The sequence below is a fragment of the Rousettus aegyptiacus genome, unplaced genomic scaffold (genome assembly GCF_014176215.1).
Source record: "Rousettus aegyptiacus isolate mRouAeg1 unplaced genomic scaffold, mRouAeg1.p scaffold_m13_p_9, whole genome shotgun sequence".
NCBI classification, from domain to species: Eukaryota; Metazoa; Chordata; class Mammalia; order Chiroptera; family Pteropodidae; genus Rousettus; species Rousettus aegyptiacus.
Window position 1 is genome coordinate 31,808,724 of NW_023416312.1, and position 277,896 is coordinate 32,086,619.

Consider the following 277,896-nt stretch of genomic DNA (forward strand, 5'->3'; position numbering starts at 1 on the left):
GAACTCAAATCATAGATATAATATTATCTCATTCAATGTGAGTGTGCATCTCTACCAGAAAAATAATTTTTTTACATAACCACAATGCCATTATCACAATTTGCTAATTAACAATAATCACTTAAAGTAATTGAATAATAATTCATATTCAAATTTCTCTAATTGTTTCAAAAAGTGTTTTTAAAATAGATTTTTTTTCAAAACATAAACCAAACCAAATGTAACATTGCATTTGGTTGTTATCTCTCTTAAGTCTCTTTTAGAAATCTATGTGTATATCAAAAGATCATAATGTACACCTTAAATATATACAATTTTTATTGGTGAGTTATACTTGAGTAAGGCTAGAAAAAAATCTGTCAGTTTCCCATCTTTTTTCCTCATCTTCTTTTATTTTGTTTATTATGTTATTTTTCCCCCTTTTCTTGATACTTTATTTTCTACCAAGATATTTTTCTAGTACACTTTGAGATCAAATGCAGTGGAGCTCTTTGTCCTCTATTGAATGTCATTTATCATCGAAGAAAACAGATTATTTTTTTCTAAAATATTCCACATTCTGGATTTGGCTGATTGCTTCTTAGTGGTGACATTGGACTTGTTCTTCTATCTCCTATATTCACCATAAACTGGGAGTTAGAGCTATAGCTTGATTAGATTTAGGTTCAATTTTTATTTTTGACATCAACATATTTTTGTTGGTGCTGTATGCTTCCTATTGCATCACATCAGGAGGCACATATGTAGCTAGCTGTCTCATGCTTAGTGATGCTAAAATTGATCAGTGGGTTTAGGTGGTGTCTTCCTGATCACTCTGTTTGTTGTATAGTTCCCCATCATCATTTTGCCTAATCTTTTTTTATAGGTTCATGATCATTGCCCTAGATTAGTGGCTTTTGACTAGAGATGACTTTGTGCCCTAGGGCACATATGACAATGTCTGAAAATCTTTTTCATTGTCTTGACTTGGAAAGGGGTGTGCTAATGGCCTTTAGTGAGTAGGGACCAGAGATGCTGCTAAAAATCTTACATGCATAACACAGCCCCCAAATAAAGAATGACCTGGCCTCAAATGTGCTGGAGTTGAGAAAACATGATCTAGATTTATTATTTTATTAGGATTTGTTAAGCGGTGATATACTAATTCTACCATTCCTTCTGCATTTGCTTTCTGGAATTGTTGCATAAAGAAGACTATCATTAACTATTTGGTTACCTTGAAATATAGTTCATACAGGAAAGGTGGGATAAATTCTCAATTTTTCCTTTTATTAATTTTTGGAATAATAGTTTGGTGTCCTAGCATCACCCAGGGGTGATCGATTTTTTTTTTAGTGTCATTAGGAACACTAAATATATAATTGCAGATTTTTTTGGTGCTCTAATTGTCCCGAAATAGGCAAGCAGGAAATCCCCTTCATCTTGGAACCTGTGTTCTTTTGACATGACTACATTAGTCTTTGATATCTTCCTTGCTTTTTGGCAAAACAAGATGTCCCAGGCTCATTTTGTACATTTCCTGTTCCAGACCTGTAAACAATTATTTCTTCAAGGAGGATAGACCTTTTGTTTGGTAGGAAATTATTTTAGAGGCTACAATATGGGCATTAGATACACTCATTGCTACTAGGTTACTATTGCTGCTATGTCTTTTCAATGGACAAAGCTAGGAAATATTTATTTTTTTAGAAAGAGAAAAATAAATAAATCATAAGTTTATTATGTTTCTGTAAATACTGTATTTCCCCAACTTTCTTACACAAAGGCTAGCACACTATATACCATGTTTTATACTTTGCTTTTTCCACTTAACATTATATCCCAAATATTACTCTAAATCTTTATATAGAAATCTATCTCATACCACAGTATTCCATTTTAATAAAAAAATATTTTTCCAACTTTCCATTTTATGGCTCCACTATCATTTATCCAACTGGTTTCTTAGTGGTGGACATTTGTTTTTTTCCCCCAGTCTTTTGTTATTATACATAATGTTGGAGAGAATGACCTTGTGCATATATCATTTTGTACTTTGCTGGCGTATCTTTGAGTTGGATTCCTATAAGTGAGATTACTGAGTGAGATTACTGAGTCAAATAGTGAATATACATGCAATTTTGCTAGATATTGATAAGTCTCTCTGTTGAGATTGTATAATTTTATCTGTGTGCTTTTTGTGGTTTTAAAAGGAATAAGATTTACTGCAACTAGTAGTAAATAAACCCTAGGGATCTAATGCGCAGTATAGTGAATATAGACAAAAATATGTGTTATAATCATCAAACTTACTAAGAGGCTAGATTTTAATTATTTCAACCACAAAAAAAGATGTGGTAATTATGTGATGTGATGGAGATGATAATTACCACTACAATGGCAATCATATTGCAATATATGTGTATCAAATCAACATGTTGTACACCTTAAACTTATACAGTGTTATATGTCAAATATATAGCAATAAAAATAGATAAGTAAAATATTTTTAAAAATAAAAAAGGAATAAAATTTTGAAAAAGAATAAAAAATATAATTAGAAATTCTAACTCCCAGTTTTGGTGCAATATAACAAGATCTACCCTTCCTACCTTTCAAAATTGAAAAAGACACTTAAAGCAAATACGAGAAGTCAAATTCCACATTTTGATGAGTAAAACTATAGAATATGTTCTTCATCGTGCATCTAAGCTCAGTCTTGGGGCTATGCTATATTCCATAATGCCAGCCTCCAGCACTGGACACAGATTTAGGGTCTCCAGGGTTTTCCTAAAAGTCTAGGGTAAGAAAGGTGGCTGGCCAGATGCTATGCCAACATGCAGGAAGCTGATCAGAACTCACATTACAAATCAGATAGATAAGGAATCAAAAGTGTAAGTCAATTGGGGCAGCCATCTGAAGGGGTAGAGTCAGAGTTGCTAAAAACTGAGGGAAGCTAAGAAACAGACTACTGGAGGCAATTTTTGATTAAAACTGGAGAAATGGTTGGTTAGGATATGATGCGGCATAACCTACATCTTTGCTGTCATAACTCAAGCATAACTTTGCTCTCTCTGTGAGCCTTTCCTTTCTTTCAGCCATAGAAAGGCCCAGGCCATTGGAATCACATGCGTGTCTTGAGATCTTCCATTTTCTGCTCCTTCAACACCACTATACCTGCTGCTTCCCTCTGCAGGGCTGGTTTCTCCTGGAAGCCTGTTATGGATCCCGATGAGACCATTCTTCAGTTCCCTAGTTGCTAGTATGGCTATGGGAGTGCAGGGTGCAAGGCCTTGTCATGCTGCAGTGGTAAGCAGGGGATGCTAAGCTGGCTACTTTGGTCATTGTGAACAAACAAGCATGCTGGCTATTCCCAAGTTTAGGGCAGTTTGGTATGGTTCAAATGGAGTGAGAAGAGCCAACCTGACCAGCTCCCAGACCTAAGCATCCTGGTGCTGAATGGAGTTGCCATTTTCCCTTTCTTTAGCTCAGTGAAGACTCTCAGACCACTCATAAGACATCAGGGCCCTGGAGAAAGTAGATGTCAGCCACCTCATTGTTGATAGTAGGTGTATTCTGAATGGGGACTGGTATAGAAACAGAGAGTAAGCATAAGCAAATTCAAAGTATTTAATAGTTTTGTGGCTCAGCTTCCTTATTTGTATTGGGAGAATAGTATTAGTACTTACCTCATCAGGGCGTTATGAAGTTTAAATAACTTAGTAAAGTACTTGTAAAATAGTGCATGGCATATAAAAAGCAATCAATAAATGTTAGTTGCTATTATTGTTATTAGATTATAATTATTGTAGGTAAATCACATCATGTCATTCCTTTGCTAACTCCCTTAAATGATCTCCATCACAATTGGGATAATATTCAAATCCTATATAGTAGTCCCTGCTGGCATATCTATCCTCATTCTCATCTTGTATCAGTCTCCTTCTTCTTGGTAACCAAATTCAAGCCCTTTTGGCCTTATTTTAATTTCTTAAAATTATCAAGCTCTTTTTTTTGTCTCAGGACCTTTGCACCTATTCTACATTTTTATATTCAGAAGCAAACAAACAAATAAACAAACAAAGCCCAACATTAATATCCAGAACCCACAAAGAAAAGTTTGGAAATCTTGATTACATAATAATCTCAATCACCATAAGGTTAAAAATGAAATAAAATACAATAGTCAAAATGATAAATGGCAGTATATATACTAGAATATGTCTGACAAAGGGCTAATAGCTTAGTAGTTAAAAGTCCAAACTGTAGATTCTGACTGCTGGGTTTGAATCTCAGGTCCATCATTTACTAGCTGTGTGGCCTTGGGTGTCACTAAATTTCTCTGTTCCTCAGTTTCCTCACCTGTAAAATGGGAATAACAGCATCTACTTCTAAAAATTGTAGTGAGGGTTAAACTTATTTAATAAGACCACTCTTGGCATACTTCAAGTGTCATATAAGTATTACTTATTATTGTTAATAAGAAGTCAAAAGAAAAATAGGGAAAGAATGTGATAAGGCAGTTCGCAAAAAGGAATAATACAAAATGGCCTATAAACATGTAAAAAATGGTCGACTTCCCTCATAATGAAGAGCATGCATTTGTTTATTTTGCAAATATTGAAATATATGTTAAGTGTAACTAAAGGCATGAGGAATAGAATAGCAAACATCTTAACTCTCATGGAATTTACATATAGTAATTTGTGTGTGTGTGTGTAACTTTTAATATACCATGTGGTGATGGTGTTTGGAAGAAAAATAAAGCAGGGAAAGAATGTTATTTTATATAGAGGTCAAGGAAGGACTCTGAGATAAGGTGACATTTAAGCAGCAATCTGAAGAAGTGAGGGAGAAAGCCATGAGGATTTCTATGGAAAGAGCTTTCCAAGCAGAGGAAACAATAAGGGCATAGGCTTGGAAGCAGGAAGTCAGTTTAGCTTATTCAAGGAACAGCAGTAAACCTATTTTGTTTGAGAAAAGGCTGAGTTAATAAGAAGTGAGGTCGAAGAGACCAAGGCCAGATTCTGTAGGGCTTTAAAGGCCAGGATAAGGACTTTAGACTTCATTAGGAGTGAAATAGAAAGGTTGCAGTCACTTAGCAATTGTATTCAGCTACATACAACCGGGATCCAAATAACAAAGGCTCAAATTGGATGATGTTTCACGTGTCATATAGATTCTAATACACTATCAACTGTAAGATACACCATTATTTTATGTACCACCTAGAAAGAAAAAAATGCTGCCAATATAATCATTAATCTCTTATTCAAATATTTCAGAGATGTTGAAACATAACAAGACATCCCTTTTAGAATTGGCAAAATATGGTATTTTTTTCTCATGTAAGAATAGGTCCAGAGGTAATCAGTTTTTTGGTTGCAAGATGGCTATTCAGCTATAGCCATTAAATTCTTGTTTCTGAGAGGAATGAAGAGAAGTAAAAATGCTTTTTATTTTTCTATATTAACTTGTAAAAGTCTTCCCAAAAAATTCATTGGAATTTTTAATGGCATTGCACTGGATGTGTAGGTCAACTTGGAGAGAACTGCCTCATGTCCAATATGTAAGTGCTAAGTTGTAGATCAATGTATTACAGTCTTGTTTCTATTTCATAAAAAAAATGTAAAAAACATGTTTGTATTTGCATAGAAAATTTCTCAAAGGATATATGAGAAACTGTTAACAAGTGGTTATTTCGGGGAAATAGAACTGGGTGTGATTGGCAGGGCAGAGAGGGGCTTTAACTTTTCATATTTTGCCCTCTTCTATATCTTTTTTAAAACCACAAATATTGTATATATTACTTTTATCATGATAAATATAAACTAGCAACTTTAAAAGTGGAGTGTGCATTACCCCGGGTTACAGGAAGACTTTCCATAGGGTAAATAAACTACTTAGAGTTTTAAGGGGATCAATTTCTACATCCTAATATTTCGTATTTCCTAAAATTGATCTTCCAGAGAACACACTTGCAGTGGAGAAATCAAGTTGGTTTTCTCTTTTTCATTTCCCTTTTTCACAACGGTCCTTTTTGCACTTTACAATAGAAAAACATCTTTTTACCATTCTTGAATCTTACCAGTTGCACTGCCCTGCGATGTAAAATCCTTAGGGCACCAGATAGACAGTTCCCAAACATTGCTGTTAATGATATAAAAACAAATTACTCTAACAAATGAATGGGGATCGAATCATTTTGCAACTTAGATGGTTTCCAATGAAATTGAAGGAGAACACAATGGAGCTGTCAGCTGATAAATTATGAAAAATAATTTTGAAGATAAATCATTGTGTAATCCCCCCCCCCATATATCCAAAGGAATTCAAAGACTTGAGTGACGTTTCTAAAACAAAATGTCCATTCCAATTGACTTATTTATATAAACGAGGTTTCTGTGTGCTGGTGTTTAACAAAGCAAAAAAATTAGAAGAGAATTAGTGTTGAACCCTGTCTAATTCTAGCAATAGGCAATATTTATCCACGGATACACCCACTAAATTAAAAAAAAAAGACATCTACTGCCAATAAATTTTTGTCTTTATGTTTAATAATTATCCTTCAAAATCTGTAATATATTTACAATGCTTTGACCTACTATATTCTAATACTAATTGTCATGATAACACAAGCAATAGTAAAATTTTAAACAGTACTTAGAGCTTTAGGATCACGGGAACATTTAAAAAGCACTTGAATAGCAAAAAAATACATATTTTTGCTGCACAGAAATTGGATAACCAATAAAATCATTTCAAGCGCAAAAATACATATTGTTATGATAAAATTCTGTTAGAAAAATAGGATAGAGTTAAGAACTCAGGGAGAAAAGTGTAAATGTATGATTTCCAGCTATCAAAGAGCTTGGTTATGAATTTCCAAAACAGAAATCACTAGGGTATTTAGGTTTCACTGGTTTCATGTAAAATTGTGATGCAACAATTTTATTTGGGAATGTTAATATTTGTCAGAAATCACATTATTTCCAGCTGACTTTTTGATGCAAAATTTTAGATGTCACAATGTGTAGAGCACAGCATGAAAAATATTTTTAGAGAGTATTTTGATATAAATCAACAGTTTTATATAAACATACAAAATTAATATTCAAAGGAGTGTCATATAGTTTTTTGCCACCTTGTGGTCAAAGTTATATTCAATCACAGGAGCTGTGACTTCAATGAGGATGGGGTCTCTTCTTAGGTTAGGTCCTTCTGCTAACCTTCAGTCAAATCTTTGTGAAATGGTGACATTTGCCCAGGACTAAATCCAGACCCATACAAGCACCCCCTGCACATGATTCAGAGCAAAGACAACATGCAATCAGGAAAAGAATGTAAGGAAGCACAACAAAATTCTGACTTTTGCCATGAGGACTACTTTTAAAAATGTTAAATTGTTTCTGATATTTTTTTCTCAATTCTTTTGTTTTTAGTGCTTCTCTGGTAATGACCTAGACACTTCCTTAGGCTGTCTTTTGGGGAACCCAGCCCTGATTCTGGCCCTGGGCAAGTTTGTTTTAGTGCTGTGTGTCCACAGCTCCCAGTACAACACCTGGCTCTGGGGTTGGAGCTGACATTTGCTGAGCGAATGATGACAGAGACCCCAATTTCTAGAACATGCTGAACCTGTGGGCTTCTGCTGGAAGATGATTGGTAAGGCTGTCAGGTTGCCATAGTGTCTTTAGTGGTAGACAGTCCAAAGTACACAGAGATCTAGGTCTCTTCGATGTTTGTTACTCTGCGGAGGTGGGATGAGAGTACCTCCTGTCCCTCTACACCCCACTCTATGACTTCTGTTATTTTTAGCAGCAGGAGCAGGAGTAGGATTCCTTCAGTGGGTGAGCTACTTTGCAGTTCCTCTTGATGCAGGCCATAAAGGGCAGGATTTATTGGAAGGCTGCTGGGATGCTTCAAGGAATTCAATCAAGAGTTGGCTTAGGTAGAGCAGCTCTGGGGGACCTCAGGTTTATGGGAACCAGGCATCCTATCTTCTTTAAGGGCTCCTGACTCCTGACAACCAATTCCTGCTGCTAAACCCAGGAGCCGTAGGAACTGCTCCCTAGAAGAAGGGGCCAGGAGGGGAGATGTCCCATGCTAATTAAGGAGAACTCTGCTAAGGTATTAGGCAGCACAGTTCCACCAGCCTGGCAGTGTGTACTGGGCCAAGATCAGCCACCACCAGGACTCAGGGACTGACTCTTCTAGAACACATCCTCTCTGATCCTCAAGCACTGGCTATCGATTTCTCCTCTGAGCCCCATCCCAATGTCTGCCCTGGGCTGCCCTCCCTGGGACCAGCACCTGTGCCTGCTCCCTGACATCCCCCAGCGTGCCCAGAGCCAAGCCGCTTACTCTGGGCTCTGTCCTCGTGGACCCTGTCCTGCTGCTGCCCACTTTCAGCAGCTTCAGTGCAGGAGCACCTTGAGACCCTTCTGACCCAGGTACGCCCCCTCCCACCTGCTAGGGCTTAAGGGTCTTGGGATGCAGTTCAGGCCCCTCTATCAGCCACAGGGGAGGTGCAGGCTGTAAGCATGGCCTCGTTGCGCCTGGTTCCTCCCACTGACCCCGGGCTGCTCAGCATCTGCTGGGCTAGAAGGCTGGCTGCCAAAACCTCAACCCACTCGCGGCCTTGGGAGCCCAAGGAGGAGGCGTGGAGCAGGCACAGCCTTTGCAGAGTGCCGATAAGATGGGCAAAAGGACATGCTTCTTTAGGGTCAGGGGCCTCAGGAACTCTGATCCTGGGAATCCGGGTTTCAGGCCTGCCCCAGAATGGAGTCGGGGCTTCATCCATATTGGGCAGGGGTGCAGAAGCTGGGGTGGGAGGGGAGCCTGGGACAGGGCTGGGGCCAAGCTCAGCTGCAGAGATGATGGCCTATCACACCTTCTGACTGCACTCCTGAGAACCCAGCCTCTGAGGGGACATTTCACAGCCCCAGAGGCGTTTGTGGACTTGGCTACCCGGTCCCGTACTGCTGGGGGAAGCTGTCTGGATGGAGGGACGGACGAGGAGGGGGAGGAGACGACGAAAGGGGTTAGAACAGCGATTGGAGACGAGAACTGGAAGCGCCTTAAAGAGACTGCGCGGTCACCGCCCCCCTTCCCGCCAGCCTCAATGAATTAGCGCTGTGTTTCCCAAACTTGCCTGATCATAAGAATCCTCTCCGGTCCTAGTTACAGATGCAGGTCCCGGAGCACCTCCCTTTGAGATTCTGATTCAGTGGATCTGCGGGTGGAGCCGAGGAATCTGTAATTTTAACACGCTCCCCACGTGATTCTCGGGAACAAGCAAGTTTGGGAAATATTGAATTAAAGGAAACGAGCCTGGCTGCAGAAACGGCCTCCGCTAGGGGGCTACAGCGGGAGGATTCCCGGGGGCGTCGCCTGCTTCCGCCACCGCCTCCAGTGAAAGTCCCTTTTGGGTCCAGCTGCCACAGCAACTGAGCTCTCTCAGGCTGGGCGGGGGACACCCCAGGTCTGCGTGGCCCCCGTGCCGCCACGCCCAGTGGCCGCTCGAGCCCAGCGAGCAGGGGGAGGAGCTGCCGCCAGTGGAGGCGGAGGAGGTAGAGGAGGCGGAGACGGAGGAGACCGCGGCGGAGAAGGCGGAGAGGAAGGTGGAGGCGGAGGCGGAGGCGAAGGCGAAGGCGAAGGTGGAAGGGAAGGTGGAGGCAGCGGGGAAGGTGGACGCCACCGGGAAGGTGGAGGCGGTGGGGAAGGTGGACGCCTCCGGGAAGGTGGAGCCGGCAGAGGGACCGGGCCGCCGGGTTGAGCTCAAGCTGGAGCCCGAACCCGAGTCGGTACGGGAGGCGGAGCAGGAGCCGAAGGGGGAGTCCAAACAGGAGCTGGAGGATGAGAACCCAGCGCGGAGCGGCGGTGGCGGCGGCAGCAGCGACGAGGTTCCTCCCCCAACCCTTCCCTCCGACCCTCCGCGGCCCCCCGATCCCTCTCCGCGGCGCAGTCGTGCCCCCCGCCGGCGACCCCGGCCGCGGCCACAGACCCGGTTCCGTACCCCGCCGCAGCCTAGGCCACGGCCCCCGCCCCGGCCCCGGCCCCGGCGCGGCCCCGGGAGTGGATGCCTGGATGTGGATTTCGCTGTGGGTCCACCAGGCTGTTCCCACGTGAACAGCTTTAAGGTGGGAGAGAACTGGAGGAAGGAACTGCGGGTGATCTACCAGTGCTTCGTGTGGTGTGGAACCCCAGAGACCAGGAAAAGCAAGGCAAAGTCGTGCATCTGCCATGTGTGCAGCACCCATCTGAACAGACTCCACTCTTGCCTTTCCTGTGTCTTCTTTGGCTGCTTCACGGAGAAACACATTCATGAGCACGCTGAGACAAAACAACACAACTTAGCTGTAGACCTTTACTATGGAGGTATATACTGTTTTATGTGTAAGGACTATGTATATGACAAAGACATTGAGCAAATTGCCAAAGAAGAGCAAGGAGAAGCTTTGAAATTACAAGCTTCCACCTCAACCGAGGTTTCTCACCAGCAGTGTTCAGTGTCCCGCCTGGGTGAGAAATACCCAACCTGGGAGACAACCAAACCGGAGTTAGAACTGCTGGGACACAACCCAAGGAGAAGAAGAATCACCTCTAGCTTTACCATCGGTTTAAGAGGACTGATCAATCTTGGCAACACGTGCTTTATGAACTGCATTGTCCAGGCCCTTACGCACACTCCGATCCTGAGAGATTTCTTCCTCTCTGACAGGCACAGATGTGAAATGCCAAGTCCCGAGTTGTGTCTGGTCTGTGAGATGTCTTCGCTTTTTCGGGAGTTGTATTCTGGAAACCCATCTCCTCATGTTCCCTATAAATTACTGCACCTGGTATGGATACATGCACGCCATTTAGCAGGGTACAGGCAACAGGATGCCCATGAATTCCTCATTGCAGCATTAGATGTCCTGCACCGGCACTGCAAAGGTGATGATGCTGGGAAGGCAGCCAACAATCCCAACCACTGTAACTGCATCATAGACCAAATCTTTACAGGTGGCCTGCAGTCCGATGTCACCTGCCAAGCCTGCCATGGTGTCTCCACCACAATAGACCCATGCTGGGACATCAGTTTGGACTTGCCTGGCTCTTGCACCTCTTTCTGGCCCATGAGCCCAGGGAGGGAGAGCAGTGTGAATGGGGAAAGCCACATACCAGGAACCACCACTCTCACAGACTGCTTGCGAAGGTTTACAAGGCCAGAGCACCTAGGGAGCAGTGCCAAAATCAAATGTGGTAGTTGCCAAAGCTACCAGGAATCTACCAAACAGCTCACAATGAATAAATTACCCGTTGTTGCCTGTTTTCATTTCAAACGTTTTGAACACTCCGCCAAACAGAGGCGCAAGATCACTACATACATATCCTTTCCTCTGGAGCTGGATATGACACCATTTATGGCCTCAAGTAAAGAGAGCAGGATGAATGGACAGTTGCAGCTGCCAACCAGTAGTGGAAACGAAGAGAATAAATATTCCCTGTTTGCTGTGGTTAATCACCAAGGAACCTTGGAGAGTGGCCACTACACCAGCTTCATCCGGCATCACAAGGACCAGTGGTTCAAGTGTGATGATGCTGTTATCACCAAGGCCAGTATTAAGGATGTTCTGGACAGTGAAGGGTATTTACTGTTTTATCACAAACAGGTCCTGGAACATGAGTCAGAAAAAGTGAAAGAAATGAATACAGAAGCCTACTGAATTGACACACAGACCTACCTGTAATGGAAAATGACGACGCCTATACTACAACTGGCATCGAGATTTAAAGGACCTACGTGCATGGCCTATGGGCCTGACAGAGTAAGAATTGAACAGTACCCAGTGTCTAAAAGGTCCTAACTGGAAGAAAAATAGAAAGAATGGGAGAAGAGGCTCTAGTCTAAGCAGTCACTTAAAGGAAAATTAAATGGCAGGAATGTTCTGGGTGAGAAAGGCAGAAAAAGGGAGATCCTGACACTGGTACATATCCTATATATTCCTCCAAAAGATTGTGTTGGGGAAGTGTGGGGGTGGGTGGGGGGTGTGGGGGGTGTGCCCTTGTAACCGTAAAACATCTTTCTCCATGAGTGTTTCAGCTTCAACTGACCAATCACATAACAGTTATATGTTTGGGGCGGGGCGGGGGGTGTGGGGGAGAAAAGTTTATATAAATGTAGCCCATTACATATATGGGCATGAAAGCGGAAAAGTGGAGGAGGCAGGGATATCTCATTGACAAACACCTTTGCCAGTTTCTTTGTATTCGTGTTTTTTTGTGCTATTAAATGCAGTATTAAAAAAGAAAAGCCCATCTGGGCTAGTGAAAAGAGAATAAGAGAGCTTATATATGAGGAGCAAAGGCTCCAATAGTAGAGAAGACAAGAAATACTGTAAGATAAGCAACCAACACAGACAGGCCTCAGCTAAGAGTATCGTGTTTGAGTGTTAAAAAAAAAAGCTGTATGATATACTTGAGCAAATCAATGAATCTCTTTGCGATTGTTTTCTCATCTGTACAATGGAGATAATTCCTACCTTAAAGGGTTATTGTTAAAGTTTAAATGATATAAAATGTGTCAAAGTATAAAGTAAAAGGCTTGGAACTTTATAGGGGCTCAGTAAACATTTGTTGGATCTGGAACTTCTTTGGACCAGGACCAGAATGCATCAGAGGTGAGGATCGGTCCTACCTGAGACCCATGGACAGAATGGGCATATATCATGTCACTTGCAGTCACACACACACACACTCCTTCCCTAACACTGCCTACTTGGAGCCCCAAGTAGAGGGCATCACAGTTGGTGCCACACCCAGGGTTGGGGGGATAACCACAACTGTCCCCCCAAATTATTCTGTCTATTTGGAAAATCGTCATGTTGTTTTCATGACTTAGCACCCCAGTGATGGAGTCTTAGGGCCACTAGGCTGTCAGGCTTCCACACGAGGGTGTTTGGTGGTCTTTGCCTTCCACAAGCATTATGGGTGTAGCTGTTACATTCATCTGCAGGTACATATCAGTAGAAAGACTTTTCCAAAGGTCACTGGCCCACCAACCCAGGGATATCGATGGAGTGGCATGTTGGCCTCTTCTCTGGTTCTCACAGAGGGCAGAGCAGCCTGCAGAAAGCTAAGCCAAAACAGATGGGCTGTGCTCAGTTTGAGGTAAGCATTGGTGGTTCCTTCTTCTGTTAGCATCAGATACAAAAGTACCTGTTACCTAAAAATCCTTGGGGGAAACTGGAATGTGTATCAGAGCCATGGGGCTTGGCTGTACTCTCTCTGGTAAAAGGCTAGGCTCCCCTAGGGCTTCCTAAGTTGACTTCATGGTCAACTCATTTTGAAATATACATATATTTAAGTGGTTGTGGGTACATCCCCAACTAGCTCATAGGCTTTTTTAGGACAGAGGTTCTGCCTCCTCTTGTACCCTGGGCTGTATACTCAGGCCCTAGTACAGTTCCTCAGTTACTGGTTACATAGTAGATATTTAAAACATTTATTGGATGGATGAATGAACCAATACACCTTTTGTAACCAAATTTTCACCAATACGCAAGACCCGTAATCCTCAGGAGAAAATGTAAAAGGTGTTATTTTTGGTATCTTGTAGGGTGGGGGAGATCAAGAGATGAGTTGCCTTGGATGCTACTTTGCAACTACATGCTGGTTATCTGACTACCTTTTGGGATGTGTCTGGTAGCCCTGCCTGGGAAGACAGCCATGCCCTCATTCCTCATCTCTGCCATAGGAAGAGTTCAGTCAGGCATGTACCTTCAGATTCTAACTGCACAGAAATGGTCTTTTCCATTTTAAAAACATTTTTGTTTAGAAATAATTTTAAACTTACAGAAAAGTTACAACAATAAAAGTAGTATAAAGAACATCTATATCCCCTTTACCAGGTTCACCTATTGCTCACATTTTACCTCATTTGCTTTATAGTTTGTGCGTATATGCTCCCACTCACTCGCTCCCTCCCTCCCTCCCTTTCTCCCTTTCTCTTTCTGTCTCTGTTTCTAGCTCTCCTCCCCTCTTCCTCCTCCCCTCCCTTTCGTGTGTGTGTATTTGGCCCATATGAAGATAAATTACATACATCATAGCCCTTTATGCCTAAGTATTTCAGTGTGTGTTTCCTAAGAATAGACATATTCTCTACATCACAATATAGTTAACGACTTCAGTAAATTAACACTGATACAATACTGTTATCTAATTACCATTTTTTCTTCAATTTTGTTGGTTGGGACAGTAATATCCTTTATAGCATTTTTCCTCTCCATCACAGGGTCTGGTCTAGGGTGAGGTATTGCTTTTAGTTATGTCTCTTTAGCCTCCTTTAATCTGGAACATCTCCACAACCTTTCTTCATCTTGTGTGGCATTATTAACTAATGTTCCTCGTTTTGGGTCCATCTGGTATAGAAACTATCTTTTAAATATCCTGCACTCAGGAATAGTTCTAAGAGGTATGAATGACGCAAGACTGCTGAAGCTGACCTCCCTGTCTCCACTGGTGGAAAGCACAGACCACCAGAGGGAGCGGCAGTGCTTGGCACTTCCTTATTGAAGCCCGCATCTCCTCTGGAAAACACCATTGTCCTTCATCAACAGGAGAGCCATTCAATCCCAGCCCTATGCCCCTACCTGTCACCAACCCCAAAATTGAGCCATGGAATGTAATGGAATGTAACAGCAGTTAGGGCCTGCTTTCAGATCACACCACCAGGGCATCATGTATTCAGTAGGTATATTACCTTGAGTTTGAATGGAGAGTCAATCATGTTTGAGCATGTCTGGCACATGGGTGGGCACCTCCATGGTTGGGGCCTTTAGGGGGATCAGGAGGTAACACCCTTAGCACCTTTATCAACATTTCCATGGTGGACACAGCAGCAGTGGGTAGGGGCAGGGGAGGAGTAAATACTTCTTAAGCAGCTTTGTGGGCAGAGTACACAAAGGTGGGGCCCAGAATTAGTAAAGGAGAACATGGGAGATGCTAAAAACAGATTGGCTTGTGATCTACTTAGGGACATTAAGACATAATTGGGCTATTTTAGATGAGGGCTGGAATTCCTGTGTAAATTGCAGATGTGGGCAAGAACTGGTGAAATTTAAGCTAATTCTTTAACTGAGACTTTATCTACTTCTACAAGCCAGGGAAACTCAGTTTACATGTTGGTTTATGGTCTGGGCCCAGAAGGGTACAGGCAAAAAGATGGGGTTCTCACAACTTAGACCCTTATCTACCTATAGAATTCAGAATGAGGGACCAAACAATGGTGTACTTTTACCTGTGACACACACTTCCTATAGTTTCTTGGCCTAACCAGATTGAAAATCCAGAACCTACCACCTCCCATTTCCTGGAGTAGCCAGATGCTGAAACTTACTCTGGCCCACAGTTCACATAGGTAACTGCCTTATTTCTTCCCAATCCACAGGAAATCCTGATCAAGAAAGCCACCAACCAAGAGGTCTTTTTCAATCAAGAAACAGAGCGGTCTCCATACAATTCTTATTGTCATAATGCAGTAGACCTGGTGCCAGGAATCTGTATTTGCACCAAATGTATATTCATACCCAGAAGTGAAGACCCAGGTTCTCTGATATTATGAAGCCCAGAATCCACAACAGTGTGTCATTGTATACTGACCTTCCTTTTCAGGTGACCCAATACCATTTTTAAACTGTTGTATTGAAGTATATCAAATATACAGGAAAATGCACATATCATAAGGGCACAACTTGATGAATTTCTAGAAAATAAACACATCCCTGTAAATAACATCCAGATCGAGAAACGGAACATTACCTGTAAGTCAGTCGCCACTCCTGCTTCCTTCCAGTCAATAACCCTGAAGGGTAATTCCTATCCTGACTTCTTCCATTGTAGATTAGTGTTGACTTTTTTATGCCTTCCATAAATAGAATTGTTCAGTATGTATATTTTTATGTATAGCTTCTTTTGCTTAACATTATTTTATGAGCTTCGGATACAAAGTCTTTTTGTCAAGAAAAATTATGAGGAGTGTCACTATTTTTGCCTAATGAATTAAAAGTAAAAAATCTCTACTCTTCCTTGTGATTTCTGACACACCGAACCAATTCTAAAGGACCCAGGCTATTGCAAAGTCGGACCTCGAGAGTGTCTATAATTTCACTCAGGTACAAGAAAATGGTGGGTGTTCTTTTTTAACAAACTCATAGACACAGACAACAGTATGGTGGTTACTAGAGGAGAAGGGCTTTGGGGATAGGATGAAGAGGGTAAAAGGGGTCAAATATATGGTAACAGAAGGAGACTAGACTTTGGGTAGTGAGCACATAATGCAATATACAGATGATGCACTATAGAATTGTACACCTGAAACTTATATAATGTTATTAACCAATGTTACCCCAATACATTTAATTAAATTAAAAAATCAACAAAATGAAAAAAAATGAAAAAGAAAAGAAAATGGTGGATGGAAAGAGCCTTCCAGATAAGCTTAGGATAACTTAAGTACCAAGAAATGTCACTTTTGGGCCCTACTCTGTCTAATAATCTTGGACCTCAGCCCTGTTCCACCACCTTCTTAATGGTATACTCTACTCTAGTAAGTTCTCAAACTTTAACTTGCATCAGAGTCATCTGGAGGGCTTGATAACACACAGATTGCTGGGTCCTGCCCCTAGAATTTCTGATTTCAGTATATCTGGGATGGTGGCTTGATAATTTACATTTCTAACACATTCCCAAGGGATGCTCATACTTCTGGCTGGGGCCGCACTTTGAGAACCACTGAAATATTCAATTTGTTTCCACACCATGGTATGTGGAGCTCAAGAGGTCTATGAAGCTTCCCAGGGAGCACCTTGGAGAGCAAGGGCGAGTGTAAATTGGTGAAAATCAGGAACTCTCAGTGCCACTTCAACTGAAGCAGATCCCCGCTTATATATTTTATATTTTGTGGTTCCAAGTAATATTCAAAAACAGGGTTCTGCTACTAAAATTTTTAAAAGTTGAAAATCACTATGCTAAGAAATTTTAGACCCAGGGGAATGATGTAGTATATTAAATTACATGGGCGGTGTATCTGGAAAATAATCCAACATGCTACAGAGACCTGGCTTCATATATGTCCTCAATATAGATGGTCCTGAGGGCAACTTAATTTTCTTAGAACTTAAAGAAGTGTGTATTTATTAATATGGGCATGATAAGGGAAAGTGCTTAATAATTAGGTGCAATATCATATATATAAAATACTTTTTTTCTGACAATATAGTATACTAAGATGACAATAGTATCTCCCCAACTACACACATTTTAACTATACCTATAACAAAAGTTTTAATTTATAGCCGAGCTTTAGAAAAACAAAAAGTAAAATTTCCAGAAAAACAAACAAAAAAATTAAAGCCAGTTTAATAATTGTAAACAGACACTGCAATAACCCATGATGGTATTGGTTCCAGATATCAGGCTTTAGGGGACTAAGGCTTAGAGCTAGGAATCTAATGCTCATGCAGGTCCTGGCAACACAGCCTCAAGTCCACTAGAGGCAGAGAAGTACAACTTAAACCTCTGGATAAAGCCTTTAGTAGCTTCTCTGTCCGTTAAAAGGGGTTCGGAAAGTAAGCAGTGAAAAGTCTCATGTTGCTCTGGTGCCACCTGAAGAAATAAAAACCCCAGGCTTATGTGGATGTGTAGTCTAAACTTACCTTACTGTATGTTATGAAAACCACATGCTGAAAAGTCAAAATAAAAATTGGAGCAGAACCATTTAAACCTCTAGAATCTCAGCAAAAGCAAATACATTTTCATAATTTAGGGCACATGGCACCCCACAGACCATATCTGCTGAAGATATTCTTAGAAACAATAAAAATATTGTACTTGCAAAGAAATAATACACCACACAGGAGAGTCACCAGTTGCCACAAGTATTCCCAAGAAATACTGATGAGAATTATTACTCTTTTGTTTTTGTTGTTAGCGAAATAAGGACATTTTCAGAAAAACAAACCAAAAGAATTTTAGCGATAGTAAACTCTCACTAAAATGACTACTGAAAGATATATGTCAGGAAGAAGGAAATTTAAATCAGAGAGCAGGGGTGAATAAGAGACAAGAAACAGTGAACAAAAAATGGTAAACATAGGCAAACTGAAATAAACATTAAGTATATAAAACAATAATGTTGAATAATATGGAAGTATCAAAACTAGCTGGCACTAAAAACACTGGAGCACAAAAACATGTAAGACAGCATGAGACTATTAATATTTAAAGCATTCTAAGGCTCTTGTATTATTTGGTAGGAGGGTAGTGATATTAACTGAATTTGGACCTTGTTTAGTCGAGTATGAATTTTAAACATTTAAGAATACAGACTTCTAGTTTTTGGCAATGGCAAGCTTGGTTATTTGATTCAATTGTGCTATTGAAACAATGAAGTATACTAGATAAAATCTTTCAAAATCACTTTAAAAGCACTTGAAGAGCTGAGAAGACAGAGGGAAACTTCTAGGACAATTTTTGGATGAAAGTTTGTGACCAGACAGCTAAGTAGAATATTGGTGTACCAAAGTCAATTTGCTCTGAGGGCATTTGCCTACATTGACCACCTGAGCTTTGATTTAGTGGTCATATAGGGCTAGAGGGAGTGAAGTTAAGGCTCAGGGCCAGTCCAAGGTAGGAGATTAATAGGAAACTCTCTCAACATTAAGCTGAAACCTCAAAAGGCTATAATAGCTGCATAAGGACCAACCAGAAAAAAACCTGCTCCTGCTCTCAGCAATCCCAGAGAACTGTATAGAGGCTGTCTTGAGAACAAGCAGAGATCATTTGCTAAAAAGGAAGGGCAAAAACGGCAGAGAGAAGTAAAAAAAAATCCATCCCTGAGAAAATAAAGCCACACTCCAGTCCTCCAACAGATTTTCATGTCTATCACCCATGGCCTGAACCAGCCAATGCACTTCAAGCTATGAACTTGATTTTAGGTGGCTTCCAGACAGGTAGTACTTCACAGTGCTCAGTAAAAACAAACACAGAGCTTCTGGAGGGGAATCTATTTATTCCAGGCCTCAGCAAACCCCTTCAAATAAATTTTCAAGGGCAATGACCAGAAAGCAGACTATAATAGTTAGGCACCCAAGGAGACAAGGCAATTTGGGCTAGAAATAGCAGGGATAAGAAACAACAAAAACAGATTCATACAAATTTCAGAGACTAGATTACCAGACACATTTTGAAACAACTATGTGTACATGTGTACTATGTTTAAAAAAACAGATTGTTAATTTGAAAATATTTGAGGGAAAAAAATTTATAAAAGGTGACATAGCATATTGGGGAAAAACTTTAAAAAAGAACTTCTAGAAATAAAGAAAATACCAGCTCATTGAATGTCATCTGGCAGCAATGCAGACATAAGTGAAGAGAGCGTTAATGAACTAGAATATAAACCTGAAGACATTATCATCCTCTCAGCACAGAGAAAGAAAAAAATGAAAATACAGGAGAGAAAGAAAGAAATGAGAAGAGTACAGTGGAAAATCTAGTACATATCTGACTACAGGGTTAGAGAAAGAGACTATGAATATGAATATTAATGGCACAGAGTCAATATTTGAAGAGAATAGCTGAAAAATTTTTTAGACTTAATGAAAGAAATCAATCCACACATTCAAGAAGCCTAAAAAATCCTCAGTAGGATATCTAATCTAGACATCTCAAAAAAAAAGACAAAATAAATAAAGAGTGAGAGAAAGAGAAACTGAAGTCAGAGAAAGGTGACAGATCATGGTCATAGGAACAGCAATTAAACCTACAGCTGACTTCTCAAAAATCAGGAGATAGTGGAATGATCTTCAATTTGCTGATTGTTAACTTAGTATTCTATACTCAGGAAAAATATATACATATTTTTCTGCAAAAATATTTTTTAAAGAATGAGAGTGAAATAAAGACATTTCACACAAAAATTGAGATAGTTCTTCACCAACAGATCCTTACTAAAGGAAATTTGAGTGTATTGTAAGTAAAAAGTAGAATGAAAAGAATCCCAGGCAGAATGTCTGTGAATAAAAGAATGAAAAGTAAAGATGATGGTAAACATGTGGACAAGTGTAAATAAATATGGAGGTATAAAACAATAATAATCATTGCTAGTGGGATTTGAAAAGCAGTCTAGACTTGAAATAAGCATATGAGTTGGGAAGGTTAATGGAGTTATTATCTGGAAGGAAGATAAAGGATTTTTTTTTTAACTTTAGACTTGTAAGTTAATCATGCATGTTGTTATTTCTGTTGTAATGATTAAATAATAGAAATAGAGTGCATTATTTCATAACTTACACACTAGTAGGGAGGGAAAATGGAATAATAAAAAAAGACTATCTGACTTCCAATCCACTGAAAGGGAAAAAAGGGGAGAAAATCCCATTGGTCATATTAAAGGTAGGAAAAGAAAGGAAAAATAAAGAAGCATTGAAAAACTAGGGTATAAAGAAAGCACAAATTAAAATAGTGGAAACAAATCGAAATACAATAATACAATGACAAGGATAAATATACACAAATTAAACTCTCTAGTTAATAGTGTCAGATTGGATTTTGAAAAATCCGGCCATGTGCTCTTTTTAAAAAATTTTTATTTTATTATTAGCTTCAAGTATACAGTATATTGGCTAGACATCTATATAGTTTATGTAGTTTACAAAATGACCCCCTGATTGCTCTTTCTCTCCTCTGGCTCTACATTAGCCTAACCATCACATTAATGCTAATGGCATTCCCTATGCCATGCTCCCCATCCCCGTGATCATCTATTAACTACTCATTTGTACTTCTTTAACCCTTTGCCCCATTCGCCCAGCCCCTCATTTCCCCTCCCCTCTGGCCATCACCAGATTGTCCTCTATATTTATGAGTCTGCTTTTGATTAGTTTGTTCTTTTTGTTCCTTAGATTCTGCATATAAGTGAAACCATATAGTATTTGTCTTTCTGTGTCTGACTTATTTCACTCAGCATAATAACCTCTAGGTCGTTGCAAATAGTATGATTTCATTTTTTTTTATTTTAATTTTTATTTATTTATTTTTCATTTTATGGTGGCTGAGTAATATTCCATTGTATATGTGAACCATAACTTCTTTATCCAGTCATCCGTTGATGACATTTAGGTTGCTTCCATATCTTGGCTATTGTAAATTGTGCTGCTGTGAACATAGGGGTGCATAGATCTTTACGAATTATTGTTTCGATTTTCTTTGGATAAATATCCAGAAGCACAACTGTCGGGTCAAAAAGTATATCCATTTTTAATTTTTTGAAAAACATCCAGACTTTTTTATAGTGGCTCTACCAATTTGCAATTCCACCAAAAGAGTGTGAGGGTATCCTTGTCTCCACATCCTCATCAACACTTGTTCTTTGATTTATTTATAATAGCCATTCCGATAGGTGTGAAGTGATATCTCATTGTGGTTTGAATTTACATTTCTCTGATGATTAGTGACCGTGAGCATATTTTCACATGTCTATTGGCCATCTGTATTTTCTCTTTGGAGAAATATCTGTTCAGGTCTTCTGCCCGTTTTTTAATTGGATTGTTTTTTTTTTCCTGTTGTTGAGTTGTATGAGTTCTTTATATGTTTTTGGATATTAACCAAGTATGTGCTCTTTAAAAGAAACATATCTAAAATACAAGGTCACAGGTTGGAAATACTAAGGAATGAAAAAAGATATTCAGGAAAATTTTAACTGAAATAAGCCAGCGTTGCTCTGTTTATAACATTACAAAATAGATTGTAAGATCAATGTAATTATTAATGATAGAGAGTATCAATAGGCAACAATAAAAGGTCGGTTCAGTAGGAAGATGTAAAAATTCTAAACTTTATATACTTAGCAACATAGTTTTAAAATATATAAGGCAAAAATGGATGGAATTGTGAGGAAAAACTGATCTATAATCATAGTGGGAGATTTTTACACACCTTCCTTAGAGACTTAGATTGATCAGACAAAAAATTGATAAGAACATAAATCTGAACAGCACAATTATCAAGTTGGATTTAACAGATGTGTGTGTATGTGTATGTGTATGTGTATGTGTGTGTACAAACACATATATATCTCCATACACCTACGAGTTTCTTTTGAAGCACTTGGGATATTGACCACATTCTAGGTTATAAAGCAAGTCTTAATGAATACCACAGCATTGGGTTCATCCAGACCACATTTCCTGATCACACAGTACAATTAAGTTAGAAATCAACAACAACAACAACAACAACAACAACAACTTTTAAAAAGTTCTTTGGAATGTTTAAAATCACTTTTCCATGGCTCTTGGGCTAAAGGAAAACCATAATGTAAATTAGAAAGTCTTTAGAACTGAATGATAATGGCTATCAAAACTTGTGACATACAGGTAAAGTAGAATGCAAAGGGAACTGTATGGCCTTGAATGCTTTTTTTTTAATTAGAAAAGAAGGTAGAAATTTAATTATTTAAGCATCTAATACAAGAAGTTAGAAAACCTACACCAAATTAAACCTAATGAAGGCAAAAGAAAAGACATAATCTATATAAAATCATAAAGCGATAAAATAGAAAAAAAAGATACAATAGAGAAGATTAATAAAGCAAAACTTGCTTCTTGGCAAAGGCAAACCTCTGGCAAGACTGAACTAGAAAACAAAAGAGAAGGCACAATTTAATAATATTAAAAACAAACAGAGGGACAACACTATAGATACAATGAAGATTTAAAAATAATTTTAAAGGACTACAATTTTCTACCAATAAATATAAAATAGATACGATTACCCGCCAAAAGAAGATTTCAGACAGATTAAATATCTACATGTGAAAAATGGAATTTTAAAACCTTCAGAAGAAAATATAGGAGAATATTATAACCTTAGGATTTCTTCAGCAGAACATAAATAAATAAATAAATATAAAGAAAAAGATTCCAGATATAAGTTGAAGCGAAAAAATTCTCATTTGTTTTATATATTGAAATTCTATCAGTCCCTTGAAGAATACATTTTTATTTAGTATTGCAAGAGCAAATTCTGTTAATTTTATATAAGCTATGTGTCACAAAGGGATTTTAAATTGTTAAACAGGGACATAGGTTGACCTATAACACCAGTATTTAGAGAGAGCATATTAGCAACCTAGTTTTAGAAAAGGCATTGTATGCTTTTCAAAATTAATCAATCAATCAATTAATTAATTAATTAATTTCATTGGGGTAACATTGGTTAATAGAGTTATATAAATTTCAGGCGTACATTATTATTTGAGATCAGTATATTCTACTGTGTGTTCACCACCCAAAGTCCAGTTTCCTTCAGCTACCAGATATTTGATCCCCTTTACCCAACTCACCCTCCCCCTACTCCCATATATTTGACCCGTTTTACTCCATCTATCTCCCTCCTCCTCCCCCACCCCACGAGTAACCACTATTCTATAGTCCTCTGGTAACCACTAGTCTATAGTCCATGTCCATGAGTTTCTGTTTGTCCTGCTCGTTTGTTGCTTTTAGGTTTATGCCCCACATATAAGTGATATCCTGTGATTTTCAACTTTTTCTGTCTGGCTTATTTTGCTTAGCATGATTTATCTCGAGTTCCATCGATGTTGTCGCTAATGGCAATATTTCATCTCTTCTTATGGCTGAGTAATATTCCATTGTATATAGGTACCACAGATTCTTTATCTAAACCTCTATTGTAAGACACTTTAGCGTCCTGGCCACTGTGAATAATGCTGCTATGAACATTGGTGGGCAAATATCTTTATAGATATGAGTTTTCAAGACTTTGGGATAAATACCCATTAGAGGGATTGCTGGATCATATGGTAGATCAATTCTTAATTTTTTGAGGAAACTCCATATTATTTTCTATAGTGGCTATAAGAATTAGCAGTCTCACCAGCAGTGTGTAAGGTCACCTATTTCTCCACATCCTCTCCAACCTTCGTTATTACTTGGCCTGTCGATTATAGCTATTCTAACAGGCATGAGATGGTATCTCATTGTGGTTTTAATTTGCATTTCCCTAATAGCTAGCAATCTTGAGCATCTTTTCAAATATTTGTTGGCCATTTGTATGTCCTCTAGGGAGAAGTGTCTGTTCAGGTCCTCTGCCTATTTTTTGATTGGATCATTTGTTTTTTGTTGTTATTGAGTCGTATGAGTTCTTTGTATATTTTGGATATTAGGGCCTTATTGGAAGTGTTGCTTGCAAATATATTTACCCATTTGGATGGCTGTCTCTTTAACTTGTTGATGTTTTCTTTTGCTGAGCAGAAGCTTTTTAGTTTGATGTGGTCCCATTCATTTATTTTAGCTTTTACTTCCCTTGCTTTTGAGGTCAAATTCATAAAATCCTCCTTAAGTCCAAGGTCCTTGAGTTTAGTTCCTATGTTTTCCTCTATGTATTTTATTTTTCAGGTCTTATATTCAGGTCCTTAATCCACTTTGAGTCAATTTTTGTGTGTGGTGATAGACAACAGTCTAGTTTGATTCTTTTGCAGGTGGCTTTCCAGTTTTCCCAGCACCATTTATTGAAGAGGCTTTCCTTTCTCCACTGTATGTTTTTTGCTTTTTTGTCAAAAATTCTTTGCCCATATAAATATAGGTCGCCTTCTGGACTCTTGATTCTATTCCACTGGTCTGTGTGTCTGTTTTACTGCCAATATCATGCCGTTTTGATTACTGTTGCTTTGTAGTATAATTTGAAGTCAGGATGGCTTTGGCAATTTGAGGTCTTTCGTGCTTCCATACAAAGCTGATGAATTTTTGTTCTATTTCTTTAAAAAATGCCAATGGGACTTTGACGGGGATTGCATTAAATCTGTATAATGCTTTAGGTAATATGGTCGTTTTAACTGTGTTGATTCTTCCAATCCAAGAACACGGACTATCTTTCCATTTCTTTGTATCTTCTTGGATTTCTTCAAATAGGGTCTTGTAGTTTTCATTATATAGGTCCTTCACATGTTTCGTTAAATTTATTCCTAGGTATTTTATTCTTTTTGTTGCAATTGCAAAAGGAATTATTTTTCCACTTCCTTTTCTGACGCTTTGTTATGAGAGTATAGGAACACTATGGTTTTTTGAACATTGATTTTGTATCCAGATACTTTACTGTATTTGCTTATTGTTTTTGGTAGTGTTCTTGTGGAGTCTTTAGGGTTTTCTATATAGAGAATCATGTCATCTGCAAATAGTGACAGTTTGACTTCTTTGTTTCCTATTCGGATGCCTTTTATACCTTTCTCTTATCTACTTTCACTCACTAGGTCCTCCAATGTTATATTGAATAAGAGTGGCAATAGAGGACAGCCTCGCCTTGTTCCTGATCTTAGAGGGAAGATTTTTAGTTTTTCACCATTAAGTGTAATGTTGGCTGAGGGTTTGTCATAGATGGCCTTTATTATGTTTAGGTACTTTCCTTCTAGACCAAATTTGTTAAGAATTTTGATCATAAATAGATGCTGTATCTTGTAGAAGGCTTTTCCTGCATCTATTGATATGATCACATGATTCTTATTTTTCTTTTTTGTTTATCTAGTGTATCACATTAATCGATTTGTTTATGTTGAACCATCTCTGTGCCCCTGGGATGATGCCCACTCCATTGTGGTGTATAATCTTTTTTATATGTTGCTGTATTCGGTTCTTTAGTATCTTATTTAGGATTTTTGCATCCGTGTTCATGAGAGATATTGGTCTGTAGTATTCTTTTTTTGTGTGTTATCTTTACCAGGTTTAGTATCAGGGTAATATTTGCCTCATAAAATGAGTTGGGAAGTATTGCCTTCTCTTCAATTTTTTGGAAGATTTTGAGGAGAATAGGTATTAAATCTTCTTTGAATGCTAGGTAGAACTCAATGGTAAAGCCATCTGGTCCTGGACTTTTACTTTTTGGTAGGTTTGCGATGATTGTTTCAATTTCCAAACTGCTGATCGGTCCATTTAGATTTTCCAGTTCTTGATGCAGTCTAGGAAGGTTGTATTTTTCTAAGTCCTGGTCCATTTCTTCTAGGTTATTAAATATGGCGTTATATACTTTTTCATAGCATTTTTGTATGATCCTTTGTATTTCTGCGATGTCAGTCGTAATTTCCCCTCTTTCATCCCTGATTTTGTTTATTTATGTCCTTTCTCTTTTTTCTTTAGTGAGTCTAGCCAGGGTTTGTCAATTTTATTAACCTCCTTAAAGTACCAGCTCTTTGTTGCATTTATTTTTAACATTTTTTTTGTTTTCTTTTGTTTTCAATTTCATTTATTTCTGCTCTAATTTTGATGATTTCTTTCCTTTTGTTGACTTTAGGCTTCATTTGTTCTTCCTTTTCTAGTTTTTTTTTTTAAGATGAAGCGTTAGGTTGTTTATTTGGGCTCATTCTTGTTTTGGGGGATAGGCCTGCAATGATATATGAACTTTCCTCTTACGACTGCTTTTTCTGTGTCCCAAATATTTTGATATGTTGGACTGTCATTATCATTCGTTTCTATGTATCTCTTGACCTCTCTTTTTATTTCTTCTCTGATCCAGTTATTCTTCAGTAGCATGTTGTTTAATCTCCATGTATTTGTGGTTCTTCCTGATTTCTTTCTGTAGTTGATTTCTACGTTCAGATCATTATGATCAGAGTATATGGTTGGTATGATTTCAATCCTCTTACATATGTCGAGGTTATCTCTGTGTTTCAGTATGTGGTCAATTTTTGAGAATGTTCCACTAGAGAAGAATATATAAGCAGCTGTTTGGAATGGAAGGCTTTGTAAATATTAATTATGTCCAGTTGGTCTAATGTGTCATTTAAGGAAGTTATTTTCTTATTGATTTTCTGTTTGGATGATCTGTCCATATCTGACAGTGGAGTATTTAGGTCCCCTACTAAGATAATGATTTGGTCTGTCTCTCCCTTTAATTCTGTTAGCAATTGCTTTACGTATTTCAGGGCTCCATATTTGGGAGCATAGACATTAATAAGTGTTATGTCTTCTTGGTCCATGATTCTCTTTATCATTATGAATGTCCCTCAGTATCTTTCTTTACATTTTTTATTTTGAAGTCTATTTCGTCTGATATTAGTATCGCTACTCCCACTTTTCTCTGACTGCCGTTTGCTTGAAATATCCTTTTCCGCCCTTTCACTTTGAGTCTATATTTGTCTTTGTAGTTGAAATGTGTCTCCTGGAGGCAGCATATGGTTGGATTTTATTTTTTTGATCCATTCTGCAACTCCATGTCTTTTTATTGGTGAGTTCAGTCCATTTACATTTAGGGTGATTATTGAAATATGAGGTCTTCTTACAGCCATTTTATCTTTTGCTTTCTGGTAGCTTGGTGTTTCCATTGCTTCCTTGTCCTTGTGCTTCTGTTTTCTTTGTTTTGTTTGGCTTTTGTGGGTTTTCCCTCTGGTTGTTCTTGTTTTATGTTATATACTTTAGTTCTGAGTCTTTGGTATGTGGTTGCCATTATGAGTATGTAAAGGATAGTTCTATATATATACAATCACCCATTTTCTTCTGAACATGCCTTATTTTCATTCCCTTTGCAAATTTGGATCTTTGAATCCTCCCCTTTTCAGTCATTGTTGTCTCTATTTGTCCCTATCTATGCTGAATGTTCATTACTATCTTGCTATAGCAGTTCTCTTCTTAATATTTGAACTTATAATGTCCTGTTCTTAAGAAGGGTTGCAGTCCTTTGCTTCTATTTGCCTGATAGTCACTTTATTCCTAATTATGTACTTTTTTGGTCATTTTGTTTTAGGTGAGCCGACCCCTCTCAGTATTTCCTGTATCGTAGGCCTGGTAGTGGAGAATTCCCTCAATTTTTGTATGTCCGGAAAGGTCTTGATTTTGCCTTCATACCTAAAGGATAACTTAGCTGGGTACATTATTCTACACTGGCAGTTCCTTTTACTTAATGGTTTAAATATTTGATTCCATTCCTTTCTGGCTTATAAGGTTTGTGCTGAGAAGTCTGATGATAATCTACCAAGTTTTCCTTTATAATTTACTGTTTTCTTCTCCCTGACTGCCCTGAGAATTCTGTCTTTATTGTTGATTTTTGATAACTTTAATACAATGTGTCTTGTGAAGGCCTTTAGGGTTGAGATAATTGGGTGTTCTGTTGACCTCTTGAATTCCAAACTCCAGCTCATTCCTTAGATTTGGGAAATTCTCATAAACCATTTGTCTAAAAATGCTTTCTAATCCCTGTTCCTTTTCCTCGTCTTTGATAATGCCCATTATTCTTATGTTTCCTCTCCTGATGGTATCAGCTAGTTCTTGAATTTTCTTTCATTACTTTTCATTCTTCAGTTTCTCTCTTCCTTCTGATTTATTTCTAGATTTCTGTCTTCGATATCACTGATCCTTTCCTCCATTTGGTCAACTCTATTTCCCAAGTTTGCTATTTCATTTTTCATCCCTTGCATTGTGTTCTTCATCTCCAGAAGTTCTATTTTGTTCTTTTTGAGGGTTTCAATCTTTTTGCTCTGCTCATGTAGTTGTTTTTTCAATTTCTGAAATTGTTTATCTGAGTTGTTTTGGATCTCATTGTGTTTTTTCAGAAGTACTATCCTGAATTCTCTATCATTTAAGGTACATATTTCTATGTCTGTTAACTTATTTCTAGAGATTTTTCTCTTTGTTTTCTAGCTGCCTTGTCACCTTGGTTGTTCATGGAGTTTAATGGACTATTTCTCTGCCTGGGCATTAATGGAAACGTATTCTACTGTTTTTCCAGAAAGATTTATTATATAAAGGTCTATCTTTAGTCTGGTGCAAAGATGCTTTTCTTTTGGTTTCCAGTAGGTGGTGTCTACACCTCTTGGACCCCTGCTTTATATAAAGCCTTATAAATGTCTTTTTATTTTCTTGTAGATATTTAATCATTCTTGCTACCCCCAGTTTCAGTCTCTATCCGTGTTAGTTACGGTTTCAGTAGCATTTGCTCAGATTCCTTTGGGGCTCCATGATGTTCAGTCTTGGAGGGTATCGCAGGAGGTGCCCTCTGGGTTGGGGGATGGGGGCTGCAACTCATCCTCAATTTTGCAACCGTGGCTGGTAAAAATCAACTTATTTTTCTGCCATCCGCTTCTGTGCCTTCCGCCCTATTAGCTGGGCCCTGCCGCCAGCCGGCCACTGAGAGCTCACAGCTTTCCAAGGCAGGTGTGTTCAGGGAAGTTGCTGCTTCTTCTCCTCTTCCCCTCCTCTTATAGAGAGTTCCCACAGCTGTGAGAAGCATATTCTTTATTTCTCCTAGTCCACTGCCCAACACCTGGGGTTTCTGATATGTGGTAGGTCTTTTGAGCAAATCTTATGCTCAGATGTGCTGGTGTGCACTTTTGGTGTTTTTTTTATTGAGTTTTAAATGTTCAGCTTATTGTTTCAAGGGGAGAGATCTGGGGTCATCTCTTACTCTGCCATGTTTCCAAAGATTCCTCTGTATTCATGATTTTGATATATGTTTTTTTCTTCTTAAAGAAGTGTCTCCAACATTGTCTGTAATACTGGCTTGGGGTGGGTAAATTCGTTTAGCTTATATTTGTCTGGGAAGCTCTTTATCTGTCCTTCAACTCTAAATGATAATTTTACTGGATAAAGAATTTGTGTTTATAGATCCTGGGTTTTGTTCACTTTGAATATTTTGTGCCAAGCCCTTCTGTCCTGAATGGTTTCTTTTGCGAAACCAGGTGCCAGTCTTATGGATGCTCCTTTGTAGGTAACTACCTGCTTTTCTCTTGCTGCTCTTAAGATTCTCCCTTTTTATTTAAACTTTGGCATTTTAATTATAATGTGTCTTGGTATGGGCTTCTTTGGGTTCATTTTTTAGGGGAGACTCTAAGATTTCTGGAGTTGTATGTCTATTTCCTTCACCAGATGAGGGAAGTTTTCCATCATTATTTCTTCAAATAGCTCTTCAACTTCTTTTTCTCCCTCAAGTGCCCCTATGACATGAATATTTTTACACTTAATTTGGTATCGTAGGCTCCTTAAATTATTATTATAGTCTTGGTTTCTTTTTTCTTGCCATTATGATTGAGTGTCCTTGGCTTCCCCATCCTCTATATCGGTGTTCAATCCTTTTCTTTATCCACTCTGTTGATTCCCTGTAATATACTCTTTATCACAGATAATGTGTTTTTAATTTCTGACCGATTTTCTTTTATAAATTCCATTTTCATTTTTATGTTTTTATTTCTTTGTTGAAGTTCTTACTGAATTCATCTACATGTCCCCTAAGTTCATTGAGCATCGTTATAATCAGTGTTTTGAACTCTGCATCTGTTAAATTGCTCGACTCCATTATTTCTGGATTTCTGTTTTATTCTCTCATATGGTTTTTTCTTCTTTGTTTTCCCATTTTGGCTACCTTTCTGTGTCTGTTTCTATGTACTAAGTGAAGTACCTAAGTCTCCCGGTCTTATTGGCACCACAGTCCTGAGAGAAGTTCAGGTGCAGACCAAGTTTAGCCCCTGCCTGTGCCCCTCTGGGGCCATCTGTTAAAATTCAGCAAGTAACTCACAGATGCTATGTGTATAGTTGCTTCGAGAGGCCAGAAACTGAGGCCAGCTGCCATCAATGTGAGTCTTGGGCCTGCTCAGCAAGGAGCACCGGACTCACAGAGGATACAACTGCATGTGGTTTGGGTGGGGCTGTGAGTTGGGGGAGGCAGAGTTTCAGGGAATCCTCTGAGTGGACCGACGTATGTTATCCAGTTTGATGATACCTCCGGCTCTCACTCCAACCACTAAGTGTCCCCTTGAAAGTCCTTGGTGTCATCCATGCAGCCGACCAGATGCTGGTACTCAGAGTGAGCAAGTCTGTCCCTGTGAAAGTCCACTTGGTGACACAGCCCCTTTACGAGGTGTCTGCAGCTGCCAGCTGCCACTGTTGTAGCCTCTGTTCCACTCAGCCACTGGGGCCCCGGCAGCCTCACATCTTCGCCCCCTCCTACCTTCTACCATTGCAGGGTGATTTCTTATTTCTCTCCCTAGTTGTAGGGCTTCTGTTCCTCTAGATCCCAGGCGACTCTGCTTGCTGTTTGCTCTGTTTCCATCATAACTTTGATTTGGTCACAAGAGGGATGAACAAAGTCTCTATCATCTATGCCATTTTCCCCCCTCGAGGTTACATAATTTTTGAAGGTTGGTTTTAAGAAAACACTGTGGTGAAGTTGTTTTAAAGGGATTTTCTTTTAAATTACCAATTTGACTTATTTAATGGTTACTGGTATATTCAGCTTTTGAAAGTTCTTTATGTACTTTGGATACAGGTTCTTTGTAAAGTATGGATTTGCAAATATTTATCCCAATCTGAGGTTTGTGTTTTCATTCTCTTAATAGCATCTTTCAGAGAACAGATTTAAATTTGAGTGCCATTTGTTGAAAACACAATCCTTTCTCTAATGAATTGCCTGTGCATCTCTGTCAAAACAAAGAGACTCATGGACATGGATTATAGACTAGTGGTTACCAGAGGACTATAGACTAGTGGTTACTAGTGGGGTGGGAGAGGAGAGGGGAGGTAGATGGGGCAAAGGGGGTCAAATATAGGGGGGTTGGTGGAGGGTGGAGGGTGAAGTGGGTAAAGGAGATTAAATATATGGTAGCTGAAGGAAACTGGACTTTGAGTGGTAAACACACAATAGAATATACGGATGTCAAGTGATAATATACACCTGAAAATTATATAATTGTATTAACCAATGTTACCCCAATAAACTTAATAAAAATAAATAAATAAATAAATAAAATCAATTCATAAAGCTATTTTTGGATGTTCTACTCTGTTTCATTGATCTATTTACCTATATTCATGACAATACCACACTGTCTTGATTACTGTACCTTTATAATAAGTCTTGAAGTCAGTTGTTGTAAGTATTGCAATTTTATTCTCCTTTTTTTCAAAATTGTGTTTGAACATGTACAGCAAATCATCACATTGTATATCTTAAATTTACACAATGTTATTTGTTAATTATATCCCAATAAAACTAAAAAATTTAAGCAGGCACCAAAAAATTCAGTAATCAAAAAATAGTTTAATGCAGTATTTTAAAAAGTCAAAATTAATGTAAAAAATCACATTGAATGAAATATAAAATTTTAAATAAAGACAGAGTCCGACCCTGCAACAACAAATCAATCAATTGTTCCTTAAAAAACCTATTCTAGGTTCTTGGATTTAACATATGAATTTTAGAATCTTTTTGTAAGGTTCTAAAAATTTTTGATAGGATTTCAATTGAGAATGCATTAAATCTTTACACCAGCTTGGGGACAACTGACATCCTAACACTATTGAATCTTCAGACCCATGATTATTATATACCTCTCAATTTATTTAGGTCTTTTGTAATTACCTCCAGCAATGTTTTCTAGTTTTCAATACACAGCTCTTTTTTTTTGCTATTTTTTTTATTTAAGTATAGTCGGTATACAATATTATATAGTTATATTAGTTTCAGGTGTACAATATACTGATTAAGAATTTTTATATCTTACAATGTAATCGCCACTAATTCTGGAAATCATCTCTCACCACACAAACTTATCATGGTATTATCGACTATATTCCCCTTCAGCTTTTTCACCCATCCTTCAACTTCCTCCCATCTAGTAAGCATCCCTTTGGTCTGTTTCTATGAGTCTAAAAAAAAGCTTTATTTGCATGTCTACTAAATTTGCTATGGAGAAAAATTTACCTTTGCAAATCTCAAATATGTTCAATACACAAATATTGCACATAGTTTTTCATGTTTTTATCACTAAGTATTTTGTGGTATAGATTTTTTAAATACTTCCAGTAGTTTGCAGCTAGTATATAGAAATGCAACTGATTTTTGTATATTAATCTTGTATCCTACAACATTGCTAAATTCATTTATTAATCCTAGCAGCTTCTTTTTTTAATTCCTTAGCATTCTCTACATAGACTGTTATGTCATCTGAGTATAGAATGTTTTACCTCTTCTTTTCTACTCTGTATTCATTTTATTTTTTTTTTGTCTTCCCTTACTGGTTAAGACCTCCAGTAGAATCTTAATGAGTATAAGTAGAGACTATATATTTTCCCCTTGTTCCTGATCTTGGGTTGAAAGCATTCCATCTTTCACCATAAATATTGTGACTGTTCTTTAACAGATTGAGGAGGTTCCCTTTTTTTCCTAATTTTCTGAGAATTTTTATCATAAAAGGCTGTTGGATTTTGTAAAATCCTTTTTCTGAATCTATCAAAGTGATCATATGGTTTGTTTGGTTCATCTTTTAATATTGTAAATTGTACTGATTGGTTTTCAAATGCTAAAACCTTGTATTCTTGGCATAAATCACTTGTTCATGATATACTAGTTTATTTGCTAAAATTTTGAGAATTTTTGCATCTATGTTCATTAGGGATATTGGTCTGTAGTTTTCTTTTCTTCTTTTTCTTTTTTTTTAAATTTATTGGTCTTGTTTGAGTATCAGAGTAATTCTGGCCACATACCATTAGTTAGAAAGTGTTCTTGTCTATATTCTGGCAGAGTTTGTATAGATGTATAGAATTTGTGTTGTTTTTTCCATAAATGTTTGGTAGACTTTATTCATCCATTTTATCCAAGTTGCTGGATTTATTGGCATCAAGTTATTCATAATATTCCCTCACTATCCTTTTAATATGTGTAGTATTTGTAGTAATGTTCCCATTTCATTCCTGATACCAGTAAATTGTATCTTCTCTTTTTTCTTCCTACTCAATCTGAATAAAGATTTATTAATTATATCGATTTTTTAAAGAAACTTCCTTTAGCTTCATCATTTTTTTTCTATTTTATATTACAGCAATTTCTGCTCTAATATTCATTATTTCTATTCTTGGATTTAATGTTGTATTTTATTTGCTTCTCTTCTTCTAGTTTCCTAAGCTAGAAGCTTAGGTCATTCATTTGAAGCCTTTCTTCTTTTCTAATATAAGTGTTTAGTGCTGTAATATTTCCTCTAAGCACTGCTTTAGTTGCCACCGTCATATTCTGTCATATTTTCATTTTCATTCATTTCAACATGCTTTCTAATTCTGCCTGTGAGTTCTCTTCTCTAACCAATGGGTTATTTATAGGCGCATTAATTAGTTTACAAATATTTTGGGATTTTTTTGTTATTGATTTGCAATTTAATTCCTTTGAGGTTCGAGAACATAATTTATATTACTCGAATCCATTTAAATTTATTGAGACTTGTTTATGGCTCAGAATATGGTGCCTCAGTAAATTTCTGCATAGCCCTTGAAAATAATGCATATTCTACTGTTTTGGGTAAAGTTTTCTGTAAATATTGATTAGATCATGTTGGTTGATAGTTTTGAGTAACTCTCCAATATCTTTAGTGATTTTCAGTCTACTTGTTCTATCAATTATTGAGAGGTCTTGAAATCTCCTATTCGTGAATTTGTCTATTTCTCCTTATAAATATATCAGTTTTTACTTCATGCTTTTGAAGTTCAGTTATTTGATGAATTGATCATTTTATCATTAAAAAATGACACTCTTTGTCTGGTAATATTCCTTGCCCTGAAATCTATTTTTCCAGCTTCCTTATGGCATGGAATATCTTCTGTTTATTTTTAATCTATTTAATGTGATTGTTGATATGGTCTCATTGAAATCTGCTCTCTTGCTATTTGTTTTCTCTTCATCCCATCTGTTCTTTGTTCCCATTTCATTTTTTTATTGCCTTCTTTTTGGATTAATGAGGTTTTTTGTTTGGATTCCATGTTATCTCCTTTTTGGCTTATTAGATATAATTTTTTATTACATTAGTGATTATTTTAGGATTTACAGTATACATCTTTTACTTATCGCAACCAACCTCAAGGCTATATTATAACAGCTCATGTACAGTATAAAAAACTTAAAACAGTGTTCTTCCATGGTCCCTCTCCTTGCCTTTGTGTAATTATTTTCATACATTTTTTTCTATATATGTTATAAACTCCATAATACATTGTTATCCTTTTTGCTTTAAACTGTCAATTATCTATTCAAGGGATTTTTAAATTAAGGAAAGAAACTGTAGGTACATACATAGTTTCATTTTTCAATCTTTTTATTTCTTTATGTAGATCCAGGTTTCCACATGATATTTTCTTTCTGCCTGAAAGACTTCCTTTAGCATTTCCTGTAGTACTAGACTGCTGGTTATATATTATTTCACCTTCTGTATGTCTGCAAACGTCTTCATTTTTCCTTCTTTTTGAAAATATTTTTGTATATAGATTATAGATTGAGTTTTTCTTTCAGTCCTTTAAAGATGCTGCTTCACTATTTTCTGACTTACATAGTTTCGAATTTTTTTTTTAAATTTCATATTTATTCCTCTGTATATTCATAAATATATTCATATTTATTCCTCTGTAAATATATTTATATTTATTATCTGCATATGTATTTTTCTGGTCCCTTTTAAGTTTTCTCTTTTATCATTGTTTTTTGGGCAACTTGATTTTGACACGCCTTGTTGTAGTTTTCTTTGTTTCTTGTGCTTGGAGTCCATTGAGTTTCTAGATTTGTGAGTTTGTAGATTTATCATATTTGGGAAAGTTTTGGCCATTATTTCTACTAATAGTTTTTCTTTGCCCTCTTCTCTCTCCTCTCCTGGGAATCATACATATATTTGGCTACTTGTTATCATCCCACAACTCACTAATGTTCTGTTCATTTATTTTCAGACTTTTCCTTTGTTTCTTTTTTAAATAATTTTCATTGCTATGTCCTCAGATTCACTAATCTTTTTTATTAGAGTGCCTAATCTTCTCTTGATCCAATCCAGTATATTTTCTATCACAGACATACATTTTGATCTCTACAAATTCAAAGTGAATCTTTATTTATATCTTCCATTTCTCTCCTTAACATACTCTTGCTTTCCTCCACATGTATGGAATATATTTATAGCAGTTGTTTTAATGACCTTGCCTCTGAACTCTATTATCTGTTCAATTTCTGGGTTTGTTACTACTGATTATATTTTCCCTACTATGAGTTACACTTTCCTGCTTCTTTGCATACCTGGTAATTTTTTATTAGATGCCAAACATTGTGAATTTAGTGTCGTTTCATACTAAATTTTCTGAATTTCTTTTAATACTTTTCAGCTGTTTCTGGGATGCATTTAAGTTACTTGGAAAGAGTTTGATCCTTGTGAAGTTTGTTTTTAATCTCTGTAAAGTAAAATCTAGAAGGAAAATAAAAATAAATTGAACTTTCCCTGTTGCCAAAAAGGAAAGAGAACTTTTATTCCTCTATTTTCTTAGAGTATTTCTCTGAGAAACCTAGTACTTGCAAATCCTTCCTCTGTTCCTTTAGCACGTATGTCTTTTCAAAGACTTAAAAAACCTCTTGCCGGCCTTGTAACCCAGAAATGTTTTTTAAGGTACTGTGAACCATCTCTTTGAGATGTAAACATCGAGAAGGATAACACCCCTATATTATCTGTCATCCTAGTAGCTTAGCCTAGGTACCTTGCTCTAAGCTGTAAGCACCCACTTGTCATAGAGATATAAGTTTTATTTTAGCTTCAGGTAAAAGCAAGTAACTAGCACAGATGGCTACTCCAATTACCAGGTGAATTTAGGATGAATTATGAAATAATGTATAGTAAACAGCATTTTTAAGTCCTCTTTTATAAGGACAACTTATTTATCTTAAGAACATGAATATAATGGGCACATTACATACATAATAATAGGATTTATTTCTTTCTTTGGAATCTCGTTAGCAGATTACCTGTAATGCATCGCAGTCTGCTTTAATTCTTATTCAATAATAAAACTTTTCTTTCTTTTCTCCTATGAAGGAGAGGATTTCTTAGATTGGCAGGTAATTTTATCTTTAATTTTCCCCCAGCAGATCAGAACAGCAGTTTAAGGCTAATATTGTCCTTTACTGAGGCACTACTCTTCTGAATATTCTACCCAAAGCCTTGTGTATTGCAAGATTTCTCCACTCAGAATATTAGGGATATGAACCCTTCCCAACCCTGTTTGAGCTCCAAAACTTGTCTTCCACACTCATTTCTTGTGACTTATTACCTGGCCTTGGATAGTTTCCTCATATGCATATGCTGATCAGTACTCAGCTGAAGATTCTAGGACAATCCATACACACTACTCTACCCTATGAATCTAATCACCTAGTCCTTCTTGAATTTTCATCCGTGTCTTCTGAACTCAAGGAGACTGCTAGGCTCTGTTTAGATTTCCCCTGCCTGTGCTGTGAGCTGAAATTCTCCAGACAATATGTTAAGGTAATCATAGGACTCCCTTTGTTTACTTTCTCTTAAAGATCAGTGTCCTTTGCTGCCTGATGTCCAGTGTCTGAAAACCATTGTTTTATATAATTTATCCATCCTTTTTAGTTGTTTAAGATGAGAAGGTAACCACAGTTTTTTTTTACTCCATCATGGTTAGAAGAGAAAGTTGCTGTATTTTCTTTGAACCGTAAATTCTTTTCCCTCCTCCTTTCCTGCATCTCTTGGATTAATCACTTTTTAAAAAATTCCTGTCTATTTCTCTAATGATTTTGAAGTTATTCATTATATGCTCTTTGTTTTAAAGGTGACCATTTTCTGCCTATCGCCTGGACAACTGGTAAGCTTTCTTGTCATATTTCTGGCCTTATGGATGAAATTTTACTACTTCTTTTTGTGTGAAAGGGAGGCTCAAGGCTTAATAGATGAAAATCTGTTCCTGCTTCATGGCCTCATCTTCCATCTCTGTGAAAGTGTTAAAACTCCAATCCTTAAAATGTAGAGATTTTTTAACTTTTCCATCTCAGAACCCATTTACACTTAGAAATTACTATTTTGTTGTGATAGGAGGGGATAAACTCTTTCTCCCAATAAATACAGCTGTAAAACCTGGACAAAATTTTTGGAACAGCTATTTGAATACTCTGAAAGTAAATAATAGAGTGGATTGGAGAAGACCAGATTTTATAGTATCACTGAATTATTAATAAGTTTATCGCTTTATTTCTTCTGGTATAACCTGATATGTACTTACAGAAGTCCAAAACCCAAAAGTATATACTGAAAATTACAAAATGCTGATGGATGAAATCAGTGAAATTCTAAATAAATGGAAGGACATATCATGTTCATTGATAGGAAAACTTGGCATAGTAAAGATGTTGGTTATCTCCAAATTAATCTATACATTAATGTAATTCCAATAAAAATCCAAGCAATATTTTTGTTAACATTGACAAGGTGACACTAAAATTTATATGAAAAGACAAAGAAATGAGAATAGCTAAAACAATTTTGAAAATAAAAAAGTCAAAGTAATCATACCTGATTTTAAGACTTACTATGAAGTTACAGAAAGCAAGACAGTATGGTATTTGTGAAGGAACACACACATAAATCAATGCAGCATAGAGTCCAGAAATAGAACCACACTAATATGACCAATTGACTTTGACAATTCTACAGAAAAAAAAGAGTCTTTTCAAGAAATGACATTGGAACAACTGGATTTCCATGTACCAAAAAAAAAGAACCTCTACCTTAATCTCACACCTTTTACAAAAATTAACTGAAAATCAAAAATAGGTCTAAATGTAAGACATAAAACTTGAAACTTTAAACAGAAAACATAGGAGAAATAACTTTGAGTTAAAGAGTATTTTTCACAATTCATAAAAATAAATAATAAATAGTACTTCATCAAAATCGAAACATTTTGTTCTGTGAAAAACACTGGTAAGAGAATAATAAGAGGAGCTACAGACTGAGAGAAAAAATTTTCTATTCCCACATATGACAAAGGACTTGTATCCAGCATATATAAAGAACTCTCACAACTCAACAGTAAGAAAATAAGAATTCCATTTTAAAATGGCCAAAAGACTTGAGCAATCACATCAACAAAGGGAATCTATGGGTGAAAATAAGCACATGAAAAGATTTTCAACAACATTAGCCATTAGGAAAATACGTATTGAAATCATGATAAGATACACAGTTTTAGAAAGGCTAATATAAAAAATACTGACAAAACCTATTGCTACCAAGGATGCAGAGTAACTAGAACTCTTTCATTGTTCTTCAGAATGCAAAATGTTATGGTCACTTTGGAAAATATTTCAGCGTTTCTTACAAAGTTAAACATACACTTACCATATGATCTAGAAATTCTAGTCCTGGGTATTTACCTTACAGAAATGTCCACATAAAATCTGTACATGAATGTTCATAGTAGCATTATTTGTAATAGGCCCAAAGTGGAAATAACCCAAATATTCTTTAGCAGGCAAATGGATAAACAAACTGTGATACTACCTGGCAATAAAAAGGAATGAACTATTGATTTACTCAATAACTTGAATGAAGGAAAGAAGTCTCAAAAGGTTACATATTGTATGATTCCATTTATACGGTATTCTCAAAAAGATGTAACCATAGTGATGGAGAATGGATCAGTGGTTGTGAGAGCTTAGGGGTTGGAGGGAAAATATGACAAAAGGACAGCAAAAGGGAGTTGTGGCGGTAATAGAATTGTTTTTTATTCTGATTGTGGTTACGGTTACGTGAACCTATACAAGTATTAAAACATCAAACTGTATGCCAACAAAGTCAATTTTACTATATGTTAATTTTAAAATAAAAATTAAAAAATACTGAACGTCCTAAAGGGCTTTTGTTTATGTGAATTATATCTATCAATATTTGCCAGAATAGAAGTTATAAGTGATGACATTTTAAATATTAATTTGTTAATTCATTTGAAATAAAAATACTGAAAATATATTTATTTGTAAAAAAATTAAAAATAATATGCTTGCAATGAAAAATAACTATATGTATTCCAAAATACACAAAAAATGCGATCTCATTGATTTCCATTTTTGCAAATATCTTTTATGTCTGGCTTAATAGAAGACAGCTAGATTTTCCTCTGCTTCTGCATCAATCTGTTGCAATATCATAGGTCATGTAACTCTGAGAAAACTCCACTGTACGCTTGATAGACGGAATGATAAATGAGAGTGATAAATTCAAATAAAATCTCAGTTTTTAAAAAATTTATTTATTTAAACTAGTTTCAAGTACACAGTACATTGGTTAGATATCTATATAATTCATAAAATGATCCCCCCAATTGCTCTCTCCCTCCCCGGCCCTCCACCTAGCCATCATATTAATGCTAACTGCATTCCCTCTGCTGTGCTCCCCATCTTTTTGAAAGTAATTTGACTTCAAAGAACTTCAAAAGGATTTGGGGAATCCTCAGGGGTCCCCAGACCTCTCTTTCTTTATTACTGCTAGTGTATGGCAAAATCTGATGCCCTCGTAGGTCATTTTCAACTTTAGGTCAGGGTCACTGATCTAACTTTGCCTTCTCTTTTTGTCTCTGGTACTTGCTTCATCTACTTTATCAGCTGTAGTTCTTTCTACAGTCATTGGTCTTTTCCGTTTTGTTTGGTGTGATTTCCTTGAGTCTTTTCGTAATGTTTCTACCTTTTCAGTTGTGGACTTTGCTTCTAATGTGGCTTTGTGATTCATTTTTCTTTTTCGTTTTGAGATTTATAGACATGTTTTCTTAATTTCCCACTGTATTAAATATCTTCTTTGAATCCTTGTATTTCTTTTTTATTTTAAGTATGTATTTTTAAATTAAATTTATTGAAGAAACATTGCTTAATAACATTACATAAACTTCAGGTGTGCTACACTATAATTCTTGATTGTGCTCTTTTTAAAGAGCCATCATGATACTTATAAAATCTAAATACCATCATGATACCTATAATACTTTCAATGTGTCTTTTGGTAAACATTCTCATTATGTATTCTCTTCATTTGCATTTTGCTTTCTTTCTCTATTTCCTCATCCTCCCCCACCCATCCCAGTTTCTATGCATAGATCTTGAACTAATTCTTTTTTGTTTACCACTGACCTGTTGCAAAATATGTAAAGCAGTTTACATACTTGATATAGGTTTACTGTATCAAATACCCTGTCTCAAGTTATATTAATTTTATTTGTTCTAGAAGAACAACTCCCTCTATCTTTGTCATTCCCTACCACCAGCAAGGGTGGCTGAAACAGCATTCTGCACTGGGTGGCAAGGCAATAAAGGTGTATTACCTTTAGATAATTTAAAAATAATAATTTAAAACAAGAAGTTAAAGTTGGTGTGCTATTTATCATCACCAAGCATCAGCAATTCTAAATAATATCTGTGATAAAATACTCCTCCCCTGAGGAAATGCTCCCATCGCCCTCCCCTACATTCTCCCTTCCCATGCCACCGATTCATCAGACCCTTGTGATTCAAGCCTTTTACGACACAATAACTTTATAAAAGCTTTCCAATTTTTTCTGGGTTGCTTATGTGTATTGGGGGTGGGGATGGAGGCAACAGACTCAGCTGTTTCATAGACAGATCTATAAGCCATTCCCCTAAATTCAGTCTTATTTCTCATTCCTATGAACTCCCAAATCCTGTCATGGACTCCACTGGCAAGATGGGCTTCAACCATCTTTAACTCCTGCCTCCTCATAAAAGTACTTTGGAGTTATGCTTCTTCTCCTCTTTCTCTAGAATATAGTCTCCATGAAGTCAGGGATTTTCATCTGTTTTGTTCACTGCAGTGTTCAGTGTTCAGCACAGTGCTGGCACATAGTAAGTAATTATCTATTTATCTATCTATGTATCTACCTACCTACCTATCAATCATCAGCCATAGTCATACTTTTATCTGTATTGCTATGTGGTGCATCTGAGCAGATGATACTATAGACAGCATTGTGAAAGTGTCATATCCCAAACATGGCATGGATTCATCAGCTAGCCACCAGATTTCATGAAGCCGTAAAGCCCGAGATTTACTCAGTGGGAAACTACGTGGACACATGATTGAGGACTAGCTGTCAATCGTCGATATCCTCGCACTAAGATATCAGAATTGTGGTGCCATTATGGTGGTAGATGGGGGCAGGTCTGAGATAATATTACTGGTAAGATGGGGGGCTAAGAAACAGAAATTAGGTTGAATTATTGAAAATAAAGTTTATTTCACACAAATTTCTGGATGGAAATTAATACTAGTTATACATAATTGAATCCATATCTTTGGAATAGATAACACATTCATATGCAATGTGGCATTTCATGCTTACTTTTCTGCACTTTGCTTTTTTTCACTAATATATCTTGCCAATTATTCCATATGAGTACATAAAGAGTTTATTTCTTCTTTAACAGCTGCATTTTTAGTTCAATGTACAGAAGTACTACAATTTGTTTAACCAGTTCTCTATCGATAGACATTTAGGTTGTCTCCAAAGTTGGTAATAAATAACCTTATATGTCATTTTGCATATGTGCAAGTATATCTGTAGGATGAATTCCTACAAAATTGCTTAGTATGTGCATTTATAATTTTGATAGATATTAAGTAATTTGTCTATACAGAAGCTGTGTTTAATAGCTACCGCCAATATCTGTTAGTCTGTCGCTTCACATTCTCACCACTATGGTGAGTTAGCAGACATTTTTTTATCCTTGGAAGTCTGTTATATAAAATACGGCATCCCAACTTAGACTTAACTTGCATTCCCTTTTTATGACTGAGCTTGAGAAATGTTTATGTGCAAAAGCCATTTTTTTTCTTTTTCCGTAAACTGTCAAATATTTTTATTTTTTTTACATATGGATTTGTAGGAGTTCTTTGTATCTTAGAAAAATAAACCCTGTGTGATATGAGCTGTAGCTATTTTTCAGTTTGTTATCAGTCTTTTTACATTGCTTATGGTGACTTAGATGAATAAATCACATTTTTATTATGAAATATTTTAAACATATGGAAAAGTACACAGAATAATATAACAAATACCCATGTACCCTAAATTTTGTTATTTGGGCATATTTACAAAAAAATTTTTTTTAAATAAATAAAATATTACAGATACAGATGAAGCCACCTTTGTACTCTTTCCAGATTCATTCTCCTCTCTCCCTCCCATAAAGCAATCACTATTTTGAAATTGGTCGGTAGTTTTCCTATCAATGTTTCTATACTTTCACTATAGGTGTTTGTCCTTAAAAACATTTACTTAGTGCTGGTTGGTATATTTTTTAAATCTATATAAATAATATCAAACTGTATGTGTCACTCCCAACTTGTTTTTTTTCCCTCAATATTGTGTTTGTAGGGTTTACCCATGTGGTTGCATATAGATCAAGTTAATTGATTTTGATTTCTATAAAGCATTCCATTGTATTAATATATCAACATTTAATCAACTCTTCCCTCACTGGTGGAAATTTTACTATAAAAAGCAATACTCTGTGTGCAAGAGTTCTCTAGGGTTTAAATGTAGAAGTATAATAGCTGGCTAGTACCATGTCCCTCTTAAAATCTGTGAGAAAAAAGAAACAAACAGAAAAATAAGCAAACTCCAAATTGCTCTCTAAAGTGGTACCAATACATACTCACATACTCCAACCAGAAGTACATGAAAGTCCCAGTTACCCTAACATTCTTGCCAATGCCAACTTGGTATTTTCAAACTTAATTTTTTTCCAGTCTGATGAATATGAATATAAAAATGGTGTCTCAATATTGTTTAATTTGCTTTTCCTAATGCTAGTAAAATTGAATATCATCCACCTGGGTTTCCTTCTCTGTAAATTGCCTATTTATATCTATTGTTCATTTTTTCCATTGGCTTGTGCACTCCTCTTAGCACTTTATAACAGTGATTTCTATATTCTGGATAATAGAAGTGTAGAGAACATACATGCATGGCATCCATGTTCAGTCAAAGCCAAAGCCAAAACTGAATATCATTATTATAGAATAAACTCATGGAACATAATTGAAATTTTATCAGTAAGGGTTTTTACAGTTACAATTTTATTAATTAACTTTTAATAATTTGACATTATAATGCAGGAATATGAATTTCCCAGCACTGTTAGCAGTCAGAACCCTCCTGTGCTCACTAGAGTGCATATTTTCAGTGCTAAATACTTTTGATTGACATCAGTGGAAGAATATATTTTGGGAACTTCTCATTTTTCTCTAAATCTTCTTCTTTTCTTTGAACTCTTTATAATCTTTATTAAGTCTGAACTAAAGATGATTTATAATGAATGTTGTCATACATGATTTTGGAGTTTTCCATCAAATGAAATTTTGACAGGGAAAAGATGACATTTTGCTTTTTATTTCATCTTCACAAGTTGTGAAGAATTCTCAAATAAGGCTTTTACTCAAAAGATTTATAGTCTAAATGAAATTAAGCAACTAAAATTAAATATATTTTGTTTAATGTTATGACACTATATATGCAAACAACTCTTAATAATAAGAATAAACTTATTATCTAATTCAATATCTGTTATTCTGTCTTGGACTATTATGTGAAATAACATACACATCTGTCAGTTCAAAAAGCATACATGATTCTTTATGTAGAAAACACTAAAAATTCCACCAGAAAAGACTACTAAAAAAAATAAATACAGTAAAGTTTCACGATACAAAATCAATGTACTAAAATCCATTGCGTTTCTAAAAGATTTGGCAGAAACATGGCAGAGTGAGAGACGTCCCTAGATCTCTCCCCTTGAAACAGCAGTGAGCTAAACATCTAAAATTCAACAAAAAAACACCCAAACTGCACACTGGCACATCTGAGTGTGTGATCTGTGCATAAGAGCTACCACAGGTCATAACCCCAGGTGTCAGGTGGTGGACTAGGAGTAATAAAAAAGCTGCCTATCGAAGATGCTAGAACTCCCTGCAAAAGGGGGGAGGAGAGAAGGAGCGTGAGTTCGAGCACGAGTTCCTGTGCGAGTTCCCTGAACAGCTCTATTTGGAAAGCTTTGAGATGTGGCCAACAGCTACAGGGCACAGTCATCAGGGAAGAAAGCAGAGAAGTGGGGCGCGGGACCGCAGAGGAACAACAGTTGATTTTTGCTGGCAGAGGTTGCAAAACCGAGGCTGAGCCACAACCTACAACCCCCAACCCAGAGGGCCCCTCTAAGAAGGATCACCAAGGAGCCCCAAGGGAATCTGAGCAAATGCTACCAAAACTGCTAGAGATCCAAGAGGCTTAGATACCACATACTGGAAACCAAAAGAAGAGTGCCTCCTTTGCAGCAGGCTAAAAATAAACCTTTATTTAATAAATCTTCTTTCTGGAAAAACAACAGAATACACTTCCATTAATGCGGTGAAGAAATAGTCCATTAAACACCATGAACAACCAAGATGACAAGGCATTTCAGAAAGAAAGAGAAAAATTTCCAGAAAATAAGCTTACAGATATAGAAATATAAGACCTAAATGACAGAGACTTCAGGATGGTACTTCTAAAAAAACTTGATGAGATCCAAAACAAATTCTATCGACAATTTCAGGAATTAAAAAAAAAAAAACTAGATGAGGAGAGAAAGGAGATTGAAACCCTTAAGAAGAACAGAATAGATATCCTGGAGATGAAGAACACACTGCAAGAGTTGAAAAATGAAATAGCAGGCCTGGGAAATAGAGTCAACCAAATGGAGAAAAAGATCAGTAATATTAAAGACAGAAATCTACAAATAAATCAAAAGGAAGAAGAGGAAAACTGGAGAATGAAAAATAGTGAAAGAGAAATACAAGAACTAGCTGATACCATCAGGAGAAGAAACATAAGAATAATGGCCATTATGGAAGGCGAGGAAAAGGAGCAGAGACTAGAAAGCATTTTCAGACAATTAGTGGATGAGAATTTCCCAAATCTAAGGAATGAGCTGGAGCTTGGAATTCAAGAAGTCAAGAGAACACTCAATATCTCAATTCTAAAAGGCCTTCACAAAGACACATTGTATTAAAGTTATCAAAAATCAACAATAAAGACAGAATTCTCAAGGCAGCCAGGGAGAAGAAAAGAGTAATGTATAAAGGAAAACCCGTTAGATTATCATCAGACTTCTCAGCACAAACCTTATAAGCCAGATAGGAATAGAATCAAATATTTAAACTATTAAGTGAAAGGAACTACCAGCCTAGAATAATGTATCTAGCTAAGTTCTCCTTTAGATATGAAGGCAAAATCAACACCTTTCCAGACATACAAAAGTTGAGGAAATTCTCACTACTCTCACTATGAGGCCTGTGCTACAAAAAATACTGAGACAGGTCAGCTCACCTAAAACAAAATAATAACAACAACAAAATTCATAATTAGGAGTAAAGTGGCTATCGTGCAAATAGAAGCAGAGGAGTGCAACCCTTATTAAGAGAAGGACATTATAGCTTAAATAATAAGTGCACTGTTATAACAAGATAGGAATGAATGTTCAGCATACATAGGGACAAATAGAGACAACAATGACTGTAAAGGGGAGGATTCAAAGATCCAAATTTGCAAAGGGGAATGAAAATAAGGCACGTCCAGAAGAAAGTGGGTGATTGTATATATATAGAACTATCCTTTACATACTCATAATGGTAACCACATACCAAAGATTCAGAACAATTGTATATAACATAAAACAAGAATAACCAAAGGGAAAACCCACAAAAGCCAAAAAAACCCCAAAGAAAACAGAAGCACAAGGACAAGGAAGCAATGGAAACACCAAGCTACCAGAAAGCAAAAGATAAAATGGCTATAAGAAGACCTCATATTTCAATAATCACCCTAAATGTAAATGGACTGAACTCACCAATAAAAAGACATGGAGTTGCAGAATGAATCAAAAAATAAAATCCAACCATATGCTGCCTCCAGGAGACACATCTCAGCTACAAAGACAAATATAGACTCAAAGTGAAAGTGCGGAAAATGATATTTAGCAAATGGCATTCTGAGAAAAGAAGGAATACTGGTACTAATATCAGATGAAATAGACGTCAAAATAAAAAATGTAAAGAAAGATACTGAGGGACATTCGAAATGATAAAGGGATCATGGACCAAGAAGACAAAACAGTTATTAATATCTATGCTCCCAATCATGAAGCCCTGAAATATGCAAAGCAATTACTAATAGAACTAAAAGGAGGGACAGACCAAATCACTATCGTAGTAGGGGACCTAAATACCCCACTGTCAGGTATAGACAGATCATCCAAACAGAAAATCAATAAGGAAATGACATCCTTAAATGACACATTAGACCAACTGGACATAATTGACATTTACAAAGCCTTCCATTCCAAAACAGCTGCTTATATATTCTTCTCTAGTGGAACATTCTCAAAAATTGACCACATACTGAAACACAGAGATAACCTCGACATATGTAAGAGGATTGAAATCATACCAACCATATACTCTGATCATAATGATCTGAACGTAGAAATCAACTACAGAAAGAAATCAGGAAGAACCACAAATACATGGAGATTAAACAACATGCTACTGAAGAATAACTGGATCAGAGAAGAAATAAAAAGAGAGGTCAAGAGATACATAGAAACGAATGATAATGACAGTCCAACATATCAAAATATTTGGGACACAGAAAAAGCAGTCGTAAGAGGAAAGTTCATATATCATTACAGGCCTATCCCCCAAAACAAGAATGAGCCCAAATAAACAACCTAACGCTTCATCTTAAAAAAAAAAACTAGAAAAGGAAGAACAAATGAAGCCTAAAGTCAACAAAAGGAAAGAAATCATCAAAATTAGAGCAGAAATAAATGAAATTGAAAACAAAAGAAAACAAAAAAAATGTTAAAAATAAATGCAACAAAGAGCTGGTACTTTAAGGAGGTTAATAAAATTGACAAACCCTGGCTAGACTCACTAAAGAAAAAAGAGAAAGGACATAAATAAACAAAATCAGGGATGAAAGAGGGGAAATTACGACTGACATCGCAGAAATACAAAGGATCATACAAGAATGCTATGAAAAAGTATATAACGCCATATTTAATAACCTAGAAGAAATGGACCAGGACTTAGAAAAATACAACCTTCCTAGACTGCATCAAGAACTGGAAAATCTAAATGGACCGATCAGCAGTTTGGAAATTGAAACAATCATCGCAAACCTACCAAAAAGTAAAAGTCCAGGACCAGATGGCTTTACCATTGAGTTCTACCTAGCATTCAAAGAAGATTTAATACCTATTCTCCTCAAAATCTTCCAAAAAATTGAAGAGAAGGCAATACTTCCCAACTCATTTTATGAGGCAAATATTACCCTGATACTAAACCTGGTAAAGATAACACACAAAAAAAGAATACTACAGACCAATATCTCTCATGAACACGGATGCAAAAATCCTAAATAAGATACTAAAGAACCGAATACAGCAACATATAAAAAAGATTATACACCACAATGGAGTGGGCATCATCCCAGGGGCACAGAGATGGTTCAACATAAACAAATCGATTAATGTGATACACTAGATAAACAAAAAAGAAAAATAAGAATCATGTGATCATATCAATAGATGCAGGAAAAGCCTTCTACAAGATACAGCATCTATTTATGATCAAAATTCTTAACAAATTTGGTCTAGAAGGAAAGTACCTAAACATAATAAAGGCCATCTATGACAAACCCTCAGCCAACATTACACTTAATGGTGAAAAACTAAAAATCTTCCCTCTAAGATCAGGAACAAGGCGAGGCTGTCCTCTATTGCCACTCTTATTCAATATAACATTGGAGGACCTAGTGAGTGAAAGTAGATAAGAGAAAGGTATAAAAGGCATCCGAATAGGAAACAAAGAAGTCAAACTGTCACTATTTGCAGATGACATGATTCTCTATATAGAAAACCCTAAAGACTCCACAAGAACACTACCAAAAACAATAAGCAAATACAGTAAAGTATCTGGATACAAAATCAATGTTCAAAAAACCATAGTGTTCCTATACTCTCATAACAAAGCGTCAGAAAAGGAAGTGGAAAAATAATTCCTTTGCAATTGCAACAAAAAGAATAAAATACTTAGGAATAAATTTAACGAAACATGTGAAGGACCTATATAATGAAAACTACAAGACCCTATTTGAAGAAATCCAAGAAGATACAAAGAAATGGAAAGATAGTCCGTGTTCTTGGATTGGAAGAATCAACACAGTTAGAAAGACCATATTACCTAAAGCATTATACAGATTTAAATTTAATACAATCCCCATCAAAATCCCATTGGCATTTTTTAAAGAAACAGAAATTCATCAGCTTTGTATGGAAGCACAAAAGACCCCAAATTGCCAAAGCCATCCTGACTTCAAATTATACTACAAAGCAACAGTAATCAAAACGGCATGATATTGGCAGTAAAACAGACACACAGACCAGTGGAATAGAATCAAGAGTCCAGAAGGCGACCTATATTTATATGGGCAAAGAATTTTTGACAAAAAAGCAAAAAACATACAGTGGAGAAAGGAAAGCCTCTTCAATAAATGGTGCTGGGAAAACTGGAAAGCCACCTGCAAAAGAATCAAACTAGACTGTTGTCTATCACCACACACAAAAATTGACTCAAAGTGGATTAAGGACCTGAATATAAGACCTGATAAGATAAAATGCATAGAAGAAAACATAGGAACTAAACTCAAGGACCTTGGACTTAAGGAGGATTTTATGAATTTGACCTCAAAAGCAAGGGAAGTAAAAGCTAAAATAAATGAATGGGACCACATCAAACTAAAAAGTTTCTGCTCAGCAAAAGAAAACATCAACAAGTTAAAGAGACAGCCATCCAAATGGGTAAATATATTTGCAAGCAACACTTCCAATAAGGCCCTAATATCCAAAATATACAAAGAACTCATACGACTCAATAACAACAAAAAACAAATGATCCAATCAAAAAATAGGCAGAGGACCTGAACAGACACTTCTCCCTAGAGGACATACAAATGGCCAACAAATATTTGAAAAGATGCTCAAGATTGCTAGCTATTAGGGAAATGCAAATTAAAACCACAATGAGATACCATCTCATGCCTGTTAGAATAGCTATAATCGACAGGCCAAGTAATAACGAATGTTGGAGAGGATGCGGAGGGAAAGGAACCCTCATACGCTGCTGGTGGGACTGCAAGTTGGTACGGCCACTATGGAAGTCATTGTGGAGGTTCCTCAAAAAATTAAGAATTGAAATACTATATGATGCAGCAATTCCTCTAATGGGCACTTACCCGAAAGTCTTGAAAACCCATATGTGAAAAGATATTTGCACACCGATGTTCATAGTAGCATTATTCACAGTGGCCAGGATATGGAAGCAACTGAAGTGTCCTACGATAGATGATTGGATAAAGAATCTGTGGTACATATGTACAATGGGGTGATCACTTTGTGCATTATATAGATCTCTAATCACCACGCCGTATAAATTTAACTACATACTATTGTATGCCAGCTATAATTGAAAAAAAAAAACTCATTGAATTGCACAATGTAAATATGAGCAACTAATTAATTGTCTGTTAAAAAAATTATATAACCTCAACTTTACTGGTGAGTAGGAAAACCTAACTCATTTTTTGATGATAGAATAATTTGGATGCCTAAACTTGGCTAAGATAGTGTATAAAAATTTTTTTATAGGCCAGTCTTGATTGTAAGCAGAAATGAAAACTCCTAGCTAATATACAAGCAGATTTACTCTCTAATATACATTAAAAAAATAAGAACAAGTAGGGTTCATCCCATTATTTGAAGCATGGTTCGATTAGAGAATTTGTTAATGTAATTCACCAGATTAATAGACAAAAAGGAAAAAAATACATATGATCATCTTAGTTGTAGAAAAAGCAATGATAAAACTAAGCACCCTTCCATTATTTTAAAACCAATAAACAATAAAGCACAGCAGCTACAGAGGTGAAAAAAGGTATCTACCCCAAACCTGCATCAAATCTAGTGCCATTAATATCCACCATTATATTGGAGGTTCTGACAGTGAACTGAGATGATAAAAAGAAAACAAGAATTACAATAGAAAAAAGATAAATAAATACATATGACTGTCTATGTAAAAACTCTACAAGAATCTATAAAGGAACTATTAGAATAAGAGAATTCAACAAGGTTGCTAGATACAACAGTTTCATGTAAATGTCAATAGAATTCCCATATGGCAGCAATTAGCAGTTAAAAACATAATTTTAAAGAAGGATTTCATTTGCAATGGAACAAATATGTAAAGTATCTAGTAATAAATCTAACACCAATATTTTACTTAAGATAATAAGATATATGATCTCGCTTAAAATTTATTTCTATGTACTTATTTATTTATACTTTTGTCTCCATTCAAGAAAAATTTCGAGTGATTACTATATGCCAGACACTGTTGTTAGGGCCAGAGATGTAGTGATGAGTGAGACAAAGTTCTAGCCTTTATGAAATTTACATTCTAGTGGGAGGAAGTGATAATAAATAAAATGAGTAAAATGTATAGCTTTTTAAAAAGTGATTGAAGAAAAATCAAATTAAGGGAATGGATGACAAAGGAAGTTGTATATTTAGAAGGAGTGGTAAAAGGGAAGAAGACATTTGAATAGAGGCTCAAATGAAGTGGAGAGCTTGCCAAGGGGATATCAGGCAGAGAATGGAGGTGTAGGGTAGGGGAAGGAAAGCTTTCCAGGCAGAGAGTGCAAAGGCCCCAAACTAGGAAGAACATGGCCAGTCTAAAACAGCAAAGTTAGTGTGTCTAGAGGAGAGCTATACAGGGAAAATATCATAGGGCCTTTCTTGTAAGCCATTATAAAGAGTATAGATTGTTTTGAGTAAGATGGGGAAGCCATAAGGTTTTGAACACAGCAGTAGCATAATTCGATTTGTGTTATAAAAGGTTCCCTTTGACTTCTATGTTGTGAATAGAATATAGGGTGGCGAGGGTAGAATCAGGGAGACTTGTTAGGAGAATATTATAATAATCCAGGTGAGAGAGCATGGTGTTTAGGAACAGAGAGGTACAATATTGAAGAGAAAGCCAAAAGGATTTGCTAATAGACCGGAGGTGGAGTGTGACAAAAAGAAAGAAATCAAAGAGAATTGGGGGCAAAATTAGGGTTAAAGTTATGACTAAGGTATTTTGGCTTGAGTAACTGGAAGGATAGTTTTCCATGAGCTGAAATGGGATATGCTGGGGGTGGAATAAATTTTTACGGAAAAATCAGGGGTTTAACGTTAAACATACTAATTCTGAGACATCTATTAGACATCCAAGTTGAGACGTCAAGAAGGCAGTTAGATATAAGATCTGGGACTTAGGGGAGATACCAGATCTGGAGTGATGAGCCCTTGAATAGTTAAGCACCATCTTATCCATTTTGTTCTTGTGCAGTTAGGATTTTGGATCTATCTGGTAAACACTGTAGTTTTTTTCTATTCACCTTGGTATCTTCTACTTTGTCAATGTTGGTGTGTTTCCCTATAGTTTCTGTTGAAACACCACTGTGTCCCTTGTTCCTGCCATTCTCAGCTTCTCAGAGCTAGGTCAGTTAATTTCCTCACCTGCAGTCAATCCAGTCCCAGTTTCCAAACAATTCATACTGGAAACATGAAGAGTTTCAGAAATATCCAGACCTTCCTCAGTGGGGCTTAGGATTGAGTTGCTATCCTTGTTGGCTAGGAATAGAATTCTCTTCCCTAAGACTTTGCATCTCCATTAACAGGAGTGAAGAGTAAGCCCTGAATATCCACCCATTTCTCCCTCTCAACACTTAAAGACTTGCCACCACTATCTGCCTTAAATTAACCAGAGCTAAGCTTGTTATGCTCTTTAACTTTGTTTATGTCAGTCATCACAAGAACTCTGGGATCCCTTGGTCATGGCCCACACATCTCATGTTTTAATCCCATATAATTTTGTGTATTTACTTTCCCAGTCCCTACCTTTTAGCCCTCTCCAGATCCTGAAATCCTTCTATTGTGTCCTCTAGAACCTCTAGTGTTGGTTTACCCAGGACAATTCCAGTTTATGCATAGTGTGCCACTTTCCTGCCCAGTTTAACATTTGTCACTCTCAAAAGTGTCCCAGATTGAACTCAACCTATCTAGAACTCATAGTCTCTAGAAAAACCCTATACCTTTCCTTGTTTTCTGAACGCTTCCCTAATCTTGATCTGATTAAAATTGGCATCTATCCAAGGACCTTACAGCCCTCTCAAACGGTGGTTATTTTTACTCCCACAGCTCGAGGTCCTCATTGTCACTTCCAAATAATTCTCTCTTCTCCTCCCTAAAAATTCCCATCTTTGAATTCCCTGTCACAGAATATATTATATATAATTAATTACATATTATAATCAATCAATCAATCAATCAATTAATACGCATATATATTTGTATCCTCCCTTGTGGTAGTTATCTATAGACCCTCAGGTACCCCTCCAGCTTCTCAAAAGGTTTTTGCTTGTTTCACTGTCACTGTCTCCAATTATTCCTGTCTTAATTCTTTATGACTTCAATAACTAAATATCTGATCCTTCTAACGGTCTAGCCTCTCAATTTCTTGAAACCTTCTCTTCCAGTTTTCCCCTCCATTTAATTGCAGTCACTTGCCTCCATCTTGTCATTATCAATATCTCCTGTCCCCTCCTATATCCCCAGAGCTGAATGTGGCTGGAGAAAAACACAAAATGACATTCTCGCTTTAAATTCAAGACCACGAATCTGAAGTGGGCACTTAATGTTGCCAGGAAATAACATATTATCCTAGTCCATTTACTCTCCTGGTTTCCTAGACAACTATTTCATACCTTCTCCTTTCCCATCCAGGCTCTAATACCGCCACACCCATCCTTACTCTCAGCTCATGACCTTGCTTCTGATTTCACTGAGAAAACAGGCAATCAGACAAGAAAGCCCACAAATTTCTACCACTGTATGTACTCACCTACCTAAATCTGTGCATATGTTCTACCCTTTCTCCTATGACTATGGACAGACTGTCTCTGCTCCTAGCTAAGGCCAAGTCCCCCATCCCCTACTTGTTTACTAGATCTCATACTCTATTACAACTCTATTCTCTCTTGCCCCTTGACTATAATTATTTTTCCTTCTACAGGTTCTTCCCCATCAGCTTCAACCATGCTATTTTTGCTCCCACTAAAAAATTTAACGTCTTTTGAGCCACCTTCCCTTGCTCACTACCCATCCCATTTTTTTGTTCCCCTTTACATTAAAATTCCTCACTAGAATTGTCTATACTCGATATCTATCTACAATCTCTCTTTTCCTATTCTTTAATAAAAGTATTTTGAAATAATTATAGATTCACAGGAAGTTGTAAAAATACTACAGAGAGGCCTTTTGTAAAGTTCACCCAGATCCGCTCCACCCCATAGTTACATCTTACAAACTATAGTATTTCTAATCTAGGATATCGACATTAATACAAAGTATGTGAATAGTTCAATGCCATTTAATCACATGTGTAGCTTCATGTAACCACCACTCCAATCAAGATATAGAATTGTTCCATCATCGGGAAGATCTCCCTCCTGCTACCCCTTTATAGTCACACCTACCTGCCTCCCTCTACCATTCCTAACCCCTGGCAACCACTAATCTGTTTGCTATCTCTGTAATTGTCTTATGTCGAAAAATGTTAAGTAAATGGAATCCTGTAATATGTGACCTTTGGAGGTTGCCTTTTTATACTCGCCACTATTTCCCGGAGATCCATTTAAGTTATTGCATGTATCAATCACCCTCCCCTTTCCATTTCTCCCTGTATTTTATATAAAAGGGGGTGAGAGGCAGTGCACAGGGGCAGTGGCAGCATCCATGGAGTTACAAGTGGGTGGCGATGCTTCTGGTCTTCATCATGTCATTCAGGACACTGTTGGGCTTGGTGCTGATCGTCTTGTCCAGCTCGCAATGCTCCATGGTGCTGAGGTGAAGGCAGCTGTTGAGCAGCCAGGGCATTGACGGTCCTCCCTACCTTGTGTAGGATGCGAAGGTCCACACGACGTATCCGCAGAGGCAGGGATGGAAGCTGGCAGCATGGTGGTTGGCGCATTCTGTAGTATCAGCAGCCACCGACCGGTAAGTCTTCTCACACCTGGGTAGCAGGAGCCCGATGCCACTGTCCAGTAGTGACAAATCATGTGATGTGCTTATTCTCCCACCCCACTGACTTTATGCTGGGCTCCTAGGTAGCTCCCCACCCCACAGCATCCTCCAGAACGTGTTCACATGGGTGCCCACGTGGATGTCTACCCAGTGCCGCAGGCACGTGCCCCGGAAACTGTCCTTAGTTTCCAGCAGGTCCATATATACCACAAGGTTGCAGTCTCTGACAGACACCCTGAAGCCCAGCTAGATATTGTCCACCATGAAGTCCATGCTGTACAACTTGAGGGGCTTTGTGTCCCGTGACCTGAGGCTTAGCCTCCTGCTGTCTGACTGGTAGCTAGCAGGGACATACTCTTCATGACAAGCAGCCAGAATGAAGTGCTTCAGGCTAATCATCTGGTGGAAGTACAGCTGGATGTCAATGAAGGCCATACCTCTCAGCTGGCTGGCCCACGGGCTCCATAGGAAGCCCTTCTAGCTGATGACAGACACCAGGCGGCAGTTGCAGGAACACAGGACAGTCCCTGGGGCTATTCTGCTTCTCATACAGGACCTGGAACTTGTTCTTGGTCATATGGTAAGTGTACGTGTTTTTACAGAATGGCTGTATCATTTTACATTCCCACCATTTATGGAACATTCAGTTTTCCCATATCCTTGTCAGCATTTTGTATTATCATGTTTTCTTAGTTTAGCAGTTCTAGTAAGTGTGTTGTGATATCTCATCATAGTCTTAATTTGCATTTTCCTGAAGATGAGTATGTTGAGCATCTTTTTATGTGTTTATTTACCTTCTACATATCCTCTTTAGTGAAATATTTCTTCATGTCTTTTATTCATTTTCTAATTGGATTATTTGTTTTCTTTTACTCTTCAATTTTGAGTATTCTTTATATATTCTAGTGTTTTAGCAGTTGAAAAATGTGCCACTTTATTCTGGCCTCCATGGTTTCTGATGAGAAATGTGCTTTCATTCAAATAGTTTTTTCCCCCTTCTCACTTGGTGCTTTCAAGATTTTTTTGTTTTTAATTTTCAAAAATTTTATTATGATATATCTTGGCATTGATTTCTTTTGGTTTATTCTGTTTGTGGTTTGCTCAGCTATTGAATCTGTAGGTTTATATCTCCCCAAATTTTGAAAAATTTTAGTCATTACATTTTTCAGTTCTCAAATTTCCATTTGGTTCTCCTTTATATAATCTATTTCTTCGCCAAGATTTTCTATTATTTTTCATTCATTTCAAACCTATTTAAAATGGCTCTTTGAAGCATTTTTTATGGTGAATGCTTTGAAATCCTTGTAATAGAACTCTAATATCTGTGTCACATAAGTCTTGGTCTCTGTTGATTTATCTTCCTTATGTTGAGATTTTTCTATTTGTTTATTTGTTTGTTTGTTTTTGTTATGACAAGTGATTTTCATTTGTATCCTGGACATTTTGAGTATTACTTGATGAGACTCTGGATCTTATTTAAACCTTCTGTTTAGCAAGAAGCTAAGCCTCAGGTCATGGGACACCAAGCCCCTCAAGTTATATAGTGTGGACTTCATGGTGGACAATATCTAGATGTGCTTCAGGGTGTCTGGATCTTATTTAAACCTTCTGTTCGTTAGGAAGGTGGTGCCACTCTGCTACTGTCAATTGAAGGTAGAAGACCATGTTTCATGCCTTGTTTTTACCAGGGGCAGGAGAGACACCTCATTACTATTGGGAGGGGGCAAAATTCAGGCTTCTTGTTAGGCCTCCACTGACACTACTCAAGTACAGTATTATTCCTCAGGTTCTAAGGTCCCTAGTCATTTTTCTTCTCTTCATCTTTCAAAATCTTCTTACATTTGTTTCCTGTATAATGTCCAGTATCTTTACTTAACAAGAGGAATAAAGATAAGTTTATTCACTCCATCTGGTAAACTGGAAGTTCCTCTTCTTCCATTTTCTCCTAAACCCATTCTGATTAAGCTTGCATCCTCCATGGCTCTACCAAAACAAAACTTGTCAAAGTCATAAGTGATTCTACATTGCCAAATCCAACTTTGTCCTTGTTTGACTTGACCCACCAGTAACATTAAACTCAGTTAATTGCCCCCTCCTTCTTAAAACACTTTCTTCACTTGTTTCCATGACACCACAGTGCTCTGGATTTTCTCCTATCACGTGGCTGTTTTTTCTTAGTTTTCTTTTTAGTTTCTTCTTGGCTTCTTGATTTCTTATGGGAGTGCTCCAGGGCTCAGTCTTGTCTTTTTCCCTATTTTCTTTCTCCCTTGGTCATCTCATCTGATCTCAAGGCTTTAAGTACCAACCCTCAAATTTGTATCTTAAATCCAAAACTCTACTCTAAGCTACAACTGGTACAACCAGCTGCCTATTTAATATCTCCACATGGATATCTAATACATAGTTCAAGTTTTACAGTGTAAAAAACTAAATTCTGATCTCTACCCTTTCAAACCCACTTAGCTTTCATTAATTCTAATTGCTCAGGCCACAAACCTTGGAATCATTCTTGACTTCCTTCTTTCTCCAACACCTCACCCCTAATCCATCAGCAAATCCCAATGGTGCCACTTTGAAAATAAATTCACAATCTGACCACTTCTGATCACCCCCACTGCTAATACCTTGGTACAGGCTACCATTATGTCTTGTTTGGATTGCTGAAATAGCCTCCTAGCTTGTGCTTCATCCTCCTACTTAACACAGTAACCAGATAAATTCTTTTAAGAAGTAAGTCAATCATACCACCCTTTTTAAAAACTCTCCCATAGCTCCTAAGCCTAGGCTCAAACAAGAGCAAAAGTCAAAGTCCTTACACTAGTCACCACATGATCTGGCCCACTGTGAGTACTGTGACCCCATCACAAACTACCCTCTTCCTTGCTCACAGTGTTTCCACCACACTAGCTTTTTCACTGCTCCCAGTCACACCAGGCATGCCCCCATCTAAGAGCCTTCACACTTGCTTTCTTTCTATGTGAAATACTTTCCTTCTAGGTATCAGCATAGACTACTCTCTCACGTCCTTCAAGTTTTTTCTTGTGTCACCTCTCATAGTCTTCTCTGATTACTTGATTTTAAATTATAACCCTCCAGATTTTGCTATACCTCCTTCGTAGCTTAATTGTTTTCATAACGCTTACCTTCTACATATACCATTTACTATTTTTATTTATCTTGTTAATGATCTGTTTTTACTATCCTCCCTCCCCCAAAAGAGTGTAAGCCCAATGAGGGTATGGAATTTTGCCTTTTTGTTTAATTCTATATTTTCTGTGCCTGAGACAGTATATGACACATTTTTAAGTACACAGTGTATAATAAATGAACGAATCACCTAACACATGTGCAGTATTCCAGCACTAATTGGTAGTAGCCATTTAAATTTTCATAGGCTTGGAGTTTTATTAAAGTTTTATTTTTTAATGTGAAATTTTTAAAGAAACCTTAGTCACAACTTAGAGTCAACTTATTTGTTCTTATATCTATTGTTAAATTCTGGAGGTTGCCAGATTAATAGATCAACATGACTGTAACCAAAAATTAATGTATTCTTGTCACATTCCTATCTAGTTTCATAAATCACCAGTTAGCATATTCTGAAGGGTATTTAATATGACTTAATAAAAACATATAAAAGTGTGATAACCTGAGGGAAAATACAGATAGGAAAAATAAAATGTAGCAAGAGGTGAGGTTAACACAAAATATAATCTGTAAAGTCCGGTTCACTTGCTAGGGGTGGACCAAACATTTGGCTCGGAGCTTTCAAGCAGCCAAGAGAAAGACAAGACTGACATGATTCACTGATCCCATCTTTTGAGAGCAACGTTCTATTTCCAGAGATGTTTTTCACTCTACCAGTAGATGGCGCTCCTCCCACATGACTGGATTGTAGAGCAAGTTCTTTAATGCAGTCCTAAACTGAACCTAATAATTATAACCATTATTTTTGAATTATGTGCCTGGCTATTTACATTCACCATTTAGTTCTTAGTGCATCTTTGTGGAGAAGCTGTTATTATACATACTTTAGAGATAAGGAGGCAGGCTCAGTAGTAAAATCTCTTGCTTAGGCCTGGATTCCAAACTAGCTCTCTGATTCTCTATCACACCACATGGTCAACCTGCTGTCATTTGGAAAGCCTAAGACAGGTTTTCTTATTTCTAATTGGTGAAACTCTTGGGAAGCTCTCTGACTGGAAGGCTTTCTTAGTGCCTCTGCCACAAAATGCAATGAGTCAGACTAATGCGGGCTCTGACGCTAAGGAGCTGTTTAATTTTAATTTTAATTAATTAATTATTTTTTATGGTGACATTGGTTAACTAAATTCGATGTTTCATCTGTACACTTTAACAGTAAGGCATATATATATTTACACTGTGTGTTCACCTCACATAATTAGATTTCTTTCTGTCACCACATATTTGATCCCATTTACCCTGTCTACCTTCCCTTGCCCTCCACCCCCTATCCTCTGGTAATCACTAGTCTATAGTCCATGTCCATGTGTCTCTGTTTGTTATGTTCATTTGTTGCTTTTAGGTTTATATCCCACGTATAAGTGATATCATGCTATTTTCAACATTTTCTGTCTGGCTTATTTCGCTCAGCATGATTATCTCGAGGTCCATCCATTTCATCTCTTCTTATGGCTGAGTAATATTCCATTGTATATATGTACCACAGGTTCTCTAGCCAATCATCTATCCTAGGGCACTTTGGTTGCTTCCATGTCCTGGCCACTGTGAATAATTCTGCTTCGAACATCGGTGTGCAGATATCTTTTCAGATATGAGTTTTTAAGTCCTTGGGGTAAATACCTAGTAGAGGGATTGCTGGATCATATGGTAAATCAAGTCCTAGTATTTTGAGGAATCTCTATACTGTTTTCCATAGTGGCTGTACCAATTTGCAGCCCCATCAGCATTGTTTGAGGGGTCCTTTTTCTCTGCATCCTCTCCAACATTTGTTATGGCTTGTTCTGTTGATTATAGCTGTTCTAACAGGTGTGAGATGGTATCTCATTGTGGTTTTCATTTGCATTTCCCTAATAGGTAGCGATGTTGACTAAGGAGCTGCTTTAGACCAGGTATATCACGTAATCTGCATGCCTCAACTTTTTCTGTCAAATGGGAATGATAAAATCTGCTTTGCTTAATTCTGAAGGTGGTATGAGGCTAGAAAGAAAGATGTGAAGACACCCTGCAAAGTAAAAAAAACTATAAGAATGATGAATTAAACTCAGCCTTTATTGAATGCCTATCATAAGCTGGGCTCTATAGTAGTGCTGTAAGGCAATAAATACTACTCAAAGTGTGGTCCATGGTCCAGTGCCAGTCCACAAACTGTTCATTACTGATCTGTGACAAGAAACTGAGAGTAAACATTTTGAAATCTTAACAAGAATTTGACAGTAATTCTATGGCTGTTGGATATAATCATAAAAGAATCGGGCTTGTATTTTATATGTCTTTGTTTTGATTTCAGTTTTCTAATAATTCATTTTTATTGTACATGATGGATTTTTGGGGAAATGGTCCTTCCCCACAAGTGGTTTTAAAAGCACTGCTGTGATGAATATAAAGGAAGTATAGGCCATGGACCATGCTCTCAAGGAGCTTTCATGCTAGAGAGTGAACAGGTATAACAGTAGTTCTGAGAAAACCCTACTACTGTACCAGGTACTTCAACTTCTTGATGGAACAGAAGGCAATATAGACCTGGATGGACTTACAGATTAGAGACCTGAAAATCCTCTAAACCACTCCCTAAACTCTCATATTTGTCCCCATAGACTACCAGCAGCACTAATCTAGACAGGATTAGATTTCTCTCAAATAGAGGGCAATCTGATATGGCATTTTTAGAAAAGTAAAATTTCTCTTGAAAACCACCTGTCAAAAATTATACTGGCCCCAGTTAGAAGACTATAAAGACTAGTTTTTTGCATATCATAGACTTTCTAGTATATGATCACGAGCTAAGAGGGTCTTTCTTTAGGTGGCACTAAGGCAGTAAGCTAACGAACTGGCTCTTCAATCTAAACACTATCATTGACAATCTATTCAAATCTTTTTCTATATTACTTTTTAAGTTATATAATTGAATAGGTAATACACGTTTATGGCACAAAATTGGGAAACCACACAGCTCCACATCTTACTTTCTTCACATATTGTATCATAGAGAATTTTACATATAAGTACATAAAGAGCTTTTCCATTGGATAGATGTACCATTATTTATTTGATCAGTTCTCTATTGATGGACATCTGGTTGTCATTTTTTGTTATTACAAACAATGGTACTGTGAATAATCTTGCATACACAGCAGTTTACATCAATGTACACATAACTGAAGGAGAAATTCCTAGAAATGAAATTTTGAGATCAAAGTCTCATGTATTTGTAATTTTTATAGTTATTGCAAAATTTCCTGAATTGACTAATTGCACTCCCACAATCAATTGATGAGAGGACCCCCCACCTTTGACAACATCGTGTATTATCAATATTTTTATACTTTACCAATGGTATCTCACTTTAGTTTTTGTTACTATTTCTCCAATTATGAGGTTAGCCTAGAAGCTATGGGCACAGAAGCCATTTGTTCATTTTGATACTCGGTGTACAGGTATAGGGCAATTGCAAATGATTCTAGGTCACTCTATTTTCAGAATTTCCCGACCTGCTGTCTTTATAGATCTCTTGAGTTAAAGAACTTTGTTCATTTCCTTTGGTTCTGACCATTTTTTTTTCTGGAACTATCCTAGGCATTTCTTGGATATCCTAGACATTTTATTTTCAAGCTAATATCCCTAAGGGCTAATACAGTACCTGGCACAATAGTAAGGGCTTAAACAAAATGTGGGACAAATCATAAGAACTATACTAGAAACATTCACTTACTATTACATGACTATGTACTCATGTAATGATTTCAGTCTGTATTTGCAATGACAATTTCAAAATTAAAGATAAAGATGCTTCGAACATGAGAGTTCAGGTGTCACTGTGATCTACTGCTCTGAAAGTTTTTCTTTTGCAAAATTAACTCTAAAGTGCTACCTTTCACTATACAGAGAAATTTACTGTTTTATTCTTTCTTTATAATTAACTTTTAAGATCACATTGTGTTTACTTTTTGCTTTATAAAACCCCAAATGGCCTTTGACTGAGTCTATTGACCACTGTGGGGGGTTGGGTGGGAACATTTTTTCAATTTTTCCAAGGGAGAGGGAAGAGAGCATAAGACTCATTTAAGTTGATTTATCTATACTCTTTCGGCCAGATCCACTTGTAACCATGTGCACACACTTGTGGGACACCTGGCTACGGTTCTCATGGAAAAGAGGACAGAGTTAACAGAATCTATAACTCTTCATTTAATTACCAACTTTGGCTCATTAGCACCACATTCTAACCACTTCACCTGGAAAGGTATATGGTATAGGCATTTGTAACAACTCAACATATAAATAGCTCCTGCAAAACTTGGGGATCCAAAGACTGTAGGACACGTCATCATCATCTTCTTCATTAATAACAACACTGGCGAACATTTATTGAGGGTTTAATCTTTTCTGTTTTACTTCTATTAATACATTTTATCCTATTATTCCATTTTATAAACAAGATACCTGAAGGAGAATAAAATTAGGTAACTTAAATGAAGTGACAAAGCTATTAAACGTCTGAGTCTGGTTGGTTCTTAGCCCAGGCAGTCCAGCTCCAGAGCCCACTCTCACAACTATTTTGTTTTGCAATTTGCAAAAGTTAAAGACTTCTTTTTTGAAATGTACTCCTAAAATCCCAGCAGGAGCCCTCCAACCCGTCAGCGGTCAGTGGCGACACCACGTGGTAATATGGGTGTACTGCATCCCTCTTTTACTTGTCATAAACCATTCCTGCCCAACCTCTCCCAAATAACTACTAATTCCAAGCGGAGCTTGCCTTCTAGAGGTAGCGTCATGACAAATCTGCTTCTAACAAGATTGCCATCCTTCAACCCATCTTTTTCTTGTCTCAGAGAAAGAGGTGTCTTCCTGAGGTTAGCTTGTATTTTTCATTTCATTTCTATCCGCATATTTTACTCCATTATTTTTTTTCTTGCCTCTTCAATTTCTGTTTCACTAGTGCCTCCTCCTGTTAAATCTACAGGTAAGCTCAAGTTTCCTGCAATGACAAAAACAAACAAACCTGTCCTTGAACGATCACCCCAGATTCACCTTCTTAAAAGTCAGTTCCAGTGAAGAGATTCCCTTGCTCAAAAGCCTAATTTCTTTTACTTTCTGAATTAAGTAAAATCTGCCCAACATTCAGGATCCTCAAAATTGGCCTCAATTTATCTTATGGTGATATATTGCACAACTCCCCTACAGTTACTAAAACAATGCTTCATTTCACCTAAACTCCACCCTGTTTGGTGAGATGTCTCACGGTTTCTCTGGTGTGCACTCTCCCTCATTGCAACAGGCCAAAAAGCCTCACTTTTCGTATTACAGGTTTGTCTTTGGTGGCCTTACGCTGACTGGCCATCCTGTATTCCTGATCACTTAGGTTGTCCAAAGTAGGCATTCAAAATTGCCCAGAGTAGAATCTGGATTAGAGTACCGAGATTCTAGTTAGATTACATGGATCGATTGTATAGATTCCTGTTTCAGTTCTACCAATAACTAATTATTAACAGGATCATCTAAAGTAAGTCAACATATCCCTGTGGCCTGTTTTCTCTTCTATAAAACAAGGGGCTGTTTCTTCCAATACTAAGGCAAGAGCTTTGGCGTCAGGTAAATCCATGTTGGAATCTCAGTTCTACTACTTACTAAGACCTATGAATTTTGCTTTTCTGAGCCTTCGTTTTAATTTTAATTATTGAAATGGGTATAATAATGAAAATTGCTGTGTAGATTTTCCAGTGTTGCAATGCGGATTAAGTTGGCTGTTACAAGTATCACTACATTTGGTAACTATTCCTATTCCTATTGTGTGAGCTAGGAGAAGTTAACGTTTCTGTGGTTCAGTTTTCTTATGAATAAAAGTGGAGAAATAATAGTAGGCATCCCAATGGGGTTATTGTGGGCATTAAATGAGATGAAAAAAGTAAAGGGCTTGGAACAGTGTTTCACATATAATTAGAGGCTCAAAATACATGAGCTAATATAATTAGTATTCACTTTCTACTACAAATCACTGTGGGCCAGGAACGCAGGATAAACATTTTCATCGTAGGTACAAGACCAACAAAACGTACCGCAGGCTCTAACCAGTGAAACATAATGCAATATTTCTCCTTCAAAAGCAATTGACACGCCTAGTTCTGGGTTAGGACCTGCCCAGTGTTCATTAAATATGGCAGCAAGCAGGGTCGGCCTACTGCGGCTGCGCACACGGAAACCCCTCCCAGCGCCTCTTTCACCGCCGCCGTCTGGGCCCCGCCGCCTCCCCCGCTGGCGTGGCCCCCTCTCCGCTCCGCTGAGGTGCAGGGAGAAGGCCGGGAAGGGCGCGCACGCGCAGACGTCTGCTGTGCTCGGCGATACTTGGCGAGGCGCCTGTCACATGAGCCGTGCGCCCGCTCAGCTACCCCTCCTCCCGTCAGGGCTGTGAATGAAGCTCTGCCGGCTACGTGGGGCGCTAGCTCAACTTGGACGCCAGAACCGACTTGAGCTCTCGGCCTGCCCCCGGCAGTCACGGGCTCCGCCGCTCCTGACCTCGGCGACAGGTAAAGACGGATTGGTTCTCCCTTCCCTAACAGGTCTTTCGCAGACGGTTGGCCCCTGGAATACCCTCTGGGCGCAGCGACACGGGGAAGCGCTCCCCTGCTGGCTCGGCCCCCTGGAGGTGGGGTTCCCGGTGCCTGGCTGCCTCCGCCTGGCAGTCGAAGGAGTTAGATCGGCTAGTTCTAGCCAGTGCAGGGAGGCATCTTCCCCGTAGTCCAGCCTTCGTCTCCGAGCAAGGGTCGTTGCTCTGTCCTGGCAAAGTTTTCTCGAGCAGCGCCAAGCTCACCCTGCTTTTGAATAGGGGAGGTTAGCTTCAGGCGTCCCCTTTCTAGGACTGGGGTAGGGTGGCTTTGGCTGGTAAAGCTCAGTCAAGGCCCTGTTCTTCTCCCTCCTACTCTGGACTCACAGGTTGGTGTGGCTCTTAGCAAAGTGGAGTCCATACTCTCGGAAAAGTAGTTGCTGCGAGTGTTCCTTTTCCCACTTAACGCAAGTAGCTGGTCCTCTCCAGACTTTACAGGCTTGCACTCCGCATAGCTTTACCTTCACACTGATGCGCGTTTACCTTTATATATTTCAGAGCAAATCAGTTTCCTGGACTGCCAAGTGAAATTGTGCGCGTGCCCGTGTGATAACGTCAGTGTAAGCTATCTTGAATAAGAGGGAAATCTAGAAGTGTGGAGCAGAAAAAGACAGTAAGAATTTGCTTTACATAAACTTCATACATTTTTAGCAGTTACCCAGTTGGACTTCAGAGATGTTAAATTTCCCCTGGTTCTGCCAGGCGTGGATCAGTACTATTTAACTGAACGTTAAATGCGGGGGGTGGGAGGAGTGGGGGGTTGCGAGGAGTGAGGAAGTGGTGGTGGACGCAAACTCAAAGTGTCCCAGGTTTCAGATAAGTCATCCGATCGCTTTTTCCTGGTGAATCCATTCTGGGACTTTGTGAGTTCCTAGTTTTCTTGGACTTCGAGAACCTTTCCTTATCCAAAGCATTGTCTTTTCTCAATCGCTGATTTTTGGACTCGTGTACATGTTCACACAGTTGTCCTTAAAAAAAATCAAGAAGACTGAAATAATGACTCTTAATTTAGCCTTAATATTAGTCTTCGGTACGTGTGTGCTAGTGCTTTCAATTCAGCGTGGAGGTGTCGCTTGTATAAAAGCTATGTAAATAGCAATCTACTTTGCTGTTCACCAGGTCAAAAAAGGTGAGGACTTTTTCTTAGAAAAATCAGGTTGGCTCTTATGCTATATAAGGAAGACCAATTTATTAATTAAGAACTTGTTTAAATGGACAAAATGTTTGATATATTAAACTTCCTAATCAAACAAAGTAGTCAGACCTTACATTTTTTTCTCCCATTCTTAGCGCCTGCCTTTTATATTCTTGCAAACAGTATTGTCCTAAGACTAAATTTTATGTTTTAAAAGTAGGAATGAGCTGAATTAATTTGGCATTACTCAAATTAGTATTTTATTTAAATTTTTTTTCTTTGCTCCTCCCCCCCCAATTATAAAAGCAATATATGCTCCTTATAGGACATTGGTGAAGTGTGGAAATTATAATGAAGCAGAGAGGAAGAACCACTACCCAGGGAGCATCATTCTTTATTATGCTTCCTTTCTTTACTTTTCCTCTACAAGATCTATTTTAAACTTTAAATAGTCATAAAATTTGCTGTCCTTACTAATATTTTTTAATGTAAAGTTGGAAGTTTGGGGAGGTCATTGGATATTATGTTGCTCTTCATTCCCCAAAGCATAGAATGTCAAGATAGGAAAGATGCTAAATGGTTATCTTATCTAGCCACTCATCCTTTGAGATTCCAAAACCCATTTACTGAAAATCCAGTGACTCAATGGCAATATAAACTGACTCTAGATCTCCCCATTCTATATTTCTTCAGCCATCCCTTGCTGCTTAGGGGGAATTTGACACTGCCTGTGTCTGCATATCTTTGAAAGAGAGGTTCAGGGAGGGATAGGAGATAATTTTCAAGGATTTGAATTTTGTTCATTTAGGTATTCATTTTTCTGTTTACGTTTTCAGATTTAGGACTTGAGCATCTGGCAAGAAAGTAAAACCACACAGCTGCTGTTATATCTACATCCCATTTAAACCTCCCTACAAAACTGGGGGGCTCTGGGAAACTCTGAGCCTGTGACCCTAACGTGGGAGAGGATAGGAAAAACATGGCCACGTGGCAGGGTAAGAAATTAACACTCATTTCTCTAACTGGTTTTTCCTCCTTCCCTATCCTCCATCCCTACCCAACCATGGCCCCCTCTCCCAGCTAGTGGCAGGCAGCCAGCTGTTTCTTTAACCCTTTATCTTCATGAGGACAAAGCATATTAGTTTAAAAGAAGTCACTGCTAGTTAGAAGTTCAAATCATTTTAATGTGGGGATAGAGAGGTAGAGGAGGAAGTAGCAGGAAAATGTACTGCCAGAAGCATTTTCAAAGAACTTTCTTCATTTGAACATGTGCTTGTGGAGGTTATATGTGAGGAAATGGAATACTTTTTCATATTTGTGTTTTTTATTTGTTTCCAGTAAATTTCTATAAGTTTCTCAAAAGTGGGGGAAACAGATGTCAACACCTCCCTGGCTTCCTCTTCCCAGTAAAGACTTTAAAACATATTTAATGTCACAATGTTTATATTTGGTGATAGAAGGAAAATGTCTGTTTTAATATTATGAACTATCTAAGAGCAAAGCTCAATGATATATTGCCCGATGGGTTACATCTCTTGTGAACCTGTGAATTCCTACCATGCACAAAATTATTTTTTATTTTTGGTAGGGGTCGAGGATTGGGCCCTTTAGGAGAGTATTGGAATCTCCAGAGTGTGTGAGATTTTTATGTTTATCAAAAGGGAGTGTGGGCTTAAGAATTGGTAGACAAACAGTATCCAAATTGGTGCACAGCTCACAGAAGGTTAAGAATTAGGTAGAGTGAAGAGCTCTCATGTCTATAAATATTCCACAGGTAAGTTTGTTGGTGGTCTAATGTATCTTTTAAAACTGTTTCCTATTGGTTATGGCTTCAAATATGTAGCCACATAAATGTAACAACTATTTCTGATGTACCTGGCTTGTCAAGTTAAAAACATTTGTTGAAATGGGATCCTACCTGTATGCCCATTTTCACTCACACAGTGGACATTTACCAGGAGCAGCTAGGATATTTTTGTTTAAACCCCGAGGCATTCTTTCGTTCAACAAACAGAATACAGAGACAAATAAGACATGGAACACTAGACGGTTGCTTGTCTTATGGAACAGACAGACAAATAAATTGTTGTGTAAGGTTGAATAAGTGTTAAAATAGGGAGAGGTACAAAAGGCGATGGAAGCCCAGAGGAAAGCATAATGAACTATGAGTTTCGAGCTGGTCTAAAAAAATGGGTAGGAATTTGCCAGATGGACAAATGAGAATTGCATTCTGGGCAGACAGAGAAGCACTGTTTGGGAACTTTCAAGTTGCCGTTTTCCTCCTGTGAGATCTATGGGGCACAACCTCAGATGAAGCAAGGAAGGTAGTCGGGGCCAGATAATAAAGAGCCTTGTATTTTCTAGGAAGGATTTTACACTTCATCCTGAAGACAAAGATTCTAAACAGGGAAGTAACATAATCAGATTTTGTTTTAGAAAGATAACTTTGGCAGCAGTGTCGAAGTGGGGTTGGAGATGGAGAGAATGAAAGCTAAGAGCTATTTAGGAAGTTTCTGGTGTAGTGGTTTAGGGAAGAGAAGGTGATGATCTGAGCAGAAGCAGGGGCAGCAAGGAGAGAGAGAATGGGATGAAGTCTAGAAATGTTCTGTGACAATGTGGGAGGAATTGAGCCTGGGTTGACACCCAGTTTGGCTGCCAGGGGCCAGTGGTACCATTCACTAAGATAGGGAACATGGTAGATGGTGAAAAGGACATAGTAGAAAGTTAGTGTACCAGGTTTAGTTTGGCCTGTCTTGTTTGAAATACCTGTGGGCTGTCAGGATGCTGTTTAAAAGCCAGTTCTGAAAGTATGGAACTTGAGTTTGTGCACGTGGGGATCTAAAGTTTTGTTCCTAATGATACTTAAAGAGCTTATATGTTTTCTCTGTGATTAATGGAAATGTCAGTAGTAGTTAATGATTTGTTTTATAATACAAACATTTTAATGGATAACAATTAATAAAAAGGTTATTAATAAATTATTTTGCTATCTCAGGACCTGAAATCTGATCTGCTTAAAATTACACTGGAGTAAAATCTAATTTTTCTATCATTAGCAAAGAGGGGAGTATTCCACATAAGTAACTCAACTTATTTCTTGTTTTGTGCAACCTCTGAGGTGCTAAGCATAGTACAGTGATAATTTGAGTAGCAGTATGATATAGTAGATAAAAGTATGGGTCTGGGTTTAACTCAGTTGGTTCCATCATTTGGTAGCTGTGAAACCTTGGGCAAGTCCCTTAGCCTCTCTGTGTCTCAGTTTTCTCCTTTGTAAAATGGGGATAATAATAGAATTCACCTTATAGGGCTGTGATGAAGATTAAGTTAATGTATACAAGGCATTTGGAACATATAAGTGTGTGTGTGCTGTTGTTATTAATAGTAAGATGTTTAGAATATCATGTATCATAAGTAATTGATAAAATTTAGTGACAGCTATTGTTCTTACTACTACATTTTTCTTCTTCTACTGCTACTGCTACTACTACCACCACCACCACCTCCATCCCCACCCCCACCCCCACTATTATTTTGCTATAGCGTGGGCGGGATTTGGGACCTTGTTCTTTGGAGAGAATTTTATGTGGTCCTTGGAAGACCTGCCCTGTGGTAGTCTGTCTGGGTCTTTAGGTAGAGGTTTAGAGCAGAAGAGATCTTTAGAAAATGTGTAGCCCAACCCCTAGAGGTTAAGTGACATGCCACTTAACAGGTTGATAGTGGTAATAGGACTAAAATTCAGGTTTTCCTATTCCCTGTTCCAATCTTCTTTCCATGGGCTCATGGAAGAGGGTGTGTGTGGGCCATTCAGCTCAAGGAAGCTCTGAGTCAGTCTCTGGAGCTAGCTGAGGAACTCTGAGAGGTAGAGAAATCCAAGGATCCTTAGTCTTGCAGGTCAACGCTGTCTAGTTTCTCCATTGAGAATTGGATCAGAATTCCCATACCTCTTAAACATGGTCAATGTAATTATTTTGACTTCATTTGATGGAGCCCTCTAATACATTTCCTCGCCACTTTAAATAGAGTGTACTGGGCATAATTTAACATTTTTGATAACGCAGGGTCATTATTAATAACATCAGTTTTATTGGTCTAATAGTCAACAAATGTTGAAGAGAAGACAGACCAGTTTGGGATGGGATGAAGTTGGAGACTTGTGTTGTCAGATGTTATTTATTTATTCAGTTAACATTTATGAAGCACCAGTTGTGCACCAGGCACTATGCTGGGCCTTAGAGATGTAATGATTAGTAAAAAGAGATATGGTCTTTGCTCTCATGGAGTTTACCAAATAGATAAAGGTAGCATTTCAAATTCATGAAATTAGTACTTAACAAATGTGCTGAAATCATTTGGGTAAATGATACCAATGTAAATTTAGAAGTATTAAAATAATTTCTTAATAAAGGGAAAGGTGCATCAGAATTGCCTGCTTAGATTTCATCTGTGCAAATTGTGATTCAGTCTTAAGACCTGAACATTTAAAGAAGCTCTGTAAGCAAGTCTGATGTTTAATCCTGTTTGGGAACTGCTACATTAAATAATCAAAAGTTGTTTTTTTTAAAAAAAAAGAAATGATAAAGGAACTAAAAAATATAGGAGACTAATAATGTCAGGTTAGGGAAGATATTTATATGCATAATATAAAAGATAGACTAAGAGAAAAAGATTAGTATAATCAACTATATGAAAAATTTAAATTTCTGTTTAAAACCATAAATAAAGTTAATGGGAAAACTAGAAACAATTGCAACCAGACTCATTGTCCTTAATACATAGACTTACAGAGCAATAAGAAAAATACGAGTATTTTATTAGAAAAAAATGTGCAAAGGGTGGGAATAGGAAAATACGTACAAGAAGAAATTTAAATTGCCAGTAAACATGTAAAAATATTCTTGGTAGTAAAGGAAAGGGAATTAAAATGGCATACCATTTTCTCCAATAAAATTTGATTAAAGATTGAAAAGAAATGACAAACTCATTGTTGGTATGGGCACTCTCACACATTTTTGATGGGAATGTCAATTTGGCAATATTTATCAAAACCTTTTAGACCTAGCAATTCCTTTTCTGAGAATTTATCCTAAGTAAATAATGAAGAGTGTATACAAAGACGTATCAGTAAGGATATTGATTGCAACATTTTCTATAGTGGGAAAAGTGATAGCATTTGGGATTCTGATGCATCGATGCAGTGTAATGCTATAGTTACTAAAATGATAATGTAGAGTTCTATTTGTTAACATAGAAATAGATTCCTATGTTAAATGGTGGGGTTGGGGAAAGCAGATCTCAAATTATCAATAGTTATATCTTCATGATATAGTGGAAAAGTATGGGATTATTTCATTTCTGGTTTTTTATTTAAGTGTGGGTTTATGTGTATTTCTGTGTGTTTCATTTTACATACACACCTATGTGATAATACGGAATGGAAGGAAATGAAACAAAGTTGATAAAGTGGCTATCTTCAGGTAGTAAGATGCAGTTATTTTTTATATTTTTATTCTCTAATATTTATACAATGAATATGTATTCCTTTTATAATCAGAAAACAGGTACTTTGAAAATGAGATATAAAATAACAGTGCTTTCCACAAGGAGTGAATTCTGGATAGCTGCTTCAGCCATTCTGTGGCCCATCTCCAAACTAAAATAAAAAAAAGGAAGGAAGGAAGGAAGGAAGGAAGGAAGGAAGGAAGGAAGGAAGGAAGGAAGGAAAGAAAGAAGGAAAGAAGGAAGGAAGGGAAAGGAAAGTAAAGAAGGAAGGAAGGAAGGAAGGAAAGGAAGGAAGGAAGGAAATGAAGGAAGGAAGGAAGGAAAGGAGGGAGGGAGGGAGGAAAAGGAGGGAGGGAGGGAAAATAAAGAAAAAAAAGAAAGAAAAAGAAAGAAACCATGCCCCTGGGGGTTTGGTTAGAGCAGTTTTTTTGCTATTAATATTTACTTAAGTAGTCTTGTAATTTTTGGCCATCTCTCCTATTGACTTCTAAAAACTCTTTCAGGAGCGAGAGTAGGAACAGAGAGATTGTACAAAAGTAGGGAAATCACTTAATCTAGTGTGGGAGTTACATAATGAGGCGAGGTGGCTAAATATGTCAGAGTAAGCATAAAAATAAGGTAGAGTGAAATTATAACAAAATAGTTGTAATGAGAAACTGTTCTGTTGGCTTCAGATCCAAAAGAAGCATGTTTCAACCTTGCAGGTTATTATTTTTATTTATTTGTTTGTTTGTTTGTTTATTGGCACAGTGTGTTTGTAAGCGCTCTGGTGATTTAGCTAACACATGGAGGCCAGGGGAGCATCACAGCAGTCAGTGGATAGATGACAGAGCTTCAGTGTGAAATCTGGATAGCTCTGTGGCTGCATAGTTGGACCACCATTGCATAAGAAATGCCATCTGCTCTTGACCAAAACATTAGCATCTGCATGGCTCTCAAACAAAAGTCATGTTGTTAGAGCAGGAATAAAGATAAAGAGTCCCTCCTCCCCTTTTTTCTCTATCTGGCTGTTTCTTACCTACAGATACAGAGATGAGCTCTTAGTTTCTCTGCACTGTTGCCTTTTTACAGCTCATCAGGGGGGCGCCGATAGGCGGAGGATGGACTATGATGTAAAGCATTGAGTAAGGAGTAAAGAAAACAATATTTCAGATAATTTTTCTCTGAGCCAGCATTCCTTCTCAAGCATATGGCTATAGAATGAGCATGGGCCTTGGAATCCAATACACCTGGATCTGAATCCAGCTCTGCCAGTTGGTAGTCAAAGTTACCTAAACTCCAAAAGGCTCAAGTTGTCTCCTCTGGAGTTAAATGTAGTCTCTGGAGACACACTCCTCTCTGGGTTTGTAGTCTGGTTTGGTCATTGCTAGTAGTGGGCAAGTTATTTCATTTCTTTGTGCCTCACCCTCTTCATATGTAAAATGGGGTAAATAATAATCGTACCTACTCCTAGGATTATTGGGGGATAAAGTGAGTTAATATGCATATATATGGCCTTTGAACATTGCCTGGCACTTGTTAAGCACTCACAAATGTTGACCTTTACTATTTTAATGTGCAAAAAGATATGATAATATTTACCTTCCACAGTCGTAGGTCAGAATGAGAATCACCAAAATGCCCAGCCTATCTTAGCTGCTTGGATTGTGTAATAATTGCAGCAGCAAACAAACAAAACAATACACTCTTAAAAGAATGTTTTTTTTAATTGGAAAGGATCTTTTGAGGTGATCTATTGCAAATGCCTCATCTTGCAAAGGAGGAAACTGAGGCACAGTGAAACTTATTCTGGGTCATACTGCTGTCACATAGTGCATGTAGCCAGAATTGGGCCCCGGGCTCCTGATGATCGATGCTACCTGGTGTGCTGCCAGTCTGTCTGCCTGTTTAGCCCTACTGCTAAGAGTTAGTATTTTCATACTATGCTTTCTATTGGTACTTTGACAAGTTCATTTTTTTTTCACCCAAAGAATTGTTTTGTCATTGAGGCTTCTTGAGTGAGTTTTTTCTTCCTGTCACTCTGTTAGCATTTTTTTTTGGAAATAAACTGTAGGTTCTTATGTTTTGATTAGAATTATGATTCAAAACTTCCTTTTTCATATAAGGCTCTTCTGTGTATGGTAGGCAGGGAGGGGGGAGAGACTAGAAAGTCACTACAGGTGGCCAGATGCCAGATTCTTATTCTTCCTACCTTCTGTTTATACCCAGGTACTTATAGACCTGTGATCAGACCAAAGAAACTGTTTAGGAGTTAATAGAATGAGGTAATCCCCTTAGTAATGGCATATTTTGATGTTTTTCAACCCAATATCATTCATACATTAGGTAGTATTTTATTGTATTAATTTAGGATTTCTATCTTGACTACTTACATGAAGAGCAACACAGAAATTGCAACACAGAGCAGTTAGAAATAAATCCAGGTCAGAGACCATTCAGTAGAGATGAACTCGGAATTATCAGGCATATGAGATACTCTGGACAGTGAATTTTTCTTTTATTCCTTCTGGCCCCCACAGAAAAAGATAGGTACACTAAATTACATCATTCAGATATTCTGGCCAAAAAAGTGTTCAGATGTAGCAAACCTCCCTTACCCTGTCTGTAGTAAGTCTTCTGGTCTTTCCACTGCCCTCCCTTGGCCTGGCCTGACCTGTGGCCACCTGTGACTCAGCACCGAATATTCCCAGGTTGAAATCATGATCTTTCCTATTTAGCTTGAGAGTGGTGAGAGGCAGGTGGATGGAGGAATCACCACCATCCGAATTCTCAACTCTGCTAGTGCCTTCTTTCTCTTGGGTTCTACCGGTAATAAATAATACTAGAGGCTCTTTCTCTGACAATCTCTGTATCAAATAAGTGTACCACCATCCACCCAGATACCAAAGCCAAAAGTCTGTGAGGAATTACACAGTTCTTGCTTTTCCCCATGTGCAATCCATCCCTGGTGGCCTAGATCATTTTAGTAGGTCACATTCCTGGCAGGCACCTACTCACCTTTTAGCCATCAGCTAAAGAGTTGTCTCTTATCAGAAGTCTTTCTCAAAACCTCACTTATCCTCTGGTAAAATTTGTTTTTCCCTTCTTTGTGTGTTTCCTCACTGTATTGTATACTCCTTGAAGGTATTGGCTGTATTTGTTTGGTACTTCTGTTTTTGCATGTGCTATGTGCCAGACACTGCATTGGGTAAGTGCGGGGGTTATAGCAGTGACTCAAAAATTATAATTCTTGCCCTTTTAAGCCTTGCAGTCATGTGGGAGAGTTGGGTTGCAAACAAATAAATGCACAAATATTTCATTATGAAGTGTGAGTGCTATGAAGTAAAGTCTGATGAAATGAATAATAAATGAGGCAGAATTTATTGGGAGGAAGAGTCTGGGAGGGAGTGACAAGTTCAGCTGAGTAGGAGTTATCCAGGTGAAGAGTTGGGAGAAGAGCATCTCAGGGATAGAAAACAAAATCCCTGAGATGGAAAGAGCCTGGATTCTTCCCCAGCATGGTCCAGTGTGGCTGGCCACAGTGAATGAGGTATACAGAGGCACAGGATGAAATTGGAGGGTTGGGTAGGTCGCTGGTCACACAGGGTTTTGTAGGCCATGTTACTAAGTCTCCTAAGTGCAATTTAAAGGCTTTGTGGATAGACTGGATAGGGCAGAGTGACCAGGGGGCTCAGGGGAAGAGCTGTGGCTTTGTTAAAGCTTCATGCTAAAAAGTAAGTGAAATTAAATTAGATAAAGACCATGGTTTTATTAGTCTTTTTTTTGATGAAGCAATTTTAATTATGTCATTAGTTTTGATCTGTGGGTATTTTAATACCTAAGTAGCATAGTAATTTTATTCTAGGCCACAATTAAACAATTAAGTGTCTCAGTGTCTGGATAAATAGTTGTTCTTGCTTAACTTTTTAAAATATTGCCAGTGAATGTTAGGCTACCATTTCTTGAGCATTTTGCTTAAGGACCTGAGGAGGACTGCAGGTATGGTCTTTTATTTGAAGTAGAGTAGATATAAATAGCCTGATATTTGCATAATAAAGTTATGATTAAATTAAATCTTCAAATGCTTCAAGATCATTTTAGCTAACTCCCCTTGCTCCCCCCCCCCAAAAAAGAAGGCTTTTGCCTGAGATACAAGAAGTAAAAGGAATGTCCAGCTGAAAGTTCTCTTGATTTGGTTTAATGAATAGTTTCTTCGCTCAGTTTTGTGTGTTTAGAGATGAGTCACTAGCCCATTTAACTGACTCTGGTTCTCTAATATTTGAAATTTTAGACAGGAGGTGGATGGTAGGAAACTTAACAATGAATTAAGAAGCAAGACAGGTTTTACTCGGATATTTAATTGTATGCATAAAATGGGCAGGTGGCAGAGACTGGAGTGATGAGAGCAGTTGTGAGAAAGGAGAAAGGCTAAGTAATTTCAGGGTATACATAGGTGTAGAAAGACTGGAATCATAAAGCATGCAATTTGTGAGGGATTTTTCTGGCTGTAGAAACCATAGAGCATGGGGAGCTACCTGGAGTGTGGTTTGAGGTTGAACTTGAACCTGGACCTAGAAGTTATGCTTAGAGAGTCAGACAGAAGGAATCTCATCTTTGCTGGTGGTCAGAGAAACTGTTAGAAATGGCCTCAGTGTGGCCTAGGTGTAAAGGAGGGAGGAACTGGGACAAGAAAACAGGCATTCTAGAAAGATGGACAGAGAAGACCTGAGCCCTGGAGGTTGTGTCTGCCGGAGCTGGTACTTGGCTGCCTGTGTAGAGAATGTTGCTGAGAGGCCTCACTCCTTAGTAAAGCATTCTGACTTGACTGAGGTTGAGGAAGAGAACAGATAAAAATAGCTATCACTTATTGGATACTTACTGTGTGCTTTTCTCCAAGTGCTTTATATGGGTTCTGAGCTCATAATTGATAGAGATACAGTTATGAATGGCAGTCCAGCTCTAGAACCTGTGCTCTTGGTTACTTTCTATTACTAGGACCATCACTCTAAGAATCCCTCCACCACAACCACTCAAGACAATCAGAGTGGTAACCAGTTGTGAAAGAAGGAAACTTCCTATTAGAGTATGCCTGCTGTGGTACTAATGAGCAAGTGAAATGATCTTAAGGGAGTAAGAAACAGAAGACTTGAATAAACAGCTGATGGATAAATGAAATGCAATTCCGTGGCCAAAATTCTGATTCTTTCTAAATTGAAGAATGTAGTCTTCTGTGTGGAAGACACTGCTAGGTGTCACATGTGGAACTAAGAGGCATCAGATGCAGAAATTGTCCTTCTCATAGTTAGTCTCGAAGTAAGTTAAAACGTGCACAGATAATCATGATCCAAGCAAGTGCTAGATACACATTATAAGAGAGGTTTAGAATACCAGTAGGAGACAGACAAAGGTGAGGAGATGGCCTCTGAGGTAGACCATGTAATATGGGGTAGGTTCTTCTGTAGTTGTTGATGTTGGAGATAATGCTTTTAGACAGAGAGTGAGAAAAGTATCATGCCAGGTCTGTTATATTTATATGCATTGTCTCATTAAATCATTACAACAGCACTTTATTGATCAGATGATTTATTGTTAAAGCCAGGGAAATTTTGAGAGTGAAGCTGTGTGCTAGTCAGATGGGGTAGGCATAGACAGGGACTGACCCAGGAAAACCAGGACATATGAGGCAGTTGGTATTATCCTCATTTCATAAATGATAAAAATGAGGTTCTAAGTCACATAGTGAGGAAATGGTAGAGCCAAGACTTGAATTTAACTCTGGTTCCCAAACTTCATTCTGTAAGTAATGGGGGACGATGTCATGGTTAGAGCTATGTAAGACAGATGGGAAGGAGATACTGGAATTGGGAAGATTAGTTAGGAAATTGCTGAAAGAGATTCAGGTGGAACATTATGAGGGTCTGGATATAAGATGTAAACTATTGGTAAACTTTGGAGGAAGACAGAGTGAAGGATGACTCAGGATTTCAAATTATTTTAGTGAAAACATTGTTAACCCAAACCAGCCATTGTAACCTAGAAAAGTAATGTGAGTTTTCATTAGCGTTCTAGATTAAGGAAAATTCTTCTTCTCAGTACAATTGACTTACTGATTTGTAATCATGAACAAATTGTTTAACCCTCCTTTGCCTGTATTTACTCATCTGTAAAATGTAATATTATCTGTCACTAAAAAGCTCCTGAAATAGCTCAGCTTATCTGAATTTTTTTTACCTCCACATTTTCAGAATTTGAGTGCTTGTGCTCAGTAATGTGAAATTGAGCCCCAGTGTTGAATATGCTCAATTTTATATTATCAAAACAATAATCATAATATTGATAATGATATGTTGTTTCCCTCTTCTAAATTCCTGCTTCTATTACCTCCTTTAACTAATTGCCAGATGAATTCTAACGCTTGCTTTATAACATCTTTTCTATCATTGTCTTAAGCTGCTTTAAGTTGTATACACACACACACACACCCTACACCCCCCTAATCATGGGAGTGATATCCCAGCACCTTTGTTGTATTCTATTGGCTAGAAGCTAGTCACAGGTCCTGTCCACACTCAAGGCAAGGGGATTATACAAGAGCATGAACACCAGGAGGTAGTCATTATTGGGGGTTGCTTATAAGTGTCTGCTACACTTGGCATGGAGCTAAACAAGGCTGATTGGAGACTTTGCAATGTACTATTAATCCATTAATGGACACTCAATGGGTGAGGCTGCTCTAACAGTTGTGACTTAAACTTTACTGTCATCCAGCGAATGTTTTTCCAACTTGCTTACAAAGATATAATAAGAGATGATGTTGCCTAAAATTATTATGTGGTACCTTTCACTGAGACAGCACTAGACTAGGAGTAGAATTGTGGAAATGGAGATAACAATTTGGATACTTATTGATATATAAGTAAAGATTCATCTCCGCTGGGTCTGGGGCTTAGGAGAACATTTGGACTGAAATACAGATTTGGGAATCTTTCAAGTATAGATGGTAAATAGAGTCTAGGGTATATGTATAGTTTGAGATGGGAAAGGTTCCAAGGGTGGAGTTCTGGGGGGAAACCCAGGTACTCTAAGTGGTTCCCCTAACCTCCTAATCTAATAAGCCCAATGGAACAGGAAACAAGTTACCCAGCTTCAGAGGAAAAGTCATATTATTTTTTATTGCTTCTGCCTTCAGTCCCATCTCTTCCTGTCTCTTCCAGATATTACTTATCCAATTACCCTCCTTTTATTCTGGTATCTTCTCTTTTTTTCCACTGGACTATCCATAAACATGTTGCAGTATCCCTCTGCTGTGCTCTCTAGCTACCAATACCTGTCTTGTCAGCCGCTTAACCTTTCTGGGCCTCAATTATCACAAAGATTGAGGGGCGTGATGTAGGAGAAGGTTATAATTTTTAATAAGCCTCTTTCAGATCTAAATTCTGTTTTATCATCTTATTTCTCTCCTCTTTTCCCCTTTTGGTTCTGTTGACAGTTCAGTTCCTTTTTGAAACTTCCCTCCCTTGGCCACAGAGTTATTATATCCTCCTAGTTCTCTTTCTGCCAGCCTGTCCCACTGCTGTTTCTTTGCTTTTGCTTCCTTCTGCCCCTAATTATGTCCATATTTGGAAATAACATGTTCTTTGCCTTTTCTCTCTTTATACTCTCTCCCTCTGAGATTTTGTCTTCTCTCCTGGTTTTACCTATGCTGGATTTTAATTACAGAAATAACACATGACTATGTGTTCATGTTTTAAAAAATATAGAAGCATCTTGACTAAAAAGTGAAAGTGTCCCTTCAGCTTGCTCCTCAGAGATAACCACCGTTATCACATTGGTGTCCAGTCTTCTAGGTGTTGAGTGTCAAGCCCATAAATATAGTTCTAAACTGTAGTTTTTCATCTATAGCTGCAATCAGGATACCCTTACTCGAGTGCTCCACTATCAGCATGTCAAATTAGCCAGCTGAATGACTTTGGATATGTTGTTGTGATTCTTTCTGTGGTTGTCCCTATTCTGTGATTCTTTTATGTCTAATATGTATTTCTTTTTGTGTCCCCATAGCATTAAGGAGTAGATATTCCCTGTATGTTTGGTTGATCCTGTTATTTTATGGCTGATACAGTCTTGTTAGTACTCCTTCCCAATTTGCTTATGTGTACAGACCCAAGGAAATAGAATATCTTTCCTCTGTCAAAACTTTAGATGAAAAGGTGGACAACTAGATATATGGCCCAGTCATTGGAAACCAGAAATACAAGTACTTAGGTGAGTAACAGGAAACATGGGGACTTGATGGAAGAGAATAAAGTAGTATATGGGTAGTATATTGGAAACGTTGATCAGTAAATTAAAGACAAGGTGCTAACATTAAAGAAATGTATAACGGAAAGATATATGCACACTGATGTTCATAGCAGCATTATTCATAGTGCCCAAAGTGTCCTACGATAGATGATTGGATAAAGAAGCTGTGGTACATATATACAATGGAATATTACTCAGCCATAAGAGATGAAATATTGCCATTTGTGACAACATGGATGGACCTCAAGATAATCATGCTAAGCAAAAAGCCAGAAAGGAAAAGTCGAAATCACATGATATCACTTATATGTGGGATATAAACCTAAAAGCAACAAACAAACAGGATAAACAGACAGAGACTCATGGACATGGACAATAGACTAGTGGTTACCAGAGGGTGGGGGGAAGGGGGAGGTAAATGATTTAAAGAGGGTCAAACATGGTGACAGAAAGAAATATAACTATGAGGTGAACACACAATGCAATATATATATGACTTACTGCTGATTTGTACACTTGAAACTTACTGGATTTTGTTAACCAATGTCACCATAATCAAAAGGAAAAAATATATATAATGGGCTCTAAAATTTAAATATCTTAATCTAAAATATTAGCTACTGAAATCGCTATTTGTGTGAAAACATTGTTTGGGCTCTGAAAAAGATACATGGACAAGCTCTGCAGTGTAATGGGTCATTTTACAAAGTATTTCTCATTATATGAGTATTAACTACAAATTAACTAGAAAATTAACTATAATCCATATTGCCAATGGAACTTGGTCATTGCATGTTGTATTAATGAGGCTGTGTCATAAGCAGTGACACCCTGAAAATTGCAGGTCTCTGTTATATTAATTCCAAAAGAATTTAGGGTAGCCATGGTCTAATATCCAGAGTTGTGGGTCTTAACTGAGGGCCATTTTTCTCCTTTGGGGACATTGGGCAATGCCTGAAGGCATATTTTTTGTCATAACTGGGGGGACGTTACTGGCATCTAGTGGGTAGAAGTCAGGAATCTGTTAAATATCCTATATTGTCCCTCACAAACTTTGCTCCAGGGAATTTGGGTGTAGGAAGAGAGCCATGGAGGTGGTCATTGATGCTCCATTGTCTTTATGCTGATGTCCTGTAATTCTTAACTTTGGAGGATATGACAGTTGTGTGGATTTCAGGGATAGCAGTGTAAATATCAGAAAGAGGAACTTTATATGTTTTTCTAGGTATTCTAATTATTTGGATGTTAAGGGAAATTATCCCCAAACTTTGTCAATACTCATTTTTTCAAGGGGAACTTATTGCCAGAACACTTAAAGAGAGCTAAACAAGAATGCTAAGACCTGATGCAATTTCATCTTTAGTTATTGCTGTGGTGTACTACATTTTAATTCTTAGTCCTAAATACTGCAGGCTACCAACCTTATCTTAAACTGAGATATAGCTTAGGAATTTAAGTGGACCCAAGGCCATGTGGTGATTTAATCATAGGCACTGGGCCAGAAATCAGGTTTCTCGATTCCAAGGCCATTGTTCCTTCAGTTCTTTCATTGCTTCTGTATGGCTGCTTCTATGCTTTGAGTCTTCTGAAATGCACAATCAAGTATGTCAAAGATGGTTTTAGGTGCTAGGCATTTTGCAAATTTATGCAAAAAATATTCAACTTCACTAGTCAACTAAGAAAAAGCAACAAAAACAACCTCAAATAATGCAGCATTAAACTTAAGGAGTTATACTTTTTCACCAATTAACATGGATGCAACATTGCAGCAAATGGGGGAAAGAACTTAAAGGAAGTGGTAGGGTAAAAGGACTGTTAGTATAACACAGCTGGATGACATTTCTCTAAGCTACCATTTTGAAGAATATTGCCGTTTGGACAAACTCCCAAGCTGCATTTGGCTAGCACTTTGGAATTTTAAATGGGTAAAAATATGATTTTCCATTGCTCCCAGCTGCTCTGCATGGTTTAATAGACAACTATTTAAAAGAGAATAGAACCAGCATTGATTTGTTTTATGAACTTGGGAAATACACTTGTTATTTTCATATGCTGAGTTTCTTTATATAGCAAATGGAGGATGATAGTGATAAATGCAGTTAATATTTATTTAATATTTATTGAACCCTTACAATTTGCCAGGTGCTATTCTAATCCTTTATATTATTAAACTTCAGTAAATCCCTATAAAGTAAATACTGTTATTCCCAGTTTAAAATTGAGGAAACCAAGGTTACATAACTAGCTTTCATAGTAAATAAGTAGTGTCTGATATGGATTGAGACATGCCATAAATGGAAAATACACACCAGCTTTCAAAGAATTAGTATGATAAAAAGAATATAAAGTATTTCAATAATTTTTAAAACATTGATTACATGTTAAAGTGATACTATTTGGGATAAATTGGGTTAAATAAAATCTATTATTAAAATTAAATTCACTCTATTTTACTTTTTTAAAAATTAAATTTATTGGGGTGAAATTGGTTAATAAAATTATATCGGTTTCAAGTGTACAGTTCTATGGACATCATCTATCTACTGCATTGTGTATTCACCACCCAAAATCAAATCTTCCGTCACCATATATTTGACTCCTTTTATTATTTTTTTTTCTACCTCCCCTCTCCCTTTCCCTCTGGTAACCACTAAACTGTTGTCTGTGTCTATGAGTTTTTATTTGGAAACAACAAATAAACAAGTCTTTTTACTTGTCTTAATGTAGCTTCTAGAAAATTTAAAGTTGTATATGTGGTTAGCATTTTTATATTTCTGTTAGATGGCACTGTTCTAGAGAGTTTTATCAAGCCAACTCCCGGGGTGGGTGATTCTCACCCTGTTATCGAAATGAGACTAAAAGTTGAGGAAGGTAAAAATTAGATCTATTCTGTAATGCTTGCATTATCAAGAGGTGAGGAGGGAGGATACTTTTAAACTTATGTAAGTTCTAAAGTTTTAGTCCTGTATACATCTATTGAATAACTGTAAGACACTGTGTTGATATTATGGCTCAGATAAAAATCAGTGACTTGGACCTTGCCATCGAGGAGCTTATCATCTAGTAAAAGAACATTTACACATGCAACTCTATATAAAATCATAAGTAATGAGTGGTAGAAGCAAAGGGATTAGAATCTTAAGAGCACAAGAGATAATTTGCAGCTACGGTGAGGAGAGAAGGTTTAGGAAGGAGGTGACATTTGAGCTGGCTGGAGAAAGATAGGATTTTAAAAGAGGTCCTGTCTGAACTCAAAGGAACATTCAGAAATAGGTGACAGGTCATTGACTTTTATGGTTTCTTGTTCACCAAATGGAAGCTCTGTGTGACACAAAATGGAGAAAGTTTCAATACACTGAAATGGGGATTTTTTTAGGACCCGTCTGTGTTGCTATGCCTTTCTTGGCAGACCCCTTTCTTGCATGTACATAGAAACTTCCACTCACTAAACAGACTACATATCTAAGTCTTTTGATTTCTGATCTCCTGGATCATCCAGGCATCAAGTGTTGCTTAAGCACATAGCTCGTGCCTGTGCATATGTTTTTTTTTTAGGTATGGATAGATGGATAGACAGATAAATTGTTTTTAAACTGTAGTTAGTGTGGGTCAAACTTGAAATTTAGGTTTAACACGAACTCTTCTTATAAATTGTTCTCTAATGACTGAAGCAAATAATTGTAGCTCCCTCCATGGGGAGGAGTAAGCAAGGGTCACAGAGAGCCTAGAAATGTTATTCTAAGAGAAGCTTCTCAACTTTGAAATGAAGAAGTGGGGAAAAAAAAATTCTCCCTTCAGCTCCTACCAATACCACTGTGTTCAATTCTGTCCTTTCCTTCCACCTAACAATTGTTTATCAAATCGATAGGTTTGTTTTTATATGGAAGTCGTTTGGCATTAAAAAAAAAGGACTTTGGAGTAGAAGAAGAATATACCTTTCAAGATAAAATTCAGAAAAAAAGAACTCTATAGCCTTAAGTAGTGGGGACTGTCCATTCTATATACTTGCATGGCCTTTGTCTTCCAAATGGGATTTTATTGTTGTTGTCTGATTGTTTTATGATAATAGAATTTTGTCCCTTTAATAGAGAAAATGCTATAGTGACTCCCTCCTTTCCAGAGGATAACATACAGTTCATTGGTTTTTCCTTTCATAGAATCCTAAAATGTTAAAGCTACAAAGATATACTCTTGTAGAATGTTAGAGCAACTCTTTTAGAAATGATAATCCATCTTTTCTCTTTAGAAAATAAATATTAGTGTAATGTGTTTTTAAAAGTTAGAAACTACAAATAAGGAACAAAGAAGAACTTTAACATCCCAAAATTAAAAAAAGAGACAACTTTTTTCTTTTTTTATATTAAGTTTATTGGGGTAACATTGCTTAATACAATTATATAATTTTCAGGTGCATTATAATTTTTAAAACATTTTATTTATTTATATATTTTATTCATTCATTCATTTAACATTTTATTTATTTATTTTCCCACTCTCTCTTCTCCCCTCCCCTCTGGTAACCACTAGTCCATTGTCCATGTGTCTCTGTTTATTTGTACCATTCATTTGTAGGTGCATTATAATTTGACGTCTGTATATCCTATTGTGTGTTTACCACTCAAATTCCAGTTCGCTTCAGCTACCATATATTTGATCCCTCTTAGCCACTTCACTTCCCCCTACTCCCCTACATTTGACCTCCTTTACCCTATCTACCACCCTCCTCCTCCCCTTCCCTCTACCCTCTGGTAAACGCTGTTTGTTTGTCCTGTTCATTTGTTGCTTTTAGGTTTATATCCCACATATAAGTGATATCATGTGATTTTCAACTTGTTCTGTCTGGGTTATTTCACTTAGCATAATTATCTCGAGATCTATCCATGTTGTCACAAATGGCACTATTTCATCTCTTCTTATGGCTGAGTAATATTCCATTGTATATATGTACCACAGCTTCTTTATCTAATCATCTGTCGTAGGACACTTCAGTTGCTTTCATGTCCTGGTCACAGTAAATAATGCTGCTATGAACATCAAAGTATAAATATCTTTTCGGATAGGGTTTTCATGTCTTTGGGGTAAATACCCGTTAGAGGGATTGCTGGATCATATGGTAGATCAATTCTTAGTTTTTTGAGGAACCTCCATACTGTTGTCCACAGCAGCTATACCAATTTGCAGTCCCACCAGCATGTAGGAGGGTTCCTTTTCCTCCACATCCTCTCCAACATTTGTTATTACTTGTCCTGTTTATTATAGCTGTTCTAACAGCTGTGCGATGGTATCTTATTGTGATTTGATTTGCATTTCCCTAATAGCTAGTGATATTGAGCATCTTTTCATATATTTCTTGGCCATTTGTATGTCTTCTAGGGAGAGGTTTCTGTTGAGGTCCTCTGCCCAGGTTTGACTGGATCGTTTTTTTGTTGTTGTTATTGAGTTGTATGAGTTTTTTATATATTTTGAATATTAGGCCCTTATCGAAGGCATTGCTTGCAAATATATTTTCCCATTCAGATGGTTGTCTCTTTACCTTGTTGACAATTTATTTTGCTGATCAGAAGCTTTTTAGTTTCACGTAGTCCCACTCATTTATTTTTGCTTTTACTTCCCTTGACTTTGAGGTCAAATTCATAAATTCCTCTTTAAGTCCAAGGTCCTTGAGATTATATCCTATGCTTTCTTCTTTACATTTTATTGACTCTGATCTTATATTCAATTCCTTAATCACTTTTGAGTAAATTTTGGTGTGTGGTGATAGACAATAGTCTAGATTCATTCTTTTGCAGGTGGCTTTTCGGTTTTCCCAGCACCATTTATTGAAGAGGCTTTCCCTTCTCCACTGTATCTTTTTGGCTATTTTATTGAAAATTATTTGCCCGTATGAATATGGGTTTACTTCTGGACTCTCGATTATGTTCCACTGGACTGTGAGTCTGTTTTGCTGCCTATACCATGCCATTTTGTTTACCGTCGCTTTGTAGTATGATTTGAAGTTGGACAGAGTGATGCCTCCAGCCTTGTTCTTTTTTCTAGGATGCCATTGGCAATTCGGGGTCTTTTGTGCTTCCATACAAAACTGATGATTTTTGGTTCTATTTCTTTACAAAATGCCAATGGGCTTCTCTTAGGGATTGCATTAAATCTGTATAATGCTTTAGGTAATATGGTCATTTTAACTATGTTGATTCTTCCAGTCCGAGAACACAGAATATCTTTCCATTTCTTTGTATCTTCCTTGATTTCTTTTAATAGGATCCCGCAGTTTTAATTATATAGGTCCTTCACATGTTTGGTTAAATTTAATGCTAGGTATTTTATTCTTTTTGTCGCAGTTGCAAAAGGAGTTATTTTTTCTACTTCTTTTTCAGACGCTTCATTATTAGAGTAGAGGAATGCCATGGATTTTTGAAGGTTGATTTTGCATCCAGAGACTTTACTGTATTTGCTTGTTCTTTTAGTAGTGTTCCTGTGGAGTCTTTAGGGTTTTCTATATAGAGAGTCATGTCATCTGCAAAGTGACAGTTTGACATCTTCATTTCCTATTTGGATGCTTTTTATATCTTTCACTTGCCTAATTGCACTTACTAGGACCTCTAATGTTATCCTGAATAACAGTAGCAATAGTGGACAGCCTTGCCTTGTTCCTGATCTTAGAGGGAAGTTTTTCAGTTTTTCACCATTAAGTTTAATGTTGGCTGAGGGTTTGTCATAGATGGCCTTTATTATGTCAAGGTAATTTCCTTCTATACCAATTTTGTTAAGTGTTTTGATCATAAATGGATGCTGTATCTTGTCGAAGGCATTTTCTGCATCTATTGACATGATCATATGATTCTTATTTCTTAATTTGTTTATGTTGTATATCACATTAATCAAATTGCATATGTTGAACCATCCCTGTGCCCTTGGGATGAAGCCCACTCGATCGTGGTGTATAATCTTTTTAATATGTTGCTGTATTCAGTTTGCTTGTATCTTATTTAGGATTTTTGCATCTGTGTTCATGAGAGAGATTGGTCCATTGTGTGTGTGTGTGTGTGTGTGTGTGTGTGTGCGCGTGCACGCGCATGCGTGTTCTCTTTACCATGTTTTGGTATCAGGGTAATATTAGCCTCATAAAATGAGTAGGAAGTATTGCTTCCTCTTTGATTCTTTGGAGGAGTTTGAGGAGAATAGGTATTAACTCTTCTTTGAATGTTTGGTAGAATTCACTGGTGAAGACATCTGGCTTTGAACTTTTACTTTTTGGTAGGTTTTTGATGATTGTTTCAATTTCCATACTGCTGATCAGTCTATTTAGACTTTCCAGTTCTTCTTGATTCAGTCTAGGAAGGTTGTATCTTTCTAAGTACTGGTCCATTTCTTCTAGGATATTAAATTTGGTGTTATATACTTTTTCATAGTATTCTTGTATGATCCTTTGTATTTTTGTAGTGTCTGTCATTATTCCCTCTCTCTCATCTCTGATTTTGTTCATTTGTGTCCTTTCTCTTTTTTCTTTAGTGAGTCTAGCCAGGGGCTTGTCAATTTTATTAACCTTCTCAAAGAATCAGCTCTTTGTTGCATTTATTTTTTCTATTGTTTTCTTGTTTTCAATTTCATTTATTTCTGCTCTGATATCGATTATTTCTTTCTTTCTGCTTAATTTAGGCTTCATTTGTTCTTCTCTAGTTTTTAAGATGAAGCATTAGGTTGTTTATTTGGGCTCATTCTAGTTTTCGGAGATAGGCCTATAATTATTGTGAACTTACCTCTTATGACTGATGGCTTTTGCTGTGTCCCAAAGTTTTGATATGTTGTACTATCATTATCATTTGTTTCTATATATCTCTTGATCTTTCTTTTTATTTCTTTTCTGACCCAATTATTCTTCAGTAGCATATTGTTTAATCTGCATGTGTTTGTGGTTTTTCCTGATTTCTTTTTGCAGAGTTGATCTCTAGTTTCAAAGCATTATGATCAGAGAATGTGGCTGGCATGATTTCAGCCCTCTTATGTTTGTTGCGGCTATTTCTGTGTTCCAGTATGTGGTTGATTCTTGAGAATGTTCCATGTGCACTAGAGAAGAATATAAAAGCTGCTGATTTGGGATAGAAGGCTCTGTAAATATCAATTATGTCCAGTTGGTCTAATGTGTCATTTAAGGAAGTTATTTCCTTATTGATTTTCTGTTTGGATGATCTGTCCATATCTGACAGTGGGGTTTATAGGTCCCCTACTACGATAGTGTTTTGGTCTGTCTCTCCCTTTAATTCTGTTAGTAATTTCTTTACGTATTTCGGGGCTCCCTGATTGGGAGCATAGATATTAATAACTTTTATGTCTCCTTGGTTCATGATTCCCTTTATCATTATGAAGTGTCCCTCAATATCTTTCTTTACCTTTTTTATTTTGAAGTCTCTTTCATCTGATATTAGTACCGCTACTCCTACTGTTCTCTGAAGGCCATTTGCTTGAAATACATTTTCCACCCTTTTAGTTTGAGTCTGTATTTTTCTTTGGAGCTGAAATGTGTCTCCTGGAGGCAGCATATAGTTGGGTTTTGTTTTTTGATCCAATCTGCAACTCTGTGCCTTTTTATTGGTGAGTTTAGTCCATTTACATTTAGGGTGATTATTGAAATATGAGGTCTGCTTATCGCCATTTTATCTTTGCTTTCTTATAGCTCGGTGTTTCCATTGCTTCCTTGTCCTTGTGCTTCTGTTTTCTTTATTTTGGATGGGTTTTGTGGCTTTTTCCTCTGATTCTTTTTGTTTTATGTTATATACTTCAGTTCTGAATCTTTGGCATGTGGTTACCATTATGAATATAGAAAAATAGTTATATATATACAGTCATCCATCTTTTTCTGCATGTGCCTTATCTCCATTCCCCTTTGTGAATTTGTATCTTTGAATCCTCCCCTTTTCAGTCACTGTCATCTCGATTTGTCCCTATGTATGCTGAACATTCATTACTATCTTGCTATAGCAAATTTCTTTTTATTTTAAGCTTATAAAGCCCTGTTTCTAGTAAGGGTTGTACTCCTCTGCTTTTATCAGCCTGCTAGTCACCTTACTCCTAATTATGTTTTTTTTGGTCATTTTGTTGTAGGTGAGCTGACCTCTTTCAGTATTTCCTGTTGTGCAGGCCTTGTAGTGGAGAATTCCCTCAATTTTTGTATGTCTGGTAAAGTCTTAATTTCTCCTTATTTCTAAAGGAGAGCTTAGCTGGATACATTATTCTTGGCTGGTAGATCCTTTCATTTAATAGTTTGAATATTTGATTCCACTCCATTCTGGCTTGAAAGTTTTGTGCTGAGAAGTCTGACAATAATCTAATGTGTTTTCCTTTATAGGTTACCATCTTCTTTATCCTGGCTGCCCTGAGAATTCTGTCTTTGTTGTTGATTTTTGATAATTTAATGCAATGTGTCTTGGTGAAGGCCTTTTTGGGTTGAGATTATTGGGTGTTCTGTTGACTTTGAATTCCAAGCTCTAGCTCATTCCTTAGATTTGGGAAATTATCATCAACTATTTGTCTGAAAATGCTTTCTAATCCCTGCTCCTTTTCCTTCCCTTCGAGAATTTCCATTATTCTTATGTTTCCGCTCCTGATGGTTTCAGCTAGTTTTTGTATTTCTCTTTTATTATTTTTCATTCTTCAGTTTCTCTCTTCTTCCTTCTGATTTATTTCTCGATTTCTGTCTTCGATATCACTGATCCTTTCCTCCATTTGGTCGACTGTATTTTCCAAACTTGTTATTTAACTTTTCAACTCTTGCAGTGTGTTTTTTATATCAGAAGGTCTATTTGGTTCTTTTTGAGGGTTTCAATCTCCATGTTAAAAAAAACTTATTCTGCTCATCTATTTGCTTGTTCAATTCCTGAAATTGTTGATTTGAGTTGTTTTCGATCTCATTGAGTTTTTTTTTTTTAGAAATACCATCCCAAGTTCTCTGTCATTTAAGTCACATATTTCTATGTCAGTAAGCTTATTTTTTGGAGATTTTTCTCATTCTTTCTGAGCTGCATTGTCACCTTGGTTGTTTATAGTGTTTAATGGACTATTTCTCCATCTGGGCATTAATGGAAATGTATTCTGCTTTTTTTTCCCAGAAAGAAGATTTATTATATAATATTCCCTAGGCTGTTGCAAATAAGGTGTTTTTCTTTTGATTTCCTGTAAATGGTGTTTAAGCCTCTTGGATCTCTGCTTTATATAAAAATTTTAATGTCTTTTTTTCCTTATAGATGTTTAATCACACTCACTACCCTCAGTCTCAGTTCCTGTCAGTTTTAGTGACAGTTTTGGTAGTGTTTGCTTAAATTCTCCTGGGGGCTCCATGGTGTTACTTCTCGGAGGGTATGGGGGGCAGTACCCTCTGGGTTGGAGGATGGGGGCTGAGGCTTAGCCTCTGTTTTGAAACCACGGCTAGTAAAAATCAACCATTGTTTCTCTGTCATCCCCGCATTTCTACTGTCCCCATTTCTCTGCCTTCTGCCCTGATGACTTGACATTGTCGCTGGTGCATGGAGCTCATGGCTCTCCCAGGCAGAGCTGTTCAGGGAACTTGCCACTCCTTCTCCCCTCCCTCTCCTTCTACCAGTAGCGCCAGCAGCTGTGAGAGGCAGCTTCTTTTTTTCTCTCAGTCTGCCGCCGGACACCTAGGATTCTGACCTGTGATAGCCCTTATGTACAGATCCCATGCTCGGATATGCTGGTGTGCAGTTTGGGTGCTTTTTGTTGAGTTTTAGATGTCTAGCTCCCTGTTGTTTCAAGGGGAGAGATCTGGGGTCATCTCTCACTCCACCATGTTTCCCAGGATCCTCCCATTCATTTTTTAATTATTTTAAGGATAAGGTGGGAGTTTTCTGAAAGTTTCTAACAGATGCTCAGGTGAAAGCTTTGGGAGAATGATAGGGTTGTGAGACATGTGTTTAGTTTTGGAGATGTTTGATCTCTGAAGGAGATATCGGTAGGCAGCTGGACACATACATCTGGAGCCCTAATATTGGGCAGGAAGATTGAAGGCTTCATCATGTTAGACTACACAGGGCCAATGTGGAACCACAGTAGAGTATTTTGTTCATAATCGAGAGAACATTTTTAATACTTGCCAATAGCATTCTAGATTGTGTGTGTGTGTAACTTTAACAATAAAATGAATTATACCACTTTATGAACTTCCTTTTTTCATCTTTACATCATGGACATATTTCTACATTGTCAGCTCTTCATCTGTAATAACACTTTTGACTATTCCATTGTATTAATGTACCATGATTTATTTAACCAATCCCATTTTGAGACATTTAAGTTGTTTCTGGTTGTTCTCTGTCATTACCAGTATTGCAGTAAACATCCTCTTTGTCACATCCTTAACTGTTTCTTTGATATAAATCATAAAATATAGATTGGATAGATAGGAGGGTAAAAATTGATGAGTTTACACTCTCGTACTCTTGCCAAACTGTGTATTATTTTTTGGAAAATGTCAGTTTGATAAGTGAAAAAGAGCTTTTTGTTGTAGTCTGTTCCTTTAATTATGAGTGAGGTTGAGTTTTCTTCATATGCTTATATTATTGCTAATACCTTATTGGGTAGTCACTTTTGAACTAATTTGAGTTAATTAAGGATAGTCATTCTGTTATAATGTTACACATATTTCTTCTCAGTTTTGATATTTGTTTTATGATTGATTCATTTTTAACATCCACAACTTTTGATTTGTATATAGTTAAATGCACCAGCCTTTCCTTTATGGTTTATACTTTACATGTCTCTCATCATAGGGCAGGGACTTCAAAGGGTCAAGGAGACGTACCCACCCAGAACTCCTGCCTTTTCCTTTCAGACCATACTCCAGGTGCTTTGAAGCTGAGAATTCCCTGCTCAGTCTGCTTCCAGGGCTTCCAAGGGCCTCTTCTTGGGTCTGTCTTCCTAAGAGGGGGCACTGTTCCATAGGTGTGAGTTCTCCTAGTTCTCGGGGGTAGTTGTTTGATGGAAGAAATGTGGGTAGAGCTTGGATATGTGGACTGGGTGGTACACACATATATGCCCAAGGTCCCTAATCATATAGGAAGGAGGGAGATCAGGGGAGGGGGCAAAAGGGGGGGATTGTGAGCTTATATTTATATTCTTGCTTCTGGCCTTGTAAATGTCAGGGGTGGACCTGTTTCTCATAGCTGTATTTATTATTTTAATCATATTTAAATCTTAAATCTGTCTAGCATTTCCTTTGGGATGAGGTATGAGGTCAAAAAACAACTTTTCCCTCCATCACCTCTCTGGTTTTATAGATGAGGGATACATTTGTATCCTTTTAGATAGGCTTTTTTTTTCACTCAGCATAATTTCCTTGAGGTTCATCCAAGTTGTTCCATTTATCGAGTTTGTTCCTTTTTATTGTTGAATAGGATTCCATTTGCATTCTTTTTGAATAACGTTATTCAGTCATAAATCAACCTACTTGTGTAACAGTGCAGAGCACATCTCAAAGTCTTGTGTGAATGTATTCTATGAGAAAGTGTCTTTAACTACTTACTGAAACTCAAAGACCCTTCGTCAGTGGCATTATCTCAGTCTACCAGTCTCACTACTACATTGTTTTTCTATCAAGATCAGCAGCCTTGATTTCTGAGCTCCTTTTAGAAATGTCTGGCTTTTGAAAATTGGGCTGTTGTCAAACTAGTCTTCCTTCATTTTTGTTGTTGGCCTTGATTTTTCAGAGATTATCAGCAATGGCTTCTTAATCAGGAATGTCGGTTAGCTCAATACCATGGGATACCCTTGATGTGGGTCCACAGACCCAAATTCATTTTAAACTACTTGTTCTCAGTATCTCAGCATCTGTTGGGCTCTGACGAACTATTATTCACATTTTTGCTATTGTTTCCAATTTGAAAGCTATCGTTATTTAAGATGAAATAGAAATAGGAGCCAAGTCATCCCACTGGTATTCTTGCTTGCTCATTTGCTCTCTGTCACCTGTTCACATATATCTTCTACTTAGGGTCTATGATCTTACCTTGAAATATCTGAGCTACTATAACTACATTAGTTCTAGTAGTTTGTCAGCGTGTTTCTAGTGTAGCTACATTGTGTTGCTTAGTCATTTCTCCTTTTTTTCCTTCAAGATTGTGAGGGGTTGATGAAATTATGAGGATTTTTTCCCCCAAAATCTTTTTTTAAATTTCTCTTAAACAGTAGTGTATGTAAGAGTCACTGTGGTCTCTTGTAGAAAATTTCGTTCCTAATATCTGGGGACTACCTTTGTACCTATCACTTTTTTTGTCTGGTCATTCATTACCCAATGTATTTAAGATGACTTGGCCATATTTCCAAGTTTCTTTCACTTCTACTTTTACCAATCAGTTCTTCTTTTTGGTGAAATTTATACAGAGTTGTAGTTCCTCTTGCTGCTTCTTCAGCATTTTAAAGGGTGAAATTTCCCTCTTGTAAGATCAGCACAACCCTTCCCCTTTGATAGGTGTATTGTTTCCTGTCTGACTCTCCCTTCTCAGATCTCCTGTGCCCTGCAGAACACCTGTTCTTTGGTGCATAAATGTCCATATATTCTCACCCATTTTTTCTGGAACTCTTTGCTTTGATTACACTATTTTCTTCACTACCCTCTTAAATGGAAGCTGCTCATTCTTCCATAATTCCTCAATCTCAAAACTAGTTTCTGGTGCTAGGTAATTCAACAACTTTGCTTTTCCCTTTTCTTTAATATGCATGCCATTGGGTAGTATATTAACTCACATCATCATCACCGATTACATCATTGTTACACCCATTCTTTGTTGCCTCTTGCACCTAGTTTAGTATTTTTTGCTATCCTAATTCCTGGCATCATCCTAGACTATGTCACTGGCCACACTGATGCATCATCAAATACTCCAGCATGACACTTCCTTGACCTCCAACAATATAACCTTCATTTTTGCTCTTCTTCAGTAGCTTCTTCATATGGCCACACTTTGTGCCTTGCCACCAACTTGAACTGTTCTACTTCTGTATTTCAAACTCTGAAATTCTGCTTTTTAACTAATACTTCTAGCCTTTCACATTCCCCATCCCCTTACTCTCACAGAACCTCTTTGACCTCATTGACACTTTTAATCCCTTCTCTTTTCTTGCTGACTTCAATCCTGTCCTGACACTATGGTCTTTCCCACTCAATCAGCCATTTCACACCTGCACTCAACCCTGACGGTCATTTGATATTAATTCCCACCAGTATCCTCGATTCTCTCATATCCCTCTTATTCCCTGCACCTGTCCTGCTAATCTCCAAACCTAGATGGACTTTAGCATATGTTTTCTTCTGTCCTGTTCCCAGACTGCTGAGTAGTACTCAGGAAAATCATTTCACCATGCAGATTATGTCCATGACCAGACTGTGATTTCTGATCACAGCTGCATCCTCAATGGCTGTTTACTAATCCTTTTTTACACATTCTTGGTTGGTTCCTTTTCCAATTTCCCACAGCATCTGTTCTATTTTCTTAGTATACTCCTCTGATGCCCTAATTTAGCCCTCCCTATCCCCAACTCCACTCAGCAGATAATCTAGTTATATACTTCCCTGAAAACAGCCCATTGGTTACAGACTCTCTCTTTTCCTCAAAACATTTATTTCTATGGCTACTTTTATCTTCATTCTTTGTGTATCATTTTTCCCCAAGGCTCACCTGTCTTTTCAATTATTCCCAAATGCCTCCTTTAAAATATTCTATTCCATTAATCTCTCCTTTCTCTATCTTACATCTTTAGTATTTTTCTCCAAGAGCTCTTTTTCTTCTCTCTGCAAACATATCCAAGAATCCCTCTTTCACCTACTTCCCCAAATCTTTTAATCCTACCATCCCCACCGACTAATGGGATATCTTTCTTTCATTTTATCTGAAAATTTCTTAAAAGAGCCATCTATCCTTATCTTTCAGTCTTCAGTTCATAAATTCTGGCTTGTGAACCCTTCCTTTTACTAAAAACTGACCTCTCATAGGTCAGCAGCATTGACTTCTAAATTTAGATCGGTTGGATTGGATGTCTTGAGATACCAAAAACAGAGGAGAGAAAGTGGGGTGGGGGGCGGGGTGTGTGTGTGTTGCCCATGCCTGATTAGAGAGGAAAAGAAGTATGAGGGCGAGGGTATGGAATTTAATATTAGGCCTTTCTTCTGTTCTAGGGAAGTTCATTGTGTGATCTAACATCGCTTTTTTCTCTTTGCTTTTATTCTCAACTAACTGTTATTAACCATATTTCCACCATCTCATTTGTTGAATTCCATAAGAAAATACCACCTTTTTACTACAAATTATGATGATAATGGTAATGATAGTGGCAACCTTTTGAATGCTTACTCTACACTATGCACTATGCTAGATATTTACATGCATTATAAAGTTTAATCTTTATAACAGCTTAGTGAAGTATTTTAATACCTATTTTACAGATGGGCCAATGAAGAAGGTTCAGAGAGGGTAAGTGTCTTAACCAAGATCACATGACAAGAGGCAGCACAGGGAGCTGAACTCTGGTCAGCTTGGCTTTAAACCTCTCCTTAGACACTACACTCTACTGCTTTCTGTGATCTAGTGCCAGATGTCTTTTTACTAGCTTTTGATGATAACTGTGAGATCATATTTACTTTTTAGTGTTTCAAGTGCCCTAGTGACTTTGTTGCTACTACCCTGTTAAATCAGTCTGTGGACTTCTTCAGACCTAGGCATGATTTCTAGCTCTTTTGTTTAGTTTTCTCCTGAAGAGTAGTGGGTATCTCTCATCCACCATGGTTTTTCTTTCTGTGTTACATTTTTGGTGATTTTTCCCTTCCTTTAACAATTTCCTTTAAGTCTACATTTATGTTAATGAATCTTCAGCAAAATCTTTTCTTTTTGGTCCATGTGAAATTTCCTCCTTCCCTTGTCAGAAGTCTGTCATTCTGAGATCTTAAGCGATTGCCCAGGAAAACTATATCCTATTCTTTGACATCATCTAAATAGCAAGATATTCATTTTCCCATATCTTAAATTCTAGTCAAAAGTTAAGACCTTCAACAGGAAGAATAGGTGAAAAGCTTCCACATGTCCCTGAAGTCTTCAGTTTTCTACCTAAACTTTTAGGTAGGTATAGTCCAGGTTATTCTTGGTCGTATAACTTATGCCTAGATCTAAACATTTGCAGGACTAAAGATAAACTGGGAGATGTACAGAATCCATATCCATCTTAATGAGTCAAAAAACATCAGGACTAGAGAATCCACTGGGACTGGAACAACAACAACAACAGCAGCAGCAACAACAACAAAGGCAAACTTACTGTTAATTGGGATGGGAGGCTTGACATAGATAAAGACAACTGCAAAGTTAATAGGAAATACTGCTTCTCCCAAAGTCATGCAGCAGTTGTAAAAAGCCATAAAGGTACTCTCTTTTAGTGAATACTGCTGTGTCAATGATATCCCAGACCCACTCTATTATTCCCTATTACTGGGGATTCCCAGTTGCTGAGCTTCCCTTGCCTCAGAACAGCACCCAACCCCTAGTATTTCTCCACTTCTTCTAATCCTGTTGCAGAAATAATGACCAATCCAGAATTTATCCCCACTTTCCTTAGACCACTCTCAGAATCATTTAACAGGAACCCAAAAGATGCTTCCCTTCTCCTTCTTGTCAAGTGGCATCCCATGGTTCCTCTGGAGTGCCCTCTGTTGTGATGTGTGAATAAATTGGACTTTGTTGGTCTACAGGCTTGTTCTTGGTGGTCTCTAGCTGATAAATTTTTTTAATGCCCACAGCACCTGTTCTTCCTAGATGGTCTCCCATCCAAGTACTAACCAGGCCCGACCCTGCTTAGCTTTCACGATCAGATGAGATCAGGTGTGTTCAGGGTAGCATGGCTGTAGACTCTAGCTGATAAAATTTTAAATGTCAGTCTTATCTTGGGATTTCTCCAAATGAGAAAATACCCATTTTTTTAGAGTTGGGTAGAAACTATCTTTATACAGGAGCAAAGAAGTTTGATAAACACATCAATAGCATAAGCAGGATTTCAGGGGGCATAAAAAATTCCCGTAAGCAAATTAACCTTACAGGTTTCTCAGAAAGAACCTATATGCAGCTTAATACACATAGCACAAATTGTAGAAAAGACTGCTTGTTTATTTAAACAGGAGGCCTATTTATTTAAGTTCAAGCCTGGCTCAGTTCCGTATTTCCTGCCTTGAGAATGAAGGCCTCCACCACCTTCCTGGCTCATCCCAGGTATAGTGCTGATAACAGATGAATATGGTGCTGTCTTAGCCTAGAGTTAATAGCATGAGCAAAAAATGCAGTATTAAGAATGAAATTAGGGACTTGACATACCTGTGTCATGGTGGTAAAAGTATGCAGACTTCATGAGCAGCCAGACAGTGACTCCAAAAGGAAGTGAGTGGTGAAAGAAGTAAGAGACATTTATTGGTTTAAAAATATTTTTAAGAAAGTGTTTGAGTTGGGATTGGGTAGGGAGTGAGGGCAAGTGATTCTGTGTAAAAGGCTAGAAGCCAAAATGAATAAGCCATACTGGAAAAATAGCCCTTTCCCTTGAGACTGGAGAAGCAAAGAACAAAAAAGTTTGCATTCATTGATCTCTCTTCTTAGTGAAGTATCTGATTTGAGGGTTGGGGAGGGTCTGATTAGGATTTAAGAAGAGACTGTTAGAATGGGTGACCATCATAGAACCATAAAAGTAGTCTAGAAAGGAGAAGAAACAGAAATGTCTAGCATTACCTAGGACAGAGCAGTAACCACTTGGCAACTTCTTTTGAAGGCATTTTCCTTGTTAACTGTGTAGAAGATGCTTTCAACTTCTGCTTGCCTGGACCACTCAGAACAAGGAGCTATTTCTTTCTTTTTTTTTCTGGCCTTAAATTAGTAAAAAAGGAATTTGATTTCCTTCCTTGGATGGTATCTCAGGACAAATATTACAAACCAGGTCAGTATTCCCCTCAAAAGAGGAATGACAGGGGAATTCCATGTCAGTTACTTTGAAGACCTGTTTCCCAGTGAGGCTATTTAGGATATGGTCCATGTTCTTCTGTTTGTGGACCATTAAATCTGTCTTTTTACTTGTTATCACCAAAAAGTGCTAAAGAATGCCTGTATTGCATCATCATTTTGGCTGAAATCGAAGCCTTAATTCTTCTGAATTTGCGTAAACTGCACCTTTCTTATCTTCAACAACTTCATCGAAGTTGGTTAACTGGTTATGTGGTAACTCTACCTCTTTTGGGTCCTTTATTTCCTATTTTGATGTGATGCATGTTCTATTTTTAACTGACTACAACATAATATTAAGTATGATAAATTCACTTTGGTCTGGAAGAGTATTTGTTCAGTAGCCATTTATTGAGCACCAACTATGTGCCAAAAAATGTCAAATGATATTTTGAGTAATTGAGCTTTTTTGATGAATTACAGCATCAAACCACTTAACAAGATATGTTCTTTTTAAAGAGCTGTCACAAGAAGAGTAGGTGAGAGATTACTTTTGAAAAGAAACTTCATTAATTCCATTCAATTGTAAGCAAAGCCAGTGTATTTTAGCAAAACGTGTAGCTTGAAACAGACTTTTGCCAGCTATAGCTTTAATAAACAAGTAGCATTTAGTGCCGGGGTTTGTGCTAAACTCAGTAATACCCCCAACATCCCTATGATGTAGTTACTCTTTTCACCTTCATTTTATAGTTGGAGAAAACCAAGTCACATGGATCTTTAGCACCTTGTCCAAGGTTACAAGACTATTAAGCCCTGATGTTGAGATTCCAATATAGGTAGTCTGTTTCTGCAGTTTGTGCTATGTGTATTAAGCTGCATATAGGTTCTTTCTGAGAGACCTGTAAGGTTAATTTGCTTATGGGGATTTTTCATGCACCCTGAAATCCTGCTTATGCTATTGATGTGTTTATCAAACTTCTTTGCTCCTGTATAAAGATAGTTTTCTACCCAACTCTAATCTAGATTATGACAAATTCTGAATTAATGGTATTTATTTTCAAATTTTATCATTTTTATCATTTTTTTGCTCATTTTTTGAGTGCTTACTATGTGCCAGGCACTTATCTCTAAGGCTTATTCTTTTAGCCATCACACTGTTCAGTTCCACAAGCCCTCTCTTCATTGTTCCCTCAGCAGCTGCTAAAGTCATCACATGGGATGACTTTATCTTGCCTAAGTCTATTAGTGACCACATCTCCAAAGTTCAGGGAAAAACCTTTCTTGAATTATATGAATATGCAGAATGGCTGAAAATTGTGTCACATACAACAAAGTATATGTGCTTCCAGGGCACCCAGTAGCAGGATTGAAATAGGTTCTTCAACAGTCTTGTGTTGTTTGTTCCATTTGGAAGGTGAACACACAGGATCATAGTCCTCTTCACCTTAACACCAGGAGGATCAAAGTCACAAAGGGGCTGAAGGATTTGCCTGGGGTTGCTCTAATCATTTGTGAGATTCTGTTTGGCCTTGAGAACATGTGACTTTAATCTATTTTTTTAAATAAGCGTTATTGAGACATAATGACATACAATAAATGGCCCATATTTAAAGTGTATAATGTGATAAGTTTTGTGATAACTTTTGAAATATATATATACCATCACCATGATCAAGATCATGAGAATATCCATCACCTCCAAAAGTTTCTCCCCAGTTCTTCATTAATTCCTCCTCTCTCAGCCAGGCCCCCATCTGCTTTCTATCACTATGTGTTAATTTGCATTTCTTAGAGTTTTATGTAAATGAACCATACACTATGTAGTCTCTTTTGTTTGGCTTCTTTTGTTCAGCATATTATTTTGAAATTCACCCATGTTGCATGTATGAATAACTCACTGATTTTTATTATCCTACTCTATGGACATAGTACAATTTATCCATTCTCCTGCTAATGGACACTGGAGTTGTTTTCAGTTGCTACAAATGTTTGCGAGTAAATCTTTCTATGGACATGCTTTTATTTCTCTTGGGTAAATAGCTAAGATAGGAATGATTGAATCATATGGTAGGCGTACATATAACTTTTTAAGAAACTGCCAACCTGTTTTCCAAAGTGGTTGCTGATGTGAATGTGAAATGGCAGTCAATGAGTTTTAGTTGCTCCACATCCTTGCCAATACTTGATATGGTCAATGTATTTAATTTTAACCATTCTAGTAGGTATGTAGTGGTATCTCAATGTAGCTTTAGTTTGCCTCTTAGTTTTATCTGTGTCATTATATTTAAATTGGGTTTTTATAGGCAGCATAGGTTTTATAGGCAGTCTATAGATTTCTGCCTTTAATTGGTTTGTTTAGACTGTTTACATTTTAAAAAGCTTTATTAAGATATAATTTACATACCATATAATTAACCTATCTATAGTATACAATTTAATGGTTTTTATTATATGCAGAGTTGTGAAACAATCAGCACAATCTAATTTTAGAACATTTTTATCACCCTGAAAAGAAACCCTGTATCCATTAGCAAACCATCTCACTACCCTTACCTCCACCCCAGCCCTAGGCCACCACTAAACTACTTCCTGTGTCTATAGATTTGCCTATTCTGGAAATTTTCTTCAAATGAAATCATACACTATGTGATTTTTTGTGGCTACTTCTTCAACATAATGTTTTCAAGGTTCATCTATGTTGTACCATGTTAACAGTACTTCATTCATTTTTTTCTTGGCTGAATAATATTCCATTATGTAGATAAGCCACATTTTGTTCATCGATTGATAGACTTTTGGGATGCTTCCACTTTTTGGCTATTATGAATAATGCTATATAAATTTTTTGGTGGCTACATATTTTCATTTGTCTTGGCTATATATCACGGAGTGAAATTGCTGGGTCATATTATAACTGTGTTTAGTATTTTGAGAAATTGTCAACCTTTTTTCCCCTAAAGCAGCTGCATTGTTTTATATTCCCAGCAGCAATGTATGAGAGTTCTAATTTCTCTATATTCTTGCCAACAGTTGTTATTGTCTGTCATGAGATGCCTTTCAATTTATTTAGGTCTTGTTTAATTTCTTTTAAGAACGTTTTAGAGTTTTTGGAGTATGAATTTTGTGCTTCTTTTGTTAAATGCATTACTATTTTATTATTTTGATGGTATTATAAATGTAATTGTTTTCTTAATTTTATTTCAGATTGTTGATTACTAGTGTATAAAGATGCTATTGAATTTCATACATTGACATTGTGTTCTGCAGCCTTGCTGAACTCATTTATTAGTTCTATTTTGTTTTAGTGAATTCCTTAGGGTTTTCTGTATATATGAGCATGTCATCTGTATTTACAGATAGTTTTACTTCTTACTTTCCAACATGGATGCCTTTTTCCAGCCTAATTGCCCTCTCTAGGACTTCCAGTACTGTATTGAATAGAAGCTGTGAGGTTGTGCATCTTGTGTTCTTCCTGATTTTAAGGGGAAAGTATTCAAACTTTCACGATTAGTTATGATGTTAGCTCTGGATTTTTCACAGTTTGTCTTTGATCAATTACTGCCTTGTGAAACAGGCAAGATATGTTTTCTCCACCCATATTAAATATGAAGAAATGCTGAGGAATTCACTAAAGATATAAAGCTTAGCAAGTGTTGGACCTGGGCCTCAACCCCAGGGTTTCTGACCCCAGAGTCTGTACTCTTTGCACACCAAGTGACCTTGTTGAATAAGCTTTTAGCTGTTTACATATGACTTTTCTATTTTGTGAATTTTAAAGCAATTTAAGATTGTATGATTCTAAAATCTGTGCGAGATACTTCCACCATATAAATTTGAAAACCCTGTGGCTCACTGAGGTTAAGTGGCTGTTATTTTCCAAAACCCTCTCTTAAACAAAGTAGGATAAAGGACTGCCATTTCCCTTCCTCCTCTCAAAAGGACCTGCACCCTACATCCTCAAAAATGTTTGGCTTGATTGTGTAACAACATTTATATGGCATTTTACTGATTACAGTGCATTTAAATTTTCTTCCATTTTAGAGCCACACCAGCCCTGTGAAAACAGGACCCCAAGGTGATGCATGTGCAGCTTCAAGTCTAGGAAGCACTGCTCTAGGGAACTGACCCTTTGCTTCTACTCAAACCTGACTCTCTTTGTTCTCTCACCAACCTCTCTGGCAATGTCCATGAGTTCTTGTCATGGCCAGTGTCAGAGCCTTTCTCCATAGCCAGACAATTGCTCTTTAGTCTTCGGAGTGGGACATACAAGATGATCTACTAGGATGTGGGAAGGAAACAATTAGAATTTTTTTTACAGATGATGTGTTATGGAATTATATACTTGAAACCTATATAATTTTATTAACTAATGTCACCTCAATAAATTTAATAAAACTAAAGAAAATAGAAGAAACTGCAACTCACCATAAAAAAAAACATAACAAACACATTAATAAGAAGTGCCCATTCAGACTGTAACCATCCACGTGCACTTTCTTTTGGGAGGAGGCTGAAAACCTTTGACAATCTTCCATGTATGGCATAAAGGTTCACAAAATCTTGGAACCATAGTCTTAGTACCAAAGACTTGAAATATTACAGTCACTATACACAGAATAAAAATGTCTTAAAATAAAAATGTTTTTAAAAGAGATATTTTTGTTGTTTCTCTAGCTGTTCTTTTATTCTCTGTATTTTCCTTTTTAATAAGGTTTATTTATGCCATCAACTCTTCCATTCAATGGTCTTAAGTACATTCACACTAATTTCAGAACATTTGTGTCTCCTACCAAAAAGAAATTACCTACCCATTAGTAGTCACTCCCCAGTTCCAAGAAACCACTAATCTACTTTCTGTCTCCATAGATTTTCCTATTGTAGATATCTCATATAAATAGAATGGTATAGTATGTGGTCTATTGTGTCTGGCCTCTTTCACTCAGCATGCTTTCAAGGTTCATCCAGGTCATAGTATGTGACAGTACTTCATTATTTTCTATTGCCCAATAATATTTCATTGTCTTGATAGATCATATTTTGTTAATCCAGTCACCAGTCGATGGATGTTAGGGGGCTGTTTCTACTTGTTTGCTATTATGAATAAATGCTACTATGAACATTTATATACAAGGATTTCGGTGGACATATGTTTTCATTTCCCTTGGATATCACGGTCTTCCTTGATTAGCATAAATGTTATGTGTCAAATATTGAGAGAAGAAAAACGGTAGAAAAGTAAATGTGGCTCTTTCAGAGAATTAAATTTTATTTTATTTTTTTGGCTTTTTATGCTGTCCCTCTCACTTTGTCCCATTTTATTGACCTTCCTATTTAGCTCTTTACTTTTCTTCCTGCCTGCTTCTTACTCCTGCTGGGGATGTTGCAAAGGGAAAGGAAACATTTATTGAATAATATTGAAGTGCTAAGTACTTCATATTTAACTTCATAGCAACCTTATATAATAAGGTTGGTGCTGTTAAACCCAATTAAAGAAGAGGAATCTAAAGCTCCGAGACTATTGTTCAGAAACACCTTGCAATTAAGAGGCAGAAGTAAGATGAGCCTACTTCTGTTTGATTCCAATGTCTATGCCCTTTTCATAGACCGTCTCTCAGATGAAGTATTTGAGGTTCAGAGGACAGATCTTGTTTCTCACTGGAGACACCAAGATATATATATGGAGTGAGAAAAAAGAAGTGAAAGATAATGCTAAGATTTTGTGAGACTATGTGAATGGGGGTATGTGGGAGGTGGAAGAGATGGTAGGTAAATACAGGAGTAAAACCTGGTTTAGGAAAGGGAGGTATTGTTCAGTGTTTAGTTTGGGACATATGGAATTTGAGGATATCATTTATTCAACTGATATTTGAGTGGCACAGTGCAGGCTGCCAAAATACAGAGATAGCCATGGTTCCCTGCCTTAATGGAGCTTGTGGGGTTAGTCTGGCAGACAGAAAAAAAATTATAATCAAATGTAATCAGTGTCATAACAGAAGAGAAATCTTTAATTCATGTGTGTGGAGAAGAAGATTGATTCTACATGGCTCTGAGGTTAGTATAAAGAAGTTCAAAATGGCTATAACTTAAGGTACAAATGGGGGAAGGACATAGAATTCTCAGGGATGGATATAGGAGATAAAATGATTAAAGAGTTGATAATATTGTTTCCCTCCACTTTCCCCCATCCTATAAGGGAAGAAAGTGATTGCCAGCAGCTACGTGGAACAATCAACTGGTAGTTCCCTGAGTCTTGTGCTTTGCTGCCCCCATGCCTTTGAATATGCCATGCCCTCTACTTGGAATTCTCCTTCCTGATCCCTTTGTCTGGCCTCCTCCTGCTCATCTTTATTATCATCTTTCAGAAAACCTGCCATGATCTCCCTGTTCCATGTCCCTACAGTTTCCCGGGTTTACTGATCACACTGTCTCTCCTATTAATTGTAAGTGCCCTAAGAGCAGGGACATGTTCATCAACCTGAGTAGCCACCCCCCCCACCAAGAATGTCTGACACACAGTAGGATGGATGCATGGATGAACTAAACAAAAATGACCATATTTTGAGAAAAATTTGCGTCTTATAAATAAGAGGAGGAGGATTTATCACTTCATAGAAAAGGAGCCTGCTTGTCAGGGGTGCTTAATCTGGGGTGATTTTCCCTCTCCCCCATCCCAGAATATTTGACAATGTGTGGAGACATTTGTAGTTGTCATAGTTGGTGGTAGGGGGTGGGGGCAGGTGGTTCCTGGCATCCAGTAGAGGTCAAGGATGCTGCTAAACAAAGAGCTATCCAGCCCAAAATGTCAGTAGCACTTAGGTTAAGAAATCCTTGTCTAATCTAGTTTAGCTTTTTTTTTAACCTAGAGCAGTGATTCTCAAAGTGTGCCCTGTGCCCCCAGCCTGACAGTGTCAGCATCACCTGGGAACTGTTAGGCCAATTCTAGGGTCATACCCCAAAGCCACTGAAGGAGAAATTGTGTGGTTAGGGCCAAGCACTGTTTGAGCAAGGCCTCCATGGTATTCTGATGCAGGCTGAAGTTTGAGAACCACTTCTAAAGTCAAAACCTGATTGGTAACAGAGCCCGCACCAGAATTCCAAGAGAAGCCAGAGTGGGAGTGGTCAAGGAATAACGTCTAAACAAGTCACAGGAAGTGATGGTTTCCAGAGTGGAAATGGTCATTGGTATCACATATTCTTGAGGAGTTGCCGAATATGAGAACAGCCAAAGGGAGGCAAGACACTATTGTTAAGACTCCTGAAACAGAGGAAAGTGAGCATAATGCTGTTAAGAAGGAAAGGTTTGAGTATGGGGGATCTGAAATCTTTTAGTTTGCAATCATCTATGCAAAATAACTGCTTTATAAAATTCAAATAGAATGTTAGGCTCATGGGAATAACTTTCCAGTATTCTCATCCTGCTAACACAGAGGCTCTTATGCTTTTTACTTTCTTCCTTTGAAGGAAGAACAAGCTTTGTCTGTGTACTTAACTATTTTTACAGTGAAGTATTCTGCTGTCACAATAAATAAAAAGGCATTTTCAAATATTATGCCAGAGCAGTAGGCAGCATTTTGTTATGGCAGCAAAGGTAAAATTGATTCTATTACCAGTTTATTCTGCTTGGGGCAGGGTGGTTTGGTGGAATTTGAGATCTTAGGAAAAGCCAGGCAGGTGCACTTAGGCTAATATTGGTTCTCTGGGGAGAAAACAGTAAAAAAATTTCAAGACAGAAACAGAAATTGTTCTTAAGCCTCATTAAAGAAGCCAAGGATATTGATAAGACAATGTGGGAGAAAAGGACTCCTTTAAGGGAAAAGTGTCATAAATAGTAGACACTCAGAGTGGTATCTCAGAGCCATCCTGTGAATTTCCTATATTTTATTTGGATTGTTATTTGGATAGGACAGTTTTCTAAAGAAACTTTTTATTGAATGGTGGGGAGGGGAGAAAAATATTTTAGAGCATTGTCTACTTTGGGGGGTAGAGAGAGTTAAGATGGGTATTGGGGTTAGAGGTGTGTTTCTCTAACAAATTGAATATGTTAGGGAAATGCTCCCTAACATTGCATATTATATATATATATATATATATATATATATATATATATATATATATATATATATATATGTGTGTGTGTGTGTGTGTGTGTATATGTATACACACATATGTGTGTGTATCTTAAAAGCAGTTATTTTGCATAGATGACCTATTTTTTTCTCTTGAAAAAAAAACCTTCATGAATATATGTGTGTCAGGCAATGAATCCTTAAACACACTTTACAAGTCAAAGAAATTAATGTTGGTGTTCCCACTTTATAGACGAGGAAATTGAGGCTCAAAGAAGTGAAATGATGTGGCCAGGGTCTGACAACAAATAAGTGTCAGGACTAGAATTATAAAGCTGGTATGTTTTTCTGCAAGTCCACTGTAATTTTCATGTAACTTAGTTGCCATAGTGATCAGTTTCCTAAAGACATTGAGATGTCTTTATACCTCCTTTTTTAAGACTAAAGTCAGTACCCAAGGTTGTACAAGGACCACAAGGGAACTTTTCAAAATATGTACTTAGACTCCTCCCAAACAAGTTCTATGGAGGGTCTGCTTCTCTCCCTCTCTCCCTTCTCTCCCTCTCTCCCTTTTTCCTCTCCCTGTCTCCCCCTCTCTCCCTCATTCCCCACCTCCCCCTATTTCCTCCTAGCTCCTTTTCTTTCCGAAGAGTGAAGAGTGGAGCTATGCAAAGGCTGATTTTAGTGTGTGGAGCAGATGGTGGGCAGGGCTGTGCCAGCCAGCCCCAAGCTGATTCAGCTGTGATTGTGACAGCTGCTCTTCTCCAGTTGCCCACAACTAGCTGATCTCAATCACTTGGAGAAGGGACGGGGTGCAAAAGGGTCTTCTGTGACCATGGGTACTGGTGTCAAATTTCGTGGGTTCAAGTTTTATCTCTGTTGTAAACCAATGGTGTGATCTTGGGTAAGCTGATCCTTTAAAATTTCCCAGGAGACAGAATAAAGCACTGGTTAAGTGTAGGGATGTTGAACATTTTTTCATGTGTCTGTTGGCCATTTTGATGTCCTTTTGGAAAAATGCCCATTTTAAAATCAGATTTTTTTTGTTAAGTTGACTGAATTCTTTATATATTTTGGATATTAACCCTTTTATCTGATACATAGTTTGCAAAAATTTTCTTCCATTCCGTAGGCTGTCTTTTCATTTTGTTAATTTTTTTTTGGCTGTGTAGAATTTTTGTTTGGTGTAGTCTCATTTAATAATTTTTGCTTTTGTTGTTTGTGCTTTTGGTGTAATGTTCAAAAATATCATTGCCGAGACCAATATTGATGAGCTTCTTCCTTACTTTTTCTCCTAGGAGTTTTATGGTATCAGATCTTCTGTTTAAGTCTTTGATCCATTTCAAGTGAATTTTTGTGGGTGGTGTGAGATAGGGGTCCAATTTCATTGTTCTGCATGTTATTTCCTCAGTTTTTTTCAGCACCATTTGTTGAAAAGACTATTCTTTCCTCATTGGATGTTCTTGACTTCTTGCTCAATACCACTAATCATCAAGGAAGTGCAAATCAAAACCATAGTTATGTATCTTCTCACACTTGTTAGAATGGCTATCATCAAAAAGACGAGACAACAAATACTGGCAAGGATGTGGTGAGAAGGTAACCCTTATACAGTAAACCCTCACTTAATGTCATCAATAGGTTCTGTGACTTTAAGTGAAAGGACCTATAATGAAACCAGTTTTACCATATAGCTTATTGATATAAACAAGAGTTAAGTTCCTATGGGATCTCATGAACATTATAATTAACATCATAATAAAATGACCTGCTGTGCATTGTTGGTGGGAATGTAAATTGGTTCATCCACTGTGGAATATGGACGTTTCTCAAAAAATTTAAAATAGATCTACTATATGATCTAGCAATTCCATTTCTGAGTATACACCCAGAGGAAATGAAAACAGGATTTTGATGAGATATATGCATTCTCATATACATTGCAGCATTATTCACAATACCCAAGATATGGAAACAACCCAAGTGCCCATCAATGGATGAATGGATAAAAAATGTGGTACCTATACACAATGGAATGTTCGTTATTCAGCTATGAGAAAGGAGCATCTCCTTCAGTTTGTGACAATATGGATGGGCCTTGAGCATATTATGCTAAGATAAGTCAGACAGAAGGCAAATACTATATGATATCACTTATGTGTGGAATCTAAAATAGTTACACCTGTAAGAAACAGAGTAAAATGGTGGTTACCAGGGGATGGTGGGGTAGGGTTGAGGGGATAAGAGTGATGGTGTTTAAGGGTACAAACTTGTAACAAGTAGTAAATAAGCCATAGGGATCTAATGCATAGTATAATGAACATAGATAATAATATTGTACTATAATTATGTAATATGATAAATAATCACTATATCAGCAATCTTACAACGTATAAATGTATCAAAGTAACATGCTTTACATTTTAAATTTATAAAATGTTGCGTGTCAAATTTATTCAATTAAAAAAGTGTTGGGACTTTGAGAACTGAGGAAAATGGATTTAAGCTCCAGCTCTAGCACTTTTACTAACTGTATACCCAGGATCGACTTAATGGTCATGTAACTTGTGCATTCCCCCAGGGCCAGGTCCTCTGAAGGGCTTAGTTTAATTCCTTGATGTCTCCACTTTTAAATTCTTAATAATTTTTGAACAAGGGAGCCTGTATTTGAATTTTGTACCAGGCCCTGCAAGTTACATAGCTTGTCCTGTGTTACCTTTGGGAAATTCCTTAACTATTCTGAGCCAGTTTCCCCAACTGTTAAATGGGGCTTGTACTGAGGCCTGTATAGAGATGTACACAAAGCACTTGTAGGCTCAGAGTACATGCCCAGTAAATGTTACTCATCCTTAACAAGATACTGGGCTTCAGTTTCTCCACATAAAATAAAAGTGCTATATTAGAGGATGTCTAAGACTTCTGCTACAATATACACTATACCTATAACTTTTCCTAACCAATAGGAAAGCACTTTGAAAAACATAAGGGCTGCTATTTAAACAGAAGGTTTAATTTTCTTTCTTTATGGTTCAAATTTTTAAAAATATGTCCTTGTTAATTTTCTCTGCTTGTAGCCTCTTCCTGCTAATCTCAAAATCTCCTTTGAAAATTCTTACATAGTGATTTTAACTCCTCTTTATTTTAAATCTGCCTTTTCAGTTATTAGATGAATAAGGTCTGAGGATCTTATGTATAAAATAACATTGTGACTATAGGTGATAACGCTGTATTATATAAATGAAATTTGCTAAGAGAGTAGAACTGAAATGTTCTCACCAAAAAAAAAAAAAAGATAAATATGTGAGATGATGGATGTGTTAATTAACTAGATACGGGGGTGGGGATCCTTTCACAGTGTATACTTATATCAAACTAGCATCATGTACACATTAAATATCTTAAATTTTATTTGTTCAATGTAGCTCAGTAAAGCTGACAAAAATAAATGTACTCATTTATTTAGCGAATATAATATGTTAAGTGAGTAGGTTTGGCATGTAGACTCTCCCCTAAGGGTAAACATTTTTTCAACCAATGTGGAAGGTAAAGGTAGAAGTAAAGTGTCTGTAGGAGGGTGGCAGGTTACAGAAGGAGACAGCAAGATCAAAGGAATACTTGTGGTTCTGTTTTAAATGGGAGGAGTGGACCACATGTGTACCAGAGATATAGGGGTCCCGTGGAGACAATTGAAGCACAGGCCTCCACAAAAGTGAGGAAGAACATAATCGAAATGCAAATTAGGGGGCAAACTTTGGAGAGGGTGAGGGGGACTTCATCTTCTGAAACAAGCAAAAATAGGTTGAGGATACTATTTTTCTTTATTGTATACTGAAATACCTTAAAAGAAAAGAGGGCAATATCTTCCCCACAACGTACCAACTATAAAACTCTGTAATCTCTTAGTGCCCTTGTCTTTTGTCCCAAGTGGACAGATGTTGTGTTCTATATTTTATTAAAGTCTTGCCTACAGTCCACCCCTCCCAACACCCCCCACCATGGGCCACACATTTATCATTTTTCGTTTTTGGTGGCTAGATTTTAGTCCTTCACTAATATACCATAGTTTAACCATTGACCAATTTTAAAACATTTGGGGAGCAGATGATTTGTTTGAAAGAATGAACTTAACCAGTTTCACATATTGCTCATTTCTGTGTACCACAGGCTAGTTCTGAAGCTTTTTACCTGCTATGAATTATTTCTGTTCATTCTTCAGACTCAACAAAATCTAACTCATTTTCAGCCAGTCATACCTATCTACTTGTTTGGCAGTGTCTTCATGAATAAAAAATTCTCTCCAGTATTAGGTAAACTTTCAGGTAATTAAAAAAAATTAACTTTTCTGCTTGCTTTACCTCTTCAACTATGCTTTCTCCACTTAATTTTTTCTGTAATTTTTATATTAAAGCAACTTTACTTTTATAAATACTAATTAGTCACATTAAAGGTCTAGTACTGTCTAATATATTTAGGATTAAAGGCATAAGTATTCCTATGATCATTAGAATGCTGAATTATATGTGTATATATGTCTCTTCAGTTTTATATTACAGTTAACATTTTTATTGATTTTAATTGAGATATAGTTGATATATAACATTGTGTTAGTTAAGGTATACAATGCGTTAAGTTAATACATTTGTATATTGTAATATGATTACCCACTGTAGCATTAGCTAACACTTCTTATCATAAAATGACATTTAAAATCTAATGCCACTTTTAGGAATACCTAACAAAAAAATTCAGCCAGTCCTTCAACTCTATTGAAAACTTTGTTTCTAGTTTAGGCTTTAGTGAAACAAAATAATTACAATAGCCCAAAATGCTTTTTAAAGAGTATTTTTTAAATGTGTAATCAGCAGAAAGTATATAAAAACTATTTATTGATAAATAAACTTGTGATTGGAAACATTTTTAACCAAATGTCCAAAAGCAGTTTCACTTAGTGGCAGAGATAAAATGGAGAAATATTTATGAATGATTGCCAAATAGATTTAGGCATAAATGACTAAAATTAAATCTGAAAATAAACAAAAAATCCGAAAGGAACTGAAATACTAAAAACATGCACTAAAAATTACAAACTTGTCCTAGTGCTGCATGTAGTGGCCAGTATGTAGAATGCCAATGACTGAAAAGATAGATGGATATTTTTTCCTATTTGTTGCTTTGACTGATTTACTTGGGGCCAAAAGAGTACTATAGCCTTAAAAACTGGTATCATTTGTCAGGAAAATGAAATGTTGAGTTTTATTAGGAAGTTTTAATTTCTGATGAGGTTGAACATTTTTTGGTGTTCCTTTCTTTGTGGTGTAATATTTTGATATCTTTTAGCCACTTACCCAGAGAAAAGCACTATTAACTATCAGGTTGTATCAGATCTTTATTATTTTCTATATTAAGTTCTTTTTCTTTGAAAATTGTGGCTGCTTTTATCTGTATTGTTTTCCTTTGGTATCAATTCTCTCACACATTGAGTATAAATGCACCATTCCATTTTCATATAGTTTTCTAATTAGGAAAAAAGTTTAAATCCTGGACTCAACTGAAATGAATTTTGTTTCCCCAAACGCATTTATTAAAAGTTTCTGTCCCCAGTGAACTATCATTTCTTACACTATAATCTGAAGACTTTGTATGAATTCTTTTTCCACTATCCATTCTCCCACATAGATGAAGCTGCCTGAATCCTATTCTAATTTAGTATTTCGTGGTTAACACATTTCTCCATCTCTGAGCCTTATACACCTCTTTCTCTATTTTTTAATCGGGAAACTCAACTCATATTACACCCTAACCAAAAAATAATGATAAAACAAACAAGAAATCCTGTATCTTGAAATTGCATTTAAAAACACCATGGGTATTTTATGTCATTTTCCCACACCTCTCAGCCTTAGTGTCTCAGTTTTTAGTCTATTTACCAGTTTTTGGAAATGACATTTCTAAGCACAAAAGTCATGTCTTTCCAGTTTCAGGGTGTAAATCCAAATATTACTAAATTCATTTATTTCTATTACTAGCAGCCAGAGAGCAGCAGCTGTAAGTATTTTTGAGAAAATAGCACAAGAACAGCGAGGAGGATATATTTGGACTGGAGTTAATTGTGTTTAAGCAAAATATAAGGATGAAACAAATACAGTAAACCTTTTCCAGTTGAAATTCACTAAACTCTCAGTGGCATCATTAAGGGAAATCAGTCCAAGTCCTCGTGTTCAGTGTTCTTTACCTCTGAGTCTGAAGGCTTTGTGATACTTCTAACTGGAGCCAGTATATGAGAGAATCTGGGGGAATTATCCTGGCTTTGCTGGCAGTTTCTCTCTTCCCTTTGACTGCCATCATCATTCATGCTCATTTCTTTGTTTTTCTCCTAATTTTGAGCTGTTTATCAGAGTGACAACAGAGACAAAACATTGTTGTTAATGCAGGCGACGTTTAGGAACATTAAAATAAGTTGGGAGTTTTAACAATAAACATTTTAAAATCTCTTGATGTCTTAAAGAGCCAGGGATAGCCTAAATGTAGAGGAGCCCCCTGCTCTCAGTGGGAAACATGTCTACTTTCAGGATTTCTTTTTATATTCCAAGAAATAGCATCATATAAAACATGATGAAGGATTTTTATTATTTTTAAGCAAGGGCCACTGGCTCACTGAAAGAATTCAATTAGGGGTCACAAGTTTCAAAAAATCTTTGAAAAAGTAAAGAAATATAACATGTTCCATTCATTTTGTTTTAAAATTACAAAAAGAGAACATAAAACCCCCTATTCAAATGCAACAAGTAATTTTCAAGAAGTAGTTGGATTTTACATTATTGGTAGTTAAAAGAGAAACAGAGGAGAAAAAAAAGGTGTATATGGAGTTACAGGTACTTAAAGGTTGGTCCCCTGTAAAAATATAGGAATAGAAACAGCCAGATAATGCCAAATTTTGCTATTTAAAGTATTATAGAAGTTTATAATCCACAGAATTATAAAATATCAACTATATTATTGTTTATCTCATACAAGTTCTTGTCTCTTTTTCTTCGCATGTATAGAGAGAAAATATTTTCACATTGCTTTTATTATTGGTTTTTCAGTTTTTATTTTTGTTGTTGATAGGAAGCATTTGTGTAATGGGATAATTATTTAATATTTAAACATTTAAGTGCTATTTTTGTTTCTTTTGAAGTTTGTTTATAATACTGCTTATTTCTTTGGTCTATTTAGATTCTTTATTTCACTTTGGATACTTGGGCTTTTTTTCTTTTAAAGAAAGTTATTCCTTTCATTTTTAAAAGATGCATATTTGCAAACGGAACTCTTTAATAATTTAAATCATTTTTTTGCATTAACTATATCTTTAAAGTCAATAATTTGTGTGCTTTTCTCTTTTGTTTAATTGTACTAGCAGTTTATCAATTTACTAGTTCTTTCAAACTGCTCCTTTCTTAAGATGGTCATGTAAAACTACAGATGTATTTTGATTCACTGTATTTTAAATAGTCCCTTACATTCTTGATTCCGAAGTCATTTAAGAAAGATATATTTTTACAATTTCCATGTGGTTCGATTGTGTATTTTTTTAAACCTGATGTTTAGTTTATGTAGTTCATTTGCTTATTTTTTCTGCTGAGAGTATTAATTTTTAAAGAAAATTTATCAATATTTTTAAGTACATAGGATATTGGTTAGATATTTATACAGTTTATAAAATGATACCCCTAACTGCTCTTTTTCTCCTCTGGCTCTTATATCCCATTTCTTATCTTACTGCCTTTTGTTATGTAAAATTCCTGCTAATTCATATTTATTGATAATGTCTTTGTGTTTGTGTATATGATAAATTGTAAAAAAAACTTTATCCCAAAAATTTCCACTGGAAAATTATGATAAACCCAACAATTATATTGTATTGATTGTTTTGTTTAGATATACTGAATTCTTTCTTTTTCATTGTTGTTGCTAATTTGATTCCTCATATTCAAACAATGGAATGGTTCTCCAACTGGGATTGTATTTGTCTCTATCATGTTAAATTTATCAGTGCTTTGTGTTTTGTAAAAAGTCATTACATTTTCTTTTATTTACTGGCTATTCAAAGTAATTATTATCTGGTGCTTTCGTGTATCATTTTATAATATATTTGTTATTTTGGTTTAAAGTTTGCTTTTTTTCCAGATTCTGTGACTTAATGTTTTGCCTTTTAATTTGTGTGAGTGAACCTAAAAGAAATGGTCATTTTTAACCTGCCTTCTTATAACCAATTAGGGTCAGATTTTGTTTAATCTGTAATTATTTTATTGTATTTCCTACATAAAATTTAGCATTATAATTACAGTATCCTTATCAGAGGGGGATACATTCCAAGACCCTCACTGGATGCCTAAACCCAAGGATAGTACTGAATCCTATGTATTCTATGTTTTTCCCTATGCACACGTACCTGTGATAAAGTTTAATTTATAAATTAGGGACAGTAAGCGTTTAACAACAATAACTAATAATAAGTTAGAACAATTATAATATACTGCAATGAGAGTTGTGGGAATGTGGCATTACTTATTACTTGAACACAAGCACTATGATACCATGGCTGATAGTTAAAATGGCTACTATGTGACTAAGGGGCAGGTAGTTTATACAGCATGGATTCACCGGACAAGGAGATGATTCACATCCTAGATGGGATGGAGTGGGATGACTCATGGTTTCATCAGACTACTCAGAATAGTGTGTAATTTAAAACTTATGGGTTATTTCTGGAATTTTCCATTTAATATTTTCAGACCATGGTTGACCACGGGTAACTGAAACCCTGGAAAGTGAAACTTTGGATAATGGGGACTACTGTATCTTGTATTTTTCATTTATCCATGAACTTTATTTCTTTTTAAATTCATACTCTAATAGATTTGATGGAAGGCTTAATAATGTGTAAAGATAGCTGTAATTCTCTAATTTGAAATATTGCTTCAGTTTCTTATTGCTGTGTCCAGTGATTCTTTTATTTCTAATAATCTAATGGTTATTGGTCATAGAACTTGTAGTCTTTCTTAGGTACTTGTTAGGCCATCCATCTTATGCTATCTTAATTGCTGCTGTTTCACCCTATCCTTGTGACTTTTATTTTTTAAATTTAGTATTATAAAACTTTTTAATTGGACTTGGTTTGCTTTTTTAGAAAAATCATAGTAATTGAGTCCTATCTTGATTTTTTTTTATTAATAATACTTGTTATTGTTTGAGATTTTTTTAAAAAGTTGATGTGTTTAATTCAAAGGAGCTGTTGTTTTGCCATCTGCACAGACGCCTGGCTTCTTGTACAGTTTTAGTCATTTTCTCTATTATTAACAATGAATCTTATGTTTAAGAAATACTTACATGGAATTTCTTTTTTAGTCCATGAAAGTAAATTGCTTTTCCCTTAGTCAAATGTATGTAATGATTTGTTTGTTTAAATTAAAAAAAATCCTTTGCTTCTTTTAATTTGTAAGGCAGCAGATGTGATATTTAGCGCATTCATATGTGGTAAAACTTTAAGAATGATTTAAGAGTTTCCCTTGCATTTGTAGTTTAATTTTCCATTTTTCTCATTTTATTTAATTTAGAAAAAGTCAGTTATTGGAGAAAAGACTTAGAAATCTACCTTTTCTCTCCACTAGCAGATCTTAAAATTTACCGAATTACAGCAGTTTTGTTCCTAAAATTTCCTAAAAGTTTACATCCCACCTGCTTTCCTCCTGCCACCTATCTGATGTTTTGGAAAGTGCTATCCCATGATGTCAATTAGGAATAAAAATGAAAAGCGTAGAAAGTAAAGCTAGGAAAGTAAATATACTTTAAAAATATGAAATGAATTTCAATACTTACTATAAATGACTTAAATGATCTGTTCTTTTTAAATGTAATTATCCCTGCCACACTTTCTACTTCATTCAGATACATCTGAAACATTTTATTTTTGGTTAGCATAATCAAAACTTAACAAGGATATAGTAATAATAATTATATATTCTTTTTCCCAAAAAGTTCACATGATTTTTTTGTCCTAGTGATCCACCTCATTCAGTTTTTATTTTAAATACTGATTTTAGAGTACTATGTTTAGACAAAGTGGCACTTACTGCAAAAAATATAGTGTTCACCTTGAAGTTCATAATAAACATTCTGAGATGTGGAAAAAGGTTTTCTGGTCATTTCCAAAATTGTGAGGTAAATAAAAAGTTTAAGTTTCTTTACTGCAGGACTTCTCATAGCTTTTAATATGTGTATTTTCCAAACTTTTTTTTTTTTGGCCATAGGAGAATCCTACTTTTTTTAAAAAAAAATTAGGGACACAGTAATAGCTCATAGAACCAGTGTTCCATAATTCACAGTTTAGAAAATATTGGTCCAAGGAACATATACTTGTATCATTCAGAAGAGGCTTCTGAACTCCATCATCTTCAAAACCAGATTATATAATAAGGAAAATTACAAGGCACATTCAGGAACAGTTCACACAGGCATAGTATAAGCCAAAAACTCAAGTGCTGATAAGGAAACCAGCTTTTATTGCCAACATATTCTTGAAATGTCATCCTCCCAGTGTCCTCTGCAGGCAGCCATTTTAACATACACTAATTCCAGTGCAGAGAAATCTCAGGGTAGAAACTATGTAAATTAGTTTAAAGATTATACAGATTTAATGAGATTTAGATACATAGTCTTAGTGTTTTAAGTGTTGCTTTTCTGGACATTCTTGCTTCCCATAGTTGTTTCCCTTGCTCTACCCGACCCCCCCCCCCCCGTGCCACAAACCCCTCCATCATTCCAGTAATTTAGTGATTTGAGTTCCTCACATCCTTACTAGCCTGTCTTTACTTGTTATCTTTGGTCAAGGCTTAGCTTTTCTTTTTACAGAAGCAAGGTCCCTTTGTGTCTGGCCTCCAGCAATAAATCTCTCAGAGTCCTGTTTGTCCTTTGCACTACCAGATAGCTAGTGTCTCTAAACTTTGTCCCTTGTTCTTCAGTGCTACTGTCTATCACCTGTAAAAAACAGAGTAAAATGGTGGTTCAGCCTCCTCATCAGATTTCCAAATTTATCCCCAGATATTTCTTTATTTCCCTAGAGATCAATTGCCCTTCCAGTCAAACCCAACCAACTGCTGTCAGACTCTGCTCTACAGAATAACTTTTTTCTTCATGTCACTTCCTTATTCATGAACCTAGGACCACTTTCCAATACTTATTGTTTCCACTATAAATTTCTCCATGTCTTTGAGTTTCAAGGTCTTCACTATCTTGCCTTACCTCATTTACATATCCTTGACTCCCCACCACCCTGGCCCCTCGACTCAGACATATTATCACTCTCCTAACCTGTGATTCTCAAAGGAGCTGTGCTGACAGACCTGCTATTTGTATTTTATTTTTTTTTCTTCTAACCCATCATGGATTGATAATTTTTTAATAATACAATAAAAATCATTAGGAGAATAACATTATAAAGATATAAAATATAAGCTTCATATTTATTACTAGATTCCCAAGGCATAAAATTACTGTCAAATTACTATAAAATTTTCTAAATGCTTATTAATTGCTGGACTTGGTGAACACTGGTAATAACGAGTTGGGGATTGGTGCTAGGACTTTGAACCACACTTTGAATAGTACTGCTCTATCTCCTGCTGATTCACACTGCTTTGTCCTTTGCTTAGACTGTACCTGCCCTAGCTTGGAATGCCCTATCTCTTTATCAGCAATCTTACCCGCCCATGCTAGAAGGCCCAGACTGTGTGCCCTTTCCCACCCCCGCCCCCACAGCTATACTAAGCTTTTTTTTTTAAGAAAAAAAAAGAAAGATAAAAACAAGCTGCGGTCTGAGCACTCTTTCATGCCTTGGTCAGGCCCAGGGGACAGAGGAAAGCAGGGTCATGATATGCCAGACTACCCACTACCTCTAGTGACCCCAACCTCCCTTTTCCCCCTTACTTTCTTCTAAGGACTCAGGAACTTTTTCTCAGTTGTTCTTCCAGGGCCTTCTTCCTTTCCTATTACAGGACCCATAAAGCCAAGAATTTAGAGGTGGCCAAGAAAGGAGAGGTTGCCATTACATTCTGAAGGGTGCTGGGGTAAACTGCTGCAGTTAATACTGCACTGCTTAGTACCCGATTACACACCATATTTTATTTTTCTATAATTTATCTCTCTATTAGTATTGACCACCCCCTGCCTTCCCAAGTAGCCTGCAGTCCTAAAGAGTATAAAATGTGTCTTCCAAAAAAATATGGTATCCTGGCATCTAGCCATGTAAGTCTTTCAATACATATTGATTAAATGAATAAATGAATCCTCTGCTCAAATGAAAATAACATTTTTATCCCCTCCAATTTATCTCCACAATACATAGTAGGCATTTGATTAAAACATGTATTTTAAAAGTATATTAAAATGATTGCAGTCTAGGCATATACAGAGTACCCACTTTTCAGTATTGCTATGTCACTTAACCTTTTGGCCACTGTATAGGGTTGTAACTATGGCACAGGTTTTGGTTAAGTGTCTTGCCTCTCATAGGCATTTTCTGCTGATTCAGACCAGTTGTTCTTGAGCCTGCTTTTTTGATTACATGGAGTGTCACATGTTAAAAATATTGCAAAACTTCAAAAATTAATCCTATTTACCCAACACACCATACAATGCTTTATCCCTTTAGAGGTTAGAGGAAACTTTAAAATGAGAGTTTTATAGTTGCTCCAAATTTGGAAATTGCTAAATTAGTCTTTTTCAAGTTTAGTGGCTCTCTATCTGCATATCCCTTAATCAATGGATAATTTCTCCTTTATGCATTTAGACACAAGGTTGGTTCTTATCATCCATGCACACCAGTAGTCCACAAGCAGTTAAATTTCCATCTCAAACAGTGATTCTACTCCAAATGACCTATGCCATTTAAGCATTTCTGCATCAAGGTATTTAATGATGCTACTAGTTTAGCCAAAGGATGCTGGGAAGTTTTTTTTTAACTTTTCTATCAAAATATAACACATGTACAAAATAGCATGGAAATCCAAAGTTACAGCTCAGTGATTTATCACAAAGTGAACATACCTGCATAGCCAAGGGTAGTGAGAATTTGGGAACTTTCTTTTTTTTCACAATCCCAATAATGCTTTCTTAAACATATGGCATTAGTTGGAGTGTACATTATGAAGTGTAAACTGTAATCCATGTGCAGAGGTGCTGCTGAGTTGAATGAATTAAGCCTTTGACTTGTCTCATTGTGCTGAGAGCATTGACGCCATCCGTCTGGTAGCACAAATTCTGACAACTGCCCAAATCTATAGGGTCTTTCAGTTTATTTTTTAAAAAAAGGTTTCCAGGTGTTTTGAATTATATTTAGTTGTGGCTGGTGGCAAATTTATGAGCTGGCTGGCTACACCTTCTTGACTTGTGCCATAGAATCTGCAAAAGGGTCCTAGGGCCAGTATCCATCCCCCCTCTCCCCTATTTTTTCTTTTTATTTTTGTCTTCCGAAACTTTAGCTTGGAAAAATTACATATCCCCATTTTCCCACTATTACTATTTTCTTTGGGATTTCAAAGGATGAATTCGACACTATTTTTTGCGACCTAATATAGGAATAGACACAACTCTGATAAAGTTTCTGTACTGGGAAACATGCCTGTTTTCTTCTTCAAGGTCCTATGTGGTTTGTAGGGTTGGCATTTTAATCAGTACCCACATTAAAAAAAAACATGACTATCCAGGTACATCACTGACAGAATCTCTAAGACCTATTTTTAGAAACTAAAAGGAACAAAGAGAAGAAATAATTAAATATTGTGGTTTCTGTCAAGGAGAAAAATGGCTGCACTGCTAAATCCCGTTGCAACAGAACTATCACTTTGCTAGGATAATATGCTGAGTATTCTGCACATCATTTTCTTCAATTTTTCCCTAGCAACAAATTCTTAATTCAATATATTAAATTTGTGGCAAGCTAACAACTCTTTTATATTGTTTTTAATGCAAGTTTTTTGTTTTCTCTTATGATTAGTTAAGGGATGTATTAAAATTATGAAAAAAACCTTTGCATATATATACAGAGCTATAATTTTCTTTGGTATATAATATAGTTAATTAAGTTCTGTGGGCCCACAGAAACCTAATTGTTGCAATTACTCTTAGGCAGAGTACAATAGGGTATGTGACTTGGTGTGCTGTTGTTCCTTTGAGCTAACTAGAAAAGGCTTATTACTTGGCGGCTGGTGGGGGATGGAGTAAACAATACAATATCTTGAATTTAAGATATTTAATTTGAATTTAAGAATACAGCAAAACAAGTTAGGAATTGAGATTTCCCCCACCCCCACCGCTTGAACTTTTGGCATCAGAGAAAGATGTGCTGGGCCCCAATGGATTTGGGTCTCTTCCTCCCTTGGCTTGAGCCCTAGATTCTAGGCATTTAAGGTTTCCTTTCCACACCCACCTTCTTCACCACAGGGGTCAGCCTCAGAGCAGCATTTCCCCAGGGAACTGAAGAGGAAGTGTTTCCTGTTGTCCTTTCTTTTTAATTTAAGGGCTTTGTTTAACCTGGTTGCTGGTGGGAAAAGTTTTTCACATTTAAGGGAAGTATCCAGCTGGATTTTGTACGCTTTTGTTACTAAAGTTCTGAAATACAGGCTTTTAGTATCATATGATGTGTATTTTTCAGGTGTTGAATTCCAAAAGGGGGAGAGAGGAGTAGGGAGGGGGACCAGAGTGTCCCGAATCTCATGGGCTCTTCTAGATTCAATATGTAATCACTGAGGAGAGAAATAAGAGCAGAGTTTTCAAATAAATAATGTAGTTTGAACATTAATCATTGTATGATCAAAAAGTGTTTCTCGAATACCCATTATACACCTAGCCCTGTGGAGGAGGATACAAGAGAAAAATGCTCCAAACCTAGTTTCTCTTGTGCTTATTATTTAAGAAACAATGAAGGGGATGGAAAATGAGTTTATTAATCATGAAATGAGTAGCATTGACCTATGAAAGTTTAGAAAAGGCAGAGTATCATGAAAGAAGTGAGAGCTGAGCTGGGCCTTTAAAGACAGTTAACATTTGGACATGTATAAAGGGAGAGGGACAATCCAGTCTGGTTCAGTAACACAAATCTGGTTAGAGGTGGATTGACAGCTGACCATGAGGAAATTGGCTTTACTGAGCAAGAAAACTGTGGAGAGTCTGGGAAGCAGGGTGGAGGAGTCTGAGACTTGAGTGTGGCCAATAGTAGGGACCCGTCTAGGAGAGGAATAACATAATAAAAGGTATAAAGCAGTTGGGGCCAGACTCCAGTGGGAAAAGTGGAGATAAAAAGTAAAGGAACAAATTTGAAACACTATAAACCAGAAAGTTTATATTTGGTAACAAAGTAAATATAGGGGTTATGGTAGGAGGGAGGAAAAGATAATTAACATTATAAATTGGTAAGCTCAAAATAGCGATTGCAGGCAATTTTGAAGGAAGGAAGTTTACTTTGGAGAAAAGTAATGAATTTAGCTTTAGATATGTTTTTAGATGTCAACCTTTTTATTTTGTAATAAGTAATTTGTAACATCCTGTATCTTGAATGGAAAAGCGAGAATAGATACTTTGAATTTATTTGAGAATAAGGAGGTTTAAAACCCATAAATAATTCAGAGAGAGATGATTAGAAAGCTGTATATATATTTTTGCCAGTGGTGGTGATGGGGGAGACACATACAGTAGGAACCTTAAAAAAGGAAGACGTGGCAGCAAAGACTGAAAAGAAGGAAAGATCAGAGAAGGTAGTAGGAGAATCAGACTACTATACAGTATAACATAAATGAAGACAGGGGCATTTTAGGAATTAGGGAGTCACCTTAAGTAAGTTGTTAAAAGAAGAAACTGAGGAGTAGGAAATTTAAAACAATCCTTTTAGCTGTATACGATTCTAGTGTATATTAAGCCCTTTTGAACAGGTAAAGTTAGCATCTCGCTATAACACAACCTATACTAATGCAGAATTTGATGCACCCTTATTCAGTCTTGTAGTCCATTCTGAAAGGGTTGATATTCCTAGAAGAATCTTAGCCATGACTCCATTCTGCTGCACAAACCATAGGGACAGTATAAGACAAAGCTTATGCATATTCTCAATTATATGCAATAAGTCACCAAAGTTAAACATGATTGGGTGAACTCTTCCACAGTTTCAGCAGACTCTTTTCTCCCTAAAACAAATGTTTGTTCATATCACCATGAATATGAAGCACCTAAGATGCAGAGGTGTCAGCCACTTGCTTTAAGACTAAGATTAGGTTAGTGGCAGGGTTAGAACTAGAATTCAGTTCCCCAGATTGTTTAATATGTTTTTTCTTCTGTAGCTCATTGAGAGAATAAAGATTAAACTTCAACTCAATATGGCTTGCCTCTTGGACCTAAATTCAGATCAAGACTTATTCATAAGCTTATATTTTAGAATTACAGAGCAAGGTGTAGGCAGTATTTGTCATGCTAGTAGTCACCACACCTTGGTTGGGTGGTTAGGCAGAACACTGACTGAAGGATACTGTGTGTATACCAAAACTTTACACACCTTGAAATCTTCCAGAATTTGTAAATCATTTTATCCCTGTCTTCTTGCACAATAAGGGTGAAAGGGAAATAATTTGAATAGCTGCTGATAAGACATGGAGCCTTGAAATGGCAACACTTCAAACAAAATGAGAGCAGCTGTACTTAGCCTAAAAGCAAACAGATTTATTTCACAGATAGTTGAGTTTCTGTCCTGTATCTGAGGCCTCCAAGTGATGTCATAGTCAGTTTCTTCCTTTAGGAGAAGATAAGGCACAATGCAAATAACTCCAACATAAGGCAGGATGTGTGTAGTTGCTATGTGAACCACTCAGAGGAGAGACATTCTCAGAGTTGGTTCTTGGGGGAAATGTAGAGTGCAAGGACTTGACAGTTCTTAAGAAAAACATAAATGAAGAGATAATGAATTTATTCATTCTTCCAGTCCTTCAAGTTGTAAGTCGTATTAAGTTTTCGTACCAAATAAATGGTGTAACTGTTTCTATTTTTAGAAGAGACTTGAGCTCATGAGTAAAGTCTTTCCAAGTTGTCGATTTTTGTTTAAATTTCCCTTGAGCAATAAAGTAAAATCCACTCAACTGCCATTTTTATCATGTGTTATATCTTGGTTTTAGAGCTACAGGGGTTGGGAAATGAGGGAAAAATTTATGTTTCATGTTCGGAACACTAGCACAGGATAGGTTGTTTGTCCAGAATTAAGAGTAGCAAATATATATTAAATGACTTGGTATCTGTGCAGCAAACAACATTCTGTTGTTTAGTGCTTCATAATACAATGTGACCATTTCAGTGAAGGATGCTAAGACCCCAAACACCTAATTTTTAGCCAAGCCATTATCTGTATGTTAATGTGGGAATCCTTTCTGATGTAATCATGCCCTGGCTTAGTCATCCAAGTTCTGTAGATTGCTTAAAGTGTCCCTCACACTGATCTCATTTATATTGGCAAAGCTACCACATCATTCAGGCTTTTCTGCCCCCCCCACCCCCCGCCCCCAACACTGTCATAAGATTCATCTTTACAAAACACCATATAGAATGAGTTGCCAGTTCCTGCTTTTGAAATTTACTGAATCCATCTTCACTCCTCCCACTATCACTTCCTTTCTATTCTCGCCTTTATTCAGCCCAGTTCAGGCCCTCCTGAACTCTCTCATCTATCGGTGTGAGAGCTGAGCTTTTAAATCGATCTTCCTAGTGCCAATCCATATTTCCACATGCTGCTAGAATAAACTTCCTGATGAAGCATTTTTCTTTCCAATTTATAACCTTTTGTAACTTCCCATGACCTGCAGCTGTGTTTCACAGGCATCACGGTCATTTGCTTATTGTCTTTACAATCTTCACATCTACCTGGACTTGCTGTTTTCCTTTAAATCATCTTATTTTAAAAATTAAATGCCTACTTTAGTGTCATCTCGAGCAATAAACTCCAGACAAACATGAGTTGGAGTTTTAGTTTATTCCTCTTCACCCTCAAGTGGTCATGTTAATTAAGAGAAACACCGTCAGTGAACCACCTAAAATTCTCTCTTCAGAATGGTTTGTCACCACGCCGATAGGCTAACTCATTGTTATTCTTGCAGTATTTAAGGACCACAGCTTGGCTTTGACCTTATTCACCCCCTTCTTCCTGTTAGAACTCTCCACTCCAGCCAAACTGGTTTTATTTGTGGCCTCTTAGGTAGACCCTTTACTGTTCTCCCTACCTTCTGGAATAACCTCCTCCACTTCCTCTTCCTCTTGACCTGTTGATGTCTTTCCCATCCTCTTCGGTTAGTCTTCACTCCATCTCACCTGGTCTGCAGCGCAGTGTCTCTCCTCTCTAAATTTCTTCATTTCGCATCTACTGCTTTGTATCACTAGTTCAGCATTTCATATTATCTGGTTTCATTCTGTCCTCATGGCATCATAAAGTCTCAGAATTGGGATGGAGCTTAGAGAACTTTTCATAGGACTTTTAACTTGGTATAGAGACATCAAGCTCCTTGAGGACGGCAGTCACATTATACATATCAAGTCCCAAATGGGCATCTCCTTTTTAGGGTTTTTTTTTGGTCATTGTTCTATTTTTTATTTATTTAATTTTTATTTTTCAATTAGAGTTGACATTCCCTATTATTTTATATTAGTTTCAGGCATATAGCACAGTGGTTAGACATTTATGTAATTTATGAAGTAATGTCCCCAATTAGTTTAATACTCATCTGGCACCATATGTAGTTATTACAGTATTATTGACTATATTCCTTATGCTGTACTTGACAACCCTGTGACTATTTTGTAACTACAAGTTTGTATTTTTTTAATATTACTTTTTTCAGCTTTATTGAAATGTAGTAGACAATTAGTTGCTCATATTTGCATTGTACAATTCAGTGAGGTTTTTAAAAATTATATTTGGCATACAATAATATACCAGTTTCAGTTGTACAGCCTAGTGATAAGAAATCCACAGAACTCCCAAAGCGATCACCCTGCTAAATCTAGTACCCCTTTTCCCTCTTACATATTTATTACGCTATTAACCATCTTCCTCATGCTACACTCTCCTCCATATCTATTCTGCAAATATCCATTTGTACCTCTTAATCCCTTTACCTTTTTTAACTGTACCCCAACCCCCTCCCATCTAGCAGCCCTCAAAATAGTCTCTGTATCTATGAGTTTATGTCCACTTTTGTTGTTGTCGTTGTTTATTTTGTTCTTTAGATTCCACATGTACGTGAAATCCTGTGATATTTGTCTTTCTCGACCCAATTCACCCATCATTGCAAAATCTTTTTCCATCCCCTTCCTTTTAGTCTGTGTGTGTCTTTTAATCTGTAGTGAATCTCTCGTAGGCAGCATATGTAGGGGTCTTGTTTTCTTATCCATTATTCCTGGATTTTCGTTCTGTTGTCTCATATGGTTGCTATTTTATCTTTCCATTTTAGCTGCCTTTTCGTGTCTGTTTCTATGTACTAAGTAAAGCTCCGAAGTCTCCTTGTCTTATTAGTGTGGCTTTGTGTAGTAGGTGTCTAGTGGCACAGTCCTGAGAGAGGTTCAGCTGCAGGCCAAGTTTAGCCCCAGCCTGTGACCCTCTGGGGCCACCTGTTAAGATTCAGCAAGCAATCCACAGATGCTGTGCTTTTAGTTATCTCAAGAAACCACACCAGAAACCGAGGCCAGCTGCCACCAGTGTGAGTCTTGGAACTGCTAAGCAAGGATCATTGGACTCACCCAGGACACAAGTGGATATGGCTTAGGTGGAGCTATGAGTTGGGGGAGGTGGAGTTTCAGGTAATCCTCTGGGTGGAGTAACCTCTGTTAGTTTGATGAAGTCTCAGCTATGGGGGAGCTGTGTCTGTACACTGGGAGAGGGGAAGACTCAACAAAGGAACAATGTATTGATGCCACCGGCACTTCTGCCCAGGAGAAAGCCTCACCTCTGGCCCTCACTCTGCTCCCTGAGCAGTCCACCCAGTGCTGGTGCTCAGAGTGAGCAGGTTCATCACTATGAAAGTCTGCTCGTGGATACGGCTTCTTTAAGAGGTCTGTGCAGCTGCTGGCTGCCACTGCCACAGCCTCTGTCCCACTCATCTGTTTGGGTTGGAGCAGCCTTGTGTCTTTGCCCCCTCCTACCTTCTACCGTGGCAGGTTGAGTAATTATTTCTCTCCCTAGCTGTAGTGCTTCTGTTCGTTTAGAACCTCATTGACTTTCCTTGCTGTTTGCTCCTTGTTTCTGTCACAACTTTGATTTGGTTCGCTAGAGGGATAAACAAAACTTCTATCATTTATGCCATTTTCCCCATCAGGGTTTTTTTTTTTTACTTTGGATGCCAGTAAATGTACCATTATCTCATGATTTTTAGGAGCTCATTATCTAGCTTTATAATGATGAACACCAGTGTTTCCACCAGAGTTATCAAAGTTACAACTTTAATATTTGGCATACCGCATGTGTGTCCCTGTTGTGCAGTCTATACCCTTCACATCTTACCTCCTCACTCACCTCATGAACACATACATACAGCCATTGTGGTCTGCAATCTGTTTTGCCACTTTTTCCTTTACTTTAAAATTATAATAAACATTTTTGTTGAAGGTTCCATCTCTGTGTCTGTCTCTTTAGTTTTCTCTTTCTCTCTCTCTTAGCCCCAGGTTTTGAGCTCAGAGTAAAGTTTTGGACTAACCACACTTTAGCAGCTCTTTTCTGGCCACAGACCAGGGAGAAAGTGAACAGTTGGGGTCATAGACACCTAAAGGGATCTTCAAGTGACATTTCCTTACAGAGGTGTATTTTGCTTTTACTGGTACCAACAGTGATGATAAACATTTTATTAGCACTTATGGTGTACCAGGTGCTGATCTAGGTACTCGTCATGTTGTTTGGGTCAATCCTTGTGGCAACTCCAAGAATAAGGAACTATGACAGTCCCCACTTTATAGATGAGAAAATGCAGGCATGGGGCAATTAGACATAACTGTTCATGGCAGAACCAGGAATCTCAAAGCTGAGACTACACAGTGCAGGAAGTATATGGGAGCATGAGCCCCATTTCCCCCTTGCATATTCCTGCTCATATGCACAAAAGAATATATGCTTATGATGTTCAGTCACTTAACCTGTCTTGTTTACCCTCCTACCACCTTTTTCGCTCCTGTCCGTGTGGACATCTGCATATACCTGCAGATGGCTTGCCACCGAGTGAACCGTCTCATGAGCAGCCACACAAAAAGGTGCAGATAAACAAGCCTTCTTACCCTAGACCTACAAGCACACTCCCTTTCTGACTTGCTTGCTACCTCACAGGCCTTATGCCTTACTACATATCAGAGTGTGAATTTTCTCAGTTTCCCTCCCACACCGAAGTTTTGCAGGCAAATGAGCCTTTGTCTCTTCCTCCCTCTCTCACACACACAGTGCCAGAGAGAGAAGAGTCTTCTGACTCCATCACCCTTTTATGCGCTTTGACTGGAGGAGTGTGAACTTTCCAAATCCCACCCCCCACCTGTGGGGTTTGCAGGAGAGTGGGCTTTCACCTAGCATGTGGGACTGAGATTTCTTAATGCTTTTCTTATAGGTATGGTGAACAAGAGTCAGCTTTATCACAGTGACACCCTCCCTGACGTGGTATACACACACATAGATGATGCGTTTAAGCATGTAAGAGGTTGAGGCTTCTTATGATCCCCAGTTGCCGGGTACCTGTGTCCATGCATGTTCTCTATCTGTGAGGAGCAGGTAAATCCTGACCTATTCGGTCTCATATGTTGAGGCGTGAGCTGTCTCAGGTCCCCTATCCCACACAAGTGTTACAGATGTGCAAGCATTCTGAGCTGTGTTGTGTCTCTTAAACCCAGCAGGTATTCTCACTACCCTTCCCACAAGCGTGCTTTATAGGATACTGGACTTTAAATTGTCTCACACTCACAGGCATGAACATATTCAGGTGTGTACATAACATACACACAGTGAGGGAGAAGAATCCTATCAGTGTTTGTCTTGTATGGTGGAGTGTGTGGAGGAATAAAAAATATCTGCCCCTCTTAACTTAGGGGAAAAAAATAAGATCAGAAATGAGAGTTTATCCTTGAAGGATGGTAGGCAACTTCTAAACTATAATCTGTTGGCCAACAAGATTGAAACCTAAAGAAAAAGTGTCAAGGTGAATACCCATTTGGCTCTTTATACTATAATTAGTGTTATTAAGTAGCTGATAAGTTTGCTCGATCAGTCTGTTCATGAAAAGCCCTTTGTCTTTTAGTCCTTTCAAAGGTTTTGAAACATTATTCAAATGATATTTACATCATAAAAATAATGTGAATATTTATGAAGTTCTAACATTTTTATAGGATTCATCAGTAAGTGATTTTTTTCTTATATTAGCCCTGTCTCTGCCCCTCCCCCTGCAAATGTCCCCACGATCTCTGCGGGAGTACAAGCCTCTTGAGCTGTCCCATGGTTTTCCGCCTTCAGCATACAAGGTTTTGTGCCTATTAAAAAACATCCTTCATGCACATACACATGCACACACACAGAAAAGTGAGCTTGGTGACTTCTTTCTTATGCACGCTGTCTGCTGTAGTGTGTTTTCCCATGCCCACTCCCACTTGCCTCTCTCTTATCTTGTACTGCTCTTTCTTCTGTACACACATGGGTGGTGTCCATGTTGGAGAGACACCTGAGCTGTCCCATTTTATCCAGCATTACAGGAAAGCAAGTTTTCTAGAATTTGCCCCTCCTTTTCCATGCATTTCTTAAACTAAAGTAAAATTAGCCTTGTTATTACAGCCTCCCAATATGCACATTGGTTGTGCTACAGTGTAAGCCTCTTTGTGACTCCTTTCTCTATGAGCCCACACATGCATTTATGACAGGAGCTTGAGCCTTATTATACATTTTTGATCTTTCTTCCATTTCCCATGTCCCTCTCCTATACATGTGTGCCGAGGATGTGCCAGAGAGTGAGTCCTCGTCACCTTTTGTTTTTATATGTGCATAGCTACATACAACTTGGGGTGGTGGTTAGGCCCACTGTCTTGACAATCAGGCCCACTGTGATGGCATCATGGTGCTATTCCTTCCTAGTTTTCTGATCCTGGACAAGCAACTTTTGCTGTTAGTTTCTCAATTTCCACAATACACATAATTTAAAAATCAAATAAAAAATTTATAAAGAACTGCCTTCTTCCTTGACCCCCAAAGCTCCTCCAGTTTCTATTCATTTCTGTATTCTACTTTACAGAAAAATACCTTAAAAGATTTGACTCTCTCCATTTATGCTTCTCCCATTCTCTCTTGATTACACTCCAATTGAGGTTTTAATTTTTACCTCACCACTAAAAATACCCTTTTCAAGGTCCTTGGTGCCTTTCACATCACTTGATACATTGGGAAGTTCCATCATTTTATTTGGCCGTTGCTCACTCTCTCTGTCTCAAGATTCTACCTGGTTTTCAGGATTCCAGACTGAGTTGTCCTCTTACTTCACCTTGTCTTTGTCAGTCTCTTTTGATGGCTCCTTCTCTTCATTCTTAATTGTAAGCAATAGACGGATAGAGGCTTAGTCTTTGGATGACTTCTTTATACTTCTTGGTAGTCCTCAGGTATTCTAATTCTGCCCTGTTGCTCTAAATACCATCCTCTATGGATGACTTCCATATTTATATTTCCAGACTGGATCTCTCTCCCTAGTTCTAGATGAATGTATCCAACTGCATATTCGACATCTGCCATTTGAGGTCTAATAAGTGCCTCAAACTTTAACAGAAACAAAACCGAAGTCCTGATTTTCCTCTCCCCTCCCTTACTGTTCTTCAACTCAGTAGATAGCATTCCCCAATTGCTCAGGCCAGAGACTTATAAGATTTTAATATACTGAAGTCTTTGGATTCATCCTTGACACTTATTTTTTTTCCACACTCTAAATCCAAACCATTATCAAATTTTGTTCATTCTACTTTTAAAATATATACCTGCTCTGACTACATCTCACACAGCTGCTTTTCACCTCCTCCTTTACTTCTACCCTAATCCAACTCTTCTACAGGTTGACAGGGGAGTGGGCCATGGGCCTTCCACTTACACACATCTGTCTACATTTCCATCTCTCTCTCTCTCTTTCTCTCTCTGTCTCTCTGTCTCTCTCTGACTCTGTTTCTTTCCTCTCTCTTCCTTTTCCTACACTCTGCTTTCCTCTTACTCCTCCTCCATACTTGGATTGAGCAAAAGGGAGGCTTATTATAGCCCCTCCCCTGCCTTCTGGCCACCACCACATATAGTGTAGGGACACAGGCATGCATGAAAATGAGTCAGCTTATTGTTCCAGACCCTGGCCTTGCTTGTCTACCTGTCCACCTGTGGCCTACACAATCCACATTCTGTCTGTATCTTGCTTGCATTCTGTCTGTATCTTACATGTATATGTGTGTGCAGAATCACACATATACATGTGAGTTCAAGAGAGTGAACCATCTCACCCTCCTTTGCTCCTATCTTTTGCCTGGTAGAAGGTGAGCTTTCTGAAACCACTGCTAATTAGCAAGAGAGGGAGCTTTAGCTTACCTTGCTCTCATGAACATTCTCACATTTATGAGTGAATAAGGATTTTTTTTCTACAGTGAGTCCCCCCTTATTTTTGGAGGATATATTCCAAGACCCTCCAGTGGATTCCAGAAGTCCTGCATCGTACCTAAACCTAATCAACTTTTTTAACTTTTCCAGAAATGTGGCAGCAACTTCTTCATCAGCAGATGCACCTTCTCCAGTAATCCTTTTTGACAATTTTTATTTTTCAATTACAGTTGGCCTACAATATTATTATATTAGTTTCAGGTGTACAACACAGTGATTGGAAATTTACATAATTTACAGTCATCATCCCAACAAGTCTAGTACCCAGCTGACACCATACATAGTTATTACAATGTTATTAACTGTATTTTCCATGCTACACCATACATCCTCATGACTACTTTGTAATCATCAATTTGAACTTCTCAATTCCTTACCCTTCTTCACTGACTCACCCCAAACCCCCTCCCATATGGCAACCATCAAAACATTCTCTGTGTCTATCTGTTTGTGTCCACATTTGTTGTTGTTTATTTTGTTCTTTAGATTCCACAGGTAAGCGAAATCATATGGCACTTGTTTTTCTCTGTCTGACTTACTCCACTCAGCACAATACCCTGTAGGTCCATTCATTGTTGCAGATGGCAAAGTTTCATCTTTTTTATGGCTGAGTAATATTCCATTGTATATATGAATGGGTCTCTTCTTTATCTATTCATCCATCGATGGACACCCAGGTAGCCTCCATATCTTGACTATTATAGGTAACATTGCAACAGACATATGGATTTTCATGTCCCTTTGAAGTAGTGTTTTGGGTTTCTTCGGATAAATACCCAGAAATGGATTACCTGGTCTTTCTTTGTCTTTTGTTATAGCCTTTATTTTAAAGTCTCTTTTGTCTGGTATAAGTGTCGCAACCCAAGCTATGTTGTTTCCATTTTCATGAAATGCCTTTTTCTATCTCTTTACTTTCAGTCTGTTTGTATCTTTCATTCTGAAATGAGTCTTTTATAGGCAGCATATGTAAAGATCTTATTTTCTTATCTATTCAGCCACCCTATCTTTCGATTGGAACATTTAACCCATTTACATCTAAAGTAATTGTTGATAGACATGTAGTTATTGCCATTTTATTATTCATATTTATTTTTCTTCTTCCTCCTCCTCCTCTTCCTCCTCCTCTTTCTCTTCCTTTTCTTCTTCCTCCTCCTCCTCTCCCCCTTCCACCCCCAACATTTTCTGTAGTACTGGTTTGGTGGTGATGAATTCCTTTCACTTTTTCTTGTCTGGGAAGCTCTTTATCTGTTCTTCGATTCTAAATGATAGCTTTGCTGGGTAGCGTAATCTTGGTCATAGGTCCTTGCTTTTCATCACTCTGATTATTTCCTGCCAAACTCTTCTGCCCTGCAAAGTTTCTATTGAAAAATGAGCTGCCAGTCTTACAGGTGCTCCCTTGTAGATAACTAACTGCTTTCTCTTGCTGCTTTTAAGATTTTCTCTTTGTCTTTAATCTTTGGCATTTTAATTATGCTGTGTCTTGGTGTGGGCCTCTTGTTTGGTGCTTTCTGTGCTTTCTGGGTTCATATGTCTATATCGTTTACAAGATTAGGGAAGTTTTCCATCATTATTTCTTCAAATAGGTTTTTAATTCCTTGTTCTCTTTTCCTTCTGGCATCCCTATGATGTGAATGTTGGTACACTTGATTGTGTCCCAGAGGCCCCTTAAACTGTCCTCATTTTTTTGGATTCTTTTTTCTCATTGCTGTTCTGATTGGGTATTTTCTGCTACCTTGTTTTCCAAATTGTTGATTTGATCCTCTCTTTCATCTAATCTACTGCTGATTCTTCCTAAGGTAGTTTTCATTTCAGTTATTGTATTCAATTCTGTTTTTTTTTCTTTTTGTTTTCTATCTGAATTTCATGTTTTCTATCTCTTTGTTAAAGTTCTCACTGAATTCATATACTCTACTTTTAACTTCATTAAGCATCCTTATAACCAGTGTTTTGAACTCTGCATCTGGTAGATTGCTTGGCTCCATTTTATTTAGTTCTTTTTCTGAAGCTTTGTTCTGTTCTTTGATTTGGGACATGTTTGTGTCCCCATTTTGGCTGCCTCCTTATGTTTGTTTCTATGTATTAAGTAGAGTTACTATGTCTCCCGGTCTTAGTAGAGTGGCCTTATATTATAGGTGTCCTGTTAGGGCCTAGCAGCACAGTCTTCCATGGTCACCTGAGCTGGGTGCTCCAGGTATGTCTCTTGTATGGGTTGTGTGTGTCCCCCTTGGTTGTTGTTTGCACATGAATGGGAGAGATTGACTTTTGGCTGATTGGTTATGAGGATTGGCTGTTGACTACAGTGGAGGAGCTTTTACACAGTGGCTGACCCTATGAAGCAAGATTGGTTTTAGGAGGGCTGTGGTGCCTGCCCAGTCTGCCCTCTGGGTGTGTCATGCTCAGATGCAGCCCCAGGTGGTGCTCCAGCTTGGTCAGAAGCCTACCACCAGGCATCCTGGCACTGGGGCCTCCTGGGAAAGACCTGGCTGCAGGCCAAGTTCAGGTATAGCCTTTGCCCTTCCCGGGGCCACATTGCATGAGCTGTCAAGCAATCTGCAGATGGCTGACATCTGTGCTGGGCTTGGAGATGCCTTGAAAGACCATGCCATGAACCAAGGCCACTTGCCACCAGTGCCAGGCTTGGGGCTGCTCAGAAGGAGGTACAGGGTACACTGAGATCAGATGCTGCTTGTTTACATTTTGTGAACCTTTGAGAGATTTTAGGAAAGTCCGCAGTATGAGCCAATAAATCATTTGTATGGAAAAGTCATTGAATGTGGCTTGGGTTGGCCAAAAAGTTGGGTGGGGTGAGATCTCAGGGTATCACCAGGGTGGGACAACCAGTGTTTGCCAGGTTGATGGAAACTCAGATATAGGAGCCATCTGTGTCTGCATTCCAGGAGTTGGGAAGGCTCAACAAAAAAAAAGCAATAGCTTCTGCCAGCCCTTCTCTCTGGGAGAAAACTTCCCTCTCAGCCCTCGTTCTGAAGCTAGTCAATTCATTTTCTCCCTGTATGTCCCTGGAATCCTTTGAGCCTCTGCCCCAGCTTGGAGCTCAGAGTGAGTGAGTCCAACAGCGTGTAGGTTGCTGTGTGGGACCCCTGCAGCTCTCTGCCCCACTCAGCCACTGTCTGATGATTTTTCACATCTAGGTTTTGTGGGGACGTCTCTTCCCGGCCCTGGAATCCTGGGTTGAGAAGCTGGGTGTGGGGTCGGGACCCCTTACTCCTCTGGGAGGACATCCACAACAGAGATAGTCCCCTCAATTTTCAATCCACATGCCAGTGTGTGACCAGTTTGTTCTATGTTTCTTACCCTCCTGCCAGTCTCAAGGTGGCCCCTGCTGTATGCCCTTAGTTGTAAGACTTCTGTTCAGCTATACTTCAGCTGATTTTCAGTGATGGCTGTTCCGTAGTTTAGTTGTAATTTTTATGTGATTGTGAGAGGAGGCCGACACAGCATTTATCTACTCTGTAATCTTGACTGGAAAATCCTCTCTAGTAATTTTTATATTTTGCAGTCCAAACCTATTCCCAAATCTGTGTAACCATGCCTTACTTGCAGTAAATGGTTTGGTGTCACTCACTTCAGGGGATCCCCTGCTCAACACATTGTTATGAATTGGAACATGTTTTTAGTTCATGTGTTCTACCCACAAATGGAATGTCTTTTCTATCTTAACTTAGCATTTATCATGCACTGTGGCTGTAACTTTTGCAATTTGAGGTGCAACAGCAAAACTAGCATGAATTTCTTTTTCTTTGTTCACAAAGAAGATTTGTTCTTAGCATAGATGAGCAACCTCAGCATACAATTTTTTTCTTTCCTTATAAAGTTAAGAACTTTAACCTTTTCACTTAAAGGAAGCACTTTACAGCTTCTTTTTGGCACATCTGAATTGCCAGCACCACTACTTTTACACTGTGGGGCCTCTGTTAAGTAAAATAAGGGTCACTCGAACACACTGTGATACCAGGACAGTAGATAACAGGCAGGTAGCATAACATATACAGCATAGATACATTGGACAAAAGGATGATTCACATCCCAGGTAAGATGGAGTGAGATGGCAAGAGATTTTATCAAGCTACTGAGAACAGCAAGCAATTTAAAACTTATAAATTGTTTATTTCTGGAATTTCACACTAATATTTCGGACTGTAGTTGATCATGGGTAACTGAAAGCTGTTGAGAGTGAAACTGTGGATAAGGGGAAACTACTGTATTCTATCTCACATCCTTTGCCTTCAGAAAACCATATGTTTTGAATCTCCCTCCTATGATTTGCCACCAAGGTGAACCTTCTTAACAAGCTGATTACATTTTCTCTCCCTCTGACACTCTTGTACTGTCTTCCCACACCTAGACCCCGGTCATTTTTCATGCCCAGTGTGTAGGGTTGTAGACTTACTTTAACACGTACCACAAGCAGTGTTGTGCCTACCACAAGCAGGTATGTAAGAGTATAAGCCTCCCTATTACATCTAGCACACACTTGGAGTCAAAATCCCCTCCACCTCACTCTCAGATCCACACTTCCCTCCATGAGGCATTCTCTTATGCTATGCATGATGTAGCATTTTTTCTCCCTCTTTCTCACTCACTCGCTTGCTCTCGCATACTCTCTCTCTCTCTCATTCTTCCCTTCTTCTCTCCCTCTTCCCCCCCCCTCTTTTCCTCCCTCCCTTTCTCAGAAGGTTGAGCCTTCATTTTTGGGTCCTCTTTCTAAACACTGGCATGTAAAATTCCAAGCTTTCTTATTGTGTGTCCTCTATGCATGGTCCAGTGTTGTTTCATCTGTAAAATAGTGATAGTAATGATTACCTTGTAGATATTTTATGAGGACTTAATGAGCTAACATATGAAAAGCACTTAGAACAGTGCCCTGTAGAAAATACCAGAATGATGCTTGGAATAAAAATAAAGAAAAAGAAAGCATGAAAATGGGGAAAAAAAGGTAGTAGTGAACATTTCTGAACGTATATATGTGAACTAACATGAAGACATACCTTCTCATTACAGTGTGTCTGGGTCACAGTTATATATAACTGTGTGTATGTGCGTATCTATCTATATCTATCTATATCTATATCTATCTACATATAGATATATGTTGATCTATATCTATCAATAGATAGATCGATTGATCAATCGATCTCCAAGTTATCTGGGACACAGACACACACACAGACACACACACACACACACACACACACACACAGTGTACAGGAGAGCAAGCCTCCTGACTTGCTTTCTCTCTTACATGCCTTGAGTGTAGGACTGTTGGCTTCTTAATTACCCTCCCACACCCAAGGCTTGCAGGAGGGTGAGCCGTCTCATTCCTCTCCAGTGCACAGGCATGAGCACAAAAACACATGGAAGATGGTTTTGGTCTTAATGTAGCCTCTTCACTGCTACCAAACCCTGCCATGGATGACTGTACCACTCCATGTGTACCCCTCCTAGCTTACCGACCAGCATGTCTCCTTTGGCTAGATCCCTTGCTGCCCATGGGCAACCCCCAAGCTGATGCACCTTACTTTCTAGAGCATTCTACATGTTGTGCCAAGAGAGCGAGCCTTTCCCTGCTCCCTCTCTCACATCCCTTGCATGGTGGAGGGTGCACTTGCTGAAAACCCCTCCCACATGCAGGGTTTGCAGGATGGTGAGCCTCAGCTTTCCTTGCTCTCTTGTGCATGTATGCACACATGTACACACACCCCTTTGCAAAAAGATGGACACATACAGGTGGTGAAAAGGAGAACAACCCACTGTTCCCATGTCCTTTCTTGTACCTCAGTCCTACATAGATCTTGCAGGAGAAGGAGTTTTCTCTTACCTTTTTTTTCTTATACAAAGTATAGGTCCTCACAGTCAGTAACAAGGATAACCTAGAAGGAAGGAATCTTTAGACCTGTTCCTTCCTTGCCAGCACCTATGGGGAAGGAGAGATATCCTTTTTAGTACTCCCACTCATGGGGTGTGGTGGAAATGAGGCCTTGTAGCTAATGCTCATGAACCCAATGTGTAAGGGAAATTAAGGAGCATCCATTCTTTAGCATAATGGAAGTGCACACACACAGGGTACAGGGTACATGCCTTCTCAACTGCATACTTACTTGCATGAGAGGGTACTGTCTTCTTACACAGTCACATAGACATGAGTCAGAGTGTAAGCTTTCTCTGTTCTAGTTCCAGACCCAGGATTTGCAGTCGATTCATTCAATGAGTCATTCATTTAGTCAACAAATATTTATTGAGCATCTACTATATGTTGGGTACTCTACTACGCAACAGGGATACATCAGTGATAAAAAGACAAGAATCCCTGTCCTAGTTGGGGGAGGGAGATAGCAAGTGAACAAAGTGAGTAGGTAAAATATGTAATGAGCCAATTGGTGATAAATGCTCTGAGATATCATAGAGCAGGAAAGGGGGATAGGGAGTGGGTAAGGTAGTGGCAGTGGAAACAGCGGTGGAGTTTCAGGATCAAATTGGGCAATCAGGAAAGGTCTGCTGTATTCTAGGAATATCAAAGATGCCATTGTGGCAGGAGCAGGGGTGGGAAGTAGCAAGATATAGAGGAAAGGGAAAGCTAATAATTAGTGTGTATCTCTAAAAGGTGAGAAATCTTGTTTATAAAAATCATAACCATAATACCATTATTACACTTAACCTCTTAATGTCATCAAATATCCACTGTTCAAATTTCTAGTTGTCTCAAAAATATCATAAACTAGGATTCAAATAAAGTCCATACATTTTATTTGGTTGGTAAGTATCCGTAGTCTCAGAATTATAATTTCCTCCTCCATCTATATTTTTTCTCTGCTTATAATTTATTTACTGGAAAAAAGTGAACCATTTGTCCTGCAGTTTCCCACAGGCTGGATTTTTCTGATTGTATCCTTGTGGTGTAGTTTACATGTTTCTTTTCCTTGTTTGTATTTCCAGACATGCACATACACATAAGCAAGGTAGACAGGAGGATGAACATGCGTGGGAGGCCCACATGTGGCTAAGTGTACCGCATATAACAGGCAGGTGTTCAGAGACAGGATACACTGGAGCCTTTGGTTTCATACTCATGGGGGCAAATGCCCCCATGCTCTTACATTTACTTGTTTTTTCTCTCCCCTCACACACACACTCATGAAATTCACTTTCTGACTCATTGCCCTCTCTCTGGGTACTCCCTGATACACACAGTTCCATAAAGCATTCAGGAGATTTAGCCATTCACCTGCTACATCCCTCTCACACTCTCACCTTCAGTTTGTAGAAAATATAACATCTGTGACATGCAATGAAGTGAAGGTCAATAAAGTGAGGTATGCCCGCGGTGATAGCTGTGTGCCAGGTGCTGTTCTCCACTTTATGTTTGTCATCCTATTTCATTTTTATTGGCACCATTAAGAGGTGGGCTTTATTGTCCCCGTTTTTCAGAAGTGTAACCTGACCTTGGGAAAATCGGGTTGATTCTATAAACTAATTCATAGTAGAGCTTGGATTTGAACTGGGGTTTGAGGATACCAAAGTCCATAGATTTCCCCACACCAGTGTTGGCTCAGACCAGCATCATCACCTGGGAACCTGTAAGAAATGCAAATTCTTTGGCCCTACCCCAGGCCTATGGGATCAGAAACCCTTGTAGTCTCTATATTGCCGAGCTCTCTGGGTGATTCTGATGCATGTTGAAGTTTGAGAACAACTGCACTCACCTATACTGTCTTCTGGTCATATATTCACACAAATTATTTGGGGGATAACGAGCTTTGGTGACATCTCACATTCATTCTCTTCCTCTCGCTCTACTCTATCCTCCCAGTCTCTTTGTCCTTGTAGATTTATACCTTTTGGTCGTTTTTTGTTGTTGTTATCCAAGAGAAGACAAAATATGTCTTCAACTACACATTTTTAAGGTGATATTTAAGAACCTTCACAAGTAAACACCTTTTCTGTGAAGAGCGAGCCCTCTTGTTAAACCCTCAAGAGGCCTTCTTCCCTGCTCCCCCTCTCTAATCCTTGCTACCTGGGTGAGAGTGCTGTTGGAATGCAATGCACCTGGGCAAGGATTCCGAGAGTGAGAGCTTCATCTTCATTTAGGGCAGAGCACCTTTCCATCCTCTATCTATTCCACAAATATTTATGGGTTGCCTCTTTTATACGTGCTACTAAATTGTGCAGTGAACATACAGTAGTAAATAAGACATGCCTGGTTCCTGCCCTCATGCTGCTTACAGTCAAGGGAGAAGAATGGAATTCCTCATTAGCCATTACACCTACATGCCCCAAAGGTGGATGGGTCACAGTAGACTTCTTATTGCCACTGTCACCCACAAATACACAAAAGCATGAATCTTCTCTGATCTCATACAGAACTATACAGGAGGGAACATTCTCTGCCTCTGTACAATCACTCATAAATGACACTATACATGAGAATAAGAATCTTTGTCATAGCTGTACGTGTGCACACACACACACATGAAGGACAGGTGCCTGAGCCTTGTCTGCTCTCCCTCTCAAATCCTTGGAGCCTAGGTGTGAGTGCTGTTTTAGTGCAACACACCTATTCAAGGATTCAAAGAAGCTGAGCCTTGTCTGCATGTAGAAGGACTGGGTACCTGTACATCACCTCTTTTACTTTCCCACATTCTTTAAAATATTTTAGTTTGCTATGAGGTGCTAGCCCCTGCACTGGCTGCTAGAGATACAGTGGTGAATGAGATAGACAAGATCCCTGGCCTAGAGTCCTCATCTCTGGGCTCTCTAAAGGACAGCTATGGGAGAATGGATTTCATTCTCTGTGGACAGGCTTACCCCTATGTCAGGTCATGAACTTTCTCCTTATTCCAGCTTACTGTGTGTCAGATACTGTAATGGGGAGACATGCTCTGGGTGATGAGACTGAAACAACCAGTTGTTGCCCTTAATGAGCTTATAGCTTAGCAGAGGAATGGAAAAGAATAAAGTATCCCTTTTACTGCGCCATCTTCCAACATGTACATGCATATGTGTGACTGCATACAGATTATGTTTTCCAAACACACAGCCAATCATGCAGACTCTCATGTATGATCTGAAAAAGATGCCGCTCACAGTACATATTTAGAGGCTTTGTCTGAGAGAAAATGGCCATGTGACCTTGTGTATGAGAATGAATACATATGTGCACCCTGGGAAGATGTATCAAGCTTATTAAATACATGTAGTGATGCTTTGCAGGAATAGGACTTAGAGTTAAATATGCACATGCACACACACACACACACAGGGTACAGGTGCCTGATCTTTCTACTCTGCTCCCACTCTCTCAACCTTTGTCTCTGGTTGAGAGTGCTTTCAAAATGCAACGCACTGGGGCAAGGATCCTGGAGGGTGAGCCTCCTCTGAGTGTAAATGAGCAGAGGATCTGTACATCACCTCTTAGCTGCTTGCTGCATGCCTGCCTGCCTGCCCTCTGTCCCTCATTTATTCTTTTCCTTTCTCTAATAGTATTCATTAGGTACTGTGCTGAGCATTGGACACAGAAGAATGAACAAGACAGACCAGGGAGGAGAATGGACTTTGTCACCACCTACCACCCCTGCATATACTGAGAGAGAGTGGGCCAGTTTTGCGACTCCTGTCTACCTCCTGCCACCCCCCCAACTTACACACAAGTGGGATACTTCTCATTCCTGATCTCACACTGACATGTGTAGGAGAACCTCTTTGCTTTAGTTCCATCCTACATAGACGCCCTGGGCAAGAACAGTGAGCCTTTTTGTTAAACACACACACAGAGGGTGCAGGTGCTAGAATCTTCTGTTCTGGCTCCCCCTCTCTAATCCTTGCTACCTGGGTGAGAGTGCTTTCTGAATGCAGTGCACCTGGGCAAGGATTCTGAGTGGGGCAGCACCATCTTCGAATAGAACAGAGCGCCTCTGTGTTTTCCTCTCCTCCTTTCTACAACTACCTATTGAGTACCTACTCTATTTCAGGTGTTGTGCTCAGTAGCTGGCCTACAGGAGAATGAGCCACATCCCTCCTTGCAGGTTGCAGAATGGACTCCTCATTCATTATTCCTGTATGTCCTGAGGGTGGGCGGGCTGTGCATTGGGACTTGACATGCTCCTCCCATCCTGGTCTCATACCAGATGTATGTAGGAAATCTTCTAAACCTCAGTACAATCCCACACACACTGTGCAGGAGAAGGGTCCAAATGGGTAAACACACATAATGCACAGTGGGCCCCTGACCAGGAACATCAATTTCCTTCATTCGATGTAGGTGTCAGTGCTGTCTTGAATCACTGTCCCTGTTCAGGGATGCCAAAGAAAGGATCCTTGTCTACATTTATAAGGTTAGAATCCTTTGTGTGGCAACTTTCCCTCCTCCTTTTTCTTCCTTTCACAGATATTTGAGTGTCTACTTGATGCCAGGTACTATGTCAGTCACAGAGGACATAGTAAAGATCAAAACAGACAAAGTTGCTACCCTTACATTCAGGTGGGAGACTAATGAACACACTATGACACATGGATGCTGTGCACTAATAGGCAGCTGTTCAGAAGAATGAATTTGGTAGGTCTTTATGTTCCTTGATACCTGCTCTGTGAAAATAAACACATGGAGGTTTTGCTACAGTGAGATTTCTCACCACCCCATTCTCCAGACACACCCAATGATATACACCTGCATGTAGACACTCCCACCCCAGCAGGCAGACCAGTGAGCTTTCCTAACCCTCCCATAAATAGGGGCTAAATGAAGGAGATCTTCTTGCTGCTGTTCTTAGTGCTGCCGTGTGTGAGAGAGATCCTTTTCTATACCTTTATGTACAGTTACATGTGAACACACTATATACAGAAAAGTGAGCTTTCCCTGTAAACAAACACACACACACATGGCACTCAGGTATAGAAATATAGAAGGTGTATTCTCTATACATGGAGCTGTATCCACGGTGTGTATAGTATATTGAGTGTAATTAGCAGTGTCCTTTTGCCTGTGTCCAGTGTGCAGGGCAATGAGCTTTCTACGTGGTCCTGCAACAGCTAGAGCTTGAAGGAAAGTGGCTCCTATTTCTTGCTTATCTCACACATGCATATGCAGAAAGGACATTTCACTTTTGTTTAATCATAGGTAAATCACCTATGAACAGAAGAATGATGTTTTTTTGTACACACCATACACGTGTGTGCATATGATCTGAAGATGCTTGAGTCTTCTGTTCGGGTCCCTATCTCTCATTCTTGGTAGTTGGTTACAAATTCTGGCCCAGTCCATTGCCTTAGTACAAAAATTCAAAGAGAGGTAATCTCATCCATGTTTAAAAGAGCGGAGAGTCTTTACATTATCACTTCCATTCTTTTACTTCTTTGATGTTCATTTAGGGTGGTGGTTCTCAAAGAGTGGTTCTCAGCATCAGTATCACCTGGGAACCTGTTAGAAATACAAATTCTTGGGCCCTGCTCTTGACCCACTAAAGCATGAACCATAGTAGTCTGTGTTCTAACAAGCCTTCCAACTGTTTCTGATGTTCACTCAAGTTTAAGAATCCCTGATTTAGTGTAAGTGCTGGGACACAGTGATAAGAAAGTCAGGTGGGGGCTCAGCCTATAGAGGGGTGGAAAGGATCAAGTGTCCCCATTTCTTATGCACATTCCCAAGTACTATGTCCCTGCAGGGTGTGAGAGGGAGTACATCTGCTCATTATTCTCCCCACCTCCTCTAGAACCACACACTGGCCAGCATAGGGAGTTAAGAGAACTCGTAACCTAGAATATCAAGAAAGAGCCTTATCATTACTTTTCAAGGCATGCACTTAACACTATAGACACATGCATACATACATATACACACGGTGTGCAGAAGAATGAACTGCTCCTTCTCCCATACCCATTGCATATTGGAGTTGTGAATTCTCAAAGCACCTCCTGTGTGCATGGATTACAGGAGAGTGAGCCTTATCATCATGAACGTTCTATCAAACAATTCAATCAGCACATATTTGTTGATCACTTTTTATGCCATGCACTGTGCTGGGAGTATATTCATTCTCTCTCTCTCTCTCTGTCTGTCTGTCTGTCTGTCTGTCTGTCTCTCTCTCTCTGTCTCTCTCTCTCTCTCTCTGTCTCTCTGCCTTTTTAAACAGTTTTATATTTTTACTTTTTCATTTATAGTTGACAAACAATATTATATTAGTTTCAGGTGTACACCACAGTGATTAGACATTTACATGACTTTTCAAGTGATCACCCCAATAAATCCAGTACCCATCTGACACCATGTATAGTTATTACAATATTACTGACTATATTGCCATGCTATAATCTACATCCCCATGACTATTGTATAACTATCAGTTTGTACCTTTTAACTCTCTCCCACCTTCACCCATCCCCCACCCCCAATCTGACAACCATCAAAATGCTCTCTGTATCTATGAGCTTGTTTCTGTTGTTTGTTTATCCTGTTCTCTAGATTCCACTTATGATATTTGTCTTTCTCTGTCTGACTTAATCCACTCAGCACAATACCCTCTAGGTTTATCCATGTTGTTGCAGATGGCAAGATTTCATTCTTTTTTATGGCTGAGTAATATTCCTGTATATATGTATATCACCTCTTCTTCAGCCAATCATCCATTGATGGACACCTGAGATGCCTCCATATCTTGGCTACTGTAAATAATACTGGAATAATATATGGATTAATATGTCTCTTAAAAGTAGTGTTTTGGGTTTTTTCAGATAAATACCCAGAAATGGGATAACTAGGTTTTTCTTTGTCTCTTGTTATAGCTTTTGTTTTAAAGTCTATTTTGTCTGGTATAAATATTGCTACTCCAGCTTATTTGTTTGTTTCCAACTTCATGAAACATCTTTTCCATGCCTTTACTATTGTTCTGTGTGGATCTTTGAATCTGAAGTGTCCCTTGTAGGCAGGATATGTAAGAGTCTTATTAGCCATTCAGCCACCCTATCTTTTGATTAGTCCATTTATATTTAAAGTAATTGTTGGTAGATATATAGTTATTGTCATTTTATTCATCTTTTTTATATTTTTTATTTTTCCTTCTTCATAAAGAAGTCCCTCTAACATTTCTTATCATACTGCATTGGTGGTGATGAACTCCTTTAAGTTTTTCTTGTCTGGAAAGTTCTTTATCTGTCCTTAAATTCTAAATGATAGCTTTGCTGGGTAGAGCAATCTTGGTCGTAGGTCCTTGCTTTTCATCACTGACTATTTCCTGCCAAGCCCTTCTAGTCTACAGAGTTTGTTTTTCTCTTTCTTTCTTTCTTTCTTTCTTTCTTTCTTTCTTTCTTTCTTTCTTTCTTTCTTTCTTTCTTTCTTTCTTTCTTTCTTTCTAAATAAGTTCATTGGGGTAACATTGGTTAATACAATTATATAATTTTCAGGTGTACATTATCATTTGACATCTGTATATTCTATTGTGTGTTTAGCATCCAAAGTTCAGTTTCCTTCAGCTACCATATATTTGATTCCCTTTACCCACTTCACCCTCCCCCTAAACCCCATATTTGACCCCCTTTATCATGTCTACCTCCCACTTCCTCCCCCACCCTACTAATAACCACTACTCTGTAGTCCTCTGGTAACCACTAGTCTATAGTACATGTCCATGTGTCTTGTTCTACTCATTCGTTGCTTTCAGGTTTATATCCCACATATAAGTGATATCATGTGGTTTCAACTTTTCCTTTCTGGCTTATTTTGCTTACCATAATTATCTTGAGGTCCATCCATGTTGTGGCAATGGCAGTATTCCATCTCTTCTTATGGCTGAGTAATAATCCATTGTATATATGTACCCCAGCATCTTTAGCCAATCATATATCATAAGACACTTCAGCTGCTTCCATGTCCTAGCCACTGTGAATAATGCTACTGTGAACATCGGCGTGCCAATATCTTTTTGGATATGGACTTTCAAGTCTTTGGGGTAAATACCCAGTAGAAGGATTGCTGGATCATATGGTAGATCAATTCTTAGTTTTTAGAGGAACTCCATATTGTTTTCCATAGTGGCTGTACCAATTTGCAGTCCCACGAGCAGTGTATGAGGGTTCCTTTTTCTCCTCATCCTCTCCAACATTTGTTATTACTTGTATTGTTGATTATAGCTATTCTAACAGTTGTGATATGGTATCTCATTGTAGATTTGATTTGCATTTCCCTAATAGCTAGCGATGTTGAGCATCTTTTCATATATTTTTTTGGCCATTTGTGTGTCCTCTAGGGAGAAGTGTCTGTTCAGGTCCTCTGTCCACTTTTCGATTGGATCATTTGTTTTTTTGTTGTTATTGAATCATATGAATTCTTTGTATATTTTAGATATTAGACCCTTATTTGGAGGTGTTGCTTGCAAATATATTTTCCCATTCGGATGGTTGTCTCTTTACCCTGTTGACAATTTCTTTTGCTGAGCAGAAGCTTTTTAGTTGGATGTAGTCCCATTCATTTATTTTAGCTTTTACTTCCCTTGCTTCTGAGGTGACAAGTTCATCAAATCCTCTTTAAGTCCAAGGTCCTTGAGTTTCATTCCTACGTTTTTTTCTGTGTATTTTATTGTTTCAGGTCTTATATTCAGGTCCTTAATTCGTTTTGAGTCAATTTTGGTGTGTGGTGATAGACAACAGTCTAATTTCAATCTTTTGTAGGTGGCTTTCAGGTTTTCCCAGCACCATTTATTGAAGAAGCTTTCCTTTCTCCACTGTATGTTTTTTGCTTTTTTGTCAAAAATTATTTGCCCATATAAATATAGGTTGCCTTCTGGACTCTCGATTCTGTTCCACTGGTCTGTGTGTCTGTTTTGCTACCAATATCATTCCATTTTGATTACTGTTGCTTTGTAGTATAATTTGAAGTCAGGCAGAGTGATGCCTCCAGCCTTGTTCTTTTTTTCAAGATGGCTTTGGCAATTTGAGGTCTTTCGTGCTTCCATACAAAGCTGATGAATTTTTGTTCTATTTCTTTAAAAAATTCTGATAGGATTTTGATGGGGATTGCATTAAATCTGTATAATGCTTTAGGTAATATGGTCATTTTAACTGTGTTGATTCTTCCAATCCAAGAACATGGATCATCTTTCCATTTCTTTGTATCTTCTTCAATTTCTTTTAATAGAGTCTTATAGTTTTCATTATATAGGTCCTTCACTTGTATCATTAAATTTATTCCTAGGTATTTTATTCTTTATGTTGCAATTGCAAAAGGAATTATTTTTTCCACAGCTTTTTCTGACACTTTATTATTAAAGTACAGGAACTCTATGGATTTTTGAATGTTGATTTTGTATCCAGAGACTTTATTGTATTTGCTTATTCTTTCTAGTAATGTTCTTGTGGAGTCTTTAGGGTTTTCTATATAGAGAACCATGCCATCTGCAAATAGTGACAGTTTACTTCTTTGTTTCCTATTTGGATGCTTTTATATCTTTCTCTTGTCTGATTGCACTCGCTAGGACCTCCAATGTTATATTGAATAGCAGTGGTGATAGTGGACAGACTTGTCTTGTTCCTGACCTTAAAGGGAAGGTTTTTAGTTTTTCACCATTAAGTATAATGTTAGCTAAGGGTTTGTCATAGATGGCCTTTATTATATTAAGGTACTTTCCTTCTTTCCCGATTTTGTTATGTCTTTTGATCATAAATGGTTGCTTTATCTTATTGAAGGCTTTTTCTGCATCTATTGATATGATCATATGATTCTTATTATTTAATTTGTTTATGTGGTATATCACATTAATTGATTTGTGTATGTTGAACCATCCCTGTGTCTTTGGGATGAAGCCCACTTGATCTTGGTGTATAATCTTTTTAATATGTTGCTGTGTTCAGTTTGCCGGTATCTTATTTAGGATTTTTGCATCTGTGTTCATGAGAGATATTGGTCTGTAGTTTTCTTTTTGTGTGTGTGTTATCTTTACCAGTTTTTGGTATCAGAGTAATATTGGCCTCATAAAATGTGTTTGGAAGTATTGCCTCCTCTTCGAATTTTTGGAAGAGTTTGAGGAGAATAGATAGTAAATCTTTGAATATTTGGTAGAATTCACTGGTAAAGACTTCTGGCTCTGGACTTTTACTTTTTGGTAGGTTTTTGATAATTGTTTCAATTTCCATACTGTTGGTCGGTCTATTTACATTTTCCAGTTCTTCTTGATTCAGTCTAGGAAGATTGTATCTTTCTAAGTACTGGCCCATTTCTCTAGGTTATTAAATTTGGTTTTATATCCTTTTTCATAATATTCTTGTATGAGCCTTTGTATTTCTGCGATGTCAGTCGTAATTTCCCCTATTTAATCCCTGATTTTGTTTATTTGTGTCCTTTTTCATTTTTCTTTAGTTAGTCTAGCCGTGGTTTGTCAAATTTATTAACCTTCTCAAACAACCAGCTCTTGGTTGCATTTATTTTTCATATTGATTTTTGTTTTATTTTCAATTTCATTTATTTCTACTCTAGTATTGATGATTTCTTTCTTTCTGTGGACTTTAGGCTTCATTTGTTCTTTCTTTTCTACTTTTTTAAAATGAAGCGCTATGTTGTTTACTTGACCTTGTTCTTGTTTTTGGAGATAGGCCTGTAATTATATGAACTTTCCTCTTATGACCATTTTTGCCATGTCCCAAAAGCTTTGATATGTTGTACTATCATTATCATTCATTTCTATGTATCTCTTGATCTCTCTGTTTCTTCTCTGACCCTGTTATTCTTCATTAGCATGTTGTTTAATCTCCATGTATTTGTGGTTCTTCCTGCTTTCTTTTTGCAGTTGATCTCTAGTTTGAAACCATTATGATCAGAGAATATGGTTGATATGATTTCAACCCTCTTATATTTGTTGAGGCTATCTCTGTCCCAGTATGTGGTCGATTCTTGAGAATGTTCCATGTGCACTAAAGGAGAATATATAAGCTGCTGATTTGGGATGGAAGGCTCTGTAAATGTCAATTATGTCCAGTTGGTTTAATGTGTCATTTAAGGAAGTTATTTTCTTATTTATTTTCTGTTTGGATGATCTGTCCATATCCCACAGTGGGATATTTAGGTCCCCTACTATGATGGTGTTTTGGTCTGTCTCTCCCTTTAGTTCTGTTAGTAATTTATATATTTCAGGGTTTCCTGATTGGGAGCATAGATATTAATAAGTGTTTTGTCTTCTTGGCGCATGATTCCTTTTATCATTATGAAGTGTCCCTCAGTATCTTTCTTTACCTTTTTTATTGTGAAATATATTTCGTTTGATATTAGTACCACTACTCCCGCTTTTCTCTGAATGTCATTTGCTTGAAATATCATTTTCCACCCTTTTACTTTGAGTCTGTATTTGTCTTTGCAGCTGAGATGTGTCTCCTGGAGGCAGCATATGGTTGGGTTTTGTTCTTTGAACCATTCTGCCACTTGGTGCCTTTTTATTGGTGAGTTCAATCCATTTACATTTAGGGTGATTATTGAAATATGAGGTCTTCTTATAGCCATTTTATCTTTTGCTTTCTTGTAGCTCAGCGTTTCCATTGCTTCCTTGTCTTTGTGCCACTGTTTTCTTTATTTTGGTGGATTTTATGGGTTTTGACTCTGGTCTTTCTTGTTTTATGTTATAAATAATGGTTCTGAATCTTTAGTGTGTGGAGACCATTACGAATATGTAAAGAGTAGTTATATATATACAGTCAGTCATTTTTTTCTGCATGTGCCTTATCTCCATTCCCCTTTCCGAATTGGATCTTTGATTACTCCCCTTTTCTGTCATTGTTATCTCAGTTTGTCCCTATAAATGCTGAAAGTTCATTACTATCTTGTTATAACAATTCTCTTATTATTTAATCTTATAATGCCTTATTCTTAGTAAGGTTTGCACTCTTTTGTTTCTATTTGCCCAGTAGTCACTTTACTCCTAATTATGAGGTTTTTTTTGTCATTTTTTTTAGGTGAACTGACCCCTTTCAGTATGTCCTGTAGTGCAGGCCTTGTAGTGGAGAATTCCCTCAATTTTTGTATGTCTGGAAATGTCTTAATTTCTCCTTCATATCTAAAGGAGAGCTTAGCTAGTTACATTATTCTAGGCTGGTAGTTCCTTTAACTTGTTTAAATATTTGATCCCATTCCTTTCTGGCTTATGAGAAGTCCAATGATAATCTAATGGTTTTATCTTTTATAAGTTACCATTTTTTTCTCTCTGCCTTCCTTGAGAATTCTGTCTTTGTTGTTGATTTTTGATAATTTTAATACAGTGTGTCTTGGTGAAGGCCTTTTTGGTTTGACATAATTGAGTGTTCTATAGACTTTTTGAATTCCAAGCTCTAGCTCATTCTTTAGATTTGGAAAATTCTCATCAGCTATTTGTCTGGAAATGCTTTCTAATCCTCGTTCCTTGTCTTCCTCATCAATAATGCCCATTATTCTTATGATTTCTCTCCTTATGGGTTCAGCTAGTTCTTGAATTTGTCTTTCATTATTTTTCAGTCTTTGATCTCTCTCTTCTTCCTTCTGATTTATTTCTAGATTTCTTTCTTCGATATCACTGATCCTTTCCTCCATTTTGTTGACTCTATTTTCCAAGCATACTATTTCATTTTTCAACTCTTACAGTGTGTTCTTCATCTCTAGAAGTTCTATTTGGTTCTTTTTGAGGTATTCATTCTCCTTTCTCTGCTCATCTAGGTGTTTTTTTTAAATTCCTGCAATTGTTGATTTGATTTATTTTGGATTTCATTGAGTTTTTTTATTAGTACCATCCTGGATTCTCTATCATTTAAGTAGCCTGTTTCTATGTCTGTAAGCTTATTTTCTGGAGATTTTCCTCTTTCTTTCTGAGCTGACTTGTCACCTCGGTCGTTCATAGTGTTTAATGGTCTATTTCTCACCTGGACATTAATGCAAGTGTAGTATGCTGTTTTTCCAGAAAGAAGATTTATTATATAAAGGTCTATCTTTAGCCCGTTGCAAAGAAAGTGCTTTTCTTTTGATTTTCAGTAGATGGTGTCTAAGCCTCTTGGATCCTTGCTTTATATAAAGTCTTAATAATGCTTTTTAAATTTTCTTGTAGATATTTAATCACGCGCGCTACCCTCAGTTTCAGTCCCTGTCAGTGTCAGCAACAGTCTTGGCAGAGTTTGCTCAGATTCCCCTGGGACTCCGCAGTGAATGGTCTCGGAAGGTATGGGGGGAGGGACCCTCTGGGTTGGGGCTTGGGGGCTGCGGCTCAGCCTTGGTTTTAAAATTGGGTTGGCAAAAATCAACTGTTGTTCCTCTGCGGTCCCATCCTGCTTTTATGCTTTCTGCCCTGATGACTGGGACCTGCAGCTTTCCCAGGCAGGTCTGTTTGGGGCCCTCCAGCTTTCCCAGGCAGAGCTGTCTGGGCAACTCGCTGTAGAAACTTGTTGCTTCTTCTCCCTTCCCTATCCTCCTGCAGGGAGCTCTGGGCAGCTGAGGCAGCTTCTTTATTCATCCCGGTCCACTGCCCGACACCTGGGGTTCTAACCTGTGGTAGCTCTTAGGTGCAGATCCCAAGCTGAGACGTGCTGGTATGCAGTTTGGGTGGGGTTTTTTTGGTTGAGTTTTGGATTATCAGCTTCTTGTTGTTTCAAGGGGAGAGATCTGGGGATGTCTCTCATTCCGCCATGTTTCCAAAGATCCTACCAAGTTTCTGTTGAGAAATCAGCTCACAATTTTATGAGCGCTCCCTTCTAGATAACCAATTGCTTCTTTTTTGCTGCTTTTAAGATTTTCTCTTTGTCTTTAAACTTTTGCATTTTAATTATGTTGTGTCTTGGTATGGTCCTCTTTGCATTCATCTTGTTTGGGACCCTTTGGGCTTCCTCGGGTTATATGTCCATTTTCTTTACCAGGTTTGGAAAATTTTCCATCATTATTTCTTTATATAGGTTTTTGATTCCTGGCTCTCTTGTTCTTCTGGTGTCCCTATGATGTCAATGTTGTTATGCTTAATGTTGTTGCAGAGGTTCCTTAAACTAACCTCATTTTTATTTTTGGATTCTTTTTCCTTGTTGCTGTTCTGATTGGGTGTCTTCCACTACTTTATCCTCTAGATCAGTGATTCTTTCCTACACTTTATTCATTCTGTTGATTCCCTCTAGTGTACTTTTCATCTCAGATAGTGTATTCTTCATTTCTGACTGGTTCCCATATGTTTTCCATTTCCATTTTTATGTTTTATATCTCTATATTAAAGGTCTCACTGAGTTCATCTATTCTTCCCCTAAGGTCATTGAGTGTCCCTATTACAAGTGTTTTGAATTCTTCATCAGGTAGATTGCTGGTCTCCATTTTGTTTAGTTCCCCCCCCCCCCAGAGCTTTGTTCTGTTCTTTTATTTGGGACATATTTCTTTGTCTTCCCATTTTGGCTGCTCCCTTGTGTTGGTTTCTACATACTAGGTGGGGCCACTATGTCTCCCTGACTTAGAAGAGTGGTCTTATGTAGTAGATGTGCTGTGGGGCCCAGTGGCACAGTCTTCCCTGGTCATTTAAGCAGAGCACTCCAGGTATGACACTTGTATGGGTTGTTGTAGTCGAGCCTTGGTTACTGTTTGTTCATCAGTGGGAGGGATTGGCCCTCAGGCTGATTGGTTGTAATGACTGGCCATGACCAGTAGAGGAGCTGTTGTTCAGGGATTGACCCTACAGAGCAAGAGTCACTTTAGCAGGGCTCTGGTGCCTATCCCATCTGCCCTTTCAGTGTGTCATCCTCAGATGTAACCCTGCTGGTATTCCAGCTCAGACCCAAGCTGGCCATCAGGTGTGCAGGCTGGGTTCTCCTGGGGGTGGTGCCCTACTTGGGGCCAGCAGGCCGAGTTTAGCCACAGACTGTTGTCAGCTTGGGGCCAGCTGGTGTGAGCCACCAAGCAATCCTCAGATGGCTGCCACCCACACTGGACTTGGAAGTGCCTCGAGAGATCAAGCCACTAACCGAGGCCTGCTGCCACTAGTACCAAGCTTGGGGCTGCTCACCAAGAGGTAAGGGGCATGCTGAAGCCAGATGCTGCTTGTTTAGGTTTTGCGAACCTTTGAGTGATTTTAGGAAAGTCTGTAGCATGAGCCAAGGCAGGCTATTTGTATGGAAAATTCACTGGAAGTGGCTTGGATGGGCCTACATGTTGGGAGGGGCAAGGTCTCAGGGAATCACCAGGACGGAGTGAACAATGTTAGCTACATTGATAGAGACTCAGATATGACACCTTTCTGGTTCTGCAAGCCAAGTGGGGAGAGCTCAACAAAGGAAAAATGCCCTCTGCCAGCACTTCTGTCTAGGAGAAAGCCACCCCTTCAGGCCTCGCCCTGAAGCCAGACAACCCAGTTCCTCCCTATGTGTCCATGGTGCCCTTTGAGCTTCTGCCCCAAAGCTAGTGCCCAGAGAGAGCGAGTCAGTCAGCAGTAAGTCCACATGTGGTCCCCAAAATAGGAACATCTGTGACTCCCTCAACTCTCCATCTCACTCAGCCACCACCTCTGCTGGTTTTCCCAGCCAGAAGTTGTGGAGACTTCTGTTCCCAGCATTGGAACTCTGGACTGGGGAGCCCAGTGTGGGACTGGGACTTCTCACTCTTCCAGGGGGATATCTGCAGCCGAGATATTTCTCCTAATTCTCAACCACCACACGTGGGTGTTGGACCAGCCCATTTTGTGTCTCCGCCCCTTCCTACCAGTCTCGAGGTGGCCTCTCCTTTGTGTCCCCAGTTGTGGGACTTCTGTTCAGCCAGAATTCAGGTGACTCCCAATGATGGCTATTCTGTAGTTTAGTTGTAATTCTGATATTGCTGTGAGAGGAGACAAGCACAAGAATTTATCTACTCTGCTATTTTGACTGGATTAGATAGCTTCTCTCTTTACAGGACTTCCTGTCTAGTTGAGGTGTATGGTAAGTGAACTTCCCCAGGCCTAGACAACAGGCATGCAGGGTATACCAGGAATTGAGCCTTCTCATTCTCCTGTACATACCCACATTCTCCCTGTGCATGCATGCATATGCACGCACGCATGCACAACACACACACAACACACACACATCAATGTAGACACATTTCTGCACAAAACTGAAAGGCAGGAGAGAGGCTTCATTATTATTTACACTTGTCTTCAGAAATGTTGTACAACTGCAATTTCCTTGTTGTACATACACTCAAATACACGAGTTGTGTGCAGGTACCTGAACCATGATGTTTGCTCCTTTTCCCCTATTCTTTAACCCTAGGTGCAAGTGTTGGCTTATCAATGCAGTGGTCTTATGCAAAAATACAAGATTGTGAGCCTGGTGTATGTGTAGGGCAGAGCCTGTACAGCACTCCCCTTACTGTACTTTGCTTGTTCTTTCAGTAATTTATTTGTGTTTGCATTTCTTTGTCTGTTCATCCATCCATTTATCAAATTTACAGGGCCTGCTGTTTGGAGTTGCCATGGTGAACCAGCTGTAGGAACACCACCCTTACTGTCTAGTAGGCCCCTGAAGAGTCAACTTTCTCATGATAGTGCTTTTAACTACATAGGCTCAGGGTTCAGGAATTCAGTTTCTCCTTTTCCCCTCACATAGACATGCATGTGGTGTGCATGTCCTGAGCCTTCTGCCCTGCCCCTCTTCTCTAATCCTTGCTATCTGGGCACTAGTGCTGTCTCAATGCAATGCACCTGGGAAGGATTCAGAGAGGGTGAGCTCGACAGCGCCAAGAATGACAGAGCTTATACATCACCCTTCCCTCTCCCCCCTTCTTCCCTCCCTTGTCCCTCCTCCACCTTCTCTTCCTTCCCAGTAGGAGTTTTGAGTGACTGGTAGGTGCTGGGGAAGCACAGGAGAACAGAAGAGGTAGGGATTTCAGGCTTTCCATTTGCTGGAATTGTCTGTGTTCTAGAAGAAATGTCCTTATCAAATAATGTCTATATGCTCAGGTTTCCAGAGTGCTGGACAGTGAGCTTTTTCTTTATTTCCCTTCTGCTTTCTACACACAGGATGGTGGGCAGGGATCAGAGCCTTCCCATATGCTCCCTCTTTAACTTCTTTCAACCTAGATGTCGGTGCTATCTCAAATATTGTCTTTAGTCAAGTTTTCAAAGAAGGGGAACCTTGCCTACATATGGCAGGATCAAGTGCTGTTATGTTTACCTTCCTGCCTTTCTGAATTCATATGGAGTGTCTGCAATGTGTCAGGCACATTGTTATGCTGACCTGAAAATCATAAATCTACCTTTCTTAGTACGTTTGTCCATTGCCTGTTATAGATTTATGATTTTCAGGTCAGCATAACAATACAGTATTACAAATGGTGAGGAGGGGAGAAGAGACAGACACTACATTTCAATCTTCTTTCTCAAGTTCTTAAACAAGACTTAAAAATCCTGACTCTCAGTCCTTCTCTCCCAACTTCTTCCATTATACTCCGCAGAAGAGACTCAATTTGTTTAATATGTGCTCCTTAACTTTTGTATACCCTAAAATCCCATTTTGGTTACTAGCCATGCCTTTTTCACCCCTCAGACTTTACATCTCTCTTGATGTGAAGGACCAACAGGATCAGCATTCCCCACCTCAGACCAAGGGATTCAGAAAGTTGAGGAGGGGAAAGCAGTCTGTGTTTTAACAAGCCCTCCAGGGGATTCTGATGCACACTCTTAGAGAACCACTGGTTTAAATAACTTTAATAGAAGTTTCTGAATTACACAGGATGCTTTTTTGAATCAAGATTTCCTTATGTGTTTACTGTCATTTCAGTCTCTGATTTTTTAGAACTTAATAGACTTCTCTCATCAGTTTTAGGTTTACAGAAATATTAAGCAGAAAGTGCAGAGTTAGCATATATTCCCCTACCCCAGTTTCTTCTATTATTAACATTTTGCAGTTAGTATAGCATACTTATTACAATTGATGGGCCCATATTGATACATTTGTTAACTAAAGTCCATAGTTTCATTCACGTTCCCTCCTTTGACATGTATCCATTATAGCATACAAAGTATTTCACCATCCTAAAAATCCTCTGTGCTCCGCCTATACATCCCTCCCACCTCCCAAATCCATGATGAACACTGATTTTTTACTGTCTATGTAGTTTTGCCTTCTCCAAAATATCTTATGGTTGGAATCATACAATATGTAGTCTTTTCAGAATGATTTATTTTATTTCATTTAAGACTCCACCACATATTATGTGGCTCAAAGCTCATTTATTTTTATCGCTGAATAACATTATCTGGATATACTATAATTTGTCTGTCCACTCACCTACTGAAGGACATCTTGGTTTCTTCCAACTTTTGGCAATTATGAGTAAAGCTGCTATAAGCATCTGTGTGCAGGTTTTTGTGTGGGCATAAATTTTCATATCATTTGGGTAATACCAAGGAGCACAATTGCTGGATTGTATAGTAAGAGTGTGTTTAATTTTGTGAGAAATTGCCAAACTGTCTTCCAAAGTGTCTATACTATTTTGTATTCCCACCAATAATGAGAGTTCAGTTGCTTCATGACCTCATCAGTATTTAGTGTCAGTGTTTTATATTTTAACCATTCTAATAGGTATGTAGTGGTATATCATTGTTGTTTTAACTTGCAGTTTTCTAATTGCACATTGTATTGAACATCTTTTCATATGCTTATTTGCCATCTGTATATCTTCTTTGTTTAGGTTCAGATCTTTTGTCCATTTTTAAATTGGGTGGTTCTTTTTCTTGTTGAATTTTAAGAAATCTTTTTATATTTTGGGTACCTGTTTCTTATCATTTATGTCTTTTGCAAATATTTTCTCTAGTATGTGACTTGTCTTTTCATTCTATTAGTAGTGGCTTTTGCAGAGGAAAAAATTTTAATATTAATGAAATCCAATTTATCAAGTCTTTCTTTCATAGATCACACCTTTGGTATTGTATCTAAAAAGTCATTGCCAAACCCAAGGTCACCAAGATTTTCTCCTGTGTTATCTTCTAGAAGTTTTATAGTTTTGCATTTTACATTTAGGTCTATCATCCCTTTTGAGTCACTTTTTTTGTGTGTGAATGTTGAAGATCTGTATCTAGATTCATTTTTCTTCACATGTAGATGTCCAGTTGTTCTAGTACTATTTGCTGAAAAGACTATCTTTTATCGACTGAATTGCCTTCACTCCTTTGTCAAAGACGGGTTGACCGTGTATGTATGGGTTTATTTCGAGGCTCTGTATTCTGTTTCATTGATCTATTTGCTTATTCTTTCACCAATACCACATTGTCTTAATTACTCTAGCTTTATAGTAAGTGTTGAAGTTGGATAATGCTCCAAATTTATTCTTCTTCAATGTTGTGTTGACTATTCTGGGTCATTTATGTTGATAAGTATCAATATAAACTTTATAATTAGATTGTCAATATCCACAAAATAACATTGGGATTTTGATTGGGATTGCATTGAATCTATAGATCAAGTTGAGAAGAACTGGCATCTTGACAATATTGAGTCTTCCTATCTAGGTGCATGAACTATGTCTCCATTTATTGAGATCTTTGATTGCTTTTATAACAGTTTTGTAGTTTTCCTCATGTAGATCTTGTACCTACTTTGTTAGATTTATACCTAATTATTTTTTTTTGGTGCTAAAATATAAATGACATTGTGTTTTAAAATTCAAATTCTGATTGTTCATTGCTGATATATAAGAAAGCAGTTGACTTCTTTATATTAACCTTGAATCCTGCAAACTCATTATGGTTGCTTATTGGTATCAGCAGTTTTTTGGTCGATGCGTTGTGATTTTCTATATACAATCATGTCATTTGTGAACAAACAGTTTTATTTTTTACTTCCTGATCTGTATACCTTTTGTTTCCTTTTCTTGTCTTCTTGGATTAGTTGGGAATTCCAGTAAGAGGATGAATAGGAGTGGTGAGTACAGATGTCTGCCTTGCTTCTGACCTTAACAGGCAGGCATCTAGTTTCTAACCATTAAGTATGATGTTCGCTCTAGGTTTTTTTTCTGGCTTTATTGAAATATAGTAGACAATTAGTTGCTTATATTTACATTGTACAATTCAATGAGGTTTTTTTTCAAATATAGTTGGCATACAATTATATTAGTTTCAGTTGTACAGCATAGTGATTAGAGATTTATATAACTTACAAAATGATCACCCCACTAAATCTAGTGCCCCTCTTCCTCCTTACATATTTATTACAACATTATTAATGATTTTACTTATGCTACACTTTTTATCTCTATGTCTGTTTTGTAACTATCCATTTAACTTAATCTCTTTGCCTTTTTTCACTGTCCCCCCCAAATCCCCTCCCATCTAGTAGCCCTTGTTGTTTATTTTGTTCTGTAGATTCCACATGCATGTGAAATCATGTGATATTTGTGTCTTTCTCTGTCTGATTTATTTCATTCAGTGCCATACCCTCTAGGTCCATCAAGGCAATATCTTTTTCCATCCCCTTTCTTTTAGTCTGTGTGAGTCTTTTAGTCTGAAGTGAGTCTCTTGAAGGCAGCATATGTAGAGGTCTTGTTTTCTTATACATTTAGCCACTCTATCTTTTGGTTGGAGGACTTAATTCTTTTCCATTTGAGGTACTTGTTGATAGTAATGTAGTTATCAACATTCTTTATTCCTGTTTTTGATACATGTTTTTTCTTCTTAAAGAAGTTCCTCCAACATCTCTTGTCATACTGACTTGATGTCGATAAATTCCCTTAGCTTATTTTTAAAGTTTATTTATTTTAATTAGTTGAAAGTATACAGTACTTGAGTTAGACATCTACATAGGTTATAATATGATCCCTCCAATTGCTCCCTCCCTCCCCTAACCCTCCAGCTAGCCAATATATTAATGCTAACTGCATTCCCTATGCCATGCTCCTCATCCCTGTGGCCATCCATCAGCTACTAATACATACTTCTTTAACCCTTCACCTTATTCTTCCAGCCTCCCAAACCCCCCTCTCCTCTGTCCATCACCAAATTGTCCACCATATTTGTGAGTATGTTTTTGATTAGTTTGTTCTTTTTATTCCTTAGATACCACATATAAGGAAATCATATAGCATTCATCTTTCTCTGTCTGACTTAAATATCTTCTAGGTCCATCAAAGCAATATCTTTTTCCATCTCCTTAATTTTAGTCTGTGTGTGTCTTTTAATCTGAAGTGAGTCTCCTGTAGGCAACATGTATGGGTCTTGTTTTTCTATACATTTATCCACTCTATCTTTTAGTGGGAGCACTTAATTCTTTTCCATTTGAGGTACTTATTGATAGAAATGTAGTTATTACCATTCTTTATTCCTGTTTTTGATACATGCTTTTTCTTCTTAAAGAAGTCCCTCTAACATTTCCTGTAATACTGGCTTGGTGGTGATAAATTCCCTTAGCTTATTTTTGTCTGGGAAGCTGTTTACCTATCCTTCGACTCTAAATGATAGCTTTGCTGGATAAAGTATTCTTGTTTGTAGATCCGAGTCTTCATCACATTGAATATTTTGTGCCAAACCCTTCTGTCCTGCATAGTTTCTTTTGAGAAATCAAGTGTCAGGCTTATCGGTGCTCCCTTGTAGGTAACTATCTGTTTTTCTCTTGCTGCTTTTAGTATTCTTTCTTCGTATTTTAACTATTGGCATTTTAATTGTGATATGTCTTGGTGTGGGTCTCTTTGGATCCCTGGTTTTTGGGATTCTCTGAGCTTCCTGGGGGTTTATGTCCATTTTCTTCACCAGATTAGGGAAGTTTTCTATCATCATTTCTTCAAATAGCTGTTCAACTTCTTGTTTTCCTTCAGGTACACAGATCAGATGGGTATTTTGACCTTTAATAGTATCCCATATGCTCTTTAAATTATTTTTATAGTCTTGGGGATCTTTTTCTTGCCATTCTGATTGTGTCCTTGGCTTTCCCATCCCCTAGATAGGTCATTTGATCCTTTTCTTTATTCGCTTTGTTTATTTTTTTGTTTATTCCATTTAATATACTTGTCATCTCACATAATGTGTTCTTCATTTCTGACTGGCTCCCTTTTATAATTTCCATTTCCATTTTTATGTTTTTATCTTTGTTGAATTTCTCACTGAATTTATCTACACTTCCCAAAAGTTCATTGAACATCTTTATAACCAGTGTTTTGAACTCTGCATCTGTTAGATTACTTGACTCCATTATTTCTGGATCTCTGTGCTGTTTTCACATATGGTTGCTGCTTTTTCGTCTTTCTATTTTGGCTGCCTTTCCATGTCTGTTTCTATGTACTAAGTAAAGCTCCTAAGTCTCCCGGACTTATTAGTGTGGATTTGTGAAGTAGGTGTCTGTCCAGTGGCACAGTCCTGAGAGGGGTTGAGCTGCAGGCCAAATTTAGTCCTAGCCTGTGCCCCTTTGGGGCCGCCTGTTAAGATTCAGCAAGCAATCTGCAGATGCTGTGCTTATAATTGCCTCAAAAGGCAACACCAGAAACTGAGGTCAGCTGCCTCCAGTGTGAATCTAGGTGCTGCTCAGCAAGGAGCACATGACTTGCTGAGGACACTCCTGGATGTGGCTTGGGTGGGGCCGCAGAGTTTGGGGAGGCAGGGTTTCAGGGAATCTTTCTGGGTAGAGTGACCTCTGTTATCCAGTTTGATGACGTCTAGGCTATGGCAGCTCTGTGTCTGCACACTGGGAGCAGGGAGGGCTTAACAGGGAACAATGGATCCCACCAGCACTTCTACACAGAGCGAGTCTCACCTCAGCCCTCACTCTGACAATGTCTCCCTATATGTACCAGGTGCCCCCTGCGTGTAGCCAAATTGCACTGGTGCTCAGAGCAGCAGGTCTGTCACCGTGAAAATCTGCTCATGGACGTGGCCCCTTTAAGAGGCGTCTGCTGCTGCCTAAGCCATAGCCGCCTGAGACTGGGCAGCCTCGTGAGACCCGGCAGCCTCGCGAGACCGGGCAGCCTCGCGAGACCAGGCAGCCTCGCGTCCTCGCCCCATCCAACTTTCTGCTTTTGCAGGGTGATTTCTTGGCTTTCTCTGTAGTTGTGCAGCTTGTTCATCTAGATCCCAGGTGATTTTTCCTTGGTGCTGCTCCTTGTTTCCGTGACAACTTTGATTTGGTCGCCAGAGGGATGAACAGAGCCTCTATCATCTACGCTGTATTTTTTTCCCTTTCACCTTAGCTTATTTTTGTCTAGGGGGTTCTTTATCTGTCCTTTGAATCTAAATGATAGCTTTACTGGATAAAGCATTCTTGGTTGTAGATCCTAGGTTTTCATTATATTGAATATTTTGTGCCAAGCAATTCTGTCCTACATGGTTTCTTTTGAGAAATCAGCCTCTAGTATTACCTACTTAGGTTCCTAAGTAGGTAACTAATTACTTTTCTCTTGCTGATTTTAATATTCTTTCTTTGTATTTAACCTTTGGCATTTTAATTATGATGTGTCTTTGTGTGGGCCTCTTCGGGTTCCTGGTTTTTGGGATTCTCTGAGCTTCCTGGGGTTGTATGTCTTATTTTCTTCACTAGGAGATGGAATTTTTCCATCATTATTTCTTCAAATAGCTCTTCAGTTCCTTGTTTTCCTTCAGGTACCCTCATGGCACAGATATTTTTTACATTTAATAGTGTCCCATAGGCTCTTTAAATTATTATAGTCTTAGCTTCTTTTTCTCTGCCATTCTGATTGAGTATCCTTTGCTTCCCCATCCTCTATATCAGTGGTTTGATCCTCTTTATCCACTCTGTCGATGACCTCCAATATACTCTTCATCTCAAATAATGTGTTCTTCATTTCTGACTGATTTTCTTTTATCATTTCCATTTTCATGTTTTTTATCTCTTTGTTAAAGTTCTCATTGAATTCATCTACACATCCCCTAAGTTCATTGAGCAACTTTATAACCAGTGTTTTGAACTCTGTACCTGTTAGATTACTTGACTCCATTATTCCCGGATCTCTGTTCTGTTCTCTCATATGGTTTTTACTTCTTTGTTTTCCATTTTGGCTGCCTTTCTGTGTCTGTTTTTATGTACTAAACAAAGTTCCTAAGTCTCCTGGTATTATTAGTGTGGCTTTGTGTAGTAGGTGTCCAGTGGCACAGTCCTGAGAGGGGTTCAGCTGCAGGCCAAGTTTAGCCCCAGCCTGTGCCCCTCCAGGGCCACCTGTTAAGATTCAGCAAGCAATCCACAGATGCTGTGCTTTTAGTTATCTCAAGAAACCACACCAGAAACCGAGGCCAGCTGCCACCAGTTGTGAGTCTTGGAACTGCTCAGCAAGGATCATTGGACTTGCCCAGGACACAAGTGGATGTGGCTTGGGAGGAGCTGTGAGTTGGGGGAAGTGAAGTTTCAGGGAATCCTCTGGGTGGAGTGACCTCCATTAGTCAGTTTGAGGAAGTCTCAGCTATGATGTTGCCGAGTCTGCACACTGGCATTGGGGAGGGCTCAACAGAGGAACAATGGATACCGCCAGCAATTCTGCCCAGGAGAGGGCCTCTCCTTAGGCCCTCACTTGGACAACCCAGTGTCCCCCTGTATGTTTCTGGTGTCTCCTGTGCAGCTGACCCAGTGCTGGTGCTTAGAGGGAGCAGCTCCGTCACTGTGACAATCCACTCATGGAGACTGCCCCTTTAAGAGGCATCTGCAGCTGCCGGCTGCTTGAGCCTCAGCCTCTGTCCCACTAAGCCGTTGGGGACTGGGCAACATCATGTCTTTGCCCCCTCCTACCTTCTACTGTTGCAGGTTGATTTCTTATTTCTCTCCCTAGTTGTAGGGCTAGCTCATCTAGATCCCAAGCGACTCTCCTTGCTGTTTTCTCTGTGTTTCTCTCACAACTTTAATTGGGTTGCAAGACAAATGAACAAAGCATCTATCATCTATGCTATTTTTTCCAAGAGTGCTAGCTCTAGGTTTTTTTTGTTGATATTCTTAATCAGATTGAGGAAGTTACCTTTCATTCCTAGTTTGCTGAGAGATTTTTATTATGAACAGATGTCAGATTTTGTAAAATACTTTTTTTTTGTATAAATCAATATGCCTATAACATTTCTCTTTTTAGCCTTTTCATGCGATGCATTACATTAATTGATTTTATAATGTTAGACCTGCCTTACGTGCCTAAAATAAATCACAATCGGTATGGTATATAGTTTTTTCATCCATTGTTGAATTTGATCTGCTCATATTTTTTTTTGCAATGTTTGAGGATTTTTGCAATGTTTGAGGGAGAGATTGGTCTATAGTTTTCCTTGTAATATCTTTGTCTTGTTTAAGTATTAAGATAATTCTAGCTACTTAGAATGAGTTAGTAAGTATTGTCTTTGTTTTTATTTTTTGAAAGAAATTGTAGAGAATTGATTTAATTTCTTCTTTAAATATTTGGTAGAATTCACCAGTGATCCCATCTGGGCCTGGTACTTTCTGTTTTGGAAGGTTATTAATTAGTGATTCAGTTTCTTTAATAGATATAGACATATTCATTGATCTATTTCTCTTTGTATGAGTTTTCATAGACTGTATCTTTCAGGGATTAATCCATTTCATCTAGGTTTTCAAATTTGTGAGCATAGAATTGTTTGTTAATAATATTCCTTTATCTTTGTATTGTTCATATGATTAATAGTGATGATCCTTGTTTCATTTTTGATGTTAGTAATTTGTATCTTCTTTTTCTTAATTAACTTGGGTATAGGTTTGTTAATTTTATGATCTTTTCAAAGAACCAACTTTTGGTTTCGATTTTCTTTATTGATTTCCTGTCTTCAATTTCATTGATTTCTCCTCTAATTTTTATTACTTATTTTTTTCTTCTTATTTTGGGTTTAATTTACATTTATTTTTCTAGTTTCCTATGGTGAAAGCTTAGGTAATATATTTTAGATCTTTCTTCTTTTCTCATATATGCATTCAATGCTGTAGATTTCCTTCTAAGCACTAGGTTTTCTGTATCACACAAATTTTGATAAGTTATTTTTCATTTTCATTTAGTTCAAAATGTTTTTTTTTAATTTCTCCTACAACTTCTTCTGTGACCCATGTGTTATTTAGATGTGTGTTGTTTAATCTTAAAGTATTTTGGGATTTTCTACCTATCTTTCTTTATTGATTTCTAGTTTAATTCCATTATTATCTGAGCAGACTTTGTATCATTTGTTTTTTTTCTTTAATTTGTTAAGGTATATTTCATAGCCCAGAATGTCAGCTATTTTAGAGAATGTTCCATGTGAGCTTGGGAAGGCTATATATTCTGATGATGTTGTTAGATACTAAGTGTCTACAGATGTCAGTTAGGTCCATTTGATTGATGATTCTGTTCAACTTTATTTTTACTGATTTTCTGCTGCTGGATCTGTCTTACTTCCAGTAGAGGGGTATTGGAGTTTCCAACCATAACAGTGGGTTTATCTGTTTCTCCTTGCCATTTTATCACTTTTTGCCTTATGCAATTTTATGCTCTATTGTTAGGCACATAAACGTTAAGGACTGTTATGGCTTCTTACAGAATCGACCCTTTATCATTATGTAATGCCACTTTTCATCCCTGATAATTTTCCTTGCTCTGAAATCTGCTTTGTCTGAAATTAATATAACTACTTTAGCTTCCTTTTGATTAGTGGTAGCATGTTATATCTTTATCCATCTCCTTCCTTTTAATCTGTGCCTTTATATTTAAAGTAGATTTCTTGTAGAAAACATAGTCGGATACTGCATTTTTACCCATTCTGGCAGTCTTTTAACTGTTATGTTTAGACCATTGACGTTTAAAGTGATTCCTGATGCGGTTGGATCCATATGATCTGTCATATTTGTTACTGTTTCCTATTCGTTGTCCTTGGTTTTTTTTTTTCTTCCTTATTTTGTCTTCCACCCTTTTTCTGCTTTCTCTGGTTTTAGTCAAGCATTTTGTATTATCCTATTTTTTCTCTTAGCATACCAATTATATTTCTTTTTTAAAACCTTTTTTCAGTGGTTGCCCTTGTGTTTGCAGTATACATTTACAACTAATCAAAATCTTCTTTCAAATAACACAATATGACTTCATGGATAATGCAAATACCATATAACAGGGTATTCCTACTTCCTTTTCCCTGTCCTTTATAACATTGTTGTCTTTTCACTTATCTGGAAGCTGTCATCACTGAATGCATTGTTGCCATTATTATTTTGAACAAACTTATTTGTTAGATTAATTAAGAATAAAAATAACAATGTTAACTAAATTTATTGTAGTGATTATTTCACAGTATATACAAATGTCAAATTATTAGTTGTATATCTGAAACATTATTATTTTATGCCATATTATAACATGCTATGTTCTATGACAATTATATCTCAATTTAATAAAAGGCAGATGGAGGAAAAGAATAAGGATTAAATATTTCATTTTTATTTATTCCTTCTCTTGCTCTTCCTTTCTTTTTATGTAGGCCTGAGTTTCTTACCTGTATAATTTTTCTTCTTTCTGAAGAATTTCTTTTAACATGTCCTACAAGGCAGATATACTGCTGCCTAATTCCTTTAATTTTTGTTTTTCTGAGAAAAATCTTAATTTCTCATTCAGTTTTGAGGAAGTATTTCTCTGGACCCAGAGTTCTTGATTGGTGGTTCTTTTCAACCCTTCATATGTTTAATACTACTTTCTTCTTGATTGCATGGTTTCTGAAGAGAAGTTTGATGTAATTCTAATCCTTGTTCTTCTATAGGTAAGGCAAGTTTTCCCTCTGGCTGCTTTCACGATTTTTTCTTTGATGTTCTGGTTTAGATATGATATGCCTCATTGTAGATTTTTAAAATATTTATCCTCTTTAGTGTTCTCTGAGAATTCTGGACATGTAGTTTGGTATCGATCATTAATTTTAGATTACTCTCAGTCATTATTGCTTCGAATGCAGTCAATGTGCCACATACTGACATTTCAGTCAATGACACACTATATATGACGATGATCCTGATAGATTATAATAGAGTTAAATTTCCTGTAAGAAATGGAGGATATGTGGTTCAAGAGTAATTATTTTTTTCGCTGAAGGGAGCAATATCTGTGGGGCTTGGCAGTAGATTCCCTCTCATTCATAACACCTCAAGTTTGAGTATATAGATTATATCTCAATCAGCCAGCTACTGACCTATTTCATTACATATTCAGAGGTGCTACAGTCCTCCCATATCTAGCTTGATGCTCTTCAGAGTACCTTGCAGTAAATTCTTTGTCAAGGACCTAAGGTCCTGTGCAAGTACTGAGGTATACAGGAGCTAGTTTAATAAGTATTAAGTGCCACTGCCACTTTAGTAAAAGCTTTCTGTGGTAGTGTTGAGCCAGCCTGTTCCTGTCCTTTGGAAATATGGAAATATTTTCAGGTCATAATACTGTAAAACATAGATAAGTTTTATTTCTTCTATTGGTTCTATGCCAGGGAGAGTCTTTTGTGCCAGATAAGGTCAATGGAACCAAAAGCAAATTTCCAAAGTCAAAATATTGAATCCTCACTTCTACATTTTCTCTATGTTAAACATGCTCTTTTTAAAATGAATACCACAAAGTTTCTTAATCTGACCACTGCTCCAATTCACAATAGTCAAAACCACATTGCCATTACCATCCCCTAGGTTTTTTTTTCTATCTCTATCTTGATTTTTTTATTCCTTATGATCCTCAGGCAACCTTTTACTCCTTCCTGACAGTCACTAGTATGATGTCTATGCCTTATTCAGCCAATTTCTCTTCAATATTTCCAATCACTCCAACCCATATCCCTGTTCATGGAGTGGCATTGATAGCTTTGATGTTCTATTTCTGAACCTATAGGAAGGAAGCAGGGGAAAGGCTTGTGAGACAGTGTTTATAAAGTCTACAGTAATGTACGGTAATGTCCTAGGCCTTCACATTCACTCACCACTGACCCACAGACTCACTGAGAGCAACATTCAGTCCTGTAAGCTCCATTCACGGTAAGTGCCCTCCACAGGTGTACCATTTTTTATCTTTCATACCGTATTTTTACTTTTCATGTTTAGATATGTTTAGATATACAAATACTTACTATTTTGTTGCAGTTGTCTATAGTATTCAGCACAGTAACATGTCATACAGGTTTATAGCCTAGGAGCAATAAGCTATAACCATATAGCTTAGGTATGTAGTAGGCTATAGCATCTAGGTTTGTGTAAGTACACTCTGTGATGCTTGCATAATGATGAAATTACCAAACAATGCATTTCTCAGAACACATCTCTGTAATTAAGTGATACATGACTATTCTTTTTCTTTTCCTTTCTTTCTTCTTCTGGTATTCTCATTCTGCATTTGTTACGTCCCACAGTTCTTGATATTCTGTTCATTTTTAAATTCTGTTTGCATTTCAGTTTTGGAACTTTCTCTTGACATTTCTTCAGGCTTGCTGATTCTTATCTTCCGCTGTGTCCAGTCTTTTGATGAGCCGTCAAAGACATTATTTATTTTATAGATCCCTTACATTTCATTTTTATTTTTTTCTTAGAGTTTCTATCTCTCTGCTTACATTACCCATCTGTTCTGACATGCTGTCTACCTTTTCCATTAAGGTCCTTAGCATATTATAGTTATTTTAAATTGCTGTTGTGATAAAGCCAACATTTTTTTCATATCTCACTCTCCAGGTGTTTTTTTTTTCTTTTAGAATGCCTTGTAAATTTTTTTGGAAGCTGGACATGACATATGGGTAAAAAAGTAACTAAGGTAAATAGGCCTTTAATGTGAGGTTTTGTATTTATCTGGAAGAGGTTAGGATGTGTTTTCTGTTTGCTGTAGCTGTATGTGTCAGAGGCTAAAATTTTCTCTAGCGTCTTTTTTTTTGTCTCTTCTATTTGGTTTCCCTAGAGATGACTTCTTAAATAAGGTTTAAGGCATGCAATTTTTGTAGTTGTATTCACCTGTTGTTATTCAGGAGCCCTATTGATGTGGTAGGAAGGTGGTGGAGAGAAGGGAAGTGTTCTATAGTCCTATGATTAAGTTTGAGTCTTTTAGTGAGCCTGTACCCCTTGGTTGTGAAATTCATAAGTGTTTCTCAGTTTTGGTTTGTTTTGTTTCTCTTATGTGAGACAGGCTTCTTAAAACAAGGCTTCTCTTGTTAAGATGAACTGAATGCTCTGGTTCATTTCTCTGCCCCCTCCTGGAAGCACAAGGAGATTTTTCTCTGGTCTTCACCAGTACAGCTCCTGGAAGCAAAATTTACAGAAATGTAGGGTCCCCCCAAGACTAGGCCTTTTCTAGTTCTTAACTCCCAAACTTGTCCCACACTGAGCCTCTAGCTATTCTTCAATTAAAATTGAAGTTCTTCTACCCTGGTACTGGTTCTCATGGATGTTTTTGCTTATGTGAGCTATGAATCTATGTATCATCCTGTCTGTTTCCCGAATTTGGAGGGCAGCAGTTTTCCCTATGACCTCAGTTCTCTGATGGATCTAAGAAGAATTGTGGATTTTCATTTTGTCCAGCTTTCTTCTCATTGTGAGGATCAGAGTAATGACTTCCAAGGTCTCTACCTGCTCTCCCGGAAACTGGAAGTCCTCCTTTGATTTTTACTTGGATATTTGTAGCCACCTTTTTTTATTATTTTTATCAGTAATAAAGATAAATGAAGTGTTCCTTTCACTTCATTGTATTGCACATAATCTCTGATGCAAAAAATTATTTATTTTTAGTACATATAAATTAATCATTTTATATCTTTCTATAGTCAGAAATAATTTTGTCTATTCTCTACATCTGGGATAAATATGCTATTTGTGTTCTTTTTTAAACCAACTGTAAAAAATCCCATTTCTGATTTATTGCCATATGATTTATGTTGTAATCCTATATTGTTTTCCATTTTGATATCTATCAATCCTTCAACTGTTTACTAAAAAGTGATTCTTCTATATTTGTGTTGCTTCTGGTTTATCAACTATTAAGTTCTTATAATAGTTTGTATCTATTGCTAGAATCTCTATTTTTATAAATTCTGTAAGGTTTCGATGATTGTTTCTTTGTAGAAGATTAAAATCTGACAAGGATAAGTTTGCCATATTTATGTTTAAGAAAATACATATACTGATATCCTTGCCTACTTATTTTTCTAGAGGAATTTCACTAACAACCTTTCAAGTTATATAAAGGATGCCATGGGGACTTTAGAGTAATATATAGATATAATACAATGCAAATTAGGATTATTTTCATTATTGCTATATTTAGACTTTCCATCCAAGAGCAAGATAGATCTGGATTGACATGTCTTTGTTTTCCTCCTGCTTAGCTTTTATAAATTTTAGAATAATATTGTATTTATATCTCCATATAAATAAATTATTGTATTTTCTAATTCTGTAGTAGTACATAGGAATGCAGTTTTAAAAATATATTTACCTTGTAATTATCTTTATTTTAGTTAATATTCCTAGAGTTGTATAGATATGCATTCATGCAATCCAAATATCAGAATATTATGTTTCTTCCTTTCTGCAACTTAAAGCAAAACAATGTATAACAAAACCAACTTTACCACAGGCTAATTGATGTAAATAAGACTTGTTACTATAGGATTACATCAACGTTATAAGAATATGATGTTGAACAAAACAATGTTATTCAAGGACCTGGGATACATTCTCCACTTTTTCCTCTTAAAGTTTTTTGGTACTGTGTTAAGTATAATTGGCAATAGGAGGCATCATTTCCTTCATGTATTAAATGGAATGATATTTTGCTTCTTGGTTTTAGTTAAAATATTTGATATCATGTCAAGAAAGAAATCTCTGCCTGGAATATATTTAAATATTCATAATAAATATAGATTTTAAAAATCCATTTTTGATGTCTTTTGAGATAAGTATGGCTTTTAAAATTGTATCTGTCAATCTGACAAATTATGTTGAGTTTCTCTTGTGATACCAGTCTTGTGTTCTTGAAATAAACCTTCTTTATTTATATCAGGCAAATATTTCAATCCGATGCTATATTCAGTTTGTTAAAGTTTATTTAGGAGTTTTAATCCTATATTTCAAAGTGAAAGTAATCTATGAACTCTGTTTTGAGTGTTGTTTTTGTCACGCCTGATAGACTATTGTTGTTGAACCTCATGGTACTTCTGTAGCCATCTTGTGGGTGTGGCCCAAGTATAGTTTCTCCAGTTTTTATTCTTTCTCTATTTCAGCAACTCTCAAAGATTAATCTGTGGATTTCCTGAGACTCTTTTTTGGGGGTCTGCAAGATCAAAACTTTTTATATTAATATGAATAATATACAGAATGCCATGTGCAGATCAACAGATATTTTTGTGGAACAAAAATAAAAAATAGAAAAGTGTATTGCTTCTTTGTGCTTGTTAGCATTGGAGTATTTGATATGTATTATATTTTCATTTGAAGGTCACATGTATCAGCTCACCCATTGATTTTACTTTTGTCTTTGCCAAATGGGCTAGTTGAGATGGAAGTATTAATTTATTTGAACCAACACATATCACTGTCACTAGTGAAACAAGATGCCAGTATGCTATACTACAAACTAGCATCATATCCCACCCCAACCTTCCTCTTTCAGTGAAACTGTTGAGAATATGCCTCCTCCTCCATTCTAAATCACCTACATCAAAAGTGAAAGTAGCAAACTACCTTCCTAGCCCTTTCTTCCTCTCATGCTTCCAGCCCACTGCTGCTACACTTACCTCTTAAAATCATGTTTTTATCATGTTGTTCCTGAAAAACAACCGTGACTCCATTGGTTTCCCAGGTCCATCATGGTAAATCAACACCTATTTGCTCAAAGATACCTACCCTGTCCTTTAGTCAAGCACAGATGCCAGCCTTGTTCTCATTACAACATTATGGCCATTTTGCACTGGGCCTAGAATATCCTCTCTCCTCCATGAAGCCTTCTCTCACTTAAAATCTCCCCTCCATTTTTGAATGCCAAATGAACTTTGATTTTAAAAGTTTAATACTTAGCTGTTGTATAATTGCATTATGTGAAAATTTTTCTTCCCAACTAGATCATAAATTCCTTGAGCGTAGTGACAAGGTAACAAATGCTTTTTGTATCCCCAATTCTCTACCCTCATAGTGCAAGGCATAGATTTAGATTTATTGAGTACCAACCATATAAATATGTTGATTGTCTGTTTACCCTTCCTCTCCAATGGGAATCCTTCTCAATAAGCATTTATTGAGCATGTACTCTGAAACACTAGAGTTGTTGGGACAACAGAAATGAGAAGGACATGGTGTATGTAGTCATAGGACTCAGTGGAAGAGATTATGGGATCAACATAGATGTCTGAACAAAGAGGGTGTTGAGAGAAAAGCCTTTTTAAACTGGTCCTACATGGATAGAATGAGATTTTACCAGGTTGAAAGAGGATTGAAGGAGAGGGCTGGGCGGGATTCCAGATAGAGTATCTGGCCTGAGCAAAGGCATGGAAGAATAAAAGTACATGGTCTATATGGGGTATAACAAATTCGTGGCAGTAGACAAGTTTCTCTCAGCAGATAGGATATAGATTTGACACATCCTTGAATGTCATGAAAATAAATTTAAACTTGACCCTATAGGCAATGGGGAACCAGCTTGTGATTTTAAGCAAGAAAGCAACATAAGGCACTGAAAGTGCCTTTAAGCTGAAAGCATCACCTATGTAACACAAATATCAACCAAAACATTTTCCCTTGATCACTCCCCTCCATAGGCTTCTATTATATGACAAGCGCTATATGTATATCCACCGGTTGGGATAATAAGTCAAATCCCCTTGCTTTGTTCCTGGCCCACCCTAAATTCTAACCGATCACAGGCTTGTGGCCATCTAGAATTGTTGTTGTTGTTGTTCTTGTTGTTGTTGTTGTTGTTGTTGTTGTTGTTGTTTTGGTCCATCAGAGGTTTGATTTATTTCAGATATGCCATTCTCTGGATCGACATGTGATAGTGAAGACCCAAAGTGTTGTAGTGAGAGAACTAGGTTTAGAGTTCTACTAGATATGGATTCGAATCTCAGCTTTAAAGAACTTTCAATTATTTCTTCATTTTTCTGCTGCTTTAACTTTTCCTCTTGAACTTATTATTATAAAAATAAAACCAAAGACTACCAGAATGGTTTATCCATGGACAAATATCACTTTCAATTTTACTGATTGTATTTAGTTTGTTTGTTGAATTCCCATTTATAGCATCTGTTTTGCTTGATTTGCCTGCTGCTTCTAATTTTCTTTTCTTGACTCTTTATTTCTATGTACTTATTAAGGAAGCACTTTATAACCCAAACAGTAAAACAGATAACTGCTCCAGGAAATGTTTGGAATGAAGCAGCTCAATTTAGCTGAATTGTTTTGTGTCAGTGGGTTACAGGAAGGAGTTTGTAAGGTCCCTATGGGGAAACTGGTAAGTTTTCCAGCGTCTCCTTTGTTGAATTTTCATCTTGTACCATCATTATTTTGTTTTAATGAATTCCTAGAACAATAGTTACACCCATCTGAAAATATGACTACAGAACATATCCCAAAGCCAAACATAAATTATTTTTGCACTCCCCATACATTTTATTCCTATGATTTGTGTGGCTAATGTAGAGTTGTTGGAATTCTGTATTTTAAACCATTTCCTGATTGAAACATGTAAACAGTGGAGAGAAAGGGAAAGGATTTTGCTTCATTTTGCAAATTGTCTTGCTTTCTTTTAGTGCTAGTCACTGTGTAGAATTCATGTACACTTAATAAATTTAAACAAAACAGAACCTCTTGAATTGTACTACTACTCTGTTAGTCTTAGTTATCATCAGCTAAAATGGTGCTTATTTTCAGCTAAGATTTCCAGAAACCTTGAATATATACTTTAACATTAATTTCATAGGATCATTGAATGAGGTAAATCCCAGAGTTAGACAAATATTAACTGCAAATATTGACTCTGATGCCACCTGCATTTTAAAAGGAAAGTTGATATGGAGGGTGAGGGTCCAGGAACAGGCCTTGTTTGAATTTTATTATTTCTGTTTAAGTTAATGTTATTTCTTTTGTCATTGTTGTTGTTCATTTTCATCCTATTGAGTTTAAAGTAGTAACAGAATTGTCAAATGAAGTTATTAGGAATTCAGGACTGGAGGTTGAAGTAGAGATGAGAGCTAGAGACAGTAGATTTCCTTAAAGGATAAAAGTAAGTATGGTAGTCCCCCCTTTATTCACAGTTTCACTTTCCATGTTTCAATTACCCACAGTCAACTGTGGTTCAGAAATGTTAGATGGAAAATTCCAAAAATAAAAAATTCGTAAGTTTTAAATTGTACACCATTCTGTGCACCATGATGAAATCTCACAAAGTCCTGCTCTGTCCCACCCCAGATGTGAATCATCCCTTTGTCCAGTGTATCCATACTGTTGTTGTATGCTACCCACTGTTAGTCACTTAGTAGCCATCTCGGTTACCAAATATATTATCAGAGAGAGACTGCATTCACATAACTTTTATTATAGGATACTGTTAAATTATTCCATTTTATTATTTTTAATTTCTTACTCTACTTCTTTTAAAAATTAAACTTTATTTATAGGTACGTATGTACAGGGAAAAAACCGTATATGTAGGGTTCGGTACTATCCATGGTTTCAGGAATCCCCTGAATTTATTAAATCCAGTGAATAAATCCACTGGATTTATTCCCCATGGATAAGGTGGGGGCTTTTGTAAACCAGAAGGCAGGGAAGGAGCTGTTATCTCAGTCAGATCCAGAGCAAAGTAGAGGGGCTGTTTTTTTCTTAAATGGAGAGGAAAAAACACATCTTCCTTGATGACAGGAGGGAAGATAGAGAGATTCAGGGTTTCTTATCTGTTGTTAGTAATAGGAAAAAACTGCTAAGGATCCTATCATAGGTCAGGTTCCCTAGAAGTGGCAGTTGAGAAAGGGAATTTGTATAAGTGCATTGCTTCAGGAGTTCTTGGAAAAGAGGAGTGAAGGAAGCAAGATAGAGCTGGGGGAGGAGTCTCTCAAGGATGAAGGGTCGGGGAGCAGTGAAGGAGTTTGGCTAAGACCACAAAGCATGGATTCTTAGTATCCTAGGACTCATTTGATCCACATAGCAAGGATAGAGTTTTGTAGCTGAGGACATGGTTTTATGATCAGTAATTTTGTATATTATTAGTACCTTTGGATAACTGACCCTACTCTGTGTGACCATATGTCACATCAGCATGGTAATCTTGCTGGGGAACCTATTGTTTAATTCAAATCTGCACAGAGTTCAAGCTACTTGTGCATATTAAGGAAAGATATTGAGAATACCTTTCTATTTATATTCATCCTTATCCATAAGTGACCAGCAGGTTTTCCTTAGAATATCTGTTCTCTTGATTTCAACCATCACCTTGATCTGATAACCCCCAAATATTTGTCTCCCAAACTTCATGTCATCTGGCTTACCCAGCATCATTTTTTTGTATCTGTCTATTCCACAATGATTTATACATAGTGGGTGGTTCATAAATATCATTCACACGTCAGTCAGTTTGGTCTCTTTATAACAAGTGAGGTATTGTGAAATCGAACACATGATTTGGAGCTTAACTTTTATTTGACACTAACCGAGCAAGTTACTTAGCCTCTCTGAGCTTTAGTTTCCTCATCTGCACTAGGAGTGATAATGCCATAGCATAGGAACGTTGGAAAAATTAAGTGAAAGAGTGTACTTTTAAGCATATAATTCAGTGCCTGAAAACTGATAAGTATCTGGTAAAAGTTGTTTTTTCTCCTTTATGCTCAATGTTTAAAGTATTTATTTGCTATGATTCCAATTTTTCAGGCCTATTGCTTAATTTAACCTATTTGGTTTTTACCACATTCATCACACATAATTCTGATAACCTAGAATAAGTAGTTTCTTTAAAAAGTTGGAATACCTCAGAAGGAATATTGTTCACCTAACCCAATAGAATTTTTCTGACTATAATTCTGAATCAAGGTTTCCTAAAAAAAAAAATGAGAAGTTGGCTATAATGCTGTTTTTTACACTTGATATTAGCCAAAAAGCCAAGAAGCAATATATAATGCTGTTTTTTTTAAAAAACAAAATACTAAGTTTTTTTTTCTGAAATATAAAGCTCTTTTTAATTAAAGTATAGTTGACTGTACTAAGATTTTTATTTTTGAGTAGAATTTATATGTGAAGATTCACACTGGGATATAAAAAATTTTTCATCTTTAATATTAAATTCTTGAGCAGAGAACAACATTGAATGGCACAGTATGCCTTTTCATCCTGGTATTTCTGTGCATCTACATTGTGTTAGGAGCTCTGGGAAACTCAGAGGCATAAAGAAATGTTTTTCCACTCCCAAATGGCTAGCACATTTCTTGATAATGATGAGTCACTTTTTTTTATTTCAGTTGATTACTTATGAACTACTATGAATTTTGTGTACATGTCCTCATATTATTTGTTTGTTTGCATGGTTCTCAAAAAACTGCTCTCAACTACATGGTAAGAGTAGAGGTACATTATTACATCTGGAAGATAACTGAATATACTAAGTAGTTAGCATGTCTATATTATCAAAGTAAGAGTATGAAAGAAGACATAAGAATAAATGGTAACCTAAAAGGTGAAAACTACCCAAATGTCTATTAACTGATGAATGGATAAGCAAACTGTGGTATATCCATAAAATGGGTATTATTCAGTTCTAAAAAGGAGCGAAGTACTGATACATGCTATAATGTGGATAAGTCTTGAAAACATTATAAGAAGTGGAAGAAGCCAGACACAAAAGACCACGTGTTATATGATTACATTTGTATGACATCCAGAACCAGCCAATCATAGAAACAGAATGGGAATTGAGGTTATAAGGGGTTGAGGGGAGGATGAAGAGTTATATTTACTGGGTACAGAGTTTCTGTTCAGGACGATGAAAAATTTCTGGTAATGGATAGTGACGATTGCACAATATCGTAAATGTATTTAATGCTTCTGAATTGTCTAGTTTAAAATGGGTCAAATGGTAAATTTTATATATATTTACCACAATTTGAAAAACAGTAAATGGTAAGGGTTTTGGAGGTCATTATAATAAGCTTCCTGTTTTCCTTTCTGCACAGGAGCCATGGATAACAGAGGCTTTCAGCAGGGGAGTTTCAATAGCTTTCAGAACAGCTCCAGTGATGAAGACTTGATGGACATACCAGGGACAGCTATGGATTTCTCCATGAGGGATGATGTTCCTCCGTTAGATGGAGAAACAGAAGGTATCATTACCGCTAATGACAATTTATCTTTTTAAAAAAGGATTTTTAATGTATGTATAGTAAAGTTAATTAATTTTCTGGTACACAGTCCTGTGAATTTTATCACATGCATAGATTCTTGTATCCACCACCACTGACAAGATGCAGAATAGTTCAATACTCAAAAGAATCCCCTGTTGCTATCCCTTTGCAGTCAGACCTCCCTACCCCAATATCTGGTAACCAGTGATCTATTCTGTGTCCCTATAGTTTTTCCTTTTCAAGAATGTCATATAAAAATGTAGTTGCATAATATGTTACCTTTTGAAACTGACTTCATATACTTAGCTTATTGCTTTGGAGATTCACCCAAGTTATTCATTCCTTTTTCTTGCTGAGTAGTATACCATGGAGTGGGGTTGCTGGATCTTGTGGTAAATGTATGTTGAACTTTATAAGAAACTTCCAAACCATCTTCCAGAGTGGCTGTACCATTTTGCATCTGAACTAGCTATGTTACTTGCTCCACATTCTTGACAGCTCTTGGTATGTTCCATAATTTTTTATTTTAGCCATTCTAATAGGTATGTAGTGTTATCACATGGCTTTAATTTCCCTAATGGCTTATCATGTTTACCATTCTTTTGTGTGCTTATTTGCCAATCTTACATACTCTTTGATGAAGTATCTGTTTAAATTCTTTCTCTTTTTTATAATTGACATTTTTTGGTTTTTAGTATGCAGAATAGATTTATAAAATGAGAATTCCCCTCATCTAGTATTTGACTATCCAGTAACATCATACTTTTCAATAGCTGCATACAATTTCATAGTATAGCTGTATTACAAAATAGTGTAGTTTATTTAGCCAAGTGTCTATTGATGCATGTTTCAGTAGTCTCCAATCTTTTGCTATTATAAATAGTGCTGCAATGAATAACCTTGTGTGTGTGTATGTCTGTGTACATAGATATCTTTTAAGTATGCGAAAGCATTTCTGTGCAGTGAGTGTATAAGACTGCTTATTTCTCCACAGCCTTGCTGGTGTTGAATATTATAATTTGTTTTTCATTTTTACAATAAGATAAGTAAAATAGATAAAGAAATACATTTCTTTTGTTTTAAATTTTACTTTTTTAAATTAATGAAATTGATCATTTTTTCATATGTGTACTAACCATTTAAATTTCTTTTTCTGAAAGTTTCCTGTTCATATAATAGGATTAATCTTTTGTCTAATGTAGGTTAAATATATTTTTTCCAATTCTGGTTTGCCTTTGTTAACTTTGTTTTTCAATCTAAAAATATCTAAAAATATCATACAGCTAGGTATATCACCCTTTTCTTTTGTGACTTCCGAGTTTCTTGTGATTAGAAAGGACTGCATCACTTTAAGATTAAATTTGTATAATTACTTTAAACTGGTTCTTTAACTAATTGGGATTGCCATTCTCAGAGTAAAGTCAGAGGACCAGAAACTACTGTCAGAATTCAGTATTCAGCAAATTTGTATTAAGGACATATAACATTGCAGATACTTTGCTAGGTTCTGGGAATTAGCAAGGCTTTAAGGCACCATCCCTGCCTTCATGAAGTTGATTCTAGCTAGCTAAATAGACACATAAGGACCTTTGATAGTTCCTATCTCTTAGAGTAATTTTTAGGATTAAATGAGGTAATAACATATAAAAGTGCTTATATCCGTACCTGGCATCAAGTTAATGCTCAATAAAAAGTTATTATCGTTATTATTATTTCTATTATAGCCCTATATTTTAAGTACTATAACTCTCACAAGAACTTAGCAGAAGCAGCATTGTGTGTGTGTGTGTGTGTGTGTGTGTGTGTGTGTGTGTGTGTGTGTGTGTAGGATTGAAAAAGATTTCATGTATTCGAGAAGGACCTTGAACGTTTAGTTATTTGATAGGAAGAGGATTCCAGGTAGAAAGCAAGCTTTTACAGAGATATCAACAGTCATAATATACAGAGTTATAAAGGCAGAATATGAGCCCACATAAGTAAGTTGGGGCCTTCAGTGTCACACTAAGAAGTTTGGATTAACTTTATTGTCACTGCAAGGATAAATTTCTTTACCCATTCATTTAACAAGTACCTTTTGAGCATCTGTATGACCCAGGCACTATTGCAGGCACTGGGATGCAGTAGTGGGATTAATTTAGATAAGATCCAAGATGACCTGGAATTTAGATCTAGTTGGGTAAATGAATAAACAGATTACCTAATTACCCATTGTGATAAATACTAGGATAGAAATAAAGAGAATGATGATAGAAGGTAACTGGTGCTTAACACTAGTTAGAAAGGTCAGGGAAGGCCTCTCTGAGGAGGTGACCAACTTTGGGTAAACACTAGTATGAACACTGCAGTTTCAAAAGGATATCAAGAAATTTGCCTAGTAAAGGTATCTCAGTAAAGTGACAGTAGAAGAGTGTCCCTGAATTTGAAGTTCATGAAAGAAAGGTATTTACTGTTGGTATTTGGTGGTTTGCCATATGTGCCCTCTTCTATAAAAGGGACATGTGTTTGTGTATCACTTCCACTTATGTATAGGTTATAACCATGGTGAGTCAGTTATAACAATTATTTGCTCTAGAGAAGTGGTCATTTAGAACTTAAACTGGCTACCTCTCCCAAACCAGAGTGGTTTAGCTTAGTCGTCATCATTGCTTTGAATAGAAAAAGATTTAATATAGCATTCAGATTGCTCAAATACTTTGTGTGTTCACATTGCTCTTAGTAGGTGATTGGGACAAACGAGTATCCATTATTTCTATTTAATAGAGTAGAAAACTAAGACAGACAAGATTTTGACATTGCCTGTGATTGTAGAGTGTGTTTTTACATGAGAAGTTTTTCACTTTTAAATAGCCTTTACAGGAGAATGACTGCTTGTGGTTTACAAGTTCTGGCCATAAAATAATAAAAGGCTGTTTTCCCTGAGCTACACATGAAGATCAGTCATTACACTCTGTAGCAATGTAATTTTCATGCTTTGCTTTTTAATTGTTTTTTCTTTAACGTTTTCACATGGAATTTCCTAATAAAAACAACAAAAAAAGGTCATAAAGCCCTATATATTTGGTGGTGAAACTGTGCACAATTGTACCAGGAACAATAGCATGTACTAAAAAGATTAGTTAAAAGGAACTTGAAAGGCAATAGAGTGGTTCTTGTTTTCCAAATGGCTAGAGGGATTGATTTATGAAGAATGAATAAATAAAATATGCATGGCACAGTTAAATGCATTTGAGGTAATGTTATAGTAGTCTGTAAATTAGAGGAAACATAAACATGGAGATCTGAAAGAAGGGGATAGGGAAGAAAATAGAAAAAGAGCTTGAGTAACAGGAAAAAATTCAGAGTTATTCTCATAGGCCATCTGTTCTCACTTGCCTGCCTCTGCAGCCTAGACTTCATAGTCAACAATTCATTCATTCATTTATCCATTCACTCATTCAATATTTATGAAGCACCCAGATTTGAACCGATCACTATGCTGTCTTAGTAATCCTCTTTAAGTCCCTTCTTCCCCTCACCTGCTTGTATTTCTACCTACCATGCCTTACTGCTACTCTCTAACTGTTGATTGAGGAGACATTCCTGGGAGAGAGCAACAGAGGTAAGGCACAGCAGCATGAGTCTTTTCTATTCAAGAAATGTAATCTGTGTCAGAATTCTGAGGCTCCAAGGGTGGGACTGTTAGCAGTTGGAGCTGGAGGGAGGAGAGCAGGGAATAAAGTGAGAGATCTAGTTAGAAATCTAGGTGGGTCCAGATTGTTTTTGCCCTCGAATCTTATCTTGTAAGCAAGGCATCATCAAATGATTTAAAAACAGAGGAATGTTATGATCGAATTTGTGTTTTAGAGAATTTATGGCAGTGTGGAGGATGGATTCATGGGAAGAGTAGGTTCGAGAATGGAAGACCAGTTAAACTGTTATTTTTTAAAAATCTAGGTGAAAGATCAAAAGTCCCGAGTTAAGACAACAGGAATGAAGAAGAAGGACTAAGTTCTAGAGAAATTTCAGAGGGGGGATTGATAGGACTAATTAGATATGGGGGAATAAACTAGAAAAGAGTCATGGATGACTTCAAAGTTCAGGCAGGTCATGGCCCCCTAGCATGTGACAGTGGGCTTGGGGCTACCCTAGTGAGCCTCAATATAACCTCTCAACCTCCTAGGAAAAGAAAAAACAGTCTTTTAAAATGAACAACATGATAGTGTATGAAATCTACCAATTAAGTTGTGAAAAAGATCATTTTATCATCTTATGATTAAACCCCAGTGTCTGTTGGGCCTGTGTCTTGTGAGTGTAACCTCAGAAGTTTTAGTCCAGTGGTATAGCTTTTTGTTCTCCCTGCCCCCATTCCTGTTTCTGACCTCAGCTTTCTTAGCCCATTTCCTGGAGGCCCAGGATCCTGTTGACTGTGATTTTTTTTTCCTTAGGTGAGACAAGAAGGCTGGGAAGGGAGGGGGTCTGGAGAAGGAGGAATGCCCTTCCCCCAACTGGGATAAGGCTCAGCCAAAGAATTTTCCCTGGAGCATATATAGGCCTTTGTTATAAAGAGCTCTGGGATATTTCATAGTGGTTAGTCTTTACCTCCCCTTCTCAGAGTCAAGAGGGGATCTTTCTTGAAGCTTCACAGAGAACTTGGTAGAGAATTTGGAGATAGAGCCCACAAAAGTGTAAGCCATAGGAGTTTCTCACTTCCATGCAAGTCCACACTCAGCCTTCAGCAATTCGTCAAAGTTGCCATTTAAGTGTCCCTCTGAGATTATGGTTCCAGCATTTTCTACTCTAGGTAAGCAGATCTCAACTGTGTTTCTTTGGCTAAGCCCTTTTCTTCAAATTTGGAGGTTGCAGTTTCCCCTGCAACCTCAGCTCTCTACTGGGCCCAAGAAAAGTTCTTGATTTTTGAGTTGTCTCATTTGTTCAGTTTGTTTTAAGGACGGAAGTAACAACTTTAAAGCTCTTTACTTGCCAGAGCTGAACCTAGAAGCGCTCCGTTTATTTTTCAATTAGGGAAATCACTTTTGTACTTTCTTGAAAGAAACACACACACACGCATATATTTTTTAGAGCTCCTTTGGCAGTACTTTAAATCCTGAGCAGACTACTTTTAACCTCACCTGTTCCAGTTTATGGCATCGGATGGACAAAAGGATCGCTATAATGTTTTAGGAGTGTGTGCTGGATGTTTCTGGGGTCTGTGGCTAGCAGGTACTCCAAGGATATTGTAGCTATATTGATATAGCTCTAGTTAACAATATCCCAGAAGTCTTGGATCCCAGGTTGTCCTGTACTTCACTGATGAGCTGTCTTACTTTTTTCTCTAAAGATTGGTAGTGCCATTTTATGATTTTGCCAGAAGTGTGTTCTCAGACAAGTGTGCAGTCAAAATACTATTTGGAATGGCTCAAAGCTAAGATCTTCTCAAAAGTCATTCAGCACAATGTATGAGTGGCCAAAAAATTATGCTAATAACCCTCTCATTTTACTGAGGGGGAACCTGAAACTCACAGAAATTAAGGTAATTGCCCAAGGTGACACAACTGTTGAGTTGTGGAGCTGGGGTTAGAATTTGCCTCTTATAGCTGCTGAACAATAGGTCTGATCATAAAGACTTTCTTCTCATTGACTTTCATTGAAAACTTAGTAAACTATCTTCCTTTTGGTGTTTTTCTCCTGGTGTTCTCCAGAAATTGTCACCTACTTTGTTTCTAAATACCCCAGTGGTCTGCCTCTCAGAATGTAAGTCTCCCCTTTGCAGTGTCCCATCTCTACTAGCTGTGTTATCATTTTTTTCTTTTAGAACCACTTATATAACACATAAATACACTTTTAAAGATTCAAACAATGTACATACATACATATATCCTTAAAATGTGTGTGTGTATGTGTATATGTGTGTGTGTGTGTGTGTGTGTATAATGTGAAAGCCCCCTCTACTTCCTACCACTAAAATAATTCAGTATGACCCTTTCGATTCTTTTTCTATTCAGTTAACACAGAAACATAGGTTGTATTTTTAAAATCTACTTATTATTTTTGACTTGCTTTTCTTTACATAATATGTTTGGGGGACTTTTCTATTTCAGTACACATCAGTCTACTTTCCTTGTATTATCCCTCTATCACTGGACTCTCATTGTTACCAGGTTTTTGCTACACTAAAATTGCTGCAATGAATAACATACATACATTGATGTATACAGGTACAAGTACTTCTTTAAGAGCAATTCCTAGTTTTTATTTAAATATCTTTTTAAAATCATTTTTCTGTCCATGACATTGCATTATTCCATGAATCCAAGAAGAATCTCCTCATTAGTACTTCCTCTCGAAGCTTTTTCCTTGCTAAAGCATAATGGCTTAATAGAAACCAATGCAGACTTAGTTGAACTTCTGCTTTAAAACAATAATTACAAGTTATTATACAGGATCATGCTAGCCAAAGGGTTTCCCATTACTGTAGAATGTAATGTCCATTTTAAGGCAATGTCTCCCTGCCCATTACACTCCCTAGTCCTTTTTTCAGTCCTATAAATGTGTAAATTTGAGAAGGAAAGAACAAAGAGCAGGAAATGGAGCAGAGGGCTATTTTTTATATGAATAACCCACTCAGCAACTTTGTCAAATATAGCTTCTTTATTTCCAGTTCTCCATTGACTTTTGTGGCATCTAGTCCAATGGGAACCTATAGATACCAAGACACAATCCTTATGTGATTTTTCTTAGCTATGGTAATTCTGGCAGATAACACCTTGGCTCCAATGGTAATGAAAGTGAGTTGGGTTAGGAACTTCCAGATTAAAGCCAATACTGGGAGTAGGAGACATAACAGGTGGACCTGTTATGTCTACAACCCAGTGAGTATAGAGCTATATTCAGTAGGAAACAAAGAGTCACAAGATGGTGTTAGAATCTAGACTGATGCTTATTTCGAAAGCCTTTTCCCTGTCCCTTTCTGCTATGCCCCACCTTCTTGTATACTTTACATAATTCTCAAATTCATCTCAATAAGTATATATCCGAGATTTGGTTCAGTTTCTGTAGTTCCATTACCAATATCCCTCATCATCCTTTTTATTGTCTAGCTCTCAGCAGAGTTGGGATAGAATTTCCTCTTTGTTGTCCTTCCATCTTAGACAGCTTCAAGTTTTAACCTGCTGTGAACAAGAATAACAGCAATCAGTCCCTACATGAAATTAGTGCTTGGGTGACACTCGAAACAACACAAGCACTGATCAGTCTGTTTGGATATCAGACATAGGGCTGGGTTGTGTCCTGGAGCTTCCTGGTATTCTAGCTGATGCATCATGGGAACTTTCAGAAGCCATGTAGGGGACAATTGGATGGGAGGAGAGTCCTCAGGAAAGAGTGGTTATTTGTCTATAGCTATGGAGATATTTCAATATTTAACAACCAATATGGCTGTACAGATGTGCAGCAGTGGAGTAGTTGCCCTGGATAAATGTCCAAGGGACCAAGCTAAATAGTATATTAAAGCATGACATAGTCTTGTGATACTATCCAGGGCTCAGATGGGAGGGCTACTCCACCAACATTTGCTCTTCAGCTACTGGGTTTGGGTAAGTGAGAAAGCAAAATATAAACAAAATGGAGGCCACACATTGATAGATGGGAAGGTCCTAAAAATGTTGACTAATTATTGAGAGTTTAGCTGTTATACATTCTCAGATATTAGAAGTGAATGGAATGTGAAAGAATTCATGACATGACTTATGGGGAGATCTAGAATGGATGAACCAATAAAGAAAATGAACCAATAAAGTGCAGATACGAAGTGAGGAGTAGCATATAATAAGCTCTTCATACTTGTGTCCTTGCTGTAGAATGAAGGTAATGTTTAAATGACCCCAGGAGATATATCTGCTGATGTGTGCTAAATAGAGTGTTGAATTGTTTTGTAGATGTGATCTGTGCCTTGCAAAAATACAATATATCCCTGTAAAAACTGAACACATTTTTAAAAATACGACTATTTTCAAGTCCTGTGATACATACCAATAGCCCTGCCCCATTTCTTTGAGTGCTTATTTGTCTCTTTAGGCTGCTGCCAATAAGTGCATCCTCACGCAGCTGTGATATTACTAAAGGAGTACTTCAGAGTTCTTGCATGGTGCACAAGGTTTTTTTTTTTAATCCTCCTTTCCTCTTGTGTTTTTGTTAGTGTTTAACTAGTTCATTTAATCAGTTACTGTTCAGCCACCCTCCCCCCTCCCAGTAAATTTCTAATGGCATATCAGTTAGGGATTGAAATAAACATTTTCATGTAACAATTTCTTTTCTTGTAAAGTATTTTCTAGTTTCAGGCATCATGTGATTTTTAGAAAAAAAAATTAGAAAGTGGTTTCCAAAAAGGAAAATGAGCTAAATGCATTCATTTATATGCCTCCTCATTCAAGCAATGCATTTCTAAAGATCTGTTGTTAAGTTTTTAGACCTAAGAGTAGCCTACTAGGAAAGCTGCTTCAAAATTGACTTTTTCCTGACTAGTGTTCTATTCACCCCCACCTCCAGCCCTCTGCCCCAAGAAATGCAAATTAGCCTTTGGGGGCTTTTCTTCTGTTAATTAAGTTGAGATCTAATTGTGCTTTAACTTGAATCATTTTCCTGTTAGAGCATTAAATTATTTTATATATAACTTAGGGCACACTATGCCTTCAAAACTTGTGTTAAAAATTTTTACTTTTATTTTGTATATAGACAAAAACCTAGACTTATCTAAGTACACAAATTTGACATTTAGGATTGTTGTTTAATTTTACTCTACCATTCTTAGCTCAGTATTTATACACCAGAAACTTAGCTCTTAACATACTGTTTTGACAAACATTTTGCATTTTATTACTTTATACCTCAGTAGTTGGTCCCAAATGGGCAGGTAATCTCTGCTACCATTCTTGATAACTAAGTCTTATGAATTTATTCTTTCTCTCTACTAAGAAAATGGTAAGAAAAGAAACCAATTCATTGTGGAATATGACCCACAGCTTAAGCTATTTATCATCAGGCCAGATATTATAAATATCTTCGTGAAAGAGTGCAAGCAATTTAATTATTCTCATTCATGAAACCTAAAATAGTAGTAATATCATTGTCATCATTATTATACATTAAAATATTTTATATTTATTATGATAAAAATTATGATGAATATTTAAAAATTCCTGGTCCACATTTATACCAAATGCTCATTACATGGTCTTTGTATGCTGCAAGTTTTAAGAGATGGCTGCAGAAGCCACTCACATTTTAGAAATAAGAAAACGATCTGATTAGATCTGTGTTCCAGAAAGGTAACTGCTTATCTCCAAATATTAACTATATTACTGTGTTTCTATAATAGGATGCATTAAAACTTGGTAAGCATTTCTTTGTCTTATTTTCACAATGATATAAATTGCCCTAAACCTGGCAGTCTGTGTAATGAACATAAACTACAGATTAAAAATGTGGCAGAGAAGGGAATAGAGGGGTAGAAAAGAGCAAAAGAAATATGGGGCTTCTGGTCAAGATGGCATAGTAGGAAAATGTTATGCTTGCCTCTTCTCACAACCATATCAAAATTACAATGAAAATACAGAACAGTTATCCTTGGGAGTCACCTAAAGTCTAGCTGAATAAAAATTTTACAACTGGGGACACACAGAGGCCACCTCAAGACTGGCAGGAGGGGCGGAGACACAGAACGGGCTGGTCCCACACCTGTGTGTGCTAGTTGAGAATCAGGAGGGATATCTTGCCTGTGGAGGTCCCCCCCAAGAGGAGTGCGAGGTCCCAGCCCCACACTGGGCTCCCTAAACCAGGGTTCCAGTGCCGGGAAGAGAAGTACCCACAATTTTTGGCTGTGAATGGAGGGCAACTGGAGTCACAGACATTCCTCTTAAGGGACCCAGACATGGACTTACTCTCTGATGGATTCACTTGCTCTGAGCTCCAGTGCTTCAGCAGCAGCTCAAAAGGCACCAGGGACATATGGGGAGATATTGAATTATCTGGCTTCAGGACAAGGGCTCAGCTTTTTTTCCGTCAGAAGTGCTGGCAGAGGGTATTATTTCTTTGTTGAGTCCTCCCGCACCCAGCATGCAGAGCCAGGCCACCATATCTGAGACTCCATCAAAGTGGCTGACATTGGCCACTCTGCCTGGTGATTCCCTGAGAGCCTGTCCTACCCAATTTGCAGGCCCACCCAAGCCACTGCCAGTAGATTGTCCATACAAATAGCCTATCTTGGCTTATCCTGCAGACTTTCCTAAAATTTCACAAAGGTTCACAAAACCTAAACAAACAGTATCTGGCTTCGGTGTGCCCCATACATCTTGCTGAGCGGCCCCAAGCCTGGCACTAGCAGCAGATGACCTTGGTTTTCAGCTTGGCCTCTCAGTGTACCTCAAAGCCCAGAGTGGGTGGCAACCTTTTGCAGATTACTTGGGTAGCTCATGCCAGGTAGCCTTAGGCAGGGCATAGGCTGCACGTGAACTTGGGCTGCAGTGGGGCCCCTCCCACAAGTCCCCAGCCTGCTAGCCCAGTGACCAGCTTCAGTCTGAGCCAGATCACCACCTAGGGCCACATCTGAGGATGACACACCCAAAGGGAAGACAGGGCAGGTACCAGAGCCCTGCTAAAGTGAATTCTGCTCTATAGCGTCAGCTTCTGTATAATAGCTCCTTTACTGTAGTCACTGGCCAATTCTCAGAACCAATCAGCCCAAGGGTCAATCTCTCATGTTGACATGCAGAGAGTAACCAAGGCTCAACTACAACAGGAGGGCACATGCAACCCATACAAGGAACACACCTGAAGCACTCAGGCCAGGCAACCAGAGAGACTGCGCCACTGGGTCCCACAGGATACCTACTACATAAGGCCACTCTACTAAGACAGAAAGAAATAGCAGCCCTACCTAACACATAGAAACAAACACAGGGAGGCAGCCAAATGGGAAGACAAAGAAACATGTACCGAATGAAAGAACAGAACAAAGGTTCCAGAAAAAAAGACCAAATAAAATGGAGGCAAGCAATCTACCAGGTAAAGAGTTCAAAACACTGATTGTAAGGATACTCAGTGAACTTAGGGGAAGAGTAGATGAACTGAGTGAGAACTTCAACAAAGAGATAGAAAATATAGATATAGAAAAATAGATATAGAAAATGTAAGAAATAATCAGTTAGAAATGAAAAATACAATAACTGAAATGAAGAATAGGAGGACTCGATAGTAAATTAGATGAAACAGAGGACTGAATCTGTGACTTAGAAGAGAAGTTAGCAAAAAACATTCAATCAGAACAGCAGCAAGAATGAAGAATGCAAAAAATATGAGAATAATTTAAGGGGCCTCTGGGACAAGATCAAGCATACCAACATTTGCATTATAGGGGTACCAGAAGAAAAAGAGAGCAAAGAATTAAAAATCTATTTGAAAAAAATAATGACTGAAAACTTCCCTAACTTGATGAAGGAAATAGACATACAAACCCAGAAAGCACAGAGTGTTCCAAATAAGATTAACCCAAAGAGTCCCACACCAAGACACATCATAACTAAAATGCCAAAGTTTAAATACAAAGAGAGAATCTTAAAAGCATCGAGAGAAAAGCAATTAATTACCTACAATGGAGCCCCCATAAGACTGTCAGTTGATTTCTCAACAGAAACTGCAGACCAGAAGGGATTGGCATGAAATATTTCAAGTGATGAAAAGCAAGGACCTGCAACCAAGATTACTCTATCCAGCAATGCTATCATTTAGAATTGAAGGACAGATAAAGAGCTTCCCAGACAAGAAGAAGCTAAAGGAATTTATCACCACCAAACAAGTATACAGGAAATGTTGGAGGGACTCTTTTAAGTAGAAGGAAAAACAAACAAACAAAAAGATAAAAATATGAATAATAAAATGGCAATAACCATTTATCAACAATTACTTTAAATGTAAATTGATTAAATGCTCCAATCAAAAGAAAGGGTGGCTGAATGGATACGAAAACAAGACCCTCATATATGCTGCCTACAAGAGATTCACTTCAGATAGAAAGACACACAGACTGAAAATAAATGGATGAAAAAAAGATATTTAATGAAAATGGAAACAAACAAATCTAGGGTAGCAATACTTACACCAGGCAAAAAAGACTTTAAAACAAAGGCTATAACAGGAGCCAAAGAAGGTCCTAGTAGTCACACTTCTTGGTATTTATCCAAAGAAACACAAAACACTATTTCGAAGGGACATGTGCATCCATTTGTTCATGGCAACATTATTTACAATAGTCAAAATATGGAGGCTACCTGGGTGTCCATCAATGGATGAATGGATACAGAAGAAGTGGTGTGTGTGTATATATGTATGTATGTATGTGTGTGTATGTATGTATTTGTGTGTGTGTGTGTGTGTGTGTGTGTGTATATATATATATATATATATATATAATAGAATATTACTCAGCCATAAAAAAGAATGAAATCTTACTATCTGCAACAAGATGGATTGACCTAGAAGGTAGTGTGCTGAATGTAGTAAGTCAGACAGAGAAAGACAAATGGCGTATGATTTCACTTGCTCGTGGGATCCAAAGAACAAAATAAACATAACAAAAACAAACTCATAGATATAGAGATCATTTCGAGGGTTGTCAGATGGGAGGGAGTTAGGGTGGGTGAAAAGGGGAAGGGATTAAGAAGTACAAATCGGTAGTTACAGAATAGTTTTGGGGATATAAAGTATAGCATAAGGAATATAGTCAATAATGCAATAACTTTGTATGGTGTCAGATGGGTACTAGATTAATTGGGGTGATTATTTCATTAGTTATATAAATGTCTAATAACTATGTTGTACACCTGAAACACAGTATCTTATGCCAACTGTAATTAAAATATAAAAAATACATTTAAAAAGTAAATTGTAACATGTCATACTTTGAATACCAGTGCCTCGTTTCTCAATCTGAATTGTAATTAAATCCCATTTTAATATGAGAACTGCATCATAGTTAACCATCCCTCTAGTTTTCAAAGGAAGTAAATTTACATGGAATAAAATTCCTTCCTCTAGAAACACTGATGTAGCATTTGAAAAACACAAGAACTTTAATCAAAAGTTATTAACATGGCACTAGTTATCCAATCCAGTCACTGTATGTTCTTCAACTATACATTTTTTGGGGTACCAAAAAAACCCAATTAGCATCTTGAAGTGTAAAATATCCTAGTAAGGTAACATAAGTCTTATTAAATAATATAAATGAATTCTGTAATGGTCCTGTAGGTTGAATCCTATTTAATAAAAAAGACTTTGAAGGAGGATTCTGTAGTTGGACATGTCATCCTCTTTAAGTAAGATAATATCCTTTTCTAAAGGTGTAAATGTATAAGACAGTTATACTTGGGCTACAAATAGCTTTTGCATTTTAAGCTTTGTAGTTCATTGCCATAATACTATCAGTTGCAACTTTATTTTAATTCTTCTCAGTGTTTTGTCGTATTAGCATTTCAGGATGCATTGGGCCTTAAATAATTGATAGGAGTACCCCAACATTTCAGAGCCCCCCATTTAGTTCTGATTATTGGAGCACACTGACTAGATTAATGTTCAATAGTGGCTGTCCTGTAGAGTCTCTTAGGAAGTTGGGAGATGGCACTTTGATTCTTCTTCACTATACTGGCCTTACCGCACAATAAATTAAGACCTGCTTAAAAATAGGACTTAGGAATAGGACCTTCAGAATAGGACCTGGGAAGAAAAAAAGCCTTTAAAACAATGCAAAAGTAGCAGTGAATTTATTTTCATGGCTGAAATAACTACTTTTACTCTGTTTGAATTAATGATATTAAATCTGATGTTGCTTTCTGGCTAGAACATTAATACTAAGAAACAACTAATTTTCTTGACTGTATTCTGGGTTTTCAAAGTTTCTATGTGCTTTTAAAGAACTGACCTTGTGTAATCAGTTCATGTGCAATTCAGTATTTCATGTTTTTCTCTAATTATGATGTTTACATAGAAAGACATAAAACATATGTCTACAGTTTAAAGAATAATTATAATGTCAACACTCAGGTAATCAATCTCAGATCAAGAAAAATTACCAACATTCCAGAAGCCCCACCCTCACCATGTGCTCCATCCAGATGATGACCCCTTTGTTTCCTTTTGGTAGACACTGTCTTTACTTTTGTCATTTTCTTGCTTGTCTTTGTAATGTAGTTGCTTGTGTTTGTATCCCATACAAAAATTATAATTTAGGTTTGCCTGGTTTTGAACTTGTATGAATAGCATCATGTTATGTGCTCTATTATGTCTATGTTATTTCTGTGAGATATTATCCTTGTTATTTCTATCCAGTGCATGTTTTAAAAAGCCTTTTCTATATTTACCTCTCTCCCTTTTTTACTTAGGATCCATGTAACTCTAAATGCTTTTAGAGATTTTTTCCTTTTCAAATTTTCTGCTAAATGAGGTCTGAAGACTAAAACTTCTCTGAACCCAGTCTCTTAAAAAGATTTTGTTTTATTGTAATAACATTTGCTTATAACATACAAGTTTCAGATGTACAACATTATAATTTGATACCTGTATATCCTATTGCGTGCTCACCACCCAAAATCTAGTTTCCATTTTTCACTATACATTTAACCCCCTTTACCTATTTCTCCCTCTCCCTCTCCCCCTCTGGTAGCCACCAATCTGTTCTCTGTTCCTATAATTTATTTTATTTGTTTGTTTGGTTTTGTTTTATATTCCACATATGAGTGATAACATATTATTTTTGTCCTCCTTAAGGATATTACGCTAAGTGAAATAAGTCTGATGGAAATGGACTCCAGTTTTCTGAACTGACCTGACTGCCCTCAGTTTGATGGCATTTATTTAGATGAGACTACATCTTTAAGGCTTTTGTGCTCCCTTAAAAATCTTCCTTTCTCCAAGGCTGGTCCAAGGGTCTGGTCACGTGATTCCAACAGTGACATCATACTCTGACCGCTGGGGAACGCTGGTGGTTCTTTAGGTGGCATTTGTTCCTGTGAAAGGCAGAGAACACAGCAAGTGCCCTTCTAAAGCAGTTCATACTGGGGCTCCTTCTGTAAAAGCTCCTCAACCTAGATGACTAAATGCGGGCTGCTAAGGTTATTTCTTCCTTGAGGCAGAAAAAAAGAAAGCTGTGATTGAAGGTAAGCATACTTGAGCCTGGAGAGGGACCAAAATGTGACCCAAGGGAGAAGGGAATCTGGAGAATCACAAGCAGTCTGTTGTCAGATTCTAATCACTGCCTGCTCTTTTAGAGCTGCCCGACAATTTGCATTTATAACAGGAGACTACAAAGAAGGATGATGCAGTGCTCATGTTACCTAGTGATGTAAGAGGATTCTTTCTTTTCTGTTAAGAAGCTGTTGCAGATCTACATTTTGTCTAAATATCCTTTAAGATGGGGGGCTTATTTGATATCTAGTGTAACATTAGATAGCTATTGGATGCTTTTAAAAATCAGTTTCACAAAATCCTTTTAAAATTTCTTCTGAAAGGAGCATTCTTAAACTAGAGCAAATTCAGTTGAAGCATTAACCTGCTCTTAAAAGTAAATTTCTGATTGTTCGGCACCTTGTGTTCATGTCAGCATTTGTCTTGAGAATTGAAACAGCTTTTTATTTTTCTTCCTCACATACTTTATTTTCTTTCTGCCCTCATTTCCTAGCTGGCTGTTTCCCTCCAAGCTCTCAAACAGCACACAACACTGATCTTTATCAGTATGCCACTAACATGATAGTAAATACTGGGCTGGTGATTCAGCAGCCAACCATTTTACAGCCAGGTAGGCTGGAAGATAGAGAAAGGACTTTGGTTAGGGGTTTTAAGATTAACTTGTTCACCTCCTCCACTCCAACCCTACCACCAGCCCTACCCTCAATATGATTTGGATTCTGCAGAGCATTTTCTTTCAAATGTGTGTGTTAGCTTGGGAAGGGTATGCTGAATTAGGTATTTGGAAGACTCAAATTTGTAAACCAAATACATCTTGGATATTAATTCAAACTAACCCTACGAGAGTGCTGAAGTTGTCTGTTAGAAATTTAAAATGAAAATGGGGATGCAGATGGCAGGGGGGAGGAGGTGAGCTCAGTCCCACCTTGGCCTTCTCTGCAGTGGGATTCATCACCAAGCAGTCTGGGTAAAGCTTTGTCCCTGCCAAGGTTGATGCTGCAAATGTGAGCTCCGGCTGTTTGAGTTCAATGATAGCATTACTCTGCATTTTTCCTCAGTGTGTACTTGCATAAATACCTGAATACTATTTTACATTTTGTGTCTAATAGCAAAGTGTTGTTCCACCAGAGGATTGTGGAAATATTTTGAACAAGTTTGTTTAGCACCACTAAGTAAACTTGTATGAGTACAACTTCTGAGTTTGAATACTCCCTTGTCACTACTGTTCAAAGAAACTTTGATTCAGCTGATATTTATTGAGTTGTGGTCCAATGCTTGGTTCAATGTTGGATGGAGAAGGCAATGATGAAACAGATCTAGGGCTGCCCTTAAAGAACTTCTAGTCTAGAAAGGAAGATAAAGCATTCGCATAAGTATTTGTAATAGAAGTGCTAAAAGTGAAGCAGATAAAGGACTGTGATAGTTGGGCAAATATGTTTCTTACAGTTGAAGGATCAAAAAGGGATATCATCATGGAGACCTATACTGTTTTTTAAATTTCTACTTGTAAATCTTAGACTGTTCTGATGTACTCAGTAAAAGTTTCCACAAGCCCATTACATCAGGTATCAAAGTAGGCTATCTATTGAAGGAAGATATGTACATTCCAGCCAACTTAACTCTTGAAGAGGCTTACATGCTTTCTTTGGAGTCTCCATTCAGGCAAAAGCCTCTTCCTAGGATTGGATAACTGCCTCATAAATATAAAATGCTTTCTGCTGTGATATGTCTGCAAAGGCCTTTGACCCTTCTGTCTCCTTTCCATAACATAAAATGAAATAACTAAGCTGCTCCAAGCTCCTATCTTTTGCTTTGTAAATCCTTTCTCACTGCACTTCAAGTCCTGTCAGTTCTCCCTTTGTACTATCACTCTCATCTGTCCCCTTCCATTCACACTGCCTTAAGACACTCATTTTGTGCCTAGACCACAGAAACCTCTGAATATGATGGATATTCTCACTAGGTGATTTTTTTTATTGCTTTGTCAGCATACCCTAACTGTAGTCATATGATAGTTTAAGGACTCGCCTTTGGTGTGCAGAAAGGAGTTATTAAAAATGTCTAGTGTCTGAAGTACCAATGTCTGTTTGCTGTTTAAAACAGAGGACAAGTCATACAATGGTGGAGGAATAGGTTCTTCAAATAGAATGATGGACTTCTTGGAGGAGCCAATCCCTGGTGTGGGGACCTATGATGATTTCAATACCATTGATTGGGTGAGAGAGAAATCTCGAGATCGGGATAGGCATCGAGAGGTAAGACAAAAGATGGTATATGAGTAAGTGTGAGGAAATAATAGGGGAAGAAGTTGAAGATATATATTCTTTGTGTGTATTCTTTCCTTCAGCTCTGGATGTGATCAAATCTGGTTTCTATTGGCAATGTAGAGTTTTGTTTTATAATTTATTTTTATTTTTAAGGCATCTTGTATCTAATTTTGAAAAGAATTTGTATTTAATGATAATTTATCTTCCTACAGAAAGTGGTTGAAAAGGATCCTTTGAGCCCTGAAATGGGTATAAATGCCTATGCAGATAGGTGAAAACAAGCTTGATGGGAAGGGCTGAAATAAATTTCAAAGATCCTCCTTCACCATTTTATCTCTCTTTTATGGTTTTCTCTTGAAGCTGGATTTTTAGGACGTAGAAAAGAAAATGGATTCCTTTCAAAGGAATAAAAGGAAAAATTCTCAGAGCCCTAGTATTTACTAAAGCGTACAGGACAAAGTTTATGTGATTATAGCTCCTGTACAAAATCAAAGTAAATTTGTATGTTCGACTCAAACAAAACCACAAGACCAATCAAATTCAAATTAAGGGCACTGATTTAATATGATATGTAATAGATGGCACTTATGGCTATGGTACAACTTATTTTGAATATAATGAGAATTTCCCCACTTTTCTTTTTTTAAAGTACTGTGAATACTTCTCAGAGCAGTCTACCAAGGTCATTTGCCTTGAACTTTTTGCTCTGTGTTATTTAAATGAGGGAATTATAATTTCTAGTTGGTGTCAGGAGCACATGGAGAACTTATTAAAAAGATAGGGCTCCAGCTCCAGTGGCTCTGACTCAGTAGGTGATCCTCTGGGGAGACATTTCTTCAGCCAACAGTAGGTATTATTATTTTTTCTTTCTTAATATTTCTGCTTTGACTCCAAATTTAAAATTTGATTTTTAAGTTGACCCCAATCTCTCCTGAGTTCATGATTTCCTCCTCTCAGAGTCAAGTGAATCTCCTGAACAAATCACTTTTCATTCTTAAGCCTTTCCCAGGTCCTGACTGGTTTTCTCATGACCACCTGAACCCCTGAGTCAGGTTGTCCTAGGTATAAATTTTGAGAAATTCCTTTGTAATCCTTGGACTTGTGATAATCCCACTGAATTTTCTTATCCTAACTAAAAAGATTATAAAACATTCTCTGTTTTTTCATAAGGTTTCTGACATTTAGGAACACATACATATTCTTTCTGTCTATCCTACCAATTCATCAGACTTTAAAATTTGGAATTGTATGGCTTTAGAATTTCTGCTCTCTGTAATTTAGAGTTCAGTTTATCATCAATTGTATATTCAGTGTTATTTACACTGTGAAAATCACCTGCGATAGGGCATATTTCCCATTATATTAAAATGGTTGCATCTGAGACAAATTGTGCCAATTAATAATATAACAAAATCAATTAAAATGTGTTTGTTAAATGTTCAAGGGGGACTCTTTTTTTAGCATTAACCGTTTATCATCAGAATGGAAACACCATCACAGAAAAAAAAAATGTCACCTCATTTACTTTCAGCACTGAACTGGAAACTTAATGTTATAGATCAAAGTGAAATTTTTAACTACTTTAAAATTTTTATAATAATTTATTATAACTATTTATGATGTTGCTGTAGATGATAGGGTAGCTCCATTACAGTTTCAAAAATCAGAGATAGAGGCACAGAAAAGGGGGAAGTATCAATGACAAAGCTGTCAGAATGCTTGGTTTTGAAATGTCGGCACTGAAAAGGGTTAAATTGACAAGGTTAGGACCTAAAAAGTAAAACTTTCTGCACTTCTTGATAGCTTCAAATATTCCCAGTATGTTTTGGAAAGTAAAGAGATGTATTCCTGATATCATTTAGTATCTGTGATCAATGTACAGTTAGGTGTTTATGGGATCAAGTCTTGAAATTTGCCTTACCTGAAGCACAACTCTGGATAGTAAACCTCAAATTGTACTTTCACCACTCAAATAAGCTTATACTTGTTTATTCTTTGAAAAATAATCAAACTATTTACTGTGAGTCAAGGGACCATCCTTGGAAGATCCGATGTCCAGGGCAGAAAGAGACCACTCCAATAAGCAAAACAAACTGATGCTATAAGAAATAAGCCACTAAATGGGGAAGACCTGAATAAGATACTTGCAGGCATTGTAGATGAAGGTGGGGTTTAGTACTCAAGGTTCAATAAACCTCAAAATTCTTGGTGACATTGGTTCAGCGCAAGATTATTTGAGGAGTGACTCCAAATTGGTCTCTATTCCCAATGAGTAGATTTGTCTTTGTGTTTCTTTACTCTCTTGTGCATTTTGAGGTGAAAAAGCAAGGAAGTGTGTAGAGTGTACCAATGTTTTCTCATTTCTCCTTAGATTACCAATAAAAGCAAAGAGTCAACATGGGCCTTAATTCACAGTGTGAGTGATGCTTTTTCTGGCTGGTTGTTGATGCTACTTATTGGACTTTTATCAGGTATGGTAAACTCTGCTAGTTTTCGAAACAAATCTCCTAAAATTGTGTATTTTCCTTCCCTATGTCATGACCTGAGTTGAGTGCCATGCTTTATGATTTTCCTACATGAAATGAATTGCTGGTGGACCTTTTGGAAGCTCCATGTCACCATCTGAAAAAGGGTACTAATACCTATGCCTCGTTCCTTAAGTAAATGAGGTTAAATAAGGAAATGCATTTAAATGCATTTATATGTTTTAAAATGATATATTCATTTTAAGGTACTATTAGTACTGCCTTTTGTTGCTCGTATTGAGGAAGAACCCTTCTATTGGAGTTAATCAGCTTTTTAAAAACACGTACTGCATGGGATTTTGGAGAGAAGATGCAGAAAAGGACTTCCTTAGAGATTTTTATAGATATTTCTTAAATATTTACTCTCTCATTTTAGGGTAAAGAAAAGCATGTAATATGTAGCTCATACCCTCAAGGAGCTTACCATTTCATTCTTTCATGGTGGCTGAGAAGTGGGATGGTACGACCGTTTCCTGTCATCTCCATCGACTTCCCAAGACATTCCAAATAGTATACAATCTAACTAGGAATAGTATACTCGCTGTGCAAATATAGCTTTAAAGCAACTCCCCAAGCAAGTTTCCCCTACCATGGAGGAAATAGGAAGCCAAGAATATATGACAGATATGCTTAGAGTTGTATCCTTATGACATTAAAAGATGGGCCTAGAAAGATCTGGAATATTGAGATAAAATAGAAGTTAGATTGGAAACCTGGAGGTGCATAGGATGAAATGGCAGTTAACATCACAGGCTCTAGTGTATAGCTGCCTGGATTTGAATTTCAGCCCCACCACTTGCTAGTTTTGTGACTTTTGGCAAGTTTCTGAATCCTTTGAAGTTTTAGTTTACCAATTTGTAAAATGGGGATAATGAATACCTATGTCACACATTTGTTGTGAGGATTAAGTGAGATGTAGCACACATACTTCTCAGCACAGTGTCCATTTGTTATCGGTGCTGCTGCTATTAACTAGAGATAATTCATAAGTCATGGGAGTATAAGATTGCTGCAGATGAGGAATGCCACATCCATAGCCAGCTTCTCAAAGATCATCTAGGACAGGGGTCAGCAAACTTTTTCTGTAAATATTTTAGGATTTGTAGGCCAAATGGTGTCTGTTGCAGGAAAGCAGTCCTAGACAATAGGTAAACAAATGAGCAGGACTGTTTCCAAGAAAAAAACTTTATTTACAAACCTAGAGGCCATAGTTTTCCAACCTGTGGTCTAGGGTGATATTGTTGCTCCTGCTTGCTCACACAGGAGAGAGAACATGCTTTGACCAGGTTAGAGCTGGCTAATAATAGACAGGGTGGCCTGTGGTCCCAAGTATGGCAGAGATGCTTAGGAGAAGAAAGAGGGCTAAGAAAAGGCTAGATAGTTTAGCCATTAGGAGGATACCAATAACCTCGAAAAGCCATCTCAGATAAATATTAGGGACCAGAGTCAAAGGGAGACAAGCAGTGTGGAAGTTTTGGAGATATTTGGTGGTCATTGGAAGTATAGAAGAGACGGAAACTTGAAATGATAACAAGGACAAAGGAAATTCTTTAGGGTAATGGAAACTCGATGAAATTTGTAACTAGAGAAGAAGGAGCCAATTGAGAAAAGAAGTAGTAAAAGGAAATAAAACTGAGGGTACCAGTGTTAGGTGCGATAAAATATGCATGTGTGAAACAATGAGAGAACAAGCCAAACTCCATAACATCATGTTAATTTTCTGAATCCAAGTAATAAGTGCAATAAGAGTGAGAAGGAAGAGAAGATGGGGACTGGAGTGGCCAAGAGTAGGTGTCAAACTGTGTTAGATTTAACTAGGTTATTCAAGCATGTAAATAACCTGTGTTAATGCTTTAGCACCTACCAAAACATACACATGACATAGTCTCTAGCCTGTTGGAATGTAAATGTAATATCCTCAACTTTTTAATTTATTTCTTGTCACTAGGTGGTCAGTGAATATTTTTCTCGTACACACAGGCTATTTTGTTTTTTAGCATTGGAGAGCAACAATAGAAACAGTGTGTCTGAATGCAGGATCAGCCTGGGAATTTGGGGGCTGTGAATTTTTTTTTAAGGCAAGGCAACCCTTGGTTGACCTCACAGATTGCAAGGACCTTGTCAGCTTACAATCCCTTATTTTTTATTTTATTTTTTACTCCTACAGTACCAGGTCGTCTTAGTTGGTCTCCCATCCAAGTACTAACCAGGCCCAACCCTGCTTAGAGATCAGATAGGATTGAGCTTGTTCAAGGTGGCATGGCTGTAGATGGGGGCTGTGAATTTTATAATGTTTTTCCTATTTCCCTAAAGCTCTATTCTAGACCATTTAATCCCTTTGTACAAGAATTCTTTGTATGGCTGACAGAAATGATGAGAAAGCCAGAATTAAAAGTACTGTAATTGTCTTAACTCTATCAGTGTATTAGCCATAGTGCCTAAGTCCCCATTCACTATTCATTTTCTCATAATTTCTTTGATGAATGTTATGTATGTGATATTGTTTGTACCTTATCACTAAGAAAACTTCAAAATGTTCATGTCCTAGGCTCAGGAGGCTTCAACATGTCTACAGCTTCATGGAACGAAATCATGATCAGGACCAAGCCCTTCTCATAGTCTTCGTCAGCTCCCCTCCCCCAAGCCATCTCAAATAAAATATCTTATAATATTCTTCAATATGAGCAGTGTTAATTTTCTCAATCATCTAGTGAGAATAAAATAATCTTTAATAAACTTGACTATCTTTATGGATCAATATTCATCAACTTTAAGTCAAAGCAGAATCTTTGCTGTATAAATCAGCCGACAGTCAAATATATTTGCCCCTTGCTCTCACCCAACCACTTTTCTCTCCCTTAAGTTTCCCCTATATTGAAATTCTACAGACACAATGTTTAATGTGGACAGCATTTCATTTTGTTTTTATCCTCTCGAATAGGCTTTTAATAATAGGTGAAATCTATTAGAGATAATAGGTGAAAATCAAGCAGACAATCAGAAAGAGGTTGCAGATGGAATGGAAAATTAGATGCCCGTCTATTATATTGATTCTTTTCCTCTGGTTTCCTTTGACAATTTTGGTCTTTCCTTTCCTCCTCACAAATAAGGTTCCCTAGCTGGCTTGATAGACATCTCTGCTCATTGGATGACAGACTTAAAAGAAGGTATATGCACAAGGGGATTGTGGTTTAACCATGAACATTGTTGCTGGAACTCCGAGCATGTCACCTTTGAAGACAAAGACAAATGCCCAGAGTGGAATAGCTGGTCCCAGCTTCTCATCAACACAGATGAGGTAACATGTTGTGAAGATTTCATAACCATTGACTTTTATTCTTACATTTACTTCATTTTTATACTGTACGCATGACAAGTGTAGAATCTCTCCCTGTTTTCCTTTTCATGAAAAGAGGAACTAGTGCCAGCTGCCTTTCTCTGTGGTTCAAGTGCAGCCCTATTTCCATCTCTTCTGGCATGTGGAGTCATTTGATGTTTACACAGTGACTTAACATTTTTGTTTATTTAGAAACAAACTTGGCGTTACTTCTTAGTTGGTAGTACACCATGTGACTGAATCTATCTTTCTCTAATAATTTCAGTAGAAATATTAGAGCCATCCAACAGGTAAGCTACAATTTCTAACAAAGGATGGACTGGATTAAAAATATATGTATTGTATAGATTCTAAAAGTAACTTTTCCTGGGGCATTACAGTAGAACAGTAAAAAGTTATGGTACATTCCATATCAAAACAACAGAAACCCAGGAATAAAATTGTGCCAGTCCCATTTTGAGATTTAATCAATATTTTCATTTGTCCTTGTCCTCTAGCCTATGTTTCTAGATGCAGAGGTAACTTCGTTTTTCAGTTCCTTACCTTTCTATTACCATTTGGTTGTAAGTTAGATCTTTCCTAAAGCAAAAACACACAAACTAAAACAGAACTAACCAACTCTCAATTCCCAGTTCTACTCTGACTTCCACCAACTAAAACAGATACCATCTCAGCTTACTACTCATCCACTCTGTTGGTGAGTTGAGGCGGACAAGACTAGGATGTATGTTTGTACTTTTAAAATTTATTTTTGCACCTACTTCGGTTCACAAACAATTTGAAATGGCACACACACAAAGAGAATTATTCAAGGGACAATAAGGATAGGAAAATAATAAAGTCAGAGATTACAGTGTTTATATACACATATGACTATACATCTTTTGGTTTGGGGAAAGTTCAATAACAGGGCTAAATATATCCTATATGTCTGAGAATTTTTATGTATATGATTCTCAAACTCTGGGGTAAGATCAGCATGCTAGAGGGTAGGTGAAACCACAAGATAAACACTATGTGCCTTCCCAGAATATCAGTTTTTCTTGAATAATTGGAAGAATTTTTTTCCAGAAATTAAATGTAAATAATCATTTAAAAAGGAATGCAAACTTTCCATGTTTGTTAAGATAAAACAATCTCTGTTTCAGCTCTGCTCATGGGTACCCTATCCCCTACCCTAATGTTTCTATTTACTCTCCTAGATTACGAGTACTTGGGTAGAAAAATTTGAGAAGCCCTGGAACTTAGAGTGAGACTATGTGTGTATATGCATGAGTGTATACATGTATGATTCCTTTGCTTTTTTATGACTTTTATTTTTGAAGTAATTATAAATTCATAAGAAATTGTAAAACAATGTATAGGGAGGTCCCTCCAATCCTTCACGCAGCCTCCCCAATGGTAATATCTTGTGTAACTATAGTACATTAGCAAAACAAGGCAATTAACATTTGTACAGTCCCTTTTACAGACCTTTTCACCTGTTTTACAGGCATAGATGTGTATGTTTGTAGTTCTCTGCAATTTTATCACGTGTGTAGATTTATGTAGCTACCACCACAATCAAGATATAGAATTATTGTTGCATCACCTCAAGGCTCTCCTGTGCCACCCTTTTATAGCTATATGTGTGTGTCTAAGTGTTCCAACCCTAACTTTCAAACTTGAGATTTGCTCAAGTGACAAATTTCCCTGGCTCTCCTTTTTATGAATGTAATCCTTACCTGGGGAAAGAGTCTTCTGGGTTTTAAAAAGAGTTCTTTTGTCAAGGACTTGGCCTCCTAGTGTCTGCCACTAGCCAGTTTCCACTACTTTCTCTTTTACTCCCTTTACCTCTTTGTTTCCTACCTCTGGAGTCGTCTTCTTCCCTAGCTACATTCCAAAGGCAAAGAGAGAGCAATTATCTGTCCCTCCGAGAGACTAAGATAATGGAAAACCGGTATCAAAATTATAATTAAGGAATAACCTGAACATTTTGGTTCTCTTTGTATAGATCAGCAAATTATTGTAATAGTGTTTTATGTTTTAAAAAGTCAAAAGTTCATTGAATTTTGCATTTCATGTAATTTGAGTGAGTGTTAACATCTAATAGTTCTATCAGCAACCATAATCTCCTAGTGTTCAAAATAGCTTTTTTAATAAGACATAACTGTTTGTAAGCCCTTTAATGTTGGTAAATCCTTGTTAGTGGTTAAAATTAGATTTCTTTTCTAGCAGACTTTGTTATCGTAGGGGGTTAGTCTCAAAAATACATTCTCTCCATTTTAAAAACAGTATTACTATTTTATTCTTTGGGATATCTGGCATTTCACTGGTTTTGTTTTATGATCAAACCCCAAAACTTTCTCCTGCTGAATCTGTGGTAGCAAAATTCCCTCAAAGGTGTGGTTGTTCTCTGCAGAACATAATTGTGTATTTTAGGAAAAACATCCAGGAATTTTAGACACTATAACCTCCTATAAGAATTTGACATGAAGGGGTAGGTAGCCTAAGGTGAATTTAATGGAACTTTAGATCCAGTCACTTCAAATATGTAGCCAGAGTTCAGCTATTCCAGTAAAAGGGCTGTTAAGACTCTTAATAAAATTCACATAATATCGATTATATACAGTTGACCCTTGAACAACATGAGTTTGAACTGTGCAGTTCCACTTATACGTGGATTTTTTTTCAATAAATATAATCATCTCTTTGTATTTGCTTCTGTGGATTCAATCATCTGCATATTCAACCAACTGCAGATTGAAAATGATATTTTCATATACCATCTGCAGTTTCCCAGCTGCAGATCAAAAATACTGGTTTTGATCTATGGTTGGTGGAATTGGTGGATGCAAAGGGCCAATCGTAGTTAAGTTTTTGCGGAGTCAAAAGTTATATGGAGATTTTTGACTGCACTAGGGCTAACCTTTGTGTTGTTCAAGGCTCAACTGTATATTTGACTATAAAATCTATCAAAGCACTCATACAGAAAGTGAATTTGCTTTTTGGGATTTTGTTTGCTCTTGTTCTTGTTCATCCTTAGAAGCCATTATCACTTTCCTTTGGGTGTAGCATATTCAGTAGCAAGTGGGCTGACAGTGTTTCAGTAATTAGTTGCTTTGCTGACAATCATGGAAGGAATACCTTAAGTGATTTAATATTGGTCTTGCTTTTTAATCACCTCTCCTGACAACCCATTACTCAGAAGAGGTGCATGCCTCACTGAGGCTGTCTGAGCTAAAACAATCGTCTTTCTTTTTCCCCATTTCCAGGGAGCCTTTGCCTACATAGTCAATTATTTCATGTATGTCCTATGGGCTCTCCTGTTTGCCTTCCTTGCTGTATCTCTTGTCAGAGTGTTCGCGCCTTACGCCTGTGGCTCTGGAATCCCTGAGGTGAGTCTCTAAAGTGGCTTATAAATGTTAACAATAAATCCTTTTTGGTTAAAACCCTTCAAGATGTATTCCAGCACACATTGTAATATGAATGTTACACGGGATGCGATCCTGAGGCAATCTAGGGGTTTTTTAGGTCTTCACTAAGTCTCCTCTCAGCTGGGGTGCCCAGACGTTAAAGGGAGTTGATTCCTAGCCTCTTAGGGGTTCCTAGTAAGCCAGATCTCCCAAAACCTCCCAGGATAGATCACAAGATTCTGGCCTGAAAGTGTCATGATATTGTCAACTTTGTTAGAGCAGAAGAAATAAAACTATTTTGCTATATTTCCTACAATCTGATTTGGGCTAGAAAAGGGGTGATTAAAATCCCGTCGCTAACTATTTTTGGTTTTGATTACTTGACTGTGCCTGAAACCACTGAGATGTAAGGTTATCCAGATGGCCTTGCCCCTCTCCATTTCCCGACCAAGTCCTACTTACAAATTTTTCTGGCAGAGAATCAAGGCATTACCAGTTTATAAGGATAATACCTGCCCTTTCCACCATTCGTTCTCCATATACACATACTCTCATATTTAAAATGCTCTCTTGCCCAGTTATCACATGGCCAAAAAAAGAAAACTTAAAGAATATTTTTTCACTTTTTCGGACTCCTTGACTCCCTTCCAAACTGGGATCACTGTAGGTCAAGCATTTATGTGTCACTTGTTCAAAGGTATAGTTTCTATAATGAGGTTCAGATTATTGCTTCTTAGCCTGGTTTACTTGCTTGGTCTATATTCAATCTCTCTGTGTTTGACCTGCAGATAAAAACTATCTTGAGTGGTTTCATTATTAGGGGCTATTTGGGTAAGTGGACCCTCATTATCAAAACCATTACATTGGTGCTGGCAGTGTCATCTGGCTTGAGCCTGGGCAAAGAGGGCCCTCTGGTACATGTGGCTTGCTGCTGTGGGAACATCCTGTGCCATTGCTTCAACAAATACAGGAAGAATGAAGCCAAGCGCAGAGAGGTAATAACAAATGGCCTTAATAGTCTGTCCTTTTTTTTTAATGAGAGCTTAAATGGTACAGTCTTAAAAATGAAAACTTGAGGATTCTACCACTTCTAGGAATTTATCCTATAGACATCCTAGCATGTGTGTGCCCAAAGGTGTATGAGGATAGTCAGTACAGCATTTGTCAACATAGTAAAAAACTGAAACACTCACAATGTGCATCAACAGGGGACCAATTGAATAGACGATATTCTGTTCATACTGTAGAATACTGTGCAACTGTTACAGAGACGAAGATAGCCCTTTGTATACTGACATGGAAAGATGACTATAAAACAATGTTAGGTTTAGAAAACCAATTTCAGAATAATGTGTATGGTATGATTCAATTAATGTTTTTTAATGATGTATATATGTGCACCTAGAAAGATAATGTCTGGAAAGTGGTTTTACCCTAAACCATTAAAGATATCTACATCTGGTGAATGGGAAAGAATGGTGGTAGTGAAAGAAAAGGAAGGACTTAAACTTTTTATTATATATAATTCTGTACAAGTGTGTGCCATTTCTATTACAAAATAATTTAGAAAAACATAGAAGATTTTTAAAAAGAAGGTGTTTATTCTTATGAAAGAATACACATTCAGCATATCTTTCAGATGCCAGCTTTTTCATGTTTTTTTTCCTATCTGATTCCACCCCGAATTAATTTATCTCTGTATTGGATCTCTCTCTGCCTTAACCCTGCTAAATTAGTCCCACTGCAGCATGTCTGTAGTCATTTTCATGTTTTTGCTGTTGTTAATGAATATCATTTTGAAAGAACATTTTTAAAAGTATGTTCAAAGTCATTGGCTACTTCCATTCTATAATTAAGGATTTAAAAAAAATTGGTTCTTGCTCTATTTTCCTTGAATTACAAAGAAATCTCATACGGAATAGGTAAAGAATAAAGAATAAAGTCATTTCACCAGAAAGGATTTTCACAAAATTGGAACCTAGTGATTTATTTAGAAAATAAAGCCCTCCCCCTGCCCGAAATTAACCATAAAACTCCAGAAGGAAACTCAGAGATGTTAAAATTTCAAATATGGAATACATTTTGATAGTTCAAGGGGGAAAGTTCCTGGCCAAAGAGGAAGGATTGGAGGAGGGAGGGAGGGAGGAAGAGAGGGAAGGGAGAAGGGCGATGGGAAAGGGGAAACAAGAGATGAGAGATCTGAGTAGATTGTTTAGCTAGCTGTCAAGTGGTAGAGGAACATAAAGGCTGTATTAAATTGGTGAGGATGTTTATGGGAATAATGTACAACAGAAGCTAAATAATTAAAAAAAACATTTTAACTGTCAAGAGTGTAAAGTGCTAATTGTTGCTGGTTTTGCATGGGTAGAAGTCACTGAAACTATAGACTGGTGGTTACTTTAATTCCATAAAATTGGCATTTGTGTTCAGATAAGTCCTTATAAAATGAGAGGGGAGCTTGATCTTGGCTGTTTCTTTGTACAAATGTTAGATATTTCTCTAACTAGATTCATGAATTTTTGAATCTTTAGTTTACTTCTTATTGTTTTAGACTTTCCACTTATATTTTCCTGTCGATTAGCAGCAACTCTTTTGTGTCCCAGGGCCTTCTCAAAGTGGGCAGATGATTGAGAGTAAAATAGGGATTTGAGAAGGAAGAGCATAGACAGACTCCACTCTACAACATAAAATTAAAGCAAACTAGCCACTTCGATTCTTTCTTTTCCCACATAATTCATAATAAACATAGTCATTGAAATTCACCCTGTCAAGTTCTGTGTTGACTGTCCTCATGTTCTCAGATGAAAGCCAATAAAGCCATACATTTTGAAGTCCTCCCAGCTAGTACCAGAGATCTTCCTCTTTCCTCCCCTTCATTTTCCTGGGCCATCCTATACTCCCAGAGAAACCTGTCTACTTATTTTTCCAAGAGCCATTTTATTCTTTAAAAATTCTTAATTTTGTTCAATTTTCTCTTTGAAATATTTCTTTACTATCCCAAATCATATGTCACTCCACAGTAACCAGAATCCAATGAAAGGACTTTATCCTTCTATTAATTCTGATGTATTTGTTATGTTCTTCCTTACTCTCCTAGCCTTTTACCTTGCCTCACCTAAATATACTTAGGTCTCTCTTCCCTTTAAAATCTATTTCCAACCTTGCTTCTAGTTGCCTCCCTAATTCTGTTTCTATAGGTCACTAGGCATGGGTTAGGGCACATAGTACAGGAAAGCCTGTGTATCTATCGTATGAATATTTGTAGCTCCTGAATAGCTGTGAGCCAATTGTGACTTCAGTTTTGTATCATTAAAGCCTTCCTTGAAAATCTCATTTAAAAAGCATTCCTTTACAAAGAAAGTACTATGTAAATACATCACTGTAAGTACATGTAGGTGGTGAATACATCTACGAACTCAAATTCAAGTTACTGAGTTGGAAGTTTTGGGGAGGGGAGCATAATTTGGAATAAATCACATACTTAAGTTAATTACAAAGGAAAGCCCTCTGCTTGTTCAGGCATGTGAACCATATGTTCAAAATCCAGCATACAATGTTCGCTCTCAAAGTAAATATAAATTGAACTTCATTTTTTATAAACTGGATATGGAACATGTAAAGTTTTTTTTTAATGTTTCAGTAATCACTAACATTCTTTTTAAAACTGTGATTGAAGGTGGAAAAGTAGCATTATTCTATGACTAATTTTGAGTTTTGGGTTGTAGGTCTTGTCAGCTGCAGCAGCAGCTGGTGTATCTGTCGCCTTTGGGGCACCTATTGGCGGAGTATTATTCAGCCTGGAAGAGGTAACTACTTTTAACTGTAGCATGTACATGGTTTTTGTGTCAGGAATCCTAGCCAGTATTTATCAAAATGCTCTGTGCAACTCAGTGCTTTACCATGTAACCAGAGGTCTCTGGGCAGTTTTCATTCTCGACTATTAATTCCTGCAGTACGAACTTTTCACCTGAAACAGTTTCTGTGTGTTGACTGAATTTGCATCTCACCTCTCTTGTAGGTCAGCTACTATTTTCCCCTCAAAACTTTGTGGCGTTCGTTCTTTGCTGCCTTGGTGGCAGCATTTACTCTACGTTCCATCAATCCTTTTGGGAACAGCCGCCTGGTTCTATTTTACGTTGAGTTTCACACCCCATGGCATCTCTTTGAGCTTGTGCCATTCATTCTGCTGGGCATATTTGGTGGCCTGTGGGGAGCGTTGTTTATCCGCACAAACATTGCCTGGTGTCGGAAGCGTAAGACCACCCAGTTGGGCAAGTATCCTGTCATTGAGGTACTCATCGTGACAGCCATCACTGCCATCCTGGCTTTCCCCAATGAATACACCCGAATGAGCACAAGTGAGCTCATTTCTGAGCTGTTTAATGACTGTGGCCTTCTAGACTCTTCCAAACTCTGTGATTATGAAAACCGTTTCAACACGAGCAAAGGGGATGAACTGCCTGACAGACCGGCTGGTGCGGGAGTCTACAGTGCCATGTGGCAGCTAGCCTTGACGCTTGTAATGAAAATTGTCATTACTATATTCACCTTTGGCATGAAGGTGAGGAGATTCTTTTGGTACTTGGTGGATGTATGTTTGGCTGTGGGTTTGGAGGGCAAAGCCAAGATATTATACAATCCTCATAGCTCATGTGGCACTTCCAACTTGATCCAATGGTATTCCTCAACCCTCAAAGCCTGTTTTATCCCACATGCCCTCATAACTTCTTAGACAATTTTACATCTATCTAAAATTGTCCAAGCTTAGTTTTAGGGCAAATGCAAACCTCAGTGCTGAGATTTTAAGCAGAAATGTTGTCTTTTTTCTGTGGAAAACATTTTGCCCCTCAAAAAGGATGGTGAGGTATTTATTCCAGTGCATTGCATATTTAAAAAAAAATCTGATCAGCACAATGTTGGTCCTTATAGGCTAGCTTTAGAGTTTACCAAATAAAGCAAAAATATTAGGTTGAACCAAATGAGTTTGCCAGTATTTAACTGTTTTGACCACTAAAATGGCAATTTCATATGGTTTAACCTAATGTATAGCTAAATGTAGTTTTTACAGTTAGTATCAGTGTTCAGTTATGAATAACTTCACAGATGATTCTAAATTAACATTTAAACTGCCAAAAGCAGACATTAGGCCAGTATGTTTTACTTTCAGTACCCATTACCCTTATGTTTCAAAGGAAACCAGAAAAAGAAATTTTGTTAAGGTATTTTCCTCGTCCTTTGTAGGTTTTTATTTGTGCTTTTTCTTTAGCACCCCACTACCAAGTTATTTCCCTATATTCTCTGGGGAAATGGATAGTCAAACCAGGGAACTAGAGACAGCAACTCAGTTTAGGCAGTAATATAATCTCTGAGATGATATCATCAATATCATCTATTCCTCTCAACAGCCTGGAAAGTTTTGCAGTGCTTATTGAGTTCATTTTCAAATTCATTTGAAGTGAATTTTCAGACCATCAGACTCATCCAGATTCAAATGTATTCCACAAATCAAACACAAGCTATTTAAAAATAATCTGTTGTTTTCATTATTCTTGTGATCATTTTCTTCTCTAGTTCTGAAAATTAAGAATTCACTATAGTATTCTAGGAGTCAAAAAAGAGCAGGGAGATAAATAAAGATTCCCTTTCTGTATAATTATGCAACCACAGTCACTACCTCATTTAAAAACTTTAATCATTTAATCTTTCTTTATTTCCAAAATAAACTGAAACCTCATGTGCCATCCTTTTTGTGTGAGCAATGGGTTAGGATTCAATACGTGAGAGTGGTTACAAGCATTACATTTAAACCCCACCACCATTATGTACTAAATCTTAGCCTTATGTGAGTTACTTAACCTCTCTGAACTTCAGATTCTTTGTGATTTGGGAATAAAAGTTCCTACCTCTTAAAATCTTGCCTTAGAGCATCCAGCATAGAGCATAGTAGATAGTCAATAAAGGATATTTATTGTTGATAAGAATTCAAAATTGGGAAAAATGCCTGCATATATGAGAAACTCCATTTATTTTCCTTTTTCTTTGGGAAAGGCTTAATTTCTGCCTCCAGTTCTGTGTTGATCTAGAGAGTTCAGGCTCTAGCCTGATGGACCCCGAATGAGGGTAAACTTCTTTGCAGTCATACTTGCCTGCACATCCCAGAGAACCTCTCTAGTCTCTGTAGTGTTACACAAATCTTTATAGCCACTTGCTAGCATAGTGCATAGTTACATCCTCTAGTCCTTCCACATTCCAGGCAATCTCATCATTTCTCACTAACCATCTATTGCTTTCTCTTTGCAGATCCCTTCTGGCCTCTTTATTCCTAGCATGGCTGTTGGTGCTATAGCAGGTCGACTTTTAGGAGTAGGAATGGAACAGCTGGCTTATTACCACCATGACTGGGCCATCTTCAATAGCTGGTGTAGCCAAGGAGCTGATTGCATCACCCCTGGCCTTTATGCGATGGTTGGGGCTGCAGCCTGCTTAGGTGAGTAGTGTATGCATTGATTTCAAAGAAGTTGCTACCCTGTTGACATAATAAAGATGAGTGATATTAAACAAAATTGAAATTTTCTTTTTAAGTGACCATCTGTTTCCTGTTGGGTTTGTCGTTTTTTTCAAGTGTTTTAAGAAAGCATTCTTTACCATATGTCTACATTCCTTCCCTTTGAGAGTAATTCTATTCTCAAATTCTATCATACTGAGGAAATCATTAGGAATTTAGACAAGAATGTTCATCATGGTATTATTTATAGTAGCAAAAAGTCTGAATCAACCTAAATGTGTACAGTAAGGGACTAGTTAAATAAATTATGGTACATCCATATAATGTTATACTATTTATTTAACACTGTACTTAAAGATGTTAGATATAATGGTGTTAAATAAATTTGTGATGATACATAAAACATTCCCAACGTAAAGTGTGTGGTGGGGGGAGCACGTGGAGGAATTAAACATATAATATGACCTGAACTATGTAAAAACATATATTTTTGCATAGTAAACATCTTGAAAAAGTCATTCGAATTTTTTTTTTACTCTGCTTGTTTCTAGATAGTGAGCTTGTAGATAATGACTCTCTTATATACTTTTTTCCTCTGAATTTTCCACAGTGGGCCTGCATATCCCAGAGAACGTCTAGTCTCTGTAGTGTTACACAAATTGTGACTATCTTCTGCAATTACTTTTATAATTTGGGGGGGGGGGTGGTGACAGATAAAACAAAAAGAAGAATCAAGAAAACATCTTGTACTTTTGTAGATGCAATTTTGAGAAATCTTACTTGTGCCCATTATAAACTTCCTTTAATTCATTGCTGGGGTCTGTGCAGTTTATAGATGAGACCTCCTTTTGGCAATATTTCTGGTAAGTAAGCTTTTCCTGAATGGGACCTGTAACAGGCTGATAATTGTAATGAATCCTCTACACTTCCTACTTTCAGTAGCCTGTGTCTGTTTCTTTGCAGGTGGGGTAACTCGGATGACTGTTTCTCTTGTTGTCATAATGTTTGAACTAACTGGTGGCTTGGAATACATTGTACCTCTGATGGCTGCAGCAATGACTAGCAAGTGGGTGGCAGATGCTCTTGGGCGGGAGGGCATCTATGATGCCCACATCCGTCTCAACGGATACCCCTTTCTTGAAGCCAAAGAAGAGTTTGCTCATAAGACCCTGGCAATGGATGTGATGAAACCCCGGAGAAATGATCCTTTGTTGACTGTCCTTACTCAGGACAGTATGACTGTAGAAGATGTAGAGACCGTAATCAGTGAAACCACTTACAGTGGCTTCCCAGTAGTGGTGTCCCGGGAGTCCCAAAGACTTGTGGGTTTTGTCCTCCGAAGAGATCTCATTATTTCAATTGGTAAGGATTTCAGAAAATGGATAATGGAATCCACTATGGGAATAATATTTATGAAATGGAAGAAGATGGAGGGAAGAGGGGACTAGTTAGGGGCCAGAAGTATAGATATAGCACTGCCATTTTCAACTTTTATTTTTTTGTCTTTTCAAAAAGAAAATGCTCGGAAAAAACAAGATGGAGTTGTGAGCACATCCATCATTTATTTTACTGAGCATTCTCCTCCAATGCCTCCATACACTCCACCTACCCTAAAGCTTCGGAACATCCTGGATCTCAGCCCCTTCACTGTGACTGACCTTACCCCCATGGAGATTGTTGTGGATATCTTCCGCAAGCTGGGACTGCGGCAGTGCCTGGTGACACACAATGGGTGAGAGCTCTTTTGTGAAGGCACATTGGATTGTGGGAGAAAGACTGTAGAGGGATAAAGAAGAACTTAATTCTAACGAATATTAGTAGTACTTATCGGCCTTTTTGAAGCTCTGAGATGAAGACAAATGTGTTTCTTTTATCATCATAACTAATAGAAAAGGAGTGGGGCAGAAAGTGAGTTTAAGAGATGTGAACTGCTGGTTGCACATTATAAATAACTCAGTTCCTCTCCCAAAAAAGAAACATCTGTGTTCTTACGAATTGGCAACACTGAAATTAAAACGGTATTAAGTAGTATGTGTATTGAATTCGGTCTTTATAATGCCTTCATTATTATTATTTGAGAATGAGAAAACCAAGCTTCTATGTGATTTAAAAAGCCCTTTACACAAGTGCTGCCAGTTAATATATAGCAGAAACATGCTTTAAACACAAGTCTTCTGACTCCCAAGGCCTAGGCTCGTTCTTTCTGGGATATTTCTTATCCAGTAAAGGAAGCCCAGCTTCCTTTACTGGATAAGGGAAGTTGAGAAGGGTGTATTTTTTTTCTGAACTGGCATGTTAATCCAACAATTACATAAGAATTTCACCCTCTAAAATTTGTAAATGGTGTAACAGATGTTTTGTAGGATTTAAATAAGGAAGGGGACTTTCCTTAACTGATTTATTCAACATTTACTGAATTCCTACTTCATATAAGAAGGTATTCCACTAGACCCCAGGGACATACAAAAATGAATAAACCCTTCTCTGCCCTCAAGGAGTATGCAGTGTTATAGGGAAGCTAAGAACATACAAATGTGTATAGCACAACAGCAAACAAGACAAGTGAACAAAACATGTTGTTGCTGGGAGGAGGGTACAGTTATAGCTGTCTTGTAGGAACAGGGAAGATATTCTGGAAGAGGGACATTTGAACTGGGTTGCAAAAGTTAAGTCAAATTCATATTGTCTTGTTTTGTCTTTTAGGCGATTGCTTGGAATTATTACCAAGAAGGATGTGTTAAAACACATAGCACAGATGGCAAACCAAGATCCTGATTCCATTCTCTTCAACTAGAATCCTAGAATCACAGGGTTGTGCTGGATACAAAACAGTAAGGACATTGCAGACTGTGGGTACATTTTATTAACTGGGTACTCAAAAACACATTTCCCATATTTGGATGGTGAAGTTATATTAGTGTGTTGTCTCTTTCCTATAAGTTAACCAGTTGCACTACATAATAATCTCCGGAAATTGATCTTCTGTTTAGAAGAAAATGCAGTTAGGCTTCTGTGATATTGTATTAGAAAGATTTCATGAAAGAGTAAGCAAGATTATTATGGTTTAATTCTTTTTTAAAAGATTTTTTTAAGTTAAAATATAATTGTTAACCAATATGCAATCACTGAAAACTATGCAAGAAAAATTCCAACCGTCCTGACTGATAGCCTGCAGGAAACTCATGAAAGTCACTTTTTTTTGGACTCTTAACTGTCATTGGTGGAAGATGAAGTGTAAACTAAGGAGCTTTGCTTTTCCAACCACAGAAAAGAAAGCCAGAAGGAAAATATTAATGGCATTTTCCAGACTGTGAAAATTCAGTTCAGATGTTATCTTGTTCCTGTTACAATATTTAGCATTATTAGTTTGTGTGTATGTGTATGTTAATTTTAATACCTGATTATAAGACAATGCTGCTTTTGGTTAAACTCCTCTAAACAAATTTAGAGAGGTTGATTTTATAGCTTGCTTGTTCCTGGTACTCTTTTGAAGTGCACAAAGATAAGTTACAGAGCTTTCTCCTTGTCTGCAGGAAGGATAGTTTTCCAGGTGGTATTTGTTAGCTAGTAGACAAGGACTCTGCCATGGATTTGTTAAGGAATAATTTCTCCAGCTTCCTCAAAATGAATGATTAGTGAAGTTCTAAGCAAAGTCAATGACTATGAATTTCACATTTTGTGAGGTCCCAGCTAATCCTCTTACCCAGATGCCACCTCCATGAGTGATGGTGCTTTAGGCTTCTGGAATATGTAAGAATAGTAAAGGGAACCAAGTCTAGACTGCATACTGGTAAACCAGGGAAGATTCCAAGCTGTATATGCATTCTCACGCATTCCTTTATAAAGACCACCAGTACTAAAATAACTGGACACTCATGCCTCCTGCCAGTGATAAGTACATAAAACAGGCCAGTGTTGTCCCGTGAACATGAATTTAGGCTCAGGTTACTTTCAGTAATATTCAACATTGGAACAGGATAGGCAGCTGTGACTCCCTTGTGGCTCCTTAGAGTTCTAACGATGCCAGACCATCCTAAGACCCCGGGGTATGGACAAGGCCTGGTGATACCAAAGGTGCTTGTATCCAGTTGAAAAGATGCCTGCCTCAATTTCCTACCACATTAACTGCAGTGGAAAACATCAGAGTCTAGGGACACCTGGTGAAATTACAGAGCCACCACCATCATTCCAACCACTGTTTCATTTTCTAGTTTTATCCATGTGTAGTTGTTCCCTCTGCATTCTTTGTTCCTTCCCACTCTTCTGTCTCTAGTCCTCTCTTTTGGATTGAGCACTCTGCCTGGTTAATCATTCCTATTACAAAAAATAACTCCCAGGGCTAGTTAAATTATAAACCAAGCCCCAGTAATCCTATGGCATGTGGACCAGAGGTAACACACAGCCATTTGCTTTGCTCTGTAACTCAGTTGCTGTTGCTATGCCTCAATTTACACACTCATGCCCACAGCAGTGAGGCAACTGCCAGGGATGAGACTTCAGCCTTTCCCATTTTACAAGTCTATTCCCAGCACTTCCCTCCATCCTTCTGGCCTAGAATCAGCAGTCACTCAGCATATCCTCCCTAACCCTCCACCTTCCCCCCCAAACACCTCAGTGTACCTTATTTTAAAATTTGCCCCTCCCCAAACACCTCAGTGTACCTTATTTTAAAAGTTGCTGATTCTGGATTCTAGGAGGTTTTACCCCTAGTTCTTATCTTTCCAAAATCTGAAATTCTTTTGTTGCCCACAGCTGGGCAGCCAAGACTTATTTTAACTTTTATCTTTAAAATACCAAGGCAGTCACCAGAGTTTCTCCTTTTAAGTATATCATTCTAGGATTTTAATGAAAGAGGAAAAAAATCTGTCTTATTTTATATGATAGCCATGACTCACTTACTGTATATCTTTTGTCCCTTCCATGCCACTGATTCCCTCACATGAGATGTGGCTATTTTGCCTGACCACCCCTGTATATTGTCTAGAAATCAAAGTTCTCATCTGTACATTTCTGGTTCACTACCTATATTTCTTATTATCTATCCAACTAAAGTTTGAAAAACAGGAAATTTAGTATTTATGGTATTCAATGACAGTGAAAGATTTGGTTGCATTTCATAATGCAGCAGCAATATGGAGAGTGTCTAAGTTTGCCTTTGTGTTTCTTCTAGGCTCCGTTTTTTATTTTAGACAGATGAGCCAGTGTTAAGGTGCTACTTCAGAGAATAAATTCAAGAAATCAGATAACACTGTGCCAAGGTATACTTTCTAGATGTTAAGCACCAATTGATCCTCCAGAGAATAATATCCCTTTGATACCTCAGTCCTGATAAATCTCATTTATTAACCTCAGCTTCTCAGGAATTCTTTAACGCATATGCTAGAAGTAACTGTAGTGTATGGCATCCATTATATATCTACTACAATGGTTTGGCTCAGAGCTTGGCTAATTGTGGCTAGAGTTCCCTGCTAGACTGCTAGCTCAGCACCTTAACACTCAGTTTCTTGTCTTGAGGCAAAGGAAAATGTTCTTTCTGACACTGCCAATTCAGCAGTTGGACATACTTAACCAACAAATGAGGCCAATGTTAAAAAGGTTTGTCAGTAGTCTCAAATGGCCACATACCTCGATGGAAAAAGACTAAATAATGTATGCTTTAAAAATGAATATGAATTGAGACTGGTTTATTTTGGTATTAAAAAAAGAAAATTCCCTTGTGCCTGACACAAGGGAAGGATTACAAAAGAATTCCAATAAGTACTTTGAGAGAGGATTTTCCAAGAAAAAAAATCTGGTAGACATCCAACCATGAAAGGAGTGAGAGTGTATAGATTTGTAGAAGGTATGCTATATTTTGAAGATCTCCAGATCTTCAATGTAATGAATTAAAGAAGCCGAAGCAATTAATGGATGATTAGTTATACCATTAAAGGGAAGAAGCAGGGGACTGAAAATGCAAAATAATGGCCATTTTTAAGATCATTTGCATTTAGATGTTTGTTCAGATGTTCTCCTCTTTTCTGGCTCTGAATTCCTTCTGGCTCATCCCAGCTATGGAGCAGAAGTGGTATAGTCCACAGAACAGATATCCTCTGGTGGATAATCTGACATTGATGATACTTTGGATTTGCCAGCTGGCAGAGCAAACGATTAACTTGCTGATTTGAACTGCAATGCAGTTCAATTGTTCTGGCACCAGAGGCTGAATATGAACCCTTTACAGGAAGAGCAGAGCACAATATAAATTTTTCTAGCTAGCTTTCAATTATATTTGGAAATGAGAATGATAAAATAGTAGAGACAGTGTGGTTTAATTCTCAGTCATGTTATGGACCTGTTCAGGAGTAGGGGGAGCAAATGTGTTTCTAAAAACTTAGGATGCAGTAGAGTCCATCATAGAATGTAATCATTGCTGTATGTTTTAAGTATTTAAATCACCTATCCTGGTTGGGTCTTGATCTTGGTTTGTTTTGTTATGCTATGAAAAGAAATGTATACTTGTTTCTCCACAGTATCTTTGATTTTTGGGTTGTTTAAAAAACAAATCACAAAGAGTGCAGTTTTTAAAGTTGGTTTTAACAATGGTAGTGAAGACAGTATTGAGCATTTGAAACAGCCAGTGTGTTATATTAACCAAGTACTTGCGGACAACTGACCACATTGTACTGAGAAGAATTAGTTTACCTACACTGGATCAGAGCCAAGTACAGACCATCCACCAGTTCAGAGAAAGCAGGAGAGCATCTTTCATGGAAGCGCATAGAGTGAAGCTCTTGAAAACCCTGAAAAAATTAGGAATTTAGAAAATAAATGGGAGGTAGAATTTTGATTCCGTTTTTTAAAAAATAGATGTCTATATATGTGCTCTGAATTTAAGTATCCTAAAATCTTAATTTGTTTTAAAGCACCTCTGCGATTGCCTAGATTCCCTTTGGAGGAGAGGGATTGGAGAGTTGTGGCAGTGGAAAAGCCCTAGTAAGAAAATATATGAGTTCATGTAAGATGGTGGAAGGAAGGCCAGCCATACATCCTAGCATTTATAAACTTCTTGATTATGTGCCTCAAGGGAAGAAAAAAGTCAAATAGTTTCCCAAATACTAGGCTTTCCAAGTAAAAACATTTGGCTGGAGTGAGTCTGCTTTTATGGAGAGGGCTGACCCAAGACAAGGCATCTACAAATGAAGGAGGGCAGCCACTACTGCATTAACTGAATGTTAAGCTTTAGGTAGATTGTCTTGAATTTTGATAGAAAAATATTTTTAAATCTGTATGTTTTGCTTCCCTAATATGTACTTACTATATATTAGAAAGAAAAAAAGTGAGGGTTTCTCAGATCAGAGCTCAAGGAACTGTGTGAATTTGGCATGAAATTGGTGTAGTGGACCTGTGGTGACCACTCTACTTTGTTTGCTCTGCCTCAATTTTGGTTGTTTGCTCCAAGAAGAGAAGTTCTTGGAATAGTAGGTGTTAGCAACCTCAAGCTATTCCCCAAATATTTGCTGGCCATAGTCCCATTTCTAAACATCTGGATCTGGGCAAAGTTTTGAAGTGATGTAGGGAACAAGATTTCTTTTTCCACTGTGTAGTCTGACTTTGCCAAATCACCCAAGAAAGAAATAAAGTATATGATGTGTGGAGTTTGTGTTTCTTGGAGGGGACCTATTGAGTCACCCAGCCCAATCTCACAGTCATAAATCCCTACCTCTAAGTTCCTGCCAAAGGGTCTTCAGCCTCTGTGTGCACACTCATTGAATGAATATCTTGCCTAAAGAAAGGCACGTGACGGTATAAAAATATGAGGGTTTTAAAAAATGGTCTCTGCCTTTCCTCTCTCCTTTTGCCCCACCCTCCTTCCCTCTCTCTTTTACTTTCTGTCTTGCTTTTTCTCTCCTCCCTCCCCATGCCCTAAATTCATTTTTTTCTCAATTGTTAAAAGCATAATTATTGAATGTGGACCTTGGGGAAGGGAGAAGTTTATTCTGAAAATGGAGAATGGAAGATAATTCTGAGTTGATGGGGCCACCAGGACTTTGCTACACTGTAGAGGCGAAAGCCAGTGGTATTTGTTGGGAGCGTCAAGGGCTTTAGCATCTCAAGGCAGATATATGAAATATTCATTGCTAAACCTTATTATTATCTACCAGGCCAAATCTGTTGAAAGTCAGAGGCAGTCTAGGATTTGGTGAGTGAAATGCCATCTGGCAAAAAGGGGATAAGGGAGTGGCCTGAAATGGTTTTATCAGGACGGGCATCATCAGCCTCATTATTATATTGAGTGTACCTCAAAGTGTATGGTAATTCAAGAGTGTTCCTTTTTCCTCCTCCATTTTATTCCTTCTTCCTCCTTTCTTTTCTATTGTCCTGTCTTTTTACTACTCAGCTTTTAGTATTTACTTTTTTATTATATATTTGGTCCTTTGGGACTATGTGATGATTAAGAATTAATTTCATTCTAGGTAACAAATGATGTGTTTAATATTTCGTTCATTTAAACTGTCTTTTGAAGCTATGCTGCTAACCAGGTACAGGCTAGAAAAGAGTTGGGCCTGATAGACAGCACCTAGTCATGTCACTTAAGGATGACATTGATGTCATGATTGCGACTCTTCTTCTTTTGACCAAGGCCAGCATCCTGCTTTTACCTCTGTCCATTCATTTCTCGCTATAGGAAAAATACTCCCCTTTGGGTGAGCCAATGAGGCCAAGAGGGATCAGAGGGTTCTAGACCATGGACCACTGTATGAATATCTCTGTAATAAGCTCATTTGTAGTGTCGGCTCCAACTGCAGTGGCCAAAGAAAACCTGTCTGACTCGATGTTTTAGTTCCTGAGAGTGGCAAAAGTTCAGCTGAAGTTAATGCATAGATATCAACTAGGCATATAGAAACTAGCATCAACCAAAGCTAATTTAGCCTGAGTTTCCCCAGGAAGCTTGGTGCTGAGCTGTTCAGAGCAATTATTTATCTGAGTGTTACTAACCCTTTAGTCACACCTTCTTAACTTTATTCTAATGTTTAGAGATGTTGGTTCCCATTCATAGGCACAGCCTGTACCAAAGCTGTGGGTCACTGCTCACTTCATTCTGCTCCTTGGTCATGCATAGCAACAGTCTAAAAAGGAAGACATGGGCTGGGAAGTTAGGAGACCTGGTTTCTGTTCCCTATGCTTCTACTAATTAGCCTCGAGATCTTAACCACTCTGTGCCTCAGTGTTCCCATCTGCAAAATGGGGATAGTGTTAATTGCCCTACCTACCTCACAGGGTTGTTGTGAGGATAAATCGAGACAATGAATGGAAAGTACTTTGACAAGTAAGTGCTATGCAAATTGTAAGAAATGGAAACAATCATGTTAAAGGCAATGGAATGGACATTGGCATAAGGGTTAATGGGATTGTCCAGCCCTTTCTCTGTGTGGCTTAAACCCAGGTTGCCATTGCTTTATACATTTTCACTTAGCACATATTTGTAATTATGCATGTAATAAAGCACAGCCTTATTCAACCTGGTGTCTGGTGTGTTTCTGAGGACCCTCAATTTTGTAGCTGTTGATTTCTGATCATAAAATAAGGGAGCCAGGATGTGGGGGTTTGGGGAGGATAGTGTAACAGGCAACTACATACTCATACACGCAAGCTCACTTATTAAAAAAGATTTATTAAATACCTAAGTATTTTTACATTTACAGATTCATTAATAATTTTGACCATAAGGAGACAAATAAGGGGAAGCTTGTGTTTTCTGAGAGATTCCAGATACCTCATTTATTATGACTACTTAAATGTCCCTGTATTGTACATTGGTGATACTTTCCTGATGGCATGAGAATTAACTAGGAGCTGTAGTTTTTCCTCTCTTTTTGAGCCTTTAATGGTGTAAGATTATGGGCTTTGAGAGGGCTCTTGACTAAAGTCACTTCTTACAAGGAGTAGGATAGGTGATTGAAATGTTTCTCCAATGAATAGTAGGGTTAATACTACCATCTTTATGGTGTGTTGGGATTAAAACGTCTTCTGTGGGGAACCCTCTGAAGTAACCAGAAGTGTGGGTTCACACCTCTAGAAAATGGAAAACAAAGGAAAGCTATATAACAGGTTCTCTAATAACTTCATTTTGTTCAACATTGTTTGGTTATAATATTGATGAGATGTAGAAACTTAACTCTTGTTTATATCAATTAGCCTATGGTAAAATTGGTTTCGTTATGTCGTTTTGCTTTAAGTTTCAGAACCTATCAACATAAAGTGAGGACTTGCTGTACTTTGAATTATGGCTTTTCTACTTTATTATTCTATTTTTCCTGCATCTGATTCTTCTTTTCCTCTCTCTCCCTCTCTTTGTTAGCCAGACCACTAGTAAGGCAGTTTGCCTTGCAAGTTTTCATTTAAGGATTTCTCCGGTTGACATTTGATCCCATTTGCACTGGTGTTGACTTGATATCTTGTTGCTACCAAAAATTTTAATGCCTTTGGCCTACTTGGTATCATTTCATGGAGGACACTTCTATGTAAAAAATAACTCCCTCATAAACCTGAAAGTCTATAAAGAAATTTCAGTTTTTGGTGTCGTTTATCATTTTAGTGGACCCCTTCCACACTATCAGTATCCCAGCCTCTAATCTAAGTGCCTTTTTGAGAAAGAAATAATTTATCTAGCTGTTGCCAGCTATCAACAACTTGCTATGAATTAGAGTGTCATGTCCAGTCGCTGTAGGGCTCAGATAAAAGTGGCTTTGATGGAGTATGAGGTACTAATCTATCCATCATCTAGTACAGGAGCTGCCCAGAGAAAAACCTGGAAATGACCACCAGATGTCAGTGCAATCATTAAAATACTAATGTAGCTAAGGGTTAGTCAAGAGAACTGTGTCTGAGGGTAAGCAGGGCAAGAAGCATTAATTCATGCATAAAACTAGATGCTGGGAATACAAAATCCAGTCACAAGGTATTTCTTAGTTTATCAGACATTCTATTTTTAATGTATATAATAAAACATGCTTCTCTGATTTAAAAAAAATCAACTTGGCAGTCCCTGTTTTAAAGAGTTTATCATCCTGGTATCTGAAAGTTGTAGTTTCTTTTTCAAAGCAGTGTCCAAGATAAAAACAATGAGGAAAGAAGGTCTTCAGTTCCTCCTTTATTAGAATGGCCATATAATTTATCATATGACTAGAACACTTTTGGCAATAGGATGGTGGTGTTAATAATTATTCAGGGACAACAGGCACAAACTGAGACTATTCCAGGTGTCTTTAAAAATTCAGGCTGCTATAACATCATAGACTGGGTGGTTGAGGAGGTTCCATGTTTATACATTATCCACTGCTAAGATCTCTAAATAGATATTTTAGGATCTTGATTCAGGAGGCTGCAGATAGAACAGAAGATGGATAGAATGGAGAAAAGTATAAGATTTAGAAACAGAGAACCTGGACTTAAAGCTTAATGAAAAGGAATTGCTACCATTTTTGATCAAATAAAATTCAGAATCTCTAATATTGGCATTAGAGGATGAATCTCCTCTTGAAAAGGGGCTTCTGGACCACACACTATGGCTTTGTGTTCCACAACATTCTCTTTACCATTTAGCCAATTTTTCTGGTTACTTTATTGGTCTTGGGGCATGGTGGAGATCATTCCTTTTTCAATATTCTAGTCTAAGAGTATTGTACAGCTGAGGTAGAGGTAGAACTTTTAGTCTAAAAGCTTAAGGGAAATAAAATAGTCAGTATGATGTACAATGAGCTCATCTGGCTGACCCTGACTATGCATCAGAATAATCTGAAAAGTGTATTAAAATAGAGCTTCCTGGAGTTTCAGTGCCATACCTTGGACTAGTAGTTGGAAAACCATATGGGAGTAGTATAGGCTCCACCCCACCCTGAAGCCTTCTCAGCCTCCTATGTGGTGGGCTCCATCTTAGCATTGCGTAGGAGGACTCATTGTTCTATTTGTTCACTCTTGTATCCCAAGTACCAGATACAGTGCCCAGAACAGAGCAGGATCTCTGAAAATACAGTAGGGTGGAATGGCTGGTTGTGTAAAGCTTGCCACCTTAGTTTCTGCCTCCTGCCTGAAGATGTGTCTGTTTCCTAGATGTCAAGCACCTTCCAGGGCACCACATATACCCACCTACAACTGGTTCCTTTATTTTACAAGTCACAACCTGATGATCACCATTTCATACAACTCTCTATAGGTGACTGAGGGCATGTTTATTTCAATCTCTGCTACTTATTCGCCATGTGATTTTTTGTACATGATTTGACTTCTGAACCTCAGTAATTTCATCTGTAAAGTAGGAATGATGGTAAAACCTGTCTCATTGTACTGTTGAAATGAATCAGAACTAGGGCTTTACAAGTTGGCTATACGAACATCATTGTTATTCAACTGGTTCTGAGGGATAAAGTAGATAATTCACTCAACCAATATTTATTGAGCACCACTAGGCAGTGGGAATTCAATGAAAGGAAACATAAGACCCATTCCCTAGATGAAAATCCAAAACATAGTCAATTCAGAATGGCATAAACCAGCAGAATGTTCTAGTGACAGATTTTTTTCACAAGTCCAATACTTATGAGTTGCTGTCCTCTCCTGAATATTAGCAGAATCTTGGTACCTCCTCTCACACCAAAATGTTTCCCAATTATTTCTGCTTCCACGGCTCTGAGATATCCACTAAACCAGGGCATCCTTGGTACACTCAAACCAGTCTGTTGCCCATGGTCGGCAAGAGGGATGCACCCACTTTGTTCCCTCCAGATCCAGCTCCAGCTCTAGCTCCCACTTGGCCACATCTGAAGCCTACAAAGCCACTCAGAGAACTTTTTCTTACCATAGATATCACGCAGCCTGACAAAGCCAATTGTACCCCTTCCCTCTTTGCCTGTCTTCCAGCATAACTCCGCTTTCTAGTTCCAGTTACAAAACCAAACTCCTTGTATTTGATGAATACCAACAGATATGGTTGTGTGTATGTGGGGAGTGGAGAGGAGGGTTATATACACGAGCAGCAATATGCTATAAATCATTTATTACACACATACTCTTCAAGTTCACAATAACTGTGAGATAGGTAAAATATGAGGAAGCTAAGACTAAGACTTTGTTGTGATTTGTCCATTATCTCAGATGCTGGGAGTGTTGTAACAGAAACTGGACCTCAGTGTTTTCGACACCAAGTCCAGTGATATTTCTGTTAATCTGGGGCTAAGTGTTCCTGTTCATCCTGAATGTTTCCAGGTCAGTTTATGAGAGGAGAGTAATAGGACCTTGCATTATTGCTCAGTTGGCCTAGTGTTAAAATTTTAATGTGTGTGCGAATCTGTATGGAGATGTGTAGAGATGATTAGAAACAATTCTAGAAAGGAGATCTCCTAAGATGTATCTTTTAAAATGTGGATGTGTAGAAAAGTGAAAAGTGAGAATGGATAGGGGTAGGGGAACAGAGACTGGGGTCCTATATTTACTAATTTACTTCTCTCAGTATTACTTGAAGTTTTTACCCAAAGCTTATATCAGTTTCATAATTTTTTAAGAGTAAACATCCAGCAGAGAAAACAGCATTTTATTATATGTCATTATAGGATGCATTCATCTCATCAATTAGAAGCTAATTTTTTTCCTTCAAACTAATAATAATGAAAACTAAAGCCTTAAGTCCAGTAAGTTATTGTTATGATGAAAGTTCCTATCCCTAGCAGGGGAGTCATGACTCATGCAGGCACAGGAGCTGTTTAATAATCTAACACAACATCCAGAATAATATTTTTGAAACATAAATCAGATCATGTCACTTACCTGATTTGAAACCCTTGGGTGACTTCCCATTACATTCAGAGCAAATCCAAACCCCTTAACCTGGCCTCTGAGACTTTCCATGATCTTTATCTGGCCTATCTTGCTAACCTCATGTTATGTATTGAATTGTGTCCACCTAAAATTATCTCATATGCTAAAGTTAAATCCAAGTATCTCAGAATGTGACCTTATTGGGGGTAGAGTCATAGCAGATGTGATTAATTAAATTAATGAGGTTGTACTAGAGTAGGGTGGGCACTTTTCCAACATGACTGGTGTCCTCACAAGACAGACAAATTTGGAAACAAGCACATACATACAGGGAGAACACCATGTGAAGATGGAGGCAGAGATTAGAGCTGTGTAGAAACAAGCCAAGGAACACCAGAGATTGCCAGCAAATACTGAGAAGCTAGGAGAGAGGCACAAAAAGATTCTCCTTCACAGCCCTAGAAGGAACAAACCTGGCTGTCACCTTGACCTCAGACTCCTGGCCTCCAGAACCAAGACAACAAATTTCTGTTGTTTAAGCCACCTAGTTTGTGGTACTTTGTTATGGCAGCCTTTGCAACCTAACATTCTTCATCTCTAGCATTCACCCCTTCTCTCACTTGTCCCAGCACACTATTTTCTTTTTCTTTTCAGTTCCTTACACATCCAGGTTATTCCTGCCTCAGGATCTTTGCATTAGCTCTTTCATTTTTCTCAAATGTACCTCCCTCAGACTTTCAAATGATTTATACCTTCCTGTTATTCAGTTTAAACGTCTTCTCTTACAGAGGCCTTCTCTGACCTCCCAGTTATTCTTAATTGCTTCATGCCCCCTTTTTTTTCTTCTGAATAGTTATTATTATCCGATGTTTTCTTGTTTTCTTGTTTATAGTATATTTATCCCAATTAGAATGTATATAACACAGGGATTTTATTTACCATTGTATCCCCAGCTTCTACCTAGACATACCTGGCACACTATAGGCACTCAATAAATATATGTTAAATGAATGAATGGGATGAATTCTTCTCTGGTAGATTTGTTCACAAAGCATTTATTGAATCTCTACTATTTAAGAGCCACTGAGATAGAACTCAAGGAACAAAGGCAAATGAGATAGGGTCACTTCCCTTTGACTTTCTAAAAGTCTGTGGCTACTACTACATCTCAATACTGATGTAGTAGGAAGAACTTGGGCTTTGAAGTCTTTCAGGTCTAAGTTCACATCCTTGCTCTGCCACTTACTAGCTATATAATCCTGGACAAGGCACTTAACCTCTGTAACTCAATAATCTCTTCTGTCAAATGGAGAAAATATTGATACCTAATCCAGAGAGCTGTGGTAAGAAATAAATGAGACGCTGTGGATAAAAAGTTTAGCAGTGCCTGGTAACCAGTAGGTGCTAAAAAATTGCCTACTGTACTTCAATTTCATCCTAATTAAATAATCAGGGCCCTTCAACTCACAGCTCTTTGCCTGCCTTTGGGGGAAAACAGCAGTTACCCAGGACAGCAGTAGAAATAATTCAGCTTAAATGAAGCCCTGGGGATCTCTAAGGAGCCACTCAGGTGGAGGAGTCTCATCTTGGAAAAAAACATGCAACTATTTCCATTTATGCCCTATATATGAGGTAGTAATTCATTCATTTATTTAACTATTTATTGAACATCTATTCTGTCCCAAGCACTGTACCAAGTGTTGGGGATACAGCACCAAACAACACAGACACAGTCCTGTCTTCACAGGGCTTACAGGCTAGTGGATTTTTTGTTTGTTTGCTTTATGTATACTCTTTCAGCAAATATTTATTGGGCCTGGAAGTTCCAGGGTTTCTCTATCTAGAGGGAATGGTGACCATGGTCACCAGTCATTATGCCACTACCAGCTGTCACCCCAGATGACCAAGTGGCCCTGGATCTATGGTAGGTATTTGCAACGGTGTTTGTCCTTGGCGTTCTGTAGGCCTAGGAACCCCTTGAAAATTATCATTAAAAAAAGTCCATGAGGAGAATGAGACAAGATGACAGACTTTATAAAAGTGGGGTTTGCCTCCTCTCAGGACCACATTAAGATTACAACCAAATTATCAAGTAATCAATGTGGATAATCACCTGAAGTCCAGCTGATTGCAACACATATGTCTGATGTATAAAGAAGGAGACACATTGAAGCCAGTAGAAGAGGCAAAGACGCAAATCAGCCAAAGAGTAGAATAGACCAAAGAATCTGGTGGCGGTGGAGCACCAGGAGGGAGAGTAAGGCTGCAGAGGCCCTCCTGAAGGAGAGCGGTCTTGCCCCATATGGAGTCTCCCCAGCCCAGAGTTCTAGCCCAGGGAAGAGGAGTTCCCAGAAAATCTAACTAAAAACCAGTGGGTCATCTGGGTGAGACGGAAGGAGACTAAAATCTCAGACACCTCTTTAAGGGGCCCACACGCAGACACTCTTGCCACAGACACACACCCTGGGTGCCGGCAGAGAGATGGAGGCTTGGGCAAGAGTCACATGGGGAAAGTCTGCATTACATTGCACTGGAGAGAGGGCTGGACAGGCAGCCACCATTGTGCCTTAGACGGGGGCCCCCTTCGGGACAGTCTACAGACAGGAGCCACCTTGCCTGTGCTGAACCCTCCCTCAACACAGCCAATTATGAAGCTGTATTGGCCTGAGGATATTGACCTGCCTTACACAACCTTTAGATTGCCCAGGGAGGATTGTTGCCTGGAGGCTGCCCCCACCCTGCCCCTTTCCAGGACGAACATTTGGTGCGGGCATCAGACCTCAGCCAGTGCTATGAGGGAATTTTTGGGAAAATAGTTTCAGGCAGGTCACTGCTGCCAATACGATCTAGGGTAGATCCTGGGGATCTCTGGGCCAGTCCCAGACCACAGCTGGTCTTGCTGTGATCTGTGACTTTTACGGGAACTTGCAGACACAGAAATTGCATCAAAACTGAGTCTGTAATAACCTGATGGCCCATATCTCCCTGAGGCCCTGCCCCACCCAACCCACAAATTGCCTGTGGTGGCCTGTTGAAAGGCAACCACCCCTGCCCTGCCCCTTTCTGGGGCCATGCATTATGCAGAGGCAACAGACCTCAGCTAGTACAATGTGCGCATTTTGGGGAAATCAGTTGTGGGCAGATCAACTCTGCTTGTATCAGCTGCCATATCACAGGGGTCTGTGGAACTGCCCCAGATGGTGGTTGGTCTCACTGATCTGTGACTACTGTAGGAACTCGCAGACACAGATGTTGTAGCAAAACTGAGGTTGTGTTGGCCTCATGGTCAGTGCCTCCCTGAGATCCCACCCCACCCAATCCAAAAATTGTCACGGTCCATTGACACACAGCCACCTCCACTCTGCCCCTTACTAGGGTTGCGCATTCTGTGCAGGCAACAGACCTCGGCTAACGCAGTGGACAAATTTTGGGGAAAGCAGTGGTGGGAAGATCACTGCTTCCAGTACAAGATATCATATTGCTTGGGTGGATCTTAAGGATTTGTGGGCCTGTCCAAGATGACAGTGGATCTCACAGTAATCTGTGACTTTTGCAGGAGCCTGGAGAGCCAGAACTGGCAACAAACCTGGTGCTCTATAGACCTGATGGACTCACTGAGATGTCACCCCACCCAATCCACAAATTCCCTGCTGCAAGCCTGCTTCAAGGCAACCCAGTCCCATTTTGTGCTTTCCTTGGGATACAAATTCAACAGCAAACAACAACACTCAGTTTGTGTGGCCCATACAAAGCCTGTATATCTTGGGAGAGACTTTCAGTGGTGGAAAACAAACCGATGCCCATGAGCTACAGTAATTCTTGAACAGATCTCAGGTGTTTGCAAACCTGAGGTGGGCAGTAGCTGGCCTTGCCGTGATCTGAGATTTTTACAGGAAGCCGTAAAGATAGTGCTGGCATGAAAACTGACACTGCAGTGGAAGGGAGAAATCTACTTAATATTTCCAGGAGACTCCCAGGTTCCCTGCACCACCCAACACTCATAACACCCAGAGGCTCTTCCAATTGTGGAGTCTTAGTTGCTCTGTTGTGGTCGAATGACAGCCTCAGGCCTGGAGGCACACTGATCCATTTGCTAAACTTCCCCAGGCCTGGTACTGGGGATAACTGGACCATGACCTACAGTGTTGTCTTTACCACTTACCTATATATCCAGCATAGGCAGAAACCATGTGAGGATCTCTTTGTAGCTCCCAGCAGATAGCCCTGAGCAATCACAGGCAGCAGCTGAACTTGGCCTACTGGGGAGCCCCCTCAAAGTGGCCACAAAACCAATGTACCTGGAGGCTGCCACTGGACCACATCAGAGCAACTACTGACTAGTCCCATAAGTGGTACACACAAAAGGTGGTTGCAACAAGTACACAAGCCTGCTAGGGCAAATCTCATTCAGTGGAGTCAGCCTCCACACAGCAACTCTTACCCTGTGGGTACAACCAATTCCCACAGTTAGTCAGCCCGAGCGTTAATCCCATCCACTGATATACTAACACCAATAAAGGTTTAGCTACAACAGAAGAACGCACACAACCCACACAAAGATCACATCCAGAGCCCCCAGCACATGTATTAGGGAGAGTGTACCACTGAGCCACACAGAACACCTTCCATAGAAGGCCATCTGGCTAAAGCTAAGAGACAAAACAAATCTTCCTAACACATAGAAATGAACACAGAGAAGCTAATAGAAGGAGAAAAGAAACATACCACAGATTAAACAACAGGAGAAAACTCCAGAAAATAAATGAAATGGAGGTAAGTAACCTACTAGAGACAGAGTTCAAAATAATATTTATAAGAATGCTCGCTGACAGAAAGAAATCTAACTATGGGAGGTGAGCATACATTATAAACATATACATGCCTTAGTGTTAAAGAGTACTGCTGAAACTTACTGGATTTCATTAACCAATGTCACCATAAAAATAAATAAATAAATAAATAATAAATAAATAAATAAGAAAAAATTTAAAATAAAAAGAAAAAAGAAGGTTCACTGAACTTAGAGGGAGAATGAATGAACTCAATGAAGACTTCAACAGAGAGATAGTAAGCATAAAATAGGACATGGAAACCATAAAAAAGGAACAGACAGAAATGAAGAATACAATAACCGAAATGAAGACTACACTAGAAGGCTTCAACAGTAGATTGGATGAAGCAGAAAATCAAATCAGCGAACTGAAAGATGAATAGCAGAAAATACCCAATTGGAACAACAAAAAGAAAAAAGAATTTTAAAAAATGAGGATAGTTTAAGAGACCTCTGGAACAACATGAAGCATAGCATTATCTGTATCATGATAGTACCAGAAGGAGACAAGAGAGAGCAAGGGATTAAGAATCTTTTGAAGAAAAAAAAATGACAGAAAACTTCCCTAACCTGGCAAAGGAATTAGACACACAAGTCTAGGAAGCACTAAGAGTCCCAAACAAGAGGTATTTAAATAGACCCGCACCAAGAAACATCATAATTAAAATGCCAAAGATCAAAGACAAAGAGAGAATCTTAAAAGCAGCAAGAGAAAGGAAGTTGGATACTTACAAGGGTACCCCCATAAGAATGTCTGCTGACTTTTCAATGGAAACTTTGCAGGTTGGAAGGGACCGGCAAGAAATATTCAATGCTATGAAAAACAAGAATCTACAACCATAAATACTCTACCCAGCAAGGCTATCAAATAAAATGGAAGGTGAGATAAAGAGCTTCCTAGACAGGAAAAAGCTTAAGGAATTCATCACCAACAAGCCAGTATTACAAGCAATGTGAAAGAGACTTCTAGGGGAAAAAATGGGGGAAAACAAATAGATATGAATAATAAAATAGCAATAACTATAAACCTATTGATAGTCACTATAATGTAAATGATTAAATGCCCCAATCAAAAGACATAGGGTAGCTGAATGTATAAGAAAACAAGACCCATGCATATGCTGTCTACAAGAGTCCACTTCAGATTAAATGACACACACAGACTGAAAGTAAAAGGATGGAAAAAGATATTTCACACGAATAAAAATGAAAAAAAAAAGCTGAGGTAGCAATACTTATATCAGACAAAACAGACTTTAAAACAAAGGCTATGATGAGAGTCAAAAAAGGGCATTACATAATGATAAAGGGATCGATTAATCAAGAGGACATAACCCTAGTAAACATATACGCACCCAACATAGGAGCACCTATATACATAAAGCAATTATTGACTGACGTAAAAGGAGCGATCAACAGTAATAAACTCATAGTAGACTTGAAAACCCCATTGATACCAATGGGCAGATCTTCCAGGCAAAGAATCAACAAGGAAACAATGGGCCTAAAAGACACACTAGAACAGATTAATTTCATAGATATTTTCAGAGCATTTTACCCTAAAGCAGCAAAATATACATTTTTCTCAAGTGCACATGGAACATTATCCAGATTAGACCACATGTTAGTACACAAATCAAGTCTCAATAAATTTAAGAAGATCGAAATCATATCAACCATCTTTTCTGATCACAGTGGTATGAAACTAGATATCAACTATAAGAAAAAAAACTGGAAAATACACAAATACATGGAGGCTAAATAACATGCTACTAAACAAGGCATGAGTTGTTAATGAGATCAAGGAAGAAATGGAAAGATACCTAGAGACAAATGAAAATAAAAACACGACTCAAAATCTATGGGGCACAATGAAAGCAGTCCTAAGAGGGAAATTCATGACAATACAGGCCTACCTCAAGAAATAAGAAAAAGTTCAAATAAACAATCTAACCTTATACTTAAAGGAACTAGAAAAAGAATAGTAAACAAAGCCCAAAGTGAAGGAAGGAAATAATAAAGATCAGAGTGGCAACAGATGAAATAGAATCTAGGAAAACAATACAAAAGATTAATGAAACCAAGAGCTAGTTCTTTGAAAGGGTAAACAAAATTGACAGATCCTTAGCCAGACTCATCAAGGGAAAAAGAGAGAGGACTCAGATAAATAAAATCAGAAACAAAAGAAGAGAAGTAACTACGGACTCCACAGAAATACAAAGGATCATACAAAAATACTATGAACAATTATATGCCAACAAATTGGACAATCTGGAAGAATTGGATACATTCCTGGAAACATACAATCTCCCAAGACTGAGTCAAGAAGAAACAGAAAATCTGAACTAACCGATAACCACCAACGAAATCGAATCAGTAATCAAAAATCTCCCAAAAGGCAAAAATTCTGGATAAGATGGCTTCATAGGCAAATTTTACCAAACATTCAAAGAATTAACATTTGTTCTTTTCAAACTATTCCAAAAAATTCAAGAAGAAAGGCTCCCTAATTCTTTTTATAAGACCACCTTTATCTTGATTCCTAAACCAGAAAAAGACATCATATATGAAAACTATAGGCCGATATCCCTTATGAATGTTGATACAAAAACCCTGAACAAAACATTAGCAAACTGAATTCAGCAATACATTAAAAACATCAAACATCATGATCAAGTTTAATTTATTCCTGGGATGCATAGTTGGTACAATATCCTCAAATCAATTAATGTGACACCATATCAACAAACTGAAAGATAAAAAAGCATTTGACAAAATCGAGCATCCATTTATGATAAAAACTCAGCAAAATGGGAATAGAGGGAACATACATCAGTATAATAAAGGCCATATATTACAAACCTACAGCTAACATCATAATGGGGAAAGGCTAAAAGCATTTTCTTTAAAATCAGGAACAAGACAAGGATGCCTACTTTCACCACTTCTGTTCAACATTGTGTTGGAAGTCCTAGCTACAGTAATCAGACAAGAAAGAGACACAAAAGTGTTAGGTTCGCTGAAGGAGGAACACACAAGGCTGAAGGGGTTAAACAAGGTTTATTGTAGCAGAGTTATAGCTGGGCTGAGCTGAAGATGGCATCAGCACCAAATGCAAGGGGACCTGAAACTTATATGGGGCTTGAGGCAGGCTTTTTTGGTGGGAATATTTTGGACAGGCAAATTGGCAGGGAAGGGAAGAGAGTCCAGTGAAATGGGAGGTGAACACGTAGCATTGCCAACTCAGATGCAAGGTCTGGTTCCCACACAAAAAGTAAGGGAGGAGTCTGTTTTCCATACCATGGGGAGAAGGGATAGGGCCCTCCTAGACTTAACATTCCAACCTTTTTGTTTTATGGAATAGGGATGGCGACGGTCTTCTGTAGCTGCTTCCTGCCAAATAGGGGTGGTGGGATCTGTTGAAAAGGGGTTCGGTAGTGGGTAGTAGACTGGAGTGTGGCATTAATTGGTAGGTTTTGCTGGATTGTTAGTGTGGCATGGAGTGAAGTAGCATTTCTGCTATAGATTGGTTGGAAACACACTAATGGTCTTGGAGGAAAGAAGAAATCTGGTGCAGTATGCAAGGACCAAAGGCCAAAATGAGAAAAATGAAAGTTAGAGGTCCTATGAAGGGTAAGAGCCAGGTAACCCAGTTGGTTTTTAGCCAGGTGTCCCAAGAATTTGCTTGGCACTCTCTTATCCTATTGGCTTTGTCCTTTAGCTTTTAGCTGCATCTCTTACTAGTCCTGATTGGTTAACATAAAAACAACATTTTTCTTCCAGAAAAAGGCAGAGACCTTCTTTTTCAGCTGTCAGTAAATCTAGCCCCATCTGTTTCATGAAGTGACAGCTGCTAGGGAGTCAATTTGATCCTGTTTCCAATTTGATACCTTTTGCAATCTCATTTAGGCTTTCTTGAAGATCATTGGACAATGCTCCAAAATAGGATAGAGTAGTAGCAAGTCTCCCTATGCCTGTGCCTAGTTCAGTAGTGACCCCAGTATAACGAACAGTGGGATGACCCAAATAGCCCTTTTGTGTTTTATATAGTGTGTGATGGGAATTGGTAAAGACTGGTTATTGGGAACTAAAACTATGTTTGGAGAGAGATAGGCTAGAGTACAAATTCTAGTTCAGTTAGTGGGAAGGCAGAGATAAGTGCTAGTTCCACATAGAAAGAAGACCCCTTTGTCAGGTATACAAGTGGAAACATGTATGGAGAAAAATGAGTAAGAGAGTAGATTGTTCCAGTACATCTTTTCTGAGGCTCGGAACTCGGCCATTAGAGTTGTAGCTACAGCAGCTCCAATCAAGGAGGATAGATGAGTAGGGGTATTAGTAGATCTGTAATGAAAGTGTTGGGGAACTGCAGAGGCAGTCGTAATACAAGGAAAGAAGGGGGTGTATAGAATAGTTCTAAGAGGTTGCAAGGACTGTATGGTAACCTGTGAAGTGGATGGGTTATAGAAAGAGGCCATTAGCCTCTGGAGAGACTTGGTAGTCTATCCATTGAGTCCAGTGTCTGTCAGATAGTGGGATTATGACTGATTACATAGATTGGAGGGTAAGTGTCCTACAGATATGTTGCTACTGGTTCTTGAGAAACAAAGGGGAGCCTTGGAAATCAAAGGGGATATGAAGGGTAGTGGTTCCTATTACTAGTATGGAGGGATGTGCTACCTTTGCAAGATTTTGGGTATAGATGTGAAAGAGATTAGAAGCTTGATTAACCTGTGCTGTGGAGTAACCTCCAGGAGAGTATCTGTCCTTTCAAGGAAAATGGAGCCATTTTATTTTTGATATGAAAAGGTCATTTGTACATGGTCCCATTTGGTGAGGGGGCTGGGGAGGGCAGAATATGCTGAGGAAGAGAGGGAAAGGCAGAGCCAGCAGTCCTTGGCTAGTGTAGGGTTGGACTTATTGAGGAGAGGATGGGTAAATGCTCAAAATGAGTGGTAGTGAGGAAGCTCTGTAGGAAAGCAAAGAGGAAGTAGGTGATTGGTGGGAAATATAAGTAAGTTGAATTAATAGAGTGGAAATGAGAGGTGTTCTTGGTCTACATAATGAAGAACCTTGCTCAATGGGTCTACTAGGTGAGTGATACAGGTCCATGACAAATCAAAGTGTCCCTGTAAAAGTTAATCCCATAAAAAAAGTTAAAATCTTGAGACGGAGAGGAAGGAGAGACTGTGCTAAGGCTAAAAGAATTTGTTGGGGGTAGTGGTGTTGTCTTTTCTGGAAGAAAGGGAGAGCCTGAACCTGAACAGAAGGGACTCATTTGTCCTCTTCTTCAGGAATGTGGATTAGCTGAAGCTGTGTATGTCCAATGGAATAGCTGTGGTAATTTGGGGTGTCCAGCCATACTTTGTCCCTTGGTGAACTATTGGAGACTTGTTTTAGCCTGGAAAGATAGAACCAGGTTGGATGTCCAGTAATCTGAGCAGCAGTTGGGGTAGTTAAAAGTACCTAGTAAGGGCCTTGCCATCTAGGTTTAAGAGTATCTGAGTGGAGATTCTTAAGTAGGACCCAATCACCAGGAATTACAGCAGCAGATGGAAGATCTCCTGTGAATGGCTTTGGCAGGACTTGGTCTGTATGTTCTCTTAGTATTTGTCCAACTAGATTTAGCATGGGCATGTAATCTCCTAAGGGGGATGTTGTGGTTGGGAAGTTCCCTAGAAGGAAAGGTCTTCCGTACATGAATTCAAAGGCGCTGAAGAAAGAGGAAGCTCTAGAGGAGGTCCTAATGCACATGAGGGCAAGGGGTTCCTTAATCTCTAGATTAAGCTTAATTAACTGGGTTTTTATTAAAGGTTAGGTTTTTCAACTTTTCCTGAGGACTGAGGTTGATAAAGAGTGTGTAGGTTGCATTGCATACCTAAGGTGGAGTTAATTTCCTATGTTATTTGAGATATGAAGGCTGGGTCATTATCTGATTATAATAAGATGGGTAATCCAAAGTTAGAATAATGTCTTTGAGTAGCGCCTGGGTCACTTTAGCAGACTTCTCAAAGGTGGTGGGGAAAACCTCAACCCATCCAGAGAAGGTATCTACAAGGGCTAGTAAATATCGGGCTTTCCTGATGCAAGTATGTGTGTAAAGTCAATTTGCCAATCCTTTCCAGGGATGCTGCCCTTAGCCTGATGAGTGGGAAAGGAAGGAGGGTGTATATACCCTTGGGGAGAGACTGTGGAGAAGATAGAGCAATTTTTCATAATATCTTGAAGGAGAGCATTAAAGTTATTGCAGGTAATGAGAGGTTTAAGTTGTAAAAGCAGTTTAAATCCAATGTGTAAGGAGTTAAGAATATCTTGCATGGTATTTTGAGCTTGGCCCTGTGGTAAAATACACTTTCGTTGTATCTTTAGCCAAGGGTCTTCCTTATCCGCTCCAAGCCTGAGGAGAGAATGATATTCTTTAGGAAAGTACTGTGGCATCAAATGAGGAATACTAAGAGTTGAGAAGAAGGGGGTGGTTGCTGCATTGCCCTTCTGGCCTCTGTATCTGCCTTATCATTGCCCCGTATGATGAGGTAATTTCCTGCCTGGTGTCCCTCACAGTGAACTACTGCTGCTGCCTTGGGAAGACAAGCAGCCTGAAGAAGTTTAAGAATTAAGGAGGCTTTGGTAATAGGAGAGCCTTTTGCATTGAGAAATCCTCTTTCTTCCCAAATTGAGGTACGGGAATGGAGAATATGGAAGGCATATTTGGAATCCATATAGATGTTAACCTCTGGTCCAGATGCTAAGGTTAACGCTCTGGTGAGGGCAATTAATTCTGCCTTTTGAGAGGTAGTCCCTACAGGAAAGGGACTAGATTCTATGACCTCTATGAGAGAGACTATTGCATAGCCTGCCAACATTTTCCTATCCTGGGAGAAAGAATTACCATCAATAAACCAAGTGTGTAAGGCATTGGGTAAAGAGAAGTATGTTATATTTGGGAAATAGTGAGTCTTAAGGTTGAGGATTTCTATACAAGAGTATGAAATCTTTTTGTTGAGGATGGGTATAACAGTTGCAGGATTGAATGGAGGGCATTTGTATTCTAGAGGGAGGGAAATTTTGGGTAGCTTTGTGTGTTATGAGGTCAGAGATGTTATATGAAGAATAAACCATGATGAGTTGTCCAAATGTGAGGTTTTTACTTTCAAGAGTTAGAAGAGTGGCCACCACCAGGGCTCTTAGGCAGGCTGGTCAACCCCTGACTGTAGTGTCTAATTGTTTTGATAGATAGGCAATTACCCAAGTGTCAGGTCCCTGGACTTGCCCTAAGAGTCCAAGTGCTATTCCTTAGTTTTCCATAGTGTAAAGTGTAAAATGTTTGGAGATGTTGAGAAGGGAAAGAGCTGGGGCCGATATAAAGGCGTGCTATAACTTCTAGAAGTAAGGACTAATATTGATGGTAGGATCTAGTGCTTCAGTCAGAGGACCTTTAGAGGCCAGGTATAAAGAGTGAGCTAGAATGATGAAGTTAGGGACCCAAATATGAATAAACTCTGCTAAACTGAGGGAAGATAGGAGCTCTTGTTTTGAGGTAGGAGGTAAGAGGGAGGCAATGAGGTCTTTTCTGTCTAATGGCACGATGTTGTGGGGTAACAGAGAAACTGAGATAAATGACTTGAGAGGAAGAAAGTTGGGCCTTCTTAGGAGAGATTTGATACATGTTTTTAGCCAAATGATTTAGGAGAATAGTTGTGTGTTTATAAGAGAGAGAATAAGACCGGCTCCAAAGGAGGAGATCATCTACATATTGGAGAATAATGCTGGGATGGAGATCTAGTTTTGCTAGATCTTATGCTAAGGCTTGTCCAAAGAAGTGAGGACTATTCCAGAAACCTTGGGGAAGGACAGTCCAGGTAAGTTGTTGGGACTGATGGGGGACAGGATCTGTCCAGGTAAAAGCAAAGAGATTTTGGGAATCTAGTTGTAGAGGAATGGTGAAGAATGCATCTTTAAGGTCAATTACAGTGAAATGGAAAGTGTCTGGGGGAATAAGGGATAGGAGGGTTGTAGGGGTTGAGTACTACTGGGTGGGTTGGAAGAACTGCCTGGTTTATGATGTGGAGGTCTTGGACCAAGCAATATGAGCCATCTGGCTTCTTGAAAGGCAGGACTGGGGTGCTGAATGGGGAGTGAGTGGGTCTCAGGAGGTTTTGGGTTAGAAGGCATTGTATAATGGGTTGGCGGGCTCGTCTGCTTTCTAAGGTTAAAGGGTATTGGAGTTGACAGGGGTATATTGAAGAGTCTTTTAGTTTTATGTGAATAGTAGAGTGGGGTTGCACTGTGGAAGGGGTGAAGTTATCCCAGACCTTGGGTATGACTAGAGAAGTTGGGAAAGGAAATTCATCTGGTTCAGATTTAGTGAGAAGAAGGAGGGATGGGCCTGAATTAAAGGTGAGAGAAAGAAGAGTAAGGGAGGCTCTGAATTTTTATAAAATGTTTCTACCAAGGATTGGGGTTGGGCACTTAGGAGGGGCTAGAAACAAGTGACTGAAAGGTATTCCAAGTAAAAGACAATTTAAGGAGGATATGGCTAAAAGATTGGAGATTAGACCATCAATCCCCACAATGGAGACTTGAGAAGGGCAGGTAGGACCTGCAAATTGAGGTAAGGCTGAGTAAGTGGCCTCCATATCAATAAGAAAAGAGACTGGCTTACCTACAACTAGCAGTTACCCTTGGCTCCAAAGGAATGATAGGCATGCAGGCCACAGGGCCCAGGCACCCTCAGTCTTCACTGGCAAGGCCGAGAAGGCTGGGCAGGCTGAGGTCCAGTTACAACTTTTTGGAAGGAAGAGATGTGACCCTCCCTTGAGGGGGTAGGTCACAGTCAACTTTCCAGTGACCTTTCTTGCTGCAGTGTGGAGGACAAGGACCTGGAGGAGGAGGGTTAAGGCAGCCTTTGGTCCAGTGTCCCTCCTTGCCACACTTAAAGCAGGGGCCAGGAGGAGCCTTGAGGGTTCTGCCCTTAGAAGTTTGCTTATTTCTGTGGGAGCCCTGGATAGCTGCTGCCAGCATCTGACATTTGGCCTGATCCTTTTTAATTGTTTATTTTTTTGTTTCCTCATCTCTATTATTGAAAACTTTAAAGGCAGCATTTAAGAGGTTTCTTTGTCAGGTTTGAAAGCCATCTTCCGGCCTCTGTAATTTGCATCTAATGTCAGGAGCTGATTGAGAAATGAAATGAGTATGTAGGAAGAAGAGGCCTTCTGCTGAGGAAGGGTCTAATTTAGTGTATTTCTGGAGAGCTTCCATTAGCATTAGGTGAGACAAAAAAAAAGAAGGTATTTTCATCTGGACCTTGGCCGATCTCTGAGTTTTTCATAGTTAATTGTCTGTGTGCCGCTTTTCGAAGCTGTGCTATGAGGCAAGTTACCATATGATTTCAGTGTTGGTGGCCTGGGGAATCTATCTGATAGTTCCAATTGGGATCTTGTCTGGGATGGACTGTTGATTATCTTGCTGGTAGAAGATATCAGCCTGACCCTGAGTGGTTAGCCAGACTCTCTCTTTTTCTTCTGTAGAAAGAGTGGAGGAAAGGATTATGTAGAGGTCATGCCAGGTAAGGTCATAGGATTGAGATAGACATTCAAATTCCTTGACATAAGTGGTGGGGTCAGTGAAGAAGGACTAACTTTTTTCTCAGTTTGAGATTGGCTAGAGAGAAAGAGACATTAATGTGGACGATACCCTCTGATACCTCGGTTCCTGCAACTTCCCTTAAAGGAAAAACAGTAGCAGGCTCTTGGGATCGTGTCTGAGAATGTGTGTGAGATTGGAAGAAGGACAGTTCTGAGAGATCTGAGCTGGATTCATCCAGAGCTGAGAGGTTAAAGGAAGAGGAAGTGGGGGAGTTGGGAGCCAAGGGTTTGAGGGGAGAGGTAGTGGAAGAGTTGTCTGGGAGGTAAGCTGCAAGAGGAGCTTGTAGGGGTGAGGCTTAGGGGGTGGCGGTCTGTGGTAAGTGGGATTGAAAGAGAAAATGTCAGTTTCAGAGTTAAAGGAAGTGGACTGGAGTGAGGAAATAAAATTTGATAAGTAGAGCAGGATTTACAAAGAGAGGATCTGGAGCAGAGACTAAAGAAGACCTGGACATAGGGAACTTCAGACCACTTTCCATTGTGGTGACAGAAGTTTTCAAGGTCTTTCAATATGTTGTGTATAATCAAAGGTGCTATCCTCAAGCCATTGAGATCTGTTATCCAATTTATATTGTGGCCAAGCAGTGTTATAATAGGAAACGAGACACTTAGGTCTGATATCACCCTCGAGGCCGAGGTTGTTTAGGTTCCTTAAAAGGCAGCCAAGGGGGTGGTTTTGGAAGGTGTATAGGGTGTGTTTTCCATGATGAAGAGGAAGAGAATGATAGGGAAAATGAGGAGGGCAAATGGCAAACCACAAGGGAGGGAGCAGCTATTTGGGTGGGCATCCCCACTGACAAAAAGTCTGTCTGATAGAGCAGATGGGTCCTTTCTGAGCCATGTGTCTCCAGTTCAGAAAGACCTGAGGCAAGGTGGCCAAGGGGTCTCCTGACCTAGCGTTAGGATTTGTCAGAGAATGAGAGAGATAGAAGACTAGAGAAAAGGTGTATAACCATGCGCCCAAAAATTAAGTGACTGATGTAGACTGGTGGGTCAGCAATGAAAAGGTGAATGTCCAGGTTTGGCCTCCTCCATGGCTGGCTTTGAAGGGGATTTGGGAGGTTAGGGTTAAACCCCTTAGAGCCCGAGGAAAAGGTAGGATCCAGAGGTTAGCCTGGGCGAGCTACCGCAGCCCACTGCTCTCTGGGTCGCAAATCAATAATCTGGTGGCTCAGAGGAGTGACCACTGAACCTGCAGCAAACCCTCCCAGGTTTTGGCACCAGATGTTAAGTTTGCTGAAGGAGGAATGCACAGGCTAAAAGGGGTTAAGCAAGATTTACTGTGGCAAAGTGACTGCCAAACTGAGCCAAAGATGGCATCAGCCTTGAATGCAAGGGGACCTGAAACTTATATGGGGCTTGAGGTGGGCTTTTTTGGTGGGAATATTTTCAGTGAGTAAATTGGTAGGGAAGGGAAGAGAGTCTGGTGAAACGGGAAGTGAGCATGTAGTGTTGCCAACCCAAATGCAAGGTCCTGATCCCACACAAAAGGTAAGGGAGGAGTCTGGTTCTTACCTTTTGTACGGCGGAGGGGGGTGGGTAGTGATAGGGCCCTCCTGGACCTAACAAACAGGTATCCAAATTGGAGAGGAAGAAGTTACTGTCACTATTTGTAGATGACATCATACTATATATACAGAGGCCTAAAGATGCCACATACACGCAAAAAAAAAACTTTTGGAACTGATCAATGAATTCAGGAAAATAGCAGGGTACAAAATTAATATTCAGAAGTCAGTTGCATTTTTATACACCAATGATGAACTTTCACAAAGAGAAATTAAGAAAAGAATCCCATTTACTACTGCATCGAAAATAATAAAATACCTAGGAATCAAATTCATAAGGAGGTAAAAGACCTGTTCTTGGAAAATTATGTCATTGAAAAAATAAATTGAAGAAGATACAAATAAATGGAAGCATATACCATGTTCATGCGTAGGAAGAATCAACATCATTAAAATGGCCATTCTACCCAAAGCGATCTATAGATTCAATGCAATCCCTATCAAAATACCAGTGGCATTTTTCAGAGAATGAGAACAAATAATTCTAAAATTTATATGAAACCATAAAAGATCCCGAATAGCCATGACAATCTTGAGAAGGAAGAACAATGTTGGGAGGATTACACTATCTGATATCAAACTATACTACAAGGCTACAGTAATGAAAACAGCATGATAATGTCATAAAAACAGATACATTAATCAATGGAACAGAATAGAGAGCCCAGAAATAAATACACATCTATACACTCATTTAATATATGACAAAGAATCTGCAATGAGGTAAATGCAGTCTCTTCAATAAATGGTGTTGGGAAAACAAGACAGATACATGCAAAAAAATTAAACTGGACCATGTTCTTACACCATATACAAGAATGGACTTGAAATAGATTAAAGACTTAAATGTAAGACCCCAAATCATAAAACTCCTAGAAGAAAGCATAGGCAATAAACTCTCTGACATAGCTACTGGTAATTTCTTTTCAGATATATTTCCTCAGGCAAGGAAAACAAAAGAAAAAATAAACAAATGGGACTACATCAAACTAAAAAGTTTTTTTTTTCACAATAAAGGAAACCATCAACAAAACAAAAAGACAACCTACTGAATGAGGGAAGATATTTGCTTACGATACATCTGATAAGGGGTTAATATCTGAAATATATAAAGAATTCATACAATTCAACAACAAAAAATAAACAATCCAATTAAAAAACGGGCAGAAGACCTGAATCGATATTTCTCCAAAGAGGACATACAGATGACCAATAGACATATGAAAAGATGTTTAATATCACTAATCGTCAGAGAAGTACAAATTAAAATCACAATGAGATATCGTCTCACATCTGTCAGAATGGCTATCATCAATGTATCAAAAAACAAGTGTTGACAAGGATGTGGAGAAAAGGGAACCCTCATACACTTTTGGTGGGATGGCAGACTGGTGTCACCACTATGTAAAACAGTCTGGAGGGTCCTCAAAATATTAAAAATGGGTCTACCTGTTGACCCAGCAACTGTACTTCTGGGTATTTATCCAAAGGAAACTAAAACAGTAACTTGTAAAGATCTATGTTCATGGCAATGGCATTTAAAATAGCCAAGATATCAAGCAACCTAAATGTCCATCAACAATTGGATAAAGAAGTTATGGTTCCTGTATACAATGGAATATTATGCAGCCATAAAAAATGAAATCCTACCATTTGCAATGACATAGATGAACCTAGAGGTTATCATCCTCAGTGAAATAAGTCAGAGAAAGATAAATACCATTTGATTTCACTTATATGTGGAATTTAAGGAACAAAAAAAAACAAATTGAAAACAGACTCGCAAATATAGGATGACAACTAGAGGGAAGGGGAGGTTGGGGACTGAGAGAAAGAGGTGAAGTGTTAAAGAAGTATAAATTAGTAGTTGATAGATGGTCATGTGGATGGGGAGAACGGCATAGGGAATGCAGTCAGCAGTGAGGTAATGGCTAGTGTAAAGCCAGAGGGGTAATAGAGTAATCAGGGGGATCATTTCATAAGCTATGTAAATGTCTAACCAATGTACTGTATACTTGAAACTAATAATAAAATAAAATAAAATGCTAAAAAAAGTCCACGTATCAAGTGCTCGCCCTCGTTCAAGCACTAGACTCCATGCTTCTCATCTATTATTTTGTTTAATCCCCACAACAAACTTGAGAAACAGATACTGCTATTAAACCCTTTTATGTCAGATGAGGAAAGGGAAGGTCATACAGGTGTGAAGGTGAAGTGACTTGCCCCAGGTGACACAGATAGGAAGAAGTGGTGGAGGTAGAATTTAAGTCCAGGTCTCTATGACTCCTGAGTCTCTTTCTATGATACCACAATGCTTCAACATTTACATAGGATACTTCTCCTAAGGAAGCACTATACAGGGCTGACATGGTGGAAGCTAGGAGAGCCCTTGAAAGGAAAAATAACGATCAGCTATATAGTCAGATGTTTTCATACTTTCTTGTATTAGTTATATATTGCTGTGTAAAACGCTATCACCACAAACTTAGCAGCCTAAAATAATACACATTTATTATCTCACAGTTTATGTGGGTCAGGAGTCTTGGCACAACTTAGCTGGGTTCTCTGTAAGGCTGCAATCAAGGTGCTGGCCAAGACAGGGCCCTCATCTGAGGCTCAACTGGGGAAGAATTGATGTCCAAGTGCACATGATTATTGGTAGCATTCAATTCCTTGTGGGCTGCCAGACTGAAGACCTCAGTTCCTAGCTTGCCGTTAGCAAGAGGCCACTCTTATTTTCTTGCTGTATCAGTTAGGGTTCTCCAGAGAAACAAAACCAATAGTGCGTGTGGGGTGTGTGTGTGTGCGTGCACTCATGCACACACGCATGTGCATGTGCATGTGTGCATTCATGCTTGCATGAGTATTCTGAGCAAGCTCTAGTCTGTTTCAGACCCTGAATCCAAACCCAAAGGAGTTTTGCCCCTATGGGCTTGCCTCAGGCCATGTGACTGCTCAATAACTATATTTTTACCTTCAACTTTCCTGGGAAGATGATAGGAAATGATGGCTCTGTGGAACAGGTAGGAGTGAACCAGAATCTGTGACTCCCTTAAGACATAGTCTCAATCCCTTTACTGCAGCACAGCAATAGAACAAAAGCCATACACCAGAATTTGTGTCCAGGGAGCCAGGGAATGAAAATGGGCCCTGGGCTCCTAAGAAAAGCCCAAGGCTAATAATGATATGATAATAGATGCCAAAAGGGAGGCATCAAATTATTTTCCAGCTGTGATTTCAACTTCAGCAAAACATTCATGGGTTTTACAAAAGTAGGACTGTAGTTCTCCAAGCTTCTTTGAGGAATGGTTTCATTAACAGTCCACTGTATTTTCCACATCATTCAATAGTCTTTGAAAGAATGACTTTTTAAAAAGAATGATTTTTAAAAAGCAGCTTGCATTTCATAGTAAGGATGACAGAAATATATTAAATAAAATAGGACATTTCAAAAAATAATGAGATTGAAGCCTCAAGTGATGGAAGTATAATTTGAGCATGATTTTGAGCCTGAGATATCTGGAGGGAACTGAAGGTGGGTGCAGTTCAAAACACAAATAGCAAGAGTGTAGTGGGTGAGCAAAAAATAAACACAAGCAATTCATAGAAACAACGCAAATGGCAAATAAACACATAAAAAGTTGTTCGATCTCACACATAACCAAAGAAATATAAATTAAGATTTTAAAAAGGCTGATGTCTAGGGTTAGAAAGAGTACAGGGAAAAGGACACCCCAGGTACTCTAGGTTGAAATGTAAATTGATAAAACCTTTATAGAGTTCAGTTAGGCATGATCTTTCCAAATCGTAAGTACACCTACCCTTTGTCCCAGGTATTCTTCTTCTGGGAGACATTTCTACAGAAACAATTGTGCAAAGATTTATGTAAGAAGATATTCATTTCAGCATTATTTGCACCATGGAAAAATAGATATAACCTTAATATCATCAGTATAAGAATGATTAATGAATTATGGTACAGCTATACAATGGCTCTATATCCTAAAAAGAATAAGGTAGATTGGTACGGGTTGGTATATAAGGATAGTCATAAATATAACTAACTGAAAGAAGCAATTTTCAGAAAATTAAGTACAATATAATTCCATTTTATGAAAAACAAAACAAATGAAAAATCTGTATGTAGAGTGGTAAATATTTGTAATTTTCAGAGCTGAGACTAGAACTCCCCTTAGGGAGGGACAGGCATTTTTTTTAAGGAAAATATCTTGAATAAGCATCCTGTGATGTGAAAATTGAAGTCTTAGGGAGTTGGGCAAGATGGTAGAAAGACAGTGAAAATTTTCTATTAGGGAAGTGGACAAAGGACTTTAAGGACAAGGTCATCAAATATTCAGAGTTAAGGGTATTTTTTTTGTATTATTATGGTATCAATTCCCCTTCATTGCTCTAAGCAATAAATAAAAGTCTTTTATGAGTGATTTCAGTGGAAATTAAGGAAAAGAGACTGAATCTCATGTAAGGGCTTCTTCATAGAAAAGAGAAAAAATCATCCAAAAGAGGTAAGATGTAAGTGTGATACAGAGTAGTTCAGGTATGGTGAGTTCTTCAAGTCCAAAGTGACCAAGTGACATTGAGAATATGGATATCTTGGCAAGAACATTGACCTTCCCACATCTAGAATAGGGAAAATTTGTCAATTGACATATGAAATTTAAGCCTGTGGTCTCTGGGGTCAGACATACTAGATTGAAAACTTGGCTCTAATAATAGCAATGTGAATCAGGCAAGTCAATTAAACACCTTGTGCCTCAGTTTCCTCATCTGTTAAATGGGGATGATAATAGTATCTTTCTCATAGGTTTGTTGTGAAGCTTAAGATCATTTTGAAGGTTAAATGAGATCTTATCTGGAAAGCACTTGGAATAGTACCTGAAATTAAGTGCTCAATGAAAGTTAATGTTAACCATTATCATCATCTACCTGGGTTACAAAAGTAATAGATATATTTATTAAATAGGAAATTATCATGTTTCCTCAATTCCATGATATGTTATTTTTCTAATTTCTGAAATTGGGACTCATCATACCATTATTTTACATTTACATTTAAAGTAATTTTTCTCACCCCATCCAAATAATTCTAAAACTATCTGACTCTCTAAAACTATGCTCTAGGTCAGTGTTTCTCAAACTTTAATGTGGGGGCCTTGTTAAAATGCAGATTTCGATTCAGTGGGTCTGGGGTAGAGCCTGAAATTCTAAAGTTCTAATAAGCTCCCAGGTAATACCAGTGCTTCTGGTCCTTGGACCTCTCTCTGAGTTACAAGGGTCTAGATCTCTGAACTATAACCAGTCTGAGATCAGAGAAGCCACAGGTTGAAATGGGAGCCATTTGGAGTCAGGCCACTACAGCAGCCTTCTTGATGTAGCAAACTCCTGGTCCAACAGGCATGGGATGGAGGTTTTGGCATGGTGATGAAATCTGTAGGTGAAAAACGATGTTTGAGGAGGTTAGTGAGTGTTCCTAAATTAACATCTCTGGTATGTGTAATAGTTGTTAGCCATTTTGAATCAGAACTGTTTAGATGCCAGAAATTCCAGAAATGAGACCCAAAGACTTTGGTCTTATTGGTTTTAACTCTAGGCAAACCTCACTAATTGTAGTCTTTTGCAGTCACCTCATACATTCTCAATATGTAGGGAGCAGACTTCTAGTCTCAGATCTCCACCTAGAGTAAAACCATCCCCTTCACCCCAACTAACTCTATCCATTCAACAAATAAGTATAGTTTTCTCCATTCTGTCTTTGTACCTTAAATAGTCAGGCATCAAGCCATGGGGATTCTTTTAGTTTTAATTTTTATTCTTTTAATTTATTGTAGTAATAACAATTAACATGTCTACCTTTTTAAAAAATTCATAAGTATACAATACATTATTGTTGACTGTAAGTACAATATTGTACAGCAGATCTCTAGAACTCATTAATTTTACTTAACTAAAACTTTAAGCCCATTGATTAGTAACTATCCATTTATCCCACCCCCAGCCCCTGACAACCACTATTCTGCTCTTTGATTCTATGAATTTGACTATTTTAGAGGCCTCACATAGTTGGAATCATGTAGCATTTGTCTTTCTGTGTCTAGCTAATTTCATTTAGTATAATGTCCTCAAGATTTATCCCTGTTGTTTTCATATTACAGAATTTCTTTATTTTATTAAGGCTGAATAGTATTCTGTTGTATGTATATACCATATTTCTTTGTCCATTTATTTTAGTGTACAATGTTTTTGCCATATGGGCCCTCCTGTGATAGCATATCCTTTACCTCTCTCCTGTGCTGCCACTGCCTCCTACCATACCCCCTTCCCCTGATTTCCCCATCCCAAACTGTTTTGCCCACTCTTCACAATGATTTTGCCTAAAATATCTCCATTTTCCTGCAATCATTCCTTCTCCATCTACTATACAAATTTTCTACTTCTAGTCAGATCTTATCACTGTACTTCTAAGCACATCATCCGTGTTCTAGAATCCAAGCTTTGATTATTCTGTGCTTCTCATTCACAATACTTTCCCTCTTCCAAGGAGAGCTTTTAGGAATAGCTAAGAGTAGCTATCATTTATTGAGTACTTACTCTATGCCTAACTCTGTTCTAAGCACTTTACATAGATTATTATTGATTACAATAGCTATATGAGCTAGATATTTTATAATTATTACCATTCGATTTGAAGAAACAAAAGCTCAAATAATTTATCTCATGTCTAGTCTGTCTCTAGACATGTAAACTCTGCCTTTGTCTTACTGATTTCCTCTCTCCTCCATTTAAATGCCATCTCAATGCTTTCAAAACATATAGGACATAAATTAACTAAGCTTTGGTTCCTTGAAGTGCATCTGGATTTAGATTTAATAAACACATCATTTATCATTTGCATGTTTGTTGCAGGGAAAGGACTTTAAAGGACTTTAAAGCCATTTTGTTCACATAAATTGTTTAGCCATTTTCCCCACATACATTGTTTAGCAATTTTCTCTGTGGTCTTTATTACCATTGAGGTGCTCAGCAAACCCTTTCTTCATGAATATTCTAAAGCTGAACATCAGCAGTGCCCCTGTCACAAGCATTCCAGTCCCAAATAGAGGAATCAGAATGAGTAACTGATGCATTTGTATTTAGCAAAGTGAAACTCATGGGCTCACAGCATTGTCTCTGCAGCTCTGAGAAGGGAAGTGGGGATGATAGAGTTGGGTAGGAGAAGAGGGCCTTTCCCTTTTTTACTCACTATACTTCTGTATTGTTTCATGTTTCTTTTTACAATTAATGCTATTTATTACTTGTGTAATAAAAAGAAATACAATTATTTATTTAAAAATAAGTGACAATGGAAAAAAGAAAATTTAGAGACTGCAGAAGAATCATAATCAAGTAAGTTGTCTCCAGAAATAAACAGGTGATGCCATTTGTTATCTATCAGAATGGCCAAAAAATTTTGAAATTTGACAATACTCATTGTTGGCAAGTATAAGGAGAAATAGGTAGTATTTTCCACTGTTGGCAGAAGGTTATTACAGGTTCTTTAAAGGCAGTTTTTCAGTGTGCATCGGCATTGACCATGCATGTATCCTTGACCTAAGAATAGCACTGCTAGGAATTTACCATACAATTATATGGTAAATAAGTATGTCATAACATACTACATAAGGATGTTTGCTGCAGAATTTTTTAAAATGGCAAAAAACTAAGCGTCCATCATTAAAGCTTGATTAAATAAACTGTGGTTTATCTATTAATAGTAAGAACATTAAGCAGCTATTTAAAAGCAAAGGATAGAGCTGCAGTGCTTATGTGAAAGATCAATGAGGTATTGTTAAGTGTAAAAAGCAAGGAACTGTAAGTATAGTATGCTATCATTTGTATCTTTTTTTCTCCCCCTGGAAGAATACACAAAAACTGTCAAAAGTAAAATTATATTTGGATAGAAATACTTGAGTCCTGGAACTGGTGAGCTTTTATTTTTAAATTATAACTATAAATGCTTTACAAATATTTTGTCATATATGTGTATAGCTTCTAAACAAACATAAAAACACCATTCTAAAATATCAAAGAGAACACTGACAGACTTGAAAAGCCTGGTCCATGGACTCCAGGTTAAAAACCTTTGTTTTAGGGGAAAGAATTTGTCCAAACATTCAGTGTTCCACTTCTTAAGTCTGGTAGTTCCTCTGTTTGGATACTGGTGACAAGGTTTATATCTTGGAAGTCATCCTTGCGCAAATAGTCTTTAGCAAACAAGGACCATGTGAGTGTTAGAACATTAGGGGGTAGCTTTAACTAGCCAACTCTAGGTTTTTTTCTTTTTAAAAACTTATAATTTCCTGATTGTTATGGATTCACAAGAAGTTGCAAAATAAGCACAGAGTGGTTCTGTGTCTTCTTACCCAGCTTCTCCTAATGGCAATATTTTACATAATTAAAGTGCATATCAAAACTAAAAAATGAATTGGCTCAATATTCTTATCTAGACTACAGCTCTTATTCAGATTTTACCAGTTTTTGCATTATTCATTTTTTTTGCTATGTCTTTGTGTATAATTCTATTACATTTTATCACATTTTCAGATGGATATAACTCTCTCCATGATCAAGAGACGGAAGTGTTCTGTCACAACAAAGGAACTCCCTGTGCTGCCACTTTATAATTACGCACTCTCTTTCCTGCCCTATCTGTTGTTAGCTGTTCTCCACCTCTATCATTTTGTCATTTTGAGAATGTTATATGAATGGAATCACAAAGGATGTAAACTTTTGAGATTAACCTTCACTCAGCATAAGTTCCTGGAGATCCATCCCTGTTGTTTCCTGCATCAGTGATTTGCTTCTTTTTATTGCTGAGTAGTAATTCATTGTATGGATGTATTACAATTTGTTTAATCATTTCACCTATTGGAGGACTTTGAATTGTTTCCAGTTTTGGGCTATGACACATAAAGTTCCTATAAATATTCATGTGCAGGTTTTCTTTTTGTGAGCGTAAGTTTACAATTCTCTAAGATAAATACCCAGGAGTGCAATTGTTGGGTCCCATGGTAAGAAATGCCAGACTAACTCTACCAGTTTTCAGAGTAGCTCTACCAGTTTTCATTTCCCGCCAGAAATGTATGAGAGTCCCAATCGCATCATACGCTGGTCAGCACTTAGTATTGTCAATATTTTTCATGTTAGCCATTCTAATAGATGTGTAGTGATATCTCCTTATGATTTTAATTTGCATTTCACTAGTGACTAGTGATGTTGAACACCCTTTCATATGTTTTTAGATCCATATCATCTACTTTGGTCAAGTGTCCATTAAATCTTTTGCCAATTTTCAAGTAAGATTTTTTTTTTACTGTTGAATTTAGTGTTCTTTTTCTCTCATTAAACTTTGCTTTAATGGGGTCTCAAAATTCTGTAACAGATTTTTGGTCAAGCTGTTTCCATTAAAAAGTACTGATTTTAAAAACTAATAACTTAAAACTACTACACACCCACAAAACCAAATGGTCCAGAAAACATTCTCCTTTCCTTCTGAAGGTTTTACAATGCGTTGTAATCATTAACCAGTCTTTTACCATTAAACTTAAATGGCCAATTGAGACATTCTTCTACCACTGATTAAGACTGGGGTGGCAGGTATTGGTGATACTATTCATTTAGCCTTCTGAGCTTTCTGGGCAAACTTGATAACCTTGCTAGCTCCAGCTGTCTTTTTCTCCACTGCTTTGATGACAACCACAGCAACTATCTGTCCCATGTCATGAACAGCAAAACAGCCCAGAGGGTAGTCAGAGAAGCCCTCAACACACATGAGCTTGACAGAAACCATATAAATGATGGCAGCTTCACCAGATTTCAAAAAATTTGGACCATCTTCCAGCTTTTTCCCAGAACAACATATTCTAAGAAAAAGAATAAAAAATACAGATATTGTGAAAGGGCCCCTGGGGCACCCCTCTCCCAGATGGTAACTATTGTTCTCTAGTGTATTCTCTTCAAGTACCTTTTCCTTATGCAATTATATATATATATGTGTATATATATGTGTGTGTGTGTATATATATATATATATATATATCTGTAGAAATACATAGTTTTGTGGGTTTGAAATTTCTACATAAATTGTTCTTACTATGCTTTTCTCTCTTAGCAAGATATCATGGAGTTCTTATGTTGGCATAACAGGCTTTCATTTTACTTTCTCCCACATCACTTTGGGGGCGTTTTGCCTTTTTAAAAAAATGTTATTTATTTTAATTAGTTTCAAGTATACGGTACATTGGTTAGACATCTACATAGTTCAGAAAATGATCACCACAATTGCTCCTTCCCTCCCCTGGCTCTCTACCTAGTTAATATATTAATGCTAATTGTATTCCCTATGCCGTGCTCCCCATACCCGTGACCATCTATCAACTACTAATTTGTACTTCTTTAACCTTTCACCTCATTCTCCCAACCCCCAACCCCTCTCCCCTCTGTCCATCGCCAAATTGCCCACTATATTTGTGAGTCTGTTTTTGATTAGTTTGTTCTTTTTGTTCCTTAGATTCTGCATATAAGTGAAATCATATGGTCTTTATTTTCCTCTGCCTGACTTATATTTCACTCAGCATAACCTTTAAGTCCATCCATGTCATTGCAAATGGTAGGATTTCATTATTTTTAATGGCTGAGTAATATTCCATTGTATATATAAACAATAACTTCTTTATCCAGTCATCCGTTGATGGGCATTTAGGTTGTTTCCACCTCTTGGCTATTGTAAATTGTACTGCCATGAATATTGGGGTGCATAGATCTTTACAAATTATTGTTCTACTTTTTTTTTGGATAAATACCCAGAAGTGCAATTGCTGGATCAAAAGGTAGACCCATTTTTAATTTTTGAGAAACCTCCGTACTGTATTCCATTGTGGCTATACCAATTGCAATCCTACCAACAATGTATGAGGGTTCTATTTTCTCTGCATACTTGCCAACACTTGTTTTTTTTTTTTTGATTTATTGATGATAGCCATTCTGACAGGTCTTTTGTTTTCCTGGCCCAGGAAGATATATTCAAACAGAAATTCATGTTAGTAATATAAGAAAGTTTACTGCCTATGTTTTCTTTTAGACATTTTATGGTTTTGGAGTCTTACATTTAAGTCTTTAATCTATTTTGAATCTATTCTTGTATATGGTATAAGAAGGTGGTCAAGCTTCTTTTTTTATTGCATGTATTTGTCCAATTTTCCCAACACCATTTATTAAAGAGACTGTCTTTACACCATTATACATTCTTACCTCCTTTGTTATATATTAAGTGAGTATATATGCGTTTATTTACTTCTGGGCTCTCTATTCTGCTGCATTGATCAATGTGTTTGTATTTATGCCGGTACCATGCTGTTTTGATTATGGTTGTCTTGTAGTATAGTTTGATATCAGGTAGTGTGATACCTCCATCTTTGTTCTTCTTTCTCAAGATTTCTGTGGCTATTCAGGTTTTTTTTATGGCTCTATATAAATTTTAGGATTATTTGTTCCAGCTTTCTGAAAAAATGCTATTGGTATTTTGATAGGAATCGCATTGAATCCATAGGTTACTTTGGGTAGAATGGCCATTTTAACAATGTTGATTCTTCCTACCCATAAACACGGTATATGCTTCCATTTATTTATATCTTTTTCAATTTCTTTTTTCAATGACATAATTTTCTGAAAACAGGTCTTTTACCTCCTTGGTTAATTTGATTCCCTGGTATCTGATAATTTTCAGTGCAATTGTAAATGGGATTGTTTTCTTAATTTCTCTTTCTGAAAGTTTATCATTGGCGTATAAAAATGCCACTGACTTCTGAATATTTATTTTGTAACCTGCTACTTTCCCAAATTCATTGATCAGTTCTAACAGTTTTTTGGTGGGATCTTTAGCGTTCTCTATATATAATATCATGTCATCTGCAAATAATGAGAGTTTTATTTCTTCCTTTCCAAATTGGATGCCTTTTATTTCTCTTTCTTGTCTCATTGTTGTGGCTAAGGCTTCCAATACAATATCGAAGAGGAGTGATGAAAGTGGGCATCCTTGTCTTGCTCCTGATCTTAAGGAAAATGTTTTTAGCCTTTCCCCATTATGATATTAGCTGTAGGTTTGTTATACATGCCTTTCTTATGTTGAAGTATGTTCCCTTTATTTTCATTTTGCTGAGAGTTTTTATCATAAATAGATGCTGGATTTTGTTGAACTCTTTTTCTGCATCTATTGATATGTTCATATGGTTTTTATCTTTCAATTTGTTAATGTGGTGTATCATATTAATTGCTTTGTGGATCTTGTACCAAACTTGCATCCCAGGAATAAATCCAACAAGATCACAGCATATGATAATTTTTTACTGTATTGCTGAATTCAGTTTGCTAATATTTTGTTGAAGATTTTTGCATCAATGTTCATAAGAGATATCAGCCTATAGTTTTCTTTTTTTTGTAATGTCTTTGCCTGTTTTGGAATCAAGGTAATGGTGGCCCCATAAAGGAGTTAGGGAGTCTTCCCTGTTCTTGAATTTTTTGGAATAGTTTGAGAAGAATAGGTGATAATTCTTCTTTGAATATTTGGTAAAATTCACCTATGAAGCCATCTGGTCCTGGACTTTTTTTGGGAGGATTTTGATTACTGATTCTATTTCATTGGTGGTAATCAGTTCAGATTTTCTGTTTCTTCTTGACTCGGTCTTGGGAGATTGTTTCTAGGAATGTGTCCATTTCTTCCAGATTGTCCAATTTGTTGGCATATAATTGCTCATAGCATTTTCTTATGATCCATTGTATTTCTGTGGAGTCTGTGTTTATTGTCCTCTTTCATTTCTGATTTTATTTATTTGAGTCCTCTCTCTTTATTCCATGATGTGTCTGTCTAAGGGTCTGTCAATTTTGTTTATCCTTTCAAAGAATCAGCTCTTGGTTTCATTAATCTTTTGTACTGTTTTACTAGAGTCTATTTCATTTATTTCCGCTCTGATCTTGTTTCTTGAGGTAGGCCTGTATTGTATGAATTTCCCTGTTAGGACTGCTTTTGCTGTGTCCCATAGATTTCGAGTCATTGTGGTTTTGTTTTCATTTGTCTCTAGGTATCTTTTGGTTTCTTCCTTGATCTCATTAATAACCCATTAATTGTTTAGTAGCATGTTATTTGGCCTCTATGTAATTGTGTATTTTCCATTTTTTTTCTTGTAGTTGATATCTAGTTTCATACCATTATGGTCAGAGAAAATGGTCGATATGATTTCAATATTCTTAAATGTATTGAGACTTGATTTGTGTACTAACATGTGGTCTATCTGGGATAATGTTCCATGTACACTTGAGAAAAATGTATATTTTGCTGCTTTGGGGTAAAATGCTCTGAAAATATCTATGAAATTTATCTGTTCTAGTGTGTCTTTTAGGCCCATTGTTTTCTTGTTGATTCTTTGCCTGGAAGATATTTTTATTAATGTCAATGGTTTGTTAAAATCTCCTACTATGAGTGTATTGCTATTGGTCTCTCCTTTTATGTCAGTCAATAATTGCTTTATGGATGTGTATGTGTTTACTAGTGTTATGTCCTCTTGATTTATCGATCCCTTTATCGTTATATAATGCTCATTTTTGTTTTATATATTTTTATTTGTTTAATGTCAGTTTGTTTATTTTTATACTATATATACATAATTATTTCTTTTAGCATTTTATATCCTTTGTTTTAAAGTCTATTTTCTGTGATATAAGTATTGCTATCCTGGCTTTTTTTTTTCTCATTTTCCATTTGCATGAAATATCTTTTCCCATTCCCTTACTTTTAGTCTTTGAGTGTCATTTGATATGAAGTGGGTCTCTTGCAGATAGCATATGCATGGGTCTAGTTTTCTTATCCATTCATTTACCCTATGTCTTTTTATTGGAGCATTTAATCCATTTACATTAAAAGTGGTTACTGATATGTACACAGTTACTGTGTTTTTATTATTCATATTTGTTATTTCTATTTCCTTTTGTACCCCTTCTCTTTTTACAGAAGACCCTTTCACATTTCTTCTAATGCTGGCTTGTTGGTGATGAATTCCTTAAGCTTTTTCCTGTCTGTGAAGCTCTTTGTTTCACCTTCCATTTTAATCGAAAACCTTGCTGGTAAAATATTTGTGGTTGTAGATTCTTGTTTTTCATTACATCGACTATTCCTTGCCAGTCTCTTCAGGCCTGCAAAGTTTCCATTGAAAAGTCAGCAGACATTCTTATGCGGGTATTCTTGTAAGTAACTAGCTGCCTTTCTCTTGCTGCTTTTAAGAAATTCTCTTTGTCTTTGGCATTTTAGTTATGATGTATCTTGGTACAGGTCTGTTTGAATTCTTGTTTGGGACTCTTTGGGCTTCCTGAACTTGTATGTCTAATTCCTTTGCCACGTTAAGGAAGTTTTTAAACTTCATGTTGTCCCAGAGATCTCTTAAACTATCCTCATTTTTTAAAATCCGTTTTTCTTTTTGTTGTTCTGATTGGGTGTATTCTGCTACCTTGTCTTCCAATATGCTGATTCGATCTTCTGCTTCATCTAATCTACTGTTGAATCCTTCTAGTGTCTTCTTCATTTAAGTTATTGTATTCCTCATTTCTATCAGGTTTTTTATGGTTTATATGTTCTTTTTTATGCTTATTATCTCTCTGTTGATGTTCTCATTGTGCTCGTCCATTCTCCTCATAAAATCATCGAGCATCCTTATAACTATTATTTTGAACTCTGTCTCTGGTAGGTTGCTTGCCTCCATTTTATTTAGCTTATCTTCTGGAGTTTTCTCCTGTTGTTTCATTTGTGGTATGTTTATTTGTTTTCTCTTTTTATTAGCTTCTTTGTGTTCATTTCTATGTGTCAGGAATATTTGTTTCATCTCTCAGCCTTGGCCAGATGGCCTAATGTGGAAAGTGTCCTGTTTGGCCCAGTGGCACACTCTCCCTGATCCTGTATGCTGAGGGCTCTGGATATGATCTTCGTGTGGGTTGTGCATGATCTTCTGTTGTTGCCAAGCATTTATTGCTGTTATTAGACCAATGGATGGGATTAACGCTTAGGCTGACTAATTATGGGCATTGGCTGTAACAACAGGGTAAGAGTTGCTGTGTGGAGGCTGACCCCACTGAGTGAGAGGTGCCCTAGCAGGCTCGTGTACTTGTTGCAACCACCCTTTGTGTGTACCACTAATGGGACTAGTTGGGAGTTGCTCCGTTGTGTTCTGGTGCCAGCCTCCAGATGTGTTGGTTTTGTAGCCCCTTGAGAGCGGCTCCCCCATAGGCAAGGTCAGCTGCTGCTTTGATTCCTCAGGGCTACACGGTGGGAACTACAAAGTGATCCATAGATGGTTATTGCCTATGCTGGATCTATAAGTAAGTAGAAGAGACAACGCTATAGGCACCAGTCGGCTATCCCTTGTCCCTGACCTGTGGTAGTTTAGCAGAGGGACCAGTGCTCCTCAAGGCCTAACACTGCCTGTCAGTTACCTGTAAGTCTCTGAAACTGGATGTGCCTCTGAGTGATATGCATGTCGGATTCTCAGGGACACTGAGAATCTCCTGGATCTAGTGAGTAAATTTCCCCCTGCCGCTGTCTCTGTGGCTCCCTGTATAAGTTTCTACTCATAGAAAAGTCAGCCGCTGCCCACCTTGGGCCTAAATGTGCTACCCCAGGGCAGGGGCAGTTGCCTATCAACGTGCAGTGGGTACTCGGTGTATTGGATGGGACACGATGTCAGGATGTCAAGAGCTGTCAGGCCAATACAGATCTCTGCAATCCCCTCACAAGATATTGCAGCTCGTACAGGCAGCAGTGTCTATCCACAGCTGTTTTCCTCAAAGCACACTCACTGTGCTAACCAAGGTCTGTTGCCTGTGCTGACTGTATTGCCCTAGAGCCAAACAGGGCACAGGAGGCTGCCTGTCAATGGGCTGCAGGTACTTTGTGGCTTGGATGAGGTGGGATCTTAGGGAGAAAAGGTCTGTCAGGCCAATACAGCCTCAGTTTTGTTGCAATTTCTGTGCCTGGGAGTTCCCACTGTAGTCACAGTTCACAGTGAGACCAGCTGCCATCTGAGGTGGTCCCACAGACCCCTACACTCCCTGGACACAATATTACATCTCTTGCAGGAAACAAAGGTCTGCCTGCTACTGATTTCCGTGCAGCGCCCACCCTGTGTCAGCCAAATTTTGTTGCCAGTGTGGACTAGGAGATAAAGGAAGGGGAGGGGCAGGGCTGTGGCAGTTCACTGTCAATGGGCTGACTGGGACAATCCGTGGGTAGATTGGAGTGGGATCTCAGAGTGACAATGGCAGTCAAATCATACAGCCTCAGTCTTGCTGCAAATTTGGTAACTGCTCATGACTTTCCTCAGAAGTTCCAGATCACAGCAAGATGTTGTCTGGGACTGGCCCACAGAACCCTGAAATTAGCTCAAGTTCATGCTGGCAGCAGTGATCTCCCTGACCCTATCCAGAAATGCGGCTCTCAGCCCGCTGGGAATGCTTGGCCTTGAATAAGAGCAGGGGTTGGCAGCCATCCAGCAACAAATGCCCTGGACAATCTGCTGGCTGGGAAGAGAAGGCTGATCCCCTCTGGCCAGTGCTTCCTAATGGCTCTGTGGGAGGGGTCTGCACAGTCAAGTGGGCTCAGTCTGTAGATTGCCTGGTAGGGGGTCTGAACTAAGGCACGATGGTGGCTGTCCTTCCAGCCCTCGTTCTGGCTCCAGGTAAGCAGACTTTCTCAGAATGAATCCCACGCAAGCCTCTGTCCCACTGCTGGGTGAGGGTCCACAGTTCAGAAATACTGTGCGTTGGTCCTTCAAAGGGCCATCTGGGGATTCATTCTCCTTTCATCTCACCCAGATGGCCAGAATACCCTCTGTTTTTTACAGTCAGAGTTATTGAAATATCCTCTTCCTTGGACTGGGGCTCTGGGCTGGTGAGTCCCCAAATAAGACCAGGACTGCCCTCTCCTTCAGGAGAGCTTCTGCAGGCTTGCTCTCTCTCCCAGTGATCCTCCACCGCCCATGGGGGCAGGTTCAGCTTGATTCTTGACTTTGCTTCTCCTACCTGCTTCAATGTGGCTCCTTTATAATACCAGACGTAAGTGTTACCATCAGCTAGACTTCAGGTGATTCTTCACGTTGATAATTTGATAATTTGGTTGTAATTTCAATGCGAACCTGGGAGGAAATGAATCCTGCTTTTATCTAGTCCACCATCTTCATCCTCATTCCTGTTTTGCCTTTTTGAATAATCTTTGACTCTCCATGAGTCTTCTCAGAAGATATCTTGTCAATTAAGTCTGGTGGATTATTTTTTGCTCTCATCAGCCCCATTGGCCACAGTGAATGTCTTTGACAGACACATTCTTGACATTGAAACCCACATTGTCCCCAGGAGAGCTTCACTCAAAGCTTCATGGTGCATCTCAACAGACTTTGCTGTAGTTGTAACATTGACTGGAGCAAGGGTGACCACCATGCCAACTTTGAGAACACCAGTCTCCACTCAGCTTAAAGGGACAGTACCAGTACTACTAATTTTGTAGATATCCTGGAGTGGCAGATGCAAAGGCTTGTCAGTCAGACAAGTTGGTGGCAGAATGCAATCCAGAGCTTCAAGCAGCATGGTTCCACTGGCATTCTATCTTTATGGGTGACTTTCCATCCCTTGCACCAAGGCATGTTAGCACTTGGCTCCAGCATGTTGTCTCCATTCCCACCAAAAATTGACACAAATGCTATTGCATTGGGGTTGTAGTCAATGTTCTTAATGTGGTGCTGATTTCCTTAATGATTTTCTTGTATCTCTTCTGGCTGTAAAGCAACTCAGTGAAACCCATCTTGTTAACACCCACAATTAGTTGCTTTACACCCAGTATGTAAGCCAGAAGGGCATGCTCATGGGTCTGCCTGCTCTTGGAGATACGTGCTTCAAATTCACCAACATCAGCATCCATCAGGACAGCAAGTCAGCCTGAGATGTGCTTGTGATTATGTTTTTGAAAATCTTTGTACCCTGAGGCATCAACGATGGTCACGTAGTACTTGCTGGTCTCGAATTTCCACAGGGAGATATCAGTGGTGATACCACACTCATATTCAACTTTTAGTTTATCCAAGATCCAGGGATACTTGAAGGAGCCCTTTCCCATCTCAGCAGCTTCCTTCTCAAATATTTTGATGGTTCTTTTGTCAATATCACCACATTTGTAGATCAGATGACCAATTGTAGTTAACTCATCAGAATCTATGTGTCCAATGATGACGATGTTGATGTGAATCTTTTCCTTTCCCATTTTGGCTAAGATTTAGCAGTGGTTTTCACAACATGTGTGTTCTGGTGGTAAGCCCATTTCAAAAATGCTAGAATATTCTTTATATATTCTGTATATGAGTCCTTTATTGATCTGGGATTTGCAAATATTTTTTCATGGCTCATCATATCCTCTTAACAAAGTTTTTTTTCAAGGAGCAAAAGTTCTTAATTTTTAAAAAGTTCAATTTATTTATGTTTTAATGGATTGACTTTTGATGTAATATTTAACAACTCTTTCTCTAACTCAGGTCACAAAGATTTTCTGCTATGTTCTCTTCAAAAAGTTTTATATTTTTACATTATACATTTAAATCTCTGATCCACTTTGATTTCATATTTGTTTAAGACATGAGGAAGGCTTATTAGAGAATATAGGGAGTTTCATGGAACATAAGGTCAGTAAATATAGCCAGGTTTCAGGAGAGACTAAAACCATGAACTGGAAAGTCTTCAGAAATCAGGGTAGTTCTTTTTTTTTTTAAATTACCCTCTCAGTCCATGTGGTCTTCTGTCTTTCTATATCCACTTTAGTCTTCACTTCGCAATGTTGACTTCTCTACTTTTCCATGAACTTGACTATATAGAGCTCCCCCATGGCTATTGGGTTTACAAGTCCTAGGTTTAAGTGACCAGCAGGGAGTGACTAGCATCTCTGAATTCCAATTCTGGTCTTTATTCATGTCCTCATTTTCTAATTTTCTGTCACTCTGTTTGAACCTCTCAGAATGGAAGTCCTCATAGTGAATATTCTGGGTCACCTCGTGGAGGTCCTGCATGTGAGTAATGAGCACTGTCTTCAGTTTCAGAAAGTGATTGTACTCTGGGTTCTCCACCTTCATGACACCCCACAGGTAGAGGTGACCTTTGACATTCTTGCGTTTGGCGTGGATCAGTTGAATGGATATAACCACAGAGGATGGGATATTGGCCTTGAGAAGCCTAATCTGCTCTTTAAAATCCTCATCTTCATCTGATTCTGCATCAGGCAAATGATAGATTTTGACTTTATGTTCTTCAGTTGCATCCAGAATACTTTTCTTCAAGCATTCCTGTTCCTTCAGAGAGTGTCAGCTTTTACAATGGCAGGCATAATATTGACCTTATTGTGTATGACTTTCATAAATGTGACATCTAAGGGCTTAAGTTCATGTCCAAAGGGTGAAATGAAGTAAAAGCAATACACTGTTATCAATGATGTGCTTGCTGTCTGTTCAAACTACTCTCATTCAGGTACTGTTAATCATGTAGGAGATAATTGTCTTAAAACAATTCCTGCAGTTGATAGTGTCACCACAGCCATATGTGTCCACCACTGTCAGGCGCAGCTTGACCCCTTGCTCTTTAGTCTTAACAGTTGAAGCCTCAATTTGGACAGTCCTTTCAATTTTCTCTGCAGCTCCAGGTATGATTCTTTTTGGGTAGAGATCAGTCAGGAATAGGCTGTTTATGAGAATTCTCCTAGATCTGAGTCATCAACCACTGACCACCATTAGTGTGAACTCAAAACTTTTTTTCACTGATTCTTGGTGATCTTGGTTGGCAATATTTGCAAATCCAACATAGGAGTTTCTGGATTTAAACTGAGTTAGTTGTTGCTTATCCATCTTTACTGAATTTTCATCAGTCTTATGGGCTTGGTTTCCTTATTCTGAAAAGAGTGGAACAGGTGATGTGATTCTTCACTTTATAGGTAACTAGAGTGAAGGGAAGGGAGTTTCTTTAGGAAGAGCTATGTGACTGCTGAGGATAAGAGAGGTGGTAGAGGGAGGGCAGATGGTGGTAAGAATGTGGAGCAACAGCAGGAAAGGGAGCCTTTGCCTCCGGCTCTTTCCTCCAGGAAGATGGTGGCAGCACCGAGCTGGGAGCACTTGTAGTACAGTTCAAGTAGACAAATTGTGTGATATGTGAATTATATCTCAATGAAGTTTTTAAAAAGAAATTAAGGATAAAAGGAATGAGAAATTATTAATTTAATCCAAATAAAAAGAGAGCAATAGAAGCACTTCCAGTCAAGATGGTGGAATAGGTAAATGCTGTGTTTGCTTCCTCTCATGGCCACATCAAAATTACAAATAAACTACAGAATAGCCATCATTGGGAGTCACCCAAAGTCTTGCTGAACAGAAGTCCTACAACTGGGGACATACAATTAAGGCCCCCTTGAGACTGGTAGGTGGGGCGGAGTCGTAAAACAGGCTGATCTCACACCTGTGTGTAGTGGTTAAAAATCAGGAGAGATATCTCAACTGTGGAGGTCCCCCTAGAGAAGAAAGGGGTACAAGCCCCACACCAGACTTCCTAGCTAGTGGTTCTAGTACCTGGAAGAGAAGTATCCACAACTTCTTTCTGTGAAAACTAGTGGAAATTGTGGTTGTGTGAGACTGAGGGTGGTTGGAGTCCCAGGCATCCCTCTTTAAGGGACTTACTCACTGATAGACTCATTCACTGGGGTCCAGCACTGGGGCAGCCACTCTAAAGGTGCCAGGGACATAAAGGGAGGAGCTAAATTGTCTGGCTTTAGGGTGAGGGCTGGAGGAGCAGCTTTCTCCCAGACAGAAATGCTGGCAGAGGGCATTGTTCCTTTGTTCAGCCCTTCCCACTTCCACCGCACAGATGAGGTGGCTGCCATATCTGAGTCTCCATCAACCTGACTAATACTGGTCACATCCTGCCCTAAAAATTCCTTGAGACCCCACCCCACCCTACTTGTGAACACACCCAAGCCACTTCCAGTGGCTTTTCCATATAAACAGCCTGTCTTTACTCAAAAAACCTAAAAAAGAAGCATGCTTGGCCTTGGCATGTCCTGTACCTCTTGCAGAGCAGCTCTGAGCCCAGCACTAGTGGCAGCCTGCCTCAGTTTGAGGCTTCACCTCTTGAGGCACCTCCAAGCCCAGTGTGGTGGCAACTATCTGAAGACTGCTTGGTTGCTCATGCCAGGTGGCCCCGGGCAGGGCACAGGCTACAGCTGAACATGGCCTGTGGTAGAGCCCCTCCCAGGAGGCCCTGGAGCCAACCTGCCTGGTGACTGCCTTCAGACCAAGCCTGAGCACCAATTGAGGCCACACCTGAGGACTACACACCCAAAGGGCAGACTGGGAAGGCATCAGAGCCCTTCCAAAGCAAATCCAGCTCTGTAGGGTCAGCCCCTGCACAATAGCTCTTCCACTATTGTCACTGGTCAATCTTCACAACCAATCAGCCTGAGAGCCAATCCCTCAAACTGACATGCAAACAGAAACCAAGCCTCAACCACATCAGGAGGGCACACACGACCCATAAAAAGGACACACCTGAAGCCCCCAGGTCAGGTGACGACCAAGTAGACTGCACCACTGGGTCCCACAGGACACCTACTACATAAGGTCAGTCTACTAAGACCATGAGACCTAGCTGCTCTACTTAATGCATAGAGAAAAACACAGGGAGGCAGACAAAATGGGGAGACAAGAAACATGTCTCAAATGAAAGAACTAAACAAAGCTCCAGAAAAAGAACTAAACAAAATGGTGACAAGCAATCTACCAGATGCAGAATTCAAAATACTGGTTATAAGAATGCTCAATGAACTTAGGGGAAGAGTAGAAGAACTCAATGATAACTTTAACAAAGAGATAGAAAACACAAAAATTGAGATAGAAAACAAAAAATAACCAGTCAGAAACGGAGAATACAATAACCGAAATGAAGCATACATTAGAGCAGCAGGGACCAGTGCTGCTATGAGAATCTAATGCTTGATGATCTGAGGTGGAGCTGAGGCGGTGATGCTAGCACTGAGGAGTAGCTGCAAATACAGATGAAGCTTTGCTTACTTGCTCACCACTCACCTCCTCCTGTGCAACCTGGTTCCTAATAGGCCACAGACTGGTACCAGTTCACAGCACAGGGGTCAAGGACCCTTGCATTAGAGGAAATCAGCATTAGATTAGATGAAGCAGAGGATCAAATCAGTGGTTTAGAAGAGAAGGTAGCAGAAAACACCTAATCACAACAGCAACAAGAAAAAAGAATTCAAAAAAATGAGGATAGTTTAAGGGACCTCTGGGACAACATCAAATGTACTAACATTTGCATCATAGGGGTATCAGAAGAAAAAGAGAGAGCAAGGAATCAAAAATCTATTTCAAGAAATTATGACAGAAAATTTCCTTAACCTGGCCAAGGAACTAGACATGCAAGCCCAGGAAGCACAGAGAGTCCCAGACAAGATGAACCCAAAGAGGCCCACATCAAGACACACCATAATTGAAATGCCAAAAGTTAAAGACAAAGAATCTGAAAAGCAAACGCAGTTAGTAACCTACATGAGAGCTCTCATAAGACTGTCAACTGATTTCTCAATGGAAACTTTGCAGGCCAGAAGGGATTAGCATGAAATTTTCAAAGTGATGAAAAGTAAGGACCTACAACCAAGATTACTCTATCCAGCAAAGCTATCATTGAGAATTGAAAGGCAGATAAAGAGCTCCCTAGACAAGGAAAAGCTAAAGGAGTTCATTATAAACAAACCAGCAGTATAAGAAATGTTAAAGAGACTTTAAGAAGTAGAAGAAAAAGTTAAAATACGAATAATAAAATGACAATAACTACATAATCTATCAATAATTACATTAAATGTAAATGATTAAATGTTCCAGTCAAAAGATAGGGTGGCTAAATGGATAAGAAAACAAGACTCTTACATATGCTACCTACAAGAGACTCACTTCAAATTGAAAGACACACAAACTGAAAGTAAAGAGATAGATAAAGATATTTCATGAAAATGGAAACATACAAAAAAGCTGGAGTAGCAATACTTATACAAGATAAAACAGACTTTAAAACAAAGGCTGTAACAAGAGACAAAGAAGGACCTAGAAATCTCACTTCTAGGTATTTATTTGAAGAAACCCAAAATGGTACTTTGAAGAGACATGTGAATCTATATGTTCATTGCAGGATTATTTACAGTAGCCAAGAAATGGAGGTAACCTGGGTATCCATCAACGGATAAAGAAGAAGTGATACATATATAATAGAATATTACTCGACCATGAAAAATGAATGAAATACTGCCATCTACAACAACATGGTTGAACCCAGAGGGTTTGTGCTGAGTAGACTAAGCCAAAGAGAGTAAAACAAATGCAATAGGATTTCACAAAGAACAATACAAACAAACACAAAACAGAAACAAAGTCATAGATACAGAGAACAATTTGATGGTTGTCAGATAGCAATGGGGTGGAGGGCTGGATGAAAAGGGGGAAGAGATTAAGAAGTACAAATTAGCAGTTAACAAAATAGTCAAGGGGGTGTAAAGTATGGCATAAGGACTATAGTCAATAATATTATAATAGCCATGTATGGTTTCAGAGGGGTACTATATTTATTGGGGTGATCACTTCGTAAGTTATATAAATGTATAATCACTATGTTGTACACCTGAAACTAATACAATATTGTATGCCAACAGTAATTAAAAAATAAAAATTATTATTAAAAGTAAAAAAAAATCAATAAAAAGCATTTCTTCACCTCCTACATGCATATACACATACATATCATCCTCCCAACTCAACTGTGGAACCCAGAATAGATAGCCTATATAGTAGGTGCTCAAGAATATCTGTTGAATTTAGGAATATAGCCTTTAAATTTTTTATTTAATTAAATTTAGTGTGGTAACATTGGTTAATAACATTATATAAGTTTCAAGTGTACAATTCTATAGTATATCATTTGTATATTTCATTATGTACTCACCAGTTGAAATCTAATCTCCTTCTGCCACTATATATTTGCTCCGCTTTACCCTCTTCATCCTCCCTCTACCCGCTTCCCTTCTTGTAAACACCATACTGTGGTCTGTGTCTATGAGTTTGTTTTGTTTGTTCATTCGTTACTTTTCATTTTATATCTCAATATGAGTGAAATTATATTGTTCTTATCCATTTCTGTCACTTTCTCCACTTAGCATGTTACTCTCAATATCCATCCATGTAATTGCAAATGGCAATATTTCATCATTTTATGGCTGAGTATTAGGAATATAGTTTATGAATGAATGTATTGGAGATGGGCAAAATGAGTAATACAATAACCGAAGTCTGACCACTGCGAGGAAGAACAGGGCCTAGATGGGCATGGAGTATAGGGGTGGTCGCTACAATTTCTCTCTGCATATATTTTGTCAGTCTAGTGGCCAACTACTTTGCTGAAATCCAGGGAAACACAGCCATTTTCAGCTGCCACACCTTAGACTCAGTCACCACCTCCTCTCTTGTCAAACCCCTTTTCTTACCAAATGTTCCATTATATTCTGCTCTTCCCAAGGCCACCATTTTTTTCTCTCTCTCTTCCAATTCCACTCCCTGATGATTGCAGTCCCATAAATAATAGAGTAGATCTTACATCAAAAGAGCTGCCTTGCGAGCTAATAAGCTTTACATCTTAAGCAGTGCATGGAGATCTACTACTGTGATTCTAGAGGGACCATTCCTATCTAAAATTCCATTGCATACTGTGTAAGCATGGTCAACCAACTTAACATCACCAAATTTCAATTCCTTCATTTGTAAAATGGGTGTATGCATGCACAACACACTCCTCAAATTTTCTACCAGAACTTAATTTAGATAGTCCCTACTTTAAACAAACCCACAATAAGGAATTCTGAATTGTTGAGCCTTTCAAAGGTACAGAAAGGATATGGATTTTAAAAAGGAATAGTCTGTAATAGATAACATAGTATTGGATCATAACCCAAAGTATAAAATACATGAGTTCATACTGATATAAATAAGTGATGGAACAAATAAATAAATAGGGGAGATGGGAAAAACCTTACAGAATGTTTCCAAATAATATATGTAGATATTCCTTTCCTCCAGGAGGTGGAGTTTAATTCCTTCCCCCTTGATTGTGGGCTGGAATTAATAACTTACTTCTAACCAATATATTTATATAATAAAAATGTGTATTAAAATAGAAATGCGGTAACTTTATGATGGCTAAATCTGGCAGATACTACCTTAGGCAGGTGATGAAGGTTCACATCACCAGTGATATCATGTACCCTCGACACCATGTGATGAGAAGAGCACTTCACCTCTGTGGTATTCATTTCCCAAACCTATAACCTCAGTCTAGTTGTGAGGAAAATATCAGACAATGCCAAATTGAGGGATGTTTTATAAAATACCTGACCAGTACTCTTCAAAACTGTCAAGGTCATGGGTACCAAGGAAAGACTGACAAACTGACAAAGCAGAGGAGACTAAGGTGACCTAATGAGTAAATGCAATGTGGTAGCCTGGATTGACTCCTGGAATTGAAAAGGAACATTAGTGGAAAAACTTGTGTAATATGAATAAAGTCTGTAATTGACTTTACAGTAATGTACTAATGTTGATTTCTTAATTTTGACAGAAGGACCATGGTTATGTAACATGCTAACTAACATAAGAAGAAACTGGGTGAAGTGTATACATGAATTATCAATACTATCTTTGCAACTTCTATGTAAATCTAAAATTATTCTAAAATAAAGTTTATTAAAAAGAATAAAAATAATGGTCTCAAGATTGATTTAACAGGATTTAAAGGATCTTAATTCAATCATCCATCCAGGATTTTTGTAGAGAGAGTCATTAGAGCATGATGATTAAGAGTTGGCTGAGTCCCAGCTCTGCTGCTTATTAGTTCTATGAGTGAGTGACTTAATCCTTTCCTGCCTCACTTTACTCATCTCTAAAATTAGGATAATAATAGCACATACTTCATAGGTCATTTATTAATAAAGTTGGCATCTGTTAATGAATAAGCCATGGAGATGTATTATATAGCACAGGGAATATAGTCAACAATAATGTAATAACTTTGCATGGTGACAGATGGTAACTAGACTTAGTGTGGTGATCACATAAGGCATATAAATGTTGAATCACTATGTTGTACACCTGAAACTAATCTACTATTGTATGCCGACTATACTTTAATAAAAAAAATTTAAATAAAAAATATTTTCAAGTGCTTAGAAGAGTCTCAACATTAGTAAATGTTATGTAAATGTATGTTAAATAAAATATAAAGTAATACTGCTACAAAAAGTTCTGGATAGGCCCATCATATTCTTCAGTGCACATCTGTTGGATTTATATAACCTATCCAAAATATAATTTAGGGCTATTTATGAAACTAACAGCCTATGAGGTAGCCTTCACAATCTCAATAAAGGTGATCGGAAAAGCTACTTTAGAATAACAGGCTGTCTTAGGGAGCCCAGATGTAGAGTGGCAGCAAATTGTAGATAATGGCATGTCGGAGAGAAAACTAGTGGACACTGATGTGCCCAAGGAGGTATTTATAATCCTTCCTCCACATATTCACTTGGGTTGCTTTCTTTTCCCAAAGCTCTCTCTTCTTATTCTCTAACCAATTAAGACCTTCCTTTTCTTGAACATACAACTTAAATCTTACCTCAGCTATGAGAACTCCTGGGCTGTTGCAGTCTTTCCGTAGAACTCTAGCAGTGCTAGTTGGTTCCTTCGTTTGGCTCAGAGAAGATGTTGCTATATACACTTTTTTCTCTCCTCAATCAGATTATAAGTACTTCAAGGGCAGGCACTGCCTCTGTAGCCCTCACAGGACAGCCTCCCCTCCTCAAGAAGTGAATCAATAATTAGTGTTCAAGATAAAACAGAAAGCCTACTCTTCCATTCATTTATCTAATGCTTACTGAGTAAGCCTTGTGCTTGAGGCAGAGGATCTGGAGGATGAGAGTGGAGTCATTGTTCTCAAGGAAGCCCATAATCTTAGATCAAAACTTTACACATGTCAAATTCATAACACCATTGGCCTCTGGTGGGGGTAGAAACAATGGGATGGCAGAAGCAACAAAGGAGGCCTTGTTTGACCTCAGTAATGCTCTTTTAATCATAATTTATCTGAAGAAATAGAAAAAAAAGTGTCCTGAGTTCATAAAACTGAAACAAACATGGGGGAAAGGGGCAATTCTGACAGAGAAATTTGGAATGTGGGGAGAACAGAGGACAGGGCTTGGGACAGATAGAAAAGTATGGCCCTTCCCTTAATCTCTCTATAACTTCAGTGGATTCTGCTCTCTTCCTGTAATTTTTCTAAATGAAAACTTTTATTCAATTAGATTGCTTCTGGGAACCAGAGAACTCACATATAATATAAAATGAATGTGTTCCCAACCCCAAGTTCAGAAACAGCAGCTTTGCTTCAATGACTACCATCTCTACGTGGGTGCCCAGGGGAAGAACAAGACATATAGTGCTAATTTTCCAAATGCTCCTAGTCTGGGGATGAGACATTAATACACAAGCAAACAAGTAAATACATAATGGCAAATTGTGATAACTACTAGGAAGAAGAAACACCAAGCTAAAATAACAGGGCAGAGGGCTTACTTTAGACTTGGTATGCAAAGACGGTCTCTCTCAGGAGGGGATACTTAAGCTGAGACTTAAAGACTAAATTTTCAGCAGTGCAAAGACTGTAGTAGAAGTTGGGGAGAGTGCTTCAGTTGAGAGGAACAATGACATAAAGATTCAGTAAAATAAAAAGAAAGCATGAGGGGAAATAGGTGGTAGGAAGTATGTCCACTGAGACTCAGGGTAAATGACCTGCTCAAGATTACACAGCTAGTCATTGAGCCAAAGATGAAAGCATTAATGAGCTCCATCCTGAGAGATAAAATTGAACAGAAAGCTTCTGAGGCTTCAAGGTAGCATCTAGCAAGAGACTCAGGGACAAAACAACAGGGATAGGGACTCAGAGAACTTTCTAAGATTCTGAAAATTTTGCCAATATTCCAATGTTAGTGATTTCTGTTAATCTCTCTTTCCCTGACTGGGCTGACAGTAAAACCCTTGAATGAAAATCATTAAACATACTAGATTAATACAAATTACAAAGGTGTCAGGCCATGACTCCTTGTCTTTAGGGGCAGAAAAGAATGAAGACTTACAGGCCTGGATCCCACACCTCAGTCAATCTTAGGAAAGCTGAACCCAAGTCAAAGAGTGAAGGGAAAAAAACAAACAAACCGAATGCCTGGGTTTGTAGAAGAATCCAAAGAAATGAGGGCCAGATAGTTGGATACATGATGGGAATTGAAAAGTTTAACAGTTTATCAGAAGGCTCAGACAGAGAGGTTATCTTGCTCAAGGTCACATAGCAAAGCTAGGAGTGAAACTGAGGTCTGACAGATTCCACAGCCTTTCTATTAAAACACCTGAGATGATTTTCCCCAGAACTCTTTGATGTTGCTATTAATTTGTATTTTGTATGATTTTTTTTAAAGAAAAGTGTGTGTGTGTGTGTGTGTGTGTGTGTGTGTGTGTGTGTGGAGAGAGAGAGAGAGAGAGAGAGTGTCTTGAGGAGAAACCTATTAATATGGATGTGCTACTGCACTTTTATTTGCTTATTTCTGCAATGTTTACATATGACTTGGTGGGATTATTAGATGAATGCATTTCTCCTAATTTCAAAGAATTAAGTAAAGTCCTTAAACTTGATGAGAGAGGGCTGAAGAATATTGAGAATCCCCATCTGGCCAGATGCTCAGATAGGGAGACACCAGTCTTCCAGTGTCAGAGAGAGAGAGATTGAGAGAGAGAGAGAGAGAGAGAGAGAGAGAGAGAGAGAGAGAGAGAGAGAGAGAAGGCATTTGAATATTTAAAGATCGAGAACAGGATAAGAGGTCCAGGCAGCTCGTCATCTTTCCCCAAGTCATTCTTTCAGTGGATTCCTTCAACTGAAAGTGCTATCAATTCCTAGCTTCTCAAACACAGTATAGATGTTAAAGAGCATGAGCTCTGAAGTCTCTAGTAACCTTGGCAAATCACTTAACCTCCCTGTATCTGGGTTTCTCTATCTATAAAGTGGGTATCATGATAGTACTCACCTCATAGAATTGCTGATGAGATTAAGTGGTACAGAAAGCCATTGGAACAAAGCCTGGCATGCGGTAGGCCACCAGTACATAGTATATATTATTATTTCTCACACTGAATGCAAATATAAATGATTGTTGGATTATACATGTCACTGTATACTTCTTTGAGGCCAATTATAGAACCACTGGCCTGGAAGGAATGTTAGAGATTATCTTTTGCTCTTTTATAACTTGACACATGAGAAACCTAAGACCCAAAGGAGACAAGAGAAAATGTATTTGAGGAAAGAAAAAGCTTGTGTAAAGTCAAAAGGTATGAAAGAGATTGAAGAAGGATTTAGAGTTGCTGTAATGCCAGATGAACGAGTGTGTACGCATGTATTGGAGGGGTGGAGAGAATGGAGGAAAACTGGAGGGTAGATAAGGCTATAGAAGAAACAAAGACAAGAATATAATGTGCTTTTTTGTCAAAGTCAGGAATTTGAACTTTATCTAGACCAGCACTGTCCATTAAAAATGTAATATAAGCCACATATGCAGCTTTAAATTATCTAGTAGACACATTTAAAAAAAAAAGAAATAAGAAATAAATGGTAACATAGACTTTAATATTATATTTATTTAACCCAATGTTTAAAAATATTATTTTAACATAATCAATATAAACCATTATTAATGAAATATTTTACATTCTTTTTAAATACTAAGTCATTGAAATTTAGTATGTATTTTACATTTATGACACATCTCAATCCAAACTAGTCACATTTCATATGCTCAAGAACCACATGTGGCTGGCTAGTGGCTAGTTTATTTATGAGTGCAGATCTAGGTAATGGGGAACCTTTGACGGGTTTTAAGCAGGAGGGTGCCATGGTCTGAAGTGTGTCTCAGTGCAAGAACTCTGGTAATGAGGGCAAGGCCAGATTGGGACAGAGGTCACTCAGAATTGCCATGTATAGTTGTGCAGGTTGTATGGTACAAGGAACATGAATGGGGCTGAAATCCAGCCCACAATCCAAGTATCAAGCCAAGCACCATGGCCTAACACTGCTAACTGAGAGGAAAGTGAGCCTTTCCCTAATTGGTCAGTCCAGAGGTAATACTTGTTTTCTCTTTTTCACAAAGATGTCACATGTGCTAGCAGTAGCCCTGGGGAATACCAGGCTAATGTAGGAGGTATAAACCTCAGTCCACAACTCAGATGGATAAGAAATAGCACATCTCTTTATAAATCAGAGTTAATTTCATTTTGAGCTCTCAATCCGATAAGTCTGGAGAAAATTCAGCCAGAGATATTTTTGGGAGCTTTCACTCAGAGCTGTGCCTGAGTTCTGGGAATTTTATATATACCACGGCATGGCAGTATGGCTCTCTAGTCATGAAATCCTCTGCTCATGCTGGTTAATGGTAAGATATTCATTGGCCCTATGTGCAGGGCCTTTCAGGTCTGGCAGCACTCTGATGCTTTTGTGGAAAACCTTTGCTTATGGCCTCAATAAATTCCCTACCTCACAACTTCTCTCTGGGGCCTTTCCCATACATTGCATAGAAGCCAGGCCAGGCTCTGCAACCCTGGAATCCACAGAGCTCTTTCTCTTCTCCCCTTACATTGGAGGAATCTCTTTTTCAATCTTGAAAAATCTTTTTCCCTTCCTGTTTCTTCCAAGATATTTTTTTCTTTATGGCAAAATTTTTCCTCCCTCTGGGGCTCAAGGCTGTTGTGAACAAAAGCCAGAAAGTATTGTGGGAAATCAGTTTTCTGCCTTGAACATATGCATGTCAGAAATAACATCTGTAGGTATCTATCCAGTATAAATGAATGCTGATCACCCCCAAAAGACATCTATAGGAGCATTCATAGCAGCAATATTATTAATAGGCTCAAACTGGAAACAACCCAAATATCTAGCAATGATAAAACAGATGGCAACATAGAATGGAATATTATACAGCAGTGAGAATAAAACAACACACAACAACATGATCGAATCTCACAAAACATAATGTTGCACTAGGAAACCAGGCACAAAAAAATCATTCAGTATGATTCTATATATGTGCAAAGTTTTAAAAACGGCAAAGCCAAACCCTGGTGTTGAGAGTCAGTATAGTAAAGAAAGAAAGGGATAGTATTTGAGAGCAAGTACAAAAGGACCTTCGGGATGGTGGTGATGTTCTGCTTCTTGACCCTGAATAGGTTCAGTTTAGGATAATTTATCAATAATTTATTGGGTTTATAACTTCAAGTGTTTTCCTGTGTGTATCCAATAAGTTCAAAAAATAGAAAGTTGGAAAAAGAAAATAAAAAATATCAGCTTGTCACACCAATTAGCTGAGTATAGCAATAGCCCAGGTGATAAAGCATATAAGTCTGAAGAATTTAAAATAGTGGAAAAAGGAGGGTAAAATCAGGATCAGTGAATGATAGATGTGGATATTACAGAGAGGGAGGAGTCAAAGACAATACTGGATTCAGGCTTGGAAAACTGGGTAAATGACGGTGGGATTGGCTAAGATAGGGATCATGGGAAGAGGTAAGACGAGATGAATAAATAATGGAATCTGATTGACACATGATGAACTCATAGTGTCTATGAGATACGTGGAGAGGCACTATGGCATGGGATTTATAAGTGAGGGCTGATATTTGATTCTCGATATGATGGAGTAAACATACCCCTCTATCTCCCACTGAATTTGACTATAAAACGTGTACAGAATGCATGAGCAACTATTTGAGAACTCCAAAAAGTAAATATCAGTAGGTAGATCAGAGAAGAACACTAGAAAAAAAAGTATCACCAAACCAGTGGTTTGGTGTTTCTCTAGAAACTCTTAGCACAAACTCAACATGTTCTGAAAACTGGAAATGAATACAATGGTGCAAAAGGAGATCTAGGAGAAAGCCTCTAGTTCTGGATCGAGGATCAGCAAAGGAATATCCAAAAGCCCAAGAGAGAGTGGAGGATTTTTTTCTCCTCTTTTTTTCTGTTCCTTTTTTTCTCTTTTTTTTCCTGTTCCTCCGGGCCCCATTTACTAGGAAGTCCCACGGTGGGCGTGGCAGTAGGGGCAAAGAGCAGCCAGGAATGGCAACTGGCAGAAGTCAAATCTCTGAAGGAAAAAATCCTTCCTCTCAGTTCAAAGGACCTGCAGATCTAAGAGGGAGGGGCCAAAACCGACTGCTTTCTTTTTGTTTGTTTCCCCCATCGCTGTCTCCTCCCACTTGGCCTCAGTTACAGCGCATTCCCAGACACAGATTATTTCTAGCCCAGAGGGCCCAAAATGAGAATCCAGGGAACCAGAACAAACTGAACAGAAAACTCGAGAGTGAGGAGCTCGGGAAAACGGTTCTGTGAAGCTGTTGATGAACCGTTGGGTTTATCCTTGCCTTCTGCGTGCGTTAAACTGATTCTAATTAGCATAACGAAGACTGAGATCCAAACTAAACTGTCTTGGAGAACCCAACTGACTATAACGTTTGGCGAATACCAAAGAAAGATCTGTTTAACGCTGCAGAATTTAAAAAACTCCGACTGACATTGGAAGCACAGCCCGTAGAAGGAACAAAGCAAAACTAAGAACATTCTCCATGGGCGGGGGAGTGAGAGTGACTTTAAAGGTATAGCAGGAGGGGTTGGTAATGGAACTGTTTTGTATCCTGATTGTTGTGGTGGTTATATAAATCTATACATGTGTTAAAATTTATAGCACTGTCATCCAAAAGAAAAAAAAAGTCAATTTTATTGATTAATAATTTAAAAAATAATTTTTTTTAAAAAAGTGAAGTTTAGTTAGCCAGAACTGCCTTGGTTCAAATTCTGGCACCCCACTTACTAGTTGTGTGACCCTGAACAAGTTACCGCCTCTTTGTGCAGTCTCCTCATTTATCAAAATAGAGACAATCACAGTTACTGTCTTCTGGAGAGTTTGTTGTGCCAAAGGTTAAATGAGTTAATGCATGTGATGTGCTTAGAACAGTGCCTTACACCTAACATATGCTGGATAAATGCTAAACAGTTCAATAGAAGGGCCTGGGGCACTGGAGATGGGTGAGAGGGCTAAAGAAATCCTCATGTGAATCTCTGCTGGGTGTATTTCAGTATTTGTAACCATAGGAAGAACAGTTGCTGTAACTTTATATATTTAAGCCACCCAACCTGCCTAGCCAACCACTCTTCCTCACTTCACTCCTGACCTCCTCCCAGCTTTCATCCTAACTCTCCATCTTGGCTTCAAACCTGCCTCCTCAATTCATCGACTGTTTAGGCCCTCTCCAAACTTACATGCTATTGAAACTGTTCTCAGCCTTGGCTGTGTAATAAAATCTCTTGGACATTCTGTAAAACTACTGGCCTGGATGTAAAAAATGTCAATGTCATGAAAGGCCAGCAAAAAGGCTGGGGAACAGTTACAGATTGCAAGAAACTAAAAGATAAATAAATGCAATATATGGATTTTCGGGTGGAGGGGAATAGCTTTAGAGGCCATTATGGTATATTTAAGGAAAATTGAATATGAATTGTATGTGGAAGGATATCTTTGTTCCTAGGCAATACACACTGAAGTATTTAGGGTTGAATATCATGATGTCTGCAACTAACTTTTAAATGGTTTAGCAAAATTATTATTTCACATAATAATAATTATATATTCACAATTTTAGTCTAGACAGATAAAGCAAGATGACAATATATTAATAATTGGTGAAACTGGGTAAACGGTATGTGGATACTCATTGAACTAATCTTTCTGTAAGTTTTAATTTTTAATTTATTTTTTTAAATTTTATTTTATTATTAGTTTCAAGTGCACAGTGCATTGGTTAGACATTTATATAGTTTTTAAAACGATCCAGCTAATTGCTCTTTCTCTCCTCTGGTTTTAAAATTTAAAAGGGGTAATAGACCATCATTTGAAGAATACACATGCCCGTGTTGTAGCCTGATACTAAGAAATCAAGACTTTCCCAGGGTCAGGCCTGGTAATCTGCATTTTAAAAATTCTAGGACCCCAGTGAAGAAGGACCACTGTGAAACTTCATCTCAGACCCACCTCTGCGTCCTCTGGTACTTGGTTTACTTCAGGACCCAAATCCTGGCATTAGTGTTCTTTGGCAATGTTGAAAGCATGTATAGCCAGGAATTGAGGGTGGTGAGAAGAGCAGTGAATTGAAGATAAATCCTGGGGTACTCCAACATTATCAGATAGGCATAAAAATAAGATTCCATGAGAGATTGACAAGGAAGGGCCAGGGAAGATGGATTGACAAGGAAGGGCCAGGGAAGTAGGATGAAAAACCTCAAAAGTATTTTTAAAGGAGGACGGAGATAGATGACAAGTCATTCATTCTAAGTGTTCCTGGTTCAGATCAGGATAAGGAGAACTGGGTTGCTACATCAGTTAAGAAGTGCACTGTTTGGTGCTGGAGATTTTCCTGGCAAGCCCCCTTTTTCCTCCAGCAGACGGTCTGTGCCACGGGGCTGGCTGACAAAGGCACCTGAAATATCAGAGAGGAGACATTTCTTTTCCAAAAACAAGGTCTCTGGGAGACAGATGCTATCAAATCCCTGAGAGGAAGGTTAGCAGGTCAGGGTGTTTGCCTTTGCTTATCCCTCCTGCAGAGTTCTGGGACAGGATTTATAGTTTCTGGGGGGTGTTGTGTGAAATCACTTCAAGGTCAAAGAAAATACACCAATTTCTCAATTTGGGGGGTGGAGAGAGTATGGAGTCTGGAATCTACTGCTCTTAGCATCAGGCGGGAGTGAGAGTATAGAATACAGGCTGTGAAACAAGCTATAGCCTTAAGGAAGGAAAATGAAAACCTACCACTCTCTCCTTCACCAATCGGCTCTATCACAGTTGGGGTTTTCCAGCCCATCATAAGGGCCACCCTTTACTACTGACACTTGTCCAACTAAGAGATGTGTTGGCCCAGATGTGGATAATTTTTTTAACCTTCAGTAAAGTCCAGTGAGCCTGGCATTTAAAAAAAATAAAAATGAAAGAAAAGGGAAAATAAATAAACAAAGGAGGTAAATAACAGCTAAGGATGGCAACACTCCCTCCAATCCATCCTTTCCACAGCAGATAGAATGGGTACTCTGGAACACAAATTTCACCCTGAAACAGCAAGGCACAAACTTTTTAAGTGATTTTTCATTGAACTTAGAAGTGAGTCCAAAATTTTAAATGTTATATATAAGGCCCCTTGCAATTTGATGCCAGCTGACTTTTCTAGCTTTGTCACCCATCACTTCCATTCACATACTCTACACTCTAGTTACCATATTTCTCCCCATTTCCTAAACAAGCCATACTTTATTCATATGAACATTTTAACCTGTATGGTCACCTGCCAACCACAGAAATCAAGCACAGTAGTTAAAAGTACAGACTCCAGAATCAGGCTGCTGGGTTTAGTCCCAGATGTAAGCAAGTTTCGGATCCTCTCTGCCTTCATTTCTTCAGTCACAAAATGGGGCTACCAATAAAAGTGCTGTCAGAATCAGATGAGAGGCCTGGCACAAAGTCTGCACATAATACATGTTAGCTGTTACTCAATAAATGATGATTGGCTAGATGTCCAATAGGTGGGAGGACTTTCATATCCACTTATTACATGGTACTTATAGTCTAGAGGAAAGGCAGACTCATTAATAGGACTTTATAATGCAATGCGTTCAAAGTGAGAATACAACTGGGTGAGCCAGAAGGAGCAACTCTTGTATTCTCTCTCTTCCTCAGCTGGATTCACTGCAGATATTACTTCAAATTCAAGTCTTAGCCAGGCCTTGAGGTTTGAGGAAAGTAATTTCCAACCTAGGGTTGGTATTCAGACTTTAGGCACCAGTACAGCCGTACTAGCTGTTAAAATGTCAAAATACTTTTATACTGATTATCAAGTGCCCTGAGCACCTCAAGTGCTCTGGCTCTCAGGAGCACTGACTGGACACTATCAGGGACTACCTTTTTTCATCTTGGGGCACATGGATGCCAGCTTGTCTGGTGTTGTTCTTTTGTTCTGGTACAACCCCCTTATCCCCCATTCCAATGGTAGCGACTTGGAACTGTGAGTAAATGGGAATCGCCAGTTTGTTTTGCCAGGGATGTATTTTGATAATCACCTCTACTTACACTTGGGGATATTGCCTGTTCCATGAGTCCCAGGAGCTTGTTGAGGTACCTGCTGCCTTGAAATAGCTTTTGGCCTTCTTCTGGGCCATGGCCTATGCCTGTAATACCTTTTGGAAACCTGTGTCTATCCACCAGCCTATATTCCTTCCAGCCACCCCCATTCCAGAGGTTCCTGCCACCTTCTAGATGTGCCAACTCAATTCTGTCTGTATTATCTGCGCTATACCAGGACTAACCCTGACATGAAATTATGGACAAGGTCCTTGTATTCTGTGGGAGCTTTGGAGGTAGAGCTATCTGTATTTGAATCCCAGCTCTACCACTTCCAAACTGTGTGAACTTGAGCAGATTATTCAGCTTTCTTGGTCCTCAGTTCCTTGCCTGCAAAATGGGATAATATTAATATCTACTCTCATAGGGTTATTGGAAGGATTTAAAGATATAATAGTGAAAAGCACTTAGAAGAATGCCTGGCACATAGTACAAGCACAGTAAATGTTAAATATTCTTCTTCTTCTTATTTTACACTGAAGCTTTAATGGGCAAATTTAGACATATTTTCAGCTTGCTTGCCTCCTTGATCTGTACACCACCTCCAGAGAGGTAGAAATAAAATATATTGATCAGCATCCCAATTTTTGAGGTGAAGAAACTGATGCTTGGCTTATTAAGGGATTCAGTGATATTAAGTGGCTGTGGTGAATGATAAATTATATGATTCTCCAATTAATGTTATTTTTCCTCACCAGGGAACACTGAAATAGGTGGATCATTATTCATTAGAAAAAAACATTTATTGAATGGCTATTATGTACCAGGCACTGCTGGGCACTAGGGATACAGTAGTAAAACTGGCGGACCGGTCCCTGTGCTCCTGCAGTTACCATTCTAGTGGGAGGAGATAGTAAAAAGTAAAACAGCAAGTAAATAATAATAAACAGGCTACATCAATTAGTGTGATGACAGTAAAACAGGGTGATGTAATAAAGAGGAACTGGCAGAGATCAGATGGTGAAGGAAGGCTTCTCTGAGGAGGTGGCTTTCATGACAAGAAGGAGTTGAGTTGGAAACCTCATCTTGGATATGTAGCTGGGATTTGGGAGAGAAGTTCTTAGAAGGAGGGGCTTCCAAGGTCCTGCTCTGAGCCACCACTGATGGAAGGAGCAGGAGGAAAGGCTGCAAGTTAAGGGTGGCTCAGGGCCCAAAGTCGGAAAGACTTGCTAAATTGGAGACATTCTGGGAGGCAGAAGAGCAAAGAAACTTGTGAACGGTGGAAGGGGAATTTTTTTTCCTGCAGGTATTTACTAAGTTTAACTATATTTTAAAATAAATTTTATTAAGATATAATTTAGACAGATTAACATTCACTAATTTTAAGTGTACAGTTTGATGAGTCTTGAGAAATACATACACCTGCGCTAGTAATGTATATTGTTTACATTTCCATAACTCTAATATGTTCCCTTGTGACTCTTTACAGTCAATTCCAGTAAGATATTTTGTAGAAGGTACCTCAGTTTGAGTTTACCAAATGGTTTTTCATGTTACACTGGAGTTATAGGTTTTTGACAAGCATGCCATAGAGATGAAGTGCCCTTCTCTTGACTTCATGTCAGGAGGTACATGATATCAATGTCTACCAGTGATAGTAACCATGATCACCTAATAACGGTGCGACTGGTGGGCTTATCCATTCGAAGGTTACTATTTTCCCCTTTGCTATTATTAAATATCTTGGGAAAAATATCCCATAAAAATTTAAATTGGAATTATATGAAACCTATATGTTGAATTAGAGTGTTGTTTTATTTTATTTAGTTACCTAGTCAGGAGCATGATCTATTTTTATCATTATCTATTTTCCTTTATTTTTCTCATTCATGTTTTATGGTTTTGTTTTTCAATAAACATTAATTCTGAATTAATAGGAAGACAGTGTGATAAACTGGATAGAAGCATAGTATTTTACATGAGGCAAGCCTGGATTTGAATCCCAACTTTCCCATTTACTGGTCAGATGACCTTGAAAAAAGCCTTAAAATTTGAGCCTCTAATTTCTCATCTGTAAAAGCAGCTAACACATATCACAAGGTTTTTGATAGAATTAAAGCACCTAGTAGTTTCTGGCACCCAGTAAGTGATCTGTAAATGTCATTTCTTGCCTTAATACCCAAGTGTTTAATATTATTGTCATTATTACAATTAGACTCTCCTATTTCTGGATGGGTGGCTCTAGGATATAGAAACTCAATAGATTTTTAGATTGTTTTTCATGTCTGACACCACTGACACTTTAGTGCAGGGGTACTGCTAAATTTTTTACATGTTTCTGAGTTTCTGGAGAGAAAGCAGCTGGAATTGTTTCAGTTGATGGCAAATTCTTACAGCTCATTAGTATCTTCTATACCTTTGCAAAATTCATTAATTACCTCTAGTATTTGAGGATTTCATTTTCATCAATGTACAAATGTATCATTTGCAAAAGTATCTTTATATTTCTACTTCTCATATATTCCTACTTTTTACTTATTTTTCTTCTTTCATTATTAGTACTATTTTAAAGTATAATTTTAACAGGGATAATCTTGTGTGGTTCCTATTTTTAACCAGAATTAATCTAATATGAGCTTTTGTTTGGAAAGATGTGCTTATGTTAAGCAAAAGAGAAAATACTGCAATATTCTTCTCCTTACCCCTAATTTTTTTAAGGTTTAAGTGAAACTTTTGTTTTATTTTCCCCTTGCCCCAAATTTTATTCTCTTTTCTAAACATGTTTGATTTGTTCCTGTGTTAAGTCATTTAGGCAGGGATTTAATTTACCGTTGCTTTTTCGTGCTGATATAGGCTTTTAGGACAATATAGTCTCTAAATACTGCCTTGGCAATCTTCCATAAAGTGTTACTCCCATAAAATCAGCCTTATCCATTTTTCCTTTTGTCTCAAGTTCCATTATTGTTTGGCACAGCATTGTTGCTGATCCTCTGTTACAAATTGTGATGTTTTATCATGGATTTTTTTTGCATTAATTTTTATTTTTTTAAATAGTGCATTAAAGTATTATTAATCTTGATTGCTGAGTTTTTTGGTGTTCTCTGAAATTTTGTCCTGGAGGCAAGTGCCTCTCTCACCTTACCTTAGCCTAGTCCTGGTCCTACAGTAACCTCTCAGACAGAGTTCTGCTTTCAACTTCCTTTTGAAATGGAGGTTCAATGTTCAGAGAAAATAAAACTGTCAGAGATATCAAACCAGCTACACTGCCTGTCAGGAGATAATCGTGATTTCCCCTTCCTTCTTCTCTTGTCGTCTCTTTCCTATGACACGTGGGGCTCTCAGCTCAGCAGAAGTCCCTGTTCATTTCTAACTGTTGGCATTGAGCAAGGCCACATTGCTAATAGGATGCCTGATATCACTTCTCCATTTAGAGAAGTGAAAGGCCAGGGCCTCACCCTCCAGGGATAAACCCCAAGGACTGTTGAGCTCCTCCAGACCCTTGTCAGGGCCTGTTGTGGCCCAAAGCATTCCTTTCTCTGCTGGAGTCTGGCAAAAATCAAGTTTCTCACCCTGATCTTTCCTTATCCGCACAGGTTTCCCTGAGAAATTATGGAAAAGAAACTCTTAGAATCCTTAAATGTCAGAACTGGAAGGGCCCTTAGAGACCATTTTTGCCCCAACTCCCTCATTTAACAGTACACATTACTTC

The 277,896-nt window shown here is 37.9% G+C and overlaps 2 protein-coding genes and 3 pseudogenes across 4 annotated transcripts; 2 read left to right on the forward strand and 3 right to left on the reverse strand.

Moving 5' to 3' along the window:
• The first annotated feature begins 8,519 nt into the window (after window positions 1-8,519).
• On the forward strand, window positions 8,520-12,576 carry USP27X (ubiquitin specific peptidase 27 X-linked). Its single transcript, XM_036226530.1, has 2 exons — window positions 8,520-8,804; window positions 9,336-12,576. The coding sequence occupies exons 1-2, from the start codon at window positions 8,520-8,522 to the stop codon at window positions 11,685-11,687; spliced, it is 2,637 nt and encodes an 878-aa protein (XP_036082423.1). The 3' UTR covers window positions 11,688-12,576.
• Window positions 12,577-64,538: 51,962 nt separating this feature from the next.
• On the forward strand, window positions 64,539-217,452 carry CLCN5 (chloride voltage-gated channel 5). 3 transcript variants are annotated; one of them, XM_016153274.2, is made up of 15 exons: window positions 64,539-64,781; window positions 65,357-65,471; window positions 66,830-66,988; window positions 174,544-174,690; window positions 192,025-192,176; window positions 194,560-194,659; window positions 197,824-198,011; window positions 201,305-201,427; window positions 202,234-202,440; window positions 205,171-205,251; window positions 205,464-206,006; window positions 207,746-207,932; window positions 208,914-209,312; window positions 209,466-209,682; window positions 210,654-217,452. In XM_016153274.2, exons 3-15 carry the CDS (start codon window positions 66,973-66,975, stop codon window positions 210,742-210,744), a joined length of 2,451 nt encoding a protein of 816 aa, XP_016008760.1. In that variant the 5' UTR covers window positions 64,539-64,781; window positions 65,357-65,471; window positions 66,830-66,972; the 3' UTR covers window positions 210,745-217,452. The 3 variants fall into 3 exon arrangements, with proteins under 3 accessions (XP_016008760.1, XP_016008762.1, XP_016008763.1); XM_016153276.2 differs by lacking the exon at window positions 64,539-64,781 and adding an exon at window positions 64,916-65,187; XM_016153277.2 differs by lacking the exons at window positions 64,539-64,781; window positions 65,357-65,471; window positions 66,830-66,988; window positions 174,544-174,690 and adding an exon at window positions 189,450-189,893.
• On the reverse strand, window positions 96,553-96,671 carry LOC118608229 (annotated as a pseudogene).
• Window positions 217,453-255,155: 37,703 nt separating the features above from the next.
• LOC107515042 lies at window positions 255,156-256,127 on the reverse strand (annotated as a pseudogene).
• A 547-nt stretch (window positions 256,128-256,674) lies between these two features.
• LOC107515041 lies at window positions 256,675-257,781 on the reverse strand (annotated as a pseudogene).
• Window positions 257,782-277,896: the final 20,115 nt, after the last annotated feature.

What these genes read in the sequence shown, in the direction of transcription:
- USP27X (XM_036226530.1), top strand. Translation starts at nt 8,520, where the DNA reads ATGGCCTCGTTGCGCCTGGTTCCTCCCACTGACCCCGGGCTGCTCAGC. An exon ending in GCAGGGGTGCAGAAGCTGGG is followed by an intron (nt 8,805 to 9,335) that starts GTGGGAGGGGAG and finishes GGCCTCCGCTAG; the next exon opens with GGGGCTACAGCGGGAGGATT.
- CLCN5 (XM_016153274.2), top strand. An exon ending in ACTTATTGGACTTTTATCAG is followed by an intron (nt 194,660 to 197,823) that starts GTATGGTAAACT and finishes CTCACAAATAAG; the next exon opens with GTTCCCTAGCTGGCTTGATA. An exon ending in TATTATTCAGCCTGGAAGAG is followed by an intron (nt 205,252 to 205,463) that starts GTAACTACTTTT and finishes CCTCTCTTGTAG; the next exon opens with GTCAGCTACTATTTTCCCCT.